At 49.7% G+C, this 274,230-nt stretch overlaps 15 protein-coding genes across 43 annotated transcripts; 12 read left to right on the top strand and 3 right to left on the bottom strand.

Moving 5' to 3' along the window:
• The first annotated feature begins 754 nt into the window (after positions 1–754).
• MED12 (mediator complex subunit 12) lies at positions 755–35,682 on the top strand. Of its 4 annotated transcripts, none has more exons than XM_084213002.1 (44): positions 755–893; positions 1,229–1,333; positions 2,149–2,340; positions 4,022–4,181; positions 4,736–4,911; positions 5,189–5,299; positions 5,839–6,093; positions 8,030–8,176; positions 8,458–8,557; positions 10,496–10,632; positions 11,395–11,526; positions 11,919–12,045; positions 12,673–12,902; positions 13,313–13,393; positions 14,257–14,430; positions 14,659–14,803; positions 15,707–15,825; positions 15,965–16,108; positions 16,871–17,034; positions 17,174–17,305; positions 17,854–18,081; positions 18,282–18,426; positions 18,692–18,812; positions 19,489–19,590; positions 20,303–20,416; positions 20,684–20,847; positions 23,563–23,742; positions 23,905–23,976; positions 24,255–24,415; positions 24,507–24,668; positions 24,751–24,862; positions 25,082–25,171; positions 25,597–25,706; positions 26,215–26,350; positions 26,621–26,782; positions 27,325–27,702; positions 28,033–28,183; positions 28,372–28,577; positions 28,988–29,068; positions 29,271–29,488; positions 30,080–30,236; positions 32,842–33,018; positions 33,183–33,264; positions 35,263–35,682. In XM_084213002.1, exons 1-44 carry the CDS (start codon positions 795–797, stop codon positions 35,304–35,306), a joined length of 6,483 nt encoding a protein of 2,160 aa, XP_084069128.1. In that variant the 5' UTR covers positions 755–794; the 3' UTR covers positions 35,307–35,682. The 4 variants fall into 4 exon arrangements, with proteins under 4 accessions (XP_084069128.1, XP_084069127.1, XP_084069126.1 ...); XM_084213001.1 differs by having other exon boundaries at positions 32,839–33,018; XM_084213000.1 differs by having other exon boundaries at positions 13,313–13,420.
• A 22,085-nt stretch (positions 35,683–57,767) lies between these two features.
• On the top strand, positions 57,768–76,871 carry NLGN3 (neuroligin 3; the record flags this gene model as incomplete). 4 transcript variants are annotated; one of them, XM_084213152.1, is made up of 7 exons in its annotated part: positions 57,768–58,245; positions 59,338–59,397; positions 66,224–66,283; positions 68,921–69,070; positions 70,734–70,919; positions 74,795–75,584; positions 76,034–76,871. In XM_084213152.1, the coding sequence occupies 7 exons, from the start codon at positions 57,768–57,770 to the stop codon at positions 76,869–76,871; spliced, it is 2,562 nt and encodes an 853-aa protein (XP_084069278.1). The 4 variants fall into 4 exon arrangements, with proteins under 4 accessions (XP_084069278.1, XP_084069279.1, XP_084069280.1 ...); XM_084213154.1 differs by lacking the exon at positions 59,338–59,397 and having other exon boundaries at positions 57,918–58,245; XM_084213153.1 differs by lacking the exons at positions 59,338–59,397; positions 66,224–66,283.
• A 5,455-nt stretch (positions 76,872–82,326) lies between these two features.
• Positions 82,327–85,159, top strand: GJB1 (gap junction protein beta 1). The gene is made up of 2 exons (XM_084213029.1): positions 82,327–82,360; positions 84,241–85,159. Exon 2 carries the CDS (start codon positions 84,253–84,255, stop codon positions 85,090–85,092), a length of 840 nt encoding a protein of 279 aa, XP_084069155.1. The 5' UTR covers positions 82,327–82,360; positions 84,241–84,252; the 3' UTR covers positions 85,093–85,159.
• Positions 85,160–86,018: 859 nt separating this feature from the next.
• Positions 86,019–87,070, top strand: LOC311157952 (gap junction alpha-3 protein-like; the record flags this gene model as incomplete). The annotated part of the gene is made up of 1 exon (XM_084213030.1): positions 86,019–87,070. One exon carries the CDS (start codon positions 86,019–86,021, stop codon positions 86,856–86,858), a length of 840 nt encoding a protein of 279 aa, XP_084069156.1. The 3' UTR covers positions 86,859–87,070.
• Positions 87,071–88,104: 1,034 nt separating this feature from the next.
• Positions 88,105–109,466, bottom strand: ZMYM3 (zinc finger MYM-type containing 3; the record flags this gene model as incomplete). Its single annotated transcript, XM_084213036.1, has 24 exons — positions 88,105–88,792; positions 89,203–89,320; positions 89,405–89,659; positions 90,557–90,671; positions 91,109–91,260; positions 91,382–91,550; positions 91,948–92,051; positions 92,801–92,947; positions 93,499–93,673; positions 93,829–93,944; positions 94,525–94,693; positions 95,232–95,290; positions 98,954–99,119; positions 99,547–99,719; positions 100,306–100,456; positions 100,785–100,871; positions 103,794–103,909; positions 104,447–104,597; positions 105,187–105,399; positions 105,757–105,934; positions 106,357–106,648; positions 107,429–107,501; positions 107,889–107,932; positions 108,590–109,466. The coding sequence occupies 24 exons, from the start codon at positions 109,464–109,466 to the stop codon at positions 88,594–88,596; spliced, it is 4,299 nt and encodes a 1,432-aa protein (XP_084069162.1). The 3' UTR covers positions 88,105–88,593.
• An 11,120-nt stretch (positions 109,467–120,586) lies between these two features.
• NONO (non-POU domain containing octamer binding) lies at positions 120,587–133,693 on the top strand. Of its 3 annotated transcripts, none has more exons than XM_084213344.1 (11): positions 120,587–120,718; positions 120,882–121,005; positions 123,643–123,836; positions 124,842–125,143; positions 127,168–127,263; positions 128,145–128,341; positions 129,076–129,160; positions 130,180–130,282; positions 131,616–131,658; positions 131,967–132,076; positions 133,278–133,693. In XM_084213344.1, exons 2-11 carry the CDS (start codon positions 120,891–120,893, stop codon positions 133,413–133,415), a joined length of 1,383 nt encoding a protein of 460 aa, XP_084069470.1. In that variant the 5' UTR covers positions 120,587–120,718; positions 120,882–120,890; the 3' UTR covers positions 133,416–133,693. The 3 variants fall into 3 exon arrangements, with proteins under 3 accessions (XP_084069470.1, XP_084069469.1, XP_084069468.1); XM_084213343.1 differs by having other exon boundaries at positions 123,616–123,836; XM_084213342.1 differs by having other exon boundaries at positions 120,882–121,050.
• A 6,403-nt stretch (positions 133,694–140,096) lies between these two features.
• Positions 140,097–145,933, top strand: ITGB1BP2 (integrin subunit beta 1 binding protein 2). Its single transcript, XM_084213238.1, has 11 exons — positions 140,097–140,226; positions 140,414–140,463; positions 140,562–140,618; positions 140,915–141,063; positions 141,201–141,313; positions 141,552–141,610; positions 142,507–142,577; positions 142,804–142,906; positions 144,236–144,355; positions 144,769–144,831; positions 145,546–145,933. The coding sequence occupies exons 1-11, from the start codon at positions 140,163–140,165 to the stop codon at positions 145,813–145,815; spliced, it is 1,119 nt and encodes a 372-aa protein (XP_084069364.1). The 5' UTR covers positions 140,097–140,162; the 3' UTR covers positions 145,816–145,933.
• Positions 145,934–147,025: 1,092 nt separating this feature from the next.
• Positions 147,026–159,721, top strand: LOC311157879 (rho-related GTP-binding protein RhoG-like). Of its 4 annotated transcripts, none has more exons than XM_084212901.1 (4): positions 147,026–147,115; positions 149,382–149,462; positions 150,523–150,578; positions 155,339–159,721. In XM_084212901.1, exon 4 carries the CDS (start codon positions 155,360–155,362, stop codon positions 155,933–155,935), a length of 576 nt encoding a protein of 191 aa, XP_084069027.1. In that variant the 5' UTR covers positions 147,026–147,115; positions 149,382–149,462; positions 150,523–150,578; positions 155,339–155,359; the 3' UTR covers positions 155,936–159,721. The 4 variants fall into 4 exon arrangements, with proteins under 4 accessions (XP_084069027.1, XP_084069028.1, XP_084069026.1 ...); XM_084212900.1 differs by lacking the exon at positions 147,026–147,115 and adding an exon at positions 147,499–147,544; XM_084212902.1 differs by lacking the exon at positions 150,523–150,578.
• Positions 159,722–159,936: 215 nt separating this feature from the next.
• On the top strand, positions 159,937–189,067 carry TAF1 (TATA-box binding protein associated factor 1). Of its 2 annotated transcripts, XM_084213267.1 has the most exons (40): positions 159,937–160,076; positions 160,329–160,446; positions 161,020–161,136; positions 161,913–162,032; positions 162,622–162,695; positions 164,673–164,891; positions 165,321–165,539; positions 165,722–165,923; positions 166,806–166,919; positions 167,244–167,411; positions 167,794–167,921; positions 168,028–168,135; positions 168,927–169,100; positions 169,189–169,362; positions 169,445–169,549; positions 170,598–170,798; positions 171,661–171,802; positions 172,253–172,383; positions 172,923–173,003; positions 173,407–173,556; positions 173,683–173,802; positions 173,971–174,146; positions 174,839–175,074; positions 176,354–176,561; positions 176,813–176,978; positions 177,127–177,338; positions 177,586–177,694; positions 177,886–177,984; positions 178,556–178,733; positions 179,996–180,063; positions 180,462–180,584; positions 180,931–181,023; positions 181,100–181,184; positions 181,665–181,732; positions 181,812–181,928; positions 184,662–184,787; positions 186,074–186,172; positions 186,386–186,536; positions 187,253–187,430; positions 188,424–189,067. In XM_084213267.1, exons 1-40 carry the CDS (start codon positions 159,951–159,953, stop codon positions 188,638–188,640), a joined length of 5,700 nt encoding a protein of 1,899 aa, XP_084069393.1. In that variant the 5' UTR covers positions 159,937–159,950; the 3' UTR covers positions 188,641–189,067. The 2 variants fall into 2 exon arrangements, with proteins under 2 accessions (XP_084069393.1, XP_084069394.1); XM_084213268.1 differs by lacking the exon at positions 184,662–184,787.
• Positions 189,068–189,810: 743 nt separating this feature from the next.
• Positions 189,811–212,510, top strand: OGT (O-linked N-acetylglucosamine (GlcNAc) transferase). Of its 2 annotated transcripts, none has more exons than XM_084212852.1 (22): positions 189,811–189,973; positions 193,603–193,753; positions 194,629–194,872; positions 196,442–196,510; positions 199,499–199,615; positions 200,929–201,008; positions 202,223–202,418; positions 202,658–202,798; positions 202,968–203,068; positions 203,261–203,414; positions 203,519–203,620; positions 203,872–204,051; positions 204,786–204,944; positions 205,565–205,654; positions 206,382–206,507; positions 206,907–207,077; positions 207,197–207,313; positions 207,393–207,560; positions 209,487–209,639; positions 210,331–210,583; positions 210,781–210,904; positions 211,453–212,510. In XM_084212852.1, the coding sequence occupies exons 1-22, from the start codon at positions 189,937–189,939 to the stop codon at positions 211,625–211,627; spliced, it is 3,108 nt and encodes a 1,035-aa protein (XP_084068978.1). In that variant the 5' UTR covers positions 189,811–189,936; the 3' UTR covers positions 211,628–212,510. The 2 variants fall into 2 exon arrangements, with proteins under 2 accessions (XP_084068978.1, XP_084068977.1); XM_084212851.1 differs by having other exon boundaries at positions 193,573–193,753.
• A 219-nt stretch (positions 212,511–212,729) lies between these two features.
• Positions 212,730–220,987, top strand: GCNA (germ cell nuclear acidic peptidase). The gene is made up of 10 exons (XM_084213048.1): positions 212,730–212,912; positions 213,833–213,879; positions 214,324–214,375; positions 214,750–214,823; positions 214,975–215,412; positions 215,742–215,913; positions 216,976–217,120; positions 217,992–218,133; positions 218,992–219,196; positions 220,090–220,987. Exons 1-10 carry the CDS (start codon positions 212,731–212,733, stop codon positions 220,340–220,342), a joined length of 1,710 nt encoding a protein of 569 aa, XP_084069174.1. The 5' UTR covers position 212,730; the 3' UTR covers positions 220,343–220,987.
• A 687-nt stretch (positions 220,988–221,674) lies between these two features.
• Positions 221,675–227,111, bottom strand: BRCC3 (BRCA1/BRCA2-containing complex subunit 3). Its single transcript, XM_084212890.1, has 8 exons — positions 226,989–227,111; positions 226,535–226,654; positions 225,839–225,926; positions 225,121–225,209; positions 224,554–224,609; positions 223,736–223,867; positions 223,336–223,379; positions 221,675–222,605 (listed from the first exon to the last, which is right to left on the bottom strand). The coding sequence occupies exons 1-8, from the start codon at positions 227,091–227,093 to the stop codon at positions 222,454–222,456; spliced, it is 786 nt and encodes a 261-aa protein (XP_084069016.1). The 5' UTR covers positions 227,094–227,111; the 3' UTR covers positions 221,675–222,453.
• A 168-nt stretch (positions 227,112–227,279) lies between these two features.
• On the top strand, positions 227,280–235,879 carry CMC4 (C-X9-C motif containing 4). 13 transcript variants are annotated; one of them, XR_014616432.1, is made up of 7 exons: positions 227,280–227,484; positions 227,814–227,868; positions 230,027–231,095; positions 231,191–231,361; positions 231,515–231,566; positions 232,752–232,818; positions 234,489–234,562. XR_014616432.1 is itself a non-coding variant. In XM_084212943.1 (7 exons), the coding sequence occupies exons 4-7, from the start codon at positions 231,058–231,060 to the stop codon at positions 234,656–234,658; spliced, it is 327 nt and encodes a 108-aa protein (XP_084069069.1). In that variant the 5' UTR covers positions 227,280–227,484; positions 227,814–227,868; positions 230,027–230,137; positions 230,223–231,057; the 3' UTR covers positions 234,659–235,879. The 13 variants fall into 13 exon arrangements, 12 of the variants coding, with proteins under 12 accessions (XP_084069069.1, XP_084069070.1, XP_084069067.1 ...); XM_084212943.1 differs by lacking the exon at positions 231,191–231,361 and having other exon boundaries at positions 230,027–230,137; positions 230,223–231,095; positions 234,489–235,879; XM_084212944.1 differs by lacking the exon at positions 231,191–231,361 and having other exon boundaries at positions 230,223–231,095; positions 234,489–235,879.
• Positions 235,880–236,689: 810 nt separating this feature from the next.
• On the bottom strand, positions 236,690–243,135 carry FUNDC2 (FUN14 domain containing 2). The gene is made up of 5 exons (XM_084212934.1): positions 243,068–243,135; positions 242,472–242,622; positions 241,094–241,169; positions 239,846–239,980; positions 236,690–239,420 (listed from the first exon to the last, which is right to left on the bottom strand). Exons 1-5 carry the CDS (start codon positions 243,084–243,086, stop codon positions 239,343–239,345), a joined length of 459 nt encoding a protein of 152 aa, XP_084069060.1. The 5' UTR covers positions 243,087–243,135; the 3' UTR covers positions 236,690–239,342.
• Positions 243,136–247,452: 4,317 nt separating this feature from the next.
• Positions 247,453–271,590, top strand: F8 (coagulation factor VIII). Of its 4 annotated transcripts, none has more exons than XM_084213228.1 (27): positions 247,453–247,547; positions 247,944–248,120; positions 251,401–251,525; positions 251,822–251,944; positions 252,400–252,612; positions 253,141–253,212; positions 253,620–253,727; positions 255,564–255,785; positions 256,059–256,293; positions 256,693–256,867; positions 257,829–257,922; positions 258,596–258,807; positions 259,106–259,256; positions 259,402–259,611; positions 260,826–263,241; positions 263,549–263,714; positions 264,520–264,717; positions 265,485–265,713; positions 265,811–265,993; positions 266,185–266,301; positions 267,530–267,601; positions 267,910–267,995; positions 268,454–268,609; positions 269,376–269,520; positions 270,405–270,553; positions 270,819–270,995; positions 271,216–271,590. In XM_084213228.1, the coding sequence occupies exons 2-27, from the start codon at positions 247,969–247,971 to the stop codon at positions 271,369–271,371; spliced, it is 6,342 nt and encodes a 2,113-aa protein (XP_084069354.1). In that variant the 5' UTR covers positions 247,453–247,547; positions 247,944–247,968; the 3' UTR covers positions 271,372–271,590. The 4 variants fall into 4 exon arrangements, with proteins under 4 accessions (XP_084069354.1, XP_084069352.1, XP_084069353.1 ...); XM_084213226.1 differs by lacking the exon at positions 247,453–247,547 and adding an exon at positions 247,716–247,819; XM_084213227.1 differs by lacking the exon at positions 247,453–247,547 and having other exon boundaries at positions 247,729–248,120.
• Positions 271,591–274,230: the final 2,640 nt, after the last annotated feature.

Raw genomic sequence — 274,230 nt, 5'->3', positions numbered from 1 at the left:
TACCGGGACAGAGTCACCCTCCCTGCTCAGTTCCCACACCTCGCACGTCTCGGACCCCCCATTTCATCCTGCCGTGTTCCCATGGCTCATGCTGTAGGGCTCACCGCCCCTGGGCTGCCCCAGGAGCACGGCTGGGATGGGGATCCCACCGCTCAGCCCGCCTGGATCCCTGTCAGAATCACTGGGAGGCACCGAGGCAGTCGGAGGGGGCTGCTGCAGGAGAGCGTCACAGCGGGGCTTTGTGCGTGTGACGGTACGGCCGGTGCCCGCGGGGGCTGCTGCCGGTGGTGCGGTGATGTCCGCACGGGGTGTTGGTGGCCGGGGTCCCGGGGGTGCCCCAGTACCGGGACCGGCGCGACGCCTCCGCCGGGGGGCGCGCGCGCGCCCCTCGGGCTGCCCCGTCTGCCTTCGACCCTTTCCGTCTGCGCTCGGAGCGGGCTCGGACCATCCCGGCACTGCTCGGGACTCTCCCGCGGCGCTCAGCTCTTTTTGTCCTCGCTGGTCCCCTCTTCGGGGACGCTCGGCTCTCTCCGTTCACTCTCGGATCTCTCCGTCTGCGCTCGGTGCTCTTCGTCTTTCCTCGGTACAGTCACAGCAGTACTCGGGTCTCTCCGTCAATTTTCGGTATTCTTCGGCAACCCTCGGGCATCTTCGGCGACGCTCGGGACTCTCCGTGCTCTTTCGGCCCGGCTTCGGCGGCGCCCACCTGCCCCGGCGCAGCGCGCAGCGCGCAGGCGCGGGCGGCCCCGGCGGCCCTTGTTGTGGCCCGGCCGCCCCCGCCCGGCCGGCCCGCCATGGCGGCCTTCGGCGTCCTCAGCTACGAGCACCGCCCGCTCAAGCGCCCGCGCCTCGGCCCGCCTGACGTGTACCCGCAGGACCCCAAGCAGAAGGAGGTGCGGGGGCCGGGCGTGTTGGGGGGACCCGGGGTGCAGGACCGCTGTGCCGGGGCCGGACCTGAGGGAGCACAGGGTTAGCGGCGCGAGGGCCGGGAGCTGGGCGAGGGGGCGCCGTCCCACCGGGACGCCGGGTGTGGGGCCGCTAGCCGGGCCGGGGGAGCCCCGGTCCCGTGTCCCGGCACTGCCCTGGGCGGTGCCTGGTAGCGAGGGCTGGGGGAGGTCGGGGGAGCAGCCGGGCCTCGCCAGGTTCAGCCCCCGCGGTGGGGACGGAGGCTGCGGCGGTGGGCGCGGAGGCGCCGGGCCGGGCCCTGCTGACCGTCCTTCCCCCGCAGGATGAGCTGACTGCGCTGAATGTCAAGCAAGGCTTCAATAACCAACCGGCGGTCTCTGGGGACGAGCACGGCAGTGCCAAAAATGTCAATTTCAACCCGGCGAAGGTGAGAGACGTCCCGACAGTCGAGGGCGGGTTTGGCAGGGCAGGCGGCTGGATCCTGCACAGTCCTGGGTCTCGTTCCTTCCATGTGTCGAGAACTAGGAGATCTTCCCCTTTTGTATGGGTGTTTTTAAGACTTGACCCTCCGTTTCTGTAGAATCCAAGTTCTGCATTTAGAACTGTGTCCCACCTCTGAGAGAGTGGGCTCTTGTCTGGCTCAATGCATCTTAGGGGCAGGTCTATGTCTGCAGTATTAGTTAAGCCAGCATCTAGGACTCCTTAAATTCTGGTATTAAAGCACAAGGCTATGATAGTAGGAGAGAGAAACTCCTTATTGGTTTGGTTACATGATGGCCGTAGTAAAAGGAAAGTACGATTTCGTGAAACATCTGGAAGTTTAAAAATGGGAGTTATATAATAGGCTTCAACTGCATTTTTCCAGTCTCTGAAATCAAGATGTTGACTTCCTGACAAAACAAGTAGTAATGACCTGGGTTGGAAGGCAATCAATAAGCACAGGATATTTGTTTTCCTTGGCTGACCTCTGTCTGAGGAGCCTTATGTCTGGTTTGACAGGTATTTTTTTCAAGGATTGTGTCCATCTCAACTTGAATCCCTGCTCGATTATTGTATGAGTTGTCTAGGTTAATCTCTGCAAGTATAACAAAGGAGTTATTGGCTGTTACTTTGTGTTTCAAAAGTTGATATTGGTGAGACTTCTGGTAGGAGTGATAAATGAGTGATAAATTTTAAACACACTGATCAGGTCTTTGACCTCTGAAATGTAATGAATCCATTTTTTTTTCCCTTCTCCTCCAGATCAGCTCCAATTTTAGCAGTATTATTGCAGAAAAACTACGGTGCAACACCCTGCCTGACACCGGGAGACGGAAACCCCAGGTCAATCAGAAGGATAACTTTTGGCTGGTGACAGCACGTTCCCAGAGTGCCATAAACAACTGGTTCACAGATCTGGCTGGAACTAAGCCCCTCACTCATCTTGCTAAGAAGGTATGTTACAGGAGAGGCAGCCTGGCAGGGTAGAGAATTTAATCTGTGCTTGTTTCTGGAGGTTTTCTGAAGGTCTTTACTGTTTGGAGAAATTCCTTGTCTATACATCTTGTGAAGCTTTCAGCTTGCAGAATGCATGTAGGATTTGTAGTGCCCTGACTGTAGTCATCCACACTGAGATCTGGTCTCTTGGCTGTTACGTTGAGGTGTGTTCAGCTTTGCCTTTTGGCTTGTAGGACACGACTGATTTAAGGTTCAGTTGTTTTTCAGAAGAGCTGCCATTGTTGCCTTTGGTCTGTTGTTTCGATTAGGACATTTCTGTTGTGGAGGGCTTCTCAAGTTCTCAAAAGTCATAGTGAGAATTACTGAAAATAATGACCTAAATGACTTCCTAGACTTCTGTTGCAGTGAGGTGTTTCTGCTTTTCAGCAGAGGAGAGTACATGTGCTATCACTTGGTCTTGGCTAGGCTACAGTATTTCTCTGCCCTGGAGTCTAGGGGTAGATTTTTGCCTTATAGCTGTGCATTCTGTGGAGTATGAAAGAAGGGTCTTAATCTGGCATTTTTATCAGGCCTAATAGCAAGGGAGATAGCTCTCTCTCAGGGGAAGCCTACAAACAAGGTGCTTATAAATGTGGTATGCACTGTGGAAAAATCATAACTCCCAGTTGCAAAATGGTCTGAGTCATTCCTGGGGGGAAAATAAAGTAATCAGATTTTCCCAGTATCTGACTCTTTTTATATAAACTTAGTCCTTCTTTGTGTTTTCACTGTCAGTTTCCTGAGGTCATGGTAAAAGCTTGAACCTTTCAAGGTTTTCCTGTTTTCCTGCTATGAGCTCCATCCATTTTCATTACCTTAGATGAGAAAGAGTGACTGTCAGTAGCCAAGTAGTCTGACTTTGAGGCATCAGAGAGTAATTGGGAAGAATGTAGGAAACATGGCAGGTAAATGAACATCAGTAGTTCAGGGACTTGAAGATACCTGCCAAATGGACCTGTTTGTTGTGAATTTTTTTCATTCCTCTGTGAAAAGACACATACTTTTGCTCTCCAGAGTATTGTGTGGAAAGCCCCACAGCTGTACTTTTCCCTGTGATGTGTTATTGCTTCCTGGTTTATAGTCCTTCAGCCTGATGATTTTACTGGTATCTTCCTATATTGTATCTTGAATTTTGAATCTTGGATTAATGAATTCCTTCCAACTATGTACTCCGTTCCCTGTTTCTCACGGTTTTCTGTTGAGTACTCATGATATTGTGAGACTTCTGTAACCACTCAGTTTTGCATGTAAAGGGGAGAGTCCTGTCTTCACTTTGCATGGCAGATACTCTGTAACTGACTCAGTCCTTAGTCTGTATCTTTCATGGCTCTTTATGTGCTCTCTGGAGGATAACCTCCAAGATGTTTGCAGGATTCAGGGCATGGATTTACAGTGACGTAATTATATGTTCTGTCTTCTTTCACTTTGTTTTGTTTCTGTTTATACTGAAATGCAGCTCTGGTACTGTTGCTTTCTGACCACAAGTGAATTTGGCAGCAGGTTTTTTTTGAGGTAGAGGTACTGTGTTGCTCTGTTCCCTTTTTACCTTTTTCGTACTTGCAGCAGGTATAGCTGCTTTAGCTGCTTCAGTTCTTATTCCAAGTGCTTGGTTCAGTTTTCCCTCTCCATTTCATTGCAGGTACCCATCTTTAGCAAGAAGGAAGAGGTCTTTGGTTATTTGGCAAAATACACTGTTCCAGTAATGAGAGCAGCGTGGCTCATCAAAATGACCTGTGCCTATTATGCTGCCATCACGGAAACGAAGGTGAAAAAGCGTCATGTCATTGATCCCTTCATTGGTAAGCACTCTGTGTGCAGCACTGGCATTGTCCAGCACAGCTGTTTCCCTTCTGGTTAGTAAGAGGTAGCCTGGAAATCCAAAGATACTTGTTTCCTGCTGATAAGTCCTTGGGTTCTGATGTGAGTAACTGTCTGAACAGGCCCACCTGTGAAAGTACACTGAAAAATAAGTCTTAGCAGCCATAAAGCCTGGGAGCCTTACTTTTCTTTCTCCCTGTTAAGTTCTACTGAGCTTCTTTGCTGCCTTTCCTGTTTTTTTTCTTACCATATACAAAGATTGTTAAGTTGCAATTTAGTGATGACTGATTAGCTACTTCCCAAGTGAGTATCTACATTTCCCAGAGAATTTTGGTATGTTACTCCCTGTGTTCCCAATTTCATTAAACATTACTGGATCCAACATCCTTTGCATCCTGACCTGCTCCAGATTGCTGTGGTCTAGAAGAGTTCCCCTGACTGTGTTCTGGTTTTTTTGGCTTTCCACCTGTGCACCATTCTGGTTCTTTCCTGCTGCTCTTTGCCACAATGCTCACTGCTAACCTTTTTTCTCCAGAATGGACACAGATCATCACCAAGTACCTGTCAGAGCAGCTGCAGAAAATTGCAGAGTTCTACAGACAGCTCCCAGGGCAAGGCTGTGGTTCACCATCAGGACCAATGCCCCAAGAGGTGGAACAGGCTTTGAAGCAGTGGGACTACAATGAGAAACTGGCTATGTTTATGTTCCAGGTGAGGGACTGGCAGGGGCTGCTGGGTTGGTGTGAGTAGAGGAGGGCAGGGGGAGTAGATGTCAAGTGATTTATTTCTGCAAGATGCTCTCTTTCCTAGTGAATAGACCACTAGGACTAGATGGAGTTTTGAGCTCAGTAATAGGACAGGGGTAGCACAGAACTGTGAGAACTTACAGAGTTTCCACTATTGGAGTGCAAGCTGCTGCTGCTCTGCCTTACCTTAGTGAAGGTTACTTCAACTTTCACCCATTTGCTCTGCTTTTATCTGTGTGCAGGATGGCATGTTGGACCGGCACGAATTCCTGACGTGGGTCCTCGAGTGCTTTGAGAAGATACGGTCGGGAGAAGATGAATTTCTGAAAATGCTCCTTCCTTTGCTGCTGCGGGTGAGAAATACACTCTCAGCTTGCTTTGGCTATCCCCTTCCTATTGCCTAACGGGATAATGAGTTGTTTTGCACCAAGAACACCAGGGAGTCCCTATGACCATCCTTCTTAGCTCATGCAAGGATGTCTTTTTAGTGCTGCTCTCCTCTGGTTTTTATTCTCCTTTATCCTTTTTCCTTGCACTGGACTTGGTAATCCTTGCCTGTGCCAGAGCTGTGATAGTTCCACTGGTTGTGCACCAGTACATGGAAACTGCTTTTTTCTTTCTTTCTTTTGCAACAGTTTCTGGGCAAATGTTTGAAGCTCTGGGAAGGCTGGGTGTGGGTACATTTTTACACATTAAGTCATTGCCAGAGAGTATTTCAAGGTTTTTTCTGATGCTTAGTAGCCAGTGGGTGATCCATGATGCTTAGGAGCTCTCTGTAGAACTGCGTCTTCAAGGCAGTGTCACACACAGTGTAGTACAGTGGGAAGGTCGGGGTTTTTTCTTGCGTTCCTTGTGACAAGGATGTTTGCCCCTCCTTCCGTGTTCCCTGCAGTACTCTGGAGAGTTTGTGCAGTCTGCGTACCTGTCCAGACGTCTGGCCTACTTCTGCACCCGCAGGCTTGCTATGCAGCTGGATGGTGCTGGTGGGCACCCACCACACATCCTGTCTGCCCAGACAGGGAATGCTCTTCCTTCAACTCCCACCCCTCAGCCAGCTGCAGGGAATCCTCCTCCCAGCCCTTTCAGCGACTTACTACTGTGCCCCCAGCACCGGCCGGTGGTGTATGGGCTCAGCTGCATCCTTCAGGTACGTTTAAGTGATGGTGATTCTGGGGTCAACAGGGATGATTTGTTTGCCATCACAGAAAAATCATTACAGTCTGAGTCAGCAGCTTTGTAAGTACAGAAATATCAAACCATGATTATCTCGGCTGATGTGTTACAGAGCTTTTGTCAGACAGTGCTGTAGCAGTGCCCTTGACTGACTTGCGTAAGAAAAATGGTTTGGAATAGAGCCTTTTGCTCTACTCACAGGTGTCTCACATGGCTGGGAAAGCTTTACAAAAGAAGGGATGGGAAAAAAAGAAAGGGTTATTTCCCATGTGTATATCAATAGCAGGTTTTCATCCAGGAGAGGAAATTATGCCAGAAATGAAAGTGCTTTGTAATTTTGTCAACTCTTAAAAACAAACATCCCCCTCATCAGAAAAAAAGTTCCCACAGAACAAAAAAAAAACCAAAACAAAAAAAAAAAAATCAACCCACAACCAAACAGTTCACACAAGAAACACAAGAAACAGCCCCTCCCACTTTATGGAAGAATGTCGTGATTTAGGAGTGGTAGCAGGCTGTGAAAAGGAACTACTCTGAACTCATAATCTTTGTAGGTGGGATTGATTAAACGTTACATTGCAATAAAAGGGCAAAGTTGCCAAAGCCTTACTGATAGATGTTCGAAGAACTGGTGCTGGTATCACACTGTGGGATTCAGTTCTTACTGTCCTTGTGTCAGAGGGAGGCAAGTTCTGTTCAGTGTGTGCATTCATTCATGATTGTGTTTTTCTCCTTCAAGAGGAGAGTGACTAGGTGAGGTGGGTCCATGCAGGAGTGGAGATTGTTTCTTCCAGGGGAGAAAAGACTTGGTAAAGCAGAGAAGGTTCCAGAGAGTGCAGAATGGAGCAGGAGTTGGAGAGGAAGAGAGCACAAAGCTTGGGAATCTGCTGCTCAAGAGAGGAACTTGAGAGGAAGGAGCCCTGGCAGGATCAAGAAGCAGCCAGCCAGCTCTCAGAGAAAGAGAGGAAAAGAAAATTTCTATAGTACGGTTGGCTAGAAGTAAGGACCTTTCTAGAAGCAAGGGTTAGACAGCAATGTAGGGTTATAAATAAACATTTTTGCATTCTTATTAAGTCTTGTTTGCTTTCTGGTCAAAATGTTTAGAGGGTTTGTTTTTGGTTTGTTTTTTTTTTTCTATTTTCTATGTGATAAAACATGTCTCTAACATAAAAATCTTCTATTTGGGGAGCTTGCTTTAGGGAAAATAGATGAGGATATACACCTCAAAGGTTTGTCTGATTTGGAATTCAGACACTGCTTAAAAAGTTGATGTTGGTAAATGATAGTCTGATCTTTAGTATGTCTCAGTGGAAACAGGTGCATTTCTAAAAATTTCCATAATTCTAAGAATGTGCATAATTAAACTTTGCTGAAATGTTCTCAAGATAAGCAGATTCTTTGGTTTCAGGGTCTAAAACAGCTTTGTGAGCCAGAAAATGTAGGGGAATATCATAGGAATTGTTTAGTGTCTGTTTTGTCTGTGTTTATGGGAGTGTACAAGATCATAAAAGAATGAGAATGCATGTACCATGGTATTGTTACTATAATAATCAGACTTGTGATTATCAAACAAAATGGTTTAATTAATTTAGTCTGTTGCCTCATATTTCTTCTCGGACTTTACACTTGATCACAGTTGTAAGTTGCTAATGTAAATGTTGCTTCTGGACCGTGAGGGTTGGATTGTGCATTGGGGGTGGGAGTTTGTATGATCCAAAGGGTTTTTCAGAGCTTAAAACAACAACAACAAAAAAAACCTCAAAAACAACCCACCCAGATAGTAAATATGCTGTTAGAGGATAATGAGTGCCTTGGTAATAGGATAAAGTAGCGGTTAGCTCTGTAGAAATGTAACTTAATTGTTTTGACCTTAATTTGCTCAGTGATACTGACCTTTCTGTCTGTTGCAGAGTATAATTTTGTGTTGCCCGAGTGCCCTTGTGTGGCATTATTCCTTGACTGATAGCAGGATAAAGACTGGCTCTCCATTGGACCACCTGCCTATAGCCCCATCCAACTTACCCATGCCAGGGGGGAATTCAGCCTTTACACAGCAGGTGAGCTTCAGAAAAGGGAGCTCTTGTGGTTTGGGATAACAGCTGTATCTTAGCTCTTTCAGAATTTTCTTTTCATGTTGTGTGATAAGCAGATCTGGAGGTGCTGTCTCAATCCCTAGGAATTAAGTGCTCTCATTCTGCTGTAAGTCAGATAGTGATGTCCTTGGAAGATGGGCAAAATTCAAGTAGAATTGCTGTCAGTCTCTTTTTTTTCTAATAATTTTGTTCACATGACTTCTAAGGCATCCTTTTGTATGTTTACACAAGTCCATTGTTTCTAGGTTCGGGCAAAGCTGCGTGAAATTGAGCAGCAGATAAAGGAGCGTGGCCAGGCTGTGGAGGTTCGCTGGTCATTTGACAAGTGCCAAGAAACCACAGCAGGTAACTTGCTGTAGGTTAAAGTTTCTTTCCCCCTCATCCACGTGCTACTCTGACAAAACTGTCTGGCTATTCTTTTTGATTTTTTTCCTATTAAATACAAATTACTGATTGTATTTACTGTCAGCAGTAAGACATGGCTCTTTTTCTTTGCAGTGCAAAATCTTATAAGGGTCCATTTCTCCAGGTATAGGGGGAGTTTCTGTTACTAGGAGCTGGAAATATTTACCAGGGAACTATACTCTTGTCTGTATGCTGTGCTCTGTTGCTTTCCCCTAAAATCTGCTGTTGACCACAGTGAGAGTCAGGATATTAAGCTGGGTGGACCCCTGCCTGACTGGTACAGCTTTCCTTGGGTAGTGAGCCCAAGCAATGATCTCACAGAAACTTCTTATAGAATCATAGAATGGTCTGGGGTGGAAGGGACCTTAAAAATCAAGTGGTCTGAATTGTCCTGCCATGGGCAGGGACACTTTCCCCTAGATCTGGTTGCTCAGGACCAATCCAGCCTGGCTTTGAACACTTCTAGGAATGGAGTGTCCACAGCCTCTCTGGGCAACTTGTGCCACACCCTCACAGAGAAGAATTTCTTCTGAACATCTAGTCTGAGTCTATTCTCTTTCAGTGTAAAACCATGCCCTTTTGTCCTGCCCTTGTAAAAAGTTTCTCTCAAGATTTCTTCTAAGTCCGCCTTAGTGGGATAGGTGACAGTTAGGTCACCCTAGAGCCTTTTCTTCAGGCTGGACAGTCCCAATTCTCTCAGCCTTTCCTCCTGGGAGAGGTGTTCCTTCCCTCTAATCAACTTGGTGGCCTCCTCTGGACTCGCTCCAACAGCTCCGTGTCCTTCCTGTGCTGAGGACCCCAGAGCTGGGGGCAGCACTGCAGTTGGGGTCTGACCAGAGTGGAGCAGAGGGGCAGAACCCCCTCCCTCCCTCCCCTGCTGCCCACAGGGCTTTTGCTGCAGCCCAGGACACACTTGGTTTTCTGGGCTGTGAGTGCACATGGCTGGGTCCTGTCCAGCCTCTCATCCCCCAGCATCCCTGAGTCCTTCTCTGCAGGGCTGCTCTCCATCTGTTCACCCCCCATCCTGGATCAATACTGGGGTTGCTCTGCCCCAGGTACAGCACCTCGTGCTTGGCCTTGTTGAACCCCATGGGATTCCCACAGGCCACTGCTGGAGCTTGTGGATGTCATCCATCCTTCAGGACTATCAACCAAACCACTCAGCTTTGTGTCATCTACAGACTTGCTGTGGGTGCACTTGATCTTTGTCTGTGTCACCACTCATCACTGATGTCCATTGGGACTCTGAGCCTTTGGCCACTACCATCTGGATGTAACTGTCCAACCAGTTTCTCATACACTGAACAGTCCAGCATGCCTGGTGCTGTGTAGGCCTTCCCATTGTCAGAATAAAACAGTATTTTGGTGGCAACACCAGCCATGGACCCATGTATTGGTAGACTGGGCCCATCTGTTTCTTCTAATGTTGTTGCCTGTAACTGGAAGGATAGGAGAGGAAATAATCTCTGTTCCAGAATCCCTTTCTAATGGTCAGTCCCAAGGTCTGAAGTCTCTTTTGATTGTCTTTGGACTACACTTGTGACTTCATCTCCTTCTGTGTGAGAGACCAGTAAAGTCTGAGGGCTGGACCAGGCTAGGAAGTTTCATGATTTCATGTCCTTAACCTGGGCACCAGGAATGTATCAGGCTTCCCTTAGAGAAGGGTCCATCTGGCATTTGGATAAAGGGTCCAAACCCTCTCTTCCACTTAAAAGAGAATCACCTACAGCTACAACCCATCTTCCTTGTGAAACTGGTCATGATACGAGTTGTAGGCCTTTCTGACCTTAGCTGACCTTTGGCAACACATCTGGTGTGGCTCTTGAGTCTTTTGTACCAGGTGCCAAATATACATTTTTCTTCTCTGTTCTCTTCTAGGTTTCACTATTGGCCGTGTCTTGCATACCTTAGAAGTTCTGGACAGTCACAGCTTTGAAAGATCTGACTTCAGCAACTCTTTGGATTCCTTGTATAACAGGATATTTGGGCTGGGTCCAACCAAAGACAGTCATGAGGTGCTCTGGGACTTGGCTGCTGGGCCCTGGTCTTGGATGTGGCTGTGTTCTTGTTTATAACCACACTGTTATTGTCCTGTGTCTGCAGAGAGCTGACTAGGTAGTGGCCTATGGCCAAGAGACATGATCTCCATTGAAAAGGATTGCATGCAGCTCTGTTAGGGAGGTACTAAAATGAGAAGGGGGGGGATCTGTGCTCTAGAAAGTCCAACAAATACATGTGAGCTTGAGAGAATTCACTGATGAAGGACGTCAGTCTGCAATACCAGATTGGTGCTAAGGACTTGTTATGTCAGTACTAGCCTAGTCACATTTTGGGCTGGCTGCTGATTCCTGGGAGCTCACAGTTCAGGTTCCTCTTAGCTTGAGAGTTGTATTTATGTATATGTAGGACCATAGTGCATCCACTACTGCATTGGTTCCTAGAGGAGGGCAGGACTGGCTGTTCATACACTTTGTATGAGGGTGTCGAGAAGTTGTGTTTTACTCAGTGCTGTGCTTAACACTCTATAGATGTTCTGCTGGAAGAGAACTGATTTTGTAAAGCAGAGTCAGTCTGGAGATTTGTCGGGGGCTGTGGACCTCATGTTGCAAAATGCAGTCAAAACAGGAGGGCTCTAGCTTGACATGTGTTCTCCCTTTTAGGAGGAGGGGAATGTAGCAGTGTTCAGTCCCTGTTCTATGGGGAGTAGACCCACTGTTATATCTGCTCCCCTCTTCTGCTTGGCTCAGGTTCTCACTGCAGTGCTTCTATCCCCCCAGATCTCCCCAGATGATGATGCAGTGGTGGCCTTGCTGTGTGAGTGGGCTGTCAGCTACAAACGCTCGGGGCGCCACAGGGCCATGGTCGTGGCCAAACTCCTGGAGAAGCGTCAAGCAGAGATCGAGGCTGAGGTAGGCCCTTATTCCTGGAAGGCTGGGAGCAGTAAAGGAGAGCAGAAGTTACCTGACTCCTGTTACACCAACAGGCAAAGGCTGATCAGCACAGTGCCTCTTGTCACTGGTGCTGCTAATTATGGCATTTGCTCCATCTGACCCAATGTAGGTCATAAATGAGCCTGTGGGATGGTGCATATCCCATTTCTTGGATAGATTTGAGGACAGCTGATTGCTGTGCAAAAGCACTGACATACTTGGAGACTGTGCAGTAGCTTACAGAAACCTGTGTGGTGGCTTGCTTATAAGAGCAAGATAGAAGAATTCTCTTGAAGGCTTCTTTTTTGAGATATGTGGATAGGAAGTTTCTCCTCTGTGTCAGCAGTCCGTACTTTTTTCTGTTTCTACAGAGGTGTGGGGACTCTGAAGTCGTGGATGAGAAGGGCTCCATCTCCTCAGGCTCTTTGTCAGCAGCCAGTGCTCCTGTCTTTCAGGATGTCCTTATGCAGTTCCTTGACACTCAAGCTCCTATGCTAAGTATGTAATAAGAATTTGTGGTCTCCCAGTTTCTAGCTTTCCCTCTCTTGCAGACTTTGAATTTGTGTGAAGTTCTCTTGTGTGTAGGTATGGGGTGTATCTAAATTCTCTATCTGGCTTCCTTGCAATTCAGAGCTTATCTTGGTGAGGGAGGAAAAGCAACTTGCAGGGCCAGATGACAGAAAGATGGTACAGAGGCATTTCTGTTAACAAAGCGTTGGCCAAGGATAAACGAGTTTAATCAGGAATTACTTCAGGCTGAGAACTAAAGGGAGGTTTTTAACAGGTGACAGAGCTCTGGCTCTGATGGGAAGTGCTGCAAACAGGTTAAGGGGGATAGAATAACAGGTCTGAATGATGAAGGCAGCTGTGTGTACACCCAGGAATAGCACTTAAGTCCAGTGGCTCTGGGCTGTGACACTGGAGACACTTTTGACTTACTTAATTGCTAATTTTTGAAACTGGACTTTCTGCTTTTAGTCCCTGCTGTAATCTCAGAACTGTGTATTAGTCACTGTGTTGACATCTCAGGAAATCCTTTCCCTTGCCCTAGCTTAGGTGACTGGTGTTGCTTATAGTGGTGGAGAACTACTCTGATAGCACTGACTGTCTCTGTTGTCCTTTCAGCTGATCCTGGGAAGGAAAACGAGAAGGTGGAGTTCTTTAATCTGGTGCTGCTGTTCTGTGAGCTAATCCGACATGATGTCTTCTCCCACAACATCTACATGTGCACGCTTATCTCCCGGGGTGATCTTGCCATGGATTCTCATGGGCCTCGCCCTCCCTCACCCTTTGATGACCCTGCTGAGGAACATGACAGGAAAGAGACAGAGGGAAGCAGTAGCATCAAGCTGGAGGTGAGATTATGAGCACCATGGCCCTCCTGTACATCTGTGTTGTGCTTGCCTGTTTTTACCAGCTTTGCAGCTTCCTTGCTGTTGCCTGCTGGAGAATATATCACTGACTCCTGCTCTTCCTTCCCTCCACTTATTTCCTTAGCATTTCAATTTAAGGTTATGTCTAAGTGACTGGAAAGGACCTGCAAATTGCAGAAGGGTAGATAGGAGAATCTTGCATGGCTTGATACAGAGCAGCATATCATGAGGTGCTGTGTGAGGCCTGTCCATAATATTTGAAGTGTATCAGGCACTATGGGTGTGGTGGCATACTGCTGTCAGTGTCCAACATGGACATCAATGTAGCCAACAAATATTCTCTTGTTCCCTGATGCATCACGGAGATGTAAAGCTGCTCTGTCTGTTCCCAGGACACAGGTCTTTCAGAGCCCATGGACATTGACCACAACCCCAGCATGCTCTTTGATGACATGGAAAAGACAGACTTTTCGGTACGTTCCAGCATCTCCTGCTACTCAGTAAGTAGGGTCAGCGTGTTGTAGCGAGCCCAGAAGTAGCATCTGCCTTGCTTTTGTGTGTGTGCTGGAAGTGGCTGGGTTGTAAGGCAGTTCACATTGCAAAAGGCCTATATAACCTATTAATGTAGGTTGGTGTTCATCAGAGCAGAGTGAGTCCCAACTGTTCCTGGCACCTCCTCTGCTCTGGCTACTGCCAGCCCAGTGTTTGGGCAGGGTAGGAAGTGGGCTGCTTGGAAGTGGATGGGAAATGAATGGCCATGATGGCCTCAGATTGGAAGTGACCAGTTGCAGAGGTTTTCTTGATCCTGGGAGAAGACACTACTCTTCTTTCATCCTACTGTGTGCCCTTCAGGGTTACTTCAGGGTTACAGTTCTTCATATCTGTGGGCATAGGTCATGGTAGCAGAGCACTTTCAAGCACTTAGCAGTAAATTAACTCATGGTGCTTGAAAAATCCCTAAGTACCTACATCTATCCAGCCATCTCTGACCTTTCAAGGTACATGTCAGCCAAGTGGGATGTAAAGTTACATGCTTTCCCAGGATCTCACTTTTGTGGAAGGGGCTCTTTCCAAAACTCTAAGCTATAAATCCATTACTCCTATTGTGTTATTTCCTGTTGTGTTTAACCTAATATACAACATGGACCAGAAGCAAAAATAGGAATAGTCTCTTGGCACATTACCTTGGTTTTTGCCTTAAGAACTGGCTAGTTTTCTGGCCCTTCCTTTTCCTACTTCCTTTTTAGTTCTGAGCAGAAGTATGTTCCTTCAGCAATTTTTACTGTTGCATGACCATGTTTCCTAACTACATTTTCTTGTTCTTATGTCTCCCCAGATGTTTTCTCCACCAATGCATTGTGAATCTAAAGCCAGCCCTTCTCCTGAAAAGCCAGATCCTGAAAAGGAAGGAAAGACTCTGCTGAAGGATAAGTCTGTGGAAGGAATGCTAGCATCCCTGTATGACCAGCCTAGGCACATTCAGTATGCAACACACTTCCCTATTCCTCAGGTACAGCACCTGCTCCTACCTGCTCCCCTGCTGTTGCCCTTGTCATGAGGCTGCTGTCTCTCCCTACTGTGGCTGGCTAAGGAGCAGTCCTGCTTTTCTTGGTGGATCCTTGCTTAGCCCAGAGAAGCTTCTGAGATGAAGGTTTTCTTTTTCTTTCAGAGATGTGAAAAAAGATTAAAGCATTCAGCCATGTAGTTGCTAATGCAGTTGTCTCTTTTGGTTCCCCAGGAGGAGTCATGCAGTCATGAGTGTAACCAAAGGCTGGTAGTTCTTTTTGGGGTTGGAAAACAACGGGACGATGCTCGGCATACGATCAAGAAAATAACCAAAGACATTCTAAAAGTCTTAAACAGAAAAAGCACTGCAGAGACAGGTTAGTAGAGCTTGAGACACTCCTTTTTGAAGTAAGAGCATCTTTCCATTTGGCTGACTCTCTTGTCTGGAGTCTCACAGTGAAAGGATTTTACTCAACCTGCAGTGTCTGGTAAGAGGTACTAGTGAATGAGTGTAGAATGGTGCTCTGTTTTCAAACATACTAACCAGCAAGTAAGACAATTGGTTTCCTGCTGGCAATATTTTAATTAACTTGTCTTCAGAAGAGAATTGAGTCATATAAGGTTCAGAGTGAGACCCTGGCCAAAACTTTGGCTTTTCATATTTTATTTTATTTATTCTTGCATTCAGATCCTTGTACAAGAAGCAGAAAATACTTTGCCAATCCATATTTGGCAAAGACTTTGTTAAATGTATCATTCTGTTACACTTCAGCCACCTGCTAAATATGTAGGATAGGAACTTTGGATAGCTGGGTCAAAATCAACAGAAAGTGTCTGATGTCCAACAGCTGAGAACCTGGCTAAAGTTTTTCTTTCTTAGTCTGATACCTTAAAGGCAACTTAAAATGTGGTGAAAAGATGATGCTTTAAATTGTGGAGTGCTCTGACAAACTTTTGGCTGAGTATCTCCAGTCCAGAATGCCTGTTCTCAAGAGAGAATATGTATATTTCCAAATCAAGAAGGATACTCCATGGAGTAGTTCCATTTGGGATAAACTTGATATTTGCCCTACTGTCATTCTTAGGTTGGGTATTCCTTTTATTTTTTTCATTAAAGATAGTCCTTATCAACTGAAGGTGTAGGACTCAGGCCTTTTGTCTGTGTTTCATGACAGGGGCTGATCTTGCTTGGGGAACTGTCAGAAGTTGATGGCTGATGTTTGATCCTCTGGTGAGGAAAGCAGCCTAATACTGTTTTCTGATGTTTTCAACCTTGGTAGGTGGGGAGGAAGGCCAGAAGAGGAAAAAGAGCAAGCCAGAAGCATTCCCAACAGCTGAAGATATCTTTGCAAAGTTCCAGCACCTTTCTCACTTTGATCAGCACCAAGTCACATCTCAGGTATGAAAATTTGAAGACTGCTGTCTTTCTTGGGCCCTGATTCTCTTTGTATTACTGAGAGCATCTTCCTGGAAGGAGATGAGCCTGCTGAGGGACTTCTGGAAGGGGAGATAGACTCTGTTTTGTCTTGCACTTGCAGGTATCTCGTAATGTCTTAGAACAGATCACCAGCTTTGCTTTGGGAATGTCATACCACCTGCCTCTGGTGCAGCATGTGCAGTTCATATTTGACTTGATGGAGTATTCACTCAATATCAGTGGTCTTATTGACTTTGCCATCCAGGTAAGGGCAGTGTGCTCAGATGCTCTCTGGGGAGGGGTTTGTCCACCTGAGAGCAGGTGGACAGGTCTGTGCTGTGATATTGGCCTGCTCTGGTCATCACTAGGGACCCTCTGACCTGTGTCATGGAGGTGGTCAGATCATATGGCCATTGTGATGCTTCTGGGCTGCAGCTGTCAGGAAAAGGTTGTCTGTGGCAGATAGTCTTGCATGTTCTATTCTGAGGATTATTCTTCCAAAGGCTTTGGGCTTGATTCCAAAGGACTTGCATCTCTGTCCCTAGTTGCAGCAGGGCCTTGTTCTGAGTGAGAAGGGGATTGTCAGTCCCTGGCACCTTGCCTACCTTGCTCTCCTGGAAAGATCCTTGGCACATGGCAGCCCAAGCTGCCTTCTGGATCCTGCTAAAATCTTGTTGCTGTTTCTGCAGCCTGTACCAGGTGTCTCTTGAAGCCTAGCTGATGGAATTGTGGCTGTTAGCCTGGTAAAGATCAGAGTGAGACTTTATGCAGAATAGAACTACCAAACAAGCTGCTTAAAGCTGCCTGTGGCCATATCACAATTATCCTCTGATACCCAAGCCCTGACAGCCCCTCATACTGCCTGAGACATTTTGCCAGCTGTTCTGGGGTGCATCCCTAAGCAGAAAGTGCCTGGCAGTGCCTTTCCTGGCAGGTCCTATAGGCTGTGGGTTTGGTGTGCTTCCTCCCTTTCTGACCATACCTTACCCCTGTGGCTGTTGAAGGGTTTTTCTGTCATTGGGTGCAGTTGCTGAATGAACTGAGCGTGGTGGAGGCAGAACTGCTGTTGAAATCCTCCGACCTTGTTGGCAGCTATACCACCAGCTTGTGCCTGTGCATCGTGGCTGTGCTGCGGCACTACCACTCCTGCCTTATCCTGAACCAGGACCAGATGGCTCAGGTCTTCGAAGGGTAAGGGCCTCTCCCCTCTCTGTGTGTAAGGAAGTGTATGTGCTGGGGGCTCATAAGGGGCATGGACATCGATGTCCTTCCTAAAAGGCAGCTGCTTGGTGCCTGAGGGTTCAGCTCACTGTTTTTTGTCTCTCTGCAGTCTGTGTGGGGTGGTGAAACATGGCATGAACCGCTCGGATGGCTCCTCAGCAGAGCGCTGTATCCTGGCCTATCTCTACGACCTGTATACCTCCTGCAGTCACCTCAAAAGTAAATTTGGGGAGCTCTTTAGGTGAGTCTTATGCAGCTGAGGTGCAGTGGGTACTGCCCACTATAGCACCTTGACTTAAACTTTGCTTTTGATCTTGTTTGGTGGGATTGCTCCTGAGAAATTTCTTGTTTGGAAAGGAATGGAGAACAGAGCAAAGAGTATCATTAGGTCCCTGTTTATGTCATGGTGCAACTGTGCCTTGTGGTTTGGGGTAGCAAACTCTAAAAAGTGTGTAGTGGATTTAGGCCCAAAGGAGGGAGAGTGGATAAATTACCAGAGGTTTCAAATGATTTCTGAGGAACTGAGTCTCCTCCCCACAGAAGAGGAGTACTGATAGAAATTTTGTAAAGTTCTAGTTGATGTGGAAAATAAACTGAATGTTCAACATGTCTTAGAATGCAAGCACAGAAAGGAATGAATAGAAAATAACAAATTTATTGGTCTTCATTGGTACACAGTGATCTTGAGTTTCAACACATTCTTTCCCAGAGAGGGTTGGCCTTTGCTCAGCAGAATTCAGTGGCTGCGTAGTTTTTTTGTGTTCCTAATTGCTTTTCTGTCCTGTTTAGTGACTTCTGCTCCAAGGTGAAGAACACAATCTATTGCAATGTTGAGCCATCTGACTCCAACATGCTATGGGAACCGGAGTTCATGATTGACACTATTGAAAATCCATCTGCACATAACTTTACGTACACTAACCTGGGCAAGAGCCTCAATGAAAACCCAGCCAATCGCTACAGTTTCGTCTGTAATGCACTGATGCACGTGTGTGTGGGACACCACGATCCTGACAGGTGAGAGGCAGAGCTTTCATGGTTCTACTGAGAAAGTAAATTCTTTAGATGAGGCTAAGGAAACCAGTGGCCATATCTTGGCTGTCTTGGGGTGTGAAGAAGGAGGAGCCAAGGCTGGGGTCCCTTAGAAAATCACTGACCTGATGGCCTGCATGAGTAGCAAAGCTGACCCTCTGCTTTTTTCATTATTTATTTAACAGGGTGAACGACATTGCTATCCTGTGTGCTGAGCTAACTGGCTACTGCAAGTCTCTAAGTGCCGAGTGGCTGGGTGTGCTCAAAGCTTTGTGCTGTTCCTCCAATAATGGGACCTGTGGCTTCAATGATCTCCTCTGCAATGTTGATGCAAGTGCAAACATTCAAAAGGGGAAAAGGAATTGAAGCAGGAGTGGAGGGATCCCTTGGGAGAAGGCAACAAGGGATGGAGGCTTTGTCTTCTGAGGGCAGGGAAAAGGCTTTGAATACCAGGGGCTGCTGGTGGTGTTTGTTGCAGCCTGGGCAGACCATGGACGTTGACGAGGGGTTAGGGGCCCTTCTGCTCCTAGGAATTGCTGACAGAGGGAATGAGGTAGAGGCGGCTTGGATCACTGGCTGATCTCCTCTCTTTCAGGTCAGTGACTTGTCTTTCCATGACTCCTTGGCCACCTTTGTTGCCATTCTCATTGCCCGGCAGTGCTTGCTGCTGGAGGACCTGATTCGCTGTGCTGCTATCCCCTCACTCCTCAATGCTGGTAAGTGCATCCCTGCACAAACCTGGCTGACTCTCAGTTCTGGCCCAAAGGCCTGTGCTTAATGCATACTTGGTGAACTCTGTAGTTGTGAAACATGCCTCTAATACTTCTTATATACTTAATAACTGAATATGGCGCTTTAGAGAGATTTGGGGCTTTTGATTTCTATCAAAACTGGTTGTGCTAAGGTTTTTCACTGCCCTGCTCTCTTGAGTTTGTGTGCGAGCTGAGGTAAACATGGGGAGCTGTTATCAGCCCCACTGTGTGACCATTGTACTCAGCTCTGAACTCCAGCAGTATGCCTCCCACTGATAATAATGTTCAGTTTAGCATTTTGGCTAGAGCAGCCAGATGGGCTTACAGCACCTCTGCCACTGCCTTACTCTGCCACCAGCCTTCCTATCTCTGCTCTGGGGATTGCAGCATCCAGACTCTGACAGGGTGAAGTTGGAAAGATGGAGCAAGCAGAAAGCAGTGCGTGTTACTGGGGATAATACTGAAGGATTTGCTTGCTTGCATGTTAATTGCTGCACATGCTCCATATTTGTAAATACAATAAGGCTGCTGCAGCTTCTCGGCTGGCTGCTCCAGGGCAGTGCACTGTGAATAGCTTTTGGATTGCGAGTCTGCTGTCCTGGTGCTTAAGAAATCTCAGTTGTCTCTTTTCTTTACATAGCCTGCAGTGAACAGGACTCAGAACCAGGAGCCCGTCTGACCTGCCGGATTTTACTCCATCTGTTTAAGACTCCACAGCTGAACCCATGCCAGCAAGATGGCAGTAAGTGAATGAACCTAGAGCCTTTCTTTATTGTGAGAGTACTAAGGCTCTTGCACTCCAAGAAGAGAGATATGAGACCTTATGGTTAGAGATCATAACCTGCTTGCTTTGAATAAAGCGGGCAAAGCCTGATGCACTTTTTTCATAGGACAAAGAACAGTGTCCTTCCATTTATGTCACTCCCTGGTAGCCGGGCACTGGGGAGAAGGTTCTTGGAGGCAGGAAACCAGCCAGTAGAGGTGGCCTTGCTGTCACTAAGCCATTAGAGTAATGATCACTTCTTCTTTTGTGTCTTGAGCTTTGTATAGCCTCTTAACTTGGTGCCAGAAGCTGCTGTTTTACAGCACTCCTTTTTTGTGTGATGATGGAAACATTCCAGGAAGCTCTGTTCTTGGCTTCTCACCAGTATCCTGATAGCTCAGATTTCTAAATCCAGCTTGTATTTAGGTCTAGGGTACTGTTGGAGCTTGGAGTTCATGACACAGGCTCTGCACCCCATTTGGATTTCATGGTTCAGTTGTCACAATGTGATTGGCACTATGCTTCTTGAAACTTAATTAAATGGGCCCCATGTTGCAGTTAGGAAAGTAACTGGCCTCAGGATTCTCTGAGCTGGATTTTATGGTACTTGCTGGCACATAATTCAGGCAGCTCTGGAGCCCATGCCTTTCTCTCTGCTGAGTATTGCCTTTCCCCTTTGTCCTCTTTGCAGACAAACCCACTGTGGGAATCCGCTCTTCCTGTGACCGTCACTTACTGGCAGCTTCCCAGAATCGTATTGTGGATGGAGCAGTCTTTGCAGTGCTGAAGGCTGTCTTTGTTCTGGGTGTGTACCTGTGTTAGCCTGAACCTCTAACCATGTTTTTCAGGGGAGTGAGAGAAAGGCACTGTATTGTTCGTGTTGGCTGTGCAGAAGGCCAGAGGAGATCTGTTCTGGTGAATACGTGGCATGTCTGTAGCTGTAAACATGCTTTGAGTCTGTTGGCTGCAGAGAGGTCACTGATCACAGGGAGAGTTCACAGAATCTCAGGATGTTTTTTAAGTCAGGCTTTGTGGCTAGAGTTGTTGTGTAACACTTGTGCTTTCCTTTTAGGAGATGCAGAGCTGAAAGGCTCTGGCTTTTCCCACCCGGGAGGTGTTGATGATCTCATGGATGATGAGCTGGGCACCAGGAAGGCTGGTGGTCGGGTAGTAACTGTAGAAACAGCCAGTTTGGATATTTATGCCAAGTATGTACTGAGGAGTATATGTCAACAGGTGAGTCTGTCCCATCTCTAGGTGTGTCCTTATCCCTTCTGCATACAGATATATCTCACATGCCTTTCTTCAGGTTGGATTTGGCAGGTATTTCTTTGAAAGATCAGTGAAGAACCTGCAATGTTTCTGTCATGTGACAGTACTGAGGATTGCTCGCTGTTAGCAAAACACAGAGACAAGCAGTGCTCAAGAATTAGGTGTTGCAGTGTTCAGGGACTGCATCCCCTTTGCTTTGGCAACAGCACAGGGCTCCTGTCCAAGGAGGGGAGTGCTGGGAGTGGTAAGCTGAGATATGTGCTGAAGGCAGAGAAGATCAGCATGAGAAAGACAGACAGATGGTTTATTAAAATGATAAATGGTGTCTTTCAGGATGCAGCCTAAGTGTTGCTTGCAGCTAGGCTGTTAATGTATCTCTGGGCTTTGCATTGCCCTGTTTAGTTAATTAAAACAACGACAACAAAAGCCTTTTGCTTAGCCTAATCTGACAGCACCAGTATTTCTATTCCTTTGTGAAAAATTGACACTTGAGGAGCTGAAACCTGGCTAATAATGTTGCAGAGTACAGTGGCCATGCTGTATGAAAATGGATGTTGAAAGGTATCCTTAGCCTCGGTTATAAGTTTATTTTCTCAGCAGGGAGGATGTGGTGTTACCATCTGAAACCTGTATTTTATATTATTAATGTGTAAACCCACCATTAGTGCTGTGTGTTGTCCTCAAGCAATTGTTTTTTTAATTGGCTGACTGCATAGCAATGTTACCACCTTACCAAAAAGGAATTGGAACCTATTTTTAAGTATAAATTCAACATTCTTGATGTCAGTGAAACCTGAGTGTAGCATTTACAGAAGGAAATAGTCCCTTGCTGATCACAGTCAATATAGGAAGGACTCGAAGCAAGTAGAGGTGTTTGTGCCCAGCAGGGAGTAGCAGTGTCAGGTATCACTGCTCATACCAGGTGTTGGCAGCACTGGTTGTGTGGAAGTGAACATTCCAGCAGACACCCATGAGTTATCACCAATTTGTGCCAGAGCTCCTGTAGGCTTCCTGCAGCTGTAAAGGGCTGGTAAAATGCTGTGTTTAATATTAGCACTTCTTCTGTGAGCAGTGAACTTGCACTATCAATGCCTTAAATTGTAGGTTGTGATTTCTCAGTCTCAGGTATATATTTTATAATAGACTTAATTGTGAGAGGATTAGGAAAAGGAGCAGATTATAATTAATTTAAAGTTTTTTTTCATAGACTCCTAGAATGGTTTGTGTTGGAATGGACCTTAAAGATCATGAGCAGGGCCACCTTCACTATTCCAAGTTGCTCAGGGCCCAACTTGGCCTTAAACACTCCCAGGGATGGGGCATGCACAGGTTCTCTGGGCACCCTGTTCCAGTGGCCACCTCTCAAACCTGTCCAAGTTCCTCTGGATGTCATCCCTTCCCTCCAGCATGTCTTTCATCCGTCTTTATACCAATAAAGTGGATTGGAAATGAAGTGTGAGTTCTTGTAAGAAGCTGAGCAAATAATAAAAAGAGTCTTCCCAAGGAAATGTGTATTACCTAGGCAAAAAGAGAAGATTATTATCAAGACATTGTGATGTAGCAACACTGAAGGGGAAAATGTAATAGGCAGTGGGAGGTCATCATATCTCATGTGCAAACTTCATCTGGAATGAAGATAATGATCTAGGCTCTGGTTTCACAAGTATTTCAAACCAGAGTTTTGACCTTTTCAGTCTTTGTGCTTCAGAGCTTAGTTTGCTACCCAGTGCTGAAGGGTCTTTCCAGCTTTCTAGGCATAGCATCAGCACCTGTGCATAATGAACTGAATCCTCATCTCTTCTTTTGTTGTCACTTCTCAGTGGAACAATTCTCTGATCAGGCTTCCTCTGCAGATGTAGAAGTGCTTATATAGCAGTCCTCTGTTGATTTTAATTCAATGAATGTGCCTAATTTTAAGTATGAAAAATTTCTGCACTAACAAATGCTGCAGGTTAACTGTAAATTGAGTGGAGTACCTACCTTATGTTTGGAAACTGCTGCCCTTATTATTATTATACATGTAGGGAGCATCAACTGAAATCAATAGGCTGACAATAATAGTTTCCTGTCTAGCTTCTTATAATATGTGACTTTATAAGGGGCTTGCATCCAGTCAGTCATTTTCCTTTCCAGAGCCTGAGAAGTAAAGTAATCGGTTTTTACTAAGCTTGGCAGTGTGTTTTCCATCACTATTTGAGAATTAAGGTGTGTGCTTTTCCCTAAGACATGTTGTGGTTTAGTGCTAGCTGCAACTCTGAGTAACCTAACTTAGGACAGCTCCAGAGCTTTGTTGTGCTGGAAATAGACCAAACAGTTTTAAGTGATCCCTTCTGATTTTCTGAGCCCAAGTGGCAGTGTCGAGGGAGCCTGGACATGGTAGTGACTGTATACTGCTAAATCACACCAATATTTTTCAAAAGAAAGAGCAAGTACTGTGTTTCATTACTGCTGACTTGTCAAAGTTTGTTTCCTCTCTTCTGATTACTGTGCTGTGCCTGACGCCTGCTGAATCAGGATAGTACAGTTCATGAAGAGAAATGATTATCAGGCATAACTGCATACTAATAAGGCTTTTATGATTTTGATGTGTTCCATGCATCTCTCTGAGCCTGAAAGCAGGGGCGTTGGTTTGGAATCAGACATCAGTTTGACTGTGCTGACTCTGCCTTCGTCTTGCAGGAGTGGGTAGGAGAACGATGTCTGAAGTCCCTCTGTGAAGACAGCAATGACTTGCAGGATCCTGTCCTGAGCAGCACACAGGCCCAGAGGCTGATGCAGCTGATTTGTTATCCACACCGGCTCCTGGACAATGAGGAGGGAGAAAATCCTCAGCGGCAGAGGATTAAACGCATCTTACAGGTGCAGGCTGCTGGCAGAATCTCAGTGTCCTACTAATTGCCTCATGTAATTGCAGCCCTCTTAGGGGTCTGACACTCATTATGGTGGCACCTTGAGGGTGTGGGTTGGTGTAGTGTGAACTGAGATAAGGCATTATGTGAAGTGTGTATGTGTGTGTTACAGAATTTGGACCAGTGGACCATGAGGCAGTCCTCGCTGGAGCTGCAGCTCATGATTAAACAGACAGCAAGCAATGTGAGTTTTTGCTCAGAGGGAATCATACTGGGGAGGATGAAGTGGCTGCATGTGAATTAGTGGGGAGGTGGCCTGGCAGAAGTGGGGATAGGGAGAAAGTGAACAATGAGGGAGTCAGGCCTGTGAACACCAAGCATAAAAAGGAAGCAATGTGTCTGAGACCCTAGGAGCAGCAACCATGGGGAAGTTGGCAAACTGAGTCTGTACTGAGTTTACATGTGGAAGCTGTAGGTGCTCTCAGAGAAGGACTTGACTATCTTTTTCTTCCCTACCTCCAGGAGATGAACTCCTTGTTAGAAAACATAGCCAAGGCCACCATTGAGGTATTCCAGCAGTCAGCAGAGACCAGCTCTGCTAGCTGTACTGGTAATGGAGTCAACAATATCAGTAGCTCAACAAGTGCTACACCTGCCAGCAACAAATCCAAACCCATCCTCAGGTAGGTGTACAGCCAGCATGCAGCTCTCTTGTAGAGAAGTTTGAATGTTAAATTGCATTGCAAACAGCTTTCCTCTCCTGTTTTGTCACAGCTCCTTGGAGAGATCAGGAGTATGGCTGGTGGCCCCTCTGATAGCCAAGCTTCCAACATCAGTGCAGGGCCACGTGCTGAAAGCTGCTGGAGAAGAGTTGGAGAAAGGACAACATTTAGGGTCATCATCCCGCAAAGAACGGGACCGGCAGAAGCAGAAGAGGTGAGTCCAGGGGAAAGGGCAGGCAGCGTTTGCTGTGCTGATCCCAGCCTGGCAGTATAGCTCCTTCTCTCTTCTCTCATAGTATGTCCCTCCTGAGCCAGCAGCCATTTCTGTCACTGGTGCTGACGTGCTTGAAAGGTCAGGATGAGCAGCGGGAAGGCCTCCTCACCTCTCTGTACAGTCAGGTCCAGCAGGTAGGGGTCTTGTTTCTCCCCTCACTTTCCTCGGGAGCTCGCCCCTCCAGCAGACAGGCTCTGGAGCATGGCCTCAGGATGTTGCTTGTCCTGCCTTGTTTGATATAGGGAGCTTGAGCTGACCATTTCTGAGTCACCAGACAGTGAATGGTACAAGCTGCTCTCTCTAAGCTTCGGCATACAGCTGGTGAGGTCTGGCCTCTCTTCTGTATTTCTTAGATTGTTACAAATTGGCGAGAAGATCAGTACCAAGATGACTGCAAAGCCAAGCAGCTGATGCATGAGGCCTTGAAACTGCGGCTGAATTTGGTGAGCAGTTGCAGAAAAAGAGCTTAACCATCTGGGGTGAAGAGTTGTCTGCCTTCTTTTCCTTTGGAACAAGCACACACTGGAGGGTCTATATATGTCCTGAGGCAAGGAAGTAGGAGAGACATTTGTGCTGCTTCTAGGTCTTGGGCCCTGAGTAGGACAGGGTGCATGAATAAACTCCCTTGCTCTGTTTCATCACGATGAAATCCAGAGACTTGGTCTCTTTTGTAGATATGTCTTCCCCTTTGAATGCCTTTGCAGCCCACAGCACTACTACTTGCATCTGAGGTTTGGCTGCTGACAGCAGTCTCCCTCAGCTCTCAGTAGGAATTAAGCTCCTTTAAACCCTGGTTTAAGCTCCTTTCTCACTTCAAAATCTCAGTGTTTCTTGGTGTCCTTGTGACTGAACTCCCTTTCTCTGCCAGGTGGGAGGAATGTTCGACACAGTCCAACGCAGCACACAACAGACAACTGAATGGGCCGTGCTTCTCCTGGACATCATCAGCAGTGGCACTGTGGACATGCAGTCAAACAAGTAACTTGCAGTCTGACTTCTGGTCTATACACTTCCCAAGGGAGGCAGTTGTTAGCATGGCCCCGTTTCTCATGTGAGCTGGCTGTTTCTCTAGATGATCTATCAGAAGTGACAGCTGAAAGCGACTTTGGAGTAATAGCAGGCTACAACTTAGGTCCTGATAGCTGAGTGCACTCTGAGTGCACACTGAGTGCCATATTCAGAACAAACTTGGCTTTCCAGATGCAGAGAGATACACAGGGGAGACCTGAGTCTGCTTTTCAGAGGTGCTGAATGGATACAGAGGAGTCCAGTCTTTATCTGTGATACTGCACCTAATTCAAGTGGGAGTTAAACTCAAGTGTGGTGTATAAGGAAAAGGAAGATTAGTGTGGGAGGTTATTCTGAAGACTGACACTTCAAAATGTGGGTGGAAGTCTTGACAATTTAATAGTGTTTGGTGTTGCAATGATGGCAGGAGCTTTTTATCAGTTTTTCAGGTGACTGACCTTTCTGCTCTGACCTACAGTGAGCTCTTCACCACCGTGCTGGACATGCTGAGTGTTCTCATCAATGGCACCCTGGCTGCTGATATGTCCAGCATCTCTCAGGGCAGCATGGAAGAGAACAAGCGGGCATACATGAATCTTGTCAAGAAACTCAGGGTGAGCGACACCAGGCCCTGTATGGGGACCAGAGCGTGCTGTGTTGTGGTTCTTCGCCTATGCAGATTTACTTGTGTCTCATGAACAGTACTCGTCCTGTTTCTGCTGTTTAGATGAAGTAGTGAGGGTGACCCCTATGACTGTAGGCCTGAAGGGTGCAATGGTGAGAAGTAATGTAGGGATGGAGACCAAAACCAGAAGAGGCATAGGTGGGCTTTGGGTGGTTTTTCCTGAAAAATTCTTGAAGTCCTCTTTGTTGCACTTGTGCAGAAGGAGCTGGGGGACCGTCAGTCTGACAGCCTGGAGAAGGTGCGACAGCTACTGCCACTTCCAAAGCAGACCAGAGATGTCATCACCTGTGAACCTCAGGGATCCCTCATTGACACTAAGGGCAATAAAATAGCTGGCTTTGATTCCATCTTCAAGAAGGAGGTAAGTGAAGCATTTTTGTCTGTATCACAGCTCCTGAGTGCAGGTGTCACCTTGTCCTCTGATGCCTTAAGTCTGCACAGCTTGGGAGGCATCTGTATGCAGTGCCTCATTCCCTGATGAGCCTGAAGTGGCTGGCTGCACGCAGACAAGCTGGCACATAACCATGTCCAAAAAGGGCAAAGCTGGGGTGTTAATGCTTGGTGATAGCATGCTGCTGTGACCTGAGATGTTAACTAAATTTGGGGGCTGTATTTATGGTTATATGAAGTGTAAAGAGAAACACATAATCCCTGTCATGTAAGTTAATGGCAGAGCCAGTGTGCAGGAGGCTGGCAGAGATGGAATGAAGGAGACTAGACAGTTGTTGATGAAGGCTTTTAGAAATGACTGCTTTGCCACCTGGAGGAGCAAGGACCATTAGCAAGGGCTCAGACTGTTTACTGAGAGATCTGTATTAGAGCCTGAAGAAAGGACAGAGTTACCTGTACCCTCGTAGGAGCAGCAACAGGGACTTGAAGGTTCTTATCTATTTTGCTTTAAAGGGTTTGCAAGTCTCTACAAAGCAGAAGATTTCTCCTTGGGATCTTTTTGAGGGTTTGAAGCACTCAGCCCCGCTCTCCTGGGGATGGTTTGGGACAGTCCGGGTGGATCGCAAGGTATCCAGGTTCGAGGAGCAGCAGAGGCTTCTTCTCTATCACACACACCTGAAACCCAAGCCCCGCAGTTACTACCTGGAGCCTTTGCCACTGCCCCCCGAAGAGGAAGAGCCTCCTACACCTGTGGCTTTAGAGCCTGAGAAGAAAACTGCAGAACCAGCTAAGGCTGATAAAACAAGCGCCAATCCTGCCGCCTCCACTGAGGAACGCAAGAAAAAACAGAGCAAAACCAAGAAACGCAACCAATCTGCCAGCAAAACTGAGGTAAGGGAGTGTCCAGCAGCTCTGGATATCCCACGTCCACCACTCCTAGTCACAGAACACTCCCTAGAGTCTTCCTGAGGAGCCTGAGAGTGGTGTTAGGGTGAAGATGTGATGTGTTTCCTCTCAGCTGGGAGTACCGGAGCTTTATCCTGCTCTCTCTAGCTTGGGCATGGCAAACACTTTCTTAATCCCTGATGGGAGGAAAGGAGTCTCCCCAGCTCAGATAACATCCTTGGCTTCCTCCTGTTGACTTTTCAACCCTTTAATAGTCTTCCTCCATTCATGAATTCCCAGTGCACATTGATCTTTCCTACTGCTTTGTCTTTGCAGGACTTTGTGTTGGGCCCTAGCCGAGGGGTTTCATATGGAGTTGGCATGCCTACAGATCTTTTGCATCACCAGTCAGGAAGCACCATGTCAAGGCTGGCATATGGGCAATCTCCAGTAGGTCTCTATGCCCAGAATCAGCCTCTTCCAGCAGGTAGGTGCACCAGAGAGCCAAAAATATTTCACCTCTTTGGGAACCTTTTCTGTGAGATGGTCCTATGCAGGTCCCTGCACTTTCTCCTTTTGATTGGTATGTCTTGGTACAGTGATGAGCAGTCATTCTGGAGCTATGAGGTGCAACAGTAGCTGTGACTGCTCTGCCTGTTTCTCTTCCTCTTGCAGGTGGCCCTCGCCTGGATACATCCTACAGACCAGGACGCATGCCACTGGGAAAACTGGTTCAGAGTCGCCCTCCCTACAGTGGTGTGCTGCCTCCAGGGATGGGGAGCATGATGGGCATTGACCCCTCCTACAAGCCAGCAGTATACAGGCAGCAGCCTCCAGTGTCCCAAGGACAGATACTGAGGCAGCAGCTGCAAGCAAAGTTGGTAAGTCAGAGCTGTGCTCTTGCTGTTGCTCACAGTATAGCATTGCCAGGCTGTTTGGTGCTGTCCCTTTTTTCCCAGAGCTGCCCAGTTCTGTATCTGCTCTGAAAATATGTTGTTTCTTGTGCCTGCTTTGTGGGCCCATGTCACTAACAGTTGGAGGAGGTTGTCACGGGGTGGCCACTAGGGAATGAGAGGGGCATGTTCTGCCTGGGGGTGGCAGGTTTTTTAGTGGCATATCTGTTCCAGGTCAGGGTGAGACAGAAGTCATGCGCATGTGCCTGCTGTGCAGCAACCTCATAGGTTAAGCAGTGAAACCATTTGTCTGGTTTAGTGGGAGCTGCTGAGAAGAGAGCAGCAGTGTTCCTGCCCTTTGCAGATGTTGGAAAAAGCGCTTCTCTCTTGCCTTCCAGCAGGGCCAGGGCATAATGGGCCAGCAGCCTGTGCGCCAAATGGCTCCAACCCCGTCTTATGGAGCACTGCAGCCTTCCCAGGTAAGTGGCAGTGACTGCAGGTAGGGCTGGAATCTGGCTCCAGCACAGGGCAGCAGCTTTGTTCTTGCTGCTAAAGCCTGAAAGCTCTTGGCTCTTCTCCCTAATGAGCTTCCCAGTGACAGTGTTTACAGGAGGCTGATGTCCTATGTTCTGTATTCCTTTTCACCCCGTGACTAAAAAAGGCCTTTTTGTTTCATTTCAGGGTTACACTCCTTATGTCTCCCACATAGGCCTTCAGCAGCACCCCTCCCAGTCAGGCGCAATGGTACCTCCTACCTATTCTGGTCAGCCCTATCAGAATTCCCACCCCAGCTCTAATCCTGCTCTAGTGGATCCTGTTAGACAGATGCAGCAGAGACCAAGTGGCTACGTGCACCAGCAGGCCCCTGGCTATGGACACACCTTGGGCAACACACAGAGGTAACTCCTGCCCTATGGGATGTTAATTATCTCTATTTTGTTAAGTGTTTCCCTGCTCTGCTTGTCCAACTCTAACAGCAAACTGTGAAAATCCTCTTCTCCATGCTGTACTTTGCTTCCTCAGAGAAACATCTTTATCCAGCTTTCTGTCCAGGGAAGAAACAGAGAGATAGGATGAAATTTGGAAATGCTAGTTGTAGGCAGGAAACTGTGCTACTAGCCAGAGAAAGATGGCATAGAAAAGTATAAGGAGAAATTACCTAGGAAAGTCATAGTTTTGGTTTTAAATCTAACCAGAAGATCACTATCAAAGGGCTAAATCTGAGATTTCCATTGTTCCTGAGAAGGCATAAATGCAGCAGAAAAGCCATGCAGAAGAGTGGGGTGATGACTGTTACTTAGTGCTTCTAGAAAAACAGGTTGTATTAAACCCTTGAGAGGCCCTTGTGTCCCTCACCTTTCTGCAGAGACGGCATGGATTGCAGGGGGCTGTTTGGTCTGTCTCATTGATGTCAGAAGTTGTGTTTGGATTAAAGAAAGCTGGCTGCCTGTGAATCCTTTACTCCATGAGCTTGTCCTTTTCTCTTGCAGGTTTCCTCATCAGTCAATACAGCAGACCCCCATGATGAGTGGGATGAACCATTTGGGTCCGCAGGGAGTCCCCTCAGGAATTCGACCCAGCCAGATCCTTCCTGACCAACAGCAGCAGCAGTACCTGAGGCAGCAGCAGCAACAACAGATGCTGAGGGTGAGTGGCTGCTGACAGGAGGAAGGCTGCTGGAGCTGGAGGAGGCTTGCCCAGTGCTGCTTACCTCTGCCACTCTGTGTCAGGAAGCATGTCACTCTGTTGGAGGCTGTCTGTGGTAATTTGCTAGGCAGTTCTCCCTTCCTTAGAGCTGGCCACTCCTGATGGAGATTCCTGCTGCACTGCCTTGTGCCAGCCACCCAGCATGAGCTAAAAGTCTGTTCAGTCCTCTGGCCTTTGTCCCACCTCTTCCTGCTCCAGCTGAGCCAGTAGATTGTGCAGAAAGTTAGCTGTTGAACAAGTGTGGCAGGAGCTAGAAACAAAGTGAAAAGCCCCCTGTCCACAAAAGAGCAGGAAAGTTGTTCAAGATGATCTTTAGGGGCATATCTGCATTTCTCAAGATGAAAATAAGCGTTGGTGAGTTTCCATTGGCAAAAAATCTGGCATGAATCAGTCCATATACTCCATTTCTTAGAGCAGATGGTGAAAAACTGATCCAAAGCCAACTGTTAGACCCAGCTCTCTAGGTTCAAAGAAGATCACAAAGCATGAGTCAACAGACATGAGTATTCTATGGATTTGCATTATGATCTTAGGAACATTAAAGTCTTATATGAAATAAAGACACATTTCTAGGAATTATAGAAATGTATTGAATTGACAGAGAAACACAAACAGTTTAATTGTTGAATCCAATGCCTTATGACAAATCCTAGCAAACCTGTGGAATATGGGGAGACTTTACATGGCACAGAGTGCTGAGTCTTTTTGTTCAGAGAGTGGCCTGAGTGAGACAGTGGTTCCTGCAGAGAGCTGCAGTCAGCAGTATCTGAGAATTGCTGCCTTGCACTGGACAAGAGAACTGCCTCTGGCATGGTCAGCAGCTTTTAGTCCTTTTGATAAGTAGCACCCCCTGACTATTCACTTTGAGTTTCTTTTAGCATTCTCCATCACTTATATTTAGAAGAACATGCCTCAGACAAATTGCTAACACTTCTCCTAGCTCAGTAACTTCATGTATACCTTCAGCTTTTAGCTGACTTTGCTTGGCTGCTTAAAAAACCCACAAAGGTGGAGTGCCCAAGCTATCCCATTAGTGTGACTCCTGCTGTATTACCTGAGGTGTGCTTGGTGCTGGAGCTGACTGTCATGATGGCCTTTTGATTTGTCTTATATGGGTTGATAGACAGCTGCTGCAAGAAGGTAGGACATGAAATTGGTATCCTGGCCCATTTAGTCAGTCATCTTTCTTGTGTACCCAGGTTGCAGCATCCATGTCAGGAACCTGTGACCAAACTGATATAAGTGGGAAGACTGTTCTAGAAACTCACTCCCTTTGAATTTGAATCCTTGATCCATTGAATTCTTGATCCAATGTGTTCAATACTGGTTCTTGTATGAATTATTATTGTCCTCTGTGTCCTGTTTACTGGCTGTTCTTTCTCACTGTTACTTGCCCAGTATACATTCCTAGGGAGCACTTGCAGCTTCCAAAGGTCAGGGTTTTCTAACCTTCTTTCATAAGACACTGTTCCTTCTCCTGATTGTATTTTTGTTTGTTCTCTGAGTCTGCTCAAGGTTTGAACCTTGTCCTTTTGAGCCAGTGACTGGAACCGTACCTACCATCACCACGTTGGATTTCTTATGATAACATTAGTATTTTTTTTTTATTTCTGCTAGGAATATTTTTTTTTTTTTTATCTAGAGAGTTAAAAACTGCTTTGACAGATGGGAGAATTGTCTGAAAATTAGGAGAAATTAAAAACCTTGAGATTTCTGGGTATGTTCTGACTCCAACACACTAAATATTCTTCTCAGCATAACAAATTCTGTAAACATTTGGTTTTGAGCACTGAATCCAGTTTTATCCACATCCTTTTATTGAAGTGTAACACCAGCTGTCATGAGTGGCAGGGAAGGACAGCAAGATAGATTGAAGAGTTGGGGGACATGACTGAGAAGGAAAGTCTGAAGTAGCTGGATGTGTTGCATTAGAGAGACAAAGACAACAGGAGAGATAAGTCTCCATATTTATCTTAAAAATAAAGAAAAAAAAACCCTTATCTCTTCTTATCCCTAGACTGTAGGACCAGAAATGGCCTTAAAACACAACACGTGAAATTCAGGGTAGAGATTAGGGAAAAGTCCAGTAATAGGAGCTGACCTGGAGTGGATTGTGTAAGGAGATTATAGGAGCTCTGTTGCTACCTCTGAAAAGAATCTGAGAATGAGTCAGGCAAATACTCATTATTCATTATTACTGATCTTCACCAGGAGGCAAAAGATGAAGCAAGCCAGCCTTTTGAGTCCTTAATTTTCTATTCTTGCACCTTGTTTGCTCCTAGTAATGACCAGTAGACTCGGAGTTCTCTTCTGTCATCTGTTAATACCTCATCTTGCAGAAAACTTTGTTGCTGTCCCTGTATTTCTTGCCATTTCTCAGCCTGGGGTGGAGTCCTTGTGAAATTTGAGTAATTTAGGTACCTGTAAGGAAAATGGTGCATGAGGTGTTTCACTCCACAGAATGTCATCCCTCCTGAAGCCCTCGGTGTGCCCCGGTGCTGTGTGCGTTGCCCTGACGGTCCCTTCTCTTTTGTCTTCACAGCAGCAGCAACAACAACAGCAGCAGCAACAACAACAGCAGCAGCAACAGCAGCAGCAGCAGCCCCAGCCACCGCAGCCCCAGCCCCAGCAGCAGCCCCAGGTGTCCACAGTGCCTCAGCCACAGGCGCAGGGCCAGCCCCCGGGGCTGGGGATGCAGGCTCTGCCCCCCCAGCAGCCCATTGTGAGTGTTCCCTTGGAGGCACAGGGACGTGACAGTCCAGCACACATCCAGCAGTGCTCCACCTGCATCCCCCCTTTCTCCCTCCCTGAGCTTCCCAGGGCCTGTGTGAATGCTGAGGCTGCCAGCCAGGTGGTGTGGCTATAACTGTCTTTCTCTCTTTACAGTTCCAGCGCCAGGGCCTTCAGCAGACACAGCAGCAGCAGCAAACAGCTGCTCTGGTTCGACAGCTTCAGCAGCAGCTTTCCAGTAAGCCTGAGTGTTCTTGATCCTGTTGCTAGTCTCCTCCCTGCTGTTTTCTATTGCAGGTACTCTGGTGTAGAGAAGCGAGGCCGAGCCAGACTGTCTGTCTGAGGACATAAATTATGCTGGCAGGGAGGTGGCATCAGGACTTAGAGCTACCAGCCCAAGGGGGCACAGCAGCAGGGAGGGCAGTGCTTGCCAGGTTGTGAACAACCTTCCAGACCTTCCTCCTGCTGCCTGCAGAGGGACAAGGGAGCTGAGCCTTTGTAGGGATTGTCACAACAGCTTTCATGAAAGGATCCAGTGTGCAGCTTTAAAATCATCTGGGGGTATTTTCTCTGCTGCAGGTGACCTCTGAGGGGTGCAGGGAGGCTGTAATCCTGGAGCAGTCACTTGGTGGATGACCCAAAGACACTGTGGTTGTGTTGTGAGCCAGACAAGACTTCTTGGAGGCAGGAGTACTCTAGGAAGTGTAGCTGCACACTTGCTGTGTTTGTGGTGGTCACAGCAGGGTAATGGCATAGATGTTTGTCAGTCTGGCGCTGTATTCCTATAATCTGTATTGAATTACTGGCTGGAGGATCACAATACAGAATTCAGGTTCTATGCTGTTCCCTTCTGAATTGCCTGCTGTCATTGTCTTCTGTCACCTTACTGGCTTTTCTGCTGTAAAAATGGCAGAAATGCTATGAAAATGCTCAGAAATGGACAGCACAGTTGATAGTTTTTTGGTTTTATTTTGCACTGAGAGTGAGACTGTGCCAGATCTGGTAATGTGTGCAGTGGGGGACTTGGAATCTGTGCTTAATGCTTGTTCCCTGATGGAAAATTCTTAGTCCTTGTGGCCAAAAACCTCCCCAAACCAGGTTTTAATGTGCAAAGCTTCCCTCTAGCCTGATTCACAAATGATAAGTCTGTGCCAAAGGATCTCAGCTGGGACATTCAAATATAGGAAGACCTTGTATAAGAATCTGAATACAGCAAAACAGCCATATTTTTGTAGCCTTTCTGTACAGCAAATGGAGTTGTTCTATTTGGAATAGATGTGTGGGTCCCATGCAGCCTTGTGTCAGCATTCAGCTTCCATGCTTCCTCCTTGGGTTTTGCATCACCTCCCCCTGGAAGCATCTGGAGTTCTCATTTGTAGTGTCAGGGATGGAGTGGAAAGCAGGAAGGTAAACCAAGACCAGCCTGCACAGGAGGGGAACAAGGGTGTTTTGGGTCCAGGATAGGTTGCCTTAGGAGGCTGCAGGGTATCCCTGAATGTCCAGAAGAGTTGAGAAGGCAGCAGGCGAGCCAGGGTACACTCAGCTCCTTTTATTTTAGTGGCTTAGGGCCACACATGCTGATGTTTATGTTCAGGAAAAAGAACAACATGATTTTATGTATCAGACAATACTCATATATACGGTGAGCACTGTAAATCACAAAGCAGCAGTCCCAGCAGTTTGGAAGTTCTTGAGGTTCTTGAGTGTAACTTTACCATGTTTCCTGCCTTTGTGCCATCTGGAAGTCCTTTGGGCCTGTGTGGAGATGCTGACAGGAAGCCAGGGATATTTTCTCTGAAACCTTGGGTTTCTGGGAGTGCTTTAGGATGAGTGACACTAGCTAGCTCAGCAGCTTGTATGGCTACAGAAATGGTCTAATTTTATAGAGCTGTCTTTCTTTTAAAATCAGACATAATGAATCCATAAACTCATCCTCCCAGCTGCTTGCCACCTTTCAGGGCTTTGTTATGGTCTTCCAATTCCACCATGAGGGATGGAGAGATTTTTTCTGGATCAGGACTAGAATATAGCTCTCTCTTCCTGAAAGAATGTGGGATCCTGGCTGTGCTTCTGCTCAAAGGCTCGGGCAGATCTGCAGCACAGGGAGCACCATAGTGGTTATATTTTCCTTCTCATGGCCTGTGACACTCCTCATACTGCACTGGTGACGTGGGGAGGGGAATCTCTTTTCTGAACTAGACCTTGTGACTGCTTAACTCTGTCTTGACCTCAACAGATACACAGACACAGCAGAACAACAACCCATTTGGACGCTACTGACCTGTGGCACTTCAGCCTGATTCAGGAGGGAGACATCACTGTGGATGGATACAGCCTCTTCAGCCTGACCCACCCTCTGGGGCAGCCCCCACCTTGTGTCCTTGTGTCCCCCAGTGCTGCTGCTGTCTGTCCCACAGGGAGATGCCAGGAGGAGCATTTTATTGTACAGAGAAAGTGTTTTTACTATCCAATTTCTACAAATGTTTATGGAGATCCCTTGTGGCTGATAGTCTCCCTTCCCACTTTGGTTTCAGTTTTTACTCAGTTTTTAGTATTTTTGTTAAAATAATGATTAAGACATTGTAAAATTTTGTACTTTATTTATACCAGATGAACTCCATACTGCAGACATTCTCGGATGAATACAGAGAGCTTACTTTGCAAACTGAGTGTGTATTCAGAGCCTGCCTTTCCTCCTCAGCACTCCTCCCAGTACAGCCCAGCAGCACCCTCCACACATGGTCTTCATCTCTTCCTCAATAGAACTAATGTCTGCATTTTTAGCTTTTGTGAAGGCTAAACAATTTCGTTTGGGAAGGAAAGCTCTTCCCTGTTTATTTCATAAGCTGGTGTTCACATACTTGAAAAGGTTTGTGCAAGCTTTGTAGGATTTTTATGTTGATTAAGGGCTTTACTGGTAGTCCTGTTGCATGTTCCACCAGGACACCGGTATAAAATGAAGAGGGACTTCTATTGCAGGGTCATTCTGAGCTCTAACCAGCCCAGCTTCCCCCACCACAGCACTTAAAGAGATGCTCAAGCTCCTTACCTCTGCAGTCTAGGAGGAGCTGCAGACTGAGTGCACTCACAGTGCTGCTTCTTGCTTCTCACCACAGCAAGGTTTGGCTGATAAGCACCAAGGCTCCTTTGTTAGCTCCTGACAGCCAGGGTGCTTTCTCTGCATGGGAAATGTGCATTCTGAACTTGTGCCCTGCTTAGTGCAGCCTGCTGGCATGAGGTCTGATCTTGGTGCTTGCTACTCCTGCTGTCTGTTGAAGCTGTAAGCCACCAGCACCTCTCTTCTCTCTTGGGTTCTTCTTCAGCAGGACCTGTGGTCCCTGTGGTAGGATGGTGAGGCCACAAGTACTCAGCAAGGAGGGCAAATAGTTCTGGAGGCTGGGCCACTGCATGAAGGAACTATGAGGGCTGGCAGTGCCCCTTGTCCTTGTTGATGGGCTGGTGTCTGCTGTCTGAAGAACTCATTGGGAGCACATGGGAAGCTGCTGTCTGGGGCTTGCTTGGCACTACACCATCTCTGCCCTGCTTGTCCCCAAACACCTGCACCTATGCCAGGCTTTTGCCAGTGGCTGCAGGACCATTGGAAGGTGTTGCTGGCCAGGCCTGATGGAAGGGGCATGGTTGTTCATGAGGACAGGGGCTTGCTGCCTCTGTGCATCCCTGCTTGTCCCCTTGATGCGATCAGCCTCAGCCGGCTGTTGCATTCCCCCTGCCCCCAGGCTGCCCTGGCCAGGGACTCTGCTTGCCGGCAGTCCGTACTCGCTGACCCCGAGCTGGAAGCCCTGCTCCTGGCCATGGCTGTGTCAGGCCACCCCTGCTCGGAGGGACCGGTGGCTGCGGCAGGAGCACTCCGTTCCCCTCATGCTGCCGGCACACGGAGGGGCCACTGCCCGGGGACACTGGGCACTGTCTCTGCCCACAACGTGCCCTCTTCCTGGTGTGTACGGTCATGGCCGACAGCCCCCTCCTCTGCCGGCCCTGGGCCGCAGCTGAGCCTGCGCCAAGCGGCATCTTGGATGCTCCTTCTGCATCGCTGCCGCGCCGGAGGTGGGAGGGGGCGGCTCTGCAGCAGCCGGAGCGACCGGGAGGCAGCACGGCCGCGGGGGCCGGACGGGGGTGCGGGGGGTGGCCTTGCACGGCAGCTGTGGTGACACGGCCGTGCTGCAGTGCCAGAACACCGAGTCGGGTGCTGACCTGCTGAGCTCTGATGGGGGGATCGGGGGAAAGCACCCCAGGAGCCACCCTGCCTTCCGGGGAGAAAGGGGATGACTTGTCCCTTGTGGCCAAGCGTCTGCTCCACGGGACCCTTTGTTGCATGGCCCAGCAACAGGGCTGGCCCTGCTCTTCCTCTGGCAAAAGGCTTCCCCCAGCTGTGTCAGCTGCTTGGCACCCAGGTCTGTGTGGGATGAGCAGCACTCCAGAGCTCTGCTGTGGTGACAGACGCCGGGCTGCCGCGGTGTCCAAGATCCCACACAACCCTCGGTGGCTCCCCAGAGGTTCCCAGTGGGTGCGGGAGGTTCCAGGGGGACGTGGGGACCGGTGCAAGAGCTGGTCACAGCACGGGGCTGCGTGGGGAGCTGTGCTGTGCCTGGCCTGGCTGCGTGCCTCGCAGCTGCTGTGCTGCACATTAGCACTGAGCCGCGGCCGTTTTAAGCAGGTCTGACAGCTTCCAGCCCTTCTGCTCCTTCTCCGAGTCGTGGCTAAACGCTGCTTGTGACAGAGCCAGAGGCAACCGGGGGCATTTTCATACACACTGCCCATTGAGTAATGCACACAGCTGCCCTGCTGCGGCCACCAGTGCAGGGAGGGGCAGTGCGGGGTGTGCCTGTTTAATGCTGGGCTCCCTGAAGGCGATGCCACACGGGCTGTGCCCAGCATCTGAGCGGAAACCCGGGACTGCAACAAATCTTGATGCACTGGGGGGGATGGATGGGCTGAAGAGGCTCTGCCCTACACACCCACCCCACCCAGCAGCCTGGCATGGAGGGTCCCCATGGACCATAGCCTGGGCAAAGGTGGCTTGTCAGGCGCTGTCAGAACTGGTGTTGTGCAAGAAAATCGATCACTGCTCAGTCAAGCAACTGAAGCCAGGCGTGCAGCAGTTGTGTGAGTACCCAGCTCTCCTGCAGTGCTCGTGGTGGGGAGTGGGCCACGAGGTGCCACTGCAGCCAGGCTCCATGACCCCATCCTGGACTGGTTTTGTTGGGCAGTGGGACCCAGGCAGCTATGTATGATACCCTGCCTGCTGCAGGGCAGCGCAGCATCGGTCCAGGGCCCCCTTCAAGATGCTCAGAGCCAATGAGCCCTGGTAAGCACAGGGCAAGGTTGTGCAGCCATCCCAGGCAGTGCTGGACCATGTTGCCTGCTCAACAGCATAGTGGGTGGCAGCTTGCAGCTCACCCTCAATGCATTATATATATATATATATATATATATATATATATATATATATATATATATATATAAAATAGGGTGAGCTATATTGGTATGCCCTATATATATCCTGTGTATAACAGGCCAGCAACAAAATCAGTCAAGCTGCTGCACCCATAAGCAGTCCCTGGGAGAGGTAGCAGGGCAGGAGAAGCAGGGAAGCTCTGCCCTGCTCTGCAGCAGCAGCTGGAAAGCACTGGGGCGGGTGAAGCCCAACCTGCACTGGGGTGCAGGGATCTCCCTGCCACTGCACATTCACAGATTCAGTGCAGGTGCCAGAGGTGTGTGGGAGAGTTGAATTTAATTGCTGCCCTTCAGATGCTGCCATGCAAACATCTTAAACAGGAAACGGTGCCTGCTCTGTAGAGGCATCGCAGCTGATGCTACCTTGGCAATGGCAGAGGGAGGCAGCAATCAGATACATCCATCAAGACCCAAATCCATGCCCTGCTTCAAATGATTTCTGTAATCCCATCAGGCAAGACTGAAACATTGCTATGGGCAGCGGCCGGCTGTAGGAGAGGCGGCTCCTGCCAGGAGGCCATGAGTGGGAGGAGAAAATACCCCCATGCTGGGAGGGGGAATGACAGAGGTGCTGGGTTTCGCTGCGCGGTGCTGCTGGGAGCCTATGGGTGGCTGCTGAGACTGAAGCCCGGTGCGTGGCAGGGCTGGGCCGGGCCCCAAGGCTGAGGCTGGGATGGGGCACCCCATACTGAGCACCTGCTGAATCCTCCCTAGAGCCGCTGGGCACTGCGGAGCAGTACGAGAGGCGGGGACCGCCGCCCTGGCTGTGGGGAAAAGTGCCGGGGCTGAAGGGTGCTCCAGCTGCCGTGGGGTGTGCCAGGGCAGCGCGGCCCCTGGCAGAGCGGCTGGGGCGGGCACAGGCTGTAGTGGGGCAGGGTTCTGTATGCACAGGACAGTGCAGGGTGCCCGGGGCCGTGCCGCGATGCGCCCACAGACGGGGACGTTTGCTGGGGTGGTGCGGGGTGCCCCGGGCTGTGCAGGTGTCCCGGTCGGGAAGGTGGGGGTGACCCCCTGCGCCCAGGGCCGATAACAGGGCAGTGCCGGTGCCGTGAGCAGGGCAGGTCTGGGGGGCCTGGGGGACATCGGGGTGCAGGTGCGGCTGGTGCCGGTAGCCGGAGGGCGCGGTACCGGACTGCGCGGCGCTCGGCGGGCGCGGCATCCCCTCGGCGCAGCGACCAGGGCGGTGCGGGTGCCGGGCCGTGCGGTACCGGGCTCGGCCGGCGGGGCCGCGGGATGTCCGATCGGGGCGGTCGCGGTGCCGGTGCCGGTGCCGGGCGGCGGTGCCGGGCAGCGCGGCGGCAGCGAAGGGGTGCTGCGGAGCGGCCCCTCCCCAGCCCGCCTCCGCCGTGCACGCGCCGCGCGCTCCCGGTGCGGGGTCGGGCCGGACTGAGCGGAGCGCGGGGCAGCCGCCGCCGCCACCGGCATGGCCCAGCCGCGCCGCCGCCCCCGACGGTGAGTGCGCCCGCCCCGCCCCGCACGGACCGGCACGGCACGGCCCGCGGCGGCTCGTGATGGGGAGGGCGGCCGGACGGGACCGGACCGGCCCCGCGGCGCGGGGCTGGGGGTGGCCGCCGCTCCGGCCGTGGGGCTCTCGGGGCGCGGGGTGGTCCCGGTTCGGGTCGCGATCCCGAAGCCGGGCGTCGGAGCAGGGCGCGGCGGGGCAGGGGTTAACGGGTGGGGCCGAGCGCGGCGGCGGCGGGTAACGGCGAGGGTTAACGGGGCCGGATGAGCGGCCGCGGCGAGCCGGCGGGTTGCCATGGCGACGTGCTGAAAGGGGGATTGTGCGCCCGCCTCAGCTGCGCGGCCCGCATCCCGGCCCCCGCCCCGCATCCGCCGGGCACCGCTCGGCCCGGCCCGTCAGACCCAGCGCAGAGCGGGGAGCGCGGCTCTCCGGGCTGGAGCGCTTCACTCCAGGGAATTGGGATCCTCCCCGGGGCTGTGGGGTGTCTGTGATGTGGTGTGGGTACTGGAGGTACTGCTGTGGTTCCTGAGGGTGGGTTATTTGGGGTGCAAGGATGCTCCTGGTGCTGACAGGCATGAAGCTGCTGGTGTGAGCATCCCTGGGTCAAGGGCAGGCAGGAGATCCTCTTGGCTCAGTTTATTTGGCATAGCGCTAGGAATGACATTAGCCATCGGGCTCCTGGAGTGAAAGGACATTCCCTGTTTCCCTCTTGGGCCAGGGACCGAGTTGGAGGCAGGCTTGCTGTCAAACAGCTGGCCATACTCATTGCTGAGCGGGGCAGCAGGCCAGATGTCCATTCATCCATCCCCCCATCCATCCCTGAGCGGGGTGCTGGGTGCAGGGGTTGTGGTGGCCCCAGCGATGCGTGCTGTGCCTGGAGTTGGCACCATTCACCTGAGCTTGACTCCCTCGTGCTCAAAGCCAAGGAGCAGGACAGGGTGGTGGGTGAGGGTCACTTCTGGGCTCTGTCTGTATCCAGTGCTGTCAGCAGCAAGGGAGAGAAATGGTGAGGGACCTGAGACCTTTGTCCAGCCAGTCAGTTTCTGGACCACACTCTCCCAAATGGTGACACCTCCTTATGCCTCTACCAGCAGCCTTTCCTAAGGCCACAGACCTCCCTTAGGGAGGTGGCTCTGACATGGCATCCCTGAAAGTCTGGGATTTTCCTTCCATCCTTTGAGAGTGCTTCATTTGATGCTGCTGCTGGCTCAGCCCCAGGTGATGGCAGAGCCAGCTCCCCACAAGCCCCTGTGCTGGCCATGCATTGTGTCAGCCTGGTGGGACCTTCCTTCCTCAGCAAACCAGGGTCCTCTGTGGAATTGGGAACATCTGCCAGCTGGGTAAGGAGTGGATGTGTCCTCAGAGAGGGAGCTGCTGGTTGACAAGGCAGGAGTCACTCTTAGCTCTGGGAAATGCCTGTGCCAGGCATGCACCCCAGCACCCAGGGCAGCACCTGGTGCAGGGCTGGGCACCCAGAGGTCCCCAATGGAACCAGAGCTCTGCCCGCTCTGCAGGCTGCAGGTGGCCGCCACCAGAGCTGGTGTCTGCAAAATGGTTAAAGGCTGACATTTAGAGGTCACACTTTTAGCACTGTGCATGTGTTTGCTTCATTTGCATTTGCAGTTAGCCGGGCTCGAGGCTTTGCCACTCGCATGTGCAGTTGCCATGGTTACGTGTGCAGTCGGGATGTGGAGTTTGGTTGGACACCTGCAAACACGCAGCTCTCAACCTCCAGAGCACAAGCAGAAGCTGCCAAGGTGCAGGGCAGCCCCTGGACAGGGCTGTGAGGGCCCTGCACAGCTCTGTGTGAGGGAATGGGAGCTGCAGTGCCCATCTTGGCAGGGTCTGCATGGTGCTGCCTTGCACAGCCTCCAAATGCCCACACTCAACAGCAGTGAGCATCTAGGGCAGCCTTGTTAGAGAGGAGGATTGAGCCCGTGCCAAGGGGGTTGCCCTGCCCTTTTCATCTGGGGCTGTTTCTTTTCCAGAGCCCATGTAGAGGCTTTTGTCCCAAAGGGCTGGAGGGAAGGTGCTCGAGAGCAGGGTGGTGAGGGCAGCCAGAACCTGGGAGTCATGAGTGGAGCTACTGAGCAGGCTGCCCAGGGACAGGGGCCAGCCAAAGCCTCAGGAGGCAGCGTGAGAATTGGCAGGGCACTGTGCTAGGGCTCCAGATGTGGTGGCTGTGTCTGTCCTGGCTCTCTGTGGGGGCTGCTCTGGGTGCTCACATCCAGCACAGACAGGGATTTGTTCCAGGTGTCTTTTGATCAGGATCACCTCTGCGTGCAAAAGCAAGGAGGTGGTGACTGCCAAAATCCTCTGGCAGGTCCATGTTGGCTTTTGTGTCAAGGGAGGAGGTGTCTTAGGACAGCTGATAAGAGAGGGACCTTGAGGTTGTCAAGTCTCTAAGCTCCACCTAAGCAATTCCCAAACAGCATCAGCTCGGCCAGCTCCTAAACCCCCCCAGCCACAGCGAGTCTGCTGCCTCCCAAACAATTTGCTGCCATCTTCCTGTATCCTTCCTTCTAGAAGCTATTTCTTTGCATCAGGCAGGGGAGAAAGGAAGCTCTCTTGGCTGCCAGGAGCTACTGTGGCCTCAGACAGAGCAGTGTGGAGGTGTCCATGCTGCACTGGTGGCAGCTGGAGGGATCCAGTAACAGTAGAAGGGTGGAAGGGCAGTGGCAGGGATGGGGACATGGGGACTTGTCTGTGCAACAAGTTGTGGAGCTGCAGAGGAGCCTGTGGGATCTCAGAGCAGAGCACAGAGGGGCTGTGTATCTGCCATCCTGGGGCTGTGCACCAAGTGCACAGGGATGGGGCAGGCACAGCTTGGCTCTGTCCTTGGAATTCCCGGCTCCCTGTGGGATCCCAGACAGAGATTGCTCTGCTGGTGGTCTGTGGTTATTGGCTGCCACTGACACTGCTTTGAAAGGCAGCCAAGGGCATTGTGGAGGGGAGGTGGTCACAGGCAGCGCAGGGCACCTCAGCAGGAGGAGGCAGGTTGGATCCTGGTGCCAGGGCACTCGAAGAGAGCTGGGTCTGAGGACTGAGCTGAGCTGAGCTGGGTGGTGCTGGATGGGGGACTGAATGCTCTGGTGGTCTCCTACCGTGATTCTCCCCAGAGCTGTGGGCAGGGAGCAGGCTGTGACCAGCACTGTGTGCTGCTGGCCTCAGCAGGATTCTGCTGTGGGTGTGAGGGGAATGAATAAATGGTCCTGCAATTGCCAGAGCTGCCAGTTTGAACCCACATCATTCAGCCCCTGGAGCAAGTCTGACTGAGAGGAAATGGGGATGAAGAGGGAGCAGTGGAAAGACATGGGTGCTTCTGGCTGCAGCTGCTGGGTCCTGTCTGGTTTGTGTAGCTCCTGGAAGTTTTCCCTGGCTGGGAGGTTATGTGCAGTTTGGAGGCTTGTCTGGGCTCAGTAGTCATGTGGTATTGCAGTCCATGATGAAACCTGCGCTAAGTCTTGAAGTTGTGTGTGGAAGCTCTGCTCCTGCAGTGTATTCCTTTTGCCGTGTTGTCTGCCTGGCAGCAGGGACAGCACGTGGCAGGGGCTGTCTGTGAGCAAGACTTTGTGCTGGGGAGTGCTGTTTGGGATGAGACCACCTTGGCAAGGAGCTCAGAGGATTGTTGGTAAAGAAGCCTTGTTCCTGACGCTGCAAAATGCAGAACAGTGGAGCAACATCTGTTATTTTCAAACTGCATCTCAGTGCAGGCATACCCTGTAAGGTGCCTGGCAAGCAGAGTTGAAACTTTGCCTGGTGGCCAGATGCTCTGGCCGTGCCAGCAGAGCAGGTGGCAAAGTTTGGGAAAGGTTGCAGAGAGAGCATGTTACAGGGCTTGTACAGCCTTGTTTGGGTCTGGGCCTGGGCTGCTGAGGGCAAGCATGGCTGGGAAAAGTTTGGTCAGGAGGCTTCTGAGATGAGCTTGGGGAGGAGACTGCTGGGAATGCCCTTTTGTGATGATCAGGGACTGCAGGGACTTGGCCTTCATTGAGCATTGGTGCTGCTCTAAAGGAGTGGGAGAAGACTCCCAAGTCTGTAACGTGGCCCAAATGTGGCACTCCCTGTGGAGGTGGTCCTGTGCATGTCCTGCTGCTGGCCTCCAGTGCTACAGGAGCTGAGAAGGTGAATGTGTGAGTCCAACTGTCTTTATGTCTTTTTTCTGCCCTCACATAACTCCAGGCACCACTGAGCAACTTGAGGACTCATGGGACAGTGATGGAGGAGGAGGGGACAGGGGTTGCTCTGTGTCTCTGTCTCTAGAGCTGCCCACGGGGAGCTCAGGAGAGATGTGTGGGTGTTGAGATCATTGTGGAGTCAAATGCCTGGAAGTTGCAGCAGAGTTGGTCAGAGGTCTGGTGGCCTCTCTGCAAAAAAAAATGGCTAAATAAGGCAGGGTTCTTCAGGCTGGAAAAGAAACAACAGAAGATGGATAAGATGTGTCTACAGGAGGCCAGGAGAGAAGCGATAGAGGTTAACTGTGCATTGTTTATTTTCATGCAAGTACAAGGTCACATCAAATTAAGCTCTCAGGAGGTGCCAAGCAGGAGGAGAGGCATTGCCTCTTGCAGATGTGTTATCAAATCACAGAAGTCCTCAGGACAAGGTGTCATGAGCAGCAAAACCTCACATTAGTTTCAGGAGAAATGGGATGATATCAAGAAGGACAAGAGGTTCCCTCAGAACTAATAAATACACTGAGATCCACCTATGGCTTGGGCAGCTGCTGAGCTGTGAATTGCCTGTGATTCTGGCTGCTTGCAAGTACACAGAGAAAAGTGGGCTTTTGGTCTGCTCTGTTATTTTCATAACATTCTGCCCCCCAGAGAATGTGGAGCCAGGAGGGAGCACTGGGCTTTGGTGAAGAAGGATGGGTTTATCCCCACCCAGTCCTGTTACTTGGCTTGGCACAGGGTGATAGATGCGTGCTCAGTCCATTCCTCCTCGCTGGAATGCTTTCCCCACGTGGTGGAGGTGCACCTGCTGGGGGATACAGGACCTGTGCTGAGCACCAGGCCTTGGCTTCACAGCACCCTTTGCTGGAGACCTCCAACAGGCTTTTGTCCACTGATCAGGTACTAATTCAGTTGGTTTGAAAATGAAAGGCAATCCCTTCCTGCCGTGTTCCCTGACAGTTCTGGTTCCCTGGGCACAGGGACACACTGGCAGCAGGGCTTGAGTCTCAGAGCTGTCCCAGTTCCCTGGTACTTGCTGCACGTGATAGGCACTGTGGGATCACCAGGGATCTGATCTTCATCTCCTCCTCCTCCAATCCCCTGTCTCTGCCTGTTCTCATACGCATCAGTGTCAGTTTTGTTCCTGGTTTTATCCTCAAATGAGAAAAGACTCATGTCCTGCTACCCATGAGGGTCCAGTTCAGCCTTTCCTTGGGGAATGTGGAATGCCAAAAGGCTGTTCCCCAGCTCCTGAGCAGTCCAGAGGCATGCAAGGACAACAGGGAGGTGGAGCCTTGGCTTGAGAACAGTTGGCTTCTTGTGGGAGAAGTGGACTTGGAGAGGAGGATGCAGGGATGAGCTGGGGTCCAGCAGTCCCCTGTGGGTTTTGGCTGGCAGGCAGCAGTATGAGGTCAAGTGAGGCTGTTGCTTATCAAGAGGATGCTGTTTCTCATCCTTATTAATTCCAGGAGGACTGAGGGAAATGTCCAGCCAGCAGCAAAAAGATGTCCTTGCCACCACAAACCAAAATTTCCCTTGGATAGCAGCTGTCCTGTGCCTCAAGAAAGAAACAATCTCTGTTTCTGTCCTGTTCTTTTTGGTCTCTGTTGCCACTGGGGGCTCTGGGTGAGAATCTGAGATTGCAGATTTGTGCAGGGAGCTGCTGTACTTTGATGCTCACGACTTTAAGAGGAGCCACTTGGTTTCCTACTCTTTGTAACCAAAAACTCTTCCTGTGTCCGCCAGGAGTGATGCTTCCAAGTGGGCATCTGCTGAGGCACAGCTGTGCTCAGGGACCTCTGAGGAGCAGCAGGGAGCATGAGAGCTCTCTTGGCACTTGAACTTGACTTTCCTTGGCATTGTTGGTCCTTGCAGCACGCCTGTCTGTCCTGCTTCATTCTGGTCTGCTCCCTCTGGAGAGACAGGGCATCCCCAGGCTGCCTGATTTGCTCCGGTCCAGCTTATTTCTTAACATGAGGTGGTATTTGCAGTAAAACACATTAAAGGATTTTTTGCCAGAGGTTTTAGGCTTTCTGCTTTTTTGTGCTTGAAGACAGAAAATATGGGAGGATAAATTTACAAGGGAAAACAGAAAATACACTTTGGATTAAATTTGAATGGTTTTCCTTTCTAGCTGCTGGCTTGCCTGACCTACAGTCTCTAGTGAGCCCTGGCTGCATGAGCAGGACTTTGTGGAGCTGCTGTGGCTGCAGGCTCCAGGCCAGGGTGCTTCCATGGTCTTCTGCTTAGTCACGCCAGCTTTGGTTTTGGTTTGGGAACATGAGCAGCTGAGGGCCTTGTTGAGGGCAGGCTCCCCTGCTTACGGAAGCTGCTGGTCTTAGCTGGGTAGAGGCTGTCGTGGGCTTGGGCTGCACCTACACCTGGGCTCCCTGAGGTCCCTCCGAGGTGACAGACACCACACCTGTCGGGCTGCCAGCTGTGCACACAACCCGTGCTGGTGGTGGTCCCTGGCTGTGACAGCTGGATAAACTCCTTAGGTCGCTTACTGGAGCACATACCAAATCTGTGCGTTTCCAGAATTCCTGGGAAAGCCTCTAGGGTTTCTGGGGAAACCAATAACTCTGGGATGGGCTTTCCTCTCGTTCAGCTGCAGATGGGCGGTTTTGGACGCTGTGTGTGCCAGCAGCACACGGGGGTGTCCCTTGTGCCAGGGGCCCGAGGGCTCCCCTCGCCCTGATGTCGCCCTGATGTCGCCCTGATGTCGCCCTGATGTCGCCGTGTGCCGGTGGCGGCTTTGCCCAGGAGCCGCTCCAGAGCTCCAGCCGTGATCGACAGCGGGGTGGGGCGGGCGGCGAGGCAGATGTGGAGAGGGGCAGGGCGGCTTCTCCAGCACCTGTGCCTTCTTCGGGAGCGTGCGAGTGTGAAATTCAATTTGTAGCCGAGCCGTGGCTGGTGAGGAGCGCAGGCCACAGCGTGTGCCGGAGCCGGGCGGCGTCGGGCCGGCATGCACGGCGTGTCCTGCCTGCCAGCTCTTGCGGAGGCTGACGTCAGCCCGGAGCAGCGGCGGCTGCTGCAGGATGTGCCTGCTTGAGCTGTGTCATGTTGGCTCTGGGTGTGCGGGCCCGGCTCCGCAGGGGCTCTGCCAGGAGGTGCTGCCCCGGGATGGTGTCCCCTGCCCTGCAATGGTGTCCCCTGCGCTGGAATGGTGTCCCCTGCCCCGGGATGGTGTCCCCTGCCCTGAGGTGGTGTCCCCTGCCCCAGGATGATGTCCCTTACCCTGGGATGGTGTCCCCTGCCCCAGGATGGTGTCCCCTGCCCCGGGATGGTGTCCCCTGCCCCAGGATGATGTCACTTACCCTGGGATGGTGTCCCCTGCCCTGCGATGTTGTCCCCTGCCCTGCGATGGTGTCCCCTGCCCCAGTATGATGTCCCTTACCCTGGGATGCTATCCCCTGCCCCGGGATGCTGTCCCCTGCCCCAGGATGCTGGGAGGGGAAGGGACCTGGTGCCCCCTGGCACCGACAGCTTGCAGGGTGGTGCTGTGGATGGAGGAGTCCGTGGTGCTTCCAGCAGCAATGGCATTTTCCCGCCCCCACATCTGGATCTTTGTGATGTTTCCAGTGAAACCTGCTCGCTGGTGGGAGCGGAGGGAATGTGCATTACAGCATTAGCAGATGCAGCTTGCACTGATCTGTGCTCTGTCCTACCTGTGCTTTGGTACCAGTGGCCACTGCTCCCCATCTCCTGCCCCAGGGCTGGGTATCCCGCTCCCTGCTTCCCAGAGAGCAGCCCTGGGTTGTAGATGAAGAGTCCAGGGCTGTGAGGAGGGGATCATCGTGGTCTTCTAGGCCAGCCACAGGGAACTGGGATTAATTGTGCCCCCAGGCAAGCTGCAGTGTTGTGGAGCACTGGGTCACTGCTGATGCCAGTAGGCTCAAAGGGACGTTTGCAATATGGTCAGAAAATCCCATCTGGCCTTTGGTCAGGGCCACTCACACTAACATAAAACTCAGCATCTGCAGAGTCCAGTGGGATGTGCTGGGGCACACAGTAGGGCGATGGGCTGGAGTTCAGCTGGGGCATCCCTGTGGCACAGGATGGGACCTGCAGCTCTCCCAGCTGTGGGAAACTCGGGAGCATGGGGTGGCACAGCCCTGCATCCCAGCCTCTGGGCACCTGTGTCTGTGCAGAGCCTGCCTGCTTTTTCACCTGGCACTAGGGACTGTTGTAACACGGTGGAGGTGGTGTGGACCATGAGCTCAAACATCTCCTGGGACAGCTTTCCTGGGCAAAGACCCTGCAGTGAGGAAACAATTTGGTGCTGGACTGCAATGCTTGGCCTTTCCTGCACCCTGAGGGAGCACATGTGGCTCTGCTGCCTGCACTGTGACCCTCGTGGGGGCTCTGTTGGGATGGCCCACACCACCCCTTGCACAGGGACCTGCTCTCCCCATTGACTCTTCTTGCTCCACAGGCTTGGTGTCTCATGGTACAAGACAAGGTGGTGGCAACATGGTGCACAAAGGTGGTTCTTGTACACTGCCACATAACTTGTAGCCTTATCTCTTCCCAAGAAAAGTTATTATGTCATGTTTCAGCTTCTGTGCAAAAGTTAGTTCCTGCTTGTCTCCAGCTATTTCTTTCATCTTTGTTCTTTGTCCTGGGTTTTATCACCTTTATTCCAGATTACTTCCATGACGTGTTTCACAATTCTGCCCTGCAAAACCTTTCTGAGCTGATAAAAAGTGGAGTGATGATAGGCAGAAATAGTTGGTTGGGGCAGATGGTTGGTAAAAGAAACAGTCCTTTACTGTCTCTGTTGCTGAAACCAGAGGCTCCAAAGCCACTGTGTGGATTTCAACCCTTGATTAATGCATTTGGCTTCCTGCTTTCAGTCAGTAAAAATGAAACATTGACAACTTATTTTGGATGAAGCTGTTCCCATTCAGAACTCTCTTGGATCTTGTTGCCCACCCTCCCTAATCACATTTGCAGGAAGTCCGTGTATTTTAAGCTGCAGTCGTTTCCTCTCTGCCCAGCCCACCTCCTTACAATTATAGAGCCTCCCCCAGACCACACTAGTCCATGGAAAGCATTGGCTGTGCTCACACTCACCCTGCCTGCAGCCACTGATGCTTTCTGAGCTTTCCTTGGGGCTGGTGTGAGATGTCTTGAGCTGTTCTAGCCCAGGTATGGGTAGGACATGGTGCAAGTTGCCTATGGCCCATTCATTGTGGGAGCTTCCTGTCCTTTGTGTGGCTGGGTGCCCAGAAGAGAGCCTGGGAGGCTGGGTAGGAGAGAGTTTTGGGCAAGGACATGGCCTCAGCAGCTTGGTTTCATACTTGCCTCTTAGCTTCAGGCATTTCAGACACGGGGGTGTCATTGAGCCAGCCTCTTTGGGTCACCAAAGTCTCCTTTCTTTATTAGACTTCAAACCTGCTTTTGCTAACATAGGAAATATGAATGTGTTTGGACTTGGACTTTCAGCAGCTTATTGATAACAGCCTTGTGCTTATGTAATTGTTCCCGAACACAGTTCAGTCATAATGATCCATGATAACTTTAAAAATGGCCCCTGTTAGCCGTGGTAGTTTCCAGGGCAATTATTTAGGAGAGGAAGCATCACTCTGGCAGATGTGAGGGGGATGGTGCTGAGCAGGTGGGATAATGTCAGTGTGTGGCTTCCTGAAGCTGGAGAAGGAAGTGAGGGGAATGCTGCTGCTGGAGTCAGCTCTCTCTTCGCTGGGTGAGATTTGCACTTGGGCTGTTAGCTGTGGAGTGTTGATCACAGATTTGAGGGAGATTATATTGCCTTAGAGTAGGTGCCTGATGCTTGTTTGTGATGTGTGGGAGAGTGAGCAAGTTGTCTTGGCATGAACTTTGTGCTGGTGCCAAGGGCTTGCTGAAAGCAGATTGTCTGTCAGCTCACTCCTGAGTACTCGTCTGGAAATTCCAGGGTTCTGTGGATGCACTTTTGCATTGTCAGCCACCTGCCTGCACAAAGCCAGAGGTGGAGTAATCCTAATATTTATTTGTGAAGCACTGCTGAATAGAATAGAATAGAATAGAATAGAATAGAATAGAATAGAATAGAATAGAATAGAATAGAATAGAATCATTTCAGTTGGAAGGGACCTACCATGATCATCCAGCCAACTGCCTGGCCCACTCAGGCTTGACCCAAAATTAAGGCATGTGGTTAAGGGCGTTGTCCAAATGCCTCCTAAACACTGACATGCTTGAGGCATCGACCACCTCTCTAGGAAGGCTGTTCCAGTGTTTGACCACCCTCTGGCTGAACAAACGCTTCCTAAGGCCCAGTGCACACCTTCCCCGGCACAGCTGCGAGCCGTTCCCTCCTGTGCTATCTGGGTACCAGGGAGGAGAGCTCAGCGCTTCCCTCTGCCCCTCTGTGCTCGGGAAGCTGTCGGAGCCTCCAGGCCGCCCCTCCGCCGCTCCCGGGGCTGCGGTCGCGCCGTGCCGGCTGCGGCGGGCCCGGGGCCGGGCGGTGCTGACGGGACAGCTCCCGCCGCTGCGGGCGGCTCCGGCCGAGCACGGGGCTCCGGGAGCCGCCCCGGTTCCCTCCTCACCGGGACAGAGCGGTGCCGCATCCCGGTGCTGCCGGTCCCGGGGCTCTGGGATCCTCCCGGCCGAGCAGGCGCTTCCTTCGCCGCTCGGGCTGGGGAGCGAGTGCGGGTCCAGCTGTGCTCGGACAGCGCTTCCCCTTCAGCTCTGCCCCGCAGGTGAGCGTTCGTGCGTGTGAGCTGCAAACAGCAAGGTGAGGGAGAGAACGACTGCCACTGTGTCTTCATGCTGGGTTCGGGAAAGCCATAACGTGAGATAATCCAGATTATTTCTACCCAGAACGTGGCAATAAATAGCCTGCTTCCAGCAGCTATCCCTGAGCCATGTGGGAACTCGCCAGTGCTCTCACAGGCTGCTGCCACTGCCCTCCTCCTGTCCTGGCAGAGCCTTCTGCTCGCACAGCAGCTGTGGGCTGTGCCATGTGGCCCTGTCTTCTCAGCTTTCCACCAGGCTCCTGGGAAGCAGTGAGTGGGAAGGTCATTAAAAATCTAGACTAACTCAAGGTGAGCATGTAGCCCACTCCAAAAAACTCCAGGCTTCCAAGCACAGTTGTCCTTGGACTCTCTACAGTGGTCACCTTCTTCTTGCATCAGCAGTATTGGGTGCTGACCCCAACGCTGTCCCTGCTGCAGTGCTCACAGGCTGTCCTTCAGCAGCATCACCAGTCACAGCTCAGTGACACTGAGAAACCTCCTGCATTTTTGGAGCTCTTGATGCTAAACAAGAGTTGGAAATGATCCAGGTTATCTCACCTGCTGGGCAGCGTGTCTTCTGGAGCCGGGCATCGAGCAGTGTGCTGACATTGAACACCAGAAATGTCTGGAAAGGCTGAAATGTGGGCAAGGGAAAGGTCTGCTTCGCCCCTGGTGTCCTTCCCAAAGCTGGCTTGGCTTCTTCATGAAGAACTCATTAAAGGCTCTGGAGCAAATGGTGACAGGCCATATTGCAGCAGGAGGCCTTTGGCACCACGGCAGAAGTGGCTCTTGAAATTGTCTGTTTCTAGGGATTTTGAGTAACATTCTTCTGTTATGAATGGAAGCTCTCGAGGATCTTGGCATGTGTCTGGGAGTTGTCAAAGAGCTTCTGTCCCACATATGTTCTCGCAGCGTTGAGGAACTGAGCTGACACTTCTCACGTGGTCCCTCATCCTCTCCCCAGGGCAAAGGATGTGCAGTGGAGTGTCTCCTAGGCTGCTGACGTTCAGCTTAAAATATTGGAGGTGCTGTGGGTAGGAGCTAGGACAGGCAAGGCATAGGGACGTATCTTGATGCAACTGAGGGTGAGGTTTGTACCTTTTCCTTCTGTCCTGTTGAGGTGACTGACAAATGCTGGATGAATGAGGGCAGGGGCAGAGCTGGCAGCCAGGGCAAGGAGAAGTGTGGGAGACTGGGCTGGAGGGACTGCTGGGAGTCATTCGGTCCATCCATCTGCCCTTTGCAGATAGCCATGGAGTGCTTTAACTTTTCCTGGTGTACACTTAACTTTTCTTTCTCGATATGGATGTGTCTCCTACCTAGCACAAAAGGGCAGAGTGTTCTGAACTTTTTTGCAGTGGCCTTTGCATGTTATAAAACTGTGCCCTGTGACTTTTCTTGTCTAGACTAATCCCAATCTTCCAGACGTTTCTCCAAAGCTTTTTAATGATCTTGCTGGTCTCCCATGGCCTCTCTCAGTTAGTCCAAATCTTTTGGGGAATGAATTGGTTCTCTGGACAACAGTAAAATTACTTGGTGTGTCTTTATGAGCTGAGATTAATTACTTATGTGTAAGCTGGCATTTCACACATCCTCCTGTAGTTGTCTGTTTGGTGGCAATGATATGCCGGCTCACGTTCAGTTTGAACTCACCTGTAGCCCTCATGACCCTTGTGGCAGAACTGCTGCTGTCCCTTCTTCTGTGGCCTCTTTGAGCAGTTTTTTTGCCTCCCAATGCCTTACAGTCCTGCCCATCATCTCCCAGCCCTTTTCCCAGTCTGTCAGGAGCATGTCAAACTCCCATCCTGGCCTCTGAAGTGCTGGTGTGTCACGTGCAGATTTTGAAACGTACTTTGTTCTGTCATCTAGGTCATTCCTGGAAAAGCAGCAGGGCAGACCTTTGTGAAACCCCACATGTCCCTTTCAGTGTAACTGTGAGCCATCTCTCACTGTTCACCAGCTCTGTGATGGACCTGAGAAATGCCCCCACAGTACTGTGGGACTGGAAACATCTGCCTGTGACCTGGGATGGGACCTGCAGGCTTAGGAGATGCTCTTGAGGGACTGCACAAGCACATCAGTCCAGTTGTGCTGCAGCTTCTCTGCTCCCCAGGGTTTCCTGTGGCTTTCTGCAGTGCTGTAGGCAGGGTGGGATGGGGCTGGGTGAGAGCTGGGATTACTGCCCAGTGGAGGAGAGAAGATGCCAGGTGGGGAGTGGGTCTGGCAGGTGCTGCTGCCTGAGAGCTGACCACCAGTCTGAGCTCCTGGAGCACAGGCTGGTGGAAAGGTTTGGAGCTCAGCTGGAGAAGAGAAGGCAGAAGTTTCTCATGCTGCTTGCTGCGTGCATGTTTGTTCTGGGGTGCACAGGCTGGCTCCCAGCAAAGTACAGCGGGGTCAGATGGTGAGCAGAGCTGCACAAGGCTGGAGGGTGCAATGGGACATCCATCCTGCCTGCTGGCTGTTGGAAGGAGATCATCCATCCGTGCCAGCTGGGTGCTTTGAGGTCTCCATCTGTCCTGGCTCTGAACCTCATGGGACACAGAGCCACAACATGAGTGTGATGAACTGGGGCTTGGTGCCCGAGGGCAGGAGGCTGGGCCCCGTGAAGGGTCCAACACGAGAGCAGGCTGGCTGCTGGCATCTCCTCGGCCGCCTGCCAGAGGAGGTGTGGATCCGGCTTGTCTGGCTGGTGTCGAGATGCCTGAATATGCATCTGCCAGAGAGGCTTCCAGAGGATCCCACCCGCCCAGGTTTCCATGGAGAGCGTCTCTTTGTTGAGGAGGAAGCGTCTGGCAGACAGTGTGGCCGTGGAAATACCTATAGAGCATTTGTTTTGCAAAGCACATGAATAACATCCCCGAGAGCTAGCAGCCTCACTTCCTCTGCTCACCCACCAGCGGCCTGGCAGAGCGACCTGGGATGCCTGCGGTGTCTTTATGCTCCCAGTTTCTCACTGCCTGCTTGTGTGAGCATTCCCAGTTTGGCTGTGCCTGCCCAGCCCAGCCTGGTTTCATTTCTGGTTGGCAGGCAGGCTCCTGGCAGGCAGCAGCCCATCTTCGCTGGGGGACACGTTTGGCTTCCCTGCTGGAGGCAGCAGTGAGAGCGCTGTAGGCGGCAAAACTGGGAAAGTTTTGCTCCCACCTCCCATGGGATGTGAAGGGAATTGCTTCCCTGAACGAAATGTCCTTTCTCTGGTCTCTCAGCTCTTTCTCATGCTTTGAAAGACCAAGAAGCTCAAGAGCTGTTGAGGCAGCAGGCAGCAATGCAAGGCACATGCAACAACCCACAGTGGAAGGGATTAAGCCTGGGTTTTTATGGCAGTCTGTCAGCATTAAATTAAGGCTAAATTCCCATCCTAAATGTTATGTTAACATGGAGTTACATCAGAAAGCACAGAGCACAGAACAGCAATATGAGGGTATCCGATGTGTTACAGGGGTATTGTAATTATCCCAAATCAGGCATTTGAAACCCAGGGAATTTCACATATAGGGTTTGCATCGTCTTTTGGGTTTGTAATTGAAAAAAATCCAAACATAGGAAGGCTTAGAAGCATGTCACTGAGATTGTTTGGGTGCCTTTATTCTGTGCTGCGGGGACATGTGCAGATGGAGGCAAAGAGTCTTTAAAAAATGATGGAACCAAATGTGGAATTACAAATGTTAAAATACCGTGAGCTGTATTTGAGTGTTAAGGCTTTGTGGCTCTCCAGAGTAACATTAGGGCTGCTGGGCCTTGACTGTGCATCTCCATATCTGGACATATTTGGCTATCACTTTTGCAACTCACCTCTGTGCCTCATGATTTGTAAAGCTCATAATTGGAGACAGTTTTTAGTCCTGTAGCATCATTTCGTTTAAGTTAAGGATGTGTACTTAATTCTGTCTTAGCTTAGGTTTTTATTTTGTCTTCAGATTTTCTTGTTTTTTCAGATCTGGATGAGGATTAAACAAAAACCCAGAGGAGCATCATCATAGCATAATTCTGAGGAGCTGTAGCAAGAAGCTGTTTTCTGGCTGTGCTTTGTAAAAAGAGATTCCTCATTGTGTCAGGACAGGATGGTTACAGTGGGCGTGCGGAAGCTCCACGGATGCAAAGTGGGTTGTGAATTCAGCCCTGTGCCTGGTGTGCACAGCCCAGCTGGGCAGCTGTGTGGTGGCACTGCCTGGTGCTGTGAAATCCCTTTCCTGGAGGACTTGGTGGAGCAGCAGGGCCCACGGCAGCATGTGGCTGCAGCCATGAGGAAGCTCTGGAGCTGGGAAATCAGCTGGTGAACCACCCCTGGCAGGGCTGTGGTGCTCCTGCAGACAGAAAATGATGACAGATCAGTTGAAATGGCTCTGCAGGGAGCACTGGATGCACTGTTATAAAGACTGGAAGCTGCCTGTAGCTTCCAGTCATACAAATTAGATATGACAGTCATTAATAATTAGCTTTATCCTAACCTGTGGTACCTGAAGGGACCTAAGCAGAACATTTTCACTGGGCAGTTTGCCTTCCAGCAACGTCAGGCAGAGTGATGGGTCTGAAGCACCTTTGAGGTCCTGCTTGGGAATAGAGCTCTGGGGGTCCCAGGCCAGCACTGCCCCCCTGGGATGTCGCTGTCAGGCAAAGGTCAGCTCTCTGCTGAAGGAGGAGCATTGCGGCAAGGAATGTGAGATGAATGATGGTTTTCTTCCACAGCTGCAGGCAGAACAGGGCAGCCGAGGCACTGTGCTGCAGAGGCAGCTCCAGCAGTGGTGGGCAGAACTGAGCTTGGGGTCTCTGGGTGCCTCAGCTGTTTGTCTGGCCCTTGACTCAGCTTTTATTTCTTAGGTTTTGGCATCTGTTTGGGGGATAACGCAGCTGTGTCGTGCTCCTGCTGGTGTGTTTCTGTCGCTGCCTGGTGGGGCAGGAGGAGGTGAAGGGGAGTGATGTGCAGAGAGGTACTGCCCTCCTTGTCTGGCATCCCCTGCATTCCCTTGGTAGGCTTTGGAGAGGTGCCTGCATGCCCAGCCCTGCGAGGCCTTGCTGCTTGGGTGGGCTGAATGCAGTAACATGATTTTCTGAGATGAATGTTTCTATTTACTGTGTTACCCTGATTTCTGAGGCTGCCAAGTTCTTTGGGTGTTATCAGGAGGGCAGGCACAGCATGGGCCCATTCCCTTAATGACCAGCAGTGAGTTGCCTGCACATGTGCAGTACAGATTTGAGACACTTTCTGTGGGGGTTTTTGGTTGTGTTTTGTTTGGGTGGGGTTTTTTTAGTGGGTTTCTGTTTGTCTGTCGGGGAGATTTGGGGTTTCTTGGGGGTTTTCTTTGGTTTTTCTTTTTTTGGTAGTTGTGGGGTTTTTTTCCTGCATATTTTCCTCATTGGATGAGGTGTTCTCTATTTGTGGAATCCCTGCCCAACTGAACCTCCACCAGAGCTGCAAACTCCCATCTGCATACAGCCCTTATTTTGTGCTCCAATAATTTCTAGGCAACTCTGCTCCCCTCTGAGCCTGGGAGAGATCTACCGGGTGGGCATGTCAGGATGCCCTGGGGCAAAGCGGAGGTGCCTCACCACCGCTGCCGTCTCTCCCAGCGTGAGGACATGTGGCTGAGACAGGACGAGTGAGCATCCCCTGAGCCACCGCCGCCTTTCCGCGGGGACCCGACCTCAGATCCGCCCACCGAGGAGCGGAGCCGCCGGGGCCGATGCTGCGGCGGGAGAAGCGAGCACCGGGCGGGGGCAGCCCCGCGGCTCCCCGTGCCCGGCTCCCCCCGGAGCAGCGGTGCTGCGGGGGGAGCTCGGGCGGGGGCACTTACATAAGCCCTAAATGCGCCAGGCGGTGCTGGAAGGTGAAGGGCAGAGCGCTGAGAATGCACAGAGCCTCCAGCGAGGGCTCCCTGGCACAGGAGCTCTGCTCGCTGACACACATCCGCGGGTCCCCATCTGCAGCGCCCTCCCTTCCCCGCGGGGGCTGCCACAGCTGCTCCTCCTGGTGCTGCCAGCCCGGCCGGGACGTGGGAGCGCAGCTCTGCCTCCCGGGCTTGCCGGGGCAGGCAGCGGGTGGGAGGGAGGGCAGATGCCCACAATCGCTCTGGCTCTTCCCCTCCTGCCCGCCCAGCACTCCCTGCTTTGCCCAGTGGAGGGGGAAGCTGATGGGGACGGTGGGCGAGATGGGTGCCTGGCTGGGACGTGTGGGTCCAGTTTGCCGGTGTGTGCTGCCCCGAGCAGGGGAGCAGCGCTGTGCTGAAGCCCAGGCACGGGGCACAGGCAGCTCCGGCTCAGCCAGGAGAGGAGAGGTGCCAGTGGGATCTTGTGCAGGGGCTGTGCTTGGCACCAGTGGTGTCCAGCGGGCTCCTTATGGGGAGGGACGCAGCACTGTCTGCTTACCTTGGCACCCAAACTCTGGGCAGCCCCTGAGCACCGGGGACAGGCTCTGCAGGCATGGGCAGACCGTGTGTGTGTCTGCCCATGCTCTGCTCGTTCTGCCCGCTTTTTCCTGCTCCCAGAGCCACCTGCCCGGCTGCTGGCAGAGCCAATGAGCACCCATGGGTGGGAGGCTCAGCCAGAGATCCTGGCTCCTTCTGCACTGCAGGTCTTCAACTCTTCCAGAGCAAGTCTGCTGTTAATTCCCTCCATCTCTCCACAGTATCAGCAGTCACCTCCGGGCTGGGCCGCTGGCAGGCAGGCAGCAGCAGGCAGCTGGGAGGCTGTGAGGAGCGGGTGCCACCTCTCCCTGCATCCTGCATCTGTGCTCCCGACTCACCCAGCAGAAGGTGTGGCTGGACACCCCTGACTCCCATCTCTTCTGCTCCGTCTGTTCCTGGTGGGCAAATCAGAGGCTTGGTGTGATGGGGCTGCTCTGAGACCTCGCCCCAGGAGCTTCAGGCCTGGATGTTGGTGCTGTTTCTCCCGGACAATGTGGCTGATACTCTGGAGAAGCCCTCTCTTCCCCCCTGTTCTCCAAGTGCCTGAGCTGGTGGCCAGCTGGGACCTGCGTCTCACCCTCTGGGTCCTGAGCTTTGCCTCGATGGTTGTGCAGATGGAGGGCCAGGTCTACTCGCCCACTGTCAACACGCACTATGGGAAGTTACGAGGGGTGCGCGTGCCGTTGCCCAGTGAGATCCTGGGGCCCGTGGACCAGTACCTGGGGGTTCCTTATGCTGCTCCCCCCGTCGGGGAGAAGAGATTCATGCCCCCCGAGCCACCACCGTCCTGGTCGGGCATCAGGAACGCTACCCACTTCTCACCAGTCTGCCCCCAGAACATCCACAACGCCGTTCCCGAGATCATGCTGCCCATCTGGTTTACCTCCAATTTGGATATCGTGGCCACGTACATCCAGGACCCCAACGAGGACTGTCTGTACCTCAACATCTACATCCCCACGGAGGATGGTGAGTCCCCACTGGGGTGACCGCAGGAGAGCGAGGGGGGGGTCACTCCACCCCTCCCCAGCAGTGGTTGGTCTCACCTGGGTGTTGTGTTTGAAGCATGTGGTTGTGGACCCTGCAGCATGCTGTCTGTTTGTGGAAAGCTTTCTCTGGCCACGCAGCTTGCCCTCTTGCCCTCAGCTGCCATCTCTGTCTCGCGTGCTCCTGCTCCTCCACGCCTCCCGGTCCCACCCCTCCACCTCCATGGCATCGTCACGGGTTCCTCTCTTGTATTGCTAAATCTGAATCCGACTCTCTGACCGCAGATCCACAGAGTGACAAGCTGATTTGTGCTCCCCACAGGCGCCGAGTGCCAGGTTCTGTCTTGAGTTGGTTCGAGTTCGTCCTTCCTCCCTGCTTCCCACCCTCCCCAGGTCCATGCGCTAGTTGTGGGCGTGGGCTGCGGCTGGGAGGAACACTCTCTGCCTCTCCCTGGGAAGATGCTCCGGCAAGAAAGGGACCACAGAGCCCTTTTCCGGGCCCTGGTACGGATGGGAGGTTGGGGTGCACCGGCAGACACATCGCTTGGCTGCTCCTCCGTGCGCCGGTGGGACAGCGGCAGAGCGATGAGCCTGGCGTGCTGGGGACGCACGGGGCACGGTCCTGTTGGGGTGAGGCTGAGCGGCTCTGGGTGCCTCCTCGTCTAACCTTTTCCTTTGTAGGGGATCCCACCTGAACTGTAAGTAGAGGGCAGAGGAGGCAGCGCCTGCCGGCACGCCCGACCCAGCCTCACCGCAACAGGAGCCCCCAGGGATTTTCAGCGGGCCGGAAGGGACCCGCAGCAGGTCTGCTGCACACAGCAGAGCAGCCTGGCGGGTCGGTGGCTTCTCCCAGGCTGCCTGGCTCCACTCCTCTGTCTCTGGGGCCCACGGAATGCATCATGCCTTCCTTCTCGCCCAGCACGGCTGGCCCAGAGTTTTCCTCCCATGGCGACGCTCCCTCCCCACCTCCCGCGGTCCCGGGGGCGGTGGGAGGGTAGCAGCGTGGTTGTGATTGCATGCCCACTCCCATCAGTGGAGCCTCCTGTTATTTTGTAGTCTTTTATTCATTTTACAGTAAAACGGATTTCCAAGGAATGCACCCGAAAGCCCAACAAGAAAATATGTAGGAAAGGAGGTATGTAGCAAGCCGACCGGCAGAGAGGCACAGAGAGGAAAGAGAGAGAGAGTGAGAGAGTGAGAGGGTGCCTGGCTGGCCCCCGGCCTGCAGCACTCCTCCAGCACCTCTCTGTGCTGCCACCCAGACTGTGGACCCTCCAAGCAGCCCCCCCTGCCACCCCCTGCTTCCCACTGGGAGGAGCCCCACGGATGCTCCAGCCAGCTGGGAGCACAGCTCTGGGGTCAGGTCATGAGGATGCTCATGTTGCTCCTGGCCTTTCAGAACAGCTTCTCCTGGGCTGAGCCTGCACTGCCACCTTCATCCCACTGGCACTGACAGCCTCCCCGTCCCTGGCCATGAGGGGTAGCCTCTGATGGCAGGTAGCACTGAAATGCATCCATCCCTTAGGTTGGGTTATCCCATTGGGGTGTATGGACCCGCTCAGGGAAGGACCTGTGTGACTGGGGACTGCAGTCCATCCTGGGCTGAGCTTTTCCCCCATTGCATCCCTGATTATTTTACATCCAGAGCTCCTTGGTTAAAAGCATAAAGCCTCTCCTGGCTGTGTAAATGCTGCAGATTCTGCCTTGAGCCTTGTGCCTGCCAAGGCTGCTCCCCACTGCTCACACCCCCATCCCAGTCCTGCCAGTAAGGATTTGGTCTCCAGCCCATGGCACAGCAGCCTCCCTGAGCCCTAGCTGCCCCATGGGGAGCCGAGCACCTCCAGTTCAGACACGTCTGCTTTGCCTTGCCTTCCCTGACCTTCCCCCATTGCCCCTAAATGATCCTGTATTCCCAACCAGTGACATGCACAAGGGAGTAGAGATGTACAAGTGGTAGCTGGCTCAGCCCCGTGTCAGACACAATGCCTCACCCATCCCTCCACACAGCCCCGTGCAGGCAGGGAGTGCTGACTGCTCTGTGCATCCCAAGATGAACGTGTGGACGGTCAGGCAGCCAAGCTCTTCTGAAAGGCTCAGTACAGGGCATCTGCCCGGCACAGGCTGCTGTCCTGGGCATCCTGCAGCAGAAGCAGCATCCCTGCATCCCAGCCTCTGTCTCCCTGCACCCCTGGGTTTGGCGGGGCCAGTGCAGCTGGGCTTGGAGGTTTGGGGAGCGCTTTCCTTCCAGCCGTTTCCCCCAGTTCTGTTGTTTGGTTTCTTTGCTTTGCTTTTCCTGTTGCTGTCCTGGCTATTCACACACCATCTCTCTGAGTGCCAAGGCTGCCCCTGAAAGGGCTGGCGCATTAGGGAGTCTCTGCACGCTGCCTCCGGAGCCGGCTGTGCCAGTGATCACCAGCCACTTCAAAGCGCTTCCTCTCCCGGCCCTCCCACCGGCTGCCAGGGCTGGCAGCCCCCCGCCACCCCCCTGCAGCCAGGGCCGGGGAAGCAGGCTCCAGGTTACTGCCAGACAAGGGGATGATATAAGGCATGACAAAACACCTTGGGTGTGCTCATCTCCTGGGTTTCCCTCCCCGCTGGCTCTGCTCACGGGCAGGGTTTCTTTGCAGCCCGTCTGCGGTTGCCTCTGGTCACCTCCCAGGGAGCTGGTGGGGGACATTCCCTTTGCCCCCACTGGCCTCTGTTGACTCATGGTCCAGCAGATGCCCAGTGCCAGCCATTTGGACATCCAGGTGTGGCGTGCCAAGAATTAAAGCACCCAGACACTGGCACTTCCCTCCAGCTCTGGCCAGGCGCTGGTAGCTGTTGGCTTGAATTAATTGAGTCACTTGTGATGAAACACAGAAGCTCCCACACTCCTCATTGTGTATCCTAGGTTAGTAATGCTTGGGGAGAGGGTAATGTACCTGCAGTGCTGATTTCCTCAGGTTGAACGTTTGAACATTGACTCATTCTGGAATAATCATGATTACTATTTCTAAGGCCACAGATGAGCAGTGATAAGCTCTCCTCTCACAGAACAGTATTTTGGTGGTTGAAAATGCCTCAGCTCCCACCTTACTGGAGTTTTCATGACTTCTGCCACCCCTAAGCTCTGTGTATTTCAGAGCAGACAAAGGACTGAGAATTTATCAGTCATGCTTGTTTATCTCTGGGACAAAAAAACATCCCTGTTTCCCTGCCCAGTTGTCCACAGTCATTTCCTCTATGGAAATTTTCTAAATGCCAGTCTCCTCCATACACATTGGTCCCTTCTCTGGTAGCAGTGCAGGGCAGCAGTGCTCTGAGAGCAGCTAGCCATGCATGGTGCCAAGGGAGCTGACAGCACTGAGGCTCATTTGAGGCTCAGATTTTGCTGCAAAAATAGTGCTTCCCACCCAAAGACCACGTACACACACACAGACACACACCCTGGGAGCACAGTACCTATGTGCAAAATGCAGCTCTGCCCCATGCTTTGGGCTGCCAACACTTCCAGCCTTTTTTTGGCTGTGGTAGATGCCAGGATGATTTTTCCTTCCCTTCCTCAGCAGCCTGGGCAATCCTTGCTGCAGGGCATGAGGAGGTGGATGTCATTTTTGGAGGGGAAAAATGTGGTTGCCCTGCACTTAGCAGCTCTTCCTGGTTCTCATTAGCGAATGCCCAAATCTCTCTGGCTGGGACTGCGAAGAGTCTGTGACATTGCAGAGACAAATGTGCAGGTCCAGCATCTTCCTCTGCTGTGTGAGGATGGCTGGAGCTCCCAGCAGCTCCTGGGCTCAGGAAGCACTTCGGCAGCTTCTGTGCTTCTCTCCAAGAAGCTGACTTGTCCAAGTACCAGCTGAGGCTTCCCTACAGCTGCACAAATTCTGCAGTGCTTCCTTGCTGGAAGCTTCTTCCCAGCCCCCTCGAAGCCTGCTGCTCTGCAGGGTTGGCTGTGGGCAGACCACTGCCCTGGCGCTCCAGTTCTGCTCCGGGGAGCGATTTGCAAAGGTGAGGGTCGGTGTTTGTGCTGCGGGGGCAGCAGAGCGTGAGGAGATGCAGTGCTTTTATAGAGTCCACTCAGGGATGGAGATAACTCCTCTGCATCATTCCAGGGCAGGGAGGGGCAGGGCAGCACCAAGAAGTGCTGCAGTCCTGGAGCAAGGGCTGATGACACAGGTCCCAGCTGAGCTGTCCCTGCCTGCGGGGTTGTGCAGCAGCAGGTTCAACAGCTGCACCATTCTTGGCCCTGTCCCTTGTCACTCCCAGAGAGGTGGCTGAGATGCTGTGGCTGGCAGCAGGTGTCCCTTTGGGTCCATGTAGCCATTAGAGGCTCTGCTTCCTGCAGCATCGTGGCTGCCTCACAGGAGTGTGTGCCCCAGGGAGCTCCCACTGAGGAGAGGGTGCTGGAGCTGCCTATGGGTGCCCTGAACAGACATTTGGAACTGGAAAGGTGTCATCTCAGGTTCCTGCTCTTCTCTTACCACACCATGCTGAGAATGAGGGCTCTGAGAACTGAGGCTCCTTACCCTGGTTTATCTCTGTTTGCACTGGTGTCAGCGCTGTTGGTATGGTTTACTCAAGATAGAATAAATCCAGCATGGATGCCCCTGTTTCAGGCAAAGTGATTTTATTTTTTTAACTTAAGTTGAACTTAAATCTTCCTAGTGGCTCAGATAAGAGCATCTGCATCCTTCCTATCGGCCTGAACAATGTCACTTTGCAGTCAGCTTAAAGTGAAGTGGCAGACAACAGACATTCACTTCCTGGGTTAGTGGAGGGTGTTTTTGATGCGTAAGGAGAATAAGAGCCATGAGCCCTTTTAGTTTTTCCAGCTGTGAATCCACAGACTTAAACCCATCCACATGAGAGTGGGTGCTGCAGGGCTCTGTGTGGTGGCGTTTCTTAGAGCAGAGGAAGATCTCCTGGGCTGGGTGTCCCTGAGCATGGCAGGAGCCAGTGGAAAGTGTTATTGGGTGAGGGAAGTGAAGCTGGGGTTGCTGACACAAGCTGTGGGGCCTTGGTGGGTTGTGCTGGAGGTGAGCACTGCAGCAAGGGGCAAAAAGCCCACTTGGTGTTGGCCATAACCACCCTGGCACCTTCCTGCTGATGGGTGAGGCTTGTGCTTTGCATCTGCCACACACACATGCTGCTGCTGTTCCCCTTCCCCTGGCCTGCATCACTGCACTCCTGCTTTGCTTAGCTTCCAAGTGCTGCTTTCTGCCATCTCTTCTGCAGTGCCTGGAGCTCAGGTTGCTGGAGGCTTGTCCTAGCTCTGCAGCAGCAGTCTCCAGCTGGATCCCTCCCTGCTCAGCTAGGACAGTTGCTCAGGTCACAGAGATGTTGTCCACTGCCCTCTTTTACAACCTGACAGTCCTCATAGCTGATTCCTCCATTCTCATCTGCACAGAGAATTCTGTCCCTGAAGGAGACCAGGCTGGAGGGCTGCAGCCTGGCCAGTCCCAGGGCTTTAACAGCACCAGGGCCTCTTGCAGTGGAAAATGATCTCCAGCTGCCTGTGGTCAGCTTCTCAACTCTGAAGCACAGTGTGGATCACATCACTGGCTGTTGTCTTCATTAGAGAAAAATCCCTATCCCTTAGAAGTACCAAGAGGTTGGTGCATAGCACTGGTTAGCAAATACTGCATGAGCACTTCGTCATTTAAGTGCTTTCTGGGCTTGCAGCTCTTCCTAATGAAGACACAGTAGGTCAAGCTTGCAGCTCCTGCAAAGAGGCTGAGTGGCTGCACATGCCCAGCCAAGTGTGTGGCTGGGGGTGGGCTGGGCAGGCAGTGTGGGAAGGATGCAGCAGGAAGGGGGAGATGCTGGGGCTGAGGTGCTGGGGCGAGAGCTGACAGGGATGGGGGTGGTGCTGGGTGGAAAGAGGAGAAGGATGTGAGATGCTCAGAGGATGGCTGGGCGGTGAAGCAGGAGGTGAAGGGGTGGGGCTGGAGCATGGTGGGGAAAATCAGAACAGCCCATGAGACAGCTGATCCATCCTTGCCCTTGGCAGGAGCAGCTCTCCCTCACCTCTTTCTGGCAGTGTGTCCCACCTGGTCTTAAACACTTCCCCAGGCCACCTCTTCCAGTGTTTCTCTGCCCTTTCTGCCAGAAAGGTTTTCTTCTCATCCTGCCTCCTGCAGCCCCAGGGCTGACTGAGAGGGACTTGCTGTTCCACCTCACCACCTCACAGTATTCTCTCACGTGTTGGGATGCTGCTGCAGCTCCCATCGTGCCTCTGCTCCCAGCATTCATGTGACCCAGCCTTCTGTAAACTTTTCATGCCTGCTGGATTTTTTGAGGTCTCTGGTTGCTGCTCCTCCAGACTTTCTCCAGCAGGTCATGTCTGCTAAAGGCATTCTACAAGCCTCTCACCCTGATGGAGCTGCCTCACAGCCATTTCAGATCTCTTCCTCCCCCATCACAGATTCCTTGTGAATTCAAATCCCATCCCTCTCCATGCTGCCATCTCCGTTATCCACCTCCCGTGTCACCTGCAGAATGCCACTCTCAGACTGACTGAGCATGGCTCCCCAGTTGTGTCCTTCTGACCAGTTTTGTGCATCTAGTCCTGTAGTTCCATGCAGCCACAGGCCTTCCCCTTGCTGGTGGGAGCTCTGCTGGGGGCTGTGAAAGTCCTTTCTGTGGCAATGGGAGCTGTTGGTGGTGGCAGCAGGACCCTGGGGTCAGCCAGGTGCCTGGCAGGGTGTGAGAGCCCCTTGTGTCCCAGGGCAATGCAGGCACTGTGTGGATGAGTCCTGCCTGGGGAAAACCCTGCTGTGTCCCCAGAGGTCACCAGCACCTGGGGAGCTTTTTGTAGCAGGCATTAAGGAGCAGAGGATTTGCAGGCATTGGTCTGCAGCTCTGAGAGGATGAGAACACCCAGCTTCTTCCTGAAAATCAGAGCTCCAGGGCACAGGGATGGCACCACTTGACTTTGTGTCTACACTGGCATGCAGTTCTTTGCAGGAGTGGGGTTTTGGCACAGGTTTTTCAGCACCCCTTCTCCTTGCCAGGCACAGGCCACCTCTCCTTGCTCTTGCTGGCTGCAGTTTGGGGAGTGCCAGGCTCACTGCAAGTCATCCACAGCAGCAATCCACATGGGGCTGCTGGGTTGGCCCATGACCCAGCACTGCAGGTTGGTGAAGGGACACAGAAGATCTGTAAGGCACTCAGGATGTTACAGAAACTCATGTTTGGGATTCTGCCTTGGTCAGGTCAGGCTGATTGGTGCCTTTGAAATCCTCAGTGAAACATGGAGCATGTCTTGTAAGGAGGGAGTTGGTGCAGGATGGAGCCAGGCAGCTCAGGGGAGCAGCTGTCATGAGGGATCCCTGTGTGCTGGGGTGGTCCCATGCAGTGGTCTCATGCCTGGCCCTTGTGGCCAGGCACAACAAGGAGCCCCACACCATGGGGGTGATGGGGAGGAAGCTGCCTGGTGGTCAGTGGCCATGCACGGCAGCCCTTGGTGTGAGCTCTGCAGAGGACAGTTGTCCCCAGGGGCAGCAGAGCTGGGAGCAGGGCTCGGTGCTAGGAGAGGGAGCCTTGCCTGCAGCTGAGGGTGCATGACCAGGTGGGGGCCAGGCTGGGATGCAGGAGGATCAGCAAGTGCTTTGAGAGACTCATCCACCAGCAGTGCTGATGCTGTCACGGCCCCACTCGCGTCTTCCCTGCCGCCCCAGCCCTCCCCAGGGAGGATCTGGGAGGGGGCCCGGGTGAAGCAGCATCCTGGCACGCTCCTGGGGCAGCCCTGCCCGTGCCCAACACTGCCCTGGCTCTGGGAGAGGTGCAGTGTGAGTAGCCAGCAGTGCTGTGGGGCACAGGCGTGGCCCCACTGTCTCTGCTATCATGCTATTTTTGAATTCTCTTTTTTTTTTTTGTGTTCTTTTTTTTTCTTTCTTTCTTTCTTTCTTTTTTTGTTGTTTTGTTTTTATTTCCTTTTGTTTTCCTTTTTGTTCTGTCTCCTCGTGTTTGGTCCCTAGGAGCCAGCGCTAAGAAACAGGGCGAGGACTTAGCGGATAATGACGGTGATGAAGACGAAGGTATTTCTGTGCTCGAGGCTGCCACTGCATGACACGCAAAGCAAAGCAAAGCAAAGCAAAGCAGCTCCGTGTGCCGCCATCCGCTGCCACCCCCAGGGAGCCCTGTGTGTGTCTGTCTGCCGTGCCAGGCAGCTGCGCGGGGTGGGGGGCAGGCTGGCCGGCTGTGCAGGGCACCCAGGACCTTCCCCTCCTCCTGACGGGGGAAAGCTCATGGGGTTTTTCCGCTTTAGGAGGAGTTTGCTCCTGCTCAGTTGGAGCGAGGGCAGGGAGGAAGCATGGCAGCTTGGGAGGAGAGAAGCCCTCGGGCACCTGGGCCCATTTCACCCTGAGCCCACAGGTCACATCCCACCTCCAGCCTCATCCCTCCAGAGTCAGTGACATGCATCTGAGTGCCAGCAGCCTCCCCATCCACCCTTGCCTGGCCCTGCCGTGGCTGTGCCAGCAGCCTGAACACTTGGCACCCCAAAGGGCATCTGGCCATGCACAGGAGACCCAGGGCCCACTTGGTTTCTGTTAACTTCTCTCCTTCCTCACCCCGTGGAAGTGAGGTCTTGCTTGCAAGCACCAGCCAAGACAGAGCAAGTGGCCTTTCAAGCAGATGTGATTCTAGATGTATGCCAGGACTAAGCAAGCTGCAGAATAGGCTATTTTTAGTAAAACAGGGTGGTTTGTCTGCAGGTTATGGAGTCAGCGTGTTTGGCTGCAGAGATGAGATGAGGAGGTAGGAGGAAGGGTTGGCCAGGGTACAACCCTAATGTGCTGAGGACAGTAAAGCCTCACGGTGTGCAGAAGGTCCGGGGCAGCTCAGACGAGGCCTGGCAGATGGCATTTAGGATCTGGGAAATAGATGAAAAACTTTTTCCTTGGCAGTACTAAACCCCTGTTGTTTACTCCGGCTAACCTGTGCCCCATGATCTCTTGTACCAGGGCGTAAACTGGCGTTCAGCCTAAGTGACTCCACTGGGCTAAATCCACACACACCAAAATGTGCTGCGGCAGTTGGGAGCTGTTTATTTCCTGGTACATCTCTGTACATTGCTGCCATTCTGCTGTCAGGAGGGCCCTTTGTATGTCAGGGAGTGGGTGCAGGATGGAGGAGAAGACACGGGCACAGGCACTGATGTTCCTGCCCCTCACATTTCAAGCAGGTGATACTGGAAAAAATTGTCTTGGTGTAGCTGTGCCACACAAACAATGTCTGTCCTGGAGGAGCTGCAAGCACTTTTTGCTCACCTGGTCTGTGCATTTGCCTGGCAGCATTCTGGCAATAGGAAAAGAGCCAGCACAGGTTTCGGGTTTGGTGTAGCCTCATTCTCCTGGAGGGAAGAGGTTTTCTGTATGGGAGGCCACCTTTAGCCATGCCATGGGCACAGCTGGAGATGAAAATGGCCACAGGTACCTGACCTCCAGCCCCCTGCAATGGGCATGCCACAGGGAGGAGTGGACGTGGGCAGGGGCTAGGTGGGTGTGAGGGAGCACGAAGAGCCCAGCCGGGCACTGGCGTTGGTGTGGCTGTGCCCCGAGGGTCCCAGTCCTGGTGGGACAGTGCTGTGCTGCACTGCTGAGGGAGGCAGGCAGGGAGCAGCAGCTGCCTGGGGCAGCTGAGGCCAAGCAGGCACTGGCAGCCCACCTGAGCACGGTGCTGGGCGTGAGTGAGCACAAGGGAGGACAAAGTCCATGGGTCTGGATCGCCAGCCCAGGACAGGGCTGGGCAGCGCAGGCATGTGGGACCTGGCGATGTCTCCAGGGCGGGTGCAACTGCCTGACGTGGGCAGGATGCACCAGGATGTTATTCCCTTGTGGGTGGCCATGGCTCCGTGAAGGATCACCAGCCTGTGGGCCAGAAGGGGCAGGATGTCCCCTGGGCAGGAGAAGTTGAGAGAGGGAGCGTGGCTGCTCCCTGTCCCCTAGGCTCCCACCGTCCTTCCTCCCCGGCCCTCGGGGTCCCATTGCCCATCCTCACTCCATGCCTCATGCCCTGTCCTCGTCCAGACGCCGTGCTCACCTCCCCGACACGCATACACTGTCTGCCTCATCACCATGTCTGTGTCTGGGCACTGGGGTGCCGTGGGATTACATCCAGACAGGTCCCTGCCTTCCCAGGGGAATGGGAACGGGGAGTGGGAGAGTAAGACACTGGAGCACACATCAGTGGCCCCCCCCTCTAGGTCCTGCACACCCCCATCCCTGCCCCCCTCCGCAATGCCAGCTTCCAGGACTCACGGAGTGCTTGGGTCCAGCCAAAGACAGGACATGGGGCTGCATCCTGGGGCTGGGCTCTGCAGCTCTCCCCCACAGCAGACCTGATCTGGCTCCCACACCACACCAGACCCCAGCTCCGGGGAAGAGCAGCGGGGTCCAGCCAGCGTCCCTCCCTCACGTGCTCAGACCCCCGAGGGGACAGCAGTGTGGGGACAGAGCAGCGACAGCCACCTCCCAGAGAGGGGCTGGCAGGGTTGGTTCAGTGGTGTTTGGCTTTGGGGCTCCATGCTGTGGCCCCCAGGAGAGCTCTGGCTTTGGCTCCTGAGCCCCCTCCCTGGTCCTGGCAGCTGGCATTGCCCTTGTCCTTGGTCTGCCTGTCGGGCAGGGTGCTGCGGCCGTCGGTGCGGTGCTGTGTGTAACCACCTCTCCTTCCAGACATCCGGGACAGCGGGGCCAAGCCGGTGATGGTCTATATCCACGGTGGCTCCTACATGGAGGGCACGGGGAACATGATAGACGGCAGCATCCTGGCCAGCTATGGGAACGTGATTGTCATCACCCTGAACTACCGCGTTGGAGTGCTCGGTATGAGCTGGCTGCCGTGGGCTGTGCCGTCACACAGCCGGGCAGAGGGACAGCCCTTGTGCCTGCCGCGGTCGGGCCGGCCGGAAAGGGGGCGGAGGGGGCGGCGGGCGCGGCGGGATGCGCTGCGGGCACTGCCCCTGCCTTCGGTGCCTTGGGTGCCTTCGGCCCTGGCAGCCCGGCGGTGCCACGTGGCACAGCCCCCAGCGCACGGTCGCAGCCCAGTTTGGGTCCTGGCACCGGTCACCCCCCGGCTCATTTACACAGACTGGCTCAACTGAAAGCAAATATTGGTTTGTGGTTAAATGAATAATAAATGTGTTTACCCAGCATCTCCTCCTGAGAGGGTTCAGACGGGTGAGGTGCCAGCGGGTGCTGCCTGGCTGTCCTGGGGACCTGGCAGCTCTCCCTCCCTGGGCACAGGCAGCCTCCAAGCCAGTTGTGCTGCTGGGACCCCCCCAGCAACACACCATGACGTGGCTGTCTGCAGTGGGGACCACAGAAAGTGTCAGGTGCCATGCAGAGGAGGGTGGCAGTCCTGTTTCCAAAAGCGCTGGTGAGGACAGAGGGTCAAAAGGCAGTGCAGTCCCCTGCCTGAAGCAGCAGAAACCCCCAGAGGCTGAGACACAGGAGGCTGGTGTGGAACACCACTGCTGCTTCCCTTGGCAGTGTGAGAACAAGGGGTGTAGAGGTTTGGGGACAGCTCCTTTCCAAGCCAAGCTGCTGGCTCTCTTCCTGGCCATCCAGCCTAGCACGGTGCTCTCCCTTGGGCTCCTGCCTGGTACCTGGGGCAGCACATTCCTCTCATGGCCTCCAGAGCCCATAGTTTCATGTGAAAGATGATAGTTAACCTATTCAAAACCTTTTAATGTCAAAAGTCCTAAAATGGATAGGTGCAAAGATAAGACACGAGTCACAATATGACATTAGACTTAGGTGGTGCCTTCATCATTTCCATTGGGGCGGTGCACCACACCCAGCCAGACCCCTCCAAGTGCCAGCACAGCCCTGGGGCCACTCCCTGTGTGCTGGGCTTACCTGCCTGGATTTTACCTCGGGCCCCTCAGGTTTTGGCTTCCTGCTTAAAGTCAAAGCAAACGAAAGAGTGATAACTTATCTTGGGTGTTTCCTGTGCTATTGAAAGCATTTCTCACCTTCTTCCTCACTGAGAGCCTTTGTGTTTTAAGCTGCAGTCGGTTCCTCTCTGCCCAGCCCACCTCCTGACACTTACAGAGCCTCCCCCAGACCACACTAGTCCATGGAAAGCATTGGCTGTGCTCACACTCACCCTGCCTGCAGCCACTGATGCTTTCTGAGCTTTCCTTGGGGCTGGTGTGAGATGTCTTGAGCTGTTGTAGCCCAGGTGGTGGTATGGGTAGGACAGAGCTTTGTGCTCTTTACCCTGTCACTGCTTGTTGTTGGCCAGAGAGGCTCCCCGAGGTTTGCAGCTGCTCTCTCAGCCTTTCACCCCTCTGTGCTCTGCAGAGGATGGCTGGAGCTCAGTGGTGTCCCTGCTCCAGCTTAGAACTCACAAAACTCTCTTGGTAGCGTGGTCTCATGGTGGGATAGGGTCCCACAGAAGCTGCCCTAGGTCTGGGGAAGGGGGGTGGGAAACCAGGACTTTCCCTGTTTCCTCATCCCTAACCCGGCTCCCCTTGGCCCTCAGGGTTCCTGAGCACGGGGGACCAGGCTGCCAAGGGCAATTACGGGCTGCTGGACCAGATCCAGGCGCTGCGCTGGGTCAGCGAGAACATCGCCTTCTTCGGGGGCGATCCCCTGCGCATCACCGTCTTCGGCTCGGGCATCGGCGCCTCCTGTGTCAGCCTGCTCACCCTCTCCCACCACTCGGAAGGTAGGTGTCAGCCCTGCCCGAGGCTGCTGCAGCTGCAGCTAACCCGGGGAGGGGAGCCCGCCCGGGTCCTGCTGCCCAGCCCAACAAAGTCAGGGCTGCTTTCTAATCGCTCACTGGTGAGAGCCTGACCAGGACTGGGAGGCAAAACCTTCTCATCAAGGACAGAAAGAGTCAGAGCATGTGGGAGCCAGGGATGGAGTGGGTGCTCCCTGTGCACAAGGCTGCAGCCCAGGGCCAGCCCCTCAGCCTGGGGACACCAGCCTCCTGTGGTGTCCTGCCCTGGTGCTCAGGTGTTCCCAGTGCAGGTGTGGAGGGGGTAGAGGGCATCATGCAGGGTACTGGGAACAGGGAACTCAGTGATAGGAAAGGTATTCATACTGGAATAGAGGGGAAGACAGAGCCCCCACAGACATCCCTCCTGAGCTTGGGGAGGGATGGAGGGCCCTGTGTTGGGAGACTGGCAGAGCTGGAAGTGCCGCACCTAGCAAAACACAGGTGGAAATAATATGATTAATATCTGTAAATAGAGCAGAGTGTTTACTCTAAATAAAGAAGGGAATTATTTATGCTAAAAGACTGTGTTGGAATAAGAACAAATGCATGTAAACCACCTGCAAAGACATTTACATCAAGTACTGAGGGGGAGAAAAATTAACTGTGAGACTAGAGGCGTTTTTGATAAATTTCTTAAAGGAAATTATAGGAGCAAAGCCTGAACTGGATATGGTCCACAGGGGAGCAGCCTGCCAGGGACCTGCTCATGAGCCTTATATGAGGGTGCAGCCATCTTCCAGTGCTGTGTCCCCAGGTGTGGTGCTGAGGAGAAAAGGACACGTGTGAGCAGTAGGCACGGGCATGAGTCTGCCCTTCAGAGACACATGGCAAATTGCACTCAAAGCTGAAGAGCTGCTGCCCTGCTCAACAGCCTGGGAATCACACAGGAATGGAGACCTCCAGAACCTCAGCAGGGCTGATGGCTGATGATGGGGAGTCTTTTACAGGCTGAAAGCTCCTGCAAAAAGAAAAAGTGTTTTCTCTGCCCATATTGAGTGTGAAAGCTGGAGCAGGAGCACTATGTGTAATGCATTCTCAATGCTTCTAAGGGTACTCCTTTCCATCACAGGAGTGCAGGAGTGTGTGCTTGGCTGCCCAGGTGGCCCCAGCCTCTTGCAGGGGTCCAGACTGGAGCAGCATGGAGAGAGGCCGAGGGTGGATTGGAGGGGCTGCTCTTTGTGACTTTTCAGCCATGAAAAATGGATACACTTCTCAGGTGATGCTACACTTAATGCCATTAAGCCCTGCACCTGCATGATGAATCCTTTGCTGCCCCATGCAGCCCCAGTGCCCCTGGTGTGGCCCCCCTGCTCTCAGAGGTGCTGGGTGCCCTCACTGCTGGGGCAGGGGAGCTGCTGCTGGCTGTAAATGCTGTGGGGCAGGAGGGCAGTGCTCAGTGCTGCAGCCAGTGTCTCATAAAGCCAAATGGCTGTAAAATGACCTCAAAAAATTCCCTGTGCCAGAGCACCCATATCCCCAGGGATGGGTAGCTGGCTCTGGAACACGGCGTGGGAGCAGTGCTAAGTTGCAGCCTGCAGAACAGGTGGGTTTGTTTTTACTGCATCAAAATGAAACTTCTAGTGATCACAAGCTATTAATGAAGCTGCTGATTTGTGCCTGCTCTGCCAGGTGCTGCAGGAGGCTGACGCTGGAGGCTTGGTACAGCATGTGTTGAGTCTGGCTGCTGGGGAAATCCACAGCTCCCTGCCAGCTTCAGGCCTTGTAGGGTCACTCTGATTCCTCATCAGTGACCAAAGTGCTGTTTTTCTCTCCAGCCAGCCATACCAGGGCAGGAGCAGTCTGTGCCAGGCAAACTTTAAGTGCCTCCTTTGTCCCATCTCCTTCTCCATGGGGGCTTCTGCCCTTGGCTGCCATCCCTCCAGATCTCAGTTGGGCAAGGCACCCAGCACCCTGCTTTGAGCAGGGCTTGGCCCAGACACCACCCAAAGTGTTTCCAGTCTCAGCCACTGGGCAAAGCAAAGATGAAATCAGGAGCTGGCAGCAGCTGGTGGCAGTCTGCAGCTCCAGCCACCCTCTGGCAGAGCCCTGGCCCCACCACTTGACTCCACCATGCTGTGGCAGCCAGTCCTGCAGGAGGCAGGGTGTGTTGGGACCCTCACCGGGGAGGGGAACAGCAAGGAAAGGCAGAACTTCACCTTCTTGCCTGGGCCTCAGCAGGCTGCAGAGGTCTAACGTGGAGTGCAGGGTGCTGCTGCCTCCCTGGGGTGCTTGTCAGGCTTCAGCCAGGTGCTGGCATGGAGCAGGAGGACCTGATGAGTCCTGGGTCAGGATGTGACCGTGCAGAGACATGGCAGAGGGGCTCCGTCAGGGACATGACCAGCTGACAGTGACATCAGCTGCCCTGTACTTGCCCAGGCAGTGTGGGCAGGGCCAGAGCCCAGCCTGGTGGGTCTGTCTGGGAATGATGCTGCTGGCAGGGCGCAATAGCTGCTGCTGGGACAGCACCTCCAGGGAGCCAGGAAACCCCATCCTGGCTCCTTGGCATGTGGATGATGGCGCAGAGCAAGCAAGCCCATGGCCGGTCTCCAGCCTGTAGGCTGGGTATGGCTTTCTAGGGCACCGGGAGGTGACAAACAGAGCTTGTGACTTCTCTTTGTCCCAGTGCATGGGACTGTACGTCAGGTACTTGGCAGAGTGAGGACTGTGCGTGCAGACAAGAGCTATGGACATGGTGGCTGGGAGCCAGGAGCCTCTGAACGCTTCTGTTGCGGGAAGGTGCTGCTCTGCTTCCCCGCAGAGTGGCACAGCCTGGGTTGCACAGGGGTTCTCTGCACTTCAGGGCGCCAGGGGCAGCGCCATGGGCACCACGCTGCTGTGCCAGCACCGTTCAGGGGTCACCTGCAACAGTCCCTCATGGCAAGCGAGTGCTGGGGTCTGGCAGGGGTGCAGCAGCACTTGGGGTGCAAAGAAGGCTGGTCAGAGAGCAGGGACCCCTGGGTGCACCCCGGACTGGCTGCCTTTCACAGCCCAGAGGCTCTGCTTCCTCACCACCCTTTGTATTCTGAGCACAAGCACCATTGACATGGGACTGGAGCGAAGCCACACATTTCTCTGCCTGGGCCAGGGCCTTTGTGGCCTCGTTTTCCAGGGCGAAAGTCCACTCCCTCTGTGTTCTTGGTGGCAGAAAGGCCCTCTTTGTGCATCTGGCAGCGTGCTCCTGCAGGGCCGGATTGGCACTGAGCAGCCCCAGCTGGGCAGGAAGCAGCAGGGAGGGGGTCGAGGGGGACTCTGACAAAGCAGTGGGGTGGGACACGGCAGGGTTAAGTGTCCCCAAGCAGGCATTAACCCTCCCACTGCTGCTAGCCCACAGCATGGCTCCTCAGTGAAGCAGGTGCCAACCTGGGCTGGAGGATGGTGCTGAGCCAGGGGCAGCGTGTGCCCCTCAGGGGCCCAGGTAACACATCCTTGGGGTGGCTGGGGTAGCACAGGCTGCTTGGCAAGGCCAGGCTCTGATGCAGCCATGGCCCCTCTTCTCCCCACACCAGGACAAGGGATGCTGGGTCATCCCCTGCAATGGGATCCTCAGGGAGCACAGCCGCCCTTTGTTGCTTCCAGGAGCACCCACTTGCATTCCCAGCTGTCATCCTGCCATTCCCACAGCAGCCCTGGGCTGAGCCCCTTGTGTGAGCCCAGCTCAGCAGGCAGCACAGCTGTGGGACAAGGCTGGGTGTGGGCTGCAGTGCTGGGTCCTTGCAGGGGTACAAGAGCATCAATGCCTTCTCCATGCTGCATCCTGCAGTGCAGCACTGCAATGCTGGAACCCTGCTGAGAGCTTCCTCCACTCCCTGCTTGTGTTGCAGGTCTGTTCCAGAGAGCCATCATCCAGAGCGGCTCCGCGCTCTCCAGCTGGGCAGTGAACTACCAGCCTGTGAAGTACACCAGCATGCTGGCTGACAAGGTGGGCTGCAACGTGCTGGACACCGTGGACATGGTGGACTGCCTGCGGCAGAAGAGTGCCAAGGAGCTGGTAGAGCAAGACATCCAGCCAGCCCGCTACCACGTGGCCTTCGGGCCAGTCATTGATGGGGATGTGATCCCGGATGACCCAGAGATCCTGATGGAGCAGGGAGAGTTCCTCAACTATGATATCATGCTGGGGGTCAACCAGGGGGAAGGGCTGAAGTTTGTGGAGGGTGTAGTAGACCCTGAGGACGGCGTCTCAGGCAGTGACTTTGACTACTCAGTCTCCAACTTTGTAGACAACCTGTACGGCTACCCTGAGGGCAAGGACACCTTGAGGGAGACCATCAAGTTCATGTACACAGACTGGGCCGACCGGGACAACCCCGAGACACGGCGCAAGACTCTGGTGGCCCTCTTCACCGACCACCAGTGGGTAGAGCCGTCGGTGGTGACAGCCGACCTGCACGCCCGCTACGGCTCCCCCACCTACTTCTATGCCTTCTACCACCACTGCCAGAGCCTGATGAAGCCTGCATGGTCCGATGCAGCCCACGGGGATGAGGTGCCTTACGTGTTTGGGATCCCCATGATTGGCCCCACCGACCTCTTTCCCTGCAACTTCTCCAAGAACGACGTCATGCTCAGTGCTGTGGTGATGACCTACTGGACCAACTTTGCCAAGACAGGGTGAGTGGGGATGGGTGCCGTGTCGCAGGGGTCTGCACTCACTGCAGCTGGATTCTCTGGGGCTGTGCTGTGGTGGGGAGGGTTAATCATGCCCGGTGTAGGACACTGAGCTCCCTGTGCCCAGAGGGAGATGTGCTCCCCATGTGCTGTACCTTCACTGGGGCCATGGGGCCATGGCATCAACCACAAAACAAGAAGCCTAGATCATGGCCAGCCCCTGGAACAGGACCCAGCCAAGCCACAGGGGTGGGGAAGCTTGTTGGCCCTGGTTATCTTGGGTGAGACTTGAGCCAGGGTTGGGTGTTGCCCAGTCATTCAAGACCTTTTGCCAGCCCAACCTGTGCCACCACTGGCAAAGGTCCCCTCAGTTTCTGTCTCTGCATCCAGCTCTCCCTCTTTGTTTCTTTGGCTTTTCCCAGTGCTAGTTCTGTTCTGCCTATGTTTCACAGGGACCCCAACAAGCCTGTCCCCCAGGACACCAAGTTCATCCACACCAAGGCCAACCGGTTTGAGGAGGTGGCCTGGTCCAAGTACAACCCCCGTGACCAGCTGTACCTGCACATTGGGCTGAAGCCACGGGTACGCGACCACTACCGGGCCACCAAGGTGGCTTTCTGGAAGCACCTGGTTCCCCACCTGTACAACCTGCACGATATGTTCCACTACACCTCCACCACCACCAAAGTGCCACCACCCGACACCACACAGAACTCCCACATCACCCGCCGGCCCAACAGCAAGATCTGGACCACCAAGCGCCCTGCCATCTCGCCCGCCTACAACAGCGAGAACGGGAAGGAGAAGTGGAGCCCGGAGCAAGAGGCGGGCACGCTGCTCGAGAGCCCTCGCGACTACTCCACCGAACTGAGCGTCACCATCGCCGTGGGCGCCTCCCTCCTCTTCCTCAATGTGCTGGCCTTCGCCGCCCTCTACTACCGCAAGGACAAGCGCCGGCAGGACACGCACCGGCAGCCCAGCCCGCAGCGCGGCGCCTCCAACGACATCGCCCACGCGCCTGATGAGGAGATGCCCTCCTTGCAGGTGAGCCAGGGGCACCACGAGTGCGAAGCTGTGCCATCCCACGACACCCTGCGCCTGGCCGCTCTGCCCGACTACACCCTCACCTTGCGCCGCTCTCCGGACGACATCCCGCTTATGACCCCCAACACCATCACCATGATCCCCAACTCGCTGGTGGGGCTGCAGACCCTGCACCCCTACAACACCTTCACCGCCGGCTTCAACAGCACGGGGCTTCCGCACTCACACTCCACCACCAGGGTATAGCTGCCCGCCGCCGGCGCACACGCATGCACGCACGCACACACACGCAGCAGACACTGGCAGAGGGACCGGCGGGGCCCGCAGAGCCCCCGGACGGAGGGGCAGCGCCCACGGACGGTGCAGCTCCCAGCCCAGAGACCTGTGGGGTCCCAGAGCGGCCCCAGCGCTTTCTTTTGTTCCTATCTAACTTTTGAGAAGTGCTTTGACTCTCCTGGCCTCAGGGCCCCGTGGGTTGCCCCGGGATGCCAGTGGGGTGCAGGAGGGACACGGTGTAGTCCTGCACAACCCACCCGTGCAGGTGGGCAGGGGTACCCCGCTGTCAGTGGCCACGGGGTTCCCAGTGCCGTGGCTGTGCCTCCCAGTGGGGCGATCACATCCCCAGTGCTGAGCCCACCGAGCACCCTGGGACTGACGAGGAGCGGGACCGGGCATCCCTCTCAGCCAGTGCCCAGACATCCCCAGGCATCTTGGCAGCCCTGGAAAAGGCTCCTTCACTGTGCTGAGAAGTGGCCCCAGGCCATGGTGCTATAGGCAGAGGGAATGGGCAGAGTCCAGGGACCTGGCCTCGTGCTGGATGCGGGCGCTGGGGCTGGTGCCGGGGCTCAGGGACCCTGTGAGCGGGGGCCCTGGGCTGGAGACTTGGCACCTCTGCCCCTCTTTGCGCTGCAGAGAATCTCTTTTGTGTCAGTCATTTCTCTTTGCAGAGACGTTTTTTAAGCAGATCTTTAGTTCTTTACACACTAACGGAGTCGCCGCGTTTTGTCCTTTGTAAAGATTTTAAAACCAAGTGTTCTTGATATAAAATAAAAAGCCAGTTAGAAGCCAGCGTGTGCGCACGGTGCCGGCCCCCCATGGCGCCCGCCTGCCGTGGGTGGGCACCAGGCAGGGCAGTGCCTCCTGCACTGTGGGGCTGCGCTCTTTTGTATTTTTTGATATTCTCCCTCCTCTGTCACCCGTGCCCACGTATCTCAGCCAAAAAGCCTGTCCAACGGCCTGCCTGCGAGCACCCCCGCCCCGGTCCCTCACCGCCACCACTGGCCAGTGCCACCCACCGCCCCGTGTGGGCATCACCTGCTCCGAGCACTGTCTGTTCACTCCCATGAACCCAGGACAGCCCCTCATGCTCCCCACCCTGCCCTGCTCCCCCAGGAGCATCCCACATCCCTTCACCACTGCCCCAGGGCTGTGCTGCGCCCTCCCTGCCCGTGCTTGTTGCCCGAAAGCAGAGCCGGTGGTTTGCAGCCTGCGGCAGGAGTGGAGCAACAGGAGCAGGGTGAGCTGCTCACCAGCATCAACTCTGCCTCCTAGATTGCTTCCACTGGGGCCTTTACCCCATCGTGGGGTGACCCCAGCTCCAGCATCCAGGATGTGCAGCTGGAACAGATGCCTGGGTAGGGACTCTGGGGGTGATGCAGCCCATGTGGGGCTGGGAGCCAACCTGTGCTGGGGCTGGGGCATCTGCTGTGGCCACCGAGCCACATGTGGCTCTAGGCAAGTGGCTTTGGTGTGGTCGGGCATGGAGAAGGCGCTGCAGGGGATCCCACGTGGGGTACCCCAGTCTCAGCCCACCAAGGTGAGCACTAGCACCTGGGGCCTGGGGAGGCAGGAGAAAGGGACAGGTCCTTGTGGGGACACCATATCTTGTCCCTGTGCAAGACGGTCCGGCTGGCAGACGCTGCCCGTGCTGGCGGCCGTGACGCACCGGTGCCGGCTGGCCCTACTGCCCGGGGCCAGCGCATCGATGGCCCTGCTGGCCCTACTGCCCGGGGCCGGCACAACAACGGCCCCGCAGCCCGCCCCAGCCCCCGCCCCGCGCAGGGCTGAGGGTGAGGATGCTCGTTGGAGAATGTATTTATACCCTGTCACCCGCGCAGAGTAACAAATTCCAAATAAAACAGAAGTGATATTTTTAATAGCGGTGTGTCTCGCCTCTTCTTGGAGCATGCAGGGCCGGGGGACTACCAGGCGGGGTGGGTGGGGTGCCCTGTGCTGGTCCTCACGTCCCTGGTACCCCCCTACAGAGGCACACAGCAGGAGGACCCTGGTATCACCCACAATGTCAGGGTGCTGGACCCCCACATGCAAGCTGGCACCATACCATCCAGGACTGCCAACACCGTGTGCCACAGTGGGGAGGTGTCCCCAAATCTCCCCAGCCCTGCTGCCCCCAACACTGGGACCCCATGTGGGAATTCATCTGTCCCAAAGCCCCCTCCTTCCGAACTTCAAACCCCTTCCCCAGCTTTTTCCAGCTGAGCTCCCCTCCCCCTATTTGCCAAAGAGAAAAGCTGCTGGTTTCATTTCTTTTTAATGTAATTTCAACTGGAGTTGCCATGGAAACCAGGAACGGAGTGGGGGGGCTGAATTGCCTCCAGGCAGCGTGCAGACACTGGAGCCAGGGCCGAGGCCCCGAGCCAGGGGAGCCGGGGCAGGCAGTGGGGGGACAGGCTGTGAGGAAGCTGAGTGTGGGGCTCTGCCCTTCTCCCCACGGGGGACCTTTGCAGCTCGAGTGCCACGGGCACATGTCACCCTGTCCAGCACTGTGCTCCAGACCCTGTGCTGGACCCCCCTAAAAGCCCTGATGCTGCCCATTGCGGCATCCCATAGTGTTCCTAGTGCCCCCTTGAAGGGGTGATGCCTTTCTGCCCCAGATTAGGGGATTTCTCTGCCATTCTGTCCCCTCTCTTCATCCTTGCACAGCCCCAGCTGCATGCTGCCACATGTGCCAGCATGGCCAACCCAGCTAGGACCCCAAGGCAAGCTGGTGACAGACAACCCACTGCTATTATGCTACTGCCTTTGCAGAACTCCTGAGGCTGCCATCTGTCCAGGGTGTCCTTGACCATCAACAGTTTTCCTTTGGAGACCTGGCAAAGCTCAAGGGACACTGTATCCCAGAGGGTATGAACAGTTTACATCTGCGTGACAACTGTGGGACATCCTCTGCTTCAGGGGACATGTTTAGGGCTGTTGGCAAGGAGAACCATAAGGGAACTCAACTGCAAAGGTGTCCCTGGCATGGGAGGGAGTGACCTGTGGCTGGCCTGTGGCTGCTTGAGGATTCACAGCCAGCAGGAGGGTAGGGATGCTGCTGTTCACAGAAGCATCACTGGGATAGTGCCCTGGTGCTGTTCCCCACACCTCTGATGCACCCAGGACACAGGAGAGCAGACTCACAGGCAAGCAGAACAAGCTGTTAAGTCTTATGCTGCAACCCCCTCTGCCCTGTGCTGCAGCAGCACAAAGGATTTCTGTGCTCACCCACTGCCAGTGACCTTCCTGGCAGTTGACTCAGAGCAGAGGGTTTTGTCTCTCTGAGAACAGCAGCCTGGATCCAGGGATGCCTGTCCTGCTGCCAGTCCAAGCCTGGAACCCAGCAGCCCCTGCACTGCAGTGGCCATCCAGCGCGAGGCTGAGCCATTCACAGGGCCAGCCCCGCATGGAGCAGAAAGGCCTGGGAAAGGGGGCATCAGGAAGCCTCCTCTGCAGCCCTCCTGACACTGGAGATGCTTCAGCGATGGTTCAAGCTTGATTTCGTCCATCGTACCCATACAGACTGCTGGGCTGCAAGTTCTCTGACCCTAGGAGAATGCCAGCAGCTGCGTCACCTCAGTCCCACCATCCGCATGCTGACTCAGTCCTGCCCATCTCATCAGCTTATCTGCGTTAGACTTGCCCACGTCTCTGAACTCTTCTGCTGTAACTTCAGACACCAATTAACTTCACAATTAGCGTCATTAACAAGGAACTCATTTCTGGCCCACGTGGTGGCGGGCGGGGCACTCTTCTGAGTACTGGAGGTAACGCCGGCTACTGTTCAGTACAGCCTGTCCTTCACCGATGGCTTTTGCAGTTTAACCTTCTGCTAACAGCGAGGGGTCTGCCCTCGCTCCCGCCCACCCCGGGACCTCTGCTCCACCCAGCCAACACCCTGCAAGGACAGCGGGCGGGCTGGACAGCAACGCCCCGGGTTCCTCCTCCTTTTTCCGCTTGTTTTTTTCTCCATTTTTACTACATTTTAGAAGGATTCCCACGCTGAGTCCCGCCGGTGCTGCCGCGGGCAGGTGCGGCCCCGCCGCCCCCGGCCCGGCCCCGCAGCGCCACCTGGTGCCACGGCCGGCGACACCCCCGCCGCCTGGCCCGAGCGCCGCGGCGACCCCTGCCCTGGCTCCCAGCGCTCCCCAGCCACCCCTGCCCTGGCTCCCAGGGCTCCCCAGCCACCCCTGTCCTGGCTCCCAGTGCTCCCCAGCCACCCCTGTCCTGGCTCCCAGCACTCCCCAGCCACCCCTGTCCTGGCTCCCAGCGCTCCCCAGCCACCCCTGCCCTGGCTCCCAGCGCTCCCCAGTCACCCTTATCCTGGCTCTCAGTAACCCCCAGTGACCGCCCGCCTGGCTCCCAGGGCTCTCCAGTAAGACCCCTAGACTGGCTCCCAGGGACCCCTCTCCCCATGCCAGCCTCCCATTGTGCCTCGTCGCAGTTAGCTCAGCCCACCCCAGTGCTCACCAGTCTGCCCTCCTCTTGATGGCCCCCAGTGACCCCCACCCAGCCGGATCGCTCCAGTCGGGCCCCACTAGCCCCCCGCTGCCCCAGCGTGCCCTCCGCCGACCCGTCCAGGGTGCGGGACTAGGCGGTGCCGCCGCTGCCGCTCCTCGCCGCCGCCGCTGCTGACTCAGGTGTGGCGGTTTATCAGAGACTGAGATTGTGGCCCTATGGCCCCAGCCAGCCCGGCCATCCCTGGTATTTCACTGCCCACCGACCTCCTCCCCGCTGCGGGGACACCCCTAGCGGCCCTCAACCGCTGGACAGTGCCTCCCTAAAGTCCCCATGCGGGGACACGGGCACCATTGTCACCCTCATGCACGGGACGGCGGGCGGGCTCCTGCAGCGGCACAGAGGCCCAGGATGAGCGGCAGGGTCGCCGTGTCCCACGCGGGGTGCTGGGCGGCGGGACCTTGAAGCGGGCCAGCCGAGTTAATCGTTGACCGGCTGTTTGCCTTTTCCCAGCTGCACTTTTACACATTAAATCTGGTATTGGTGGCTGCCCAGGGACCGGCCGGCAGCCTGAAGCACCCGATCAAGGTGCTCCAGAAGCTGGGGGTACTCAGTCATCCCCCGGGTGGAGAGCAGGGCTCCGCCACGGTGCACGTGCCTGGCTTGCAGGGAATGCAGCGGGGAGGATGCTCTCAGCAGGGGAGTGGGGCCGCGGGGACCAGAAATCTCCCCCGGGACCGTCCTGGGGGGCTGGCCCTGTCCCGGTGCTGCAGTAGCCCCGAGGCTGGCCCCGGGGGATGCTCAGCCACGGTGGTGGGTACGGGTGGTGTGAGCCAGGCTGGACACACCTGCGTTGTTTACTTGGCGAATCGAAGGAGCAAGGCTGTTTGGGAGGGGGTGTGTGACGTGCTTTCAGGGCAGTATAAAGTCCAGGGGGGTGGTGCGGTTCAGACCGATTGCTGCAATCCCCAGGTGCATTGATTGATTGTCCTGCTGTTGAGGTGAGAAGCTGGCGGGCGCTGCACTGTTGCGGGGGTGGCCGCCTGTCCCCCAGCTGGGGAGCACCGGGGGGCAGAGTGGGGGCCACAGCAGGGCTCGGCCCTGGGCCTGGGAGAGGCGAGCCGGCAATGCTGGCCCTCATGGCGGGAGTGGGGAGAGGGGCACTGGGGGCACACAAGCGGCGTCCTCACAGCTTTGCTGGACGGTCTTGGGCCGCCACCGCTTGCACAGCTCCGTCTGCTCGCACCTTGGGCTAAGGGGAGGAGGTGGCATTTGGGATGGCTGCCCTGCCAGCCTGCAGGCACCCAGCTGGGAGGGTTTACTGGGTATGCTGCTCCCCACCTGAGGCTGGGGACAAAACCCAAGGGACACGGCGCCATCCCTACAGGGATGGGACAAAGTGTGACGGTGTGCCTGGGACACCAGCCTTGGGGGCACGGGGGCTGTGCGAGCACAGGGATTGCTGTCCCCAGCTGCTTGTCCGAGCAGTAGGGCAGCGTCCGTGAGTCCCTCTCCGGGGAGCAGCGCAGCCCCAGCGCGCAGCCAGCGTCTCTCCGCCGGCCTTTCTCCCACGTCTCCCACGGCACACGCGGGGCAGCTCCGGTGCCCTCACAGACGCTGCTGCTGGCACCACAGACTTGCGGAGATGGCAGGAGCCACAGCAGGGTCACCCAGTGCCACCCACCCCCGCGGCAGCTCAGTACAGACCCCCGCTCCAGAGCCCTGTGCTGTCCATGCGGGATGGGCACGCAGCGGGGCTCGGCCATGCTTCCTGGGGAAGGGACCTCCGGACACGCTGGGTGGCCTGTCCGGCCCGGCGATGCCTGCGGCGTGGGTCCCGCCGGGCAGAGCCATGAGCAGCCCGCGGGTGGCGGGGCCGTGGCCGTGGTCGGTGCGGGGCGTGGTGGGGAGGTGGGAGTGGGTGCAGGGCCGAGCAGCGGGAATGCAGCACACAGGCACTTTGTTTGGCCAGGGTGGGCGGAAGTCAGGGCGTTAGATCTGAATGCTAAAGTGTGTTGTTCAGGAGCCGATAAAGGCCCCATTGTATGTAAATAGTTTATAAAGCAGCATATGACTTCCAGTGCAGGGCAGTGGCAGAGAGAGACGAGGGCAGGCGGAGCAGAGCTCTCCTGCGGGAGGCATGAGACCTTAGAGGGGCCACTGGGGGCAGCTTGCGAGGACCCTTCCTCACCGGCAGGTACGCGTCGCCAGGATCCTCCACCCTGGGGGGGGCTGGTCTCAGCCACCCAGACTCCTGCAGGGGTGGGAAGCAGCTCCCGGGGCTGCTCAGTGGCAGTGGGTGGCTCTGGTGGGGCAGGGGTCTGTGCCTGGGGGTGGGGTCGCCCTGTGTTCCTTGGGCAAGGACGGCCCTGGGAGGGTGGCAGTGCAGGGCTGCACGGGGGGAACCCCCCAGCTCAGGGCTCCCTGGCCATGCTCCTGCTGATAAAGGGAGGCACTGGTGCAGTGGAGCCCATGAAGCTCCTTAGGACTATTCCTAGCCAAAGAGCTCAGCACTGGGTACTGGGGGTCTCTGTGAAGGTGTGGGAGCTTCACCCCCATTCTCTGTGGCAGCTGTGGGCTAGGATCCCTGTGCCAGCGTGGGGTGGCAGGACTGGATAATCTAGCACTCCTGGGGCAGCCAGTCTCCTGCCTGCTCTGGCCAAAATGCTGCCTGGAGCCGTGTCAGGAGCAGGAGCCATGCTACCATCCTCCTGTCTATCCATCCTCCTGTCTGTCGATCCGGCTCTCCACCCACCAGGGCTGCCACCCAGTTGCTCCCAGGTCCCTCCTGGGGCGGTTGCCACTGGAGCCAGGACCTGCTGGCTCTCAGCCAGGGGTCCTTCCTGCTCCTAACACCATCCCTCACCGCTCTCTCCTGCAGACGTGAGAAACAATGAATTGGGCCGGCCTGTACACGGTGCTGAGCGGGGTGAACCGCCACTCCACTGCCATCGGGCGCATCTGGCTCTCCGTCATCTTCATCTTCCGGATAATGGTGTTAGTGGTGGCAGCCGAGAGCGTCTGGGGGGATGAGAAATCCGCCTTCACCTGCAACACCCAGCAGCCTGGCTGCAACAGCGTCTGCTACGACCACTTCTTCCCCATCTCCCACATCCGTCTGTGGGCCCTGCAGCTCATCCTCGTCACCACACCAGCCCTTCTCGTGGCCATGCACGTGGCCTACCAGCAGCACCAGGAGAAGAAGCTGCTGGTGCTGACAGGGCACGCGGATGCCAAGCACATGGAAGAGGTCAAGAAGCACAAGATGCGCATAGCGGGTTCGCTGTGGTGGACGTATGTCTGCAGCGTGGTCTTCAGGCTGCTCTTTGAGGCCGTGTTCATGTACATCTTCTACATGCTCTACCCAGGCTACCAGATGATGCGGCTGGTAAAGTGCGAGGCTTACCCCTGCCCCAACACTGTCGACTGCTTCATCTCCCGGCCCACTGAGAAGACCATCTTCACTGTCTTTATGCTGGTCACCTCCAGTATCTGCATCGTCCTCAACATGGCAGAGCTGGTCTACCTGGTGGTGCGGGCCTGTGCCCGCCGAAGCCAGCACCACTCCAACCCCTCGTCGGCGAAGGGCTCCTTCTATGGGCACAAGCATTCCTCCGAGTACAAGCAGAACGAGATCAACCAGCTGCTGACAGAGCAGGATGGTTCCCTCAAGGACATGCTGCGCCGCAACTCTGGGCTGCAGGACAAGGGTGACCGCTGCTCTGCCTGCTAGGGGCAGGGGCCACTGGCCCCACAGTCGCCCCACGGGCCTGTTACTGTCCTTGTCCCAAGGACAGCATCCCTCAGGCGCGAGTCTGGCTCTCCTAGATGGTCAGGAGGGCATCTTGGGCCATTAAATCTCCATTCTTAGGTGCTGCCTCCCTCCTTTCTGCTCTGGCTGGGATATGCCGGGAGCTGGGGTGCCAGTGTGGGGTGTCCATCCCTGCACCCAAGCCCTGGTGGGTGCCACAAGGGGCTGTGGGGGCTGCAGTGCCAGGGCTGAGCTGGGGCTGTGGCTGTGTTGCCCTGACAGCTGGCAGCGGCCAGTGACCCCTGGGTGGCATTGATCAGTGTCCAAGGGCTTGCGCTCCCCCAGCACCAGCCCCTGCAGCCCCGAATATAATTAGAAAAGTGCCCAGACCAAAAATAGAGGGAAAAAGTTTCCCCAGTGGCTGTTTGATGTGCCAGTCACAATGAAAGCCAATGGGGCACGCAGCTGCCTCATGCCCCAATAACCCCATGCCTGCTGTTGGGTGACTGGACAGACAGAGCAGGCAGACCGATCTGCACCCCACAGAGGAGATAGGGAGCAGCTGGGACGGGGCCTCGCAGCATCCCCCATCACCCCAGGGACAGGAGGGGACAGCGCGGGAGCACCGGGCTCTGCCCCACGCACCGTTTACGGTGAGAGGTCCCCATACTGCCACCGTGGTTGTTCCCTGTGGTGCTCCCAGCTCTCTGCTGGAGGCCCTTGCTCCCCCTGCTCTCCTTGTGACAAGTTAGGGGCTCCCCTGGGCTGCAGGATAGGGACACTCCAGGGACAGCCTTGGGTTGAGTCTGTGCACGCCTGCTTGACCAGGGAGTGGGGAGGCGTTCTGGGGGTTGTGGGGCGGCTGTGTCTGGAGGGTGGCTGTCTTGCAGGGCACCACAGCACGTGTCATGGGGGACTGGAGCCTGCTGGGCCGGCTGCTGGAGAATGCCCAGGAGCACTCCACAGTGGTCGGGAAGGTCTGGCTCACCGTCCTCTTCGTCTTCCGCATCCTGGTGCTGGGGGCAGCCGCAGAGCGGGTCTGGGGTGACGAGCTGTCTGGCTTCTCCTGTGACACGCAGCAGCCCGGCTGCCAAAATGCCTGCTATGACAGCACCTTCCCCATCTCCCACCTCCGCTTCTGGGTCCTGCAGATCATCTTTGTCTCCACCCCCAGCCTTGTGTATCTGGGGCACATCCTGCACCTGGTGCATCTGGAGGAGAAGGCACAGCAGCAAACGGCAGCACGGGCCGGCAGCGGGGCCAGGCGGCAGCGCCCCAGGCAGCCCCAGCTCCCTGCAGGGAACACGAGGGCACGGGTGTGCATGCGGGGGGCCATCCTGAGGACCTACATCTGCAACATCGTCTTCAAGGCTCTCCTGGAAGTGGGCTTCATTGTGGGCCAGTACGCCTTGTATGGGTTCCAGCTGAAGCCCCTCTACACCTGCAGCCGCTGGCCCTGCCCCAACACGGTGAACTGCTACATCTCCCGGCCCACTGAGAAGACCATCTTCATCCTCTTCATGCTGGGGGTGGCCTGCGTGTCCCTGCTGCTCAACCTGGTGGAGATCTACCACCTGGGTCTCACCAAGTGCCGTCGGGGGCCAGGCCCCAAGTCCCGCATCCTAACCGCCCCTGTAGGGCCTGGCAGCCCCCCCCATGGCCTGGCACCGCTGAAGAAGGCAGGTGCATGGCTAGGGGTGGCTGGTGGGTCCCACAGGGACATGCGAACAGCAGACCTGGCAGTGTAAATGTGGCCTGTTGGGATGGTCAGGGATGGGCGATGTGTGGGTGGTCATGGTGGTGATTGTGTCTCCAGTCTCTGTCAGGCCCAAGGCATGGATGCCATGGCCAGCATGAGAGCTGGGAACAGCCCTGGGGATACTGCTCAGCTGCTCCTGGCACTCCTGGGAGCAGCAGGGCTGAGAGTAGAGCTTGGAAGGGGGAGAAAATAAACACTTGCTGCACCTCACTTGGCTCCTGCTCTGCTCGCAGGCACTGTGGCATTGCTCTCCAACCGCTCCATCCTACGGACACACTGCATGGCCAGGGCAGGGCTGGGTGGGGCTGCAGCACTGTGGGCCGAGGGCAGGGCAGGGACAGGCAGGGCATGCCATGCTGGCACCAGTGGGCACTGGGGCAGAGGCCATCACCACATCACAGAGCTGGCAGGACAGCAGGGCCCAGGCAAGGTAGGAAGTGAAGGAAGCACAGGCTGGGATGGACAGGAGCAAGGTGCACAGCAGCACAGGGACACTGGCCTTGTTCTCCTACAATGCTCACCCTGCCCGGGGGAAAAACCAGGGGCTGCCAACGTTTTCCACATCTTTATTTGAAATGAATGGTTTCCAGAGACACAGGGTTAGTCCTACTGCCCTGGCATCACTACAACAAGACTGGTGAGCAGCTCACTCTCCACATGGACACAGAACAGATGGCCCCAGGCCAGGGCCCAGAACAATATATACAGGCTCAACAGGAGACCCATGTACAGCTCAAGAAAACCGACCAGAACACGAGAAGGGGCAGGAGGCAGCACAGAGTGGCACAGCTGGAGCCAGACTTGCCCTGGGCAGGGTGGTGGCAGCCTGTGGCTGTGGGAAGGAGGGGGAGGCCAGGCAGGGCTCCCTGCTTCTGCCAGCAAATGCCTGGGCCCCTGGCTGGGAGCAGAGGTTTCCACTGATGGCACCTTGCACAGGAGAGGGGCCTTACACCAAGACAGGGAACAGTGGGGAGAGGGGGGCAGCACTAGTACGGACCCATCTCCATCAGTTTTCAGCAGACTCAGAAAACACTGACCAAAGAGAGGGAGGCATCCTGGCTGCACACAAGGAAGGTATCCCTGTGGCAAGGCTAAATCTCTGCCCACAAATTCCAGTGCAAGCTCCATCCACTCCCTGCAACCAACCCAAATCTCTCCCACCCTAGGACAAAAGTTCTCCCCCTGACCCAACAGCTCTCAGGCTGCCTGTGGCCCATGCCCACTGGCTTGAAAAGACAATCCTGCCCCAGCAGCAGAGCTACTGTTCCTGCCTTGATACCTCCAGCCTTGTGTGAGGGAATGCTGGAGGAAGAGGGAAATAAAAGCTTTGGGGGCCACTGGTCCAATAGGACAATGTGTTTTGTGCAATTCCTGCTCTGGGGCACAGGGAGAGAGGGGCAGTGGCAGGGCTGGGGCTATGGGAGGGACAGGGCTGGGCAAGGGGAGCTGCACCAGGGACTCTGCCACTCCTGTGCCATGGGAACAGACCCTGGGGAAGATGGCTCACCCAGCAGCCAAAACTGGAGACAGCTGAGTGTGGGGGCCACGTACATAGGGGATGCCTGTAACGAGCAGGATGGGAGGTCCAAGTCTGGTAATGATGCAGGGACAGCACTGCTGCAGCACCATCCCTTCCTGTGCTGCACGGCCCCTCCCCTGCAATGGGAAGCAGCAAGATGAGGTGTCCAGGGCTGGAGTGCAGCCAGTCCAGCAGCACCTCTGCCTTAGTCCACGTCGTCCTCCAGGCTGCTGAGCCGGCTGTGCTCCTCGTAGATCTCCCTGACGGCCAGGATGCGGTTCAGCATGCTCTCCAGCATGCTGCGGTCCATGGGGATCACCGAGTACCAGAGCGGGGACTCGGCGATGCACGACCGCTCAGGCTGCAGGTAGAACACGTCGCTGCGGTTCCGCAGGCTCTCGGGACTGTGGAGAGACAGCAGGGTGAGACCTGGGGTACCAGCTCCCTTCAGGGGCTCAGACAGCCTGGCCTGTGTTTAGCAAGGGGTATTCACAGCTCATCACAGCCTCTCATCAGTCAGTAGGGTAAGGACACAAACTCAGCCTACAGCTCCTTGTTCAAGGCCAAAACCACCTTAACCACCCAAGCACTGGACTCTTACTACACATTCCTGCCAGTCTGGAGAAGGGCAGGAAGTGGAAGAGGCCAGAGAGAAGCATTCTCTCAAACTTGGTCTAGTGAAGCAGCACAGAGCCTGGGCAAGACTGCATGTTCTGTACAAAGGTCTGGAGAGCAGCAGTCACTCCACAGGGTTCCATCAAAACTAAGAAGTGGCCCCAAAATGCACATCCCTCTTTTCCAGAAAAAGCCTCACCATTTGGAGAGATAAAACTCATAAAACTTGACTGGGCATCGGAGGGGATTCATCCTGTTCTCCCGCTGCTCCAGCATCGGTACCTCCTCCTCACGCTTCCGTTTTCCAGAGCCGCCATCTGCAGAGAGGGAGAGAGCTGGATCATGCCTGGGTCCTGATGGGGGATGCAGGGGGAGGAACAGAGACGTTCCCCCAGACCCACCTCGGCTTTTCTTCTGCTTGGCAGGAGCATAGTAGCGGATGCTCACCACCTTTGTCATGCCACGGGCTGTGGTGCACTTGCGGGACTGGCGCACCACATTGGTGAAGGAGAGCTGCATGTGCTCCTCTGCTGTCTGCAGCCCAAAAAACTTGGTGTTGAAGAACATGAGGGTGTTGAGAAGCACAAAGGGTGAGTAAACCCCCAGCTGTTTGCACTCCCAGAGGTGCTCCTCCTCGACACGGGAGAAAACTGTGTCTGCAACACACAGAGGGAGAACCAGGTCACATCAGCAGTGGCTTTGTGGCAATCCCGTCACCCTGCCTCTGCAACCTCACTGCAAAATGGGCTGATGCTTCACGGCATCTCTTTTTCCACAAGGTTATTTCTCCTGAGCCATGAGCAGAGCTAGAGCTCTGCCCAGCCATAAGCCTCCCCAGATCACAGATTTGGGTGAGAACCCAAATCAATCCTAACTGCTTGTCACTACAGATGGCCAAAAAGCAAACTCCAGGTCAGTGCTCGACCACACTCAGTGAGAGATTAGGGAAAAGCAGCAGGCAGGAGAGATCTGGCCAGCTCCTGCCTCGATACACAAGTCTGGAGTCAAATGGCTCTGCCTGGGATAGCCAATCTGCAGAGATGAGACTGGATCTATGAAATAACTACTGACAAAACACAGCAGGGAAGGCAGCCCAGATCACAGCAACAAGAAAAGCCTCTGCAGAGCTCTTGGTCAGCCTGTTCACAAGGCAGCAGCACAGCAACCTTGGCCAAGGCCTAGCACCGTGTGCAGGGCCCAACCATGTGCTGGGAACACAAACACATGCACCAGTGTGCCTCCTGGCTTGGCATCCTCCTTGCCAAAGGGTGGAGACATCACTGTGAAGTGTTGTAAAGATTCAAACTGTCCCAGGATACAAAGCACAAGTGATCTGCTCTCAGCTACCCTGACTGTGGGCAACAGAAGCTGCTGAAGCACAAACCACAGTGGCTCTGCAGTTGGTTTAGGTCAGTATGACCTCACCACACAGCAGGACTGTGCTGCCTATGCCAAGGTTGAAGCTGGGGGAGCACAATGAGGCTAGATGATCCAAGGCTACAAGCACAAACTGGATATGTGGGGAGGACTGAAGGTACTCTGAAGACACGTACTATTTGGTAAGACTGTGGGTTGCCAGCCACTCAGGGATTTGTTCAGCTCCTGCACGAAGGTCAGGTAGTAAAGGTCTGTAAATATATTCACCATACGATTGTTCTCGAGCAGGTACTAGAAAGGACAGAAAACACAGCCAAGTGAAACACAGCAGCACCTGGAATGCAAACCCTCCGCAGAGAGCCCAGGGCACATATGCAGAGCACAGCTCCTTGCACCACCACTACTGCTGGGCAGACACTTCTGAGAGCTGCAAAGAAAACCCCGGGGCATGACAAAGCAGTGCTGAAAAAGGGCCTGAGTTTGGGGAGATCCCCCAGCCCTCCTCAGAGATGTGCAAGAAGGGTACAAAGCTGGGGAATAGATGCCACCCTACTCTCTTGAGAACAAAGTCTAAACCAGGTGGGATGCCATCCTGGGCTGTGGCACTAAAGGAGAGTCCAGCCAGCCTCTTTGGGTCCCCAGAAGGCAGAATGAAGGGTACAGGCTCCCCTCACCAGATCTGGCCCCCAGTCTGGCTGTAGAGGATGAGGGCAGCAGGCCTCCCTCACCTGCTGGATGCCAAGGCAAAGGTAATAGATGCTGTCCGGTTCATAGCGCTCCCCATTGGGCCGGGTTATCTCCTTGACAAACTGCGCCAGGCCGTAGTTGAGCTCAGCTGCTGAGCAGGCTAAGATGTCTTCCTTGATCCTCATGGGCTTGGCTGCAGAGACAAGCACAGCAGCCTCAGACAACAGCCTACAAGGTCAGGAACACCTTAACACCCCAAGGTCCAGCTTCTGGGAGGTTTCTGCCACTGCACTGCATCCCGACAAGGCACTTACGGCCGAAGCGTAGCTCCTCTCCCTTGCTGGTTTCTCCCCCTGCATACTTGGCTTGTACCCAGGACTTCCAGGCATTCACACCATACGAGTAGTTGAGCACTGTACAGCTGGGCTGGCTGCTCATCGAGTCCCGGGAACAGCTTTCAGAGAGCACCAGGCGCTTCTGCCCCTGCAGAGAGGTGTTCTGTGAGACTGGGCACCCACCTGGGACAGGTGCAGGACTCCTGGCCACCCCTCACACCTGCTGACCGTCAGCTCCCTACAGTGTGCCATGGCAGCAGGCACCGTTCTGCTGGCAGCCAAGCCAACAAAGCTCATTAGTTGCGAGGGTCACAGGCAAGAAAGGGACCAGCTGTCACATGACTTGTAGCATTCAAAGTTCCTCTGAAGTGACAAGCAATTTTCATTTAAGGAGTGGCCTGCAGGCCAACCATGCCCTGAAAGGAGAGGGCACAACCTCCCCAGCACACAAATACTCTGGTACACTTCACCTCCTACATCCCAGGTGGCAGCTCCCACTCCAAACCCAAAGGGCTTTAAGCAGGCAGTACCCACAGAGAACTCACCTTCCGTACAGCTCGAGGCAGATCTTGCTCTGTGGACACATCATCTGGTCCCACCAGCCCACAGTCAAAGAGGAAATCCACACTGGGGTTGATGTCTAGAGGGTCTGAAAGGAAACACAGGCAGAAGGGCTCAGCTGAGACTTCTCATCCTGCTCCCTGTGCTGGCCTGATTTTTACAGCAAAATGAGGAGGGAACACTTCACATTCTCTACCACTGCCTGGAATGAACTTTTAGCCACAGCCCAACAAAAGAAATAAGGCTCTGGCAGACAACGCTAAAATTTCTCAGAATAACCAGAACCCCACATTTTTGTCTCTGACGGTTTTTTGTTTGTTTATTTTTTAAACCTGAGGAACACTCCTCATTCCCTGATGCCAGGCCAGTACTGTGAACAGTCCAGCACAGGCAGCTCAATTCTGTTGTTTGCTGCTAGCATCCTGCCTCAGCATTGCTTTGCTCCTGCAAGTCCCTGCCTCTTCTTCCACCTTCTGTTAACAGACACTCAGCAATTCTGCCATTTCTCAGGATGCTGTGCCTTGTCCAGGATTCTCATCTAGCTGGATCCTCTGGAATCATCACTCATAAACACACCAGTGCTGCTGCCCTGCTCTTTGTGTTGTTAAAATCAGCTTCTCATTCCCCCCTCTCTGGGTCCTTATGTTCACAACAGGTAAGTTTAGTCTGGACAAACAAACACTCCTTCAGAAGTGGTGGCCTCCCCACCCCTGCTGCAAGCAGTCACTGCAGGGCTCTCACACCAGGTCAGTCAGAGGGCACAGGGAGGTGAGTGCACACAGCTGAGGGCAGTGGGAGGGCCCTCAGTAGCCCTGCACTGTGTCACCTCGCTCTTACTCTTAGGGAAGTCAGCCTCCAGGTCCTGGCCCGGCTCATCGAGGACATTTGCCATCTTGACAGCCATAGCCAACACATCGTCCCGTGCTGGTCCAAACAGATCACAGTCCTCCAGGAGACCCTCTGCACTCTGGTTACTCACCAGGTCTGAAAGGAAAAAGTTCATCAGAAACCAAACTTTCCTGAAAGTCTTTTGTCTGTTTTCCCTTTGACAGCTGGAAAATGAAGTCAGAATCTGGGTGCTCAGAGCAGCCCCATGACACTTGAGCTGTCCAGCTTTCCCTGGACAGCAAGCCACTGGAAGGTTGTTGTCTCCCCAGCCACAGTCCCCATCATTGCCATTTGTAGGAATGCAGCCCACAAGTAAAAAACTTACAAGACTAGGGCTGCATGCAGCCACCTTTTGTAGCATGGAAGCTGCTTTAGGAAAGAATCTGAACTGCCACCTGAATAAACTGAGAGAGCTGCACATGTGCCACAAGACCAGCACCCCAAAAGGGACAGTGGGAGACACTGATCCCTGCTGCAGCTCTTCCCTTCTGGTACCTCCTCAGTAGAAGTTAAGGACTTGCTTTTCCCTGCTGCCTTTTCAAAGGCTTTGGGAGAGTCACAATCCCAACAGGTGTTTTAGCTCCAAGAGCTGGCAAACCCTCCTTGATCCCAGCTGTTGGATCAGACCAAGCCATGGCAGAACCTACCACACAGGTCTGAGGAGGCTTTGTCGAGTTCCTCAGCCTCTGCAATCATCTCAGCCATGGCCAGGATGTCAGCCTCTAGGGGATTGGAAGGAATCTTCACCTTCAGTTCCTCAATGGTCTCCACAATCTTCTCTGTGCTCTCCAGTGTGGTGGGTAGGAACATTGGCACAGGCACCTGTGGACAGCAGCACACCAGGCAGAAAACTGACATTCAGTAGACTGACATAAAAGCAGAGGCAGGAGAAGAGCATGAACAGAGAAGCAGGGACACTTGAGCAAGGCAGGATCACAAGAGCAGGAGAACACGGGCAGGTGAAGCGTGGTGCTTACCGGGACAGGCATGGAGAAAGGCACAGGTACTTTCTGGCAGTACATATGCATAGGCACAGGCACGAAGATCGGGACGGGGATTGGCAACACAACCAGCTGGGGCTTCCAGTCAGCCTCTGACAAGAGCAAAAATACATCAGTGACCTTAATCCCAGAAGTTCCTCCACCCAGCTTTGCTGCATGCTGCCATGCCCCCAGCCATCCAGCACCATGGCCCTTCCAGCCACCAGCTTCTAGGACTCAGGGGCAGAGCTGCAATAGCAGCAAGTCAAGGTCAGCAACAAGAGAGGCTTGCCTTAGCCAGAAGTAAAAATCCTGCTCTTACATAGCCCTGCTAAGAGGTCTAGTTGCCTTGCATATGCTGCAGACCACACATACATGCCCAACAGGAGCTAGAGTGGAACCGGTTTAGCAGACAGCCCTCAGACAAGCTAATGATCTCCAGAGGGACAGGAGCTGTCCCACAAGAGGTAGGATGATGCTACAGAGCTCTCTACATCTCTCATTTTGCTGGTGATGGAAAACCCTGTCATGTGTGCCCTGTACCTGCCCAGAGACTTCTCAGCACGGTGCCAAACACCCAGCTCACTCTGTGCGGCATTTCAGGCTGGATTCACAGTTAGTCTGGAGCAGGGAAGTGCTACTTGCCTTTCCAAAACATCCCTGTAATCCTACAGTTAAGTCTTGCTTTCCTACCTGTCTGACATCCTTTGGACTTCATTTCAAGCTTGCAGGAGACACCCCGGTTCTGCATCAGGGGTTTACACATGGCAGCTTTGTTTTTCCGAGGGGTGGCTGGAACCAGAGGTGGGGCGGAAGGCGGCACAGCTGGAGACGTCTGGGCTGAGGAGGCCTTTGCTGACAGCTGGGGAAATGCAGAAAGCAGGAGATTGGTGTCCACCTAAGGCAGCACAATCTTTTCCCTACTACAGGTGCAGATGGAATGACTCCCAAAGCAACTCCTGGAGCCTGGCAGTCCCCAACACGTGGACACTCCCATGGTCAGGCTGTGATGAAGGACAGCCAAGCTGTTCCTGGCAGGTAGCAAGCCTGTGTGCTGCCTTTGCTGTGCCAGGAGTCCAGCAATGGTGGCTCCTGGCCCATGGAGTAGAGGGGAACAGTGGGAAAGCAACTATACCCAGGCACAGGAAAGCACTGTGCAAAGAGGAGCCAGTGCCAATGTCAGGATATTCATCAAAGATTCCTGGGGAACAGTTCTTCTTCTCCCTTGCAGGAGATATGTTGATGCTGCCTTCCTAGGAGTTCTTTTCATCTCCCACTACCCAGATATCTCAAAAGGTATTGTTTTGTAAGAATTAAATCTCTCTGAGCAATGGCAGAACTGTCCTCTCTTTGGGGACAGTCCCTTTGTCTTGCAAACTCCTACCACAAATGGGTCTTACCATGTTAGTTTCTGCCTTCTGTGTGGAAGGGACAGCTGGTTTTGGTTCTGAAGTCTGACCTGTAAGAGAAAGCAACAACTCTTAAGTTCAAGAGCTCCTGAGCCAACATGTCCCACTGCTGGGACTGGAGGTGCAAGCAGCCAGAGAGCAGGGACAGGCTCCCCGGAAACTGCTCCTGGCCACTCCAGGAACAGTCAATGTTTCCACAATCTCTAGCCCTAACACCTCAGAAGACACTACAACTCCAAAATCAAGTTATTCCCATGTGATTTTGTGTTCCCTTACAGTCCACCCCTTCCCCATCACAGCAGGTTAGGAGAAATCCCAGCCCCTTGTAGAGAGAGGAATCCAGGGCTCTAATCCCAGCTCTGCCTATTGGCTTGCTGTACCGAGCTATGGCCCCTCCCTGTGCCTCCATATCCCTGCAACAAATATCTTGGCAAAGTGCTTCGAGATCCCTAGGAAGAAGGTGACAGAGCTAGTAGCAGCATTGTGAGAAATCCCAGAAAGCAGAGAGACAGCTTTGCCCCAGCCCTAAGGATGCAGTCCATTCCCCTAAGGAAAGAAAGGATCACCTGCAGGTGAGAGGTGCGTGTGGCAGATGCTGGTCTCAGGTGGTGACACCATCACCCTGCCCTGGATGAGAATTCCAGCTCATGTGCTCTGCAGAAAACCTGCACCCATCTCAAAGGCTGGTGAGCTAACAGAGCACCTTCATCCCAATCTCCAGTGATCCCTGGTTACCCACATGACTGGCAAAAAGAACTGCCTTCTACTGGTGGGCCATGCATGAAGGAGACCCCTGCAAGGTCAGCTGCAGGTCCCAGCACCCAAAGGCAGTGGCGAGTCCATTCACAACTGCTGTACACAGACAGGTCCTTCAGGAAAGACCCAGATTCCTAAAGGTCTAACACAGGGACATTCACACTGTGAAGACTTCCTCTGACCTGAGGAAATGCAGGATAATTCTTGTACAATTTGAGGCCCATCAGGCTCTACTCGCTGACCACCATAGGGGGCAAGAGATAAATGCCAGCTGGAGGGAGGAAGCTCCCTAGTCTGCAGCTAAGCATTCAGGATCTGAAACAGTGTCAGGGGCCAAGAACTCACCCTGACAACCCAAAGTGGATGGGCAGCAGGTCCAGGTAGGAAACACCAATGGCCTGAATGAGAAAAGACAAGCTATGGCTTATGAGCAAAGTTTCTGCTGCAGGAGAATCTAAAGCAAACATAATTACCCCACTTGCAATGATTTAGGACTAAAGAAAACAAGATTCTCCTGCCATGTGCTGTGTGTTCAGGCTTCCAAGAAAGCTGTAGCTTGTTCTTTTTCTCATCCCAATACCAACAAGGAGCTGTCAAGGCACTGCCTGCCACAACTGTGACTTCTACCCTCTCCAGCTGGACTGCCCAGTGCAGAGCCAGCTCCTTTTGGAAGCCTTTGGGCACAGTTTTGAAGCAAAGCTCCTCAATCCCACACTACACTAACTGTTCCCAGCAAGGGAACATCTGCTTGTATGATCAGCTTCAAGAACTCTCAGGATCACCAGACTGGTAGCAGCCACTGGATCATAGGAATTGATGGTTTTAGGCAATCACTGGCTGCAAGAGAGTAAGCAAGAATAAGCAGCTCTGTCCAAGATGAGCCTAAAATCCAGACAGTCCCTTGCAAGCTGGGAACAAAGCTGTCAGGTGCACAGGAGACCATGCAGAAGCTGGCCCTCCCAAAATCCCCTGCACAGCACAGCTGGAAAGCTCTCTGTAAGTGGGTCCTGGCTTCAGCATCCTTCCTTTGCAAACTCAGCAGTATGCCACAGTCCTGGGGCAAGGATGTCCACAGCTGTCCCACATCTGGCAGGAGACTGGTGTGCCAGAGCATACAGAGGGCCCAGTGCCACCAGCAGCATCCACTAAGCACAGCAATTGCTGGGACAGCCTGGAACTCGTGCTCAGCTGAGCACTAACAACTGATTTTCTTTGGCTCCCTTTAGTCCTTACAGGTTGCATGGAAATGCAGCTGTGGCACAGTGAAGAGTGATGCCCCACATACCAAGCAGCAGAGTTCTGGGGGGCCTTCAGAGATGTGGTTGAGGAGGCCTGAGACTCTCATGGTTGATGGTGGTGGTGAAGGTACTTCTCAGTCTTGTGGTCCAAGGCTCCAAGGAGACAAGGGCTGAACAGTGTGAAACATCTTCCCTCTGCAGGCAGAGTTTGCCCACTGTGCCAGTCCCAAAAGCCATGGTACAAATCTCTCAAAAGTGACATGCTTTGACAGCAGAGGACAAATGGAACAGCATGGCTAGGGCTGTGGAATCACTTGGTGAGCTACAGGAGCCAGCATGTCACACACCTCTTCTTCCCTTGGGCAGCAGAGCACTGTAAATCAAGCAGAATTCCCATGGGCCCTCTTATGCCAGCAGAAACCAACAGTTCTTTTTCCAGGTTATGCCAGCGTGCTGCCACTTGAGCTGTCACCTCACACAGCCTGTTATGGCTCTTGGAAGGCAGGTTGGGCTTCCCCTAGCTAGGGGAACCTGCTGCTTCTGGCAGAGCAGTTCTGCTTTGCTCCCTAAGCAGCAATGACATCCAGAGCTTCCCCTGTACTAATATCAGTGCTCTACAGTCAGGGGAGGAAGCTCAAGAGTCTGGAGATGGAGGATGAGGTCTCTCATGTGAAGGTCCTTGTCTTGGTTTCCCTTCCTTGGCACACCCTAACCAGGGTTTTACACGTCATGAAATGCCAGGGAGGCCAGCAAAGCCCTGAACCTGTGATGCAGGTATGTGTTGAACCTTGATGCACCGAAGCAAGTCCCACCATAAGCTGCAAGCATTTTAACTACATGCCCCAGGTCGCCCAGGAGATTGTGGCCTAAGAAAGACCAAGCAGAATGAGACTGCAGGTGTCCGAGGGCCAAGCGGTGTCTTGTCACTGTCACTAGGAGCACCTTCCATCCTGAGGGATCCCAAAGCACTTTGCAATCTTCCATAAGGAACTGGCTCGAGTTAATGATAGGAAATGGGGCAACAGGCAGTGAAAATCTCCTCTCCAGCTGGTACTCCATGGATGCAGAATGGGGTTATCTGGGACACAGGGTTGGCAACTCCCCAAAGCTGCAGTGAACTTTGGGTAAGTGGTAGGACTCCAACCTAACATTGCAAGACACAGTGCCTCCAGCAGCTCAGTGCTCCCTCAAGACCATTCTAGGTTCAGCTCTGGCTGAAGGAGAGCCCACCTACAGCATCACCAGCACCACTTCCTGCAGCACCCTTCTTTGTCCTTGAATGTTTCCCATCCAAGCACTGACCTGGCCCAATCCAGATTAGTTTATGAGATCTGAGAAGGTCACAGCTCGGAGGTGGTGTGAGGCTGCAGGTGGATTGTCATGCCAAACCACGCTGTCCCCTAACCCTGTAAATCGAGCTCTCCGCTGGCAACTTGAGGATGTTAAATCCCTGAGTATCCTCGCTAAGAGTGTGAGCTACAGGCAGCACGCTGGCACCGGCTCCTCCCGTCTGGGCCCTGTGTGTCATAGAACCATAGATGTTAGAGATGGAGAAGCCCATTAGGTCCCACTCCGTCCTTTCCCCCCCAGGGGCCAGTGCAGGATTGTTCCCTAGCGTCTCCTCCAGTCCCAGGCAGGCAGCTTCCACCCCCTGCTGTTGAGTCTTCCCTGTGTCTCTCAGACTGAGCTATGCAGGTTCCCTCCCTCCCTCCTACTCACTGTTCAGCAGGCTCTCGGGCCCCTTCTGCGTGTCCAGGTTGGGCTGGTTCTGTTGATTGTAAAATCGCAGCAGACACTGCTGGTTGCAGAAGTGTTTGATTTGCCCCCGCCAGTGGATGGTTTCCAGCAGCTTCCCCTGACGCTTGCAGGCATGGCACCGAGCTGCCTAAAGCCCGCATCAGCAGGAGAGAAACAACGAGTAACTAACCACACCCCCTCCGAGTGCAACACAACTCTCCAGTGAAAGGTGCACATCGCAAGGTGCAGTGAGCTTCCCCACAGCAGTGCCCTGCCAGTGCCAGCCAGAGACTCCAGCGGTGCGAACTTCTCCCAGCAGCACTGGCCGCGGATCCAGCACTGTGAGCTTCCTCAGTGCAGTGCTCTGTCTGGCAGGATCAGCTGGGGACTCCGGCTACGTGAGCTTCCCCGTAGCAGTGTCCCGTCATTGCCAGGCAGGACTCCAGCAGTGCCAGGTTCTCCGCAGCAGTGCCAGCCAGACTCCAGCAGTGCGAACTTCCTCAGTGCAATGCCCACTTATCTGGGTGCCGTGCCCACCACAGCACTTAGCACAAGCTGCCAGTGCCAATACTGACCTTGAAGTACCAGAGCAAGTATTTGCTTTTGCAGTCTTCACTACAGAAGTCCCAGGTGCTGCCCTCCAGCTGCTCGGTGACCGCCCGCTGGCAGGTCTGAGAACAGTAGGTGCAGGTGATGCAGCACAGGCCCAGGTTCTTGGTGAAATCCTGTTTGTAAAGAAGCACACACCCTGCGGAGAAACAATAGGAGTGAAACCTTCCCAGGATGAACTGGGGGCCTCCCTGACCCAAACATGACCAGAATCCAGGTCTGCGGAGACAACAGAGCACACGCAACACACTGTAGGGAACAATCCAGCACTGGCCCCTAGGGCTGGGATAAGATGGGACCTCACGGGGACTTGCCATCTCTCACCTCCATGCTTCTAGGAAGAGTCTGACTCCAACCTCCTGTGTGCAGGAACCCAGCAGGCAGGGCAAGGCCAGGTCAGGCCAGCCCAGACGCAAGAGCGTAGAAGTGCATGATGACAGGAGGAGCGGAGCTGCCACCTGCTGTCTCCCCAGCCCCCAGAGAGAGAAAAGCTGTGAGAAGGCCCTCCCCAAGGACACAATGAATGGTAAAGATCTTGCCCTAGGGCCTGGCTGGACAGCAAGCCATCCCCACAACAGTCCTCCCTTCACTGCATGGCAAGGCTCTTGCCCCAGGGCCTGGCTAAGACAAACTCCCCTCTGTTCCTCTCCTCTCCATGCTCTCTTCTCCCCCCCCAGCATGGGCTGGCATGGGGGCTCTGCCTCTCCCATGCCTTCCCCAAGTACCTTCGCTGCAGAAGTTCTTCTCCACTCCAGAGAAACGGATCTTCTCATGCAGCAGCTTCTCCTGCTTGCAGTGCTCACACTGAGACACCACCCCACGCAGCCGCTTGAAGTCCTCGCAGCAGTCCTTGCAGCAGAACTGATACACCTTGTCCTGCCAAAGACACCACAGCCAGGTCAGCCAGGCTGGCAGGAGGTTTCCACACTTCTCAGGGAAGCAAGAGAAAGACTACAGGGCTGAGTTAAGTCCTCAGCTCTCCTGACAGAGGATTTGGCAGGAGTGGTCTCCTCCTGCCCTTCTGACATCCTGCTGAACATCAGGAGTGCGGCACTCAGCACAGTCTCCAGGCACATCTCTGCAGCTAAGGCATTCAGAGGACTGGCAGAGGAGGAGCTCTGCTTAGAGCAGGGAGAGGAAGTACCCCAGAGGTTCTCAGCAGTGTTGGCCTCCACCTCAACATCCCCCCGGAGGAAGTCCTCACCTGCCAGTCTAGGATCTCCGGCTTCCCGCTGAACAGATTGTGACAGTAATGGCAGTTGAGGTGGATCCCACCTTCTGGGCTGGTGCGCTGCAGGAGACAGAGACAGCTCATGGGGGGAGAGCAGCTGGAGGGCAGCAGGCACCTGCCTCACACTGCCACTGCTGCCACCTCCTTCATGGCCTGCAGCCTGCCTGGCCCCCTCAGACCTGCTGCCACTGTGGGGACTTGGTCAGTCATCATGCCTCAAGCTCCTGGAGAGATGATTCTTGAGAGCAATTTCCCTTTGCTTCCAGTGTGCTGGGTCCAGCTCTTCTCAGGAAGGCAGGCTTTCAAGCTGCCACGCCACTGGATTTGAAAACTTAGATGATGAGGGCTCTGCTACCTCTTCTGAGGATTTCTCTAAAAGTTCTTGAAGCACAGGTGCCCGATTTCTATTTTCAAGATAATGCAACTTAAGAATTCAAGCAGCCTCTCATCCCATTTTCTGCTAAATTAATCTGCTAGATTAAACAGCATCCTGTCCACAACGCATTTAGCATTTGTGTCTTATCCACAAGGATATACAGTTATTAATAAAGTCATTCCTGGTTTTCTTTCTAATAACTTCAGATAAGACATTCTGCAAGTGCCTCAGTACAAGCATTTTTCAAGCCCCCATTTAATTTTTGGGTTTTTCTTTAGAATACTTCCAATTTTTCTTCAGCATTGAAAATGAAGTGGACATTGGAGAACATCCTTCCTAGATGTGCACCGTTCTAGGCAGCTCTTTTGCTCCCTGGCCCTCAAACATTAACTCTGTTCGCCTGCTTGTACTTGCAATAAATTAATCCTTCCCTGAGATGCTCAAACTGAATAGTTTATCTGCTGTAATTCCATGGCCTTTTCAAAATCCTTACTTTCCAGGATTTGTATCTCCACATTACTTGAGTAAGGCTGACACAGATCTTGCACTGAAACTGCGTTTAAGTACACATTAGGAGGTACCAGCCCTGTCAATCAATCCAATTGCTTTGCTTTCTGTGACTACCCTGAATGCAGCATGGGCTAACACTTCACCAGTTTTTGTTTCATCTGCTAAATTTCCTCATGCTTACTTTGACTTTATTGTCAAATGATTAATGAAGATGTTGAAGTCTTTGGGCTTAACACTGATCCCCAAGAAGCCATGTTGAAACATTCTCTTCAGTGTTTTTCCTTTGACAAGTGTGTTCTGAGATCTGCCAGCAAGACAGTTCCCAACCCAGGTGATGCATGGGTTTACTCATATGTTTACAATGCTGATTTTATATGGTAATAATTCAAGTTAGATGAATTAATGAAGTCCTAGTTGGGAAAAGTTGCAACTATTTCTAAAATGGGTAGAAAGGAGGACCCTGGAAACAACTGAACTGTGCAGTGCCTGTGAAGGTCATGGAACAGATCCTTCTAGAAGCTGTGCTGAGGCACATGGAGCACAGGAGGTGCCAACACAGCCAGCACAGGGCACCAAGGGCAAGTCCTGCCTGACCAACCTAGTTGTCTCCTCAACAGAGTAGAAGAAGAAGATTCTGCCCCTCTGCTCCGCTCTGGTCAGACCCCACCTGCAGTGCTGCCCCCAGCTCTGGGGTCCTCAGCACAGGAATCACATGGACCTGTTGGAGCAAGTCCAGAGGAGGGCCATAAAAATGACCAGAGGGTTTTCCTGTCAAGAAAGGCTGAGAGTTGGGATTATTCAGCTTGGAGAAGGCTCTGGGGAGACCTTGTGGCCTTTCAGTACTTAAGAGGGGGCTTGTAAGCAAGATGGGGACACACATTTTAGCAGAGCCTGTTGCAATAGGACAAGGGGTAATAGTTTTAAACTAAAAGAGAGCATATTGAGATTAGCTTTAGATTTTTTTTTTTTTTTTTTTTTTACAACATGGGTGGTGAAACACTGGCACAGGTAGGTGCCCTAACCCTGGAAATACTTAAGATCAGATTGGACAGGGCTCTGAGCAACATGATCTAATTGAAGATGTCCCTGCTCACTGCAGGGGAGGCTGGCCCAGATGACATCTAAAGGTCCCTTTCAACCCAAACTGTTTTATGATTCTAATCTTATGAAGTCTACAATGCTAAAAGCTCTATAGCTATATTACTTACACTGTTTGTGACCTCATTGAAGGATTACATCAAGGATTTATTAAAAAACCCAAACAAACAAACAAACACAAAGAAACCCACCAAAAAACCCCAGCCAACCAAATGCCTCCACTCTTGCCCCACCAAAAAAAAAAAAAAAAACCAAAAAACCAAAAAACCCCAAAAGCCCCAAACAAATCAAATCTCAAAATGAAATGCTGCAACTGCTGGTAACTAACTCTTACCTCTAGATTTTCTACGTTTTCTCAGTTGCCCAAGACATGTCCTGGCCTGAGTTTCTCAGGTCTTCCTGGCTGTTACTTTGACAACTGTACAAAACTAATATTCTTGAAATTGCCTATGAATACCACAGACATCTCACATATGCTGAAACTTAACATCACAAGATTAAAAATCACCAGTCAAGCCTTTGAGGATTATTAAACAAGAGGTATCCAGGCCTGCTACTTGTAAATTTTTAGACAAGACATCTTGGAAGACTTATGTTTCTCAGTGACACCTGGCTGAGAGGGCAGCTCTGCCCCTGTCCACCGAGCTATCAGGTGTGCACTTGTGCTTTGCTGGCTTACTTGTGCACTTGCTTGTGCTCTCATAAGGCCACTCTATCTCAAACCAAACCACTCATGCAGCACAGCTCTGCACTGCCCTCCTGCTGGGCATAACCTGATAGACAGGAGTGAATTACAGCCCACCTTATCCCAATGGAGGGTGGGAGAGACAGGGCCAAGACTGGGATTTGAGCAATCACAGTCACTGCAACTCCTGTGCTCCAGAAGAGACCTTCTAAGGAGCCCTCCCTGAGGAGCTCAAGGAAGGTGGAGCCTCTGCTTTGTGTGAAAGGAGGCATGAGCACCATGGCCCAGCCCAGCATGAAGGATATTTCAGTACCTGGAATTTGGTCCAGCAGCTGGGGCTGCAGAACTGGTAGACAACCCGGTCTGTCTTGTTGTAATAGCAGGGTTCAGATAAACTCTTTCTGCAGAAGCTGCAGGGTCTAGGGGGACCTGATGAAACAGATAGGAATTGGTGAGGGCAGCAGCACAGGATGTGGGACTGGATTCTGAGGAGGGCATGCAAGCTACTCACTCGTCCTCAGTCTGTCAAGCTATTACCAAAAAGCAAGGGACAAGAACAGCAGGAAACTAAGAGCACCAGATTCTGCTAGGACAGAAATGTTAAACAGATGGAGACCAGAGTGGTTTACAGAAGTGACCGTGGCTCTATAGGAATTTGGACAAAACAGGCTGCAATATTTGTCCCACTCCTGCACACCCCAGTACACCATGTAATGGCAAGGGCAAGGCCAGCACAATCCAGCACTACACCTGCTCCCTGCATTCTCAAGAACAGCAATGTACACTACTCTCTGTATTAAGATGTCTACATGCTGCAAGGGTTCCTCCGTCTGCACTTCCACTTGTCTCACTGGACCCTTCCCCCAGGCTTTTACCTTCTTTTTAGTCCCATCCACAAGCAATAAACAATACCAAGGAAGGAATTAAGTGGAGAGGTGATGATTCCCTCTACACAGGTGCTCTTACCAACTAAGCCTGACTGCTTCACTTTGTGGGAGGTAGTGCAGCAAATGGAGCAGAACAGGCCCATCTTGCCACTGCGATCCACGTTGGGCAGCATGTCAAAGTTCTTGCACAGCGTCTTGCACCACATGCAGGGGTAGACCCGAGTGTTCTTCTGCAAACACAGAGCAGAACAGAGCTTTCAGGAGACCATCACAGCTGGCAAGGTCCAGCTACCACATCCCACCCCACTGCTGTAACCACTACAGGATTGCTCTCCTGCAGTGACCACCTGATTCCAGGGACAGGCTCATAGTCTGCAGATTCAGGTGGTGGTAGCAAGAAAAGCTGCTTTTGGCACTTCAACTTCTCATTTCAAGGGTAACCTGGCAGGAATACAGAGTTTGGCCATCCCTTCCAAGACAGTTAAGTGAAGACTGCTCAGGAGACAGCGGAACATACCCAGCCTTAGGGAGACATCCAGAAGCCAGTTCATGCTAACTGCATATACCAATATCACTCTACCACCAGTTCACCGACTTTCTGACCCATGCTTGGGTCCATGGTGGGCTCCATGCAGATAAAATAAATTCTGTTTGCCTCCTTCAGAGTTTCCCCACATCTTTTAACTGCTTCATCAGCAATCAAAGACCAAGGCAATTCAAGTCACCTGCTATTAAATAAAATACCCTGTCCCACACCAAGCTAAGTTGCTGTGTGCCCAGAGAGAACCCCCCCCACCCCAGGCAGCTGGCCCCACACACCTTCTTGTAACTGTTGAGACACGCAGAGTTGCAAAAGCGTTTTTGCTGGCCTTCATGGAAGAGGTACTCCAGGGGCAAGCCCTTGTTGTAGATATAAAGTCCACAGTAGTCACAGCAGTTTGTTTTCAGCCCCTTGGTGGCCCGGAACTTGGTGAAGCAGGCGTCGCTGCAGATGCGGTGAACCACGTTCCCATTGCTGACCTCGTGCTGGATCTGCAGAGACATCACTGCTGTCACTCCCCAACCACCATGGGCCTCCTTCCAGTGCAGCTGTACCAATACAAGCACAGCCCTTGGGAAAACAGCCACTAAAACTCTGGGAAGTGCCATACTGGAAATTGGTGTGGACTCAGGGTGGCCTCCCTTTAGAGGAACAACTGGGAGAGCAGAGTGGCAGGAAGCAGTGAGCCTCAGGCAAGGAGAAGCTTGAGAGTGAGCCCAAGCCAGCTCAGGGGCTGAGGCCTCACACCACAGGAGAACCTGGCAAATGCCCTGGTCTTAACCAAGACTAAGTGCTGCGAGTCCAAAGCACTTCCTCCAGGACATGGGAAGGACAAGGGATTTGTTTACCTCGCCAGGTTTGTGGCAAACACTGCAGCGGCTGGTGTCCGAGGCATCTGCAGACTGGGGTGCTGGTCTGTGCTGCTGGGCCTCGTAGAGGGAAAGGCAGACAGAGGTGCAGAACTCATGGAAAGAGCCACCTGAACCAATCTGGGCAACCACAGAGTCCTTGGTGTTCCAGATCTCCCTGGGGATCAGGAGGGGATGGGTTAGTGCAGGGACATGTGTGTCCTGCCATAAAGGGATAGGATGGCTCACTGCAATGTACAGGACTTCCTGGCGTCCCAAAAAGTTGGCAAGAACTGTCTCACAGCAGCTTCTGTCCTGGCCCAGGGGAAAGGTGTCTGAAGACAGCATGCAGGAGGTTGTTTTGAGGGGAGGCTGGAATATGGGGTGCTAAGTCTGGGGACAGGCAGGGAAAGCAAGAACGTGAAGGGGGTGTAGGGAGCATGGGATAAGCAGTGTGTGAAAGAATCCACGGGCCAGCAGCTGGGCAGGAATGATATGGCTGAACGAGGGCCACAGGAAGGGGACTGGCAGGAGAGCTGTGGAGCAGCTGAGTGGGGTCACAAGCATGGGAGCACTGAGGAAAGGGGAATGAACACACACTTTTTGCAGAAGGTGCATATCTTCTTGCCAGGCGGTTTTTTTGAGAAGGTGGTGAGACAGGAGCTGGAGCAGAAGAGCTGTGGAAGGCCTTTTCTCTGGTAGGCAGTCTGGCCCTTCTGCAGCGGGGTCCGGCAGTTGGCACACGTCATCTTGGTGAAGGAGGAGCGGGCGGCTCGCTGCGCCATCTGAGCGCGCAGCGACATCCGCGTGGAGCGCCGCGTACGGAAAGGGACGAAATCCTCATCGTTGGGATCATCCACCATCGCATCAGAGTCTTCATCAGACACTGGAACTGCAGAGCACCAGAGGAAGATCAGAAACCCTCATTAGGAAGTGAGAAACTCTGCCGTGAGACACACACACTGGGATTTTCTGAGTCACCCTTCTAGAGTCCCTCTACGTACATTGTTCCTGTCTGGGTGGAATGATAAAGGAACCCTTAAAAGAAATTCTGTTGTAACTGGAGATGAATCAAGAGGTGTTTAAACAAACCAGACTTAAAAACAATTCCTGTCTAGAAATGCCAAGGTTGAGCAGAAGCCCAAAGTGTGAACATCTACACTGTAAGAACTGTTAGACTGAAAAGGGAATGTGTTGATCACCAGATTCTAGCACAGGCAGGCAATAAAGAGCAACACACAAATACTAGAGAATGGCAGGGTGACATTCAATATCTCAAAGAAGAGACACTTCACTCCAGAAAAATCTCCAAAATGCAACCTTCCTTCAGACAGCCTGCTCTCATAGAGAGAATGGAAGAAAGTTCTTGGGTGAGGAGATGGAAAATGGATTTCCTGGGAACACCCCCCAATCTCATCCTGTAACTGAGTTCTTGGTGCCCACGCACCACTGTAAAAATACTACAAAACTCCCTGTTTTGACCTAAGTGCCCTGAGAAAGAAAGGCAAACACCCCAGCATGAAGACTTGCAGACCTGTCCTGTGTAGAAGGGAAGTCTGGATGAAAAGTTCCAGAGTTCCCACTGTACTCACACCATGAACTACCTGCCCACAATGAATCTGGACCATTCTCTCTGGCTGAAAACAGGGACTGGCCAACCCCAGTTACTCACTGCTCTCTGAGGAGTTCACAGTCTCAGGCCTGACAGTTTCTGATCTTCTGGGTCGTTCGCTTCTTTTCTGCTCCTAGAAGACATCAGAAAATAGTTAGGCTAACTAGCAGCTAGGACAACCATGGATAAACATCCCAGATTATGGTGAAGCTCCAACTTCTAGGATTTGGTTTCCCAGTACCTAGGCTAAAAATGGATAAAACTCCATGGATACCTGAGCTGGCAAGACAGAGGAGAGCGGGGAGTAGGCTTATGAGAATATTTCAGCTGAGGGCAGCAGGGACACACTGAAGGCACATTACAGCATAGTGGCAGTGCACGGGGATCATTCTGTCACAGGAGTCATGCAAACTCCTTTCCAGAGGGCTGACACGACAGCCAGTGTCCCTCACAAAGTCTGACAACAGCCAGCCACACTCTGTGCTCCTGTACCACACAAACTTGACTGCATTCTTCTCACCTTCTCAGCTGGCAGCTCGCTTCCCTTCCCAGACAGGCTTTCTCCTGGAACAGAAGCACAGAACAAGCTTGCATCTAACATCTTGCTTTTCTCCAATAGAAGAGCACAGCCACCCTTTGGGTCAGTCAGCACAGGAAGCCTCAGCCTGTCCTGGCTACCAAGTACAGTTCTGGTGGTGGAAGGCTCCTAAACCCACCACCTGTAGTTGCAGATCCAAACACACAGACTGGGAGGAGCCCTGTAAGGGGGAGACCTCCCTGCATGGGGGAGGCAGGCTGGGTGGGCAGTTACCTCCAACTGCTTCTGACCAAGACTGAGCATCTCCTGGGGATGGCCAGTCTGGGCAGAGGAACTTTGCCTATTGGAAACACCTGGTGCTGACCATCAGTTCCAGCAAAGACTCCAGCAATGGAGAGTGTGAGCTAAGCTGATGTGCAGCCACAGCTTTACTGGGGAAGCTCCTTGCTTCCACAACCACCAAAAAATCAGTTAAATCCATGAAAGCCAGAGCAGGAGCTTGTGCACACCAGAACATTATTCCCTTTACACAGGAGGCTTTGCCCAAATCTAGACCATCAGAAGAGTTGGCTATTTCCATAGCAGGGGATGAGCTGGAATGCAGAGCAGACTCCAGCTTCAGCAATGTTTAGCTGGATGACTTGAGCAAAAGGAAGCCAGGTATTGCTGAGCCAACAACTTACCTGCTGATGGTAAAGCTTCCTGTGCTTTGAGTACACTGTTTTCTTTAAGTGAGTTCTTCCCATTATCATCCCCTTCCTCTGCCTGGTTTTTCTCCACAGGCTCAGGGGGCAAAGCTGCAGTTCTGTTGTCTGGGCTCAGCTGCACCTCTGCCTCCCCTGCCAGCCCTTCCCTCTGCAAAGGTGAGCTTTTCCTTGGTGCCTTCAACTTCATTTTCTTTGTTTGTTTAAGACTGAGTTGGGGTGGGGGCACTGTGGGACTTGAGGACTGTGCTGTGGTTTCTTCCTTGGCCGGGGCACTGCTGAGGTCCCCGGAGTCAGGGACAGGTTGGTGGGGTGATTCAGGAGCATTGTCACCAGACAGTGCAGGAATAGCAGCAGCACCACCTTCCTTTACATCCCCAGAACAATTTTTTGGTGCATCCTCCCCTTCTTTCCCTGTTTCTGGACCAACAGCTTCTCTAGACAGGGCACAGGAGTCTGCTGGTCCACCCTCCACGTCCTGGGAAGGTTGTGCCTTACACAGCCCATCCAGACCCTCTGGTTTATCCACCAAGTCAGAGGTTTTACCCAAATCATCCCTGACACCAGGTTTCTCCAGCATATCCAAGACACCAGGTTTATCTAGAACACAGTCATTTGATTTATTTAGTTCAGACACGCTGTCTGCTTTCACTACAAGGTCCAAGTCCTCATCTGCAGTCATCTGCTTGGATTGATCCCAGCCAGGGGGCTGAAGAACTGAAACTTCCTGGGTAGAAGCTGTTTGGGAGCCCAGGAGATCTTCACCAAACTCCATGTCAGCAGGGAGATCACCAATGAGCGGTTTGTCAGGCAAGGACAGAGGGTCCAGAGATCCTGAAAATTCACTGGAATCCATTTAGAAGATGGCAACTGGAAATGAGAGAGAGACTTGCAAGTTAATGAAAAGCAGTCTAACATAGAACATGACCTGTCCACTCTTCTGAACACTGCTGGAGTAAAGGCCCAGGAATGCTGCCAGGCCATAACCAGGACACCAGACACCAGCAGGTAAATCACCTCTGCTTGTGAGGGTACAAAAGTCAGCAGCAGGATGCAGCAGTTTGGTATAACAAACCTTTGGGAACTCTACAGCCCTCACACACCTCACCACAGCACAGCAAAGAAACTTGCTTATGCTAAATGACACATTGGGGTATCAGAGCACCAGTTCAGGAGGCTCCACATCAATATTCTGTGGCAAAATCTCCAGACCTGCCTTCTTCTCTATCCAAATAATCTGGTCTGTCCTTTCTCCTGATCTGCTCTTATGGAGCTAATACGTTTTTAACTTTTAAAATACCTTTTTTCTTTTAAACATAGAGGTAGAAATAATTCCTTTCAAGCCCTGAAGTGTGAGTCTTAACAAGACACAGGATGACAACATGCATTAATCTTGTCAGAGGACAGATATAAACAATGTTACAGTATAAACTACAGCTACTGCATAGCCCCAAAATTACATAGGCTAATATTCAGACATGGAACAACTGGAAAAGCTTAAGCTAGAACTAGGAGGAGTTCTGGAGGGTGGCAAGAAGAAAGGTGGTAAAGCCCTGATGTTAAAAGCAGTCATAAGAAGAACAAGTAGCAAGACAGACACAAGCAGGCAATGCAGAGTCAGAAAAAAAGATCAGTGTGACTTTGCAGGGCACAAACAGTGACTTGAACAGGAAGGTGTGATGCAGACTGCCAACCTCAGAGGGCAAGTTGCAGCCCAGCTCCTCATGGTTGACATCCTCATAAGACAGAAAGGTCAAGACTTAGAGATGAGGCAAGTAATACGGTCGAAAACCGAATTATACCCCCACAAGGAGATAATGGTTGACAAGCCTGAAGAGGGAAAGGGAGAAGGAGATGGAGTCTGCAAGTGGGAAGGCAGTGTAAGACTTGAAATAACATCATGTCCCCAAATAGGTTCTAAGTAGACACTACAAAAAAGGCACTAGAATCAAATGATGTGGCAACAACCTAGCCCTTCCTATCAGAGTAAGTCCAATTCTAAATTTAGCACTGTTTTAAGCCCTGAATGAGAAGACACAGTACTTTTGTTTCTTTGGCCTTACAGTGGGCATAACTCATCTATATCAATGAAGGAGGAAGCCTGATTGAATTTCACTGATGATGGCTGTTTAACTCTTTTTTCATATCCTTCCCTCTGAAAGGACAAGCAAATTTTCACTCACAAATTATTTGCTCAGAACTAAACAGAACATACTTAGAGAGAGAAGGTACCCAGCTTCTGAAACTTAGACAAGCAGGAATTTAATGAAATTATACCCAACAACTGGATTTCAAAGCCACCGCCTCCTTATTTTATCTAAATACACAGTAATATTTTCTGTTTCCTGGTGGCAGATAAAGCACTATTCCCACAATCTCAATCAGAAACTAAAGCAAATGTAATCTTCAAAAATGTTCAGCAAGTTTCACCCCAAAAGACTTGGGTGTTTCTGTTCACTTTGCATTACAAGATGAGACAAAACTTTTCGAATAAGCCAATTCCAGAGCAATGCAGGATCTAATCCATGTTTTAGGTTGGCTGACAGAAATAAGAACAAAGTGAAATAGAAACAAAGACATCTGAAAGAAAGGTCCTAAGGATCTGAAGAAGATGAGAACCCTTCCAAGATGATAAACAAGGTTTTTTCCTGCTGTTCAGAATATGAGCAATATCTCCTGCTCAAAGATACCCCCCACCCAGTTTCACAGACAGCAGGCCCTACAATAATAAGCAAAAAACCCTCAAAGCATCCAGATGAAGAAGGGAAATTTATTTACAGATATACTTAACAGAACTAACATACCCCTCAGAATGACCTCAGACACTTTGCACAAGTTTGCAATGAACCATTAAGGTCCTAAAGTAATTCCCACTTTCAGTTGGCCTAGTCTTTGCTTGGTAGAAATAGACCCTGGAAACATTTGGAGCATAAGAAATCCATTTGGGCATTCCCTCTCAGAGCATAATGCAAGCAACAATCCACAAACTTGTCCTGTAACTCATGTTACAAGTGGACCAAAGGCACCTGGTTTAACAGGGTACACCTTAACACTGCTTTCAAACTTCGGGTGATCCAATGCAAGACAAAGCTCTGACTTAACGGCAACATCCTTGACCAACAGAAAAGTCTGAAAGAGAAGAAATATTCTGCAGACTAAGGCAACTCCAAACTGTCAGGATGTGGCTGGAACAGACCTCTCTGCAGAGGCAAGGCTGCAGTAAGAGCACTCACTCACTTTGGAAGCACAGCCCCCTGTGCTCGAGGTCCTGTCCCCTCTTATCAGCTCTGTCTGAATCCTTCCAGCAGAACAGCTCACACTTCTGGAGAAGAAACCAAAACTTCTTAGGATGTGCAAAGCTAAGGACTGCTGCAGTCAGTCCCATGAAAGCACCATGTGCTCAAATATCCTGTTCCTATTCACACCAGGAATGGATACCTGGGGAGAGAGCATAAGAAACACAACTAACAGGATGTTCCTCTTCAGCACATCCCCCAGTCAAGGACTCAGCTGCTGAAGAATCACACTTGGCTTGAGCTGCACTGACAATGTCCCTGTTAAGAGTCTGTACTGGGCAAATCCTCTGTGAATCTGCCTAATCCCATTTTGAACCAATTTATACTTTGCACCTCCTAAAATTCCAGTGGTTTTAAGTCTAGCAGTTTAACATTCAGTTTTTAGAAGTGTTTTCCTTTTGTTTATTTTCAACCTGCTGCAGCAGAGCTCCAAGGTGATACAGGGCAGATGAATGCCAACTCTTGATATATTTAAAAGAATCTGGAAAAGCTGATGGAGTTAAGAGTTGAGGCTGGACCCAAGGTGATGCTGACAAACACTGTGAGTGGGAAAGCACAGAATGTCCCTGACAATGAATTCTTTATAGTGGCTTTCAACTACCAGCTGATAAGAATGAGGAAGGAGGCTCTCAAAATAGGAAAGAATGGTATTTTCCAGTTCTGTGGGTTGCTCTGAAATCAAACTCAACCTGAAGAAATTAGAGCTGCTCTGCTGCAGCAAGGTAAGAAGCTCTACTTCTGTCTGCCCCAGGCAGTCAGATTTGTCTGGGCCTTCTGTTGAGCTTCACAGTGAGTTAAGCTGCAAACAGAGCATGCACTTTATCTCTGGTAAAGTCTTTTCTCACTTTCCACAACAGAAACAGAATAGCTTATTGTTTCTGGCAGGTGCTGAAGTGATCCACCACAAATCATCACCCCTCTTATTCCAGGATCAGCTAATGCACAGCTCAGTCAGTGGGGTTTGGTCACTGGTCTGATCAAAATCTTCCTCTTTTCCAGCCACACACTGGCAGCAAGGAGAGTACAGTGCAACATGACTTGGCCAGACCAAGAGGAGGCAGTGTGCTGAAATCCTGCACTTAGCAGCACATAGAGCTGCTCCATTTTGGAACTCCTCACTTAGGAGTAACTACTCCCTGGAGTATTCAGTATGAGATATATTCTTGGTAAGAACAAGTTGAAGGAGCAAAGTCTCCTGCACAACAGCCTGCAGCAGAATGCTTCTCAGGTAGCAAGAAAGCACTTCCAAAGAAGTGATGGGACAGCTGAGGTCCTCCCCAGGTGTGCAGGACTGGAACAGAAGACGACAGTGATGGCCAAACCCAGTACCTGTCACCACCAGACCTGCCCAGCTCTTTCTGCCAAAGAGGGGCACGTGGGATCTTCTCTCTGATCTGGAAGCTCTAAGTACAACATCTCTGCCAGGACACTTAAGCACATCTAAGTGACTACCTGGGACTTTATCCAGCTTATTAAAGACATCCGTGGTGCTGTAACTCAGGTAACCATTAGCAGGGGAATATGTGGCCTACCTACAGAAATGAGGATCTACCATCAAACATTTAATTAAAAACAGACAGGAAAAAAAAAAAAAAAAAAAAAAAAAGCTGTTGTTACTCCCTCCTGATGAAGAGAACATCTCAGAAGTCTTTACAGCCCACAAAAAAATCCCACAGCCATGCAGTTACTGCTCTCCTCTAGCAAAGGAACAGGAACTGCTTGGGTATCTGTCCCAGACTTCTGTTTTTCAGATTCAGATTTTCAATACTTTTGAAGGCTGAAGGATTATCTTTTTCACTATTAGAGATAATTTGAAATATGAAAATAATTAACTAGTAACTACAAAAGACACTCAAATGAACATTTCTGCCACCTCCCATCTACAAGGTCTGTAAGACCTAAGCAGATCTCTGGAAGAAGCTTCTATTTTTTTGTGCAAAATTTTGGAACAAACAGTAACACTCCACCTAGTATTTCTCAACAAAAATAGTGTCAATACACAGTTCAATAAATAAAACATTAAAAAAGTAATATCATGTCCTACCAGCATGGTTTCAGTCAACATATCTTCATCAACAATATTATACTTTGAGTGGTGAGTACAGCAGAAGCCAACTTCTCTGCTGTGACTTATCTGAGTTTATCTGGACAGATGATAGCATTCTAAATTCAAGCACTGCAAACCTTTATTACATATTTGCTAACTCACTTCAACTCAAATGAATTTACAAAGAATCACCAGTAAGCTAAGCACACTGCTGTGGACCATGTTCCAGTCCAGTCAAAATTCTCCAGAAAGGAGCAGAAAGGATTTTGTTACTTCCTTGTGTTTTTGGAGAGGCAGCTCTCTGAGCTGCAGACTCAAAGAGCACGAAGCCCCCTTGGTGACATTCAGTACAGTACTACTTGCACACAGTGCCATCTTAGACCATCACTGTCTCATTCTTGGCTACTGTCTACAATTGATAACAGTCACTGGAACAGCTGAGATGTTTGATATCAATAAATTTTAAAAATCTGATACAGTAACACATAATCAGCCATGGTTTAGAGAACACCCTCGCAGCATTAAACCTATTTTGTTCCCTGAAAAGAAATGGGGAGACATCACCTATCTCAAAAAAGTCACAAAGTAAGAAGATCTACAGCAGACAAGTCCTTAGAGATACAGACGGATGCACACAAGGACACTAAAAGCTGGAAATCAAAGCTGGACAAGCCCATGATTAAACAACTGACCATGGGATCTGCAAACCCTCTGTGACTTGGGAGGTTTTACATGCAGTGACTCACTCCAAGTCACCCACAGCTCCTGCAGATGCCACTGGTCAAGTCCTTGTGCTTTGCAGGCAGGGTTTGGTGAACACTGTCCCATCTCCAAATGTATGATTGGTTCTCAATCAGTGCAAACTGCAGCAGCTTTCACCACATCCCCTTCAGGCCAGTCTCCACGTGTGACTGGGACTGTCTACACAACTGTAACTGGTACACAGGGGAAAAAAGGGCCTTTCCAGAATTTCACCAGCAGCACTGAGACTCCAGCAATTGTTTTTTGACAATCGCAGTGCCAGGAAAGGAGATCACTAGATTTTCCTACAGCAGGAGCCCCAGCTCAGGGCTGCAGGCCTCAAATGTACCCTGAACCCAGACAGCCTAAATCCTCCAGCACTGAGCAGCTGGTGCTGCAACACACAGCCATGAGTCTCCTGTAAATTTCTCAAAGGCAGGAACGACCAAACTGGATTTTGAGCTTGCATTCCAGAAACTTCACCTCAGTTGCAAGAAAGTGCAAGAAGGACAAATTTCAGAAATCTCACAGAAATGTCCTGGAATTAAGTTTACCAGGAGAATGCCTGCAGTACTTCAAATAAAACTGACAACATTCCTCAATCTCATCATTATCTGCTGCTAACCATAGCAGTAAATGCTAAGACAGGCAAAAGGAGCATCCTCATCCATCCAGAATGCCATCCTGGCAGCAGTTTGAAATGCTTGGATCCCCTAATATCCTTGTAAGACCAGAATCTCCCAAAGGACTAAGTGTGGTGCAAGAGAGAAAAGAGTAACAAATCTAAGTACACCCTTAGCAGCAATGCTGTCTGGAGAGCAATTCAGCTTCAAGAACCAACTCCACTGAGCTATCAAATCCAAGAGAAAAATCTCCTGGTATTTGTACAGCCAAAATAGTGTTAAATGCAGGGGAAAGGGGTGAGTGGGTAAAAAAGCTTTGGAAGTACTATTAGAAGCACAACAAAAAAGGCTTGGAGGTACAGCATGCTTGAGCAGCGTGTGTCCAAATGATACCAAGACAATGATTAAAAAAATAGAACACCTGGAAGTGGTGAAAACCAGATGGTCATCAGGTCTGTCTACCTGTTGCCCAAATGCTGCAGGAAGGCATCAGAACACCTGAAAAAGTGTTCTGGCAGATCCCACAAGCAGCTGGAGAGGACAGCTGCATGGACAGCAGGTGACTCTCCAGAGGAGTGCTGCAGCCTGGGAACAGGCCACAGACTGCCTGGAGGTCCTCAAAACCCAACTGGACAAAGCCCTGAACAACAAGGCCTCAAGCCAGCTTTGCTGTGAGCAGATCAGTTGAACCAGACACTTCTAGAGGTCCTTTACAACCCATATCTGTCTGTGGTTCTGTGAATAAACCTTACTGCACAGGAAAGAGAGAGAAAAGGGCAGAGTCTCTGAGAGGATCTATCTTTGAAGGCAAAACATTTTCCTTTAGAGGCCCTGCAGAGCCAAAATATTGGAAACAGTGTGAGCTGTCTCCTGTGCCTCACTGAGAGTCCCAGATCCCTCTGCAAGGTGCCTGCCAGCAAGGTGCTGGAAAGGGATCTCAGTGCTGAGAGGCCTCACCTCACATGCAGCTCTTCAGAGTGGCCCTGGCAAGGGTGTGTTGAGCAGAGCAGCATCCCACCCCATCTAGAGACCAACTCCTCACGCCTTGGGCTGCCCATGGCTGGCAGGCTCACAGCAAGTGGCCAGGAGACAGCACTAGCAGGACTGGTGAGGATGGTCTCAGACACTGCCATCTCCTGACTTGTACCATCAGCAGAGGAAGAAGTTAATAAAACACTACTGAGACTAAAACACAAATCCAATCAAACCCTTAGCACTGCCTTTGCTAAACTAACAAATGCATTGTCACAGCTGTAGCCTGTTCCATGCTTCCTTTAGATGGCTTTGACCACAACCCTTCTGCAGCAAGGCTTCTGCCAGCACATCTGTGGCCATCGGAGTTGTGCATCCCAGCATCACGAAGATATCATACAAGAAGCTTTGCCCCCCAAGTGGGGCCATGGCCTCAGCCTGGGCCCTTCTTCTGGCTGCCAGAGATGTGGAAGAATCTGGTGTTACTCACTGTCATCCTCCAAAGCAAGGGCACTCACAGGGAGAGGGATGTGGGCAGGTGCAGAGAGAAAAAGAGGTTGTGCAAATAGGCAGTATGAAGCCGTGAGGCTCAGGTTAGTCATTACAGCTCTGTAGGCTGTGGATATTCCTTTCATAAGGTTGAGCTCACAATAACAACAGGGCTATGCTCTTATCACCAGCTTTGATCCCAGGCTAGGCAGGGTTAGGTGAGAAAATGCAGATTAAAAGTTTTCTTGGAGATTGCAGCTGCAATGAAAAGGAAAGAAGCTACAGCCTAGAACAAAAGCCATACCTGGAAGCACAGCAGGAGCAGAGGAGAGCACAAATGAAGCAGCTCTCATCCTCATCAAAAGAGACTCCAGGAACGATCCCTCAGCACTCAGTTGAAAATCCTACCCCCCACCATCACCTGACATGTCCAGCGCTGCCTCTGCCCACACAGCATATCTGATGCCAAGACCTTTTCCCATGCTGGGCACACACCACAGCCAGCTCCCTGCCTCGCCAGGCCTGCCTCCACCTCTACCAACCACACAGGAGGTGCCTGATGCTCCTCAGGGCACCTTGCTGGCTACAGCTACCCTGACCACATGGGGAGGCTTCAGCAGAACGGGGCCTCCTGCAGCAGCCCAAGGCAGCTCCAGCCCCTGGGGCTGCACCTTCCTCTCCTGGGGCCAGATCCCGAGAACAGCACACGGTGCCCAGGGACACACACCCCCACCGGGCCTTGAGGAGGCTCCAGACTCCCCCACGCACAGGGGAAGGCTGTCAGAGAGGTTATCCAGTTCACAGAGCAGCAGCTGTGAACCCCACAGACTTTGCTCCTGCGTGTGGTGACAGCACCATAAAGGCTGAGGCCCTGGGGACACAGGGAGAGCCGAGCGCGGGCGGTGCCAGGGCAGAGCTTTGGGGCAGAGGCGGCCAGGGCTGTTTGCTGTCACTGCTCAGCACAGCCCCTCAGCAAGGACAGGCCCCGCTGGGCTGAGCGCTCCCAGGAGCCATGAACCCTGGGCCATGAACCATGCCCCCCGTGCCAGCCCCCAGCACCGATGGGCGCCAGGCTGGGGCTCTCCATCCACCGCAGGGGAACCCAGAGACCACCTCCTACTACAGGGGCAAGGATCTCACTGGGGTCTCCATGGAAGCGGGCTGAGAATGAGGGTCGGGCTGTTGGGTTCCCCAGCCACAGCGGGGGGACCCAGAGGCCAGACCCCTCCCCAAAAGGCATAAGGGTCGCACGATCCCCCCACTGCAGGGGGCACGGGGTGAGCTCTGCACCAGGTTGGGGATGGGGGTCACATGGGGGCTCCCCATCCATTCCGGGGGACTCCAGAGACCACCCTCCTCCAGAGCGAGGGCCCACGGGGATCTCCATGGAACCGAGGCGAGGATGGGGGGCCAGGCAAGTGCGTTCCCCAGCCATATCGGGAGGGGTGCAGAGACCACCGCCTCCCCCGCACTGCAGAGCAAGTCGCATTGGGTTCTCCATTGGACTGGAGCTGCGCCGGGGTGGGGGTCAGGCTGGGGCTCCCCATCCATCCCGAGGGAGCCCATAGCCCAGATCCCCCATAAGGGGCGAGGGTCGCACACCGCCCCGCCTCCGGGACCCGCCGCAGGGCGCCCCCAAGCGGCCGCCACAGGGAGGGGGCCAGCAGCACCGGCCACGCCCCTTCGGGGGGCGTCGGCCACGCCCCCTCCGCAAGGCGCGCACCCCCCCTCCCCCCGGGGGGCTCACCCACACACCCCCCCCACCCTGGTACCCGCGCCGCACGCGCCCGCCCCGCCCCCGCTTCGCGGGGCCCCAAGACTGGCCCATGGCCCCATCCGCAGCTCCTGGGACACCGCCGGGGCACGCCCGCGACCGCCACCGCTCGTACCTGGCTCTCCCGGTGCTGCGCCGCCCGCTCTACCCAGAACCCGGATTCGGGTCGCGGCCCCTTTAAATGGAGGCGCCGCTCGGAGCCCTCAACGCGCTGCCAGCCGACGGGGGGGCGGCGGCGGCGCCCTATTGGCTGTGCGGAGCGAGGGACGCGCTCTCATAGGCCGCGGTGGGGCCTGGGCTCGCGAGACTCGCTCACGAGCGGCTGCCGCGGAAACGCGGAGCGGAGCCCCGAACGCGGGATCGGCGCGACAGCCCGGATCGCGACGGGCGGCTGGAAAACCTGGGGCAGATCCGCCTGGCGGAGCGGGTCCAGGCGGGCGAGCAGCACGGAGCCGGGCGCGGGGGACGGCCGCGGTCTGGCGGGGCACGGCGGGTTGCGGGGGGGGAGCACGGCGCGGGGCGCGGGCCGGAACGGGGCGCCCCGGTTCCCGCCGGTGCCCACGCGGCCACCCGCAAAGCGCGGAGCGGATCGAACGGAATGGGCTCGCCACCCCGCACCCCGCCCCCCCCTTAACCCTATCGCTGCCACCTCTCCCGGTCCCAGCCCCGCTGTCGTCCCGGGGGGTCCGGTCCGGCCGCACCGCCACGGCCTCTACCTGCACGCGGGGGGACCCACCCGGCCGAGCCCGGGCGCCGCCACCGCCTCCCCGAAGCTGGAGCGTCTCCCCGGGGCGGTGAGTGACAGCGCGGCCGGGCGGGGCTTCCGCGGGGGCCCGGGACGCGGCACCGCCCCCGGGAGGGACAGCCTGGGCCGGCGCCCCCCATTCCCGGCACCGCCTCCCCCCGGGATCCCCCTCCCGTGCCCGGGCTGCGCTCCCGCACCACCGCGCAGAGCCCGGCGTGCCCTTCCCCAGCCATGACAGCGCCCACCTGGCCTCGCTGCCCGCGGCACCCCCTTCCCGCCTCCATCCGTGACCCCCACGCTGGTCCGCCCCACCGGGCTTGCCCCCCCTTCCCCCGCCGGGGGTCCCCTGCCGGCCGGACCCGGGTCCCCTCCAGCTCAGTGGGGCAGCATCCAGCTCTCGGCCGCCCCACTCCACCAGGGGGCTCTCCCATCACTCCCGCCCCCGGGAGCCTGCAGTTTCCCAGCCTGCGGGTACACGGGGGTGCCGGGGCTGAGCGTGGGCTGGGACCCGGGGGCATAGCCGGGAGCGGGCGGCGAGCTGAGGGGAAGCGGGCGCTCCGCGAGGGCTGTGAGCGGCCCGGGGGTCCCGCGCCCGGGAGCGGGCTGGCCGCGGGCGCGCGGCACCTGCACCGGTGAGGCGGTGGGTAGCGAGAGGTTTATTGGCAAGGCGGTGAAACGAAACCCGCCCGAGGCACGATACGAGCGCGCTCCCCGAGCGCCCGGTGCGCTCCCAGGGGCAGGAGCCGCCTTCCTCCGCGCAGCGGGGCATCAGGGAACGGGGTCCGGACGACGAGGGGGAGCCGGCGGCTGAAGGCGGCAAGGAGCGGGCATGGGGATGGAGAACATCTGGAGGAGAGCGGACCGGCCGAGTCCGGCTGCCCGGGCTCCGGTGCTCACTGGCCGGGGTGAAGAAGCCAAGCCCGGACCCGCTCCGGTGCCATCCCGGCTGCACGTTGGGGGGCGCGGCGGGGCGGCACGCGCTCGGCGCCGCCGCTGGCCCTTTAAAAGCGTCCGGCCCCCGCGCGCCCGCACCGCGCCTGCGCGCCGCGCGCGGGGCGGCTCGAGGCGCTCCCTTTGTCCCCCGCTCGCCTCTCACCCAAGCTTGGTGTCCGCCGTCGTGATTGGCAGCGCGCGCTGCCGCTGCCTTGACCAATGGAGTCCGCGCACGGCCAGCTGGTCCCGCCCCACTACGGCGGCCGCTGTGAGTGACGGCAGGCTTAGCCAGTTAGCGGCGCGGCGGCGGGCGCCAGGTGGCCAATAGGAGCTCAGGGAGAGGGGCGCCGTGTTAGGCTGTGCGAGTTCCGGCCGCGCGCTCTCCTCTCAGGGCCGCCGCGGTCCCGGTGCCCGTGTCCGTCCCGGTGTCTGTGTCCGGGGCCGCTGCCTGTCCCGGTGTCCGTGTCCCTGTCCGGTGTTGCCGCCAGGTGAGGTCGCGGGGGCGGGAAGGTCGCGGCTCAGCCCCGTTCCGTCGCCGCCGGGGCCCGGCGCGGCCTGCGCGGCCCGCCCCGCCCCTGCACGCGGGGCCGGCGGGAGCCACCCGGGACCGAGCTCTGGGTCTCTTCCCGACCGTGCGTGTGTTGCTTTTAGGTGGGGAAGATGCAGGGCAACAAGGGCTTCAACATGGAGAAGCAGAACCACGCTCCGCGCAAGCAGCACCAGCAGCACCCGCCGCCGTCCATCCCCGCGAACGGGCAGCAGGCCAACAGCCAGAGTGAGTCCCGGGCCCGCCGCGGGGGCCCGCCCGGCCCTGCTCTGGGTAGGCGCTGAGCGACCGCTTCGGTGCAGCGGGGCGGCGAGAAACCTCGGGTTAGCTGCGGCCCTCGGGCTTGCAACAGGTCTCGGCAGGAACAAAAGGAACCCGGTTTTCCAAGTTAAATCAATAAATCCTTAGGTTCCCAAGCAGGCTGCAGCATCTCCCGCTATATCAGTTTTTTCCCCTTGTTGGAAGCTGTAGTTTTAATTGCGACTGGGTTGTATTTGTGGGGTTTCTTTTGGCTTTGCTCAGTCCGCTCGCGACTCCTGTGGCGTTTTTAAGTTTTTTGTGTTCGTGAGTTTCTTGCGTTCCCAAAACCAGGGCAGGCGATATAGAGGTTCTGTCTTTGCCTCAAAATCTTAGGAAAAGATCGCTTACAGTTTGAAAGTCAATGCGTTATTGACAGCGTGTCAGTAAGCGTCGCAAATATAACTAGCTCTGTGTTTCATTGTCTGGTTCCTGTTTTTCCCCGGGAAGAACAGATAGCTTCTCAATACAGGTTTTCTTCAGAAACTAGAAACTTAAGAAGCTTGCATGCTAGTGCAACTACTAGATTAATCAGAAGAATCGGTGACGATTATATTGTAGTGAGAACGTTGTTGTAGCAATCTGCAGGCGCCTCTTAAGACTGATTTTTTAAATTTTTTTTTTTTTTTTAAATAATGAGGAACCAGGAGATGCGCAGCTTTACTTAGTATTTAATGCCAGTTGACATTGCTGAAAGCCGTTCTGCTCCAGCGGGTTTCCGGGTTTTCCTGGACAGTGTGGAGCGGCACTCCTGAGCGGGTGCTTGTGAGCTGAGACAGAACGCGTTAATGGCTTCAGGGCCCTGAACTGATCTAACCTGATGGTTTAGAAGTGGCGAGACATCTCCGTTAGCATTTTTGGGGAGGGAAAGAGTGCTTTAGTTTTATTATACGTGGATTTTTAATTTTTTTTAAAGTTTGGACACTTTGGCTGTTCAAAACAAAAATGTGTAGAAGTCACCTGTGCGCTTTGTGTGATTCCTCAGAGTGAAGTTTTTTGTGTCAAGGATACTGGGCTGGTAAAAATCCGGCATGCTTTTGTTAAGTGGTGGAGTTGAACAGGCTCTTTATCAGTTCCCAGACAATAACAGACCAGAGTGGCAGAGCAGCCGGTTCCAGTCAGGTTGAAAACAATAACAGTACAGCTGTAGTGGGGAATTCCCGCGGGAATCAGCTTGTAGTGAGTGAGTGTGTCTCACTCCTTTGCATGGATCTCCTGAGGCAGAACAGTGGTACTCTGTGTACCCCTGAGTGTAACTCTGTTCCAAGTACCTCGTGTTGTATCTGCAGCCCTTGCAATTGATCCTCAAATACTCATGATAATGCTGTGAACAAGGCAAAACGTTTCACTCCTGCACCTTTGCTGTGTGAGGTAGATAACTTACTCTCACTGCTCTTCTCTGGGCACACTCTCAGTCTGGTTATTTAGTGTTGGCCATGGTGGTGTGCTTACTCCTATCAAAGGGTTGTCCTTGCATTGTGACAGTCTCTCTTATTTAGTGCCCTGTTTTGTAACTGGAATCAAGCCATTGATGTTCACAGTTTATTTCATATGTGTGACCATGACTTGTGTCCTCTGCAAAGCAAAGGAGTTGCTTTCTGTGCCCTGTAGTCAAGTTCCATGTGTGTTTAAGAAAATGGGGTGCAGGGTGATAAGGTGATGCTAAATTCACCCCTGTGTCTGGCACATAACAGAGCTTTCAGGATCATGCAGGACTCTTGCTGAATTAAGGGTTAAAGATTGTATATGGCTGTGGGGATTTGAGAATGTTACTGTTTGTGTTTATTTCTGTTGGACAGCTCAGAAAATATTTTAACCTTGGACTTGATCTCAGAGTTCTTTTCCAACTTTAAAAATCCCTTCTAGCAGAACTCACTGAATAGGGATTTTTTTCTTGTAATTAATCTTGTAATTTTTCTGAGGGTTCGTCTATATGGCAGGTTTTTTTTTTTAATTTTGGGTTGGTGTTTTTCCCCACTATTTTAACTATTCCAGCCTTCTCTTCAGCTTGGAAACCCATACTCTGGAACCCATCTCGTAGAATGACAGCTATCTGAAATGTTATCTGTCTGAACAAAATTTCCTCATATTTTCATATTTTTCTAGATATCTGGAGTTGTTTTTGTGTGTTTTGGAGTAAAAATCTGTTTTCTGGCTAAACTGTGTCTTTTCTGTAATTATTCATGTTGTAATATCAAAATCCTGTGCTGCGACTGCAGTTGTTTTTTTTTGTTTTGTTTTTTGTGGGCCAGTTACCTTGACCAGATCTCAAAAAGTTTGAGTGAAATATTTGATGTTATTTCAAGCTGCAGTGTGTTGTTTTCTCCAGTTCTAGACTGTCATTCACTGGTGTTAATGAGCACTGAGGTTTAGTTTTCTTTAAAAAAAGCTATGGGGCCATTCTGAAATAAAACCCCCTTTTTGCTGGAGAGATGGCTGGAGAGGTTTAAGACCAAAATGAACGGGTGTGTTACCTATATTATCCTGTGTCTCTGTGGTCACTGTGATGAAACCTAATAAAATTTATCCCCCCAACTGTAGAGCAGCTGTGTACCTTATTCCCCTCAGATGAAGGCCTGACTATTGACCTGAAGAATTTCCGGAAACCTGGTGAAAAGACCTTCACCCAAAGAAGCCGCCTCTTTGTGGGGAATCTGCCCCCAGATATTACAGAGGAAGAGATGAGAAAGTTGTTTGAGAAGTATGGCAAGGCAGGGGAAGTCTTCATACACAAGGACAAAGGCTTTGGTTTTATCAGGCTGGTGAGTGACTTGGCACTTTGGGGAGTTTTGTGGTGATGGCTCACAATGGAGCAGTATTGCTAATTGAAAGTAGTAGATGTTCTGATGTCTTGCTGATTACACCTGCTGATGATTTTAGTAACCTGGAATATGGGATTAGCTTCCAAGTGGTTTGTCTAGAGCTTGCTTTTAAGAGAGATGTGAATTTAGGCAGCTTGTCGCAGGAGTTATGAGAGATCTGATAAATTTATTCTGAAATCAGCTGGTAGAAAGCAGAAGAAAACTCACATGAATGTGATGCTATTATAGACAAAGTGAACTTTTCTGTTTCTGGAATTCCTATGGGCATAGTTTGTCATGCAGCATTTCTGGCGTGATTAATACTCTTGGGCTAGGGGATCTCTAGATGATCACGTTGAAGTGTGTCTGGAAGGGAAGTAGCTACCACGCTAGAGTGGTTCTTAGATTTCTGTGGCTCATGCACCACCTTTGTGAAAGCCCTGAGGTGAGTGGATGAGGTTCCCACACCCATATCTGGGCCACTTTTATGTAGTGCAGCTGCTTGGTAGTTACTTAAATGAGTGGAAAAGTGGGAAAGTGGCATGAAAGGTGTGAAAGTGGTATAGAAGGTCTTTCATAGATTGTCATACTGTCAGCATTTCCTTATCAGACTTGGTTAATAGATTAATCTTGATTTTTTTTTTAATGTATTTGGGTTTTTTTTTTTAAGTGCTTTGTAGCCTCAATATAATTATGTGTCATAATGAAAATTTCATTGTTTGCTTAGTTCATACTAGCTGTTGGACTAAACTTAGATATTTGTTATATATTTCTCACCCTCCCCACCCCCAAACTCTGACTGTTCAGTCATTCATGATAAGGAATAGCTGTGCTTTTTGGCACGCTTCTTACCGAGCTGTGGGAGAATCATTTATTTCTCTCAGAAGTACTTGTTATTGAGAAATAAGCTTGTGTTTAATCCTGTGCCTTACTGGGAGTTTTAATCCAGGCTGTTTTTATCTGCAGGAAACTCGCACTCTGGCAGAGATTGCCAAGGTGGAACTGGACAACATGCCTCTGCGTGGGAAGCAGCTCCGAGTGCGCTTTGCCTGCCACAGCGCCTCGCTGACAGTCAGGAACCTGCCTCAGTTTGTGTCCAATGAGCTCCTGGAGGAAGCCTTCTCCGTGTTTGGCCAGGTGGAAAGGGCTGTGGTTATTGTGGATGACAGAGGACGATCCTCTGGGAAAGGCATTGTGGAGTTCTCAGGGAAGCCTGCTGCTAGGAAAGCGCTGGATAGATGTAGTGATGGGTCTTTCCTGCTGACTACGTAAGTGTGGGTGGGGAGAGGTGCTCTGCTGCCGTGTGCAGGTTGGGTGGCATTGGCTGGTGAACGCTGGTTCTGACACCACAGTGGGACAGATGGGGCACGAGGTGGTAGGGGATTGGCCTGGGAGAATTTTATTTAACTTTGTTCCAACAAGACACAGTCTGTGCTGAAGCTCAGGTCTGAAAGCTTTCTCCTGGGAAGCTGCTAGTGGGGTAAGTGCATAAAACTTCCCAATAAGTTTTTTCTCCATAAAGCAACCTTAGGGCAATTAAAGCAGCCTTTAAGAGCAGGACCTACTTCAGAGACCATCCATATAACTTGTTTGGAAACAAAGTGCAAGTGTTTTAATTGTACACTCTGGGTCACTACAGGGGAGAGTCTTGGGGTGGGATTCCACAGGGTGGAAATGCCACTGTGGGCATGGGATCTGTTGGAGAGGCTGCTCACATGGATTGGATTGTGTGCAGTTTTCACCATTATAAACTGCTTTCTCTGTACTTGAATGTAACAAGGCAGAAAAGCATGTTCTCATAATTATATGAACTTGCTCAAGCAAATGACCAATTCCAGTTGCATTCCACAAAGCAGCTTGTTGCTCTGTTAAGAGGGAGCCATTTCTGATGTCTTAGGAAAAAATTACTCTGTTTTGTATTACGCTCCTAGAATTTGTGACTAGAACACTTCCTGAAATGGAGCTGTATTGCTCATTTTTAAAGGAATTTTTAAAGTTTTGTGCTTTTCACCTCCTGTGGATCTGCAGTGGCACAGCTATACACAAGCACATTCAGTTTCAAAAAGCAGGTTTTGCTAATTTTTTTAATACCTTTTTTTCTCCCTGATGCTTCTTGAGGATAACCAGCATAGTGAGTAGTGCTCTACAGGAGGATTACTGTTAGGGAACTTTTGCTGGTTCAGAAGTCTATACCTGAAAGAACCATGAAAACAGATTTTTAAAAGTGATCATAAAAAACTAATCACTATCAATGCATAGCTAAGGTTAACATTCAATCTCTTTATAGCTATCAGTACGTTAGGTTGTGGTATCTAAGACCACAAATAAGTCTGTTGTTCCTTTCTAGTTGTGGTTTGGTTTTGATTAAACTTGTTCTGGTTTGTCCTAGTTAAAGACAGGAAAGCTAGATAAACTGTTTGAAATCTGTTCATGTTAGAAAATAAGATTATTAATAATGGAATATGTCACATCAAAGTGCAAAGCTGTATTATGGATCTTCAGCTGAGGAAATGGATTTTAGCCTTCCATATCCTGCCTTCCTGTTGGAGCCTGGGTACCCGTTGCCACTTGGCACAACAGGATCATCTGTCTTCATTTCCCCATCCCTGGCATCTCGGACTGAGGAGCTCATGGGGAGCTGGGGTGCTGCTTTGTGATGAGGATGAGCAGTGTCAGTGCTGTGGTGGAGAGCTGATTCAGAGACCAGGTCAATACTTTCTTCTGCATGCAGAAGCCAGGGAGACCAGAGCGCACATCTGCAGTGTCTGTTGTGAAGTGCACCAGTGGATTCCCCGGGGGGTGGAAATTCAGACAAGGGCCCAGTGGACCTTCCTAGAGCACTGTTGCCAAGCAACAGTAGCACATGGTGGCCTCACCAGCAGAGGATGACTGGATGGTACAGCCTGCAGCCTCCAGTGAGGAGCAGTGTAGTGACTCTTTGCTTTAGATAGCCACAAAAAGGCACAGATGGCCTTGTGCCGCTCTAGAGACAAGACTTCATGCTGAATAGATCCTACTGGAGTGTGTCAGGATTCCAGTTAAGCTGTAACTTACAAGTAACTGCAAATATTATTCTTCCAGTACAATTTTGGTTTGGATTAAACAAGAATTTTGATTAACAGTTACACTCCTATTCTAGAAAAAGAGTTCAGTGTGATTCCTGGTTTCACTTTGGTTGAGATCCCCAGCTGCTCTGAGTTTCTTTGAGCAATACTAAAAGCAATATAAGTTGTGCTTTCCACAACTGCAAGTTCTTGAATTTTTGTGAAAGCACCTCACTTTTTCTTTACAGATTCCCTCGCCCTGTCACTGTGGAGCCCATGGATCAGTATGATGATGAGGAGGGTCTACCAGAGAAACTAGTCATCAAAAACCAGCAATATCACAAGTATGTGCTTGGCATGCAGCAGGAGAGGAGAGGAGTGTGCCTGTGGGCAAGTGTCCCTGTCTTAGAAGGGTGGCTCATCAGGGCCTCCTTTTTTTTTCCATAAATGTGACCTGACTTTAGAAGGAGAATTGCATTCACTCTTCTCTTGCCATGATTGGCTGAAAGAAAACAAACAGTGATTTTTGAATCTACACTGCTGGTTAAGACTGGCAGCCTTCACACATATTTTGTATAAGTCCATTTCAGTTGTTGGAATGAAAAATTAGGTCAATTTGAGATAACACAGATGACACGAGATTCCTTGGGATTTATTACAGAAAGTCTATGTAGGAAACACTTGAACCCACAATAGAAATTTAAGGAATTATGTGACTAGCATTAGGAGATTGTAGACCTATCCAGGTACAATATCAGAGTCTGAGAAGGCTTCCCAGTATAGGTAGGAATCCTGTGATCTGAGGAGTTGGCATTAGCAAACCATGTGAGCTCATGAATTTTTCAAGTAAGGAAGATGAGAGCTTCAGAATGTGGAATTAGGAATAGTCCTGTTCTACAAGTGCAGAGTGAAAATAACATGCACATTTGGGCAGTGTTTATTTCTGGAGTGCATCTGTCCATAAGATGTGCAGCAGGAGCAAAGGCTGTTGCTTTCAAGGGTATTTCTAAATCTCTACCCAGAATCTCTTATGAAAGCAGTATCATTGCTTGTTATGGAGGAGGACGGCTTCCATGCAGGAATAAGATGATGCCTGAGGAGCAAACAAACTGGTGTCTCAGGCACAGTTAACTGGGGCCTGCTATTGCATTTCACACACAAATGGAGTTTTCTTGGTTCCTCCTTGCTCTCCTGAAGCATTCACTAGCTCTTCATTGTTTGACAGGGAGCGTGAGCAGCCTCCTCGGTTTGCACAGCCTGGCAGCTTTGAATATGAATATGCCATGCGTTGGAAGGCTTTGATAGAGATGGAGAAGCAGCAGCAGGAACAAGTAGATCGCAACATCAAGGAAGCTCGAGAGAAGCTGGAAATGGAAATGGAAGCAGCTCGCCATGAGCACCAAGTGATGCTCATGAGGCAAGGTATCAGCCAGATAAATAAATACAGGGTGGGAGCAGGGCCCTGCACTGTCCAGGAGCGGGTGGCTCAAGACCACTGAAGGGGAGCTGTGGTGCAGCAAATAAATGGAATCACAGCATTGTTTAGGTGGAGAAGATCAGCAAGTCCAACCATTAACCTCCTTTCAGGTCCTTGTAAAGCAGTAGAGTCTCCTTGAGTCTTCTTTTCTCCAGGCTGAGCCCCATGCAGCTCCCTCAGCTGCTCCTCCTCAGACCTGTGTTCCAGACCCTTCCCCAGCTCCATTCCCTTCTCTGGACATGCTCCAGCCCCTCAGTGTCTTTCTTGTCATGAGGGGCCCAGAGCTGGACACAGGATTTGAGGAGTGGTTCAGCAGTGCCCAGTCAGGGGACAGTCACTGTCCTGGTCCTGCTGGCCACACCATGGCTGGCACAGGCCAGGTGCCAGTGGCCTCTGGGTCACCTGGGCACACCTGGCTCCTGTTGAGCAGCACCCCCAGGGCCTTTCCCACCAGGCACCTTCCAGCCCCTCTGCCCCAGCCTGGAGCTGCAGGGGGTTGGTGTGACCCAGTACAGGACCTGGCACTGAATTTTGTTAAACCTAACATGGAGAGATGCTACTGTATTGGTAGAGGCTCTGTTACTTTTTTCTCTTCTATGTTATAGTTCTGCTTTAGGAATTCATAAGAGGTGGCATGGGAGATGAGTCTGATTGTGTTTTTTACTGTTATCTTACACAGATTTAATGAGGCGCCAGGAGGAGCTGAGGAGAATGGAGGAATTGCATAACCAAGAAGTACAAAAACGTAAACAGTTGGAACTCAGGTGAGGGGCAGGTTGGGAAAGGCTGTGAATCCAGAGCAGAATAAAACATCACTGCACCTAGTTGTTCATTGTGACAATTTAATTACTAGCTCAAGTATGCCTGTTAATTAGGGCTTTTTTTTGTTCATAAGGAATAGTGTACACTTGATTTAAGATGGAAGAGTTAGGATTTCTTCCATTGATTAGTATGTGCTTCTTCACATTTCTGTGTCTCAGTTAAGCTCCTTTATGAGGCAGATAGAAAAATCAGAATCTCTGCTGTGCTTTAGTGGCTTCAGTGCTGCAGATTGGGAAGTCCCATTCCAGCACCTCTGTTTTCATTTGAGAGTAACTTGGTATCAGAGATTTCTCTCTCCATTGTAGCACTTCCTTGTCTTGGGGTCATTTTGAGAAGCTCCAGGAAGATTTATAATAGAAGGGGCTTGAGAGCTGTCAGGCTTGATGCATGATATTGTGTGTAGTCAGCATGCATTTGGGAGCTGCTGTGTACATGGGGTTGGAAAATGCTTCCAAGATCATGAGTTCAGCTGTAAATCTAACAGTGCCAAGTCCACCATGTCCCCAAGCACCACATCTACACATCCTTTAAATCCTTCTAGGGATGGTGACTCCACCACTTGGAGCCTGTGCTAGTGCTTTGTAACCGTTTTGGTGAAGAAATTTTCCCTGATGTCAAATCTAAATTTTCCCTGGTGTTACTTGAGGCCGTTTCCTCTTGTCCTGTCACTTCTTACCTGGGGAAGAGACTGACTCCCACCTGGCTCCACCCTCCTGTCAGGCAATTGTGGAGGATGGTAATGTCCCCCTTGAGCTTCCTTTCTCCAGGCTGAGCCCCTCCAGCTCCTTCAGCTGCTCCTCATGAGACACACACACACAAGTGGGTTTTTTTCAAATGAGCTCCTTGAAACTGAAAGTTTGACGTGTAAAGTTTCCAATGAAGATCCAGAGGCAGCACTGCAGCGCAGTGATGCAGGTGGTTGGTGTTTGTTGTGCTGAGCATCCTTGGACTTTCTTTACAGGCAAGAAGAAGAACGCAGGCGCCGTGAGGAGGAGATGAGAAGGCAGCAAGAGGAGATGATGAGACGCCAGCAGGAAGGCTTCAAAGGCAATTTTGCTGATGCGGTATGAGTGCTTCTACATTTCCATTACATCTCTACATTCACAGTAGATTTTTCCCTTCCACAGCACAGCTTTCTGTGAAATTTCATCTTGGTTGGAGGACTGTACATCACTAGTGCATTCTACCCTAAATTATTGACTCCCTCCAATCTTAATACAGTTTAGCCTGGAAACTATAAATCTCCCAGTTCTGTTCCACTGCTCTTCATGTAGGGCCCTCTGTAGCTGTCTTGCTGTTCAGAAAAATGTACGCTGACTAATTCTATTCTAACAGCAGCACACACACTGTCCTGAAGCACTGCAGCAGAAGGCTGTTATGATTATATGACTGGCAATATCCCTAGCTTGCAGTCTGTCTTAGTCATGATAAAATGATCCCAACTGAAGGCATTGCTGCAGGCATGGTATATGCTTGTACTTAATAGTCAGTTGGTCGAATATTTTTTTTGTAGTGTAACCTGGTGGTAACCTGTCTTTTAATAACAGTATCTCTAGTTCTATAGAGAAATGCCTTACAATTTGTTTCCAGTCTCAGGCACTTTTCTGTTGTGGAGGTAGCTGTAGGGCTGTTCAGGTGGTGTAATGGCATTGATACAGCTGGGGGTAAGTGTTCAATGCTTACTAGTGAAATTGGCCCCTAGGCAAAATAGGTAAATGTCAAACCAAAGGGCCAAGAGCATGGCTGAGCCAAAAGCTGGAATATTCTCTTTGTGCAGCAGATATCCTGACTCCTACAAATAATACTGCCTTCCTATGATGAATAATGGCACTGGGACTGCAGGTGAAGTGAAAGTTGTCTTTACTTACCGCTGTTAAAAAAAGTAGTGCCCTCACTGAAGTGCTCCTGGTTTTGCAGTGAGAAAAATCTGTGATAGGTATTTCTGATGCTTGGTTAATAAAAGAGAAACTGAGCTCAGTAAATGGTATTTTAATGCAAGTGACCCAATACTGTGTCTTTATGTAAGCTTGCATTCCTTTCAACAAGAAAAGCTTCTTAGATATGCTGAGGGAGTAGCAAAACTAATTTCATCTAATGTGTTAGTACTGCTCAGCACATCTTTCCATCAAGATGTCTTTGTTAAAGTCTGCATGTGCAGCTTTGCTGCTGGATGTTTTATTATAATTCTGAAAAACAACCTTTTATAATGAGATATTTAAAATACAACCTATTCAATCAGCAGCAATCACGTGAAGGTTGCTCCTGCCTTTCTTTGAAGTTTACCCTGGGAATTACTTTTCTACACATTAAGTAGTAAATCCTCAGAATTCTTCGAATTTGTATAATTGCATTTTTAAAAGCCTGATTATCAGCTGAAATGGGTGTCTGTCTTTCCAGAGGGAGCCACCAGACATGCGAATGGGACAGATGGGTATGGGAGGTAAGAGTATTCTTTGTTCTTGTGCATGTTCATTTCCTTACAAAATCTACCCTTTTTTTTTAGTGATCTCATTTTTTGGCTTCTTATTTAGAAACTCAGTCAAAGTAATCTCCCAGGCTAGTAAGAGGAAGTATTTATGTGACAGGAAACATAACATGCTGTAAAGCAAGATCAACTGGTTGTGATCTGATAGTGCAAAGCTGGGACTCTCTCCCTGCATGGAGCAATGTTTTGTGGCTCTGGAGTGATGAGCAGACCCCAGTCACTGTGTGTGTGTGCCAGGATTATTCCTCAGTTTTCTTTTCCAGGTACCATTGGCATGAACAATAGGGGAGCTATGGGTGGTACCAATGTCCCAGCTCCTGCACCTCCTGCTGCTGGTCCTGGAGCTATGATCCCTGATGGAGCCATGGGAATGGTAGTGTATCTCCATCTGCTTTTTGTGCACACCTCTAAAATGCAGATTATATTGTTTCCAGTATTAATCACTAGCTGCTAAAGTTGAAGCTTTTTTTTGTCTACCCAGACCTCTTGCTTTACTCCTGCTAAAATCTTTAGAAGTTAATCTTGCCTTTGTGCTAGCTGATAATTTTCAGAAGATTGAGCCAAGTCTAATAATGCCTTAATTTACTTTCAAGAGAGCTAGTGCTAAAATGCTTGTTAGAAAGTAATATATGGTTGTTTTAAAATGACCTAATGGGAAGCACTTTGTTAAATTGAGAGGTTTTTGAGAGTAGATTCTTGTAGGCATAAAGCCAAGCTTTCGGAAGTGTTCTGTTCATCACCAGTTCCATGACCAGAAAAGGGTTATCTCCTGTTCTCATATGCCAGAAGGAGTTCAGCTAATTTGCTCAGGAGATCAAAGGCAAAGAATTAGTGGTGTTTATGCTTATTTGTTTGACTTTTTAAAATTTTTGTATTTGATTTAGTTTTAAACTTTACTGCGGGGTTTTGCAATAGACCCTGGCTTTTGTGGCATTTGTCATCCCTCTCTGTCACATAGAGGATTGGCCCTCCCACAGTGTCAGCACTTCAGTCACCAGCAGAAACAGCAGCAGTCATAATAGAGTTTGTCCTGAAAGTTCATGTTCCTTCAGTGGTTTTTATGAACTGGTCCAATAAACAGTTTTCCTGCAAACATTCCTGCTCAGACTTCCTGCTCTGTTGTGACTGCTATGACACAGATTTTTTTTTTTTTAATCATAAAGAGCAGTTTTATTTGTCTAAAAACTTTTGTACCTAAGTGGTAGGGACAGCAAAGCAGCTGAGATTAAGGGAATGTACACTACACAGGGAAACTAAGGGGGAAGATGAAGCCGGGAGTGGAAAGGGAAGGTGAGTTCACATGGCTCACCTGCTGCACAGCAGGGCCCTGCTCTGTGAGGTGGTGCACTCAGTCCCAGTATGCCTGACTGCAGGTTGTGTGGGGAAAGGAGCTTTGTTCTGCAGTGGTCCAGTGGTGTAGGTTTGGGACTGTGGGGAAGTTTTTGGTGGGGTGAATGTTTGCGGTGAGGTCAGCTGGAATTGTGGAATCCTGGTAGAATTGGAATCAACTCAAACTGCCCTTTGTTCTTCCTTGTTTTTCTTCCTGCATCTTCTGCACTTGTCCTTGTTCCCAGACCCCACCACCACCTCCAGACCGCTTCGGCCAGGGTGGAGCCATGGAAGGCCTTGGAGCCATGGGAGGGAACCCGCCCGCCTTCAACCGAGGAAATCCAGGGGGGGATTTTGGCCCCAACAAGCGCCGCAGATACTAACAGGGTTAAGCTATCCCCTGTACACGCCCCAAAGGAGGAAATCTTGGCTGGCCACACAGGGTTCAGCCTGGGGGGGAGGGGGGGACGTTTTAAAGATAGTTAATTAGGGCCTGTTTTGGTAAAGCCACTCTAGGACAAGGGGAGTGCAGTCTGACTGGTAAAGGTTTTGGAAAATTTCATGTGGTGCATTCCTAATTTCGAAGTGAAAAATGAATTCTGGGAGGCTGCCGTAGTTCAGTAACAGTAAAATCTTGCAAGGACCCTAATGCCTTGACCATTCCAGGTTTCCTATTTGCAGCTGAAATCATGAGACTAAATTAGATAAAATTTCAGTATGTCTTGGCATTTTTTTAGTGTAGTGTACCTTGCTTAAGAGCACAGGGGAGTCTCTGGAGAACTAGGGCAGCATTTGGGTACTTTGCAGCTCCCATGATTTTGTAAATTTATATAGCTCCAAATGATCTGTCATGTAGTGAATTGGAGGAGGTTTTGTTTCTTTTTCTTTTCTTTTTTTTTTTTTCCCCCTCCTAACTTGTTAGTTACTCTTTTTACCTGGACCATCTGTTTCTTTGAAGTAGTTGACAGTCGTGCAGCCTGAAGGGCTGGGAGGTTCTTGTTTGGATGGATTTTTTTGATAACGTGTTGTATCTCTTTATTTTTACTGGTAGTAAAGTACAATCTATTGGATAAAGATACTGTATCTCATGCTGAAGATTTAACTAAAACAAATGTTTGTATAATCCTAACCTTGCCTGTCTTTTGTGTAGAAGTACTACAAGATTTTTCATTTAGTGTAAACTGTTTGAACACAAAATGTAATTGTCCCACTAAAAAGTTTGAGTTTGTCTGAGGAATGTTACAGGAATGCATTATTAAAGTGGGTTTTAAGCCTTTTTTTATCTGGTGTCTTGTTTCTTCTTTTTTTTAGTTCTAATGTCTACATGTGGATTGAATGAAGCTTCATGTTATGGTGTGAAAGTTGTTCTTGCATAGCTCTGTGTAAAGAGGGTGTTCAACCCCTGAGGATTTTCTAGCAGTTTTCCTTCTCACAGAACGAGTTTTATTTGTGGATTGGAATGTGACCTTCAACTTCAGCGGGTCAGAATGCAGAAAGGGAGCTGCTGACATACCTGGGATATGTCTGCTGTGGTTGCAGGGAGCTGGGATGCAAGACTTGTCTGTGTGTCCTGGAGCTCAATTCCTTTCTCAGGTGCAGAGTACAGAGTTGTCTGTCTGTGCTCTGTGCTGCAATTGCCTCTGGCTGGGGCGTTCCCAGCACTCCTGTGCTGGGATAGGAAGGAGAGGACTCACTGATGGCAACAGTAATGCTTTATCTGGGGTAATACATGAGGGAATCTGTAGGGACAGGAGCCTTCTGTGGCTTGTGCTCTCTCATTGTGTCTCTAGAGTTGAGACTGAGAAGGGGGAAGCTTAGAAATAAATGTAGGTGGGAAAGGGAGGAGGGAGAAAGTGTTACAGCCTGAAAGCATAAGAAGGTGCCTTGAAAAATTATGAAATCATGGGAAAGGTAAAAACATTGAGATGGCTGATGTTGCCACAGCAAGAACCTTAAATTACAGTTTGGTCCTGTGGGTACTCTTTAAGTGCAGGGGAAGATGAAATAATCACTCTGGAGCCTTGATTAGTTTAACCCTGTCTTTGAATGGCTTTTAGTTAACCTGGAATGAGGTGATAAGATGTGTGGAAGAGAGACTGCAGCCAATGCTCTTTGTTTCTGTTTCTTAATTTGTTTTCCACATTTGAGAGTATCAGCAGTTGGTTTGCTGAGATGATTTGGTATCTAATGGTGGTTATTAGCTTGATTGTGAAGCATGAAGAGTTTGGTGATGTTTTTCATCTGGCTTATTTGCTAGAACAGCTCACTGTTCAAAATCTCAAGTGAGAATACTAATTAGCTTTTCTTTTGCCCTGTGGAAGATGGATCCTTTCTTGTACCTTCTGTCTGGAATGAGGCTGGCAGACATTCACTAATGCTGTGGCTGTTGGGTAAGTACAGTGTTTAATTCTGAAGTGTGAACTATGAGGAGAAGAAATATGAAGTTGCATCCAGGTATCTGTATTACCTCCTTCACCTGCCAGTTGCTCAGCTGGCTTGTGTGTTGCTGAGCAGTCCAAGGAGGAATTGCTATTCTACTGAAACAGCAGAGTTCAGATGTTTAGCATCACTCTGCTGCTGAGTCCTGAGCAAATATGAGATAAAGATGGGTCTGGTTACTGCCCTTTCCCGGGAGAAAAGGGTGTGTGAAATCATAGGGAAGGAGGAATTTAGCACTGCTTGAAGCCCATCTAACAAGATTTCAAATATCTAAATTAAAGATGCAGTGGCAGCAATGAAAGAAAACTAAATTCTGGTATAGATCCTATAGGTAACTATTCTTAATTTGCTTTAAAGGAGGAGACTGAAAACCTGTGGCTGAGGAAGGAAATGGCAAAGCAAACCTTTACTAAGATTTTCAGGGACAGGCTGACTGTAGTGCAGAAGCATTTACAGCTGGGCACAGAAGCAAGCAAAGCTGCCTCACTCCAGAGCAATTCCTTGCTCTGCTGAAGCATTTTGGGTTTGGTGTTGGTGCTTGCACTGCCTGTTTCAGGTAAGGAGTGCATCTCCTGAGGCTGGGCTGTTCACAGCACTGCTGTGCTGAGGCTCAGCCACTGTGCAGGAGGGAATGCTTCCCTCTGCATGCCTTTCCAGAGTGCTGGCTATTATGTAGTTGCAGACTGATGAAATATTTCTACTCTTCTGAAGACAAACTGTTGCCTTTTGCTGTCATATTTGATCAGCTGATTTAAAATGCAGTTCTCCAGTATCAGTTTGTATCACACCAAGGACTGATGAGCAATTTGGTTTTACCACTTTGCTCTTAACTTTAAGCCCCCATCATTTGTGGACTTCAGAAGTTACAACTTGTGCTTTATGCAGTTAAGTAGTGAGTGCATTTGCAAGAATCAAAGATAAATGAAAAATCCAGCTGGTATGTGAATAATTCTGTCATACCAAAGCAGTAGACAAACATTTCATTTTTTTTTTCCTGGCACAGTGCCTCTCACTAGTGCCTCTAATTTATCACAGAAAGCTGCAAGTGATGGCATGTGCTGAATACTCCTCCAGTGAGCTACCTTGGGGGGCTGAAAGAAGGAAGATGTGATTTTCTATGGCCTGGCTGAAAGGAGCCATCACTCTCTCTTCTCTTGGTTGTGACTTGGGTACCTAGTGCCAGATGAAAGTAAAAAGAGAGTAAGAAAGCAAGGAGCTCAGCCAGGCACAGCACTGGTTTTGGGGCACTTTCCCTCATTTCAGCTTAGCCACTCTGCTCTAAATAAGCTCACAGTGACCTTGCTTAAAGGCAACAGGACCCTCAAAAGGAGAAGTGCTAAAACCCCACGTTCAGTGCTAGTTCAGGGTATTTCAGCCAGCAGATTTTGATTCAGGATGCCAGCTAGTGATAAAAAATTGAGTTTTAGGAGTAGACTGAACTCTTCTTTTTGGACTGGTTCAGCTGAGGACTAAAGGGCACTTTTTGATGAGGAATATTGCATGTGCCTTCAGACTGAGCACCACAGTGAATCAACTCCTAAAGGAGTAACTCAGCTCCAAGGAATTACCTCTGGAGTAAGACACTGGCTGAACTACAGGGAGAAAATCCTTATCAGCTGGGTAGCTGGTTCCAGTTCGAGATTGCAATTCTCCAATGAGACTGAAGTGATGCAGCATTAGAAATTCCAGACTTTCCAGATTCCAGACTGCAGAAAAGCAGTGGTCTTGAATGGAGAGGTTGCCCATACCCCTATTTCTGGTGGTTTTCTGGTCTTTTTCCAACCTGTTCTCTGAACTGTTGAGTACAAGCAGTGCAGACCCCTTAGACAGGTGGTACATAACTCCTTAGCAGTGCTATCTGAAGAGTGACCAGGCAGAATTGCTGCAGAATTGCTCAACACATGTTCTCCTGAGAAAGATTTTATTGCCCAAATAAATAAAACATTAATCCTGCCTGCTGCATACATAGCAGTAATATGTTTTTCAGGGATATCCCTTCACCTAACAAGCCTTCTGTATGGAGGAATTACTCTGTGCTTTAGAAGTGCTGTGTCTTGCTGCTCCCCTGGCTCCACAGGGCATCCTGAGTGACTGAAGGGTCAGGGGTGAGCTGGGTTTGTTTCCCTGGAGGTATCCAGCATCCTTTTTTGATCTGTTGTATATGGAATTAAGTGTACATAAAGCAAACAGGCTTTATTTTCAATTGGCAGCTGGGAGCTCAATTCCTGTCTCAGGTGCAGAGTTCAGAGTTGCCCCAGCCCCCCAGGCTACCTGCTGTTTACCTCTGTGATTTCTGTCAGCCACATCAGCCTCTTGGTGTTTCCTCTGAGGTGTGCAGGGTAACCTGAGCTCCATATTCTCACTGGCACGGGCTTGGTGACAGCTGCAGCCTCTCTGACAGCTCATGGAAAGAACAGGGAGATCTGAAACACTATAGCTCTGCTCAGCCCCCAGCATGGCAGACTCCCCCATCACAGGCCTCTGCCCAGCTCCCTGGGTCCCCAGTGATCTTTCTCACCTAAGCAGAGGCTCTGGATGGCAGCAGGTTTTTTTTATTCACCTTTGGGATTGTTGGGTCAGTTGTGACCTGGGGCAGTGCTTTGAGGCCACATGGATCATGTGGGTGTGACAAGGTCCCCACTGCCCTCCTGTTTCCCTCCCAGCTTTTGGGTGGGTGTAGGTTTATACACAGGTGACCCACGTACAAAGGGGGGTGACAGTGATGCATGTGCTCCCCTGAAGCAGGGCTGGCTCCTAGCTAAGGAGCTGACAAGGAAAAGCCTGGTGTTGCTGCTGGCTGGGACATCTCAAGGTGGGGGTGGCAGAACTGCTGCAGATAAAGTAGCAGGACAGTGTGAAATAATCTGGAGTCTTCTCCCTGATAAGCTCCAGAATTCTGGCAACAGTTCACCCTAACTCTGAACTCTGGAGATACCCTTGGAATGACAGAAAATTCTTCAGGCTTTGTAGAGGGATTAAGTAGGTTAAACAAACATTGTAGGACAGGGTTAGAATTGCATCAGCCATGGCAGCCCCTGTGGGCTCACCTCCTGGGCAGACTCCCTCGGATCTTCTGCCTGCAGGACTTGTTCTTTGTACTGTCTGATAGTGCCAAGGACTTCTATCAACCCCAGTTCTGAACAGAAATGGTCCCTGGATGCTGTGTGCTCCTGGAGGTCAGGGCAGCACCCAGGAAACAGCTGTCCCTGCAAACAGGAACAACACAAAGAAAATATTTGATTTAGACACTAAGAGGAACTAAGTAAAACCTTTGATCTCAGGAGAGTTTCCTCTTTGTAGAGGAAAACTCTTTGGTCCCAGAAGGGGAGCACGGGGAGTGCTCAGGTCTGAGCAAACCCCTTCTGCATACAGGGGACTCAAGTAACATTTTGTGGTCTTCTGTGATTACAATGATCTTCCAGGGAGCAATTTTCATCTCTGATGCGATGAGAAGGGAAGATAGTCAGGTCTGAGTCTGTCTGTGCATCCTTCCTTCTCCCTTTCCACAATCTCTGCTGGGCAATGTGGGTTGTCCTAAGATGAAAACAGCAGGCACATTTTGCAGGAGAAACTCACTGAATGCTTGCATGATTAATGTATTCCAGAGATGGGGGAGCTGAGCTGTTTGTGACTGACTGTGGTGCACATCGACCTGCAAAAGGGTATAAAATGCTGCTGGAGTCTGGGCCAACCACACAAACTGCTCTCCCAAGGTCACAGACACCTTCTGGGTGGTGTTTGTCATCCCTGCCCCTCTTGGGGACACCTGCAGGGCATGTCCAGCCAGAATGCAAGGAACACACAGAATACTCACTTTTGGAGGAGTAGTGAAAAACTGTAAGATCTGGTCAAATACAGAGATAAAATTCTAAAGCAGCTCCTAAGTTGCCTTATAGCTTTGTAACTGTGAATTCTGCAAGGTCAAAGACTGTAAATCTGTATGTTTCTAGCCAAACCTGAATATTATAGTCCTTTAGAAAAATACTGTAACCAAGTCTGAGCCACACTGAGATTTCTCTGAGAAGTTTAGAAAGTGAGTCTCACTGAAGCTTGTGACTCAATGGGAGAGACTATTCCTGTATATACCATATTTTGTAATAGATGGTAGAGTTGTTGTTTAGATACTGCATTAGCCATAAATCTAACCATAATCACCCACATAATCACTGTCTCCTACTTCTCACTGGCCAAGAACCTTCACTTGACCACTCTGTTACTAATGCTGGTGCACAAAACCAGCATTAAAAGATGTCTTGTCCACTTGCACGGCCTTGGTCTGCTGCTGCCTCTGTTTGGCGGGTTCTTGTGCCTTGTGGGGCTGGGGGAGATCAGCACGAGTCAGTTTTCCCCTGTGCCTCTGGGAATTCCCTTCAGTCTCAGGGCTGAGCGCCGGGCGATGCTGTGCCGGGCAGGATGGAGGCACCGGGACAGGACCTGTGCCCACCCTGCAGTGCCCATTCCCTCTGCTGGGCGCGGGGCCAGCGCAGAAATGCCTGTGCAGATACCGCAGGCGCCGAGCCCCATCCATCAGCTGCCCTGTCCATCTTTAGCCCGGTCTCCGGTTACCGGCCGCCCCCAAAGGCAGGCAGAGCCACCCCGGCGCCCGGGCTGCGCAGGAGGGGTCCGGGCAGGGCTGAGGCCGATGCCATTGCTGTGGAAGGGCTGAAGGACGCTGCCAACACGCCTGAGCTATGGCACTGCTGTGCTACAACAAGGGCTGCGGGCAGAGGTTTGATCCCGAGCACAACGCCGAGGGTGAGCGAGTTCGTGTGCCTTGCGCCGGAGGGAATGGGAACTGTGTGCTCCTTGCCCGGCCCGGCACAGGCAGCCCGTACGGCAGGAGCTGGCTCTGGGGCTGCCTCTGGAGCTGCTGGCTGATCTCAGGTGGCTCATGGGCAGGATTGCAGGTCCTGAAAGCTTCTGCCCTGTTTTCCCTTTTCAGATTCCTGCCTGTATCACCCAGGCGTCCCCATTTTCCACGATGCCCTGAAGGTGAGTGGGGCAGCAGATGGGGCTGCAGCTGTGGGGAGTGACCTTGTCCCCAGCAGGATTGCCCACAGCTGACCAGCCTGTCGTGTCCTGGTGTCTAGGGCTGGTCTTGTTGCAAGAAACGCACAACAGACTTCTCTGAGTTCCTCTCCATAAAGGTGAGTGACCTGCCGGCCCAAATACACCCACTGTTCCTCCATCCTTTCCTCCTGGCTCCTGCCCAGTGCTGTCCCATCCCTGTCCTGTGTCAGGGACATCCCTTTTCCCCTGCTAGCCAGGGATTTGCTATCTGCTTTCAAGGACCCTCCAAGCAAGGGTGCTACTCCCAAAGTGCAAGGTCAGAGCCCATCTCTGCAGGACACTGAGCCACCTCATCATGGAAACTCACAGGGCTTGGGAACAGCCACAGGTTAAGGAGGACAAAGCAGTCATGGGGCTTGTCTCTGCTGCTCAGGGATGCACAAAGGGGTTTCACAGCAAGGAGAAGCCCCCTGAGCCTTCCAGCCAAGAGAAGACCTCAGAAGAACCAAAGGCAAAACCAGTGAAGGAGCTCATTGTCCAAGGACCAAAATCAGCTGAGAAGATGCTACGGGAAAGACCAAGGTGAGAAAGGCTCAGCTAACAGTCTTGCCCTGCTGTGTCACTTCTGTGTGTGTCCTGCCCTGCTGCTCTCTCAGGAGAGGCAATGACACTTAAATCACAGAAAAACCCACTTGGCCTTTGCTGCTGCTGTTTCCCAGCTCTGATGAGCCAAGACAACTGCTGCCAATTAAAGTATCCAGGTCTCTGGAGCAGGCACTGGAGAAACTGAACATATCCTCTGAGGACAAGACACTCAAGAGCACTTGTACAGGTAAGGACAAGCTGATGGATGGCACTGGGGTTGCACATGGCAAATTCAGCAGGGGGTTTTGCATGACAGGCTCAGGGCAGTCAGTGAGTGCTGCATGCTCAGCTACCTGCAAAACTGCATCTTGGAGGCACCTTGGGATGGTCTGTGCTCAGCTGGGGAGCTGGCAGAGGGCTGGGTGAGGATTTGGGGGCAGGCATTGGCAGTGTGTGTCCTGGATGAGGTTGTGTCGCTCTCACAGGTGAGGAGGCTGCCCAGGTGAGAGCTGGCACCACGTGCAAGAACGCAGCCTGCAAGGCGGTGAGTACCTGGCAGGGACCCAACTTTACCCTCCTGTGCCTTTACCCTCCTGTGCCTTGCTCCAGGAGCATCACAGGTTCAGGGCAGGTATCAGGAAGGTGGAAGGTGGCAGTGCCCACCTGCTCCATATTCTCATCCCACCCTGGGAGCTGCCACCTCTGTCACCTCCCACCCTCTTTCCTGCAAGAGGCTTCCACTTTGGTGGTACATTTGTGTTTCCCTGCTGCTGACTGCTCGCAGTGAAATACAGCACATATTCAGGGCTGGGCACGTAGGCAAAATGCACGTGGAACAATTTCCACCTGCCTTGAGCTGATGCAGCTCAGCCCAATTTCTCTCTTGCCCGAGGCTGCCTTGTGGAGCACTGCCTGCCTCGAGGATGAGTGGGAGGGTGGAGCTGTGGCAGGGATAGGATGCTTGGAAAGCAGCAGCCAGGGACTGGGGAGCAAAAGGCAGGAGGCAGATGAGGCCATAAGGCTGACATGCTCTGGAAAGGAGGGGAGAGGACAGCAATGATAAATCACCCCCTGCACCTCAGAGTGAGTTTCTGTGGTGTCTAAACGTGCCCACTGTGCTTTGTTGCCAAGTCCTGGGCTGGGAGCAGGCTGTGTTTGGGAGAAGGGTACAGAAGGGCTGCTGGCAGGGTGGCAGGGGTGACATTGGGGTCCTGGCAAGGTCAGGGTGGCTGCCCTGCCAGCAGGGAGCAGGGAGGAGTGCTGGGCTGCTGGCTGGGCATGGTCCCAGAGGGAATCTTCACAGATGCTGGAGCTGGCAAAAGGGTGATGTTGGGCATTGTGCTGTGCCCTCTGCAGGGATGGGTGTTGAGCAGACACCTGTGCCCCATCATCCTGTGCCAGAGACACAGACAGAACCTTCCTCTGCTTCTTTCTCCACAGATCTACCAGGGCCCAGAGAGTAACACAGAGGTTTGTACGTTTCATCCTGGCGTTCCTGTCTTCCATGAGGGGTAAGAAACAGCCCTGTCCCAGAGCAAACTGACCCTGCCACGGGCTGAAAATGCTGCATGGCAGGGAGGTGGCCCCAGCAGCACGGGCACTGCAGTTGTGGGTAACACCCTGCAAGGGGACAGGTGGGCAGGGGCAGCTCCTGCTTATGAGCCCCTCTGCCTCCCCACCCTGCTGTGGTCCCCTCTCCTGCTCCTGACCCCACTCAGGTCACCCTGCTCTCCTCAGGATGAAGTACTGGAGCTGCTGTGGAATCAAAACCACGGACTTCAGTGCCTTCATGGAGCAGCCAGGCTGCAGCCGTGGGTGTCACTGCTGGACAGAAAAGAAGGTAAGGGGGCTCTCAGCAGAGGCAACTCATGTGAGTAATTGGCATTATTGGCATTTGAGAGGGCTCCTTCCCTTGCTCTGCATTCACACAGGTTTCTGCATTTTATTGCCTTAATATTCATAATTGCTGACTGATGAGTGCACAGGTTTGAATGCCAAATCTTCCCCCATCTGCCCTTTAAGATGCTGCTCTGCCTTCACAGGATGTGTTAGCTCTCACCCCCAATGGGCAGATGTGCAGTAGAAATCTGAATGAGGCAGGACCTGGCCCTGGACACAGCATAGCCAGCATTGCAGGCTGCCACACAGAGACAGGTGGCTGAGCACAGGAAAAGTCCTACAAAAAAAACCCAAAGGCTTTGACAGATGATTGCAGATAACTGGATTTGGCTTTAATGAAGCTCTCACTCTGACTCTGCAGCTGCTTCTCAGGAGGGATCTCATCCACATACCAACATGGTGTTGTGGCAGGGCAGTGGGGACCAGATCCCAACTCTCAGTACTGTGTCTGTAAGCTTCCCCAGGAAAGTTCTTCACTGGAAACAAGCTTGAGCTGGGAAAGTTGTGCCAAAGCAGCCCAGGATAACCCTGAAAGTGCACTGTGTTCCTGTGAGTCAGCACTGCTCCCAGCAACCCTGTCTGAGCCCAATCTCTTTTTTGTTCTGGAGCAGAAAACATATCCTGAATGTAAAGGAGGCTGCAGAGAAGGGACTGTGATGTTGTGATGCAGATGTTTTGTGCTAATTGTCACCTAAGCCTGGGGCTAGGACTCCTGCTGGAGCAATTCTTTGGCTGGCAGTGTGGAGGGCTGCAGGGAGCCTGTCTCCTTGTGATGCTCAGAAATGAGCTGGTGGGGACACAGGCCTGTCAGTGCCTGTGGTGCTGACAAGGTGGACAAAGGTGAAACGTGGGGGTTTCATCTGGGGCTCACCTGACTCCCAAATGCAGCATGGTGGCATGATCCATGCCCAGTAACAGCCCCTGCACTGCCCTCCAGGCTGAGTTGCCTGGCTGTGCACAGCACTTAGGAGCTTGGACACAGCAGAGTGACTCTAACTAGAAGAGATGTCTCTGATCATAGAGTGCCCAAGCACAGCACAGATGTGCCGTGTTGCATGGGCTGGACAGCATGGCAGGGGCTGCCCACTTTTGCAGGAACCATCTCCCCTCAAAAACCCACACAAAAGGCAGGGTTTGTTCTTGCTTAGCCGCTGCCAACCCGAGCTACCAGCACAGAGATGTGCCGGGAGCATCCTGAGGCTCAGCCGTGCCCTCTGCTGGGGCGGTGCTGAGCCCAGCTGTGCCTGACGGGCTCCTCTCCTCCTCGCAGGACAAGAAGGCGGTGCTGTGCCGGCAGGACTGGCACCAAACCGGCAGCCAGGTGGTGGTGACAGTGTATGCCAAGAACCCCCTGCCTGCCCTCAGCAGCGTGAAGGCCAATCGCACCGTGGTGAGTGGGGGGGCTCTGCTCTGCTCTCACCTGGGTGTGCAGGGGCCAGCTGGGTGCCTGGTGCTCTCTGGTGGCCTGTTTGCCTGTGGCTATCAGCAGGGCTGGCACTGCCAACCTGCCATCCCTGAGCTGAGAGCCTGGTGCCCTCACTGCTGCATCTGCCCAGCAGCTCTGGCTTTCAGCTTCAGAGGGTGGATTTGCTGGATTTGGGTCCCTTGACCTGTGACAGAGGTGAATCTGTCATGCTCTGAAAGGGGTGAAATGTTGCCAGGTGCTGAGGGGATCACCAGACCATTATAGTGGAGCCAGGGTGTGGGATGCAACACCGTGCTGAAAGGCAACGGCACTGTCTGGGGGAAGAGCTCTGGCACTGCTGTGCTACCCTCTCAGATAATTTTCTGTTGATCTTTCAGCTTGAGGCTCATGTCATCTTTGAAGGGAATAAGATTTTCCAGGCAGAACTGGAGCTCTGGGGGGTAAGATCCCGTTTGCTTTGATTTCCCTCTTCCAGCAGTCTGCATGGGGCTGGGCTGCAGCTCTGTGAGCCGGAGCTGTTCATCCTGGGCTGGGCTGCCCAGATACAGGCATTTATGGCCATCTCTGCTGGGAAATGCCTTAGGGGTTGTGAGGAGGCTGAGGTGGCTGCACTGATTGATGCAGAGCTGAGGTCGGAGCTGGAGGTCCTTGCCAGCCCTATAGGTGTTCTGGGTTTGGTCCCAGGCTGCCCCAAACGCTCTTTGGCCCGGCAGGTCCCTGTCTTCCCCAGAGTCCTGCTGTGAGTTGCAGGCAGGCTGCAGTCTGAGCTACGAGACTGATTTTTCAGCTGCTTGCTGGCTGGGGAGCAGCAGCGAGGCTCAGGAATTTGCATGTGCGATTCTGGTCTGTATTTCTGGTGCTGGCTGTGCCTGCAGGCGGCGGAGGGCTGACAGGTGTGGGTATGGCTGTGTCTCAGCACAGCTCCTGCTGGGGGGAGGCTGTGCCGCAGCTGCGAGGCAAGCTGAGCTCTCCTGAGCTCTGAACCAGCGCGGTGGTGCTGCTGAGACACAGCAATGTGAAGCTCAGCTCAGCTCCAGCCCAGGCTTCTCCTGGCACAGGAGGAGATTTCTCCTCTGGCAGGGCTTTGCCATAAGGGGAAGGCTGAGCTGCCTGCCCTCCCCTGCCCGGCTCACTGCGCCTTTCCCACTCTCCAGACCATCGATGTGGAGAAGAGCTTTGTGAGCATGGTCCCAGCCAAGGTGGAGATCACGCTCTGCAAAGGCAGCCCTGGCTCCTGGGCCAGGCTGGAGCTCCCCCAAAGCAAGCTGCAGTCGTGTGGTGAGCAAGAGAAGGAAGCTGCAAACACAGAGGAGCCTGGGGCTGTGCAGGATGAGGACTCTGATGACAGCTTGAGCTGGTCTGAGGAGGAAGATGAAGAAGAGTTGGAGATGGGAGCGCCGGAGATGATAACACCAAGTAACTGATGGTCGAGTGGTTCAGCAGCCGAGCACTGCTGGTTCCTGAGCTGCTGGGCACCTTGGCACCAGCTCCAGAAGAGCAGACCTAGTCCAGAGCCGTGTGCAGGCTGCAGCGTGGCCTCTCCCCAGATCACAAGGGACAATTAATAAACACCCAGAGCAAAGGTTGTCCTCTGAAATCCGTGACGGGCGCTTAAGAAACACCAGCGGGCCAAACCCTGCCTTCTGTCGCTTCCTCTTCTGTGCCTGGCTGGGGCAGGACAACAGGAGGAGTCACCTTCGGTGTCCCTGGGGACTGGGCGTTCAGAGCCCAGCACCCTCCCTGACCCTGGCATTTCTGGGGGTGGGCACAGCCTTCCCTGCCGCTCTCGGGGGTGCCGCGCCCCGGGCTGAGCTGACTGTAAGCTCTTGCCGCCTCCCTCGCCCGGCGCTGGGGAAGCCGGGCCCCGTGGCTCTTTGTCGGGAGACGGTGACCGGGGACACGGGAGTGTCACCGCCGCCGGCAGCTCCGCCGGAGCCGTGGCGTTCGTGCACAGCCCTTTAGAGGCGTGAAACCGCCCGGGGGAGCAGCGGCATGCCGCAGGCGCCCCGGGCCAGGCGCAGGCTGCGCAGGCGGGGGATGTCCGCGGGAGCTGCGCGGGGTAACGCGGCACAGCGCCGGGAACGGGGGCGGCGGGCGGCGCACGCCAGGGACCGGAGCATTCACCCTTGTGAAAAAACCAACAATCTTCTGCCACAGCGCCACTTAATTGGGCAGTCTTGTGTAGAGAAAGCAAAAGCAAACTTTTGCCATTCTTTCCTTTTGCTAGCATTATCTTTATTAAGGATATATTTACCTTATTAAAGGATTAATGTTACGTATTTGTGGCTGTGCACATAGACACGCGTGCGTATTTCTGCTGATGGATTTTGAAGTGAATCTACTGAGAAATCATCCAAAGTCAGACCAACCCCCCTCGCTGAAGACATATTCGGACGAGGAATAATTACAAAATAACGAATTTAGCATCAGCGGGGTCATAGCGGGGCGGATGGCGGGGCTGTATCGGAGCACTCCAGCGCGGCCGCAGTCCCGGGCCGGGCCCGAGGGGATGCTCCGCTCCGTTCCGCTCCGTTCCGTTCCGCTCTCCGGGGCCGCGCCCGCCGCTGCCCGCGCTCCGCCCGCCCCGGCCGCGCCCGCGGTGGCGCCCCCTGGCGGCTCCTCGGGGAGCGGCGGCGCGGAGGGCGCGTGCGCGCGGCGGCGGGCGCGGGGCGCGGCCGGGTCGAGGGTCCGCGGGGAGAGCGGGGCCGCGGGGCCGCGCCGGAGGTGAGCGCGGGGCGGCGGCGGCGGCACCGCCGGGGCGCGGGGGCGGGCGGAGGGGCGGCGGGGCCCGGAGAGCGCGCGGGGCGGGCGGGGGAGCGGCGGGCCCGGCGGGCGGCGGGGGAGCGGCCCCGGCGGGCCCCGCGCGTGGCCGCGTGTGTTCCCGCCCGGCCGTGCCGGAACATCCTCCCCGCCGGCCGCGCTGACAGCGGGGCGCGCCCCGCGGCCTCCGCCCGCCCGGCCGCCGCCGGTCCCGTCCCGGGGGACGCCGTGGCGGCACCTGTCCCGCCGGGACGCGGCCGGCTCCGGGGCGGGGCAGGGCAGCCCGGGGTACCGGGGGCTCCGCAGCCGCGTGGCGCGCCGGCTCCTTCGTGCCCCGAGGGCTTTGGGAAGGGATGCGCGCCCCGGCTTCTGCGCCGGGCGGTGTGCGCGGCGGTGAGTGGGGCCCGGGGATGCTGGGGAAGGGCTCGGAAGGAGCCTTTCTGCGCTCCGGGGTGTGCGGGGAGCGGGAGCGCCCCGGGCAGGGCAGGTCGCGCTTTCCCCGTTCCCGCAGTGTGCCGAGGCTGGGCTGGGCTGTTCCAATGCCAGCGCGATGCTAATCCCTATCGGGGCACCGCGACAAATTTAAGGCGACCTCTGCTCCCAGCCAGTGTCATAAAAAGTTGGCACAGGATGAGGTAGCCTTTGGGAAGGTCCCTTGCTTCGCTGCTGAGAGTAACTAAGGATAGGAAGGTTGGATTTGTTCTCCAGAGGTGGCAAAGTGCTGTCTCAGGAAGGACAGTGCGAGGTGGCGACCTAAAACACTCTGGGGGGTGCCAGGTATTGTCTCATTTAGCAGCTGCCAGGAGCTGCCCTTCATCAGCTCAGTGGTTCTCCTCTGCACGCCGTCAACTTTCAGTTTTATAGCAACCTGCGCTGAGTTCCTGCTTAACCTCAAACCCCGAGAAGCAATGCTGCTTTTTATTTGTTCTGAACTTCTCTATTTCTGTTTTTTTCCACTGTGTCGTTTTCTGGTTTTGTTTGGTTTTGGGTTTTTTTTTGTTTTTTTGTTTTTTCTTCAGGAACCAGTGAGTAATCAGTATCTGTTTATTCTTTATAGACGCTTGTGATTCCCACCGTAATTACTCTGAGTTATAAAAAAAACTTTAAATGCTTTAATTTAAGTGGTTTTATGTGTACCTTATCCTTGCAACGTGTGTCCTGGGCTGGGGTGCAGTACTTTTCGTGGCAGCATCATTTGCTCTTTGCCCCAAGCTCATTTTTTGATTTTTAAAAAGCTCACGTTCTCTTCCTTGTAAGATGTAAAATACATCACTTGAAGGCATACTTTGGAGCCAGTTTGCCACTGTTCACCAGCACAGTGGTTTTTCTACATGGAATTCAAGATTATGAGATATATTTTAGATTATTTCCATTTAAAAAAAACTTTTGAATATTATTCATAGAGGGAACTTTACAGAGATCCTGGAAAAACAACAAAATGTGCGGTTTGCAGTTAGTAGGAGGAAGCTGAACGTGTGGTTTGATTTGTTTATGTGATGAGGCTGTGATTCTTTTGGGGTCCAAAGCATTTTCACACAATCTGGTGTCACGTGAAGATTTGTACCTCTGCAGGGAATATTTTTTTACTTTATATGCCAGTGTGTGTAAATCTGATGAACTGCTGAGAGACTCCTTGACTCTGGTAACTTTTGCTCACATTTTAGAATTGCAATGCTTGATGCAAATGAGACTTGGCAATGCTTGCAGTATTGTAGTGCACAAGCCATGATAAAATACACACTGAGTGCATGCATTAACTCCTGTCTTAGTCATACCAAAACTCTTTGAAAAAATTGGTATTGATTGAGCAAGTGCATTTTTGTTTGTTTTTATTTGGAGGCTTGTTTTGTTTGTTTGTTTTGGTGTCTGTGTTTTGGCTTTTTCTGGTTTTGTTTGATTTTGTTTCGGTTTTGTTTTTGGTTGGGTTTTGTTTGGTTTTATTCTTTGTTTATTCTTGTTTGTGTTTTTATTTGTTATTAAATCTCCTGCCCTCCCTTCTCCCCAGTGAAATTTGGGGTGGAGGAGGAGGATTCAGAGAAGTGCAATGCAATGAAAAGTGTGGAGGGGCTTTTTTTTCTCGCAGAAAGAAGCTTAGATTTTCCTGGTGTAACATTGCCTTTCATGTACAACAGTGGCTTTGTTACAGCTGAGACTGCCAGAAAATGCCAGGTGACAAAAGATGTTAGGAAGACACACTTACAGTTTTTTTTTTTCTTTTTCCCTCAAACAGGAATCAAGAATGCTTAAACTGGATTTATCATTCATCCTGCAGCGAGCTTAGAACGCCTCTCCACAGAGCTTTATGTCTGAGGTACTGTTTGTTTCTTTTAGCCAACAGTGATGACTAAAGCCTGAATCTATGGAAGGTGGGAAGGACATGGTTATTAACTTTTTATGAGCTGGCTGTGACCCCCCAGAACCAAGTTGCTTGGATCACCTAGGAGGTGAGTTAGTGAGTGTGGGCACAGCCCCCTGCAGCCCTGGCTCCTGTTCTCACACCTTTGCTGTGCTCACCATCAAAGGGTCACTTGTGTTCAAGCAAACTGTGAAGGCTCCCTGTACTGATTAATCCATGCCTCTGCACGTGGTTGCAGGAGGGAAATCCAGGATTAATACTCTGCAGCTTTTGGTTATGGCAGGATATGTGTCACATTGATACACTGGGGATCTCAATAGCTACTGGAGTCTTGGCTTTGAGTTCCTGTGGGCTGTGCAGCTGCACCTTGTCACGGTGTTATTGCATCAGCTGTGCATCTTTTCCATGAGCTAATGCCTTTTGGAAATATTAATGATCCATTCAATATCTTGGGTTCATGGAATTTAAGGTGTTTGATGTTTGGTCACTAATGTCATTGCTCTGCTGTAAAGTTTGGGGTATAAGTGCCTGTAGTAAGAGGTTTGTGTGGGTGAGTTGCCCAAATATCTCATGCAGAAGACTTCATTTTCACTGTAGATTCCTAAGAAATACTGCTTATGTGAGTTTCATCCCTGGAAAAAAAATCTTAGAATCAATAAACCAACTTCAGCCTAATTTGACAGAGGTAGAGATTTAAAAAATATTATTTGAAAGGTTTTGAGGGGTTTCTTTTATTTCCTAGAAACAACTTTTTGTGTCAAAAGGCATGGAGGGCTTTCTAGCATTGGCACTGAAGGAGCAACCAGCAAGAATTGTACTTCTGTTGTGTGCTTGGGAGCTGAATTTATAGGCAGAGAGCTCGGGAGAGAGCAAGCTCCTTCAGTTCTGTTGTTCACATGGAGCCTGGGTGCTGGACTGCACAGTTCCTGCTGTGCTGTTGAAATCTGCCTTCCACTGTGGATTTTTCCCTCTCTCTGCAGCCACCCAGACTGTTGCAGTTTTATTTTTCTTGCAGGTAAATGGCAGGACAGAAAGTGGTGTGAAAACTTTGAGAGGCACCGAGAAGTCCAAGTAGGTCATTCATTGCTGAAGGATATGAGGGATGAGGTCTCCTATTTAACTTTTTCTGCTCTTTCTTGGCAAGCATTCTGAAAGCCTGGCACTTCTCCATCCCTTTGGCACTTGCCTAAAACAATGGCAAGTAAGCTGAGCTGTTGTGGGATAGTAACAGAGTCTTGATTAAATTGCTGAGAGCCCCTTTCTCTTCCCTGCTGGGGCTGGTGGGTGAGCTGCACATGTGAATTAACTCCTTTGCATGGGTGAGGATGGTGTGATATATTTAGAACTGCCCTATCCACCCAGTTCTTTGTTGAAAGTTCCTGCCTGACTTCATGTTTCAGGCAGACAGAGTGAGTTGTCCCTGATCTGGTTTTTGTTACTGAAAGATGAGCAATTAAATTGTTTCGATTTCTTAATTTCTGCCTGCCCCTGGTAAAGCAGGAGCTGGTTCTCCAAAGCAGTGAGGGCTTGATGAAAGTGATGGGTGGGCAGAATGACACAGCTCAGTACAGCTGATTTCAGCTGAATTAGAGAGTTTTCTGCTCAGTTTTGGCCAAAATGGGGCCCTATCTAAACTGTAAAGAGAAGGAAGGAAGAGCTGACAAACTCAGTGAGAGTGAGTTTATCAGAGAGCAATATCAGAGCTAAAATCCACCTAACAAAGAGCATCTGATGTTAGCAGAGCAAAGGCAGAGGCGTGTCCTGCTAAGAAATTCTGCAAAGGGGTTTTAGAAGTGTAGGAAGTATAAAAAGCATAAATCTAGAAAACTACAAAAGGATCCAGGTTCCTGTTTTCTCTCTGTTTTCTGTCAGTGTATTCTCCCTTCTCTCAGCAGACAGGGAACTTCCCTTCAGGAGCATTGAAGGGAGGATCTAGAAGTTGTTTCTCTACCACAAAAAAAGTTGCTCTGTGTGTGTGTTCCAAGTAGTGAATTTCCCCAGCAAATGTTTGTCTGGAGAGCAAACTGTCCGTGTTAATGATACCAGAAAATGCTTAATTAGGTCAGAACAGGAGCAGCTCTTCAGATGATGTCTCGACATGTTGAAATCTTGCACATTCCAGAGGAAGTGCCAGGTGTGCAGGCAGTGAAGTCAGACTTTGCAGCATCTTCTGAGAAGGGAACTAACCCAAACAGGGAATGCCAGTTTTCAAATTCAAAGTCCTTGATGGACAAGATAGAACTAACTCTTATCTAAGTATTTTTGCACAACACTTCTGCGTGGGGTGATTTGGTGTGGTTTTTCTTTTTCTTCTTTTTTTTTCTGATTGCTTTTTAAAAAATTATTATTTAATTTGAAAATTATTCACATTCTGCGGTAACTGCTAGAACCTCAACTGCAATAAAAGTCCTTTCTCTGCAAGGATTAAGGAACCCAGATTACCTCTCACTGCTTTGGATTTTCTGTTCACTTCTTTCTTTAGCTGCATAACCTTTCAACTTGACTTTGAAGCTTGTGCCCAGCTTTCTGTTTCTAAATTGGGGGTTTTTTAATGTATTGACGTGTTAATCTGTATTTTTCTTTCTTTCAGTTCTTGTTACTTGTCATATGGGGAGTTTTTCTCTCTTAAAGTTTCCCCAAAAATTCTTTTGAAGGTCGCCAAAAAAAATCCCAAACAAACCCTAAACCAATTTTCCTACTCTTGGTAATATTTGATGGTAATTTTGTTTTTGGAATATGGGATTTTTTTTTCAATGTATATTTATATTTAGATAGCATGCAGTGCCAACTTCAAGGGTGCTTAAGAAATAGGAATTTTCCATGCAAATTTGAACCCAGGCTTTTTTACTATCTTATGAGAGTTTTATTGTAGGCAAATTGTTTATTAAAAAAATGTAATTAGAGATTTCATACATTGTGAGTTAATGGATTTAATAGAAAAGATCTGATGGAGGGAATACTAGTTTTCTTGGTTGTGACTTAAATTAAAAAACTCTTTGTCTTCCATATATAAATCTTTAACCAAACTCTGCCCTTGCTCACAAGGTAGTTTTCTGGAGCCAAGTAGCTTCTTTCTACTCTTTACCTTTTGATTGAATAATCTAAATTTTGTGTTTCAATACAAGGAATGTGTATCCTGGTGTGTGTTTGTTTTTCTGTATTGCACATGCCACACACGATTCCTTTCAGCTCAGGCAACCTCCTTTAAAGGGGCCCTTCAGAGAATCATACTTAAAAGCCTACAAAGCTCTTTAGCTGTGTTTGTGTAGTTAAGACTTTGCCCAATGCCTTGGCAGGTTTGCCTGGCGTTATTTCCCCTTGCAAATGTTGCTCGTCTAAAATCCGAGTTTTAGTGAGGTAATTCAAGGTATTAGTGGCCTGAAAAGAGCATTCATGTTTCAGGCTTTTTTTTTTTGTTACTTTATTACCGATTTCCAAATGGAAATCTCTAATGAGCTCTGAAATAAAAACACCAGCAAAGTAATTTTTGAGTGACGTGGTTTCATTAGACATTTTGAATCAGATTGTTAGCTGCTGATGGTCTGGGGGTGCAGGTGGCTTTGGAGTTTATCCATTTGGGAAGCTGTGCTGCCTGAGGGTGCTGCTGTGAGGTCCCTCCAGCCAGTGCCAGCCATGAGCAGGCTGGGGTGCAGTCTGGGGGTACCCTGTCACTCTGTGCAGCACTCTGGGCACAAGTGCACTGAGATTTAAGAGATGTAAGTCCCTGTTTGGGTTTTCAAGGGAGATCTGTTTGCAAGTGTTTGCAGTTTGTTTATTTTAGAAACCAGGGGTTGGGCATATAAAAGGCTTTGTTTATCATCTGGTTCTTCATGAGACTTTTGTTGCTGGCTTAGCTCTGCCATCTCTGTGATGTCACTTGTTACTGACTGGTCAAAATGAATTGTCTGCTGCACAGACAGTTCATTTTGTGGAAAAAACCTCTGCTCTGGAAGCAGTGTGTTGGTGACCACTCAGGTTTCTGGCACAGCATGTTCTTCGGGGGTTCGATCTAAGGAATGGGCTTTACAGCCTGCCCTGTGTGCTGCAGTCCAGCCTGGCTGTGGCAGCAGGAGCAGCACGAGGTGCTGGTTCCTTCCCACCCTGTGTGGTTTCCACAGCCTGTGTGCAGGTACACTGATGCTTCCTCAAGCACTGTGGGTTGCAGTGACCTGTCAGTGTCACTCCAGTCACCTTCTGCAGCTTTGTGCAAAGCTTCAGGCAGCCTGTTTTCACTTGGTTCAGAAGAATCCTGTGCTCCCAGTGAGAAGGTGGATGCAGGTAAAGACTTTGTCTAAAAGGACACAGTTGAGGATTAAATGGGAATGAATTGTTGATTTGTTTGTGTGGTCTTGAAGTTCTGCATTCCCTTTGCTACTTTGATGGTGTTGGAGCCGAGATCTTTTTGGAATATGCAATCAGAATAGTTTAGGTTGGAAGGAACCTTTGAAAGTCATCTGGTTCAACCACCCTGCAGTGAGCAGGGACGTCTTCAGTGAGATCAGCTTGCTCAGGGCCCCATCCAGCCTGGCCCTCAGCGTTTCCAGGGATGGGGCAGCCACAGTTTCTCTGGGCAACCTGTGCCAGTGTTTCACCACCCTCACCGTAAATAACTTCTACCTTATATCTAATCTAAATCAATCTTTTCCTAGTTTAAAGCCATTGCCCCATGTTCTATCATAACAGGCCCTGCTAAAAGGTTCTTCCCACTATTCTCTTCTGTTTGAAGCAGGGTATTTTCTGCTGGTTGCAAGCTGAGGATTACTGATAGTACCTCAAAGGCATTTGGGTGAGAAGGCAGGTGCAAGTTCCTTCTTGTTCAGTCTAGCAGTGGAAGCTCCAGCACACAAGAAATGTACAACAAATGACTGCTTGTAGTTAGTTCCTTGCTATTTTCAAACTTCTTGCTGTTCATGTGATGAAAGTTTAAAATTAATTGTGTTTTAGACTGTATCAGTTTGATTGTCAAACCTACCTTTCACGTATTGGGAAAGGGGTATGGAAAACCTCAAAGTGTCAAGTATCTCCTGAGTAACAATTCCCCAGGAAAGCTGTTTGACTGCTGATCTTTTAGGACGTGTATTTTTCTCATGCTCATTATTTAAAGGACACCAAGTAACTCAAGCCTATTAAGTCCTGCTTGTTCTGTCAGTGATTAGTGAGTGTAATCTGTTCTTGGCTTCTTTAGAAAAATTCTTTATGGATTCTAATCTGGGTTACTATGGCTAGTTAGATTTCAAAGAACAGCTTTTCTTGAGGGTGCTGCTTTCTGAACCTTTTATCTGGTGTCTTGTAAATAATGTAGTTTATTCAGGGCTGATTGATCTGAGTGTAATGAATTATTATTGTAAACAGTAGCAGTGCAACCCAGAAATTAATATCTTGATTTTTTTTATAACTTCTGGACCTTTCTTTGTGGTAAACTGTTTGGATAGCAGACTGTGTAGGCAAGTGTGAGTGTTGGAGTGCGTGTTTGTACAGAGGTGGATGTGTGAACCTACAAACGACAGAGTATCTTGTTACTGGGTCTCAATCCCTTTCCACTTGCAGGTGCCTCTAAGGACTTGTCCTTTTGCCTGTGGGAAACAGTCTGGCAGTAAGGCAAGACTGTGGGAATTTGGCTAATTTGTACTTACATGGTTGGAATGCAGCCAGTTGTCACTTAGCTCTCCACTCATTGCATCTCCATTTCACTATTGTCTTTCTAGCCCCGAGTGGCTCGAGACACTGAATGTGATAAGAAATCCTCAGCTCTATTAAAAACACTTGCTAAAGCTTATCTTTGCAGTGCCCACCACTGCTCTGCCTGACTCCTCTCTTCTTGCTTTGAGCAGGACTTTGTTTCTGGCTGAAGAATGCAGACTATAAAGTGCGTGGTGGTCGGAGATGGCGCGGTGGGAAAAACTTGTCTCCTCATCAGCTACACCACCAACGCCTTCCCAGAAGAGTACATCCCCACTGTCTTTGACAACTACAGTGCCCAGATGACCGTGGATGGCCGGACAGTCAGCCTGAACCTCTGGGACACTGCGGGCCAGGAGGAGTACGACCGCCTGCGCACGCTCTCCTACCCCCAAACCAACGTCTTCATCATCTGCTTCTCCATCGGCAGCCCCTCGTCCTACGCCAACGTCAGGCACAAATGGCACCCTGAGGTTTCTCACCACTGTCCAAACGTCCCCATCCTTCTGGTGGGCACCAAGAGGGACTTGAGGAGTGACCTGGAGACGGTTAAAAAGTTGAAAGAGCAGAGCTTGGCTCCCACTACCCCGCAGCAGGGGACTTCTCTGGCCAAACAAATCGGAGCGGTCAAATATTTGGAGTGCTCGGCGTTGAATCAGGAGGGTGTTCGGGAGGTGTTTGCTGAAGCTGTCCGTGCAGTTCTGTATCCTGTGACAAAGAAGAACACAAGAAAATGTGTCCTGTTGTAGTTGCCTTGGGTGATGGATGTTGGAAGTTGACTAGAATCTTGGAGGGCTTTTTAACGAGTTAAATTGAAGATTTGCATCTTGCACTAACAGCTCTAAGCAGAAATGGTTTATACAATGAACATTCTCGCAGTCTTACTGCTTCAGGGAAACTGAAACGGAACAGGTTTTTTTTTTTCCAACTGAGAGGTCAAATACCTACTCTATTTTCTAAAGTTCCAGTCTCCAGCTTCTCCAGGGATCACTTGATTATTGTAGTGGAGGAAAAATAAAAGAGGAGACCTCTTTATAGCCACTTCTTTACTAGATAGCCATCAGTTACTAGATTTGCTGAAAAGCACAAATCCTGAAAACTTTGCTTTAAGTGTAGCTGCTGCTTTTCCCATCCTTTATTTACTGATTGAATTTGTTTTACATACAGAAGTCTGGCTGTCCAGTTGTTTTGTCAATTTAAAGCTTGAAAAGAGTTTGTTTACTTGCAAAAATGCCTGAACTATTACTGAGATTCACCTTGTAGTGAACTGTGATTGATTGTATGAAGAGTTAGCATTAGGCATGGTTAATGCAATGAGCAAGACCAAGGGAATACCTGCAATGATTTATTAATAGAAGCAGGAGCTGATTTCTCCTTATGTAAGGAACTTAGAATAATGATGACTCACTCAAATGAGTGATTTTCATAGTTTTGAGGTGGAGAAGTGGAAGAGTAGTTTAGATTCAAGTCTTCCATCATCTTCTAAACTGAGATTTTATTTCACTGTCCAAAGAGACTTTGCTCCCTGAGAATAAAGTTTTAACAATTACCTTCTCAGGCTGACTGAGGTATTTGGGATGACACTTCTCAAAATGAGATTTTCAGTGTAATCCCTTTGATGAATCCCAGAGACTTGACAGCAGCCTGCATGCTCTTGAGGAATTAATTGCTTCAATTCCTAAAATTCTCGGGGCCACCATCTGAGATTTTTACGGCAAATTCCTTCGTTGTTTTTTCTGTGAGAATGCTGACAGAAGATTTGGAGGTTCTGTTTACAGGAACCCCTGCTTCTTCCTATTTTCAGTTCAGTCTGTAATGGTTAGCCAGTCACTGGATAGGATTACCTGGGCGGTTTTTTCCTCTCCTGGATGCTCAGTTCTTATGAACTCCTTTTTAACTGAAGTTCTATTTACATACTTTTTAACCTTCTGTAGCAGCTCTAGTAAGTGGCAGCTGGCTTTTATTTTCAGGATGTGCACTGTTCTTTATGTGTGGTTCCGGGACCAGCTGAGGAGTGAGCGCATGAGCCCTTCCTTAGACTCAACCTTCCAGCTCCGTGGTATGAAAGCAGCATGCTTCAAAGATACTTTGTGTGAAACCACTGGTGCTGGACTGGGCTTTGTTGTCTGAAGTTGACAGTGCTGTCTTTGTCTGGCTGCAGCCTCAATTGGTCATTCAGAACTTGCTTTTTTCTTGTGATTCCCACACATGCAAAACTGCGCTGGTGTATACCCTGGTCAGAAAAAAAAAAAAAAAAAAGTGCCTCATTTTAGAAAGATAACAGAAAATACATCAACAAGGTTATTAGGGATCTTGTGTTAATTTGACCATGCTTTATCTGATGCTGGCAGAAATACCAGGTGGATAGAAACGTTTGCATTTGTGCCCTAATTCCACTATTTGGATAAAAATGTTGGCATTTGTGCTCTAATTCCTCTATTTGAAGAGGATGTGCCTTTCTTCAGCTGGTGTAACTGATGCTGATGCTAACTGCGGTTTTTTTAATCTGAGATGTGCTCATTTTGGTGCTGCTTTAGCCAACTGCAACCCACAGATTATAAATTGCAGTTAATCCAAATCCTGGTGCCTGTGGTCAGTGGACCGACAGAGAGCTCCAAGCTGAGCACAGGCAGTACCAAAACACCCATTCTGCAGGATGTTTCCAGAAGCCTACACACTCTGCACATTTTTCTTCACCAAGTGCCATTGCCTGGAGTGTCTTTGTGTCTCTTGCACTTGCAGAGGAAGTGCTGTTCCAGATGTGGTTCCTGCCCTGAAGGCTGTGAGGGTGTAGAGAATTCCCTGAGATAACCTCTACTCACCACGTTCTGCCTTTGCTTTAGCTGTAGGCCTTTAGTGTGGGCTGGGCTTGCAGGCAGCAATTAACTCTGTGCCTTGTAATTCAAGATTATTTTCTGTAGGTAAATTTCAGTAACTGAGTAAATAGACTTTATCATGTTTAAAATGTATTTATTTAAGCCAGTGCACGTGGTTTGTTTTAATGCTGGTCAGACCTAAATCAACTGTCTAGTGACCCCGGTGCAAGCCCATAACCTTTGCTTTATTCAGAAATGTACTTTTAAAAGTCTGTGATATGTTTGAACTAGTCTTAAGAGGTGCCTGAAATTAAAAGCCTACCTTTTTTTTTTTTTGGCTACATATATTTGCAGTTTTGTACTGAAGCTACTACTGTTTTTAAAAGTTTTTACTTTTTTACATACTGAAATCTTTTAATCCTGTGCCTTTTTGTGGTTATTCCTAACTGAATTACATGCATTTTGTGGAGAAGAAATCTTGTGAGCAAGTGTTATTGCACAACCCCTCAATTTCTGTAGGCTCAAGCAGCCATCCTGGAGTGAACTGGAAGAGAGTGTAGCGAGATAAAATTCAACTACTTAATCAATTTATTTGATTTGGTTACACTGTTGATTACATTATACCAGAACACCTTATCCCCACTTAGATTACTTAGCAGATGGATTGCACAACAGTGCTGAGGAGAATAACAGGATAGTGATAAAAATAGCAGAGGGAACTTTGAACCATCAGAGACTTTTTACTCACTTTGGAGAACCTGGTTATTTAAATGCTTTGTATTTCTGTCACCCTCTGATGGGAGAAAAAGTCCTGGCTAGTAGCTGGTTTCCTCCAGCCTCTGCTTCCCATGAGGGTGAGCTTCAGGACAAATCCAGCGAGCTTTTCCTTTTAGTGGGCATTCTCCTTTCATGATCCTCCTTCCTTTGTTTTCCCCCCCCCCCTGGAATCCTTGGTCCTTTTTTTGTAAGTAGTCCAGTGCTTCAGTTTACAATCAGTTCTGTTTCTTCCATGCTTTATTTTTCTTCTGTGGGCAGTTGAAAAATACAGACTTCACATAATCCCATGGCTGGATTTTTGTCTTGTTTTGGGAGGTCAGAAAACTCAGTGTGGGTTTCCTGAACAGTTCAAGGTCCTTTGGTTTGTTACTGAATAGAGATGCAATGTGTATGTCTTAAATCACAGAAGAGACTCACTGTGAAGACACAGATTTTAACCTTTGCTTTGTAAATGATTTCTGAACTACTTGGGTTTTTTTTTTTTTAAATACAGCTGAAGCTGAGCGGTTCAGGAATTGTGTCCAAAGGATATCCATGAGCTGTGCTTAGATTTGGAAGTGCTTTCTTCAGTTTACAGCTGTAGCTATTTCTATGAAATTTAAACTAGAAGAACCTCCCTGTGCTTTGCCTCCGGGTGCTAAACCTCACTCTGTAGAAACCTTGGTGCTGCTTGGGCTCACCCCAAGAAGTGGATGGATCTCAGAGGGGGGGTCCCAACCCCCAGAGTGGGCAGCAAGGACCACCCATCAGCAGTGGGAGCCCAAGACTCTGAAGTGTGGTACTGATACATACACTGGCAACTTGATTTTATGCTATAAAATAATTTGTATTACATCTAACAGTTTTAAAGGATATTTTCCTTTTTTTTTTTTTTAAATAAATTATGCATAATGACATTGTAATAAACCTTTCCTCACCTCTCTGGCTGTCGCATTAACTCGCCCTGCTGTTTGTGCCGCACCTGTGCTGAAGGCAGCTCTTTCCTGTGGAAAGCCGGGCCCGGTTCCTCGAGGCAATAAAGGAATTTTTGGCAAGGGCGGAGCGTCTGCGCTTCCTTGCTGCGCCGCGGGGCGGGGCCGCGCGGGGGCGCTGTGGGCGGGCGCCGCTCCCCGGGCCGCTCCTGGGGCCGCTCCCGCCGCCGTTTCCGCTCGCTCTCGGTGTCGGGGCAGCGATGTCGGACTCGGAGAGCGAGGAGGAGGCGGACGGCGGCCGCGCCGAGCCCTTCTCCCTGGCCGGCTTCCTCTTCGGCAACATCAATGAGGCGGGGCAGCTGGAAGGGGACAGCGTCCTCGACAAGGTAGGGCCGTGTCGCTCCGGGAAGGCACCGCGGGCGGAGGGATGGGTGAGCCGGGGCGCTTGGGGCGACCTGTGGGCTATCCCGGGGTGACGCGGTTTGTGCCGGGATGTACCGGGATGTCCCGGGCTCTGCTGGGGTGAACCGGAGTGTCCCGGGGGATGCTCGGGCCGGGCTCTCGGGCAGGACCCAGCAGGCGCCGCAGGGGCTCGGCCCGGCCCGGCGCTCGGAGCCTCCCAGCTCTGGTCTCCCCAGGAATCCAAGAAGCACCTGGCCGGGCTGGGCGTGCTGGGGCTGGGCAACCTCATCACCGAGATCACCGCCAGCGAGGAGGAGAGCGCCGAGAGCGAGGGAGCGCACCTGGACGAGGAAGGTTTGGCGCTGGGATGGCCGCGCTTGGGGAGCGGAGGGGCGGCAGGGTCACAGCTCTTGCCGGAGAGAGCAAAATGCACCCGGGTCTGCAGGGAATATCGTGGTGGTCTCTGGTCAGAGCCCCTCTGTCAAAGGCCCTCCCTTCTCTGCCTTGCCAAACAGAATCCCACAGCAGCTCCTGATCAGCTTTGCACCTGTTCCCTTTAATTTTTTATGAGTATCTTTTCTTTTACTTGTCTCTTTTCCTTCATAAATGAGTTTTGTCTGTGTTTGTATTAAAGAAGCCTACTTAGCACACAGTATTATAATATCTTTTTCTGAACTTGTTGAACAGTTTTCATGAGTAAGTGATAAGTGCTTCTTGTGCTAAATTTGGTTGCTTACCAATCTTTTAGGGGTAATTCAGAGGCTGGAGAGCTTTTGATTAGAATGAGGGGAGAAGTACTCTGGTGGGAGATGCTAATCAGATATTTTGGTTTTTTAAGTAAAGGAAGCATAGCAAAGGATTCATAAGCTCCTAGCGAAGTTAGATGTAACTAATATAGATTAGGATAAAGATTTGTCTTTCTCCTAGGCTGGGTTAAGAGCACAGAGGATGCTGTTGACTACTCAGACATCACTGAAGTGGCAGAGGACGAGAGCCGTCGGTACAAGCAGGCGATGGGCAGCCTGCAGCCAGCTCGAAGGCCAGGTAAAGGGGACCAGCACTGCAGCTCTGCCTGTAGGAGCTGTTCTGGGGCATTGTGCTTTTTCACTCCTTGCTTCAAGAGCCCAGTATCAGCTTCTGTGAAACTCTCTTCACTGGATGAAGCCACTGCTTGCTGCCTTCCTCTTTTAATGAATCAGTTCCTAATTGGAGTCACATTAATCTTAGTATCTCTCTCCTGTTTTACTCTTGAATTTATTTTTTTTTAAAGACTCTGCAGAAGGTACCTTGGTTCTTTTGTTGGTCTCAGCTATCTCTGTCTGTATTCTGGCCCAGAATATGCTTTCAAAACCAAGCAGCTTTTCCATTTCAGTAGCTGCTAGTGTAAATGCTACATCTTGGCATATTCTTTAACCTTTCTGGTGACTTTCTGTAGTTAGTGAGATATGAAGGTGATTTGGACTTTTTAACCACATTTTCTTTATTTGTTCTACAAAGAGTGAATAAAAGAATGTGACAGCAGAATATATAAATGCATAGGCAAATTGTGAGTAAAAGGAGGTCACAGCAGAATATATACATAAACATAGATTTTAAGTGCTTCAGTCATCATTCTGTCAGTTTCTCTTTGTCCTTCCTTCCTGGTATTTTTTAAATTTCTGTCTTGCAAACGAGTTTATGCAGGAAGCTGAACTGCTAAGAGTTTTTATCTAGTTACAAGATAAGAATGGTGTCTATGCCATCAGGTATGAGAATGGAAAGGGTGCCTGGTTTTGTTTTATTAGCTGCTTAACACATGGTCTTGTCTGCTGCCTGGTTAGATGAAGATGAGGATGATTACGATGCTGACTGTGAAGACATTGATTCCAAGCTGATGCCGCCACCACCACCACCTCCAGTACCTGGAAAAAAAGAAGATGAAAAAGATGCAGCTGCTACTGGTGAGTGAGGACTTTCTTCTTCTCTCTGGCAATGTGAGTGTCTGAAGAAAGTGAGCGCTTCTGTGTAGCAGTTCTGCAGCACCACACATCACACAAACTCAGTCTGCTGGCTGCATCTGAAGGTGAGTGTTCATGGTGTTGCAGGGGTACCTGAAGTTTAGGGTGAAGTATTGTATTTCCAGTGACTGTTGAAATACCTGTATTGACAATGAAACTGTTTTTTTTATCTCATCCTCTCAGTTGTGGCTGGGGAATTCACCTGGAACGCTTAGGATAAAATGAAAGGTTAAACCAGAATGGTACTTAGAACGCCTGCACAGGCTTAATTTTTGCATAACTTCATATAAACATGGCACTATGGGGTTATGCTAGGGGAGAGGGAGGAGACCTGTTTGTTTATGAGGTGCTTGTTCTGTTGTAGTATCTGAAGATGGAGACGGTATCATTTTGCCCTCCATCATTGCTCCTTCCTCTGCTGCCTCCGACAAGGTGGATTTCAGCAGCAGCTCTGATTCTGAGTCAGAGATGGGACCTCAAGAAGCCAGGCAGGCAGAATCCAAGGAAGGCAAACTCACACTTCCTCTTGCAGGAATCATGCAGCGAGATGCTACCAAACAGTTGCCAAGTGTTACAGAGCTCTTCCCAGAATTTCGACCAGGCAAGGTATTGTAAGAGATATGTGGAGGAGATGTGTGTCATGTAAGCCCTCTAAGTATGCATTGCACAGTGTTTAGGGGTATCCACTCAGTAATCACATAGATGTTCTTGCTCAATCAGTACTTTCTGTAGTTTCTGTGTGCTGCTGTTTTCAGATTGATTTTATCTAATAATTTTCCTGCCGTTTGCAGGAATTTCTTAAAAAGCATCCTATAAATCAGGGTGTGAATGTTTTGCTGACCATAGCAAGGCCTGTTGATTTGATACTTTTGCCAGATAATTAAATACCAGTGCTAATCTATCTGCTTCCTGGCTTTTCTGGTAAATACTTGCTCCTCCTTTTATGCTGTCCTGAACTTGGTGTGCTTTTCCTGTAACAATTTGTGATCTGTATCTTTACTTAATTCTCTCTTGAAGTTGCTCTGAGCATAAATTAGAAATCACCTCAATGCAAGTTGGTTCAAAGAATGGTTGGGTTTTGCACAAAGCGAATTCATTATAATTCTTTCCTAAATGCTCCCAAATAGAAAATGCAGTTTGTGTATTTCAGTAATTATTTTGGAAGTTTTAAAGCTTTCAAGAAAAGAGGAAAAGGTAGGAGGAGAAGGACCATGAAGATGGGCTTATAGTTGCCAAACAGATAGTTGTGGATAAGGATAACTTGGTTTTATGTGTGCCCCAGGGAGTTTGTGTAAGGAGCTGAATAATTTGCATAATTAATGTCATGTTTTAATGATTTAGGTGAACACTGTCTATTGGTAATCTAGGTGAGGCTCTAGCACAGAAGTTTCCCTTCTCTGTGTTTTCTAGGCTTTTACAAACTTGGTGTTTCCTGTGTATCAGTCAGTGTGTTCATTTCTCTGATGCTCAGCATGTAATACCAGAGACTGGCTCAGTGTTGGGTGTGCCCAGAAATCAGTGTAAGCAATTAATGCTGAGCACTTTCCATGATTAATTAATGAGCAATAGAGCTGGCAAAACCTAAAGCCCTGTAGATTTTCCCATGAGGATGGATTGCTGTGCATGTTAATGTAGCATTGTATTTTTGGAGGAAACCTCCTAAAACAGCATGTGCAGAAGTAGACTTTGTGTCCATTTAACCTGGAGTTAGCAGTTTAACTGTGTCTGAGACTTTTGCTCTTCATGACAAGTCATTGAAACTGGATAAAGGGTTTGTAAATAATCTGTGGGAGTTTTGGAAAGGTTTACATGGATAGGCAGAGATGGACAGAGTGGTCATATAAACATTTCCTTTGGGGATCAATGTAACATATTAACAGAGAACATTAACAGGGTGTATCTGCAAATCTTTGATTCTAATTCCTGTTTCCTAAATAGATCAGTTTATTTAGAAATAACTTTTTACCTCTTTAAGAGAGTTCTTAGAAGAAAATAATAAATTTAAGTATTTAAAAACCAGCAATTATACCCACAGAAGGAACAGGAGTGAAAATGTATCATTACCATGAGTGCAGGTTTTGGAGGTGTGCAGTATAGGGGAACTGCATTATAATGGAAGTAAAAATAAGTGTATTATTTCTGGGCCATATTATCTATCTGTTTGCTTAAGAAATCTCTATATAACTCTCTTTTAGCTTGTCTCTTTTGCTGATAATTTTATCAACTCTTCTTCAACCTCCATCTGTCTTTCTGAAGATTGTGGATTGTTCAGAATGAAAATCAATTGCTTCCAGGTGGTGTCTAACCACATGTCCAATATGTAAAGGCAGTCTTTCTTCCCTCTGACTTTCTCTGTGTCTGAAATTAAGAATATATCCTTTCGAAAAGGAGGGGTCCATCAAACAGAAGTATCAGAAACTTTCTTTTTGTGTATAACCAAGAGGTTGTTAATTGCATTGGGAACTGGGGGTTGTACAAGCTTCTGAATTTCAGAGTGCTCTCTTGCATTAGTGTTCTTCAGGTGAGGGCAAGCATTCCACAGTGTCTGTTTTCATCTGATCCCCTTGTTTTTTCCTGTTCCAGGTGCTGCGTTTCCTGCGTCTCTTTGGCCCTGGGAAGAACGTTCCGTCGGTCTGGCGAAGTGCCCGGAGGAAGCGCAAGAAGAAGCACCGGGAGTTGGCACAGGAAGTGCAGATACAGGAGGGTGAAGTTGTGGTTGAGAGTGGAGTGGAAGGAAAATCTCCTTGGGAGTATGAGTTTGCTGCTCCTCCCCCTCCTGAGCAGTGCCTTTCAGATGATGAGGTGGGATATCTGAGACTTAGAGAGGGTCACCAGCTAGTGCTGGGGGTAGTAGTGGATTGGACAGCAACTTTTCAGGGAAAAGCTCCTTCCTCTAAAAGTGGAGAACAGAGTTGGCTTGTATTCCAGCTGGGCAGCAGCTCTTCTCCAAATATTAGTTAGTGACTTCAGGTGATTTCTTCTTACTGAGAAGGCTGCATCCGTGGTACAGGATCAATAGGAGAGCTTACCCTCTTTGTATCAATGAAGAAATCTCTGTGTTCTTGGAAGTCTAATTGCAGAACATTCTTGAGGCAGCTAGTAAGTATGGAAAAGAACTTCTTAGAAATGCTTCTTCTATGAGAGTAAGCTGGGAAACTCAGGAGGAAGAGACTCTTACTGACACTTAGATAAACCACCAGTGTAACCATTCCCTCCTTTGCTGTGCTTCAGATTACCATGATGGCGCCTGTGGAGTCGAAATTTTCCCAGTCAACTGGTGACACAGACAAGGTGACAGACACCAAGCCCAAGGTGGCCGAGTGGCGCTACGGCCCCGCCCAGCTCTGGTACGACATGCTGGGCATCCCTGAAGACGGCAGTGGCTTTGATTATGGCTTCAAGCTGAAGGAGAAGAACGAGGAGGAGGCTAAAGGACACACAGAGGAGGGGGTGAGAGGGGAACCGTGGGGCAAAGTGTGGGGATGGATGTGGGGATTGCTGCACAGTGAGAATCCGGTGATGGGCTGGTGGATTGTTGTGCACCATGCAAAATGAGATGTTGAATTTTCCTCTGTTAGTTTGGAAGGATGTCTTTCAAGTCATGTCTTCCAACAATTATTACTCCCTTCCAGGATGCAGAATCGTCAAAGGAGAAGGATGATCTGCTAGCTGATGAGCACTTCCTCATGGTGACACAGCTCCAGTGGGAGGATGATGTCATCTGGAATGGGGAGGATGTCAAGCACAAAGGGACTAAGACGCAGCGTGCGAGCTTGGCAGGCTGGCTGCCATCCAGCATGACCAGAAATGCCACTGCATACAATGCCCAGCAAGGTGATCAGGGCTCTGACACCAACTTTACTTGCTGTAGTGAGCTGACTCATTATATGCTCAACTGCAGCACTTAGTGGAATTGTACATGCACAGTTGCATGTCTCAAATGTAGAACAAAATTCCCCCTGTCAGGGAATGCTTTTTGGAAAAATCACAGCTCCACTGAGAATTCTGAGATTTGGTTTCTTTCCAAAACCAGAGTAGGTTACTTCTGTTAAACAGTCCCCAATCCTAGCTCTGTCTATCTTCTTCCCATGTGGAATACCAGATGCTGGATCCATCTACATTAAGATCAAGCAAAGCTGCCCTTTGGATTTTCTCTTTTTATAGGCTAGTGGAATTTTGTTTACTTTTGTTTTTAATTGGAAGAATTATGTAAAAGTATTCAGAAGTTTCTGCTCAACTAAAAATTGTATTTTTTTTTCTAGATAGGAAGTAATAATTCTTACAAGCCTCTGACTTCTTTTAGACATGGATGCATTTTAAATTGAAATTGTTCATGTAGAATGAATGCTTGTCTTCTGTTTGTCATATCTTATCCTGCTTCTGCAAGGAAAGACTAATGGGGATGTCAGATCTTTATTGGGTACCAGTGTCAATTCTTTAGTGTTCAGCTGTGAGTACAAGACACTGAGGCGTTGGGTGGGTGAATTGGAGGTTCTCTGAAGAGGCTGCAGACTCCATCAGTCAGCTCTGTGTGAACTGTGTTTTTTTTTAAGCTTTCCCAGTTCTAATGACACATGTCACTCTTTGGGATGTGAGCAGTTGGTCCATCAGGCTGAAATTCACTCTCCATGCAACCCCCTAGTCCTGGTTTAAGGCACTGCGGTGCCCTGACCCTCCCACTCAAGCTGACCTTGCTTTTGGTTTCCTTTTCTCTAGGTTTGAACCGCAGTGGCTCTTTGCTCAATTCACCAATTCCTCTAGCACAGAAACCCAGTGTGGCAGGAGTCCTGGGCATAGCAAAGTGCAAGGAAAAGGCTCCTGAACAGCAAGGTAATGGCTCATGAATAGGTGCATGTGACACACATTTCTGTGGTAGAAGGGCTACTTGTTTGCTCTAAAACTTTTCGGAGGCTGTGTTTCAAAAAGGCAAAATCTCTGAGCATTGGTAAAGCTCAATCTTGGAACTCTACTTCCTCTTTGCTTTCAAGATCAGTTTTCTTTTGCCTTTCAGAGGTCCTACCTCAGGAAGCCTGAAAGATGGGGAAGGTAGAGGCAGTAAGATGTGGGAGTGAGATCTGAAATGGTTTTCTGCCAAGACTGAAATATTTTACTGTATGTAAAGTTCTCAAGGGTTCTCCTTTATGATTGTTGCAGTTTCCCTGGATGAAGACAAGCCCTGGTACTCCATTTTCCCAATTGATAATGAAGAGTTGGTGTATGGCCGTTGGGAAGACAATATCATCTGGGATGATCAGGCAATGGAAACCTACTTGGATCCCCCTGTCTTAACTCTTGATCCAAACGATGAAAACATAATTCTAGGTATGTTTATGGCATCCAGAAATTTGACTTGAGTGGGAAAAGACAAGGGGAAATGAAAGCAAGGGTTTATAATCACACTGTAGTGGAAATAAATGGACTGGGGCAATACTTATGGCCTTCCTTTGTCCTGGCTTTTGAAGTTAATTTGCAAGTCAAATGCCTAAGCAGAACATGTAAATACTAATAACCTTTATTGGTGTGGTGTACACATTCAGCTTCCAAGTTAAATTCACTGACAGGAAAACAAAAATTAATGCCTTGAAAGTTAAATTCAATGTGATTAATCTGGCTCTTGATGTGTTTTAGGAGTGACTGTCTTAATTTGACTTGCATGCTTGTTGGTTTGAAGAGGAAAGGTAGGGGTGTAATCTTGTGCTTTTAGAAATTCCTGATGAAAAGGAAGAGATGACTTTGAACTCTCCATCCAAGGAGAACAAGAAAGAATCTTCTCTAAAGAAGAGTCGGATCCTGTTGGGAAAAACAGGTGTCATCAAGGAAGAACCACAGCAGGTCAGCATAAGATGTAGCATCATCTCCAGGGTTTGGAATGATGAGGAGGGAGTGAGGTTTTGGGGTTTTTTTGACACCTCTCTCTCTGTGTTTAAAATTGAATTAGAACATGTCTCAGCCAGAGGTGAAGGATCCCTGGAACCTCTCCAATGATGAGTTTTACTACCCCAAACAGCAGGGACTTCGAGGAACCTTTGGAGGCAACATCATCCAGGTAGCTTGAGTGTCTTGGTAGGAGGTTTCTAGCTGAGGGTAGGACTGAAGATTTGTAGAAAAACAGAATTAGATTACAGCAGGTTAGTTAAGTGTTCATGAGAGATTTTTTACCTTAATTAAAATTAGGACTTTGAACTAATTTTTATTGATTGCCCCATTCAACTGAGATTTAGTTGCTTGATCTTGCTTGCTGTGTCCTACTCGCCATGCTTTTGTTTGGTGTCCTGTTATGTAGTATTCTTTGTAAACCAATAGGGGGAGGGGAGAAGGAGGTGCAGTTTGTACTTCTGCTGCTACTGTGTGTCTTAGTCTGAATATTATAAAATTAATTTAGTTACTGATGAATATGAATTATTGCTCACTAGCCCTAGGTGAGATGATAGGTTTTTTCTTCCTTCTTTGTGGAATTCCGTGACTTCTAAAGTCTCATCTGACTCCAGCATCTTCTGTAATGGGAAAACTACATAATTCTAAATTAATTTCTCCCTCACTGAATAATGGCTTTACATGTAATTCCTGATTTGTAAAAAGATCCCACCATTGGTTACCATTTGAAATAGTAAAATTGAAGTCATCCCTGTATGCAAAGGAGAGATCTTTATGTGGAAGTAAGCTTTTTGCTGTCAAAAGGCAACATTTATGATAAGTGAATTTCAATGCACTTGTATTTCTGTTAGGAAACCTAAAAATGTCCATGGGCTCTCTTATTTAAGTTTTAACAGATAGGAGGATGGCCTTACTTTTGAGGTGGTGCATGTCCCTCTTAGCACAGCTTTTGTTCTGTACCAGCACTCCATCCCAGCAGTGGAGCTCCGCCAGCCGTTCTTCCCCACCCACATGGGTCCCATGAAGCTGCGACAATTCCATCGGCCTCCCCTGAAGAAATATTCCTTTGGTGCCTTGTCCCAGCCCGGGCCCCACGCTGTGCAGCCTCTGCTGAAGCACATCAAGAAGAAAGCCAAGGTACAGGTGTTGCTGTCTGCCCCGGTGTGTGGCTCCTGGGCAGCTGGGTGAGCTGTTCTGCTGATGCTGTCCCTCGTCCCCGGCGCAGATGAGGGAGCAGGAGCGCCAGGCCTCTGGCGGGGGGGAGATGTTCTTCATGCGCACACCCCAGGATCTCACTGGCAAGGATGGAGATCTCATCCTTGCTGAGTACAGTGAGGAGAACGCCCCTCTGATGATGCAGGTTGGCATGGCAACAAAGATTAAAAATTACTACAAGAGGGTGAGTATCAGATTCTGCTGTTGACGGCGATTTCCCTCTGCCTCTCGCTGAGAGCTAACAGCACTTCCATTGCACCTTCCAGAAACCTGGCAAAGATCCAGGAGCTCCAGACTGTAAATATGGAGAGACTGTTTACTGTCACACTTCTCCCTTCCTGGGTTCTCTGCATCCAGGCCAGTTACTGCAGGTGAGAAATGAGGGTTTTGCTTTTAAAAGACTGATAAGTTGGATGTGGCATAATAGGCAGAGTTCTTTTACAAGCCCTATTTATTCAATCACAAATAATGCTCAGCTTCCAAAAAAAACCACCAGCTTCCTTTTCAGTCCAGTTTATGTCTCTTTGCTTACCAGTAATAGTAATTACTATTAGTAATTCAGTTCCTAGCTTGCTTTTTTTTTTTTTTTTTAATCTCTGTTGCATGCTTTTTAAAGTTGTTGTACAAGAATTGCAGGAAGTGAATCTTTGCTGTTTTGCTTGGTAATGGCATTAGAAATAGTGTTAGAGAGGACTGAAGGGAAAACCAAAGCTGCTTGAATGCTGGGGAGCTCAATAAATAGGTGTTGGAGGGGATAGAAAACATGGATTTCTCACAGTCCAGGATTTTATATGTACCTTCTGAGAATTGCACTTCTTGTTTTTGGATGCCACTTACTAGTCAGGTGTACAGAGTTCTCCTTTTAGGAGCCTCTCTCTGTTGTTAAAATATACACGTTTGAGATGGGGAGAGTAATTAAGAATGTTACAAGGACCACCTGGCTAATAATCCATTAATGTAAATATAAATGGATTTCAGTTAATGCTAGCTGCTGTTGCTGCAGCAATAATTCTTCCATTCTGTACCACAGGATAAAGGTAAGGTGAAGGTTCACATTAGAGATGTGTCACAGAACTAACAATGCTGATTGTGTGTTGGGCTGGTTTCTGTGGTTATTGTGCCCTTCTGCAGATGTGTTCCTTCTGTCTTTTTTTTTTGAAAGTACCTCCTTAAAGGACCTGAAGTACCTCCAGATGTCCAAAGAGCCCTTCAATCTCTGCATTTGTTCTAGTGTTTCTTAAGCTTTTGTTCTTCATCCTTGACTAGTCCCTGCACATTTACATATGCTATGATATAAATAATGGTATACCATTGCAATGAACCTTGGGGTGTTGTTTTGGTCTTTAAGATGTTTTTTGTAGATTGTATCACAGAAAATTTGATCAAAACTTCAGAACTTTGATTTGTTTTTCTTAACAGGCATTTGAAAACAATCTTTTCCGGGCCCCCATCTATTTACATAAGATGCCTGAAACAGATTTCCTGATCATCCGGACACGCCAAGGTTACTACATTCGAGAATTAGTGGATATTTTTGTAGTTGGGCAGGAGTGCCCACTCTATGAAGTACCTGGTCCCAACTCTAAGCGAGCTAACACACATATCAGAGACTTCCTGCAGGTATGTGATAGGAGGTTACTTGGGGATCTTGGGGGGTCTTTGGAGCAAGCCCATGGCATAGGCTTGGGCCTCAGGACAGTCTTGATTTGAGGATCTCATTGTCCTGCTGTGACTCCCTTTTTTTGTTTTTTTTTCTTAATTTGTGAGATGAGAGCATTGCAAGAGTTGGTTGTTAACCAGACAGGCCATTTTGGTTTTCATTTAACCAAAGATTTATAGCATGTCTCTTCTGTTTCAATGGCATCCTATCTGATAAGTAAATGATAAAGGCTTTTTATTCCCAGAGTAAAAGGTTTGGAAATTATATATAAATGTACAAAACTGAAGAAGTTAGAGTGAGTTTTGAAGTGGTTGTGCTGTGTAAAATGTCACTTATGGGTTTTACTAAGAGTTATCACTGTGCTATTAAACAGCACACAATTAGAGTTGCCTCGTAGGTCTTTCTTAATTTTCTAGTTTTTGTGGTGTTTAAGCTTTGGGACAGTCCATGAGCATTCAGTAATTATCCCCAAGTTCATATTTAGGAGAAAATTTCTAGTAATTTACTGTCAATTTAACTCAAAATTATAAATCCAGAAGTATTTGCAGAGCAGGAGAATCCACACTGTTCACAGAATTTCTGTGAGAAGGCACGAACATTTCTAATGTGATAAACTTTCAAGACAAATATTTTTTCCACATCTCCTTCTCAAAAACAGCTGAACCTGAAGCAGACACATGGCTTGGAAAACTTTACTGAGTAAATTTATGAGAAAAAATGTTTTTTAAGCTGTAAATCTGAAGCTGTCACCAGAAACATGGTGTGTACTGTGCGTGCAAGTTGGTTTATTGTTCCTTTGGACAAATGGGTGTTGTTTTGTAGGTTTTTATCTACCGGCTCTTCTGGAAGAGCAGGGACCGTCCGCGGAGGATCCGCATGGAGGACATCAAGAAGGCCTTTCCGTCCCACTCCGAGAGCAGCATCCGCAAGCGCCTGAAGCTCTGCGCGGATTTCAAACGCACGGGTACTGTACAAACCAAACAGGGTTTTCTTTGGTGGTCAGCCATCCTGCGCTGCTCCTGGAGCTCCAAACACAGCAGAAAGAGGGAACATCTCCTGATAAACCATTCTTGAAAGCTTGTAGAACTGAAATGTAATCTGACGGGGTTCTGTTTGTTCCAGTTTTTAAGAATGTGGGCTTTCTTTTGGCGCAAGAGTGCTTGATGGTGAGAAGTGGCTGCATTTAGTAGTCACTAGACAAGTGACAGTAGCCACTAGTCACAAGTTTAGACATTTTTAATAACCCTTTGGGCAGTGATTTACTCATTAAAGACACAACACAAACACATTCCCTTCCCTCTGTGGGTGGCTGTGTTGTGTTTTGCAAGCAAATACATGCGCATGAAAGCTGGGACTGTGATGGCATCAAGCACACGTGGGGAAGTACTCAGTGTTTGACCTGTGCCTTTTTCAGGGATGGACTCAAACTGGTGGGTTTTAAAGCCGGATTTCAGGTTGCCAACAGAGGAGGAGATCAGAGCCATGGTGTCCCCAGAGCAGTGCTGTGCCTATTACAGCATGATCGCGGCTGAGCAGCGGCTCAAGGTAAATCCTGCTAAATCCAAGGCAAATTCCTGACACCCTCTGGGGGGTGAGCCTAGGTAATACCCCCTCCCTGAAGCTAATTCTGCTGTAAAGTAGGCAAGTTCGGTCCCTTAATGTTGTGTCGCTTGCTAAGTTTGCTGCTGCATGAAAGAGAGTTAAGTTTTAAAGAGAGAAACATTGTATTCTTACCTCCTATTATCTGACTATTGAATTAGCTGTGCTCAAAAGTACCAAAGGGAAGGTACAAGAAAGAGTTTATGTTTATACCTGGAGCTCTACAGCTGAAAGTAACCAGCAGGTGGCTGTAAGACACTGATTATTTTTTTGAAGTTGAGTGCACTGTTAGGTATGGAGTTTGTCAAAATACTGGGCAGTTTGACATCTCTGCTACTGTTGGTCACTGTGAATCTTGCAGATAACTGTCTGTGGAAGTTTGCTTGTTCAGCATGGCAAGTCTCCACAGAGACACTTCTAGTTCTGTCTCCAGTAACCTTTTTAAGACTTCAGCTTCTCATTTTTCCCCTAACATTTCTCTTCAGGATGCAGGTTACGGGGAGAAATCCTTCTTTGCTCCAGAAGAAGAGAATGAAGAGGATTTCCAAATGAAGATTGATGATGAGGTATCATTAGAGTGATGCATGAGTGTGTACACCAGTATATAAATTTGAATAGCAGGAGAAAAATGAGGTCCTTATATTTAAAGGACATATTTAAAGTCCAGTTCAGTGTTTCCAGTGTTCACAGAGCTTTCCTGGGATCTTCTGCTGGCATCTCATACCTGTCTTTGGTGATTGTTCTTGCAGGTCCTTTCCAGGATTAGTCTTTTTTTTACTTTAAATGCCTTTTTCTGAGTTGCTTAGCACTTCAGTTATTCACTGAAGTGTTATCAGGGCAGCTGAAGGATCAAGAAAAGGCATTTGTCCTCATTGTGTCAGTTGAAAAGTTCTCAGTATGACTGGAAGAATTGCAAAATAAAAGCTTGGACTGTAACAGGGTTATGATTGTTTATTTTCTTGCTGGCAGGTGCGCACTGCTCCCTGGAACACCACACGAGCCTTCATTGCTGCTATGAAGGGCAAGTGCCTCCTAGAAGTGACTGGTGTTGCAGATCCCACTGGTTGTGGGGAAGGATTTTCTTATGTCAAGATTCCAAACAAACCAACCCAGCAAAAGGTATAGTTCCCAAGGAGCAATGGCTGGGAATTCACGTGGGAGAAGTGGACTAAATAAGGGACATAATATCAGATGAGCCTAGGAAAGACTCCTATGACATTAATAGGCTGAATCTTCCTCTAACAGGATGATAAAGAGCCTCAGCCAGTGAAGAAGACAGTGACTGGCACAGACGCGGATCTGCGCCGGCTTTCCCTCAAAAATGCCAAACAGCTTCTGCGGAAATTTGGAGTGCCTGAGGAGGAGGTGGGTGTGAGCCCAGGGCAGGCTGCATGCTTCACTAAGGCTTTAGTAGCTAATGGTGGAAGGGATGTATAAACTTCTGCTTTGACCTCATGTGGAGAGGATTGAGATCCACAGCCAGGTGCCTCAGCTGTGTGTCTCTAGAACCGCTCCTTGTCTTCCTCTTTGCAGATAAAGAAGCTGTCCCGGTGGGAGGTGATTGACGTGGTCCGTACGATGTCCACAGAGCAGGCACGCTCAGGGGAAGGGCCCATGAGCAAATTTGCCCGTGGCTCTCGGTTCTCTGTGGCAGAACATCAGGAGAGATACAAAGAAGAGTGTCAGCGCATCTTTGACTTACAAAACAAGTGCGTTCTTATCCGATGTTCACAGCCGTGGACCCCACCCTGTCCCCACCTCAAAAGTCCAGCGCTGGGCATGTCTGGGGCTTACTGATATGTGGTGGTGTAGGTGTTCATTCAACTTGTTGGGCTCGTGAAATACAGCCCTGAGAAAGAGGCCTTTGGCTGTTAATAGAAAACCTCAGGTTTAATGTCCTGCTGTCACAGACTTTTGAGAAAGGTAAAATGTGTTGCATAGTCACAACATGAGATGTTCTGCAGTTCCACACATCAGTCGTTCACCACCTTATACCTTTTCTTTCCTTTTTCCTGTTTTGTTCTGTTATGAACAATTTGCCATCTCTCTCTTAGGTAGCGGGGTACCAATTCTATATTCTATTCTTAGAACTGCCAGAATTCATGTATTATTCCTTGTTCTGGCCTGAGACTTGAGAGTGGTGAGGGAATAAGGTATTGTTAATGAAGAAGAGATCACCTATTTGGAGAAGATTGTCTTGAAACAGTTGTCCTTTTAGCAGGGGTTAAAAGGAGGGCTGAGAAGGGAATATGTTATGCCTGTTGTAGTAGTGATTTGTATCATTAATTCTCAAATCTTTGCATCATTTTTACCTTTGTATTTCTGGGAAGCTAACAGACTGATTTTTTTTTTAATTTGGGAAGGCAACATTCACTGACTTTCAGTATGCCTCCTATTTCAGGGTTCTGGAATCCACTGAGATCCTGTCAACAGACACAGACAGCAGTTCAGCTGAAGACAGTGACTTTGAAGAGATGGGAAAGAATATTGAGAATATGTTACAGAACAAGAAAACTAGTTCTCAGCTCTCTCGGGAAAGAGAAGAGCAGGAACGGAAGGAATTGCAAAGGATGCTCCTGGGAGAAGACAATGACAAAGACAGGGGCAAAAAGGACAGGAGAGACAAAAAGGGGCTGTGTAAGTAACTGTAACCACCAGAATTATGCCTGGGAAGGGATGCATGACTTTATGTCAGGCTGTAAAGTGTGCTGATCTGGCCTCAGGAGAATGTGGATTCCTTACAGGGCGAATGTATAAACATGCTTATCTGGGGCTTTTCCCTCTCTGGGAGTTCTTCCTTCTCTTGAGCACTTAGTGGCTGAAAGTGCATGTGAAGTGTATTCTTTGCCTCGTATCTTTTGTTAATTTTGAACTATAAACTTACTCTGGTATTTCTTTAGATAGTCACTGCTGCTTCCTGCTGAAGTTTCTTTTTTTTATTTTTATTTTGAGTGGGGAACTATTTTTTCAGTATTTTTCTCAAGATGTCTTCACACATAGTTCCTGCAACAATCTTAGGGTTGTGCAGTTAGATCTTCTGTGTACACACAGCTCTGTGTGTGAAGCAGACACAGTCTGCAGGCTGATAGCAGTGTCTGTTACACTGTGTGCTGTGGCAGCATGTTTGGAGGTAAATTGGGCAGCTGCCAGATTTGGATCTCCTGGAGATGTGTTTGTTTTAAGTGCATTCCAGCAGAGAACTTGACATGTCCCTGACTGGCTGGTAAAACATTTGTCCTGTGAATGAACTTCATGAAGGTGCCCATGACCATTGTTACTTGTTAAATGTGTGTGAGCAAAGCTGAACTCTGCATCTGAGTCAATGTTATTGTTGCCATCTATGCTCAAATTGGGAATAAATCACTAATAAATAGTTACTGGAATAATTTATAAGGCAAATGTGGAAGATTTTTGATGATTATTACCTCATGAAAGGATATCCAGTGTTACTTCGTACAAAACCTCTCAACCTGAATTATGAATGGTGCTGGAAATATTCTGTGCTCACTTGACACACTGTTTGGAACACTACTTGGCAAACTGGATCATTCTTGACCCTGAGTTTCTGCCAGATGACCATACCTATGATGAAAAGCATTGTAACTAATCCATCAGCAGGGCCAGATGCAATTGCATTGCAGGTTGCACCTGTGGGTCCTTGTTGACTGTAGCTGTTCCTTCTGGCTTTATAATGTACATGTATAATATACATGGATAATTAGGTATCTTTGTTTTAGCTGGATTTCATGTCATGATAAGAGAACATGAACAAGCAAAGGAAAGACTTCTGTTAGGTTTTCCTGAACGTGTGTCTTGGAAGCTTTTAAGCCAAAACTATCCGCTGTATTTAAACGATGATATTTCTACAGTGTGGAAAAAAATTAGAAGCAAATAAAGCATTTTCTTGTGACAACAGCTTCAGCAGCCTCAGCAAACTGTCACAAGGATGATGACACTGCCTCTGTGACCAGCCTGAATTCCTCTGCCACGGGCCGGCGCCTGAAGATCTACCGCACGTTCAGGGACGAGGACGGCAAGGAGTACGTGAGGTGTGAGACGGTGCGGAAACCCGCGGTCATCGACGCCTACTGCCGCATACGGACCACCAAGGACGAGGAGTTCATGTAAGGCCTTCCTGGTCTCCTTCTCCTGTCTCTTAACTTTGCCTATAAGCTTATTTCATTCCACTGACAGCATGAAGATGTGTAGAATTGAGCGTAGAAGCCCGGCGCAGTAATTGTGGGGAGAAAGAGATTTAATGGCTGTCTATTTGGAGGGTGTCACAAACTTCATGCAGTGATTCAGCTGTCAGAAGAGTACCAGGTAAATCATGAACTAGGCTGGAAAATTTCTGGGTTTTTTTTCCCCCACCCAGACGGAAGTTTGCTCTGTTTGATGAGCAGCACCGTGAGGAGATGCGGAAGGAGCGGCGTAGGATCCAGGAACAGTTACGGAGGCTAAAGCGGAACCAAGAGAAAGAGAAACTCAAGGGCCCTCCAGAAAAGAAGCCCAAGAAAATGAAAGAGCGTCCAGACTTGAAAGTAAGCGTTCCATACAGGTTGTGGCTACTGGAGAAATATTCTGTTCTAGTGATGTACTAAAGATCTTACTGGGGGATTTTAATGATGCTTTGCCTCAAAATTAGGAGCCCATATGTGAATTCTGATTCATCACCTTCTATTTTTGCAGCTAAAGTGTGGAGCATGTGGTGCAATCGGGCACATGAGGACTAATAAGTTCTGCCCTCTTTACTACCAAACAAATGCCCCACCTTCTAATCCTGTTGCAATGACAGAGGAGCAGGAGGAGGAGTTGGAAAAGACAGTCATTCACAATGACAATGAAGAACTCATCAAGGTTGAAGGAACGAAAATTGTCCTGGGAAAACAGCTGATTGAGAGGTAAGGGGGAAAGCAGAGATACTGGTGGGGATAATAAGAATAAACAACATAGAGCTTAATGCAGAATACTCATATGTATATTAGTCACAGGAATAAAGTGACAGGCCTTTACATAAACTGTTATTACAGAATTTCCATTGAGTATTTGGTATTGTGGCAGATGGAACTAAAGCCAGTACTGGGGGACAAATGGTTTTGATTGACGTGAGGGCTGGAGGAAGTATTGTGCTTTTTTGTTTGTGTCTAGTGCTGATGAGGTTCGCAGGAAATCCCTGGTCCTGAAGTTTCCTAAGCAGCAGCTTCCTCCGAAGAAGAAGCGTCGCGTAGGGACAACGGTGCACTGTGATTATCTCAACGTGAGTGAAGTGTTACTGAGCTGATTGCAGCACCTCCATTTCTCCTGTACCAGCTGGCCAGGCCCTTAACTGCTCCTGTGCAACCTCCTTGTGCCTGCCCAGAAAATTAATGAGCTAAATTGTGTAGGGTTTCTGTGAGTAAATGTTTGCAGCTTGGAACTGCCTTAATTTTTCTGCCTCTGATTTTTCAGCGTCCCCATAAATCCATCCACCGGCGGAGGACAGATCCCATGGTGACACTCTCATCCATCTTGGAGGGCATTATCAATGACATTAGGGATCTTCCCAATGTAAGTTTAAGCTATGACACCCAAATCCTGCCTCTCAAGCAATATGGTTGAAGTAGGGTATGTGTTGTAGACACCAGAATTTGGCTAGTTTTGTATAGATACATGTTCAAAGCTCATATGTGTTTTTTTGAAATTTTTTTTCAACAAATCCAGCACAAGATGAATGAAATATAGCAGTATCTAATGCTTTTATATATGTGGCACTGGAGAAGATCTGTCATTCACTCTTTTCTTACCAGACTTTGCCAGAAACTTGGAAAATCAAAAGATTAAATGGAAGATTTGAGTTGAAATGAGAATTTAAAAGTTCCATTTCTTGACTTTTGTGCTGCAATTGAAAATACCACAAATTCTCTGTGAGATTTTCCTTCTTATAGTAGTATTAGAAAATATTGCATGGAAGAAAGTGTTTGCCATCGTGAGGTCGAGCTTCTTCTGTTTTCCCTGGTGCAGTTAAGGAACTGTTTGTGTAAAGGTTTTATACATTAGTGCCTGTTTAACTGTGGAAGTTAAACTGAGATTAGCTGTGCTATTACTGTGCTAATAACCATTTGTTTCTTTTCCTCCTCAGACATACCCCTTTCACACACCTGTAAATCCAAAAGTTGTCAAAGATTATTACAAGATCATTACGCGGCCCATGGATTTACAGACCCTGCGTGAAAATGTCCGTAAGAGGCAGTACCCATCCCGGGAGGAGTTCAGGGAGCACCTGGAGCTCATTGTGAAGAACAGTGCCACATACAATGGTAAAAACACAGGGAAATCCTGCTCTGTTAATGCATTGTGCATGGATGAGCTGTGGAACATTTAGAGTCAACAAAAGCAACATAAAAGCAGAGCAAATTCACTTCCAGATGGCAATAGTGAACGTGTATTTTTCCTCATATACCTGAAAGTTATATTAATGAACTAATTAATTAATAAGAAAGAAGTGAGTTCCAGCATGTAGCAACAACTAAATGATGACTGTGATGTGGTAATTGAAGTTCAGTTATGGGTCTGTGTCTTGGGGTGACTCAGTGACTGAAGACTTCTGCATGTTTTAAGTCTTGCCTACCTCCTTCATAGCTAAGTAAAATATTGTTTTCAGTAGATTACCTTATTATGCTTTATTGAATGAATCTTTCAATGCTAATAAGAATATTTCACACCCATTGAAGCCAGTGCCTTGGACCAGGCAGCTTTGAGTAGAGTTTGCTGTCATGACTTCGCATATTTTGATTCTTAGTTGCAATAAACTTTTTCACCATTTGGGAAAGTCAGGAAACTAGTTTTAAAAAAATGAAAGAAAGCTAGTTTAAAATAAAAGCATAGTTTCTGTGATAGTGCATGTATCTGCTGGGAAAAAGTGCTGATTCACTGGCTTTATTCTGACTGCTGATAGAAACATCTTTATCCAAAATATACTAATTTGACAGAAACACCTCCCAGCTGCACTGAGTCTGTCTAGGCTGTGCAGCATAGAGGGTGACACTGACAGCACTGAGTTTGTGTCTTTGCTGCTTCCTTTATTAATTTGACAGTTAAATCCCTGATTTATCCTAATAAGTAAGATCCATTTTTTTTCATAGTTCTGTTGGAAATGCTTGTTTCCATGTCTGAGGAATCCTGAAATTATCTAAAGCTGTGGGTTTTTGAATATTCCTTAAATGTCCATCTTGCCTTCCTTAGCAGTTCTGCTTCACTGACTGGACTTAGTGAGGGAAACAGAAATTTCATTATTTATACTGTGAATATTTGGCAGAGGTGGAGGGCTTGGAGCACAGCTGCTTTCCAGAGGGTTTCCAAACTTTACTAGAATGTATGCCAGAAATAGTATTTACTATTAATAACATTTTCTCATATAAAATGCATTCTGAACTTGAATAACTGTGTGTATTGAAAATATACTTGAGTATATTCTCCTAAGTGTGCCAGAAATATTATCAGTGATGCCTTAGGAGTAAAGATAAATCATATTGTGACATGGCCTTTTTAATCAAGCTGCCCTTGCTATGTGTGTTTGCAGGGCCAAAGCACTCACTGACACAGATATCCCAGTCCATGCTTGACCTGTGTGATGAAAAGCTAAAAGAGGCAAGTTCTGTGAATGTGCTGTGGTCAGAATGGAAGGGGAGGGATGATCAGGGGGGTTGAAAGCTTTGAGAATAGAGGATGTGCACAGGCAAAGCACAGGGCTTTAGGGAGAAGTAGAAAATTAAGGGAGTTCTTCCTCCTACCCAGAAGGTATTTGAATTTTTACCATTTTAATCAGTTCCCATGAGGGCTTTTCTAAAAAAAAACCAAAACAAACCATGCTTGTTTCTTATTCTAGTTACTTCATCTTATCTATAGGATTATATCTTGACTGTTACCCCCTTTAAGTTGCAAGTGTTTTCATAAAAAGTTTCTCTGGAGTCTTTCTAGGACAGAGTATCACGATAGTTCAGTTATTAGTTTACGTTAGTCACTGATTTTCCCTACTTCTTTTGCAGAAGGAAGATAAACTAGCTCGATTAGAAAAAGCAATTAATCCTCTCCTGGATGATGATGATCAAGTGGCCTTTTCCTTCATTTTGGATAACATTGTGACTCAAAAGATGATGGCAGTTCCAGATGTATGTATCTTGAGTCACTGTGTGTGATGTGCAAAATGTGCTGATCTTGTTGTGGAGAAAACAGTGCTATTAAATAGAACAGTCTTCTGTAAAATTATCAATTTGTATTATATGTTCCTACTGTCAAAGAGATATCAACAGGCCTAGTTAAAAATCCAGCTGGTAGATCTTTTCTCCCTCCAGAAACTAAATGATTGGATTCAAGAGGTCTTGTTATAAGTACCTTAAATACATTTGGAGTGTTAATCAATTCTGCAGACCTGTTTTATGACATTTGTAGCTCAAACTGTAGAAAATTCTACACAGAAGCTTTCTAAACCTGTCTGTTTTCTTTTTTTTTTTTCAGTCTTGGCCGTTTCACCATCCAGTTAACAAAAAGTTTGTTCCTGATTATTACAAGGTGATTGCTAATCCGATGGATCTGGAGACCATCCGCAAGGTGAGTAGCTTGGACTGAGCAGTCTCTTGGGAGGTGTTTGGACTTGACCACTCACTGGGTGACAATTCTTTTCCAGAATATCTCCAAACACAAATACCAGAACAGGGAGACTTTCCTGGATGATGTTAACCTCATCCTTGCCAACAGCATTAAGTACAATGGTAGGTGGTGGAAATGAGGCTTCAGCTGCTTTTTTACTTTGATTAAGTCATCTGGGCACCTGTACTGCCTAAGTGTGTTGAGGCCTGAGGCTGTGATTCATAAACTTGATGACTGTTTTCCTTTCCTGAGGAAAGAGATGCTTTACCAGTGCTGTTTTCACTGTCACATGGAGCTTTATTACCATCTGGTGCAGAATGGGGCAGTTACATTTGGGGAGGATGTTCTGCTTGCTCAGTACATGTCTCTGATCCAATGATTTGTTTCTGGGAATTTCCTTGAGACAGGGACCTTCCTGTGTCCTAAATCACACTTTTAATGCTGGAACAAACTGGTTGTGCTATTTTAGCTCTGCTTTGGATTTCTCCTTACATCAGGAATTGGGATTTAGGGTCCTGCATAACCAAAACCTGTCCTGCTGTCTCAGCAGCTGGAATTGAAAAAACATCAGAATGTATAAAGAGATGTGTTTCTTACTACAGGGCCAGACAGCCAGTACACAAAAACTGCCCAGGAGATTGTAAACATCTGTTACCAGACTTTAGCTGAGGTATGTGGAATAACTTTAGTGGACTATTTACAGTTTGAATTTTCTGTTCTGCAACCTTAGCAAGCTTTTTTGTTCTTAGTATGATGAGCACCTGACTCAACTTGAGAGGGACATCTCTACTGCCAAGGAAGCAGCACTGGAGGAGGCAGATCTGGAAAGTCTTGATCCTATGACCCCTGGTCCCTACACTCCACAGGCAAGTGACCAAGCAAGGCTTTCACTTTCTTTTAGTTTCAATCTCCTGGGTGTTTGATCCCGATTTTCCTCTTTGTTTCGTGTTCTCCATCTGTCTGCAGTTTGTCTTTTAGTAGAGTATCTTGTTGGATGGTGTGCTAACACTTGCTTTTTAAGAATAAATGTAAGAAGCAGTTCTGTTGCTTCAGAAAGTGAGATACCTAAGACAAAGAGAGACATTTCCCAAGCAAATTGGAAAACTGGTCTACAGATGAGCTGTGTACAGTCAGGTACAGCTGAGTGTTGGTTGGAAGGTCAAGGTCTGTGCAAGTGTAACATTTAGAAACCCTCAGAAGCCAGTGGACAGGTAAGGAGAACATGAGGACAAAACATGAGTGTAGTGCTGAGAGCAGTCCAGGGAGCTGTTTGGTAGGGGTATTGTTGGAAAGGCTCACTGCTGTGGGTAAAGGAACTCCCTGATAAGCTCAGCAAAGTCCAACTGTACCCTCATTGCTGGGATTCTTTACATCTCTTGGTTCCAGTTCTAGTGGAAAATAACGGTTTTTAACCTTTATCATTATTTTATAGCAGACAATTGGGTGTGTCAGGTATTTTCTATGTGTTACAGAGCAAGTTCATGCTGGGCTTCCTTTCAATGTTTACAGTTTGGCAAAGATTTATAAGCTACTTAGGCTTTTAAAAAAAATAATTCTTATTTTGGGTTGTTTGGTTGTTTTAAAAACATCAGTTCAAAACTTCCACCAGGAATGACAAGTTAATTCATGAAAACTAAAACGATCTTTGAAATTTGCCTAGGAAAGCAGGGGATGTCATCCTAATGTCTATGATGTGCCTTTTGTTTATTTGAAAAAGTTCATAGGCCTTGGGAAAGATCTCTGTGTTGATAATTGAATGACAAAATGCAAATGTTGTGCTAGAGGAAGACCAAAGCTTTCTTTGCAGTTGTGCAGCCTGGTTGTAGACCAATAATTTTTCAGTTCTGTGCGAGTCTGATGTAATTACATCTGGAAAGTTGCATTTAATTTTAGCAAAGTCAGAGCAGGAAAGGAAGGCTTGAAATTCAGGAACAATTTGAGATCTTATAAAGATTCTTTTTAAGAGAAAAATGAGTTTGAAAATTGTTTTGGCAAGAAGTATACAAAGATTGTATGGCTGAGCCAGGGTAGCAGGACACAGGTGGGTTTGGGGCAATATTTAACACCCTCCCATCCATCTCTCCCTACAAAAATACCCAAAATGTAGCATTTTAGGAAGGTAGAAAGTATTTGCTAGAAATCATGATCGAATTCAACTGGCTGGGAATGTTAAAACTGAGTATCATGGTAAAAGACCTTCCTGCCAATAGGAAGTGTTGGTCTGCAGGAGAGTCTTTGGAGATGAGTTATTGAAACTATTTGTTGACATATTTCAAGAATTAAATGGCATCAGTGGTGATCCCAAGGCATCAGAGAGTGAGGGACAAAAATGCCATTCTCTTATCTGATGGTTTCCTTCCCAAGAGCAGTGTTACTTGGTCTGATTTTATTCCATGCAGGTGATCAAAAGAGAGGAAAGAAGGCCTGAGCAGGGAACTGTCCCTGCTAAAAGGAAAGAGCTCTCTGAGCTTCTGCCTGAACTTGTCACTTGAAGGCCACCCTTTCCCTCTGCTTCTTGGCTGGAGCTACAGTCCCACTTCCCACACTCCCAAATTGCCACAGGTGGCAGGTCTGGGGGAATTGCTTGGCTTCAGTTCCCTTTTTTAAATGCAATTGTGACAGCCAACATTTATCTCCCTGTATGGGTCTTCAGAGGTTGGCCTCCAGGATATAAAAAGCAAATACTGTTGAGAGCTGTCTGTGCTTTACATGTCTGTTTAAATTTTTAGGAAGTCTGTTTTGCCTAATTTAAGAATTATTTTTATTGTTCTTAAGACTTTCAGTATTGTCATGATCTATGAAGTGTGTATTGTAAGGGAACTTTATCAAAATCCTAATATGTAGTTCCTCATTAACTCTTCAGGGGTCAGTCTGGCTGCAAACTGCAGACTGGCTTTTGGAACACTTTATCCAAATCTCCTTTTTCTTGCCTGTGTCAGCTTTAGGAGTTGAGACAATGACTTACATAGGGTTGATTGGAAGCTGAAGCTTTGCTGTTTCATAGGTGCTAGACTTCTCCCAGTTCTGATTGGAGCATCTGGGGCTGCAACACCATTCCCATTATAAGGAAGTAAATGAAAAGGGCCATGCTGAGTCAGACCAAAGGTTGATGTAATCAAGTCTCCTGTCTCTGGCAGGGAACAGAAGTAGGTGGATGCAAACATGCAGTGATCATTTTTAAAGCAAACCCTCTCTGCTTCTGGGAATTGGTTGTTCAGGCACCTTAAACTTATGTTGGACCTGGACTATTGTATTTATGAGCTGCAGAGAGGTCTGTTCTCTATAAATTTATTGAATCCTTTTGGAGCCCATTTGTGATTTTGGCCTTTGTAGAATAGCACTGTATAGAAGTACTGACTTCTATTTTAAAATCTGTTATTTGGCAAACTTCAAAGCTGAGGTTTTGAGCCATTGCATTTACCCCATTTGTTCTTTAAGAATAATTAGCTCATTTTGACTAAATAGTGTGTAATAATATGAACACCATGCCAAAAAGATGCATTTAGTCCTGAAATCCCAGTCTTGCCTCTCAAGATGCTGTTCCAGTCTCAGTTCAGTGCCTGAGAATGTTCTGTCTCCTGTTTCCACCTATACTTTAGCCACCAGATTTGTATGATACCAGCACTTCCCTCAGTGTGTCCCATGGTGCTTCATTCTATCAAGATGAAAGCAATTTGTCTGCTATGGACACTCCCATCACTACCTCAGGGAAGCGAGGAACTCAGGTCAGAATCCTCCATTTTCTCATCTGGTTGGGCAGTTGTCTTGTATGAGCAAATTACTAAAAGGAGGCAATGACTTTGTAGGAAACAGGTGACAAAGATCATGTTTTCCAAGCACAGAAGAGAATCTCTTCCAAAAGTTACGATATTTTTTTCATTTTGACAGCTCTGAGGCAAAAATTAAAAAAAAATAAATTAAAGAGCACTAGGAATTGAGACACTGCAAAACAAAGAATAGAGAATCAAAAGCTGCAAAACAATCTGCCTAAGGCCAGGTATTTGTTTGCTTCACTGCTTCTGGAAGTAGAAACCTGGTGACTCATGCTACAGAGGGTTAATATGCAATCCCTTGTTAATTCTGAATAAGGAAATGGTGAAGGATATTCTACAGATTCACAAGATCATAATTAGATTTTTATAGTTGCATCCAGTGACAGTTAGGAGCTTGGAACATATGGTTGCCACTGTAGATACCTTATAGTTTTAAAAGGAAAAGCAGACAGGTTAAAGGGATTAAAAAATTAGAAATAAACTTGTTACAGTAACCACAGAATATTTTTCCTTAGTCTTTATTCTGTATTAAACAAAACAATAAATGTTGAAGGAGAGGTAAATAGCAGAAGGATATGCAGTAATAGGACCATGAAAATAAATTACCAGGGGGATAAAGAAGGTGAGGAGCCATAAGACTGAATGTGGTACCAGAAAGACTGGTGAGAGGTATTCTGAACAATGCAGGCAAACAGAGATTGGTTATGAATAGTTCTGTGTAGTATTGTAGCCATCTGTAGCTTTGTGAATGCCTTCTAGATTTGGAAGTCTTCAAGCTTTCTGTAGACATTTATAGTCTTTGGGACAGAATCTTGCATGTCCTCTTTATCTTGGACTCATGGGGACTGTGGGAAGAACAGGAAGAGAAGGACAGAAAAAGATTTGGGGGAACTGCTGTATGGTTTTAAAATATATGATGAAAATAAGCACTTTTTTTACAGCCTAGTGCTATTTTCCAGAAATAACTAGTTGAACAAGGAACTCTGGTCTGTAAGGCTGGAGATTCCCAATTCAAGGATGAGCACATCAAGCAGAAGTGTGTGGAGACTGTGCTCTCTGACCTTGCAATAAAGAGAAGAAGGATCCTTGCTCTGAGAGTGATACACATATCTTTTCCTTTCTGTCTTTCCCTTCCTGTACTCCCACACCCACCTCTGTGGCCCAGGTGTCCCTCACAGCCCCAGGTGATGTCCAGCAGTGCCCTCCTGAGTGTCACTGCTCTTTGTGTTCCCATCCAGATGCGCCAGGGGCGAGGTAGGCTGGGTGAGGAAGACTCTGACGTGGATATTGAAGGATTTGATGAGGATGATGATGGCAAGCCTAAGACTCCAGCCCCAGTGAGTATATTTACAGAAATCCCAGCCACAGTGTGGGTGCTGTCTCTCAGGCCTGTCTGTTGTGCCTGCTGCCCTGAGCCAGGCTCTGAAATGCAGTTGGAAAAGTTAGCACTGTGAAATGAGGGAATGCTTCAGAGTGGACAGAGTGGGAAATCTATGATAGAAAAGGCAGCATGCTGCTGGATCTTCAGCATCCCTCTTTGTGTGACCCAGGAAGTTGAAGATGCAGATGGTGACCTTGCTGATGAAGAAGAAGGATCAGCCCAGCAGCCTCAGGCCAGTGTCCTCTATGAAGACTTGCTTATGTCTGATGGAGAGGATGATGATGATGGGAGTGATGAAGAGGGAGATAATCCTTTCTCGTGTAAGTGTCCTTTTCTGATTGTTGATGAACCCAGCTGATCTCATGCTTCCAACACAAAAACATGCAGTAGAGAGCAGAGACCAAGGAGGCAAGATGAGGAAACTGGGTGAACACAAATGGGACTGAAACCAAAATAGGAATGGGAATGCTGTAAATACAGACACACATGAAAGTAGAGTTAAGACAAGATCTTGTTGATTGTGTTTCATGAAGTGAAACTGCTAATGGTTCTGAAAACACTGTGAGTATGATTTGGTATGCAGAGCCAGGAATGGGCAGTTTAGTAAAAGTGCATTTATTTTTATATGAAATAGGGTTATGAATGTAAAATGTAAAATGCTAATGTTAAAACAATGTTATCACCAACAGGAAGAGGTGTACAGAGGTTATTCAGACTCTCTCTATGTTTTAATACAAACTTATGCAGAAAAGCATATAGGGGTATTGACCAATGACTTCTGAAAATTTTTAGGGGGGAAGAAGGGGGAATTTTCCAGAGTAGACAAGGCCCTTTTGAGTAATGGGGGTAATGAGATTGCTTTGGAATAACATCAGAATTGGGCATTCAGTAGGTGGTGTAACCTCCCAGATACCTTTTGTGCTGCCTTTGTAAACATTCCTTACAGTCAACACTGCAGCCTTGAACCACAGACAGTGGGTATGTAAGTGACAGAACAAACCTGGCAGTTCTGACCAAACTTTGGTTCATCACACAGCTATCCAGCTGAGTGAGAGTGGCAGTGACTCAGATGTGGAGCCCAATGCAGTGAGACCCAAACAACCTCATGTTCTTCAAGAGAACACACGGATGGGCATGGACAATGAAGAAAGCATGATGTCCTATGAAGGAGATGGTGGGGAGACATCTCATGTGATGGAGGACAGCAATATCAGGTAATTAGAGCTGGTTAAAATCCCTTCTCTTAAAGATTTTTGAAGTGTTCATCATAAAAACCTGAAGAATATCTCATATTTTTCATAAAGTTATCTTGTGACTGTTCTTATTGTTGCAACCATAATTACTGACAGAAATTTGGGGTTGCTGTTAGATTTTTCACTAATAAAAATATCAATTAAATTAGAAAAAAAATGTACCCTGTTTTTTCTGTTAAGTTAGATGATTTCTTGTACATATGTAGTGGTTTTTGATGGGAGGATAAATAAAGGCTTTTACAAGCTATCTCAAACTACAAGATGCCTTTGAAGTTAAAAAGTGATTTAGCAGATTAACTGGGTTTTTTTTCCCCTCTAAGAACAAGGATGTCCTGACTTGAAATTCAGCTGCTTAGTTGAAGTCCAGAAGTATAGGAATACACATATTCTGTATTTTGGAAGGTGTCCAATTATTAGAAAATTAAAAGTACAACAATATCAGCTTTATTTTTTTGCATTCAGGAGAACAGTAGTCTACTCTCCCTTCTCTGGGCATTCTGTAGAGTATAAGTATTTGATTCTCTGTTCTTCTTCTACTTGTGGAATTCAGTTTCTTGGTGCAAATATTGATATTTGCCTCATAAATCACAAGCATCAGAGCTGATAGGTAGCTGGGCTGGCAGGCAATGGTCATCCCAGCCCAGAACCTTGACAAGAGTCAGCAGGAAGTTCTAGAGAAGATGAGAATGCCTGAAAAAAACTCCTGCACTTTCTATCTGCAGTGAAGGTGACAGAAGCTGTTGGAGCAAGCCTGGAGTGTATCAGAGTGGAGTGAAGATACTGGAATTGTTTCACTGGAGAACTGCTTTTTCTTTAGTTTCTGTTTTAAAAAGCTGGCCAGTGACAGAATTGAAATGCACAGTGGCTCCCTAGTGTTCACAGGACTTCAACTCTTACAGCAGTTAAAAACAGAATTGCTGGTATCATTTAAAATTATTTTCTTCTTTCTTCTAGTTATGGCAGCTACGAAGAACCAGACCCAAAGTCCAACACCAGAGACACGAGTTTCAGCAGCATTGGAGGCTATGAGATCTCAGAAGAGGAGGAGGAGGAAGAGCAGCAGCGCTCTGGGCCAAGTGTGTTAAGTCAGGTCCATCTGTCTGAGGATGAGGAGGACAGTGAGGACTTTCACTCCATTGCAGGAGACAGTGACCTGGACTCAGATGAATGAACTCCCTTCCCTGAGATGATGGTCATTCTGGGCCACTCTTAGCTCCTGAATTTCTCTTGTCCCAGTTTGGTGTAAGGAGCAGTGTAGTGTCAGCTGTGTTGACAAGATTATTATCTTTTTTTAGATATTTTAATTGATTATAAAAACGTGTTATATGAATGAGTAAACGGTGAAAAATAAGCTTTAGACAAGCGTGTCTTGCTGAAGCCTTGGCTTGTTGTAGCCTGTACTGGTTCCAGAATTGATACAGGTTTGTGTGGTTTGTTCTTCATTCTTTATAGATGTAAAGTAATTCCTCAGAAATACTGGCCTGCTGGATAAGTGCATGCCTGTCAGGAAAAAGTGCTTGCTCAGAATGAAATACTTGCTGTTGATGAACAACTGTAAAGCAATTTTCATTTAATAAAGGGAAGCTTTTTCTCTGGGACCACAGGTACAATGTCTGATGTGTGACGCCGAGTGGTTTTGGAAACTGCCTAACTACTACAAATACTTTAGAAACAGCTGCCCTGCGTTTTCAATAAGTTGCAACTACTTCCAGAAACTAGACTTTGGTAATTTGAGCCTTTAGGAAGGCTCACAATTCACCGGACACTGCTAATTTTCAGTGGTCCGGGGAAGCTGCTGCAGACCCTGGCGTTCCTGGTGTGTGGCTGAGGGAACTCAAGGAAATACAGCAGGAATGGGAATACAGATGCCTTTGCTGCTGTTTCTCTGTGCGGGTACACGCTGAGCTCCGGTGTCCCGGTTACTGAGCTCTGCTGTCCCTGTGACTGAGCTGCACTGTCTCGGTGAGCTGTGGTGTTCCGGTGACTGAGATCTGATGTCCCACTGAGCTCCGCTGTCCGAGCTCCGCTGTCCCGATGACTGAGCTCCGCTGTGTGAGCTCTACTCTCCCGCTATCTGAGCTCCGCTGTGTGAGCTCCGCTGTCCCGCCATCTGAGCTCCGCTGTCCCGGTGAGCGCCGGTTCCGCGGAGCCACGTGCGGGGGTACCGGGAGGTGGCGGCGCATGCGCAGTCCCCCCGCCTTTGGCGCAGCGCTGCGCGCGGAAGGATAACTTTATCCGATAACGTGCTGATTCCAGCGGGTCCCTCCGCCCGCCGTGTGGCAGCGCTGCCCGGCGCCGCCCGGACTCTTTTCCGCGGAGATAGTTCCGGCCGCGGCCATTCGGTACCGCCGCCGCCGCCATTTCGGGAGCGCCGCCTCAGCGCGCCGCGACCGCGGGCAGCTCGGCCCGGCCCGGCCCGAGCGCACCTTCTGCCGTCGCCGCCACAGCCTCCCCGGCCCCCGTCCCGATGGCGACCTCCGTGGGGAACGTGGCGGACAGCACAGGTACCGTGCGCTGCGGCGCCCCCGGGGACGGGCTGGCCGGGGACAGCGGGGGCCGGGCCGTGCCCTCGCCCCCGGGGCCGCTCCTCGCTCGCCGGGCCCGCGCCCGGCGGAAGTTTCCAGACGCGGCAGGGCGGGGGTGGCCCCGCCGCCTTTGTGGGGCTCCGTGCGCCCCGGGCCCGGGCACGGTGCTGGGCGCGCTCCGGTGGGCGCTGCCCGTGGGCAGCCCCGGGCCGCTGCCGGGGAGGCGCGGGGAGGTGTGAGTGCGGCGGGCTCGCTGCTATATTTATCAGACTATCAGGTGACTGCGTTAGAGGGCGAAGTAGGCTAAAAGCCTGACCCAAAATGTGTGTTGGTTTGCCCAGAACCGCTCGCTGCATTTAGGCAGGACTTCTTTTTCAGCAGCCTGGTCGAATGGAAGGTGTCTCTGCCCATGGCAGTGGAATTGGAACGAGATTATCTTTAAGGTCTCTTCCAACCCCAACCGTTCTGTGATTCTGTGGCATAGCCGGACACTAAAGCGCTTTTCTGAACAGTAAGATAGCGTGTTGTATCAAGGAAAGATCCTGCCCTAAATTTAGGAACTTGAGGAATGGAGGAGAAATCTGACTTTCTCTGTAGAGCAAGAGGAAGAAGTGTTGTGCTTACGGAAAGGATGAAAGGACAGCACAGCTTCATCCCCCAGATTTTGGGGATTTCTGTAACCAGAGGGGCAGGAAGAGCTGAAATGATGCTTGGGAAAAGCAGAAGGAAAAGGAAGATTTTTAGAGAAAGAGACGGGATAGGAGCGCGGAGCTAGGGATCTAAAGAGAAACGGTAGTGCTACAGAAAGGTGCTGCAGTACGGTGTTTGGTACTTTCTCAGCTAGAACTGTGTGTGTGGTCAGCGAGGCTGCAGCATCCTCCTGTAGCCTGGATCCCTGCGGGTGAAAAGAGCCACGTGCGCGCTGGGAGGGAGTCCTGTGCTATCCAGCACCTCCCAGCTGGAGGTGACCACTGCTTCTGCCTGGAACTAGCTGGTGTCTGAACGCAGGGTTGAGCATGAGTGTAGTGCAAGTGCTTAGGATGGTATTTGTGGGGGGAAAATGGCCTTGGGCGCCTTTCTGATGGTTCTGTGCAGCTTTTTGTTTCGCTTGTATTGTCTAGAAGCCTCAGGGAAGGTCATTGTCACAGTGCTGTACTAGACTTTTCCAAGGTCATAGTCGAAGCATTCAGCACAAATTAGCCGGGGTACAGAAATTAATTTATGCAAGACACGAAAAGGGATTTTCCTGGCTGTGACTCCTCACTGCAGTTATTTTCTTTACAAATTGATTCAGTGAGCATCCATTCATGGGCTGTCTTACGGATATTTTGCCCTGCATAACTTCCAGCCAGCTTTGTATTAAAAAGTTTCACTCATTCTGGACTTTCTGATGTTGCTGTCCACTTCCTGCTTTTCGGTGAACTTCTTCACAATCGTTTATAAAATAAATGCTTGGAGGTAAATGACTGGCAATTTTACATTGTTTGCCTTATCTCTGGAGACAAAGGGTGGGTTGTTTTGTAAACAGAGACACTTGATAAATGAAAGAAAGTGTCAGTGTTTCTTCTTTTGTTGTTTTTGTTAGTAGTTCTTATTCCCAGGTGTTAAATCTGCACCGCCTGCTCTCTTAGCCTGGAAGTTGCAACTTCAGTTTGACTTCTTGCTCTAAGTAGGCAAAATGTAGCATTGAAATCATGACTGAAAGTTTCTTTCCCTGCAGTCCTAAGTCTCGAAGTGTAAACTTCTGGGTTGCTATATTTTGGGGTGCTTTTTCCTTTCTTTTTTTTTCACTTTGAAATTTACTGAAACAATTGAAATGTATTTGAGGAGGAAATTGAGTTCACGAGACGTGCTCTTCCTCTCTCTGGTTTCTCTGTGCCATCAGCGGAAGTTGAAAATGCTCTGACTGCCAGAAGGGCAAAAGCTGTAGCGGCACAGGGGCCGGGTGAGGAACAGTCTGCTGGTGCTCCAGTATTACTGTCAGCACCATTTAGAAGTGGAGTGGTTTTCAGCCAGAGTTCAGCATTCTCATGTTGTATAAAGGTTGTACCTTTTTATCTTTGCCATTCGGTTCAATCATATCGTGAAGTCCACTTTGCCCTTACTCAGGGTTTGAAAACCAGGAATCTAATCTGGATAAGGATACTTGGTTACTAATTTGTCAATTATCTGAAAAAGAGAGTGGCAGTGGTACTTCAATTTACTGTGAAACGGTTTATAGCACTGACAGAGGCAGTACACTATCTGGAAAAACTACTGTACTTATACAGGACTTGCAGTCTTCCATTAAAACCTACTGCTGCTAAAACCCCAAATTTGAAAATAATTTAAATAAATTGCATCAATCCCAATTTCATAAAATAAACGCTGGGTAGTAAACCTGTACCTAATCTCTTTATGATTATTTTGGCTGTGTTTCAAGTTCTCACAAAAGCATGAACTTTTGTACTACCTCACTACAAAATTGTAGGCTCAGCTATTGAGGTGCTTTCTTGTGTTAGGAAAGGTTTATCTGTTTCATTTAGATTCCAAATTTTAAAACTGTAGGACGAGGTGGGAAGTGTTTAATGAATGGAATTTAGGGGCTGGAGAGTACAGGAGGAAAAATGAGAGATACTTGCAGTAGTCAAACATTTTAATATTAAGAATTGTTAGTATAAAGGCAGAATTTGAAGGCCAGAACTTCTTTCTAGGATGAATGGTTGTGGGTTTTTCCAAATTGTACTTGCTTATTACTTTGAAAAAAATTTTACTTCTCTCACTTCTGGTTGTTTTGCCTAAAACAGGTGGTGTTTCATTTAAGTATTTCGTTCTCCACAGTTGGGTATTAAATACTAAAACTCTTCTGTCACTCCTGTTCCAGCTAAGCCTCCAAGAGCAGTAACTCCTTTCCTGTACTCTGTCTGTTTAATGGTTCCTCCTGTAGGCCAGTTGCATAATCATTGAAGTGTGTGTTTGTCTTTCATCAGATATTGTTGTTCCAAGACCATTTTTTTTTCTGTGAAAGGATTTTGACTCAGAGGAAATATAGGAATATGCAGGATTCAATGAATGTTACCCATTGTGCTTTTTTTGCCCTTTTTTTAAGAGTTCTCATTACTTGTACAGTAAAACTTTCTTTTGTTCAAGTCCTTTATTAAAGTCTTTGTCTCCTGTCCTTCATTTCCCTATTAAATCATTAGAGCTTTTTTTTAACATAGCAGATCAGAGGATTTTCAGTTGTGGGGAGGAGTGAGGAGAGTCATTGTTCTGTTAGCAGCACTTCCACTGTTAGGAACCAAAATATCATATCATGATAGCAGTCTGTTTCAGAATAATGGAAAATGATTGACTTGCAAATATTCACAGTCGTTACAGTCTGCATTTTTGCTATTATTAGCTGATAGAGTCAAGGATAAGATAAGATACAGATAAGATCTTAGAATCCCAACTGTCATCTGCTGTAGTGTTTCATATCATTTCAAACATTTTTATCCATTAGTTGTGTACGTTTTTTTCATTGTTTTGTTTTGTTTTTGTTTTGTTCCCATCATCTAACTTTTTGTTTTCCCCCTTTAAATGTTTTGGTGATTCTCCAGAACCAACGAAACGTATGCTTTCCTTCCAAGGGTTAGCGGAGTTGGCTCATCGTGAGTATCAGGCAGGAGACTTTGAAGCAGCAGAGAGGCACTGCATGCAGCTCTGGAGACAGGAGCCTGATAACACTGGTGTGCTTTTGTTACTGTCATCCATTCACTTCCAGTGTCGCCGACTGGACAGGTAAACTTCTTCCCTTTGGAATTTTGCTTGGACTTACACAGCAAACAGGAGGCCTTGCCATTATTGTCATGTAACTTTAATATTGTACATGTTAATTAACATTGGAACATCAGCCACATTGGTGTGTTACTGGCAGGATTTACATGTGTAATGTTCGTTCCACCTACAGTGTTAAGGGTTTGTGGTTTGGGGTTTTTTCTTTAAGTTGTAAAACTGTTTCCTGCACAACAGCATGTTTAGTTAAAGCAGTTTTGTGATCTGAAAGTTGTTTCTTTGTTCTTTCTGCTTGCCTGTTCCTGATCTTGCTCTCTGTGCCTCTAGCATTTTGAATTTAACTTGTTCTAGCTGTAAATTCATGTTTGCTGGTGAAGGAATAAGAACTTTTGGCTTAGATTTGTTTTATGTAGTCTTCTGATTGAAGTCGTAGTAGTTCAGATATGGGAAAATAGAATGAGTGTGGGTACAACACAATTTTACATATAAGTCATGTCCTGCTTCTTGAAAAGAATATCAAGTGGAACATTGCTTAATGCATACAGATGTTGGAAGAGGGATCCCTGTAGTGTTTTTTCCAAGTGTATTGAGCTCAGGTTTGGTGAGGCAGCTTGAACCCTTCTGACTGTAAATGAGAGCTGTCTTTGTTAAGTGCAGCCTAAAATGGGAACCAGGGCAATCAGAGTTTAAAGTGGGAGGATAAAGATACAGGACAGCTCTGTAAGTCCAGGTTTGTTGGCTGTGTGTTTGCCTCACCTAAGCATTAATATTCACTAGAGTAACAGAAGAACACTGAATGTGGAGGGTGGGTTTGTTTGGGTTCTTTCTTTGTTTGTTTTTGGGTTTGGTTTCTTATTTGCTAACTGGTCTGTTTTCTCCAGGTCTGCCCACTTCAGCACTTTGGCAATCAAACAGAATCCACTGTTGGCCGAAGCCTATTCAAATCTAGGCAATGTGTACAAGGAGCGTGGACAGCTGCAGGAAGCAATTGAACATTACAGACATGCACTGCGCCTCAAACCAGATTTCATTGATGGATATATTAATTTGGCTGCTGCACTCGTAGCTGCAGGTGATATGGAAGGAGCAGTACAGGCATATGTGTCTGCCCTTCAGTACAATCCTGTAAGTAATGCTTTATTTTATAAAAGTCCATTCTTTATTACTGCCTTAAGACACAAAAGTAGCAGCTTTTAGAGAATGAACAATGGATAACCCTTCCAACTTGTATACCTTAAATTTAATTAAGCAGTTAATACTATTTTTAAGGCTCTTTGAGAGGCTTTTGTCACAGAAAGTTCTGTATTGCAGTAGGGGCTACTGGTTGGTTGCTTTTCTCTATATGTAAAATACTTAACTTTTCAGATAAAAGATAAGCAAGGTCTGGTTTTTCTTTTCTGAAGGCAGAAACTTCAGAATATTTAGCTTTATGTGCTTTAAGGTAGTACTAGAGTGAGAGAATTGATGCTTAGACTTGAATGTGAGATCTTGGAAAATCACCAGGTATTACTTTATCACGAAGTCAGAAATTTGATGGTGATGAGCATTGCCTTGGTAAGATTTCTGCTCTAGCCTGAGCTAGATTTCCATTGTGGGCTGGTTTACAGGAGCATCAGTTTAGGTTTTATAGGCTGAAACTGACTGTCTATAAGTGACTCTTATGAGGTTGATTCATCTGAAACTGACTGTCTATAAGTGACTCTTATGAGGTTGATTCATCTGGTGTATGGATTTTTGGTTGTAACTGTTTCAAACTGACATTTTTAAACAGACTGCTGTCCACTGTTTATTTTGCATCATGCTCATTAAATTTGTATAGTATTGCTCAGCATGATAAAGGTATTTGTTTGCTCTTTGGTCAGACATTTTGATAAAAAGTACTTCAAGTGCAGCATTGGTCCCATGTGCCTAAATCCTTTTTCTGTAGGAAAAGCAAACCCAATCCAACAAGAGACTTATTGAACATTATTTCTCTGTGTTCTTAAGCCAGTGTGAACTTGTCTAACTTAATATACCAAGAGGTGTGACTTGTGGATGCACTGGTTAGAATAATGTGAGATGGTGGGGTTTTTTCAGGAGTTGAGTTTTGTTGAGGTTAGTAAATCCTTTCATTAGTGTTGACAAAATGTCTTCATTCTTTCTGGTCTTTACTGCTGGATAATGCTGTTGTAGATTGTGCTTTCATTTCAAACAAATGAAACAGCAAGATCATGGGGTAATGCTGTTGGAAAAGGATGGATTAGTGGACAAAACAGGGAGGAAAACTTCTTTAGGGGTACAGGCAGCAAAATCACTTTATATATCTATTTAAAAGCCATAGTGGCAATGGTGTTTCTTAAGAATACAGGCTTGGCATTGTCGTTTAAAAAAAAAAGGGGGGGCTTGAAATGCTTACATGTGGCAAAAGGACTTCAGCTGCTGGGGCAGGGGGGTGGCATTTATTTTCAGTTTTTTATTTCTGTATAATAGGAATTGTATGAATACTACTTCTTTTTAATTCTTTACAGTACTAAATTTGCTCAGATTATCTGTTGTTTGTAATCTTAGGTCTAGAAAAATAATTTCCATTTGTGATGTATTTATTAAGAATCTGAATTAAGTTTTAGAGGACTGGGTTGTTACTTGCAAATTCTCTGTGAAGACCTGTGGAGAGTCTGAAGTCCTGAAGCTGATGGTGTGATTTTGATTTTTCAGGACTTGTACTGTGTTCGTAGTGACCTGGGGAACCTGCTCAAAGCCCTGGGTCGCTTGGAAGAAGCCAAGGTAGGTGTTGGGTAGAATACATGTAAACATCAGTGTTTTGAAAACTTGAACTTTGCACCAAGTCTTCAAATCTGCGTTGATCAACAGACAGTCCGAGAAACTTCTGAAAACTGAAGGCACTGAAACACCCCAGAGTAGTTGCAGGGCAAGATATGGCATGTCCATGTTTAAAAAGTTGGTTTAAGTCAAGAAATGGAAAGTTACCAAGCCTTGCTGCTGAACTAGACTATCTGATACCATTCTGAAGTATTGGGCAGGGGCTCCATCATGCTTTCATCTGGAAATAAGTAACAATCCTTCAGATCTGAGGCTTGCCTGCTGGTGCCAAGCAGAGAGCCTGTGGTTAGCTCGAGATCCCTGTACGATGCAGGTGCTATTGAAAAGGCTGCTCTTCTAAAGTCCTTTGTGGCTTGTAAGTGGAGAAGAAACTTTCCAAATGTTACCTTGTAATATTGGCTTTTAAAGATTTTTATTCTTTTAACTTTTCCCTTCCCTTGATAGTGGAAGAAAGGCTAGTAAATAATAGCTGCAGTATGCGACACACACCACCCCCCCCACCCCCATCCCCCAGTATCTTTTCTTCATGTCTTCCCTCTCCCCTCCCCCAAAATAAAGAAATCGGAAGGACAAAGCTGGTTTGTTTGGTAAATGAACTGATCAAAAGAAAACTTGCTGTAGTGGAAAGGTGGCTTCTAGCAGTCGTGCGTTTCCTAAACCGACAATTCGAACACCAAGATGAGTTGAAAATTCTTGGCACGTTAAAATTCGGATTGCAGAAAGACATTGTCTTGTTACAAGCCACCTTACGCGTCCGCGCTGCAGGGGTGAGGAGTGTGGAGAAACCAGAGCCACTCTGGGCTCCACGGCTGTCGCTCCAAGCCCCACGCGCATGCTCAGAAGTGGAGTGTATGAACAGCGTAGCTGTCTGTTTGGCTGCAGCACCATTTGGGGAGGGTGGGGATCTTTGTGGGGTAACGGGGACTGCAGGATCAAAATTCAATATTGCTTTGTTTCTCATTAACAACTTGGATGCGTGTACCACCCTAGGGCAGCCTGATTGATTTGGTCGGATCCAGGTTGAAAACATTGTGTAGCGGCATTCAGAATTGAACAGTCTTTGAGACACTTGGTTCTCAGCCCACCAAGCGGACAGCTAACATGAATTGCACTTCACTGCAGCTTTAGTGTGACTGGTATAGGCCAAGACACTGCGCCTGCCTTAGGTTGCTGACTTCTTTGTTTCAGAGCTCTGGAGACACCTAGTTTGAAAGTGTTATTCCGTTTTGTGAGAACTTAATAAACGAGGAAAAACATCTCGAGTAAATTGCAATGTGTTTCTTTGGTTATCAGTCCATTTGAAAGATCAAGCCAGCAGATTCCTTACAGTTTGAACTAAAATTTAATTTCTTTGTAGATGTTTCAGAGCCTTTCTTCCAAAAAAAAAAAAGTCCCTGCTGTATGCAATTGCCCGATTAACCCTCTCCCTTCTGCATGTCTCCCTTGTTACAGACAGATTATCCTCATTCCCATGTGTTAAGACATATCCAAAAAAATGCAATTGCTTTGTTGAACTCTTACTAATGATCTTGTTTTATTTTCTCTCTTGTTTTTGGTTTTTCACCACTGATATTGTATTTAGAAGGTTTCAGGTGGGTGAAACCTCCTATTCCATGCGTAAGGTGCCTCGCTGAAGGGAGCTCGAGGCCTGGATCTAGGGCAGACACACACCTCCTCCTCCTCTTCCAGCAAGGAACGCACCGAAAAGTCACATGATGAGAAATATGGTAACGGGTTTGTAACTGCCACAGCAAAACCATTTGCCTCCATGCCTGAATCTTCTGTCTTGTGGCTTCAGAAACAGCTTAAAATATTTAATTACAAGCAAGTAATGTAAGAATATTTTATACTATTAGCCACAAATTCTTTCAAAGAAATAAAGTAAAAGTAAATTAAAATATTTTTTAAAGAAATAATTGGAGATAGTTAATAGTAAAAGCTTCTAACTCTTCCGGTTGTTCATTTTTTTCCTTTTTTCTTCTTTGTTTGGATTGCAGCGTTCTGCTCTTCTGATGATGCGCTGTGATCCTGCAGTAGCGCAAAGGCTGCGCAGCGGTAACGCGCATTGCGTGCGATTAAAGCCCCCGTGAACGGTTGACTCGATGATTAATCTCTGATCGGGCGACTGCCCGAGCTCCAGGCTGCAGCCTTTTGAACGAAATTGGGTTGTAACGCATTTACAGAGTCCAGACATCAAATTTAACATGCGAGTTTTGTGTGGGCCTGTCTGGTAGATTAATGATTCTGGTTGGCTGTTCACTGCACCTTGGGGCAATCACTAGAGCCAAGCAGTTCGCAGCGATAGCGTGGCGCCGTGCTGGGTAGGATGCGCAGCGATTTCTTGCGCTTGCATTACAGGGACCTAAACCTTCATGCAATCCTGTCATTTGAGGTTTTGAAGCTGCAGGAGAGGTTGAATTGTATTTGAAGAAACTGGGAAACAAGATGTGGATGGGGTGTGTCATCTCATTTGACAAGCACACTATCTTTTTCAGTAGTTTTTTTTTTTGCTTTTTTGCTTTTTTTTAGAGTAATTTCTATCAGATTTAGAATATTTGAAAAATTTTGTTTCAGACTAAAGTTGTTTTTACACGGTAATTTTTTGCATTTCACGCACTTAAAGGCGGCAGATGTTGTGGTGAGCTACTTGAATTGTTTCTTAGATGATTTTTGTGGCAATCTGGTGTCTGAAGGAATGTTAATCTGTTACCAGCATAACTGAAAAATGGTGGGCTTGCACCTGGGTTTTGGTTTGCGCTGGCGCAGGATCAACAACAGTTTGCAGCGCATTAGTTTTGGCGCAAGCTAGCCTATACTGCAGGGTCACTTTTGGCTGGTTAGAGAAGGCATACTAACAATTATTTTTTCTCATTTTTTTCTTTTTACAAATATTCCCCTTCCCTTGTATCTCTCTTCTTTAACTATTCCAAGGCCTGTTACTTAAAAGCAATTGAGACTCAACCAAACTTTGCAGTGGCTTGGAGTAATCTTGGCTGTGTTTTCAATGCCCAAGGAGAAATTTGGCTTGCAATTCATCACTTTGAAAAGGTGAGTCAGCTTCACTGCTAGATTTAAATGTATATGCAGTTGTGTGCTTGCAGGTGATAAATATTTTGGTAGTGGAGAACTTTATATGATCCTGTTAGTTAGCAGCTCATGTTAATTGTGTTCTTAAACTTGCTGATGTTTCAAACTGCCTATATGGTACTACAGAGAGACACTTACAACTCCCCTAGGACTTCACTAATGTCAAATATGAGAAAATTAATTAAATTGTTCTTCAGCCCTTTCCTGGACTAATTTTTTTTAAAATCTGATTTGATGATAATGTTTTGCATGTTTTGTGTGTGAGAGAAAGGATCAACTTGGTGCTTAAATCATTTTGCATTGTGATTTTTGTTTCAGGTATTACTGTCCTTAGAGTAATTAAGAAGAACAGTTTTAAGTGATGCATTAATTCCTCTTCTCCAGGGTTATTTTTCACTACTGTTCAGATTTCTCTCGATTAGTGTCATTATTAAGAAGTTGTCTGAGACCTTCCAACTAGTGTCTAATTGGCATAGTAATTAATTTTGTCCTCATCTCTGAAGTTTCTAGAGTGCCCTAAAGCTGAATTTAAGATCTGGCAACAGTTTTTTAGTTTCTTCCTGAAATTCATGGCTTTAAATCTACAGAAAAAAGTCTAGCTGCTCAAGATTTTTTTTTTTTTTGTATCTGTGTCTAGTCTGTGATAGATGAAGTATTTTAATTTGGAATTAATAGTTCCCATAAGACTGTAAGAGTGGGGCTTGTCAAATACTCATGTATAGCTTTGTACTGCATCTTCTGTAACTTCAGTTTTAAGTGATTTTTTGAATTTTATTCGTTTTGAAGGGAGCAGAGATGTTTTAGTTAAATGGCTACTTAATTTTCCCTGCACATGTGATGTATTTGCTCTTTCGTTGTTCTTGTCAACAGCCTGTTTTCCTGCACTGGTAAAGTTTTAAAATTCTGTCTTGCTTTGCAGTAGGTGAAGGATACAGATAAGTTTTTTTATGGTTTCTTCTCTAAAAACAAGCTAAAGATAATGTAGCATCAGTAGACAGGAGTGTTAAGTATGATCAGCCTAATGTGATATAAATGCTTAACACTTTATTCCAGTAGTTGCAACTCAATAGGTAAGCAAACAAATAAATTTGAACATAGTACATGCTGTCATTTCTACAGATAAATAACTTTGCTCTGTGATTGGTTTGTATGTTTTCCTTCCTTACTGGATTATTGATAAGGTCTTAAAAATGTAGAGATTATGTTTATCAATAATTTTTGAAAAGCAGTATTGTGTTTAATGCTCAAAACTTTTACTTCAAAACTGTTTTCAGGCTGTAACACTTGACCCAAATTTTTTGGATGCTTATATCAATCTGGGAAATGTTCTGAAGGAGGCAAGGATATTTGACAGGTAAGCAGATCAATACTGTTGCTCTCTGTGGCTTGTCAGTTATATCAAGGTACAGATTATGGTCCTTCTGTAAAATGTCTGTGAGCAGTAGTAGCAAAGACTTCAACTCTTAAGCTTAGCAAGCAAATGGCTTTGAAGTGCAGACAGGCCAGGCTACTGGTCTATTTAAATAAAAATAAAGAATTCCGTTATATGTATTCTTTCATGATGCTTTCTTGTACTTAATGCATTGTCAAAACCAAGAGCTTCTGATGAAAATAGATAGGAAATTAAGGCTGGGGAGAGTGAAAATAAGATGCACAAGAAAGACCAGAATGCTAGATTTCTCTGTTTTTACTAAGTGATTCAGAACATAATTTGCAAGTGTGTCTCTTCTAAAATTTCTCTTCTGTGTAAGACACACTGGATTGCTGGAATTCAGCTAAACATCTGATTGCATATTCTGTATTTCTGACATGTCTGCCTGATACTATTGCCTTGGGTTGCAGTAGTGTTGGTGTGTTGTTGAAGTAGCCTGTTCTGAGACCTCTAATCTGATATGGGAATCTTCTGCTTCTGGGAAAAGATCCAGGCTGTGTTGTTTATATGCAATGTAGCATATTGCATCTGTTAATTGGTTTTTAATTTCTGATAGCTGTGGTTTGTGGCCCCAAATTTAATAAAAGCTTGCCGGGAACAGGTTAATTATCTGCACTGCACACAGTCTAAATGACTCAGTGATGTCTGATTTAACCATGAATTAGTGGACCAAACAGAGGCATGTTTTTCCATAATTTCAGATTTTGCATCACCCTTTAAAGATTTACTTTTGTATATTGTTATGGTTTTCCTAGAAATTGGATTTAAATAAATCAGCCATTTATATAGTGCTATAGGAGCATATAATTAAAGATTTAACTACTGAACAAAGTGATGATTTAAGTCTAAGTAACTAATGATAGGTTAGTGGTGAGAATAAAGATGTAATGTGATAGTGTTTATCTTATAAAAATTGAATAATAAACTGGTAAAAAAAGGAGTAAGGAAAAAAAAGGGATTTTTCCTAGTAATGACAAGTGTTAAAAAAAAGTAGCTGAAAGCTTTTCTTGTTTCCCAGAGACTTAATGTTATTCATTATACATTGTAGCAAGGTAAATAATTTCTGCTCTCTGGATGATTGTTTAACTTTTTTATTTGATGATCGTTTACCTCTTTTTTCCTTTACTTTGTTCCAGAGCTGTGGCAGCTTACCTGCGAGCCTTGAGTTTGAGCCCAAATCACGCAGTTGTGCACGGCAACCTTGCCTGTGTGTACTATGAGCAGGGCCTGATAGACCTGGCCATAGACACCTACAGAAGGGCCATTGAGCTCCAGCCCCACTTCCCTGACGCCTACTGCAACTTGGCCAATGCCTTGAAGGAGAAAGGCAGTGTAAGGAGCACTTTCTTCTTTTTAAAATGACAGTGAATGCTTTTTTAATGGACACCAGCTGTCACCAACTTGTTAAGTTGTTGAGCAAGTTGTTAAGGTGGATGTTAACCTGACTTAAAAGGAAAATAATTCAGGAAATCTCCATCTTGAACCTTTTAAAAGTGATTATCTGATGACTTTTCATAAACAGTGCTTTTACAATAAATATTTCAGTATTAACAATGCCCCCTTTTTTGAAGGTGGTAGAAGCAGAAGAATGCTACAACACAGCCCTTCGACTTTGTCCCACTCATGCAGACTCACTCAACAACCTGGCAAACATCAAGCGGGAGCAGGGCAATATCGAGGAGGCTGTGCGTCTCTATCGGAAGGCCCTTGAGGTACAGTTGTGTGTGAGGGGGAGAGGTGGGTGGTTCAATTTGGGAATGTGTAACAGGACAGAGGTTTTTCCCCCCCTGTCTAAAAAAAAAAAGTAAGAAAATAGAATAATAAATGCATAACTATTTTTGCTGTGATGTTTGAGACAGAGTCAACTTCTTTTTCTTCCAGGTGTTTCCAGAGTTTGCTGCAGCGCATTCGAACTTAGCAAGCGTTCTGCAACAGCAGGGAAAGTTACAGGAAGCTCTGATGCATTACAAGGAGGCTATTAGGTAAATGGATACTCCCTGTAAGAGTCCCAGGCTTTCCTAATGATAAAGTGCCTGGATTTGTATAGAAGGTGACTTAGTCATGTGTTGTAATTTCCATAGTTGCTCTTCAAATGGAAAAGTCTGGATATGAGCATGTTTTCTCGTTGGAGGAGGAGCTTTTCTTGTTCATGTCGTATTATGTTTATTTTTCAGAATCAGCCCCACATTTGCAGATGCTTATTCTAATATGGGAAACACTTTGAAGGAGATGCAGGATGTTCAAGGAGCTCTGCAGTGCTACACCCGTGCCATTCAGATAAACCCAGCTTTTGCTGATGCCCACAGCAACCTGGCCTCGATTCACAAGGTAGCACATGCGAATGATTCACTCTTAGAAGAGTGTGGTGGGGCACTGTAAGTAGTTACCCTGAGGATATTTTTACCTGCTGACTCATTTCTGTATCTTCACAGGATTCAGGGAATATACCAGAAGCCATTGCCTCTTACCGTACTGCTCTGAAACTGAAACCTGATTTCCCAGATGCCTATTGCAACTTGGCCCACTGTTTGCAGGTGAGGAAGATGAGGCTTTGATCGTGATTCTTAGGATTCCTCTGCAGGAGATTACTAATTTAAATGTAAAGAGTTAGACTTCAAAATCAGAAGTCTTAAATCAGAAGATAAGATTATACAGTCGTTAACAGTAATTACAGAAGTTCTCACTTCCATTTTTGGAAGAAACATTAATCTCAACTTCTGAAATAACTGATACAGGCTGGGGGAAGCTGTTGTCGTAATCTTTGTTTTTCTCATTTTCTTTTTAGATTGTCTGTGACTGGACAGACTATGATGAAAGAATGAAGAAGCTGGTTAGCATTGTAGCTGATCAGCTGGAGAAAAACAGACTGCCTTCTGTACACCCACATCATAGCATGCTGTATCCCCTTTCTCACAGTTTTAGGAAGGCAATTGCTGAGAGACATGGAAATCTCTGTTTGGACAAGGTAGGAAGTTCTATACAGGCCAGTTGTTGATTGAAGTCCTTTGAGGCTTTGCCTGTTCCTACTCAAAATCTAATACTCAGATTTGTCAGTATTAGCCTTTGTAAGCTTTCTGAGTCACTGACATGTGCAGAGGTGGGATGTAATGTTCATAGCTGTTAGTGCTTGTGAGTTTTGAAACAGACTACTTGTGCAGGTTGCCATTTATAATTGAAAATGTGCTGTCAGCTAGTGGGAGGGTCCAGTTAACTAATGGAAAATAACACTTTGTCAAAGTGACTTGTCTGAGTAGCCTGATAATCCTGTCAGAGATACTGGTTGCAAGCTGATGCCTGGGCAAGATGGAGAGCAAAGAACAGAACAGATCCTGTGGTGCCTTACAGCAATGCTGTTCTGGTCACCAGTGGCTTGTGGTTTGAGAACTTCCTGAGGATCATGGTGTGGTATCAGGATATTTAATAACAGGGGTGGAATACTGAAACTGTTAGAAAAGCAGAAATGTGGTAGTGATGTCTGTACTTGTGTGAGAGCAGAGACATCACATCTTGTGACACAGTGTGTGGGCACTGCACTTGGCTCCAGTGGAATACATAGAGCACAGGTTTGGAACAGCAGATGTCCATGCCTGCTTGCTTGAATGTGGGATAAGGTTAATTCTGCAAACTCCTAGGGGGTTTTGTCCCTTTGTTTAGATTTTAGTTCCTGGGTTTTTAAACACTTGTGTGTTTTCTTGACAGATTAATGTTCTTCATAAGCCACCATATGAGCATCCCAAGGATTTGAAGGCCAGCGAAGGTCGACTTCGTATTGGCTACGTGAGCTCTGATTTTGGAAACCATCCAACCTCACACCTAATGCAGTCAATTCCAGGCATGCATAACCCAGACAAATTTGAGGTAAAAATAAAAATGGCATGCTTAAAGCTTTAAATATGCCTTTAAGTGGCACCTTTTTTCCCTTGGTGCAAGCAATTAAGCGAGGAAAGAGCAAATTTTTGCTTCTTGGGTTTGTTTTTTTTGTGGGTTGAAGAGTTCTTCAGCCCAAGTCATCCTCCTTTACAATATGAAGTGCTGTTTTCAGATACACTTGTGGTTTCCTACTTGGGAGAACCAGTCACTGTTAAAAAGCTTCCCTGAGGCTTGGCTTGTCTATTCAACCTGATTCATAGTTATGATTCTCAGTAATTACAAAGTCAGAGGTGACTTGAAGGCATTCTTAGAGATCTAATTCTTATGCAGATCTGTCTGTTAAGCTTACGTTGCCTTGCACTGATGAGAACATTGGATATATGTCTCTGCAGGATGCAGTGCCATTCTCTGGCACAGAACTAGGCCTGTTTCAAATGTGTCAAAAAGTGGCCCAGTGCCTATTTCTTGACTTCTTTCTCAGCTGGTGAATGCCATGTAAATAACTATGATTTGTGTGAAACTAGATGTAATTTAAAATTGCAATATAGCACAGTTATTTTATGGACAAGTTGTCATAAACACTCACTTTTTGGTGCCTCATATTTTAGGTATTCTGTTATGCCCTGAGTCCTGATGATGGGACAAATTTCCGTGTAAAAGTGATGGCTGAAGCAAATCATTTCATTGACTTATCTCAGGTGAGCTTGTTTTATGCATTGACCTTCTAGCAAACCTAAATTTTTCTAAATAAAGAAAGAGGTAAATCTGTGGTTTGAGGTTATTAGTTGCAATTATTTCTTGAATTAGGGTGATGTTAGTCTTGAGAACTTGAAATTTGTAGATGTATTGGCATTATGCCCTACTTCTGATGTGGTGGTTATCTTGTGACCTCTGATTATTAAAAAGTAACATCAATATTTAATAACTCTCACATTAAGTCTCAAGATAAGTCATATTTAAATGTCATGGAGAAGTCAAGATGTCACAACTGCAAATACATTTAAGCTTGCCTTAGTTTCAGTGTGAAAACTGACCAGGATTTCAGTATACACAGAAGTCAAAGCAAAGCCCTGTAGTGTAGTTAACTAGCTTATTCTTGATCTGCATTTTGATCTTCTGTACTACCTTAGTTTGTTAATGTGCCCCTTGCCCTGTGTGAGCTTTAATTACTAATTAGCCTTAGAGGACTGGGTGTGGGGGAGGGTGTTTTGGTTTGTATATCCTCAGTTTCTAGCCCTAGCTTTTGTTTTACTGCTACTCAGCTCTACTGCTGCATTGAGGATTTACGCTTCTTTAAAACCAGAATTAAAAAGATTTAAGTCTCACTTAAATTATGCAGTTGGCATCTATCCAGTGTTACACTGATGACTGACCACTTGGGAGACTGAAAACAAAAAGAACATGTATTTATGTATTTACTCTTAGATACCATGTAATGGAAAAGCAGCAGACCGCATCCATCAGGACGGGATTCACATTCTCATTAACATGAATGGCTACACCAAAGGAGCCCGAAATGAATTGTTTGCCCTGAGACCAGCACCTATTCAGGTAACTAAGTTACAGGGCTCTTAGTAAGCCACAATCAGAGTCTTTTGGGGGGGATTTTTTGACTAAGGATTTTCTAAAATGCCTATGGAAAGAGAATGAGAGGAACCTTAATCAGGGTCATTCTAGATTACAGGAGTTGTCTCAGGTGAGAGAACATGTAATCACTGGTGGTTGGCTTCAGGCTGCTTGAAAATTTGCTTGAGAGATCAATTTTAGAGCATATTTGAGCTGTTCACTGTCTTGGTGTGGAAAGTTTGGAGTTAGGGGTTGATCTTCAGTTGGTAAAGCAGAAAAAGGAGCTTGAACCTGTATGTAGCAAATATAAGTTAAAATTGATTTTTAACTGCCTTTATTTTTGCAATGCGCATGGAACTGAAGCTTTGCTTTCTTGTTTTTTAGGCAATGTGGCTAGGGTATCCTGGAACCAGTGGGGCATTATTCATGGATTATATCATCACAGATAAAGAAACTTCACCAGTTGAGGTGGCTGAGCAGTATTCAGAGAAATTAGCTTACATGCCAAACACTTTCTTTATTGGAGACCATGCCAACATGTTCCCCCATCTGAAGGTACGTTGGAAGATAGGGCAAGTAAAGTAGGTGTTTCCCTTAGGTGTCTTTATGAAATGGCACTTGGTGTAGTACTGGTAAAGGATCTTGTAACTTCTTGAAATCTTTTCTTTTGACAGAAAAAAGCAGTCATTGATTTCAAGTCCAATGGTCATATTTATGATAACAGGATTGTTTTGAATGGCATTGACTTGAAGGCATTCCTGGACAGCCTTCCTGATGTCAAGATCGTTAAGGTGAGAGCTGCTCTTGTCTGTGTACAGTCCTGGGCACTGCAGGTAGAACTCCCTCTGATCCCTGTGTGATTTATCTCAGATGAAGTGTCCTGACAGCTGTGACAATGCCGATGGCAATGCCGCCCTCAGCATGCCAGTGATCCCCATGAACACCATTGCAGAGGCTGTGATTGAGATGATAAATCGTGGGCAAATTCAGATTACTATCAATGGCTTCAACATCAGTAATGGATTAGCAACTACTCAGGTGAGGCACTTCAGGACCCTGTTCTCTGGTGTTTATGTTATATATGTGTGTTTTAACATAACAATGAAGAAAAACCTCCAAGCAAATGTGTTTTCTGTCATGTTGATTCCTTTAGTTGGCATACTGAAGGAAGCTCATTATAAGCCACAGATGTACTGGAAGATGATCTTCCCCCCCAAAGATAGAGGAATTGTATCTAGAGGTATCTAAAGTCCAAAGAAATTCTTTCTTGTTGCATAAAAAAGATATTTTCTTGTTCTGAATTTGAAGGCAAGATTTCCTTATTGCCTGCAGCCTGCCAAGATTTGTGACCTGTTACTCAGTGTCAGTTGTGTTTTTCTATTATGCTGAGTAATAGAATAGAGGCAAAGTTATTCCACTGTATTTCAACAATATTTATTCATCTCCTTAAATCTTTCAGAATTTTACACTATATTAGCACCTCTCAGTGCTTAACAGTTCATGGGATTTTAGTGACAGTTACTTGTGTTGTTTAACTTTTCTTCCACTGCAGAACAGTTTTTTCCTTTTAGAAATGCCGTATTCTGATGTTAGCGTAACTCGTTATCTTGTGAATTTTATTCCGTTTACACTCCCTCAGGAACATCTTTTACATCATTTTGATTTATTACCACTGCTCTGTTGAGAATCTGATAGCTTGGTTTATTTTTGAGTTCTTTTCTTCACAACTGAGGCTTTTCTTTGAGTTGGTAATAGTTTGTCTTAGTTTGGTCATTAAGGCTGTTAGTGATTTTTCTGATGTTGTCATCTGAGAATTGTAGAGAATTCTTGTCTTAACACCACCACTGAGATGAAACACTCTCACCTCTGTCTGCACTTCTAAAACAGGATTTCTGCCTCAGTGACACTAATACAGCCCTTCTCTGTGGTGAGATCAGCTACTTTTGGGCATAGGGCAACAAGAACTGGGCACTGTTTTTTGAGGTCTCGCTGACCTGAATCAGTAGCATATTTACCAACTTCTGTTGAGCTGTTGTGCATCTTCTAACAGTCAGTGACAGTGAGTCATTGTCATTCACATCAAGTGTGTCATCAGTGGCTGGCTGCAATGCCACTATCTACATTTTTAATGCATATATATGTAAAAATACACATATATAAGGAAAAAGGCTCTGTGTAGCTGTGTGGACCCTCTCTATTTATCTGGTTTTGATCCCTTCATGGCATGTAATTAAAAAAAATTTAAAATCCTGCTTCCATTTTACTAATCCTCAAGACTCTTGCATGATAACTTGATTATTCCGACTTCATCCTTTGCTCCTTTTAATTAGCATATTCCTATTCTTTGTGAAGGCTTTTTAAGAGTTTTTCATTAACTCTTATTTTCAGCATTTTCATTATTTTCCTTGTCAACTGGTTCCTTACAGTCTTATCAGTTACATACAAGTCTGCTTCTATTGATTATCTTATTGTGTTCTATCTCAAAAAAGAAAAACACACACAAAAAGCGCACACAAAAATTAACCACACAAATCCAAACAAACCAGACCCTAGCTTTGCTTTCTAAATACTTTTTTATTCTGTCTTTCAGTTTTAATTTCATTTTTGGTCTCAAGGAAATTACGTGACCTTAAGGAGGATAGGATTCCATCTGTAATGCCTCTTTATATGATTCTTCTTTCCAATTATTCCAGTTACTGGGAATTTCGGGGAGATATAGGAAGGGCATGAAAATGCCCAGTGTTTTTTGCCTTGGTGGTTGCAACATTGTGGCATCCACAAATGTTTACACATACCAGTTAAAATCTTGCTGTGGGTAAGTAGACAGTTTTGTTTTGTATCATAAAACCAAAGATATGTTTACAGTAATTTGTTATGCTAACAAATATGTCTCAGGACAATCCCACAGGACATAGTCTGGTTTTCTTCAGTTTTAGTGTTTCAATACCTTTTTTTTACTTTTAGATAAACAACAAAGCAGCAACTGGTGAAGAAGTTCCACGGACTATAATTGTTACTACTCGTTCTCAGTACGGCTTACCAGAGGATGCTGTTGTGTACTGTAACTTCAATCAGCTCTATAAGATTGATCCTTCCACCTTGCAGATGTGGGCTAATGTGAGTATCTGTATCCAGTAGGAAATCTAAGGTCAGACTTCTGGCAAAGCTGCTCAGGTTAGCAGAAATTTCGTGCAAGTTAACTCCTCTGTGGAAAACATTGACCTTGAGCTGTTTGAACCCTTACAGTGCTCATGCTGCAGGGCTTAGTGTTAGTAGCATTTAGAGGGTGTTAGATGTATTTCAGATTATATCTATGTATCTAGCCAGTGAAAATTTATGTTTGGGACAGGTTAAGTATGCTGATTCTCCATTGTGAAATAATTTTGGATTTCCTTAGTCTCTGCAGTTGAGTTATAACTGGCCTTGGCAGTTGGTACTTTGATAAATCTGAGTGGAGAGCATTTGTATCGGGTTCCAACTTACAGTGTATTGCTGAGAGCTGCTTGAGGGTAATTTTTCTTTATATTCCACAGGACAGGCCTATAAATGAATGAGATCATAAAGTTCAGTACTTACTCTGTTAAGGAACTGCTCTGTACACTGTTGCTCAGAGTTGCTGTCTCTTTCAGTGGGATCAGAAATGCAATCCCAGTGATCTCATTCATAATGATGATCTCTTTAGTTTCTGCTCTATACCTCAAAGAATGATGACACCTTCCACTTCATTTTAGTATGTGGCAATTTCTTGCTCAGAAAAGTAAACCTTCCTCCCTGAACTTCCTGTATTTTTTTCTTATTTGTGTTACAGATCCTAAAAAGAGTTCCCAACAGTGTGCTGTGGCTGCTACGTTTCCCAGCTGTAGGAGAGCCCAATATCCAGCAGTATGCACAAAACTTGGGTCTTGCCCAAAACCGAATCATCTTTTCACCTGTTGCCCCCAAAGAAGAGCATGTGAGGAGAGGGCAGTTGGCTGATGTTTGTCTGGACACTCCCCTTTGCAATGGGCACACAACTGGCATGGATGTGCTCTGGGCTGGAACTCCAATGGTCACTATGCCAGGTAATGCAGTGAGAAACCTTCATTGAAGACATGGCTTGGAATATTAGTAATTTTTTAGTAACAGCAAACACATCAAACTGTGCCTTTTGGAGGCAGAAGGAAAGTAGCCCCTAGCTGCTGTGTGATAAGTTACTTGATAAACTCATTCCTGGTTGTTTTGGTTGGTTTTGATTTGCCTTTTATTTTGTTTTCTTCAGGCGAGACTCTTGCCTCACGAGTTGCTGCCTCACAGCTGACTTGCCTGGGTTGTCTTGAGCTCATTGCAAAAAGCAGACAGGAGTATGAGGATATTGCTGTGAAACTGGGAACTGACCTGGAATAGTAAGCAAACTTGGACTCTGTAATGTGGGACATCAAGAATCAGAGTATCTTGGGCACAGTGCTGAGACATAAGTAGTTTTAATCCTGCAGATATTTTATATGTAAAATAGCTGGGCAATCCTCTTCTAGAGGTGTCTTGTGTTGCAGTTGAATCGGCTTCTGCTTTTATGGTAACTTAACACACTCCCAGTTGAGTAACAATTCTGAAGAAACTGCTTTTATGCAAAAGTGCAGTAGAGTTCACATTTTGTTCTTTTTGAAGGGAAGATTAAGCACTTTGTCACTTTAAAATCATACTATAAAGTGTTACTGCACTACAGATAATGCAGCAAGTTAATGTTGCAGCTCTTTTGATTTGAAGTGGTTGTGCTGGTCTGTATCAGAAATGAGAGGAGATAGAGCAGGAATTTGCTGGAGGTGGGGGAGCAGGTGTTTTTGAAACAGTTGTACAGGCAGTTCTGGGTTAGCTGAAAACAGCAGGTTTCAGAGGTAAACAGTATGATGTGTTGTCTGGAACATCTCATGACTGCTTTAACTCTCTTTTGTAGCCTGAAAAAAATCCGTGGCAAAGTCTGGAAGCAGAGAATATCCAGCCCTTTGTTCAACACGAAGCAGTACACGATGGACCTGGAGCGGCTGTACCTCCAGATGTGGGATCACTACGCCGCGGGCAACAAACCGGACCACATGATCAAACCCGTGGAGGCCAGCGAGTCTGCATGAACAGAGAGACACTGGGCCTGCCCTCCAGGAACTCTCCAGGAACTGAGCCTCTCCAACACTTGTGCAGAGATGATGAGCTAAAAACTGTGCATTTCTACTTAATCTGCCTGGTACTCTGTGGCTGAAGTAATACATGATGGTGATTAAAGCACAGCCAGACTTATTTCTTGCATGATAGGGAAAGACTCAATAGAGCCTGGGATCCTTTTATTCCATGAGGAATTTGAATGGGATTGAGCCGTGTACATGTGAGCCTGTGTGTATGAGTGACAAAGTGGTTGCTGGGGGAAGTTTGAACTGCCCAACCAGTTTATGATATCATGGATTGATTTAATCTTCCTACAAACCTCTCTCCTTTTACGTGGATTGGGAATTGGAGCGTTTTAACATTTGATTTTGGGTACTCCTGTTGGTATAAATGTGGTTCTCCCATGACAAGATTTCCAGCTAGCGAGTTGCTCCCTGTGTTAATTTCTAAACTGCGTGGACTGAAAGGGCGTATGTGCTGGTGTAGTCTTTTTTTATAGGTTTTATAAACCACTTGAGCCTATATCAGCCTTTTAATGTTTGACCTCTGTTTTGGAGCTCTCTCTGTAATGTGTTGGTTAAGATAAGGACTTTTGTTTTTTTGTTTTGTTTTGTTTTTTAAGCTTCTCCAATAATTCAGCTAATTGGCTTCATGATGGCAGCTCCTATTCTGTTAAAAAACCAAATTTGATTTGAAATTAATCCTTCCCACAGGTGTTTGAGGTGAACACAAACTGGTGCCAAATACAGATCTTTCAGGAATGATTGTTAATTATGTATAGGGGTGCAGTCCTAGGTACTGTAGCAAAGACTTTAAAAAAAAAAAATAAAGCTTTGGTTTGCCAGTTTGATTTGACCGGTGTGTCACGTTTTGTACTACTGTCTGAAAGAAAACCTTGCTGGCCTTAACTCTTCCGTGGTGTAACGTTTTGAGCAGCTGTTTGGGCAGAAATGGGTATTTTCGGTAGGAACAGGCAGAATTTTCGCGCTGCCGGTGCCGCGGGGCGGGCGGGCTGCCGGCGCTGTCCGTGTGCGCATGCGCGGTGCCCCGGAAGCGCGCGGGCCGTTCGAGCGCCATGGCGGGAGCGGCGGGGCCCGGCCCCGAGCCCGAGCCGGCCCCGGGGCCCCGGCACCGGGAATGGCCGGGCCGCGAGGGCAGCGGGGCCGGGGCACGGCGGGCTGCGAGCGGGGCATCGGCCACGGACGGGAGGAGCCCCGAGAGAGGCGCCGCGGGGAGCCAGGGCTGGCGGAGCGGCAGGTGAGGGGGCACCGAGGGAGACAGCGCCTCAGCCCCTGAGTCCTGACGGATTTTTATTAAATTATTAACACAGAGAGTTCTTAAATGTATAGCTATTTAATTTATACATGCGTACATACACATCTATCCATCGATACGTACGTATATATACATATATATATATAATATATATAATATATATATAATATAATATAATATAATATATATAATATATATATTTATACGTACACGTATGTGTATATATATACATATAACGCACGTGCGTATATATAAGTACTACATACTACGTTGTATGTAGTATGTAGTACATACTACGTTGTATGTAGTATGTATTATATATATTGATTTATAATTCTAGATTACGCCCTCGTTTGTTTTATGGTGATTGGTAGGCATTAGTGTGTTTCAGAATTTTAATCTTTAAGGCTTAAGTAATGTCCATCTTAAAAAAGCTGTCTTCCTGGTCTTTTAAGCAGCTGCACCGTGTAGTTTTGAAGTTGTTAACGTGTTTGGTTCATGTTCTCATAAAGTTAAATAAATGACTTGGTAAGGATGTTGTGGGCAGCCTCTGCATTTGCATGGGCATAGCAGTCCAGGAGGTAATGCCTCCGTTCTGCCTCTTGGAATAGCTGTGTGACAGCTGCTGCAATTTGCTAAATATTCATGGCAGCTCTGTTAAAGTGCACTTTATGCAAAGGCAGCTTCTTACTCATCAGTGCCTGGGTTGGGGTTTCAGGCTTACTGTAACACGCTGCTCTGACAGCTCACAGACACGTGTAAGACAAGAAATGAGCTTTCTATAAAGAGTTAAAATAATTCAGCCTACTTGGGACTTCCAGGGTTTTTCCCAATGTATTCTCAGTGTTCACGGGTGATGCAGATCCTGCTGTCACCTAAAGTTCTGCATTTCATTTTTGCAGCAGTGCCCTGTACTTGTCTTCCAGCAGCGATGATGAATTTGAAATGTGTAAGTAACGACACGTTAGTTTGTGTTATGAAGGAGTATGAAAAGGACACATTTCTGTCTAATTACATTGAAGCATTTCTACATGTTAGTTTCTTTTCATTGCTGGTGCTGCAGTAGTTCTCTCCTTGCAGTGCAGTCCTGGTGTCAGTTCCACAGGGAGTGTTCTTGAATTGCCTCAAGTTTCGCTCTTTTTGCCTTGCATTATATTTTTCTTACTGCCTCAGTTTTGTCTGTTCCCTGTCACTCACTTGCTTCCTTTTTAGTCCCCAGAGACTAGAAAGCTGCTGTCAACTTTGAGGAATTGAAGGATGGAATTATGTGTAAATACAATTATGTTTGCTTTTTGAAAATACTTTAGACTGAATTTTTACTAGTTGCAAGCTTTTAAAAATGCTTAACAAGAGACACAAAAACTTGTTCTTAATTAGTCTTCTTTTGTTTCAGTTTTAGCTAGACTGAAAACTCCCACATCTGTTCCTAAAAAGGCAGATACAAGGTGGGTGCTGTCATTAATGAATTTTCTGTGTTCACATCTTAGTTCTGTATAATATTTACATCTTATATATTTAATCAGAATAGAGGAAAACATTAAATTGTATTAATTTATAGGCCGGTCTAGGAGAGTGCAGACAGACCTGTTACAGCTTCAGTCATGTTCAGGGCAAATGTAAAAGGGGATGTTTGGAGGTGCACATGTTCTTGCCATTCCTATTCATGGATGCAGTTGGTGATGTTTGCTGTGAGCAGCTGATAATGTTATATTGGGTGGCTTTTTTTGGATTGCTGTTTTAGTAAGGCACACTTACTGCTCTATTTTTCTGCTTACTCCTACCTTTATTCCACACAATTTCCCTTTTTTTCTCTTTACAGTTTGAAAGACTTCATTGATGACTCGGATGATTTCTTCTGGAACTTGAAGGTGAAAAAGAGTACAACCAAGAGTGGTAAGCAATCATCTATAATTAAAAAAATGATAAGATGCTTTACTGTTCTTTGTGTTTTCCTCTCTTTCAAGGGATTTCTTCTGTGTTAAGACAAAGGCAGGTCTCCTAAATGCAGCCCCCAAAACTTCAAGCTCTTTCTTTTGAATTGCAGCACGGAAAGATCTTCAGACCCCGAAAAAGCTGATGACTCCTGGAAAGAGAAACACTTGCTGCCAAGAATTGCAGTATCCAGACACTTCAAGTGACAGTGAAGATTCTGTCTTTGTAGACAGTCCATGGCCTAACCACCAAAAAGAGGGAGTGAAAGACTTGAGGGAGAGTCAGAAGTGCATAAATCTTTCACCTCCACAAAATCAGAACGAGTCAGTTTTCAAAGGCAATCCAGATTTGCTTGCTAGAAGGAAAGAAAGAAGCTGTGAAAATACAGAAAATAAATTGCCAACTGTGGCCCTAGAACATGGTGCAGGGGTGGAATCAGATAGCTCAGATGAGAGTTTTGCATCTTTAATGGAACGGATACAGAAGCGAAGTCTGCCCCGCAAACCAGTCTTAAGCACAAGTAAAACTGTCTTCCAGCCAAGCACGACAGGTGAGCACTCCTGAGCCAACTTGCAGTGCTTCTAATTGCCTGGCTCTTCCCATTTGTGCGGCATAAACCTCTGAGGTGCAGCCCAGCACCTTGAAAAGGATTTTGGTACAATCAAAAATTACTCCTCTGAGCATTCAGAAAAGTCATCTTGTGCTATCAAGATGTAAATCTTTCACTATTGCTTGTTTTTATCATTGTAGGCACTTTTTGTTTTTAAAATTATTCTGAAAGCAAAGCTGGTGGATCCTTTTGGTGGTTTATATTGAGCCTGTGATTTCTTTTTTTTTGATGTATGCTGTGTAATCCTATGACTCTTCCTGTTGAACTAGAAAACATCAAGCCATCCTGCAAAGATGCACAGCCTGTGAAAGGGGAGGGAGTCAAGACACCAAAGCCAAAATCCATTTCACTTCAAGAAACACCTTCCATACTAAAGACTCCTGCAAGAATTCCTGGGAATGAATCAGTCAGTTGCTCACAGTCAGCAAAGACAGAGAAAAGGTGAGTGTTTCTCCATTGTTCCTGTGTTCTAGGGCAATTACAGATGGACAAAGATATGCTAAGCATTTTGCATAGGATTATGTGATTCCTCTGCTACCTAGAAACTTCTACTAATTCAGCATTTGTTAACGGTTGAATAGCTGGAAAACAGAGTTTTCAATCTCCAGTTTGAAAGGGAGAATATAAACTGATCTCTGCCTAGGGGAACTGATGGCAAATAAATCTGACAAATGCCAAATTTTCTTTTTAAACGTATATCTCTTGCTATTCCTTGTCTTGTACGGCATGTGGTGGCTCTAGAGATTGTATATACCCAGCTGCTTATCTCTGAAAAGATGCCAAAACTGATTCTATTAGTAATTCATACCTTTTAAACAAGAGTATATTGATTTTTTTAAAATCTATATCCTTATAACTTGGAGAATTCATGTTTATTTTTCTGTTTATGGATGCAGCTTAGGCTTTTCAAAAGAATGCATTTTTCATTTCTAATAGCTGCCTTATTATGTCTCCTAGCCATGTACTGGTTCCTTGAATCATTTTATAGTGGTGTATTCAATACCAAACCTTTAAATGAGATCTTTAAAGGTGAAACTTTAAAAGGTCACAATGCTGCAGAATTGGAGTTAGTAATCCTGGGGGAATATCTGCTTCCCCTGAAATAATTCCTGAGCAGTCCTGGACTATCTTTGTCTGTTTCTGAAAACACACCTTTGTTGTGATAGTCATGTTAGGGGCTGTTCATATATTGATTAAATTTTGGTATAGTTGTGGCTTGCTGTGTCACAGAGTCTGAGTCTCTTTTCCTACTTAGGAGTCCTCATAATCTAATTTTGTGAATTAATGAAGTAACTGCAGGACTGTTGCAACAGCTCAGCCCCTTCATGCCCTCAGAGGGGTAAGAGGACAGCCATGGGAGGGCAAGCTGGTGGAAAGGGTCAGGAGAGGTTTATGCCACTTGAAGCATTGAGGTCTTTATTGGCTTTCAAGTGGCCATTATTTTTCCCTGTGTTTTTCTGTATCTCTGTACTTCAGCAAACTGCTTAATGGCTTTTCTTGCAGGCTCAGGGTATGTTCAGTGCCTGGTTGTTTCTTGCAAGATCTTTCAAATCCAGCCTCCCACTATGTGAAGTACTTCAAGAAAAATAAAGAGGAGCTGGCCCAGAAACTCTACAAGCTGTTTAATAGTACTATCTTTGAGCAGAAGGTTGGTTTCAAAACAAGAACTGCCATTCTAAAATGCTGGTTACTATGTTGCTCCTCATTTTTTGATGTGATTGCTCTTTATCCTCTTCAGATTGTAGAAGTTAAGCTTTATTGCAGTGGGTTATGTTTTAATTAGTCCAGGCAATTTCTTCAGAAGGGGTTTGTCACCACTGTGATGCAGCAGTTTTCAGCTTGGCTTTGCTTTCCCAGATGTAATGGAAATGCTGCACATAATCTGTGTTCCTTCCTATTGGATGTTCATGTCTGCCTTAATGGAAAAGATTAAAAAGGTGATCCTTCCAATAACAGTTTAGGGTGAGCATAAAGCTACAAGTTGTGTTTCAAATTTAAGGTTCAGTTTCAGAGAACTGTCTTGACCTGAGATCATCATCTGGGATGTTGGGGACCCTCCTCTGGTGAGAATATCCTTGAAAGAAGGGCACTGCCCTCAGTAATTCCAATGGGATTTCTCCCAGGAAAGAAAGTGGTTTTTATGCAGATGAGAAAATAGTGTTGAGCTGACAGGCTGAGGTCATGATTTCACATAAAACAGCTGAACAGACTCACTATTCCTGAAGCAGAGTATCTTACTGCCCACTGCTTCAGTCCTGTACCTGGAGGTACTTGGAGGTAGGATAGAAGAACTAAGGACTCCTGTCTCACCCTGCACAGTGAAACTCCCATTGTTGGTTACAGAAAAACTGATGCTGGGACTAAGAGGCCATGGAGGGGAATTGGCATCTTAAGGGTTAAGGGCACCAACAGAGACATCTTAGATTGGCATTGTTCTAAATACAAGGGGAAGCCAGAGGGCCAGAGGGTAAGAGAACAGGTCAGAGAGGGCAGACTACATGCACTGTTTTGTTTTTCAGTTACCAGAGGACATGGTAATAATCTGGAATAAGAAAATGAGGAAAACAGCTGGGTATTGTGTAACGGGACAGAAGGGAGGCCCTGAAGGGGGGAAGCGTTACGCTCGCATTGAACTCTCTGAGAAAGTCTGTGACTCTGCAGGTAGGTCAAGAAAGGGTGTGTTGATTCTTCTTTGAGGAAGCAAGTTTCAGAGATAAAAACATAAATCTGATTAAGAGACCTGGAACTGGAGCCTGCTTTGAAATTTTATATTATCTTGTTTAAATTAATAAATACATGTATGTATTTATCCACATTCCAGAGCCCTTCTGAGAGGCTAGGCAGATGTGCAAAATGTGAGAACAGAGATGTAGACACACTAACTGCAGTATTGTTTATATTTCTTAATGATTTGAAGACCTACAGGCTAGGTGTTAGATTTTAGATTGTCATTATAACACAGAATTAGTCTGACTTCTTCCATCACAGCAAGACACCTTGTTGGTAGTGTTTAAAGCTCGAATAAAGATAGGTCAGTGCCAAATTAAGTTCTGTTACGTGGTACTGTGATTGTTATTTCTCCCTCATCCCCTCTCAATATGGGAGAATGAATCATAAAATGGTTTGGATTGAAAGGGATCTTAAAAACCATCCTGTACCAACTCCCTGCTGTGCGCAGGGACACCTCCACTAGAACTAGATTTCTTCAAGCCCTGCCCAACCTGGCCTTAAACACTTGCAGGAGTGGTGCAGCTTTACCAACCAAACGAAAAACCCCAAACATGAGGTGTGTGGGGGAGTAACTAGGATGCAGAATTGGGGCTGATCAAAAACTGGAAATGCACTAAGTAAAACCTTGTTTTGGAGCATTTTATCTTATCAAGACATTGGTAACTTTAACCTTCAAAATAATACTTGCATCTTAACACAGAATGAGTGTCGGAGGCCTAAAGCAGTGACCAAAGGTGAGCTTGTTCTTCCCCACACCTGACTGATTGTCTTTGTTTGCTTTCCCTCGAGATCGCCTCCGGGACACGCTGATCCACGAGGTTTGCCACGCAGCCACCTGGCTCATCAACGGCGTGCGGGACGGACACGGGCGCTTCTGGAGGTTCTATGCCAACAAAGCAGCTGTAATTCATCCAGAACTGCCAGTGGTGACACGGTGCCACAGCTATGAGATCAATTACAAATTCACCTATGAGTGTGGTCGCTGCAAAGCTACGTGAGTAATGACTGCGTATTAACTTCCTAACTTGTCGCTCTACTGTGTCTAGAAATCAGGGTTCTCTGGGATAGTGAAGCAATTTGGATATTCTGGCGTTTTCCAGAGCCCACAGAACCTCAGTATGGGATTCCACATTTGTTTCCAGATAGTTTCAGTTCTAGTTCAGAGGTCAGGACAGGCAGAAAGGTCATCTGAGGACCAGTGGTGATGAGGGGAAGTCTTTGGGAAGCAGTAAGAGATACATACCTCAGCTTTGAAGGAACAAATCTCCATAAAAACTGGGCACAGAATATTTGACAGTGATTAGATACTAGGTAAAACTACCAGAGGAAGCTTCCAGCTTAGTCCTGATGACTTTAAATTATAACTGCAACCTCACAGATGTGAGCTGCTTTGTGATGGGAAGGATTGACGCTAGGACACAACCTGTAATAATGACACCATTTATGGCTTTTTTTTACCTCAGGATTGTATGTGTGACTCCCAGAATACTGCAAGGAAACACCTCACATACCCTGAAGTGTTTATTAAGACTGTGCAATGCAGTAGTCGCTTAGATGCAACAGAGCATTGAGAAGAATTTTTTTTTAGTGATGTCTGAGGAGAAACTCCAAGAGGCAGTTGATACATGGGTTGTGGAGGTTGTTGGAAATGTTGTAGCACTTCATACTGATAGGCTGAGAGTAAGAGAGACAGAGGAAGGAACCACGCTGAAAAAGCAGTGGAAAAAGTTCCAGGGTAGAGAAGTGTAACACAGATTTGATTGTACCACTGTGTTATGTACTGTTCCCTGTTCTGAAATACTGCCTTAGACATGTGACCTGAGCAGCAGAGCAAGGGGCCCTTTCCCACAGTCCTGTGGAATGCAAGTCCTGGTTCTTGCCTTTCAGGATTGGGCGGCACTCGCGGTCCCTGGACACGACGCGGTTCGTCTGCGCCTTCTGCGGGGGGCAGCTGGCCCTCAGGCAGCCCCCGGCCAGGGGGGGCACCCCTGCCAGGACACAGCTCACACCCTTTGCTAAGTATGTCAAGGAAAACTATGCACTTGCTAAGAGAGAGCAGCATGGGCTGAGTCATGCAGAGGTCATGAAGAAACTCAGTGCTGATTTTGCTGTGAAAACCAAGCTGGAAGATTCCTTCTAATACCTCAATATACCTCCTTTCTTGGTGCTACTTCAGTTTTGTATAGAGAGTAGTAAAAGTTCTGAGCAGCACTTACACACAGCATGTCTTCAGTGACTCCAGTGAGTAAGGGATTTACTGTTTCATCTGGGCAGCTGATATGCTGTAGACTCTGTGTGTGTGCTGAAGAACTGCTCTGTGTGCATCTGGATGGGATTGCCAGAGGCAAGAAAGTCCAGGCCCGCCATCCTAAGTCCTCTGACTGTGAATGACTCCAAGGCAGGAAAAGGGGCATACCTGAGTTGGACTTCAGCATGGGTTCAGATATTCTCCCATGTAGACTTTCCTGAGAGATCCTTGGCTGGTTTTGTTAAAATTAAGTGGTAGGTAGATAGTGCCTTAAATACATTAAGAGAATGTATGAATTTCTCCAAAGCCCTTTAACCCTCAATAAGTAGTGTACCTCTGTCATTGAGATTTCATAGAAACTAAAATAGATGCAGAAGGTCAGGTAGGGGAGAGCAGATTCAAACACTTCCCCCAAGGATGAGTAGGTCTTGTCATGGCTTAAGTCTTTCATATGAAATGCAACCATGTGTCTTATAGTGTTTGTATATTCTGTAAGCAAATTGCTCAGGGGCTTAATAATTTTGATAATCAATAAATGCCAGCTCAATACAAATTTTTGCAATAAACCAGGCTACTTTGTTTCAATTTAATTATGGCTGTATAAGAAAACAGAACCCTGGTACCAGCCCAGCTCTCCTGGCTGTGCATGGGCACAGTCATTAACATCCTTTGGTCACTGGGATTACAATCCAAGGATGCTCACTCCAGGAGGCCCAGGGCTGCTGGCTCATCTCCCAGGAGTCCTCATGAAGCCTGGGGCCATTGAGGCACCACCCTCCCATCTCCAGCATTGATGAAGGTAAGGAGCATTGGAACTAGAAACCAACAGCAAAAATAACAGCACAAAACCACTGACTGTTCAAAAACTGATTCATTACTATTCACAGCACTTCTAAGGAAAAAGAAAACAGTAGTGAGCAATGTACTTCAAGGAAGTTCTACTCTTAGGGGATTTGCCAGTAGAAATGTAGAAAGATTGAAAAGTCAAGTCTGACAAAGCAATGGGGTTATGGGGCTTCCACATCTGACAGCACTTTACAGCTGCTAATCAAAACTGGCTGTCACTGGCAGCCTCAGCTCTGTCACTGCAATTGTCCCATCCTTTGTTCATATGAGACTGAAATATAGCATCAAGAACATTCAAAGGGATTAATTCAACAACAGCTATTTTATTCCAGTCTTAGGAAATTTCTGCAGTTAAATTCAGCATGGAAGAATGTCAGACTAGTATATCCATGAGTTCTCTGCCCAGCACCTTAATCTTCTTCCATCTGGGAAGAAACCACAGTCCCCTCACTGAGCCAGCAGAAACTTCATTTTCCAGAGAAGCTCAGTGCTGGGGACACACCAGCAGTACATGGAGTAAGAATACAGACTGACCAAAAAATACAGGCACTGGATAGCATTAATTTCATTTTTACTCCCAACAGCTCTAGCTTTGGAATTGTTTATTTGGTTTGACATATACTGAACACAGATCCTATGTCAAAGATCTTCCAGGTCTGTTCCCAAGCTTCCCTCCCACCTGTTACCTGCCTGGGTGAATGACCAATGATCCAGAACATTACTAGATACAAGATCATGGTCAACTGAAGCTACTAAGAGAAGGCAGAAGTTGGCAGCATCATATATGACAGCAGGGACACACTTTTCCCCTCTAACCCTCCTGTTCCAGGCTCCTGGAATACATGTAAAGCAGTAGGACTTCTGTTAAAAAACAGAGGGAGAAACAACAGGTTCCCTAGGTGTGTGCTCTCCAGAAGAGGAGTCTTCAGGTGCTGCCCAGCCCCACCACTGAGCCAGAAGTGCAGCAACTGCAGAGACAGCACTGCTTTGCACCAAGCTGGGGCAGGTAAAGTCCTGATCCTGGAGCTGTGCTCTTGCTGCAAGAGAAGAGGCACAGCCAGTACCTCCACTGAGGCAATGCAGGGCCACCCTTCAGCCTCGAGTAGTTCTTGGAAGATTTTTTCATGTCACTTTCCTGAAGGGTCTGCATTTCCTCCTCACTCTAAAGCAGCAAGTTCCTCCAGCAGCTGCTCCTTCTCCTGCTGCAGCTCCTGCATGCGCTGTTTGTTCTGCTCCAGTCTGTCCTCGAGCCACTGCAGCAGGGGCCCACTGATGGCAGACATTTGGCTGCAGAGGTTCTTTGTGAACACTGCAAAGAGCAACAACACATCATGCCAGCACAGCACACAAAAGACTCAGTGTGCTACAACACCCCCAAAGCCAAGAGCCAGCCAAGGAAACCCTCCAGCATCCTGGCCATGGCAACCACACATCTGCACAGCAAGGTCAGAGCCAGGAGCTTCTAACAGGGAAACACCATTTCAGTGTGACCCAGGCAGGGATGACAGATCTACCATGAAAATCTGCACACAGCTAATCACTGATGCTAATTAATTTTTAAATTTAGGACCATCACAGAATGCCTCATTTCCTAAACATGTGAGAATGGACAATGGGGTGATAAACCTGGAACAGAAGTGGGATTAGGACTGACCCCATCACAATAGCAAAAGGAAAGATGTCACATCCATGTAACACCTTTAAAGTGCCAGGAGATGGAAGTGTGCATACAGGTCAGCCAGACACTGCTTTAACACTCAACAGATCCCAAATCCCCTTTCCTGTTCCAACAGAAAAAATAACCTAAACAAACCAAGCCCCAAAACCCCAAAAAAGCCCAGAGTCTTCCATAATTTTAACCAATTTTACAAAGCCTGAAAGATACAACATTCATTATTCACCCAGGATTAGGTTTTACAGCCTTTGAAGTTTTTATTTTAAGTTCCTAGTTATAATTCTGTTCTTGTGTAACAAGATTCCACCATTTTGACTGTGGGAGCAGCACCCTGGATTGTCACGTGCAAGAAAGGAATCCTTACCTGAGCCATTATGGATCTTGGTTACCGAGTCGAGATGGGTGAGGCTAAGGGAAGGAAAAGAAAGGTTAGAGACAAGACAGCAGGCTGCAAAACAGCTGCCCACAGCTACACCCAAACCTCTTCACCTGCTGAAGCCCTGCACATTCACAAGGATAACAACCTGTGATCACAAAACCCCAAAATTCTGCTGCTAAACCCATACTCAGTTCTACAGACTTCAGTAAGTTCTACAGAGGCACAGGAGCTGTTAATCCTTAATTTCTAGCTTTGCTAAGGCTTTGGTAAGTCTTTGCTAAGTCTAAAAGTCTTTGCTAAGACTTTGCTAAGTCTTAAGTACAGCAACAGTAGAACATGTCAGCAAAGACAGCCTTGGAGAGGGGCAGGGCCCCAGGGCTGTTACCTGTGAATTCTCCTGTAGGCATCCTGCTCTTCTTGGCAAAGGATCTTGGGCAGCTCCACAGCTGACTCCAGACACACCTTCCCAATGGTTTCATGGGGGACAACATGAATGGGAATTTCAATCCTGTCATATCTAGAAGGGTATGACATAGAATTAAAAGCAGCAAACAAAAAACTGACTTCTGCTGCATCCTAAAATTCCAAATGGCACAGGATGTCTCCCGCACCCAACCTGCCACTGTTGCAGCAGAGACAGACACAATACACAGAGTATAACCATACAAATCCAGAAAACTTCAAGGCTTTCTGGCTGGGCCAGCCCCATCCCAGTGACCCCAAACTGTGTGCCTGGAACACAGCCCCATCCCAGTAACCCCAAACTGTGTGCCTACATGCCACCACCTCCAACTTGGGCTGCCCTGGCAGTGCCCAGTGCCTCCTGCAAACTGACATCAGGAACCTGGGATGCTGAGTTTTGTTTCCCATGGAAAACCAGTTTTTGTGTCCAGGGGCCTGTGGCCCTGGGCTCAACTTCTAGAGCAGGAAGCAAAAAGGTGGTGCTGCTACACACCAAATTGCAGCACAAATCCACACCCTGACCTCAAATCTTAAGAGAATAAACATCTAGGCTAAAAGAATCACTGCTAATCTTTAGATTCTCTTCCAGCAGCCTGCAGGAGCAGAAGTGAGGAGACCCTGTGCAGGCATCTCTGTACATCTGCACCTCACAACAGGCTGAGAAGCCACTTATTAGAGACAAGCCAGAGAAAGGAGAGACAAGACAAAATACAATCAGACATAATACTCTTCTGTACTCACTCTGAGCTCTTCTGGGCCTGAACAGACTGGAAACAGGTATAGAGAATTCTACCTGTCTGAGAGAGACAGCAGAAAGTCAGATTCAAAAGGCAAAAAAACATCTAAGAGGCAAAGACACATTCCTTGAGGAAGCTTTCAATAGAATTCCAGAGGTTTTGCTGTGATGTGCTTGCTGGAGGTGCTTAAGGCATACCTTGATAAACCTTTTAATGATAAAAGCCTCTTAAGCAGCAGCTGCCTGGACAGCCTAGACCTGACTGTCAGCTTATCTCACACAACAGCCACACCTGGAGAGGCTGGAAGAGGGGCAGAGCTGTGTGTGCTGGGCTGGACACCTGAGGGAAGAGCCCTGGCTCATTTCAGAGCACACTCTGCTGCTGCAGCCCCCCTGGGCAGCTCAGAGCAATCATCACTTGTTCTTCTGCCCTTGGAATCACAATCCAAATCATTCCTGCTGTGCTTTCCATGTGCTCCCAGCACAGCTCTGCCCTTCTTGCAGGCTGCACCCAAGGACTGCTGTTTCTCATGAGCCCCTGGAAGGTTTGTTGCCATTTTTAAGTTGCCTACCTTGGTGTTCTTGTCCTCAATGAAGCAGGAAAAGATGAGCCCTACAAACCCTTGGTCCATCATCTGATACATGGCCTGTGTGCGGACATCTGCAGGGACAGAAATGAGAGTGAGAGCCGCCCTGCTCACCTGCAGCGCTGGGAAATGATCTGCCACCTTCTGAAGGCTGACCTGGAATTTGGTAACAAACTTTATGTTTACATCCTCTCTCTGGCTGACTTGAGTTTAAATACAGAACTTGATCTAATTTAAAATGCAAATAGAAAATCTTAAAAATAGAAGATGAGCTCACAAAATCAAGAAATTATCTCACAGCCAGCCTGCTGCCACAGGTCACCATGAAGTCCAACACATATAAGGTACTCATGTACTTCTTTTAGGAGAGTTTTTAGCTATACATTAACACTCACAGATATCAGAAATCATGATGCCAGGCCCAGGATCCCCACAGCTTTTTTTTTGCTATTCCCCACACCCGAGGTCTGGTTTTTCCATCTGGAAGAACAGCAGTACCAGCAATAGCTGACCTGTGACTCCTGGGCCACCTCTGAGTCCTTGAGGAGCACACACAGGAATGGGGCTACACTGGAGGGGCCCCTGCAGCCCACCCAGACAATTCAGACTCAGAGCTGCTGGAATGTGCAGCTCTGGGGCTCAGTGACAGCCCCAGGGGCAGCAGGTGGGGTTTGCCCAGAGCCCAGCCCAGGGCTGCTCTTACCCACGTGTGAGGGCCACACGGTGATGTGGGGGTGGGAGTGGTACCAGCCCACCACCCTCATGGGCCGTCCTGTCATCTCTGCCAACCTGTGTGGGGGTCAAGGAGCCAACCAGAACCAACAGACAAAGGGAAGGGCTGCATGCACAAGGGAAAACAGCAGAGTTTTAAAGGGGTTCCTATGAGGCACCAGAATTCCAGATCCTTTTGGAGGAGTGATAAGAAACAGTGCAGGGAGCTGATGGGAGCCTCTTCCCCAGCACCATCAGGAGCCACTGCTGCAGAAGCAAACTGGATTTGGTTTGCATGTAGCAACAAACATTTCAGCAGCTGACCAAAGCAGCATCCTCGAGCGTGTGCAGAGAAGAGGCTCCCTAGTTCACCACCTGGAGCCTTGCTGACCTTTCCTCTTGCACTCTACTGAACTGCCACCCCCTCCGCAAACACACTGCAGTTTTACCTGTGACCAAATACAAAACAATGATAAAAAAATGTATAACACAATTGCACTGCAAGCACTGGAACCAACAAAGACTCCAGGGAAAGGCAGCAGCCAGCACAGCCCTCCCAGCTGAGCAGCTGCAGCAGGGAGCAGCTGACAGCTTCGAACCCACTGCAGGTCTAAAACACAACCCGTGAGAAGAGCCCTGAGGCAAAGCACTCCACTGCCAGCCTGCTGCTGTCTCTGCTGAAGGATATCTCTGCTTCAGTGGAAGCAGCTGAGAGCTGCTCTGGTGAGATCTCCACACGGTCTTTCCTCTTGTCAGAGCGCCGCAGGATTATCACAGAGTGGATGTGGACGATTCGGTTGGTGTCCACCTAAGGACACAGAGGGGAAATCAGAGATTCCTCTGCCAGAGAAACAGCAGCCCGCAGGGCACGGCTGCTCCGAGCAGCGCGGGGCACGGGTGCGCACCGCAGAACGCGGGGGTACGGGCACGGGAAGCCTTCCTGAGCTCCAACTCTCCCAGGAGCTGACCCAGGCGCTGGCGGCTGCCAGGGCCGCAGACCAGAGGGGTGCCGAGGTCGCTCCGTGCGCGATGCCGGCGCTCACAGCCCGCGCCCCGCATCCCACGGCCCCGCGCAGGCCACAACCCGCATAGGCAGCGCCGCCACCCGCCCCTCCCCGGGGCCGCCCCTCCGCGGGCGGTACCTCTCCGATGCAGAGCCCCATGACCTCCTCCTTCTCGGTGCTCAGAGCGTGGTTCAGGCACACCAGGAACGCGTCCGCCTCCAGGTGCACCGCCTGCACCGCCATCTTGCCTCCCCGGCCCGCCTGCCCCTCGCCCCGCCCCCTCGGCGGATGCACCAATAGCAGCGGCGCTCGCGGGCCCTCCCAGCCAATCAGCGCAGCCTCCGGCGAGGGGAGCGGTGCGGCGCGGCGGAAGGGCCGTGCCGCCCACGGGAGCGGCAGCGCCGGGGTTCCGCCCGGGTTCCGCCCGGCGGCCGATGCCCGGGATGGAGCGGCGGGTGATGGCAGGGCCGGGCCTGAACGGGAAGGCCCGGCCCGATCCGGCTTAACCGCACTCGGCTCGGCCCCGGGCCCAGCCTCCGGGCCCTGCGGGCAGGCGCGGGGAGGCGGCGGGTCCGGGGGGCGGGGGACGGCTTTGCGCGGCGCACGCGGCGCGGCGGTCACGGCGCGGGTGCAGGTAGGTCATGGCGGGCCCGGCCGGGCCCGCCGCCCGCGGCCGCCTCACGCTCGGGGCCGCCCGTCCGGCCCCGCGGCCCCGGCCCGGGGCGAACGCGGTGGCTGTGGCGATGTGCTGCGCCCTCCTTCCCGCCCGCCCCGCCATGGCCGGTCCGGTCCCACGCCTGCGCCACACCCCCCTCCCCTCCGGCCCTCCCTGCCCGGCTTGGCCACTCTGCCCCCGCTCCCGCGCCTCGGCCCGGCTCTCGCACCCCTTCCCTCGTCCTCCCCGCCCCTCTGCGTGGCTCCCCCCGCATTATGTCCATCTTTTTGTCTTCCTGTTTTTTTTAGATCCCACCAAAGCTCGGCCTGCCCGCCCCACGCTGCTGGACAGCCCGGCTGGTCGGTGAGCATCTGCTACCCCTCAGTAGGTCGGGCAGAGCGGAGCGTGGAGTCAGAGGGGCTTGCTCCAGGCAGGGTAGAGTCCAAACCCCCAAGAAGAAGCTTTAGAGTGTCTCCACATGCCCTTAAGTCACCAGATCCCCGAGTTGTTGCCAGAGCCGGGCTGGGTTTTTTCAGGAGGGCTCAGCACCCTCATAGCTCTGAGGTGTGCAGGCAGCTCTGAAGCCCAGCAGAAGGCCAGGCTGGCCAGCCTTGCTTTGGGGCTGTAGCTGTGTCAGCACAGCACTGCTGAGGCTCAGCCGTGCTTTTCCTTGGTGCCTAAATGGCAGCTGAACTCCCTGTTGCTTTTTAGAACAGAAGGTGATAAAGGGTGCGATTTATTCAGCACACTGACTTCCAGCTCTGGGGTGGTCCAAGCAGCATCTGGAACAATTTCTGTCACTGTTTCCATAAAATATTTTAATGTACCCAACTCAAAACCAAATAAATTGTTGTCACTACAAGCTGCATTCCTCCTCCTGGCCATTTTGACATTTATCCATCTATTATGGCTCAGAAATCCATCCAGGTCCCAGAACAGCATTAAACTTCTAAGACTGATGCTGAGATGGACAGAACTTCTGCCAATATTATTCCTGTCTGTGGGGATTTGGATTTGAATCTCCCCAAAACAGCACTTTGAGCAACTCAGCCTTCTACAGCTATGTTGATGGGAATGTTAAAATCTCAAAGGATGTTGCTGCAATCCTGCAAATTTAAGCTGTTGGGGTTTTTCTTGGTTGTGATGGGTTTTTTGATAGCTTATGAAGCAGGCAGTGTAAGAACTTGGGTTTAAAACTGGCTTAAAATATAAGTAAGCTCTCTTCTCCTTCCACTCATGTCTTCCTTCAGGCTTTGTTTTTGCTTTCTAATCAAACCTGCAGCAATAAGACACTGTGTATGTTTTCAGGTGCACTGTCTGAGCGTGTGCTTGTGGAATCTCCAGTTTCTTTGGTGTGTTTGGGTGCTGCAGACACCTGTCCCACCCCAATCCCATTCCTGTCCCACCCCAGACCCATTCCTGTCCCACCCCAAACCCAACTGACGGTTTTGCCTGACCTCAGGATTTTCCATGTGGCACTACCTGGCACCTCCACAGGCCAGACTGAGCCTTTCAGCTTTGCAGTTCTGGGGAAGCTTGGGGCAAAGGGTGACAGCACACATGAACCTCTGCCCATTCTGCACAGTGTCCTCTGCATGAGACCTTGTTCTGTTGTCCTGGCTCTGTCACTGCTGCCATCTCCACTGCCCGTGACACAAACGTGCATGCTGTGCTTTAGTCCTGCTCCCTGTAGTTCAGCCAGGCTGAACCAGAGCAGTATTTGGATAGGAGACCTTCCAGGAGAGCTTACCTACAGTAGGAAATACAATTCACTTCCTGAGACTTATTTTTCTATTTCTGGAGCCAGTCTTGAGCCTTCTGGTTTTGGGGATGATGACCTGTAAAAATTCCCAGCTTTGAACGTAATAAAATCAAGTTCTTGGGCATTTCTGATCATGATGGAACTTCTTGCAGTTTACTGCAGAGTATCCTGGCCGAATTCCACCTGGGGTGATTATGTTCAGCTGTCTGAAAATGATCAGTGGCAATTGCTGCATTTCACTGTTGGGCAGAGTTCCACACAGGAGTTTAAATTTTGTAATGTGGCTTAGGGTAAAGCAGAAAGGAAAAGAATTACTCTAATTAACTGTAATTCCTGAAAGCCTTGTGAGGCTTGTCAGACTGCAGCTACATTCCTTTAAATGCCAGTGATCCAGGTGGTGGGGCATTCCTTGGAATGCCTGTCCCTCATCACAGGATGGCAGCCAGAACAGTGGTGCTTTGCGTAGGGCACACACACATCCCCACACATCAAGCAAGGAAACAAACAGAATGGGTGAAAAACAGAAGTAATAAAAGAACACTCAAAGTTTTCTTTGTGATGGTGCTGTTCAGGCTGACCCGTGGTTGGTGTTTTGTTCTCAAAAAGGCTGAGTGCTCTTCTGGCTCAAAAAGGTAGAGAAACACTGATGTAAGATATGGAAGGCATCATGGAAGAGTATTTTCTGTTATATACGCACCCTGATGTATAACAATTTATTTTTTTCTCTCCCTGACCTTCCCTCCTTTATTTTGTACCCAGATTTTCTTGCTCCTCTTTGAAATATGCCTTATAACCTTACAAGTTTTCAGAAGACCACTGTGTTTCACTGGGATAAGGAATATTGCATCTGCTTCATAGCAGGAGGATGTTGTATGTGTTACAGCTTAACTTTGTTCTACTTTACACCTAGATAAAGGATGAAGACTGTCTGTACCATTTTGATTACCTCTTCTAGGGTTCAAAGAGAATCATTTCCCCTGACCTCCATTTGCTAATGGCTCAGCTTGATCTAACTGGCACACAGATAAACGTGCTGTTAAACAAAAGTTACAGTAGCAGGAACCACCTCAGTGCCCCAAGCTCCTCCGCCCGTGTTGGTGGCTCTCTGTGACCAGCCAAAAGCCGAGTGACGCAGTCCTGAGTGCTGCTCCCGAGGAGTTTGGGTGTGAATGGACAGTGCTGCCACCCTGAGAGATGAGACAAAGGACCCTGCACCCTGACAGCTCAGCGAGCTCCAAAGATGAGAGTCCTGCACACCGAGCTCTGTGCTCTGTCTCCAGAGTGATCTTCGTTCTTGTTGAGCTCACCTCACTGCTGGTCACCAGTTTTGCTTTTGGGATTTAGACCACCTCTTTTTTCCCCCCTGTTTTACACAAAGACTGTTAATAGGACTGTTAGTGGAATGAGCAAAGCCAATACTCACAGGGTTTAACTTCGTACCAATAGCACCTTTTGCCCCAGAATGCCTTACCAGTGCCACCCGGCCCGCGTGTCCCAGTGTACGACTTGGCCTGACGTTTCCGCTGGCTTAGGCACCACCTCAGCCTCCCGAGCTGACTTTTAGGGACATTTCCGCACGTAGCATCTCATCCAAGGAGTCAGACACCACCTGGCTGCCAGGTCCGGGAGCTCTCTCCGTGAATGTGCTCAGAGCTAAAGAGACCACGTGTGCAGCCCGCGGGCCGATGCCGTCCAGCTGAGCTGCGGGAGCGCCCGAGGGATGGCACAGGGAGGGGAGGCAGGCGCTCCTCCCGTGCGGCTCTGGGTGCGGCGCGTGGGGGTTTACTGCGATGAGCACCGCAAAACCTGGCTCGTGGCTGCGGAAGAGGCAAGTGTGTGCTTTGAGCTTCCCCGTGGTTGTAGCGTTGCTGTTTCGGGTGCCTCCGCCAGTAACTGCCTGCTCTGTTTGTTACTTTCCCCCAGGAGGAAGGTATGCTGAGGGCTCGGATCCAAAGAGTTCAGGTTCCCCTGGGTGAGGCGCTGCGACCCAGCCAGCTCCCCCCATCCCGGCTGCCTCACATGTGGCAGCTGTCCCAGGGTGAGCAGTACAGGGATAGTAACTCTCGCGTTTGGGAGATAGAGCACCATCTCATGGTAAGGATGGTGGCAACAATAGAACATAGTCATTCCTGTTTGTGAAGTCATTTGAGATCCTTGAGGGACGGCAAAGGACTGTTACTTTGTTGAAGTCCATTAGCTCAACCACAGTAACTGTAGACGTATTGAACTTTTCCTTGTCACTTACAGCTTGATGGTGTTGAAGAGCTGCTGCTTAAACTCGTGCCTGGGGATTAATCTGGTATGTGCAGACATTACCCCTGCTTTGTACTGTGCACTGTTTACTCCCAGTCTTTCTTTAATATGAGTTTTTGTCTTTCAGGAGCAGTGGCTCTAGGAAGATGCCATTGTCTGTTTTGTACAATAAAAGGTTCTCTCTCCACTGAAATGCAGCCACCTTTGAGGTGGAAGCAGTTAAACAACACACAGCAGCATCACACAAGAGTTTAGAACAGGCAGTGAAGAGGAGTATTGTGACCAAGTGAAACATCAGGGGGAGTTCTAGGTAGGCAGAATGTAATTGCCCCAAGTGGAATTCGGCCAGGATGCTGCAAACAATGCCCTAGTGATACTGGAAACTGCTGTGGGCTGGTGACTTGTCAGAATCTGGAAAGGCAGCAGCGCCCAGCTCTGAGCAGAGGCTCAGAGGGTTCAGTCTCACCACCACTTTCAGTGACACTGGTGCTTTCCTTAGAGGTCTCCCTTTCAACTACTGGTACCACCAGCTTTTGCTTGGCTTTTGATCTTACACTGACACAGTTACAGGTGTCACAGCTGCAGAAAAAATCAACTCGAGTGTCTGAAATGCTTTTCTGATGGATTTGAACAAGATGGAGCTGTCCTCCAATCTTGTTGAGGGTTTTTTTGGATAGAGGGAGAGGATTTCCAAGAGACTTCCTCCTGAAACAAAATGAAAAGAGCCCTTCTTCTTGGCTTTATGGCATATACACAACTGAGTTGTTTGGTTGATTGTTTTTTTTAATGCCTTCTCCAGCTGTGGTTCCATGACTTGCCACCAAATCCTTGGTTGGGTAAAGCTCACAGAGGTGGATTTCACATAAATACATGTCTCAGTATAAGGTCTAGAGATAGAAGACTCTTCAAATTTAGTCAGCCGTGTTAATTTGAATATTTTCTGGAATCTTTGTAAATCCAAGTGGAAAAGGTCACATTTTAACTAGAGAAAAGAAGAAGGCTTTTAAACTTAGTGACATGAAACTTCCTCTGTTCATTGTCTCTATCATCATCTTGTAGCCAGACAGAGTTCTTGTGTATGTTGGCAGGCACCTGGAAGCAGCAGTAGATGTTTTCTGAATGATGACAGTGGGGGAAATTGGGAGCTCCTAAAAGATGTGGCTGTAGGACAGTCTTTCCCCCCCTCCCCGAAAAGAACCCTGACCTACAGTAACATTTTCTATCATTTTAGTTCCTGAACATGTCCCGGAAGGATCCCTGCCAGAAACAAGCCTGTGAAATACAGAAATGCTTGCAAGGTACCAAGTGTCTTTTTGTCTTTGGTGTCTTGATTTTTGGTGGAACTTAATTCTTTTAAATTAACCTTGTCTTTTCACCTTGAGAAAGAACAAAGCACATTAGCATCACCTGGTTGCAACATGAACAAAATTAAAATGTCTGATTTTAATAGAATTGCTTTGTGCTTAATTGGAAATAATGAGACCTCATTAGTATAAAGCAGATCATTAGTAACAGTAATGTGCTTGTAGTGTTCTCCATGCTGGCAGTGAGATCCCAGGTGTATTTTTGGGACTCAGCTGTGGGCAGGGAGAGCTAGACATTATAATAAGCTCTCTTACAGTGTGGTTAGTGAGGGAGTAGGTGGATTGTATGAGAAGACTGCAGAGCTGCTCCAGGGGTGTTTCAAGAATTCTGTCAGGAACAGGTTAGGTGATCTGTCCTCCAGGTGTGAGATGGTCTTCCTGTCCTCAGCAATTGTCTGGAGACTACCTTTAATGTCCTCATGGTTTGGAGCATTCTCCCATGAATGACTAGCTTCTCTCCCTGTATTACTGCACTTAAAAGCTGATGGTTGACCCTGTTTTGGTCCCATCTGTGGCAATGTTCTTTTTATAGCATTTGTGGAAGTTGTTCCAAGTGTTTTGCCTGTATAGGTTTGTGTAGAGTGTTGATCTGAATGGTTAAGTGTTGGCAGAGAAGCTCTTTGCTGCATGTACATGTCACTGTCACTGCTGCTGTTGATGTATTGTGCTGTGGAGCTGTCTGACGTGCACAGATGAAGCAGCTGAGTTGACAGAGAGCAAATCAATTCCCCTGTAAAAATTAAAGTACAGAGCCTTGGCTGCCCAGTCACTGTACCCAGTGTGTGAGATGGAGGGTGTGAGCTGGACCTTTGGGAGATGCTGACTTCTCAAAAGTCATTGTTCCAAAGATCTTGCTGCTCCTCTGTGAGACTGAATGCCTGCTGTAAATCTCTTTTGTGTTTTCCTATCTGTGTGTGACTTTCAGCAATGCATCCTTGACAGATGATGGTGTGCCTGTACATAGGTACAGTTTTATAAACAAAGCTGCAAAGGCAGAGGGACAGTTAGGAGAGCCTTGGAGCACTCATCAACTGCAGGTTATGGCAGAGAGAGATCAGCTCTCCTCTCCAAGGGCCTGCCGTGCCTCCTGGGTTGCCAGCCTGCAGAAATCACCACAACCTTTTTCTCAGGCTTGATCTCTGTGTTTGTATTACAGCTCACTCACCAACCCAGTCAGGGAATTCATAGCCCAGTGATCACAGCAGTGTGGTTTGCTCATTAACCCAAAGATGTTCACTGCTGCTTTCTGGGCTCTCCACGGGTGCTGTGTGTCTCACATTATGCTGCTGTTGCTTCTTTTAATCTTTTAAAAGTCAGAGTGCAGCTGTGTAGTGGTTGCAGAGCTCATCCAGGGCAGAGCAGGGGGCTGTGCATGCCCTGTGTTTCTGGGCAGACAGGCAGGTGGTTCTTCACTCAAACCAGTCTGAGTCTCTTCCTGCAGGACTCCTCTCTGAGTCACAGAAAGCCACAGCTTCAGATAGCTAAAGAGAGGTTTTTGTGAGCAAGAAAATGATGGAATGCTGAAGAGCTGGGCTAGGTGTGCTCCCTCAGGGAACAAACCATGTTCCTCTCTGCAGACCTGGTGTCTCCTTCTTATTTTCTAGCAAACAACTACTTAGAGTCCAAGTGTGAAGCTGCGCTTGAGGAGATGCGGAAATGCTGCGCTCGGTTCACCAAGGGCAGGTCCGTCTGTTGTTCAGGGTTTGAGAGAGAAGAAAGGGAGAGAGAAAAGGCTAAGCTGACTTCAAAAGGAACTTCCCCACCACCTCAGTAACACAATGCATGGACTCACTTGAAGAGCTCGTTCGTGTGTGTTTTTTCAAGCCTTCTTTAGACTTTCAGAAAAGCCAGATTGCTCCTGGAACACACCGTTCAGCACACCAAAAAGCATTACACAGTACCAACATATGGCCTGGTTAACAAACTTTATTTTCTGTACGAAAACATAATCTATGTTGCCTCTGCATCACACCTGTGAAATGTCAACTTGTTGTTTTTAGGATGCTTACCTTACTCTAATCCATCCTTGCTCTAAAAATGGAGAATTGGAACCGAGTTATTCTGGCTTCTGGAGTGAGAGGTACAGGAAATGAGCTCAGAAGAGTGAGTTTAAACATGAAACAAACCCATCTTGATACAACAAAGGTATTGCTGCCACCATGCAGTAGTTCCAGACAACATATGCCTGTCCAGTGGTTCAAGCTCAAGAATGGGAATCAGGTCTGATGATTGTTCCTAAGTCTTGTATAGATCATGAGTGACTACAAGTCACTTTGCCTAAGTGCCTCACTTTTCCACTGGACAGAGTTGTTTATTTTATATTTGAATTGCCTACACGCTGCTATTTGCATGATAAAAATGTTACAGGAATATAATTTCAGGGATTGCTACAGGGATAGGATATTTTTTTAAAAAAGCAATATTCATTTGAAAGATTTGACTGTTGATACAAAATTTATAAATTTATGTCTAATTGAACACCTTTAAGCAATATGCTTTGAATCCCAGTCTAGTTAAAACTGCTGATACCCAAAGGCCTGTCACAGAGCCCTGGGCTAGATCCAAGAACTGACTTAGGTGCTGCTTACTGAACAAGCAGTTGTAGGCAGTTATTTTCCACACAACATTCCAGACTCACTCCCAAGCCGGCTGTGTCTGGACCCCAGGAGAGATGGCTTTCCAGAAGCTCTCGGCCATGCAGCAGAATTTCCTGTGACCTGTAGGAAGAGCTCATAGACAGGTTCCTGCACCACCCTTCAGAGCTGCCTGTCTTGCTGTCCCCTGTAGCAGGAGTCCAGGCACCCAAATATCAGGCTCCCAACCCACTAGCCCTAACTCTGTATTAGATCTAGCCGTAAAGGACTTTTGTGCTGTGATCAAGTACAACTTACTTATGAAATAGAGCTTCTATAAACCACTGAGGTCTAGGCACAATAGCTGTGTGTACTGAATCCTAGAAGAGCAAACCATCTGTATTCACTGCTCTGAAATACCATGGTACAAAATAAACGACTGGAACAAATTGTGGTCTCTGCTTGTTTGTTGAGCTGCAAGCCGAGTGGCTTGGCTGCCATTCACAGCCCAGAGCCATGTGAGATCATGTTTAAATAGAAGCTGCTTGATATTTTTGTAACCGGGGCTGAAGATCAGAATAGTTTTGGGCTTGTCTTCCCCTCCCACTGCCACCCCCCCAAGAAAAAAAACTTTAAGATGAAACAGGGGGTTTAGTGTCCCTGAAAAGCAGGGAAAAGTGATGACAATGTTGTGAACCACCTCAAACACTGACAAGTAGCTGATTTTTCTCTTTTGCCTTATCTGAGCAGGAACAGTGGAAAGAAAGTCACTAATAGATAAATAGATAAAATATATATATTTAGGCTTCTGTTGCACCTATGAAAAAGAAATAGCCCTGTCTTCATGCCCATTTGAAGTTGGGTGGAACAAATTTGCTCAGCAGAGGCAACCCAGGCTGGCTACAGACCCACCTCCTGCCCTAGCAGCATCCCACTTCTTGGGAATATGTGTGATTGGTGCCAGGATCATGGTGAGGGATTTAATAAGGTAGCCCAGATTACCTGCATGGATGAGGGGAGGCTGGTACCCCCATAAACTCATTTATGTTGGAAAAGACCTTTAAGATTGAGTCCAACCATTCCCTCAGCACTGCCAAGTTGACCACTAAGCCACGTCCCCAAGTGCCACACTCCTGCTGCTGCTCTGGCGGTAGGTGCTCCCCTCAGTCAGTGAGACAGGAACGTGCTGGTTCCCAGGAAGCCAACAGACCTCACACAGAGAAGCATTTAGAGCAAAACTGTTTAATAAAATATCACTTCAACAAGCATTTACATACAATATATAAAACCACTTTAAAAGCCTAATGTGTTTGAAATCTCAGAGTGTAACAGATGTCAGAAGTTGTTGAAACAACACTAAAAGGAGCAGGAGTGGGGAGGGGAAGGGACACCTCATCTTGGCACCTGCAGCAATGAAAGTGCTTTCCCACAGAGACCAATCCAGCATCAAAGCTTCCAGTGTTGCCCCACAGCATCAAACAGTGCCAGCCATGAGCCGAACACTGGCACAGCAGAAAGAATTGCCACATCCTGATGTGCTTGTCCATTCCCTGCCTACATTCACCTCAAACTCAGCATAAATCTGTAATTGTTTCCCCTTTCAGCAGCATTTTAGCTCCCTCTCTGGGCCATTTCTCTCTGTAGCAAACTGGGACTTGAGCAGAACTTGCCCCACCTAGGGCTGGGCAGAAGTAGTGACTGACTTGAGCCTGAAAAACATCCCTAAGGTCTGTTAATGATTTGATTTGAGTTTTGTCATTGGGGACAGCTCTGTGGAGATCAGTGCACCTCAGAAGTTGTGTTCTGCAGCCCACCCAGCCAAAGAGCAGCAATGCTATTGTCCTACAGGAACCAGAGATACCTTGCAAGACCAATGTATCTATTTATGCATGTTCACATCTGCAGATCCTACAGAAAAACAAACCAAATCCCCAAAACCCCACCACTGTCTGTAACTCCACTGCTAAACACCAATTTATTGAAGACCCATTTGCTGCATCCCATCACTCCTGCAGTCCAGGATGGCCTTTAGGAAGGCCATTGTTAAAAGATGAGAGCCCAGCTACTCCTTCATTCTCCTTGGCCATATATGGCAGGACAGGAGCAAAGACACCAACTTCTATCTCCTGATTACCTGCAGCCTCTTTTCAGATCCTGAAGGTGAGGAAAACCTCAGCTAAATCAATGTGGTGCTACATGGACACTTCAATCAGCAGAGCTGAAACAAAATTACCAACTGCAAGGGCTCATTCCAAACCCTCTAGTGGAAGAACCCATCATTTCAGCTCGGCCAGCAGCTCTCAGGGGAAGATCCCCTTTCCAGCCATATGAGAGCAGATCACAAGCCTTTGCACAGCACTGGAAACAGGGTGCAGCTGCTGAGCCAGGTGCTGCAAACCACCCACCCACGAGTGTCACTGTTCCCTACCACGTTTCCCATTGAAAGATGAGCCGACTTTCACATAAAATCCCACATTCTGGGCAAGAACTCCTACCTATACCTGCTGGAGGACATCACCACGTTGTCAGACAAGTCTCTATGCTTGCAGAATACCCTGGGGGATGTTTGTTTGTACTGCACACAACTGCACTGAGTCAGACTATCCAAAAACAGCTGAGCTCTACACCAGGGCTGCCTCATCTCCTGCAGGAGAAGGGCTGCAGCTCATGGAATTAAGCAAACAGCTTTTCTCGTGGAAATGGCAAACGCAAAGAAGGAAGGAACATAACTGAGGCAGAAATATGCAAATGAACTGCTCTCACAAGAGCACAGTCTGGTTTTCACTAAAGTTTTGTCATTTCAGTTGCTTGCAGAGACCAGGGAGAAGGAATTTGTGCTCTTCAGTGGCAAGTAAAGGACTGCACTCCAGATTTCACATCATTCCCCCTTTCTCCAGTACAGCTGGCAACAGGGACCTGGACCAGTACAGTGTACCATGAGCAGGGATGCATTTCCTGTCTACAATCCTGTCCCACATGGTTACAGCTCAAGGAGCATCACCAATGCCAAAGTGACCACAGAAGGTTGTGGCAAACATGGAAACCCCAGTCAGAGGCCCAGAGTGATTTACAGTAAGTGGCACAGCTGAAATGCCTGCATCTGACACAGCCAGGCTGGGCCTGCTGGAAGCAGGAGAGAGCCTCAAAGGCTGAGCAGTCAGGTGGTTCTACAGAACAGAACTTGGTGACTTTCAGAACACATGATGAGGAAAGGGCCTGGAGAGTCAGCCTCAGTGCTCAGTTTCCATCAGCAGTGCCAGTGCTGCAGTTCCAGTATGGGGAAGGGTACCAGCAGAGACAAAGCCAAATGGCCATCTATGTGCAGTGAAACAGCAGGGGGAGCGCAGGAAAATCCATAATCCCCTGTCCTGGACACAGCTCAGGCTGTGTCAACCACATTTTGGATTGCACAGATCACCTCTGTGCAGAGGGAAGCAGAGGTGTTCCAGGTACCAGGGCAGGAATACTGAAAGCTAAATTGTGGTGAAGACCTGACACATATAGAGTGATGAAGAGCTTGACACATATACTGGCAGACAAAGGTACATATAACAGTCCTGAGCACCTGCAAGAAGCACATTTAAGAGGTTTCTCTGCCACTACACTTTTACGAAGTTGAAACTCATCAGAAAATTTGAGTCTGGGCGTATTTGGTGGGAAATCATGATACACTGGGAGTTATAAGCTTCCAGACCAACCCCAGCACACTAACAGCCCAGACAAAAGAAAAAGGTGGAAATCAGAATCAGCGTTGTAAGAAATAAGGGCTGGAACCTGTGAGCAGATGGGACTGAGTCTGTTGGCAACATCCTTTGACTTCTAAGTGAGAGGTAACAGCAGTAGAGGAGGGGAGGGGAGGTTGGGCATGAGAGGAGAATGCAGCTTCTAGGATGCCATTCCAAACATGAATCCTCCAGCAAACCCTCCAGTCAGGATAGCGTTCTTCTTCAGAAATATGACCACCTAAGCAGGGGTGAGAAGAGACAACAGTGTTCAACAGTATCAGGCCACCCACTGACTGACCCTCCTGCTAAGAAGAAATGCTTCAGGCTGTTCTTGAGGCAAGTGATGCTCACAGAGATGCCACTGCTCAGATTTGGGAAAACTTCCTACCTAATGACCTCCCCTCCCAGATGTCACCAGCACACAGCCAGATCTTCACCCAGTTCAGCCACAAGCAGCCAGCTCCTCCAGGAGAATGCTGTGAGAAATGATGTCTTCCTAAACTCTAGGCAGGCAAACATCCACAACTTTTTCCATCTCTCCCATTTTGCTGTCATGCAAGAATTCCCTCCTTGTATTTGCACAACTGAACATCCATAACAGCTCAAGAGGCAATCCTGTTTTCTGCTGTCCCTCCAGCACATGCCCTGGGAGAGCTGTCTCACCTCATCCACTCTGCTTTTCACTTCTGGAGGCATTTTATCACCAGTGGTGTGAAATTTCAGCTGCTGCTTGGCTTTGTTCATGTCCCGTTGTATTAGGTTCCAGTCCACCTTGATGTATCCCGTGTGGTTTGCAATCTAGAGTTTCAAGGATTAGAAAAAAGTTCCTGAAGTCCTGTATGACCCCGGCTAAACAGACCCCTTGCTCACCCACCTTCCCTGACCACAGCCACCTCCCACTCACTGGGGGGCACACTGGCTTAAAAATTGGACAGAATACCACCCCTGGAGCTGTGTCAAGTGCTCTGCAACGTTTGTCTCCCACAATAATCCTCCAACTGCTGGGCACACACTGCAGCCCAGCCTGCTTCAGCCTCTCTTCCTCAGTGTAAAGCTGGTATCACATCCCCCTCACAACTGCCATGGGTATTGCTGGGACTCCCTGCAGTTCTCCTGCTGCTGTGGGTGGACACAGCTATTAATAGCCCATTCCTCTCAAACTATTTTATCTGCTCAGGGTGATTCAGCTGTGGAACTCCCTCTGCCCAGAGCAAGCTTTTGACTTTCAGCAGAACAAGCAGAACCAGGAGAGTGAGGGAGAATGAGTCACACATAAGACCTGTCTGCCTGAACAGCAAACAGGTGAGAGCTGAACAAGGCCTGAGAGCTGCTCTACCTGCTCCAGGATGCACCAGATGCATGAACATATCCCAGCAGCTTCCCTCAATGCCAGGTCTCTTGGAAACCAGCAGAAGTGGCAGAGGATAGAGAGAGATCTCCTTCCTCTCCTCTTCCCCAGTGCTTTGCAGTGAGCCCTGTCTGTGTTGGCTGGACTCCTTGGGAAGCCAGGTTGGCAGGAAGCATGTCACAGATATGGGTAAATCCTTCTTGACATGCAGGGCTGTTCCTCCAGGGACACTGTGTCCACAGCCAGACAGCAGAAGGCTGTCTCGTGCTCCACTCAGGTGCCCCTGCAGTAGCAGCTCTCCTGTGCCTTTGGCCTGGCCTTTGCTAGCAGATCCTCAGTGGACATGCACTGGCAATCCTGCACTGGTTTATGCACACTGACCCTGCTTTGCTGTTGCATCCATGTGCCCTGGAGAACACACACCTTTGACATTCACAGCCACACAAAGCCCCTGGCAGAGGGGGGAATGACCCCACATGCCCCAACAGGCAGTGGTTCCTAAGAGAGACCTTTGTCCCCAGGAGCACAGTTCTCAGAAAGCCTGGGCTGCTGTTCATACACACCTGAAGTAGGAAAAAGCCTCCTCCCACTGCTGTCGCTGCCAGCTTTCCAACTTTCTGGAAGATGAATCCAGTACACCTACAAATCAACCAGCATTCAGTCAGGAGAATAAAACACCACACACACACACCACTCATTATGCTTCCTACAGACAAGGCTGCCTTTAGCAGAAGTTACCCAGGACTGGAGACAGCCTGACAAACTGCAGAAGAAACTCATGTGTAACCAGAGAGAAGGATCTGCACCCAGACAAAATTGATGCTTTACAGCTCTTCACTTTGTGCTGTCACATTCCAGCCTTTTTCCGTTTGGTTCTTATCTCTTCAACCTCATTCTCCTCCCAAAAGAGTAACCAGAAACCTGTGATTTCACCAAAATCAACAAGTGACTTTACATTTTGATGTTGTTTTTTCTTTTTAACTGGTATCATCTCTGAGGAGAAATTAGGGAGCACATGTGCTGCTCCATGACAGAGCATGGGGAACAAATCACAAGCCTCTTTCTCACTTATTTGTAAAGTAAGCAGCAAACAACTACTTACTTTACCTTTTAATTTCTCAGAAGAGAAAAATGATGGAACAAGCACACAGCAGTGATCTAAGGCTGGTCTCCAAAATGGGTACCTGCTTTTAACATGAAAAACATTCCTGCAGCCAGCACCACCCCATTGCTCAGTCATGCAGCCACGGGCTGGTGTGCTGTGCCACCCAAACCACACTTCCCTTGGAACACAGTTTCCTTATGAGCATTGCAAACACAGCAACCTGCCTTTACCCATTTCTGAATACACTTAGTGAAGATACAAGAGAGAGGTGGCCAGGTCACACCTCTGTGAGAACACAAAGCTCTGTCATACACTGTTAAATAATTACCCCGTTGCCAGGTGAAGATGAGGGTCATGATAAGAAGCAAAGCAGTGATTACACAAAATTTTCAACTCAAACGATGCTGTGGGAATGAAGTCACAAATAGAGCCACACTCAGTCCCAGCTACAAATGACAGGAAGCCCTGGGAACTGTGAGACCAGGAGGTTTTTAATGCAGATGCCTAAAGCACATCCACCTCCAGTGGAGAAGGCATTCTTGTTTCAAGGGGTTCATATCTGTCTGTCCTAATTCAACAGCAACACTTTTCACCAGAAGTTAAAAATAATTAGAGACCGGTGCCATTTTTTTCCCTTAGAGACAATCCCAGTTCTTCAAGTTACAGACAGCATTTAAGACGGCCCAGAGCTCAGCAGACCATGCCAGGGGACAGCAGGCTGAGCACCCGCCTCCTGTGAATGACTGCCACACGATCCCCCAGCACCTGTCAGTGTGACCCCAGAGACCCAGCCAGCGCCTGCCGTGAGCAGCCAGGGCAGCCCCGGCCCATCTTACCATCCCGTGACCCCTCCGATCACCAGCTGCGTGGCCACATTGTACTTCTCAGCGCTCGACCCCGAGCTGGGGGCGAACATCTTGCGCCACCATGGCCGGTTCTTGGTGTACTCCGCCAGGTCCAGCACGTTGAACGTGTCGTCCTTCGCACCTGCAGGCACCTGGAGAGGCTCAGTGCTGGGACCACGGTACCACAGCCCCCTGCCGCTGCCCGGTGCCTGCCCAGGGGCACAGGAGCCCTGCCCAGACACACGGCTCACGGGGACTGGCACTCCCCCAGGCCTCCGGGAACCCCCACGGCCCTCAGCCCCCTCCCAGGGCCTCCGGGACCCCGTGCCCGGGACCGCTCACTCCCTCGGGGACGCCCCTCGCAGAGCGGCCGGGGCTGGGGGCCCGTGCCCGGAGCCGCCCCCTCGGGCCCTCAAGCGGGGCCAGGCCCCGGCAGCCGCCGCCGCCGCGCGGTGCAAAGGGAGCGACTCCGCGCCCTGCAGCGGGGAGGCCGAGCCGGGGGAGCCGGGGACCCGCTGCCAGGGGAGAGGGGTGGGGGAACCCACGGCCCGAGCCATCCCCGGCCAGCCCAGCCCAGCCCGGCCCACCTGCGCCCGGCACCGCCATGACGCCGCTGCGCTCCGCGCAGGCGCGGGCACGGCGCGCGTCACCGGGAGCGCGCGACAGCGGGGCCGGGAGAGAGGGACCGGGAGAGACGGGCGGGAACGGGGCGGGGAGAGGGGCGGGGACGGCAGGTCGGGAGAGAGGGGCGGGAGGGAAGAAAGAGGGGCGCAAGGGACGGAACGGGAGCGCGCGTGGGTGCAGCGCGGCCGGCCCTCGGCGGTGCCCCAGCGGCGCCCTCGGCGGTGTCCCCGGTGATGCCCTCGGCCGTGTCCCCGTGATGCCCTCGGCCGTGTCCCGGCGGTGCTCCCGGTGCTCCCCCTGCAAGCTGTCCGGTGCTGCAGCAGCACCGCCGCCCCGGAGCGGCTCCTCGGCGCCCTCGGCCCCGGTGTCCCCGGGTCGTTGGCGCTCCCGCCCGAGCGGGTCGGCCGTGCGGTAGCAGCGCTGCTCCTGCGGCACGCAGGGCGGGACAAAGGGGTTCCTAAAGCCCACGGTGGTTTGCTCCCTCTGAGATGCGAGCTGTTGCTTGGCTGGGAGCTGTCACAGCGCAGAAACAGCGCGTTTTGCCACTCCCTGGAAGGACTCCAAGCCCTCCGGCATCCTGGGCACTGAGCAGCCGGGCACACCAGCTCAGGCGTGCTGGGAGCAGCACGGGGGTCCCGCTGCAGGGCAGTCAGCCAGCACACCCAGGCCTGCTCTGCCTCTGGCCCAGAGCTGATTTGGGCAGCTTGGACATGCTGCCTGGTAGGAACATCTTACTGTTTCCCCTGAAATAATGACACCTCTGATTTCTGAGCCATTAATCACTTGAGCTTCTGTAAAGCAAAAGCCACCTAATTCCCAGCTGGGGATGCAGCTGCCCAGGGTGTAGCAAAGATGGAAATGGTGAGACACGACAAGCAAAAAAAAAAAAAAAATTGTGAGATTGTGACAGAGGAGACTTGACCCTCATTTGGGGTTAAGGGAAAGCAGCGTGTGAGTAGGAGCAGGGTGCAGGCGGCGTGGGACGTATAGGGGAACAAACACACAAACGCTCTTCTAGGAACTAAACACTTCTAGGAACTAACAGCAGCACTCTTCTGCCCTGGTGAGGACATCCTGCTAGTAAACATCCCAGCACCTCGTTGCCCCTTGCACGTAGGTCGGACGTTTTGGGACCTTCAGGAATGTCCCACGTGTTTCCAGGAATGTCCCACGTATTTCCTGTACTGCCCTGATGAGGGGGAACTGGCTGGAGCAGTGTGTGCATTCAGATCAAAGTGACAGGACAGCACTTCCCCGGGCACAGGAGGAAAAGATGTGGCTGGGGAAGGGATGACTGGAGGCAAGTTGGCCCCTAGAAATCTAATCTGAGCATCAGTGTCAGGTGGCACTGGGGTCTCCTGCATGTCTGGTACATGACAGGCTTCCATCCCTGTCCAGCACATGTCCTTGGTTGTGTCTCCCCTGCCCTGAGCAAAGGGATGCCCTCATGCCCTGGGGCCAGGCAGGTCTCCTGTGGTAGCTCCAGCTGTGGGCTCTGCTGCAGATGATCCCAGGGGCACCTGATCGCCTGGGCATCTGCAGCATGGCCTCAGCTTTCCTAGCACATGTGCACCTTCATCTGGTGCAGGTGCTCAGCTTCCTCCAGCAGGATGACAAGGTGGAGGTGGCTGAGGGCTGGGGGCTCCTGTGTGGTGGGGTCAGGCACAGCCTGGTGTGGTGGGTGCAAGGACAGACCCAGCCCCTCAGCAGCCCACAGCCACTGCAGCATCCTGCCAGGTGCCTTCCTGCTGTTCAGCTTTGGAGGCACGGGCATGAAACGCCATTCCCCATCTCAAAGGCTTCCTCTCCCTCCTGGCGCCCCCACAACCTTCCAGCCTCCATGGCCAGGCTGAGCCCACCAGCCCATGGGAGCTTCCAGAGAGTGTTTCTGCTGCCTGACTCATTCAGAGCTGCCTCTGATGTGAGGAACAAGAGAGAAAGCAGAAATGCACCACTGACCCACTTACTGCAGGGAAACCCAGCAGAGGAAAGCAGGCTGAGTTTTGGGACCTCTTCCATGGCAGTATTTCGACTCTGATGCTAGGGTAGGTCCATCAGGGATGGATTTTCTGGATACTCAGGGGTGTTGGTGGCATCAGCCCTGCTGCACTGCTGTTCCCTGGGGGTCCCTGTGCCTGTGGGTTTGCCCATCCAAGAACTGCACTGGGCTGCAGCCCCTCTTTGCTCCATCACTGCTGGGGTGCAGTAATTTGGAAGTGCTGCTATGAGGGGCCCTGCCTGGTCCTCCAGACAGATCTGTGCCATGTGGCACAGCTGTTTTCCTGGTGCCAGGAAGGGTGAGTGCCCTGTGCGTGGCTGCTGCTTCTGAGCTACTCAGTGTTCCTGAGAAGCTGTCACGAATCACTCGTTCTCTCTCACACACACGCACAAAAGTTCCAGAAGAGATTAGACATGGTTCAAATAATTCTGAGTAATATTTATCTGCTCCAGTCTGTTATTGTTCTGAGAACTGCACATTTCAGGGAAACAACCTTGTGTGCGTGTGGGTCCTTGGCTCTGGCAAAATATGTTCTCTGGGAGTCTCCATGGCAGGAGCCTGTCGTGGCTTTTCCATCCCATTTGCACAGGAGGACAGTGTCCTTGGGGAGGGCAGATGAGCTCCAGGCAAGACTGGAATGCCAATTCCTCTCTGCAGCTTTCTCAAAGGCACAGCTGCTGCCTGGCCCAGCCCTGGCTGACACTGGCAGTTTGCAGAGCCCTTGGAAGCTGCACAGCTGTTAATGGCACCCACTGGCTGGGACCATGCTTGCTCTTGCTGGAGCATGTGGGGTCCAGCTTGGCATGCTGGGCCAAGGAGGAGCTGGGCTCCCTCTGGATGTCCAGCTGTCCTTGGCCTGATTTGTTTCACACTGGCTCTCGTGTGTCTGCACAAAGCTGCTGCTGTGTGCAGCTAAGGCCAGGATCTGGGCCCCATCCCCAAGTTACTTCCAATTGTCACACCTGGATTCCCTTTCCCACAGCCTTGAGTATCTGGATAATATTCTCTTTCTGGCCTCCTGGGTTACACCTCATCTCTCAGGTTTTCCCTTATTTCTCTGGGCCAGGAACCTGGAGCTGCCTCCCAGTAGCTGAAAATGGTTAATTCAGCACTTGTCAATGTCACAACCATTATTTTCTGTCTGTGTCCAGGCTCCTGCCACTGCAGCCCCCAAGGGATGCTTTTCCTGACTGTCCTCTGTGATCTCTAGATGTTGTCATCCCACGTCTGGGCATCTGTTCTGCCCAGAGCATCCCTGCCAGGGTTAGAGTCAAGAAGTTTCTGTGTTGCCCTATGCAGAACTCTGCAGAGTTGGAGCACCCCTCCTGGCAGCCTGTCCCAACCCTCCCCCATGCCCATCCCATGCTGCCCCCCTCAGCTGCCCTCTTTATGGTCATGTTGTCTGCCTGGCAATGTTTTCCCCATCTGCTTGTTTCTGGAAGCCTTTCCAGATGAATCTCACAGCACCAGAAGATTCCCAGATGGGATGAAATAAAGTCCCATCCATAGCAGGGGGCACTGGTGCCTGAGGCACAGCCCAGATCTCCCATGCCTCTCTTCCCTCCAGTATTGATCACTCTTCTGCTTCACTGCAGTAGGGCAGGATGCAGAGCACCTGGGACATCCCCAAATGTGACACACCACTTGCTTTGCCCCAAAATACTTGCTGGAAAAAGTGAGGTGAGTTGTTGCTCACAAGGAAAAGGAGCCCCAGGCTAGTCATGGAGCCAGCTGTGCATGTACAAGCTGGAGAAAATGTTTCTTACTCATTCTTTGCCTCCCCAGGAGCAAGGTGGGTGGTGTGGGGGAATCAGTTTCTGCCCTGTGCTGAGGATTCATGTCAGAGATCCCCAAAAGCCCATCCCTCCACTGTCCCCACTGTGTCCCTCTGTTTCCCAGACACCAAGACCTGTCACATGGATGCTTCTGCACGCACTGGGCCTGTCACCAAAGGGGTCACTGCCCCCGTTGCACTCCTGCTGCCCTGTGACATGATTTATGGGACATTTCCCCACCTCACTCATCCAGGGGACGCTGGGACCATGCAGGGCGTTCCTCCTCATCTTCCTGCCTCTGTGAGCCAAGGGACAGCCACGTGGTGGTGTGTGTGCCTGAGCACACGTGTGTGCACTGATGAGGAGAGGGGGATTTCATGGGCTTTTAAAAACAGAGATTGAAAGTTTGTGAGTAAAATGAAATAAATTTTCAAAAACATTTCAGTGCATCTTCTCTGAGCTCTGCTGCAGGACCCTGGGAGTAGAGGAGCAGCTGGTGGGAAGGGAACTCCAGGGATCATCCCAACCCACTCCCTCCCATGTGCCTTGAGGCAAGGTTGTGTGGCCAAATCATCACTATTTGGGCATCCCAGAGACAGGGATAAGTCACGTGTATACACCTGCATCCCTGGCAACCTGCTCTCCTTCTCTTCAGAGGTGACACAGAAGGTGAGACCAGGCAAAGACCACACCTAAATTCTGCTGTCTCTGCAACCCTCCCTTTCCTCATCTTGCTCCCAGCCAGGAGCCAGGACACGGAGCCAGCGGAACTTACCGCTGTGCTTGCCCTCCCTTTCCTTTTGTTTTTTCCTCTCCTCCTGCCACTGCCAGAGGAAAAGCAGGAGAGTCCACCAGTCACACCAGTCACAAGCTGCTCTTTGCACAAACCTGCTCAAGCCATTCCCCTCCTGACATCTCTGAGAAACTCTTCAGTGCTCCGAGTGAGTCTGTGGGTGCTGGCTTTAATCATCATCTCCGGTGGATTGCAACAGCTAGATGAGAAGATAAAGGCTTTTCTCACCTCTTTTCTTTCTCATTCCTTCCTTCTCACTTTTCCTCCTGAAGTCAGAGCAGTTTCCAGCCAGGAGGCATGGTGCTGGTGGGAGCCCTGTGCAGCCTCCTGCTCCTCTGCCTGGTTGAGGAGGGCATCAGCAAAGTGAGAAGATACTACATTGCTGCAGTGGAAACCAGCTGGGACTACACACACAGCGACCTGCTGTCCGTGCTGCAAGCGCCTGCAGGGTAAAGCTCTTCCTTTTGCAATTCTAGAGCCCTGCCCTGGGTGTTCTCCCACCCTGGCATGTGGCACTGTGAGCTTGGCTCCAGGCAGGCAGGTAGATGGGGGTAACCTGGCAAGGTGGGTGCACTGAGCTGCTGCTGCAGCTGGGAAGGGGTGGCGTGCTGGGGAGTTTCTAAGTGCAAACCCTGATGAGGGACAGGTGGAATTGAGAGAGAAAGATGCAAACCTGCTCTGCATCGCTGTTCTGCACTGTTTTATCTTAATGCCATTTGCCTAGGACCCTTTAAAGTGTGTGCTAGGAGCCATGAGCTGATTTTCCAGCCTGTGCTTGCTTTTCTGCTCTGCATCCTGGCAACTTTGGGGAAACGTGAGGGGAGATGGGCACCTGTGACTCCCTGGGCACAGCAGAAGAAGGTTGGCTGTGCTCCCCTGACAAAAGTCTGAGCAGCAAAGGCTTTCCACTGTGTCTGCCTCTGGTAAAACCCAGCTTTAGTTATTTATATCTTTGTGTATATTACATTGCTGGGGCTGAAATTTTTCCTCAATGAAATGAAAATGATTTGTAGCATTTGGGCAAAGCGTGGCAAGAAGGAGGAGGGCATGGTGCTTTTGCCTGTGTACTTTGAAGTAGAAAGGAAAAATGGGAGTTGCATTGCTCAGGCATCAGGATGGTGTTGTCTGAAGACACAGCTGTCTTGGACATGCATGGAACGTTCTGAGGTTGGCATAGGAATGGAGCTGGATGGCTACACCCCCTGGGATCAAGGTGTGCCCATTCCCTCTGCCCTGCTTCCATATCCCCTTCCCCAGACTCTGCTGAGGCAGTATCAGCCCATGATCCCATCTCAGACCCACAGTGTCCTGAGCAGCAAGGAGCTGTGGTCAGGCACTGGAATCCAGGCTCTAGGGATGATCCAGCCTGACTAGCTGCTGTAATCACTGTATCCCAGTTATGCTGGCTTTTCCCCTTTTGATTACTTCAGTAGGAAAGTTGCATCCAGCACCCCCTTTTTACTAATCCCCCCTGCCCTGCTTGCACTGATGTTGCCCTCAGATCCATCAGGCTGTGCTAGAGATGATGACTTCCCTCACACTGTTAATTTGAAAGCCCTTTGGCTTTCCATTTCAGCACCAGCTTTATGATGCACTAGGGCACTATTCCTGCCCCTGGAGTGACTCAGTGACTCACCTGGGGATGAGTGGGGCATTGGCAGGCAGTGTGAGGGCAGTTGTCCTTCTCTAAAATGGGGGGAAATAACACTGGCTGTCTCAGAAGGACTTGCTGGTGTGCTCCAGCCTGGAGAGGCAGAGAGCTCCTGGGCAGTGCAGCTGCTGGGGAAGCTGATGGGAGCCAGGGCTTGCTTCTCATGGTGGTGCCTTTTCCCTGGCCCTGCAACTTCAGCCCAGTTCCCTGCTACAGAGGAGGGCACAGGAAAATAGCCAGGCTGGATATCAGGGGCATGCAGGAGTGAGCCAGGAAAGCAGAGCTGCCCCTGGAGCTGGGCTGTCCCTGGGCTGTGTCTGTGCTGCCTTCTGCTCCACATCTCAGTGTACCAGCATCTCCAGGAGCCAGGACCTGCAAACCCCTTGTATGTATCCAGGGATTTCTCTGGCATGTTTGTAGAAAGTCAAATTAATGGGCTACACCACACCAGCCAGAGCTGCTCACACCTTCCCCATGATTTCAGTTTCTCTTCCTCCCAAGCACAACCCCACCACAGGGTCAGAGCCAGGACCAGCACATCCTGCAGTGGCTCCAGGGATCTCAGCTCAGACATGGAGCTGGTGGACACGTAGCAGCAGCTCATGTCTGAGTGTTTTGGCAGTGCAGGATGTCTCCCAGCTCCAAGAGATGAACAGATAGAGTGGCTAACAATGCTGATCCAAGGTGCCAGAAACTTATCGGTCTGCCTCAGCTCCGGCTGCCCTTGGGGAAGGAAGTTCACGGGGACCCCAGTTACAGAGGACAGGCCAGAAGAACTTTGACCAGACATCCCTGGGCTGAACTCCGCCTGCTTGTCTCCTGTGGGCTCTGCTGTGCCAGGGCTGGGACCCAGCACTAAGCCTTGCTGTCACTAAGAGCCCTCCCAGCCATGCCCCTGCATGCCAGCAAAATCCCCCTGGCTCCAGAGCATTTCTGACTTGTTTACTGCAGAATTAGCAGGACCAGACCATCATATCTCAGCCTGTGGGGTTACAGGAGCTGGGGGCCTGTGGGGTTTTCGTGGGCTCCCATCCTGCTCTGCCCCCGAGGAGAGGGGACCCTGCTCTCCCCACAGCACCCTCCAGCTGCAGGTGGCTTCCAGCCAGTGTTGTGGGGGTGAGTGTGCATTGCCTTCCCTAAATTTGAGTCACTCTGTCTCCTTCCTCTTCCGCTTGAGGAAGAGTTGCAAAGGGAAACGCTGCTGGAATGAAGGCTTAGTCAGAGCAGGGCAGCAAACCTTCCCTGTTTCTGAAGTGGGAAGAAAACACCACCTGGCTTTTGCTCCAAACAAAACAAGGCTGGAAAGGTCTGTCTGGTTACTGGAAATGGTCTTAGTCCTGGGGCTGATAAGTCAGCCTCTAAAATCCTTGAAGAAATTCATGCCTTTGTTATCCTGATAAATAGGCTGGATTCCTTCTGGAAAATGAATTTGTTAAGCTTCTCACAGATAGAAAGTGGCCAGCAGAGATAAGTGGGGTGTGAAACACATTCAAGGCTCCTTTATCTTCCTGCTGTGAAGTGTAAATCCCATTTTGGGCAGAAAAGAAACCAATGTGGGGACATTGCTCAGACACAAAGCAAACTGCCACTACCTGCCAGCAGCCCGACAGTGTCTTTCCTGGGGGCAGCTGGGGAGGATGTGAGTTACACCTGATGCGATCTGATTGCCACACCTGAAGGTGCTGGGGTTGGGGAGGCTGCAGGGCAGAGGTGACCATGGCACTGCCAGTGCTCTGTCTCTGCTGCCAAGGAATCATGAAGCTGGACAAGGCGTGAGGCAGGAGATGGGCAGCAATGCCTGCTGCTGTGCCCTGTCCCAGCTGCATCTGGGTCTGGCCTTGTGTCTTCTTCCATCATGTCGAACACCACAATGCTAATCACTGCCCTGCTGTCATCTGTATGCTGAACAAAACACTCCCAGTCATACCTGGGAGCTGTCAGGAAATCCAAAGGACACAGCAGGGTGAGCAATCCCTGGGGGTTGCAAGTGAGCTGGTGGGAAGGGAAGGAAGGGGATCGATGTTGCCCATGCATGGATGGGTCTGTGCAATCAGCCTTGGCTTTCCTTCCTCCTGCAGCATTTTGGGGCATGCAGGCCCACGTCCCCCCCCAGCTGGTGTCCCTCCCCGGTACAGGAAAGCTGTTTTTGTGGAGTACCCTGATGGCTCATTCACACAGCCCAAGCTGAAGCCAGCGTGGATGGGTAAGAAACACCTGCAGAGTGGGGAACTCCAGCAATCCTTACAGCCACCAGACTCATCCTGGGTTGGGTGCTGGCTGCTCTTCAGCCAGGAGCAGGAGAGCAGCTGGGTGGATGCAGGTATGGCAGAGCTCCTGGGGGTGCAGGGGGCCTTGCTGGAGCTGATGCAGCTGATGCTGCCCTGCTGCACGAGGGACAACCACCAACTGGGCTTGTGGAAAGCCAGACCCTTTGGGGCTTCTGGCAGGGTGTGAGCTGCCTGACTCCAGCTGCCTGACCTTATTGTCTCATCCCTTCAGGCCTCCTGGGCCCCACCATCCGAGCAGAAGTCCATGACACAGTGGTCATCACATTTAAGAACCTGGCCTCCCGCCCCTACAACCTCCACGCTGTCGGGGTGTCCTACTGGAAGGCATCAGAAGGTGAGCTGGCAACATCAGGGGCTGCAAGTGCTTTGTGGCACCTCCTGCTCTGCCACCTGCCTGCCAGGTGTGCATCCCTCCCTCAGCCTGCTTTTCATGTCCCTCTGCAAGGACAGATGGTCACAGAGATGGCCTAGCTTTGGGGAGCAACGTGACCATGCCCAGCCCAGAAATGAGCTGAGCAAACAGTGCAGAGCAAACCTGGATCAGGTATAGGGGTTATACACAGCTTAGACCTCAGGATGGATGATTAGGGCAAGGAAGACTGTGCTGTCCAGCCTCAGGGCAGGTGCACAGCCCAACATGTGAGTCTGGCACAGCTCTGCTACTGCTCTGAGACCTGTCACTGCCCGTGGGACTCACCCCCTGGGATGGAGAGGGGCTGCGTCCTGGCTTGGAGGAAGGTGTGCTGGGGATGAGCCTTCAGTGACATCTGGCCATTTCTTTGGTTTTAGGAGCAGGGTATGAGGATGAGACCAGCCAGCGAGAGAAGGAGGGGGACAGGGTGGATCCTGGGAAGACACACACATATGTGTGGGAAATCCAGGAAAACCAGGGCCCGACGAACGACGACTCAGCGTGCCTGACCCACTCCTACTCCTCCAACACCAACAGCGTGAAGGACATCAACTCTGGCTTGATTGGAGCCCTGCTTGTGTGCCGACCTGGTAAGGACCCCACAGGGTGGGGACAGACCCCATGCAACCTTTATTAAAAGCAGAATAATCACAGATGCCTTCCTGAGGGTGAGCAGGGCAGTGGAGTCAGTGAGCTGTGCTCAATGAAAGTGCTCCTGGGGCTCAGAATTGAAATCCTGACAGCACAAGGTACAAGAAGATGTGACTGGAGTAAGATTTGTCATCTCTGGCTGAGACATATCCTGGAGGTAGCTGTCCAGACCTGGAAATGACTGGGCACTGTCTGCAGGCTCCAGTGACTCACCAGGAGCAGCTTCTCCACTGAGCAAAGGTCCAAGAGGAGACAGTACAAATTGACCTTTCGATGCCTTCTGGGGGCAGTTGCCTCTCAACCATGGACTTTTGGGCACTGCAAGACTGGAACCAGGGCTGTTGCAATTTGAGACATGACAAAAGCAAACCACAGCCTTCGTTTACCAGTTCTTGAAGAGCACAGAGGGAATTCCTTGGGTGGTGCCTGCTGACCTTTAAAGAAATCCATTTCATTGCATCTTGCAGGGACCCTGGCGAGTGATGGGAATGAGGGCCTGCAGAGAGAGTTTGTGCTGCTCTTCGCAGTGTTTGATGAAGGTAATTGCTGACTGAGTGGTGTCAGACCCTGCATGCAGCCACGTCTGGGGCATTTGCTTTGCCACATGTGAGGACAGCTCCTGAGCACCCACACCCCCTCCCAAGGGTTTATGGCTGTGCAGTTCCCCCATCCAGTGTGTTCCTGGCACAGTACTGCCCCTCCTTCTCTTCCCCAGGTGCAGGGAACTTGCAGCCCCCCCAGCTCTGCCATGCTGTGCCCTGGCCCTGTTCCCATCACACAGGTTAAGAGGGCAGTATTCCCTGTCATGTGTAGGGCTCATCCCCACACCCATGCAGAGCCACGGCCAGGTGTGCTGTGCATTTCCACAGGCACCACACATGAAAAGGTTTATTTTGCTTTGAAATGCTCTCGAGCGAAAGCTGACAGCACCCTCCTCTCTCCACAGGGAAAAGCTGGTACTCTGAGCAGGGCTCCCCAGCAGCTGCTCAGCCCCAGGCTCACAACAGGACAGAGCTGCACACCATCAATGGCTACATCAATGGCTCACTGCCTGGTGAGTCCTGCTGGGACAGGGACACGGCTTGGGGGCATGGGAGCTCCTAGGAGCCAGGTCTGTAAACCTGAAGTAGCCTGGGAAAGGATGTATGAAGGATGTATGAAAAGAGATCAAGAGGAGTTTCCAGGTGATGGATCTGTTAGGCTGTGTTCACCTCAGAGGGGGTCTTGTCTTTCAGCTCCTTGATCTGCCTTTCCCATTTACAGCAGGGCAGGAGCTGTTTGCAGCTGTCTGTGTTGCCAAGTGCAGCTGGCTTCCCTGAAGCTCTCCAGGACTAATGCTGGTAGCAGAGTTTTATCTTTTGTAGCCCTGTGGACAAGGCTGGAGGCAGCATTTAGCTCTCATTAAATCACCTTCATAGGATTTTGGGAATAGACCCATGGAATCATTTAGGTTGGAAAAGACCCTTAAGATCATCAAGTCCAACTGTAAACATAACACTGCCAAGTCTACCACTAAACCATGTCCCTGAGTGTCCCATATACAAGTCTTTTAAATACCTGGGCAGTCTGTTCCAGTGTTTGACAACCCTTTCAGTGAAGAAATTTTTCCCAGTATCTGACATAAGCTTCCCTGGTACAGCTAGAGTGATAAGGTCTTCTCTCAGACTCCTCTTCTTCAGAAGGGCAAAAGAAAAGGCTGGGTTTGATCTCAGCAAACACAAAAGTTGTTGTTTTCTGGTGTTCTCCTGGGAAAAGATCCAGAGCAGCCTGAGAGTGAGGAATCTCCAAGACAAACTGGGAAACACTGTCAGGAGAGTCATTATCCCAGCAGCTTTGGTGAACCACGTCCTAAAACCTCCCACTTGGGCCCGGCCATTCTCCAGCAAAAAAAAAAAGCAAAAGTCCCTTAAATTCCCTGCCCTGATGGGTTCATAGAGGTCAAGAGCTGAGGAAGCCTCGTGGTCAAACACCATCTCTGCACAGTGGGTTTTCCCTGGAGAAGTTATCCACCTCCACTCAGCATCCCCCTGCCTGGATGCAGGACCTGGCACCTGAGAGGTGTCTGATGGAGAGCTGGAAACAGAGAGCTGAGGGCCTCAGGATGGAACCTCCACCCAGTTTCCTCCAGGCCCTTGGGCTCTGTTCCAGTCACCTCTGCACTCTGCCAGAAGCGAGCGCTTGACGCTGTATTTGACTTTGTTTGGCTTGAGTGTCCATGAACTTGTTATTCACTTCCCTGCTAGATTACAGAGCCCTTCAGCACACATCAGTTTCTCCCCAGGAAAGTATTTTTACAACGCAGTCAAGTTCTTTCCCATTTCCTAAGCACACTGAGCTCTTTGAGTGAATCTGAGGAAGGAATTTTCTCCAGCACTCAAATAATCCTGGTGACCCCTCTCTGGCCTTTGTGGTATTTCAGCTACTGCTGAGGATGTGCTGGAGCCCTGCTCCAAATGCAATGTTTTAGTATCAGGCTTGCCAGTGTTGTGACTCTCCTGTCCAGTGCCCAATTTCCCTATTTACAGAGTCAAGGAGCACATCTCTCTCTTTTGCCACTCAATCCCACTGTGAGCTCCTACCAGCAGCCCTCCCAAAGTCCCCCAGCCTGTAAATCTAGTCTTGTCTCAGGGGGATGGTGTGACCTGTGCCTCTGTTTTGCTCAGTCCACATTCATGTGTGTTTTCTCTAGCCTGAAGCCAGCACAGGAGCAGGGGACTGTACCAGACTCTACTCTACTCTACTCTACTCTACTCTACTCTACTCTACTCTACTCTACTCTACTCTACTCGACCCTACTCTACTCTAATGTCAGACTCTGAGTCTATGGCACCAAGAGTGGGGACAAGGGCTGGGCACAGTGCTGACTCCTGCTTTCCTTGTCCCCTGGCAGGTCTCACACTGTGCCTCAAGAAGCAGGTCCACTGGCATGTGATCGGGCTGGGCTCTGGGCCAGAAGTCCACTCCATCTTCTTGGAAGGCCACACATTCCTGGTGAGAAGCCACCGTCTCAGCAGCCTAGAAATCTCCCCTGCCACCTATCTCACAGCCCAGACCACGCCAGGAACAGCTGGCTGGTTTCGGATGTTCTGCCAGATACTGTCCCATCAGCAAGGTAACTTTATTTTCCAAGAGCTGGGGGGAAGAGCAGGTTAGGGGGTGGCCTGGGCTCAGGGTTCTGTGCAGTGCTGCAGCTCCAGGGCCCCTCCTGCTCCCTAGTGTTACATCCACCCGCAGCCTGGCCATAGCAGATGGCATGGGTTGATCCAGGTTGGCCCATTTGATGGGAACAATAGTGGAGAAGGTTTCTCCCAGGCAGGGCTTGGGTGGTGCCTGCCTGTACTGGCACATCAGTGTGACCCTTTCTGCCTGGCTTGTCTGAACCCAGTTGGCATGGAGGCCTTTGTGAAGGTGGAGGAGTGTCCTGAGGAACGCCTGCTGAAGATGGGGAAGCATTTAGAGGAGCCAGAGGACCTGGATTACCCTGAGGAAGATGAACAACCTTATCATGTGATCCAGGCACGCTCTTTTGCCAAAGATAGGCCCATGACCTGGACTTACTACATTGCAGCTGAGGAGATGGACTGGGACTATGCCCCTGTGAAGCCAGAGTCTCTGGACAGGTGAGAGGGGGCATGTGTGCTCATGAGGCTGCTCCTCAAGGCAGCCCTGCCAGCTCTTCCCCTTTTCCCCAGAAATTGTTTTCATTCTGCCCAACCTGGACAGTTTTGTTCTTCTTTATAACACTAAGTGTGGATGCAGGACAAGACTGGTTTTGGAGAGGCCATGGGAAGGCAGCACCTGGCTTTGGTCCATTTTACCAAATGCCCTGCAGAGACATTTGTCTCCAGGACATTTATCTCTGTCACCAAGGTCTCTGGAATCAGTCCCTTCTGAGCAGACAACAACTCCTGGTGACCTCCTCAGCCACCTGCCAGGTCCTTGGATGATGGGAGGTCCTGCTCTGTTTCTGACAGTGTCCTGCATGTGGCCATTTGCTCTTTGTCTGCCTTTGCCTGCAGAAACATGGCGAGCCTGTACCTGGAGCCTGGCCCACGGCGGGTGGGTTCAAAGTACAAGAAGGTGGTGTTTGTGGAGTATGAGGATTCAGCCTTCAAGAAGCGCAAGGTGTCCAACCAGCAGGACAAGGGAATTCTGGGGCCTGTCATCAAGGGGGAGGTGGGAGATCAGTTTAAGGTAAGAGAAACACAGCTTTCCACTGTAAGGGGAAATTTCAGATGATGCTGTTCCTACTAATAGCTCTTGGCTTGTGGCTGAGATCTGACTTAAGTCATTCAGGTGCTCCCTCATGTTTGGCAATATTCAAAGTTCACTGGAAAGGCAGATGGTGCTGGCAGCTTAAGGTAAATACTCTCAGTAAGATGAACAGGTTATGACCCAGTCCCTCTGATCTGACTTCTTTGCAGGTGTCTTAGGACCTGTGTGAGTTCATACACGACACATGACATCCAGCACCTTCCTCTGAGGCAGGAGTGTCCTCTCATCCTCTGCTCTTCTCCATCTGTTTGCTCTTACCCCACAGCACTGGGGACTGTCACTTTTGTCTCCTGAAGTGCCTCTCCTGACCACTTGACTTGTTGCAGCTGGGAGGAATGGGATGGTTTCCAGCAGCTTCACATTTCTGCTCTCTCCCTGGGGTTCCCTGTGCAGTTGTGGGCATGTGACAGAGCTATTTAGAGAAATAAAGGAAGGGCTTCATGCAGTGAAGTGGGGAGCACTTTAAATCTCTTGATTGCTGTGCATACTTAATGTCCTGGTCCTCTAGGGCCTGGATTGATGGCCCTCTTCTAGCTCATGTGTAAAGTAAGACTAAAGTAGCAACTTCCTCTTTAATAAATCTGGTATTTTCATGCCCTCCTTAAAACAGACACCTCTCAGAACAATGGACATTTTTGTCCATTATAGGCTCATCACAGACAAATTGTGGTTTCTTGTATTCTGACTTTGTGATCCCAAACACATCTGGGTCCCTCCTGTTGATCACTGGCAGGTAGCCAACCCCTGGGCAGCGCTGTCCAGTGTTTCCCTCTCTGCAAGGACACTGAGAGCAGCTTCAAGGGCTTACAGTGATCAGAAAACACTAAAACACCAGAAAACTGTGATCAAAAAACATTTCTGCTGCCTGTCCTCGTTTCAGATCGTGTTCAGGAATCTTGCCAGTCGACCCTACAACATCTACCCTCATGGCCTCACCAGTGTCGGGCCCTACTATGTCACGAGACGCTTACAAGGTAAGGCAGGCCATGGGAACTTGGGATACCACCTGGCCACGGCCATTTTCCTGGGCCAGGAGAGTTTCCTGAAGCTTGTGGTAAAGACTAGTTGTCCATTCATCCATTTCAGAGCACTTGAGCTCTAAAATCCCAGGGATTACGATGATTCTAGGTTTGTGTTGCCATTGGTGCCATGTAACCCTGCCTTTAAGGAGGGCTTCAATGATGGGTGGGAAAAGGGGCTTTTTCAACCAGGGAGCTGGGACCATGTAACTGGTCCATCCTGGAGGCCTCACTTTCTGACAAGGCAGGAACAATCCTGGTGATCCTGCCTGTGTTTGTAGTTTATTTACAGCCCTCATTCCCTGGGTTCCCTCTGACATGCATTTGTGTGGGGTTCACTGTGATTTAGACTCTCCTTCTTGCAGCTTTCTACTTTTTGCTCTGGGGTTGTTTTTTTCCTCCCGGTTTCATTCCCAAAGCTGCTTTCACCCCTTGTTACTGTGCTCCCAGGACCATGACTTGTGCAGGGCCATCCCACATCCCACCAGGATCCTGGGATGGGCATGGGTGGTTCCTTCTGCAGCTCGTGCGGTCAGGAAACCTTTCTGAGCTCTTTTAAAAAGTGGGATCTCCCCTTGCAGGAGCAGCCCAGACATAACTGGTCTGCTCTTGGGTTGTGTGTTGCCAGAGAAAGATGTGAAGGATATTGCTATTGCCCCTGGGAAGTCCTTCACCTACAGCTGGAGTCTCACCACTGAGGATGGCCCAACGGAGGCAGATCCTCGCTGCCTCACCCGTTTCTACTACAGCTCCATCGACCCCGTCCGGGACACTGCCTCAGGCCTGATTGGGCCCCTCCTCATCTGCTCCAAAAAGTCCATGGATCAGAGGGGAAATCAGGTGGGTCTTTCCTTTGTTGCCTCAGCTTCTAGGCTGAAAGGCTGGAATAACTGTGGTGGGGGAATATTTAAGTAAACCAGATTTGTCTGTGCTGTTTTCTTCAACCCTACCAGCAGTCCTAATACCTCTGCCTTCCCCATCCTCCCTTGCATGCTCTCTTTTTCCCCAGATCTGTGCCCTAACTCCTGTGAAATAGCAATAAACTTCTCCATACACCCAGACTGAGACCTGACAGCTACACTGGGCACCAGAGGTGCTCTGGTCAGACCAGGAATAATTTCTTCCCTCTCTTTTCCAGATAATGTCAGACAACATGAAGTTGGTGCTGTTTTCAGTCTTTGATGAGAACCGCAGCTGGTACCTGGAGGAGAACATCAAGAGGTTCTGCTCTGATGCAGCCCATGTGGATACCCAGGACCCCCAGTTTTACGCCTCCAATGTGATGCACAGTGAGTACTCAGCCAGGGGATCCCCACAAAGCCCCCACAGACACAGGCTCATCCCTGCCCCAGGGAGTGAGCAGGGGATACACAGCAGCTCAGCAGCCATGGAGGGAATTTGGTCTTGAAATGTTTCACCCCTGCCCTCTTCCAGCTATTAATGGCTTTGTATTTGACAACCTGCAAACAAAACTCTGCCTGAACGACGTTGTGTACTGGTATGTCCTGAGTGTTGGGGCCCAAACAGATTTCCTCTCCATCTTCTTCTCTGGAAACACCTTCAAGCGCAACATGGTCTTTGAGGACGTGCTTACTCTTTTCCCATTTTCTGGAGAAACAGTCATCATGAGCTTGGAAAAGCCAGGTTAGTGACATGGGCCATTCTGTCAACCATGGGCTTGGCATCCCAGCAGAGATCAGTGAGCACTTCCAGACAGTTCTCTGATTGGTGCCCAATTCCTTTTGACAGTTCTGAGGGCAAAGGGATCCACAGCCTGCTAGAACAGCAAGCGAGAGGTAGTGATTAAATCTTTCAAAGCTTAAGTCAAAGAAATTGAAGACAGTATTTTACTTAATTAGTGGGGTGTGTTAAGGTCACACATGCTGCCAAACCAGTAAGCTAGCTGCAGTAACATGAGCCTGGTGGACATTTGCAATCTTGGCTCCAAGCTTGGAGGTCAAGGGGAGTGGCAGAGCTCTCCCTGCTGTGGGTTCAGCTGCTGGTCATACCATTTATCTCCACATTTCTGAAAGGACAGAAAGCACAGCCACAAAAAAGTCAGAGAAAATATTTGCTTCAGAGTTCAGTTACATTTCCCCCCACTCAGCACTTTTTCCTTGGAGCTGTCAAACCATTTCCTCCTCACAGAGAAGACACAGGATTTACCATGTGGTTGCAACACTGATATGAAGGTCAGGAGCACTGCAGCCCGAGCCAAGCTGTCAGGGTTTGTAGACGCCTCAGGAAGCTTTCTACAGCCCAGCCAAGCCTCACATCCGTTTGAGCTGGGATTCCTCTGCTTCCTCAGAAGCAGAGCAGTAGCTCAGCCGGCAGCAGGTGGCAGCTCTCTCCAGCAGCAGAGTGCAGAAATCGCACATCTCACCCTCTCTGCTGGGAGCAAACACACTGGCTGGGGATGTGAGGGACATGCAGCCTTTCATTTCCTTCTCCTTCAGTGGCAGAGCTGTGGTGACTGTCTTTGGGAGAGAGGGGTGTTTGACAGCCCCAGGATGTCTTTAGGGGTGGGTTATGGTGACTGCTGAGGCTGGAGGCTCCATGGGTTCTCACTGCATTAACTGCTCTCACCAAGCTGTGCTTGGGCCCTCACAGGTGTGTGTAGCTCACTAAGCTCTGCTAGCTCTAATGATGGTGTTTGTAAGGCTCTGATGTTGCCAGCAACACTGTGGGTCTGGCTGTAGGACACTCTAGGGACTATAAAAGCATGGAATCATTACCATGAGCCAGAGGCTGCCTGAAAATACAGGCTGCACTAGCAAGGGAGCAGCATGGGAATGGCATCTCTTCCAATTTCCTGCTGAAGTGGGCTGATGGTGTCCTTTTGGCCTCTCTTGAAACAGGTGTCTGGACGCTGGGGTGCCTAAATCCTGATTTCAGGGACCGAGGGATGCATGCCAAGTTCACGGTCTCGCAGTGCCAGTATGAGCAATACACTGATGGGGAAGATTATGTGTATCCTGAGGAGGAGCAGGTGGCCTTTGAACTCCAGCCCAGGGGCTTCTCTAAAAGAAAGAAGTCCTGTGTGAATGAGCAACTGAACAACACCTCTTCCAGAAATGAGACAGAGAAGACAAGATTGTGCCTGACAGAACATGGGGCCCTCCTGAGCAATGGCAAGATTTCTGATCCCTCTTCCAATGGCACATCAACATTTTTAGAAACTATGCCAAATCCACATGATATTTCCATGTCTCCTCTGCCAGAGACGAGCTATGACCCAGTGTCCTATGAGTCCTTCCTGGAAGATGAAGAATTGTCAAAAATCACCAGCCAGGATGAAGGGTTTGGAGCAGTCCCACCTGGAGAACACGTGGTCAGTGTCAGTGGAAGGGTCCATGGTACTGTGAGCTCAGAAGATCAGCAATGGCTGCACCAAGCCACAGCAGCTCCAGGAGATGCGCTGGCAGGAATGAAAGTGACAAAAATCCCAGAGCTGCAGGAGCCAGTAAAAGGAATGACAGTCCAGTCTGGTGGCAGGATAGAGAACCTGGAAGCAGAGCCTCAAAAGACAGCTACTCATACAACAAACTTGTGGGACTCCATTGCTTATGCTGCTGGCAAAGCCCCTCTTCAGGAGAACAGGAGCTCAATTCACCAGAATGATCTGGAGTACAACCTGGCACTTCAAGATGTGTCTTCACAGGGTAATGAGGGCAAGCTGCTAAAAGGGGCTGATAAAATATCCTTTAGCCTGTATGACTCAGAGGGGGCAATCAGTACAGCCCTGTCTTTAAGTATTGATCACAACTCTTCCTCCACATTGAACAATCCTCCTGCACCTCCAGATGAGACAGAAGATAATAGGACTTCTCATGCTGTGGTTCACAGTCACGCCACAGAAAGCAATTATTCATCAAATGACCTAGATGCTAGGCTGGAAAAAAGGCCTCACAAAGTGGTTTCACAAGGCTTTTATGAAACTTTTGAAGAGCAAAATGTTTCTTTGTCAGACAAACCTGTACCAGAAGAAACCTTCACAGATGAGAGCAACTCCTTGCCTGCGAAAAGTGGCACAGAAAAAGCCAGTGGACTTGCCAAAGGCCTTCTAGACACCACCTTTGCAGACACCAATGACCTCGAGCCACCCAGCTATGTAATGACAGAAGAGAGGGATGAAGTCATTTTGAAAGAAATGTTTCAGGATGCTAAGGAATTAACAGAGCTGGACAATATTGCCTTTTCTGAATCGAATGTTGTGACCAATGACACCAGGCCATTCCCAAATGGCTTCTTAAAGAGCTCTGAGCAGCTCCTGAGACACAGAGTTACAGCCAGGAGCCCTGACTGGAGACCTGAACAAGGCAGGTCACTGGAGAGCAGAGATTTGGGTCTTCCCAACACCAGCAGCAGAGAGCCCCTCTCTGATGGTAAGAGAGCAGAGCAGGGTGTGCAGGGCAGCAGGGATGGGGCTCAGCGCAGCAGACGCTCCCTGTCCTCACGGGGAGCACTGGGGACAGGACCAGCAGTGGCAGAGAGCAGCTCAGAAAGGCAGGGCGCTGCTGAGGCTGCAGACCTGGCCTCAAACTGGGACCCAGGCTCCCCAGGGGCTGTGGTGAACATGGGGGACTTGCACAGCCCAGGTCTGGCCGAGCTGCAGCCAGGCAGAGCTGCGGTGTGGGGGGCTCCCCAGAGAGAGCAAGCTCAGGGGAGAAGCCACATGGAGGAGGAGACAAACTCTGTGGAGCAGCTGGGTCAGTCCATTCCTGAGCCTCAGCAGCTCAAGGCCAATGCCACAGAGGACCATGTGCCTGGGAGAATGTCTGGGCCAAGCTCAGAAGGAACGTCTCTGAAATCAGCCATCAGAGAGAACTGTTCACTGTCTCCAAGTAGTCCCCCTCACAACAACAACAGCACCAAAAAGCCAGCAGAGTATGTGCAAGACACTCCTCATGGATGTCAGGTGCTCAGCAGGGAAGACCTCCTCAGAGAAATAGGGAAGACAGAGAGCCAGGGCCTAGGAGAGCCCAAGGAAGATGAGGAAAGGAACAGCACAGCTGGGGAGAGGAGCCACATCCCAGGACACAGGGAGGAACCGGCCCTGAACAATGGGACACATTCCAGCCCCTCAGAGACTGCCAACACGGACTATGATGAATACAGTGACACAGAGCAGACCATGGAGGATTTTGACATATATGGGGAGGAGGAGCATGACCCACGCTCCTTCCAGGGGGAGATCCGGCAGTACTTCATTGCAGCAGTGGAGGTGATGTGGGAGTATGGGGACCAGAGACCCCAGCACTTCCTAAAAGCAACGTAAGTGTGATTTTCCTGCATGCATTCCTCCTGCACTGCATGGCATGTCGTGATGCATGAGATGGCATGTCCTGGCAGGCAGGATCACAGTGCTGTACCAGTACAACCCAGCCAAGCAGCCCAGGGGAAGGATGCTCCCAGCATCTCCTCTCTTCCCACGGGGGTTTAAACCTCCAGAAACTTTGAGCTTCCTTTCAAGTGGGTCAGGGATGCTCTGGCTCTCTATCCCCTTGACCTGTAGCAACCCTGCCATGGCTGTCCTCACTGTGGGGCAGTGCCACCTGACTCACCTAAGTGGCCCCTGCAGGGACCCCCGGAGGAGCAGGGGGAAGCACTCCTGGCAGTACCGCAAGGTGGTTTTCCGAGAGTACCTGGACGGTTCTTTCATGCAGCCGAAGCAGCGGACAGAGCTGGATGAACACCTGGGCATCCTCGGGCCCTACATCAGGGCAGAAGTTCAAGATGTCATCATGGTGAGTAGAAAGTTCCCATTTCCTATAAAACCATAAATGCCCCTGTTGTTGTTGGAGTTTAGCCAGAGGGAGTGCTGAGGTGGGCCTGCAGGCTGGGTTAACCCCATGGGTTAACCTCCAGGGCTTGGGGACAGGACCTGCCCTGTTGGCATGTGAAGGGCACCAGACTGGGACTCAGAGGAACCTCGGTGGCTGGAGGAGTGGGCCAGCAGGCACCTCAGAGTGTGCAGATGCAAAGCCCAGGACCTGAGACAGACCCAGCCCCTGCAACAGCATGGCCTGATCAGCTCCTGGGCTCCATGGAGAGGCTTTTGGGTGAAGGGATTGCATAAAGGATACCGAGCTAAGCAGGGCTCAGTGCAGGTCTTTCAGGTGCTCTGTTTGAGGGCAGGCTTGGGCTTACCCACACTACCAAAGTTCCTTCAACACCTACCTGAGAAGAAGGTGAAAGGCTCAGGACTCGTGTCCCTGGAGAAGTTGCCCAGTTTTCATGGAAATCTTCCCCAGGATGGATGCAGCACCTTTGGGCTCCAGAGACAGTAGTGTAGCTGACCTTGCTTCCATTGAGCAGGCAAAAGGCCTCATCCTGCTGACATGAACCCATGATGTGCTTTCCACCAGAGATTGCACTGCACAGCTACAGCTTGTGGTTCAGCAGGGGTTGGTCACTGCATGGAGACCTGCTGGAGGCCTGGGAGCCAGAGACATCCTTCCCACCAGCTGGCTGGACCCACCACCAGGGTCCCGAGCACTGTCAGCATTGCTCCCTCACACGTTCCACTGCTCTGCCTTTCCTCTGGTGCAGGTGACGTTCAGGAACCTGGCCTCATGGCCCTTCTCCTTCCACTCCACACTGACAGCCTATGAGGGCACAGCACAGCAGGGTGGGGTGGTGCAGCCCGGTGGCCAGCAGAAATACACCTGGAAAGTCCTGCCCCAGATGGCACCAACCACGCACGAGTTCGACTGCAAGGCCTGGGCTTACTTCTCCAACGTGGACCTGGTAGGTGGGAGTCTCCATGGGGCGTCCCAGGAAGGGGAGGAGGGAGCATGCCTGGGCCCCAGCTGTGAGGTCAGGGAATTTCCTATGGGGCCATGCTGAAAGCACCTTGGGGCTGTGTGGATTCTCAGTTGTCTAATACAATGATGAATACATGCTGGTGCTCTCCCTCTCCCTCTCCCTCTCCCTCTCCCTCTCCCTCTCCCTCTCCCTCTCCCTCTCCCTCTCCCTCTCCCTCTCCCTCTCCCTCTCCCTCTCCCTCTCCCTCTCCCTCTCCCTCTCCCTCTCCCTCTCCCTCTCCCTCTCCCTCTCCCTCTCCCTCTCCCTCTCCCTCTCCCTCTCCCTCTCCCTCTCCCTCTCCTCTCCTCTCCTCTCCTCTCCTCTCCTCTCCTCTCCTCTCCTCTCCTCTCCTCTCCTCTCCTCTCCTCATTGGGTTTTCACCCCTTTCCCCAATTATTCTAGCTTCTTGCAAGAAACCAGCATTCTGCAGTTCCTTACCCCCATGCCAAATCTTCCTGAATTTGGCCCCAGGGTCCAATGCATCAGGGACTGTTGGACAGTTGGACAGACAAACACCACATCTCTTGAAAGCACATGCAAACGCTGCTCAGCCTTTCTTAGATGGGTGAGCCCAACATATGAATGCCCAGAGTGTGAGCCAGGCCAGGGATGCAGATGGGTCCATTGCTTTCCTCTCTGCTGTGCCTCTTGCTGGTGTCAGTGCCTCCTCCTGCTCGGAGGCAGCCCCTCATTTCCTGGCTCCCTGGCAGGAGAAGGACCTGCACTCAGGCCTCATCGGGCCACTGATCATCTGCAACCACGGGGTGCTGAGCTACATTTCCAAGAGGCAGCTGGCTGTGCAGGAGTTCTCCCTGCTCTTCACCATCTTTGACGAGACTAAGAGCTGGTACTTCCCGGAGAACGTGCGCAGAAACTGCCGCCCTCCCTGCCGGCTCCAGCAGGACAGCCCTGACTTCAGGAGGAACCATTCCTTCCACGGTGAGGCTCCTTGCCCTTGCCCTTTGCATCCCACAGCCTGTACCAGGATGGGAATACCCCAGAGCCTTGAGCCCCTCCTGACTGCTGCCTTTCCCAGCCATCAATGGCTATGTGAGTGACACCCTGCCTGGGCTGGTGATGGCCCAGCAGCAACGGGTCCGGTGGCACCTCCTGAACATGGGCAGCACTGAGGACATCCACTCTGTTCACTTCCACGGGCAGCTGTTCAGCGTCAGGACCAGCCAGGAGTATCGCATGGGAGTCTACAACCTTTATCCTGGTGAGAGGCAGCACGGGCACTGTGCATCCCCCCTGCCAGGGCTTGTGCCCTTAGGAAGTTTCTGTGGGGGAATACCACGGAGGGGGAGTGGATCTGGACTGTTCTGTCCCTGTGCTTGCACAGCGCTTGGCACAGTGGCATCTCATTACAGGCAGTAACTCCGCTCTGCTCTGCTCTCCATTCCTGGACAGGTGTCTTTGGGACTGTGGAGATGTGGCCCTCACATGCTGGGATCTGGAGGGTGGAGTGCAAAGTGGGAGAGCACCAAGAAGCTGGAATGAGTGCCCTCTTCCTCGTGTATGACCTGAGTGAGTGATTTTCTTGCACCCTGACCCATGTGGGCACACACACAGCCATGACCAGTGTGTATTTGAGCTTCCTCCTCCACATCTCTCAGCATTTCTCTTGGGGTGACCCAAGTGGGACTTTCTGTGTTTTCACTCTGATAAAAAGTTGCTACATCAGCCCTTGCCAACCTGCACAGCCCAGCAGAGAGCAGAGTCAGGGACACAGCTGGGGTGAGGGCTGGGAGGCCAGCTTCATTGGCCTGCAAATATTTACTCCAAGAGCTCTTGTTTGCCAAGTCTGAGGGTCCCTGGACCTTCCATAAAATGCACTTATCCAAGGAGGTGCATGCATGGACTGGTCCCTACCTGTGCTGCCAGTAAGATACAGTGCCCAGCTGCCTAGCCATGTATCAGGAGGTAAACTGAGGCACAGAGCAATTACAGGAGGCAGTGAGTGATGCTGCCTGACTGCAGGTTGGTCTGATAGAAATAGCTCCAAGAGCAACTGCAAAATTCACAGTAAACCTCTGATTCCACCCCAGAACAACATGTTTCTAACTCACCATAAGTAAGGACTGGGGAAGTGGTGTGGGAGAGTAGTATTTTATCACACTGTGACAGTCTCTCTCCTGTTTATAAAAGAATATTAAATGTCAGCCAGAAAATGTTGCCATAAGTTAAAAATCCGCTTAAGATTTCAAATTTGCATTTTCCCCAGGAGCATTTGACATGCAGTGGAGATGCCAAGGTGTGACAAGTCACTAATAATAATGGTTATTATAAGAGACAAGCATCCCTGTGCTCAGTGACCAGAAGAGACACAGAGAGAGACAGGGGTGTCAGGTAGACTTTCTTTAGCAATGTGATATTTGTTTTCAAAAGATGCTGCCTAGCAACAAAAAGGCCCAGGAGCAAGATGTGGTTATAAGGAAGAGACACTTGTCATCCCTGTTGGGACATTAGGAAGTGGGAATGAGAGGTCATGGACTCAGGGAAAGGAGTTTGGCAAAAGGCTGCTGTGTCTGATGCTAGAAACTCTCTGCTCTTGACATGGGGGGTGTGAGCAAGAAATCCCAGCTATCCTAAAATCCAGGGGTAGATGTGGAAGCCTCTGAAACCTATCCCTTGGTATGAGAGAAATAGACCTGGGAGCTCCTGGAGGCTTGCAAAACTCACTGAACCTGAAGGCTGCCACCCAGCCTAGACTTTTGCTGTCTAACCAACTGTCCCTGGTTTCTGTTCCCTGCAGACTGCCAGAATGCCCTGGGTATGGCCTCTGGTGACATTGCAGACTCTCAGATCACAGCCTCAGGGCAGTATGGTGAGTAGCTGGAGGGCAGGTGGGCTCAGGGCAGCTTCAGCCAGCAGAACTCATACGTTTGCCTGCCCAAGTTCTGCTGCACTGAGTCACTGGTCGTGGAGTCCTTCCCCCATCCATGCCCATGTCAGCATCCCAGTCAGGACCTGGAGCCTTCCCATATGGCTGGCCCATTGTGCCAGTGCTCTGCCACCCTGCATGTGGCTACTAAACCCCAGGGTGATCCTCAGGCTCAGTGCTGTGGATGCACCTCTCACACCTTGGGCAGCAGCAAGGGCCAGCAGCCTTGTGTCTGTGCTCTCTCCTTGCAGGGCAGTGGGCTCCTTACCTGGCCAGGCTGGATAACGCTGGCTCCATCAACGCTTGGAGCACCGACCGCAGCAATGCCTGGATCCAGGTAAGAGGGACCTCCTGTCTGAGGCACCACTACAAGGCCATGCTCATGCAGAAGGGCAGTGCCTCCCCAGCTACAAACAGCTATTCCTGCTGTTTCCTCTTCCCTCTGAGAGGGGAGCACTAAGATCCTAATGACATGCTCAGGCTGCTCCGCTCAGGCTGCTCCTGGCCCTACCCCCATATCCATCCTCAGTGCAGCAGAGGAATCACTTAATGGTCCAGCTGCAGCACTGGATTGTGCAAAAATCCCCCCAAACCCAAGGCAGAACAGCTCACCTCTCCAAACAGCTCTCCCCTGCTCACTCCCAGCTGTTGGCTGACTTGCGCTCTTATGAACAACTATTTTAATTACTTCCATAACCAGTGCTCAGGAGGAAGCAAGTTTTTGGGTTTATGGGGCATTGCCTGAACATGGCTTGGGTTTTCCATCAGAAGTGAATCCCTGACTTTCATTCTCAGGTGGATCTTTTGCATCCCACCATTATTCATGGCATAAAAACCCAAGGAGCCCGACAAAGGTTCTCCAGCTTCTACATCTCCCAGTTTGTTGTGTTCTACAGCCTTGATGGGAGAAGGTGGAAGACCTACAAGGGGAATGCCATGAGCACACAGATGGTAAGGTCAAGGGTCTTGAGTAGAGTGCTCTCCCCAAATGGGGTGTCCTGGGGGGATGAGGGCTGGGGAGCTCTGTCCACAAGGCAGAAACCTCCTGAGCCTCTGAGATTAGGGCAGGAACAGAGACCATTCAGTACCAGGTGACTGAATCACAGATCTGCAAGGGACTTGCTGTCTCATCTGTCTGATTTTAAATTGTCTGAGCTACCTCCTTCCACCATCCCAGGTGGCTGTGAGATCCACCTCTCAATGTTATGTTGTGTTTTACTTAGAGCTAGGCATAAGATTCTACCTGAGTATCTTTTTTGATCTCAAAGGCAAATTTGCCTTTCTAAAAATATTGTGCAGACGTAGATGATTTGGAGAATCTACAGCTGCTAGAAAAAACCCACAACCTAAATATGTAGAAGCTGATCAATCCATTGGAAGAAGAGTAGCCAGAAAAGCCTTCATTGTGTGCACCATCTGTGGCTACAACTTTTCAGGTTCAAATGTTTGAGGACTGACTTTTTTTCCCTATTTTTCTCACCCTTGTTTGGTGAAAAATAGAAAACCAAGTTAATTTGCACAGACCTAAATTTTCTTCTTCTCCTTTTCTTTCTCATTGGCCCACTCACACTTCTTTGGCCTGAACCTCACCTCAAATCATTTCTCTGAGTTGTCATTTTTGTGTGCCAGATGTGAACGTTCTTCTCCCCAGTAATCCTTGTCCTGTCTGTCTCTCTTTCCACTGGTGCAACAATCCTTTTCCTCCCTTTCCCTGCAGCTGTTCTTTGGAAACGTGGATGCAACTGGAGTGAAAGAGAACTGGTTCAAGCCCCCAGTGGTAGCTCGGTACATCCGCATCCACCCCACCCACTACAGCCTCCGGGCCGCGCTGCGCATGGAGCTCCTGGGCTGCGACCTCAACAGTGCGTGCCACCCTCACATCCCAGCCACCAGAACTGGCCTCTGCTCTGCTCTGCTCTGCTCTGCCCTGCCCTGCTCTGCCCTGCTGGGGTGCTGAGCCCCAGCTCCACATGTGCCAGGACCCCCAGGCAGTTATGGAGGAGGAAGGAGGGAGCTGGAGATGGCACTGAGGTGTTGAGGGAACAAAGCTGGAAAGTCTCATTGTGGTCTTAGAGATAAAAATCCCAGAGGGAGAGCCTGGGCCAGCTCTCACCAGCTTTTTTACTGAAGCACAGGAAACTTCCAGAGGCAGCTAAGCTAATAGATGGGGAGCTGCTCCCTCAGTTTGGGGGAGCAGCAAGCAAGCAGAGACTGATGCTGTTGGCTTCTAGTCTGGTTTTGCCAGTTGAAGGTGAGATGGTTCTGATCAACAGTGCAGCCTGGGGAAATGGTGCCCTGGGATCGTGTCTTTGGCTTTGCACACCAGCTCTGCAGCAGCTAAAAGCAGCAGTGGCTGTGCTGTCAGCCCATGCCCCAAACCTGCCAGCTGGCTCTGAAGCAGCTGTGCACAAGCACACCTGATCACACATATGCAGGGTGTCTCCTTCCCAGGTATTCTTGTCCTCCCCCTGGAGACAGGTTCTCCTTATGTTTCCTTACACCAGAAATTCCTCACATTCCTCTTAGATAAAATCTCCAGGGAGAAAGAAGGTGGGAGTCCTTTGGTCAGAGCCATGCTGCATACAGGGGCCCCAAGCAGTGCAGGGGCCATGGCACTGCAGCAAGGCACAGACGAACTTGTAACTGGGGCAAAGGCATGCAGGGCAGCTGGAGCAGTGAGCAGGCAGAAGGCAATTCCATGGTGGGTCTGTTCTAGCCCCTGACAAGCATTGCCTCTCTCTTCCAGGCTGCTCCATGCCCTTAGGAATGGAAAACAGAGGGATCCCTGATGAGCACATCTCTGCATCCTCTCACAGCGCCAACATCTTCTCCAGATGGACACCGGCCCTGGCCCGCCTGAACCTTCAGGGCAGGACCAACGCCTGGAAGCCACAGGTAGCCTGTGTGAGGAGACAGGCAGGCAGCTGGGAGCCCAGCAGGGTCTCCTAGTCACTTCCCCTAGTGTGGGAATTGTGTGCAGCCACATGCACCATGCAAGCTGCACACTCACTGCCACAGTGATTTAGCACCCAGCAGCTCCAAGGAGATGCCTGGTAGGACAGGTGAAGCAGAGGGAAGTGCAGGGCCAGCTTGGCTTCAGCTGCAATGAGCGTGTCTCTCATTGCTGCTGGAGGGTTGAAGGCAGTCTGTCCTTCCCCAGAGCAACAGCCCCAGAGAGTGGCTGCAGGTGGACTTCGAAGTAACCAAGAAGGTGACTGCAATCATAACCCAAGGGGCCAAAGCTCTCTTCACCCAGATGTTTGTGAAGGAGTTTGCTGTCTCCATCAGCCAGGATGGCGAGCACTGGACCCCAGTCCTGCAAAACGGCGAGGAGAAGGTAGGCAGGGCTCCTCTGTGGCCAGAGCCTGTGGCCACCCCAGGGCAGCAAGCACAGCCCTTGGCAGCAAACATGCTCACAGGATTTCTCTCCAAGAGCAGTGAGCCAGGCTGTGCTTCTTCCTTCCTTAAAGCATTCCAAGGGGTGTTTGTCTGGGTTGATCCTGTCCTCACTATGCCAGCAGAGGAAAGTGCATCCCTGGTTTCTCTCTCCTCTCCAGATTTTCAAGGCAAACAAAGACGATCAGAGCACAGTGAGGAATACCCTGGAGCCCCCTCTCTTTGCCCGCTACGTGAGGATACACCCCCGCCAGTGGCACAACCACATTGCCCTGCGAGTAGAGTTCCTTGGCTGCGACACTCAGCAGGAGTACTGATGGCTGCAAGGCCAGGAAGAGGCACTGCCAGCCCAAGGACACACATCCTACCAGGCACTGAATCCTCCCCAGGGCTGGAGCCATCCCTCCAGGGGCCTGGCTGCCCCTGCTGCTGGGGAAGAGAAGGGCTGCAGAAGTGGCTGGGTCATTATCTGCCTTTTCCTGTGTCTACCAGATGCCATATACTCAGATGTAATGATGAAGAATTAAACAGTAATTTTCCAGTATCTCTCTGCTCTTTCTCCTCTGCTTTAGCCTTGGACTCCCCAAGGACCCATTCAACATTACCAGCAGCTACAAATTAATTAGCCCCAGAGCTTCTCAGCCTCGTTTTGCACAAATTCTTGCTGTCTTGGGCACAGTCCTGGAGGAGGAAGAGCAAAGATAAGGATGGGGGGTGGAGGCCCTGCTCCAGGCCCCAGTGTCCATTTCACAATCAGTGGGGATGGGAGGCTGGAGGGAGGCAGCTCTTGCTCAGCCTGACTCAGCACTGGGCTTTGGCCCTGCACTTCCCTTTGTCTCCTTTCCACAGTGCTGCTGCTGCTGTGGCTGGGTGCCATCACCCCCCTTTCTGCTGCTGCCTTGAGAAAGCCCTCCTTGCTCTCCACAGGAGTTTTGTGCATGCCTGTGGCTCCCAGGGACCCTGGTGGATGAGCTGCCACCTTGACATGACCCCCAGCAAGGTGTCCATGGGCCAGAGCCGTATTCCTGTCACCTGTGGCTTTTCCCCTCCCTGGCACCCACCCTACACAGTGGCAGATGTTTCGCTTCCCAGGAATGTGATGAGCAGGGTGACACTGGCTTCTGCCTCATTCTTCCCATGGGGTGGGCACCTTCCAGAACAACAGCCACCTCACAAGGCTGGGGAGCACCTGGAGGGCCGTGGGGAAGGCATGGGGTCATCCCTGTTGGGCAGCACTTCTCCTCCAGCAGCTTGCCAGACCCTGTGCCATCCCACCCCCTGGGCAATGAGTTCTCCATCTGTGATGGGGGAGCTGGGGGGCCCCACAAAGCCTCTGGCAGCTGGTGTGGCCGGGAAAGCAGGGTTGTGAGGGGCTTTGGAGAATGGCAGGAGTCAGCTGGGTGCTGCCACAGTGGGATAGGCAGGATGGCTCCAGCAGCCCAGAAACATCCAGTGATTGCCTTGTGAACTTCCAGGGTGCCCCATCAGAGCTGGGCAGTCTCTGCTCTCATGTGTAGGAGACATGGCCTGCAGCAAGCCTGAGAACAGCTCTGCCAACAGCACAGGGGACAGCTGTGGGGGGGACACCAGGGCTGTGCCATGAGCAGGGTGGTTGTGTGAGGGATGGCGGCTCTGAGGCACCCCGTTCCTGCCTCCATCAGCTGCACTGGGCTGTGTGGTGCACAGAGACCTCCCCTCCGTGGCCTGTGCCTGGAGGAAGCAGGGACATGTGCTGCAGACCACCCCAGTGGTGTGACCTGTCCAGGAACCCACAGGGGAACCACCCCCAGGGGAGATCAGAAACTGGTGCTTCAAATAACAGCTTGAAAAAGCTTCAGGCATCTGCCACGTTCCACACTGCTGTCCAGGGAGCCTTTGCTGTGGCCCTGGCAGTGATTACATTACAGCCCAAGCAGCAGATGCAATCACCCTTTGGCTCAATTGCATTCTGACAATAACCAGGCACAGAGGTGAGGAGAGGTTGCCTGGCAAGCACTGGCCTGAAGAGAGGGATAGGAGCCATGAGCTTCTCAAAGGGAACACCCCTGCCTGAGGCAGAGTAGCCCTCAGCCTGGGAGGACAAAAGGCCCTTCTCAAGGCATCCTTCCTCAGCTCCAAGGCAACTTCACCTCTCCTGTGCTTCAGCCCAGTTGAAGCATAAATACCCTTCAGGGTCTCTACCAGTGGATGCTCAGGCTCATCTTCCCTCCAGGAAGAGGCTGCCACGTTGCGGCACATTTGTCTGGTGACACAGGCTTAGCTCAGAGCAAAAGCTCTGTACACCAGAGCCCACTCCGGATTATTTTCAAATAGAAAGCACAGCTGAAATCTCTGCAGGCATCCCAGCAGCTTTAACCCAGCAGCCCTGAGCAGCTCCAGGATTTTCCCCAGCCAGCAGAGAAGGGACTGTGCTGAGAAAGAGCAGTAGTGGGCAGGCAGACAGATGTGTCTGAACCTGCCAAGTTCTGGCATCCATTACTGGAAGCATGTCTTGACATTTATCTTGTGAGGAACGGAGACCAGACGCTGTTTCCTCCCAGCACGACGCAGATCTGAAATGCATCACATCCTCCCCCAGCCACAGACGTTTCTGTGCAGGGGAAGGGCTTGACCAGCATGAAGCCCTCTGCCTTTCAGCCAGGAGATGTCCTGCCCAGTCACAACCCTGCAAAGAGCCCTGCTGCAGCACGGGCTGCCTGGCTGGATCCTCCTGGACCCCAGGGATTTTTTGTCTTTCATGGTTCAGCTGCCAGGGTTGCTTGGGCTGGGTGATCTGGTGCTCACACCAGTTTTCTGGTGCCTCCAGAAAGACAAAACACATCCTCGCTGTCTCTAATACAGCCCAAGCAGAGATTAATTGGCAAGCCAAAGTGTGTGTGGTTTCAATGCTGAGCCACAGCCATAAACCATGGGCCAGGGAGGTTTCTGAATCTCCCTTCCCTCATGCTGGGTGGAGCGCTCTCAGTGTGCTTCCCCACCTGAGTTAGATGTGGGGAGTGCTTGCAGGTATTGCAGCTGTGCAGGTAGGCACCACTCTCTGAAAAAGTTGCCAGCACACAACAGAAACAGGCTGAAGAGAGCACCTGAGCAGGGACCATGGCCAATGGGGAGCAAAGCAGATTTGGGCAATCACAGCTTAAATCCAAGCTCAACCATGGAGCTACGGCCAAGCTGCT

Source organism: Fringilla coelebs (assembly GCF_963513975.1).
Source record: "Fringilla coelebs genome assembly, chromosome: 11".
Lineage (NCBI taxonomy): Eukaryota > Metazoa > Chordata > Aves > Passeriformes > Fringillidae > Fringilla > Fringilla coelebs.
Note: the sequence above shows the minus strand (reverse complement) of the source record. Positions and strands in the feature narration are given on the sequence as shown.

Coding starts and splice junctions, on each gene's coding strand:
- MED12 (XM_084212999.1), top strand. CDS start 795: ATGGCGGCCTTCGGCGTCCTCAGCTACGAGCACCGCCCGCTCAAGCGC. Junction 8,558..10,495: donor GTGCCAAGAAACCACAGCAG/GTAACTTGCTGT, acceptor GTTCTCTTCTAG/GTTTCACTATTGGCCGTGTC. Junction 18,427..18,691: donor ATCTCCTCTGCAATGTTGAT/GCAAGTGCAAAC, acceptor CCTCTCTTTCAG/GTCAGTGACTTGTCTTTCCA.
- GJB1 (XM_084213029.1), top strand. CDS start 84,253: ATGAATTGGGCCGGCCTGTACACGGTGCTGAGCGGGGTGAACCGCCAC.
- NONO (XM_084213342.1), top strand. CDS start 120,891: ATGCAGGGCAACAAGGGCTTCAACATGGAGAAGCAGAACCACGCTCCG. Junction 125,144..127,167: donor GGGTCTTTCCTGCTGACTAC/GTAAGTGTGGGT, acceptor TTTTCTTTACAG/ATTCCCTCGCCCTGTCACTG. Junction 130,283..131,615: donor AAGGCAATTTTGCTGATGCG/GTATGAGTGCTT, acceptor CTGTCTTTCCAG/AGGGAGCCACCAGACATGCG.
- ITGB1BP2 (XM_084213238.1), top strand. CDS start 140,163: ATGGCACTGCTGTGCTACAACAAGGGCTGCGGGCAGAGGTTTGATCCC. Junction 141,064..141,200: donor ATGCTACGGGAAAGACCAAG/GTGAGAAAGGCT, acceptor GCTGTTTCCCAG/CTCTGATGAGCCAAGACAAC. Junction 144,356..144,768: donor TGAAGGCCAATCGCACCGTG/GTGAGTGGGGGG, acceptor TTGATCTTTCAG/CTTGAGGCTCATGTCATCTT.
- LOC311157879 (XM_084212902.1), top strand. CDS start 155,360: ATGCAGACTATAAAGTGCGTGGTGGTCGGAGATGGCGCGGTGGGAAAA.
- TAF1 (XM_084213267.1), top strand. CDS start 159,951: ATGTCGGACTCGGAGAGCGAGGAGGAGGCGGACGGCGGCCGCGCCGAG. Junction 164,892..165,320: donor AGTGCCTTTCAGATGATGAG/GTGGGATATCTG, acceptor GCTGTGCTTCAG/ATTACCATGATGGCGCCTGT. Junction 177,985..178,555: donor ACATTAGGGATCTTCCCAAT/GTAAGTTTAAGC, acceptor TTTCCTCCTCAG/ACATACCCCTTTCACACACC.
- OGT (XM_084212851.1), top strand. CDS start 189,937: ATGGCGACCTCCGTGGGGAACGTGGCGGACAGCACAG. Junction 203,415..203,518: donor ACCTGGCCTCGATTCACAAG/GTAGCACATGCG, acceptor GTATCTTCACAG/GATTCAGGGAATATACCAGA. Junction 204,945..205,564: donor ATAACCCAGACAAATTTGAG/GTAAAAATAAAA, acceptor CTCATATTTTAG/GTATTCTGTTATGCCCTGAG.
- GCNA (XM_084213048.1), top strand. CDS start 212,731: ATGGCGGGAGCGGCGGGGCCCGGCCCCGAGCCCGAGCCGGCCCCGGGG. Junction 212,913..213,832: donor CAGGGCTGGCGGAGCGGCAG/GTGAGGGGGCAC, acceptor TCATTTTTGCAG/CAGTGCCCTGTACTTGTCTT. Junction 213,880..214,323: donor CGATGATGAATTTGAAATGT/GTAAGTAACGAC, acceptor CTTTTGTTTCAG/TTTTAGCTAGACTGAAAACT.
- BRCC3 (XM_084212890.1), bottom strand. CDS start 227,093: ATGGCGGTGCAGGCGGTGCACCTGGAGGCGGACGCGTTCCTGGTGTGC. Junction 226,655..226,988: donor TGGGGCTCTGCATCGGAGAG/GTACCGCCCGCG, acceptor CTGTGTCCTTAG/GTGGACACCAACCGAATCGT. Junction 224,610..225,120: donor TTGAGGACAAGAACACCAAG/GTAGGCAACTTA, acceptor TGTCTCTCTCAG/ACAGGTAGAATTCTCTATAC.
- CMC4 (XM_084212944.1), top strand. CDS start 231,058: ATGAGCACCGCAAAACCTGGCTCGTGGCTGCGGAAGAG. Junction 231,096..231,514: donor GGCTCGTGGCTGCGGAAGAG/GCAAGTGTGTGC, acceptor TGTCACTTACAG/CTTGATGGTGTTGAAGAGCT. Junction 232,819..234,488: donor AATACAGAAATGCTTGCAAG/GTACCAAGTGTC, acceptor CTTATTTTCTAG/CAAACAACTACTTAGAGTCC.
- FUNDC2 (XM_084212934.1), bottom strand. Junction 241,170..242,471: donor ATCGGAGGGGTCACGGGATG/GTAAGATGGGCC, acceptor GTTGATTTGTAG/GTGTACTGGATTCATCTTCC. Junction 239,421..239,845: donor TGAAAAGCAGAGTGGATGAG/GTGAGACAGCTC, acceptor ACCCCTGCTTAG/GTGGTCATATTTCTGAAGAA.
- F8 (XM_084213228.1), top strand. CDS start 247,969: ATGGTGCTGGTGGGAGCCCTGTGCAGCCTCCTGCTCCTCTGCCTGGTT. Junction 263,715..264,519: donor AAGTTCAAGATGTCATCATG/GTGAGTAGAAAG, acceptor CCTCTGGTGCAG/GTGACGTTCAGGAACCTGGC. Junction 265,714..265,810: donor GAGGAACCATTCCTTCCACG/GTGAGGCTCCTT, acceptor TGCCTTTCCCAG/CCATCAATGGCTATGTGAGT.